Here is a 243793-nt window from a genome sequence, read left to right on the forward strand (position 1 = left end):
CTCCACATAAACTTCTTTCATACTGTGTGCGCCTTAACACCCTTTCAAACACTCATTAATGAAGACAAAACAAATTCGGCAACAAGCCGTTACTTAGCTTGGATAGTGAAACCAAAGTAGTTTTCTTCGGGTCAGTGCAGTGTCTCTCAAAATCCGTTCCCACACTCTCCTCACTCCCCCATTCCCGACAGGGAAGCCCTGTTTCGCCACTAAATGGCTGCGTCAGGGGAAAAGAAATAATTTAACAACACCTCCAAGTCTAATAGCACGCCTTCAATGTACTCTCTGACATCCTCACAGGAATGGCGGTCGGCTTCATTACTTCCGTTTCTGTATTTAAATCTTCTACGTCTGACGTCATTCTGTACTCAAAACGGCTCATCAAAGAAAAGCTTTCCATTCAATGGAAACATTTAAACCCCCTGGTATTACAGATTGTAAAGTAAAGATCCATCTTTGCTCTTTTTGTCTTAAAACTCTCCTGATGTCTCCTTTTTGTTCAGTGACATGGATCTGCTCAATCACGATGCATTTTAATTCAGAAATACAATGCTGTTTGTGCATACAATGAGATACCATAGGTTTGTGTGTTTTATTAGATTGGATACAATGTCTGTGCTCAATCAAACGCGTCTTCAACGCACGAGAGGTCTGTCCCACATAATTTAGTCCACAAGCACAACTGATGATGTAAATGACATTCCTAGATGTACAATCTGTAGTAGCACGCAGACCATATGTGTGCCCTGTGTTTCCACAAACACACTTGCTTTAGTCATAATGCTACAAACTGAGCAGCTCCCACATGCTCTATGGGAACCTTCTTGCCTCTGTCTTGCAATCTCTCTATAACAAATGCCAGCCCGGCACAACTATCATTCAAATTGCTATTTCTTTGAAAAGCAAATAGGATTCTGAGATCCTGCAAACAAGGATGTATTGTTAATAATGATAAATGTTTTTTAATAATCCTGGTCATGATATTAGACTGAGAATTAAACCGGGTCACAAACGTCACCACCTCCTCTTTGTCCTTAGGCTCTGATCTCGGATGTAACAGCCATTCCCTATGATTATAAGAAGCTCTCTTCCTAGCCTTGGACACCAATTGTTTAGGGTGACCCCGGTTACATAATTTAATCTCCAACTTTTTAGCATGATCTTGAAACTTCCCTTTAGTGGAGCAGATTCTTCTATGCCTCAAAAATTGAGCAAAGGGTATGTTTGTCCTACAATGGTCTGGAATCATACTATTATATTGTAAAGTGGTATTTCTGTCGGTGGACTTAGTAAACACTGCCATTTCCAGACATCCTTCTACAATGTCTACCCAGATATCCAAAAAAAACAATGCCTCTGCTACTGTGCTTGAATTCAAATTTGATAGTTCCATGACAATCATTTAATTCTTTCACAAATTGATCCAGCTGGGACTCTGTGCCTCCCCATATCATAAAGATATCGTCAATGTACCATAACCAGCATCTAGCATGTCTGTACAAATCCAGTGTATAGATGCATCGAATTTCCAAAGCTTCCATGAACAGATTAGCAATTGTAGGGGAACAAGCCGCTCCCATAGACACTCCTGTTTTTTGGAAATAATACTTGAAATCACATGTAAAATAATTCTCAGATAAAGTAATTCTTATCAATTCCTAAAGAAAATCTGTAGGAATCAAATGAGGCCTGGGTCTCTGATCCAAAATTTGCTCCAGGACGCATAAGGCTTCAGTCTGGGGAATGGAGGTGTAAAGGGCGCAGACGTCCAAAGTTACCAGTATACTGTTGGGAGGAAGCTGTTCCTGCAGAACTTCCAGCATACGCAAAAAATGCAAGCTATCTTGTACAAAGGACTTGATGGACAACATCTGAGGTTGCAGGATTTTAACAATGAATTGAGCAGAGCGTTCTAGTAAAGATCCTCTGGCTGACACAATAGGTCGGCCCGGAGGAGCACGTAAGCTCTTGTGGATTTTAGGCAAGGTGTAAAAAACAGGCACCTTGAAAAACCTAAAATTCAAAAAAGAATATTCCTTTTGAGTCAAAAAGTCCAATTGTCTGCCCTTGTTTGTCAATTCCAAGATGTGTTCCTGTACGATCTCCGAAGGATCTTCACTAAGCTCTAAATAAGTACTGCTATCCGACAATTGTCGTCTGATTTCATTCTTATAGTCCACTGTGTTCTGAACAACGACTGCACCTCCCTTATCCGCTTTTTGTATAGTTATACTCGAATCATGTTGCAAGCTCTTTAAAGCTCGTCGTTCTTCATAATTCAAATTCATCTTACGTCTAGGCAAACGAGACTCAGCCTCCTTAACATCCTTCAATATGCCTGCTCGAAATGTGGATAATACCGCATCCAAACTCCCCGGAGTCCATTTAGAAGGTTCACTGATAATAGAGCGATCTCTGCTCATCTCTTGCTCTTCTGAGGCAAAAAACAACTTTAAATTTATCTTACGAATAAATTTCTCAATATCCATTCTAAACAAAAATGGATCATGGAATCCAGTGGGGATGAACAATAAACTTTTACTGAGCACCTTCAGCTCATCTGTTGTTAAATGTCGATCCGAAATATTTACCACTGCTGGTTGCGTCGTTGTGACCTCGTTTGGGGTCGTTGATTGACATTTCGATTCACTTTTCCACGTGTTCTCCAGCCTCTGCTCTTTCCATAGGTGTCTTCAGGGCCGGTCTTAGGGCAAGGCGACCGAGGCGGCCGCATAGGGCCCCGCGCTCAAGGGGGCCCTGCGTGGCGCGCCTTAGGTCGCCCCGCCCGCCGCTCCCACCCCCCCCCGATGATCGATCGCTGCCTTTTCTGTAACAAAAATTGAGAAGCGCCGAGTAGCAGGCAGCGCCTCGCGTTTGCCCTGCTAGTAAAAATCTCCTGCACGTCGTTGGGCCGGCCTTCCCGCATTAAGTCCCGCCCTCCTCTGAGGTATTACCTCAGAGGAGGGCGGGACTTAATGCAGGAAGAGCCTATTACCTCAGAGGAGGGCGGGACTTAATGTGGGAAGGCCGGCCCAACGACTTGCAGGAGATTTTTACTAGCAGGGCAGATGCTGCCTGCTACTCGGCGCTTCTCAATTTTTTTCTTTAAGTTAGTGGGTGCAGCAGAAGAACAAAGTTGGTAGGGGGACTCAGATGGGAGAAGGGTGTGGGATGGGGGTTCTCAGTTGGGGGGAGGGGTAAGGGGGACTCAGATGGGAAAGGGTGTGGGATGGGGGTTCTCAGATGGGGGAGGGGTAAGGGGAACTCAGATGGGAGAAGGTTGCAGGGTGGGTGTTCTCAGATGGGGGGGTAAGGGGGACTCAGATGGGAGAAGGGTGTGGGATGGGGGTTCTCAGATGGGAGAAGGGGGCTGGAACTGGGGTTTGAGAAGGGGCCATATGGGAAATGGGAGCCATGCATGGGGCTGGTAGGAAAATGCGGCATGCGTGGGTCAGGTGGGAGAATGGTTCTGGAGTTGAAAAGGGGGGCTCTAATACAAGGCATGTGGATGAAGGGGGCTGGAACTGGGGGCTGAAAAGGAGGGTAGGTGGGATAAGGGGGCTAGTACTGGACTGGAGGCTGAAAAGGGGCAGGGGCTGAAACTGTGGGTACTGGGGGCTGAAAAGGAGATAGGGAGAAGTGGCTGGGGCTGAAGCTTGGGACTGGTGAGAGAAAAGGGCTGGGGACTGGGGTTGAAACTGGGGGCTGAAAAGAGGACAGGGAGGAGTGGCTGGGGGCTGAAGCTCGGGACTAATGGCAGAAAAGGGCTGGGGCTGAAACGGGGGACTGGTAGGATAGTGGGGCTGGAACTGGGGGCTGAAAATAAGGGGCAGAGAGAGGGGCAAATCCTGGATGGAAGGGGGAGCGAGAGGGAGGGCAGACCCGGATGGATGTGAGAGGGAGGGCAAATGGTGGATTGAAGGGGCAGAGAGAAAGGGCAGACAGTGGATGGAAGGGATAGAAAGGGCAGACAGTGAATGGAAGGGGCAGAGATAGAGGGCAGATGTGCACGGAAGGGGCAGGGAGAGAGGGCAGACATTGGATGGAGGGGACAGCAGAGAGGGCAGACACTGGATGGCAAAGAAAGAATGAAGACAGATGCTGGATGGAAGGAAGACAGTGAAAAGAAGATGAGGAAAGCAGAAACCAGAGACGACAAACTGTAAATAAAATATATATATTTATTATTATTAAGTAGTATTGTAGATGTGTTAATAAATGTTTATAATAGAACATGTAAATAAGGTAATCTTTTTATTGGACTAATTTTAATACATTTTGACAAACTTTCGGAGAACAAAGCCCCCTTCCTCAGGTCAGGATAGGATACTTTAACAGCTCTATACTGTATTGACCTGAGGACGGAGGTTTTGGCCTGTCAAAGCTAAATGTATTAGTCCAATAAAATGGTATTGTTTTATTTTCTATATTTGTTTTATTTCTATTTGTTAATTTGTAAAGTGGTGATTGGTATTTGTTAGTTTTTTTTCAAATTTACATCTGTTGTCTTTATATTTTGCACAGTACTAGGGGACATTTTCTGTTTCTGTGGTGTTGCATTGTATGCAGAGTCTGGCATCTTGGGGGTTCAGTTTAATTTTTGTCTAAATAGAAAGTTTAAACATTACTACTTATTCTATAGTGGATTAGGGTATATCTGTGTTTGTGAAAAAGACATGGTTTTCAGTTGGCATTGACTGTGCAGGATCGACAGGCCCTGGAGCTGGGGGCCTTGGAGCTCGGAGGGAGGGGTGGCCGGCCCTGGAGCTAGGGTGGGGGCGGAGCTAGGGTGGGGCGGAGTTAGGGTGGGGCGGGGCTAGGGTGGGGCCCCGTCAAATTGGTCTGCATAGGGCCCCGCACTTGCTAAGACCGGCCCTGGGTGTCTTTTCTTGAATCCCCCGACGGATCACTAGCTTCCTCATTACTAGTGGATGTATCAGAGGAAAACTGAAACCGAGTTTGTTTCTTGTTGACACTTCCCTCCACTGGGTCTTTTCTCATCCATAGGTAAATATATCCTTCCTTATAATCCCGCTCATCCCGTTGATATTTTCTAATTTTTTTTTAGTACGAAGATCCTTCTGAAACTTATCCAATTTAAACTGTTAATCTTTCAGCTCATCTGCAAAATTAGTTGTTTCCTCTTGAGCTTTTAAGATCTTCACACTGCTGTTTCTCTATTGTAATCTGTTCTTGAGTTCTTTTGACCAGCAACACCATCAAATCCAGGGAGCACCTGTTCAAAATCATGTTCCACTGTGTAACAAAATTCTCATCGTCCTGGAACATCCTAGGACCCCTCAACATCCGTAGCCCTCTTGGAATGACTTCCTGTTTACAATAATCTGCTAAAGAAGCACTATGCAATTCTAATCTGATCTTAGCCTTGTAGGTATTCAAAATCTCCATCCATTTATCAATACCTTGCGTTGCTGTACTGTTCATCAGCAACCCTGGGACGTTTAAAATCTCATCTTTTTGTTCTTGAAGAAAGCCTAAGCCTGTTTTCCAATGTTGTGCCATAATAATTCCAAAAGCTAGTGTCACTGCAATATCTGGAATTTGTAGAATATAATCACTACTACTTCAAAACTTCTACACTACACCAGTGTTCAAGGGTGAATATAGGCTTGCAAACATGAAAGTTGGTGGAGAAAAAAGACCTCAGTGAAACCGGACACTCCTCTTGATTAAAGGACACGCCTTTTAGATAGAGAGGGGACCTCCTTAATCATCAGTCTCAAAAAAACTCCACAAACTTCTTTCATACTGTGTGTGCCTTAACACCCTTTCAAACACTCATTAATGAAGACAAAACAAATTCAGCAACAAGCCGTTACTTAGCTTGGATAGTGAAACCAAAGTAGTTTTCTTCGGGTCAGTGCAGTGTCTCTCAAAGTCCGTTCCCGCACTCTCCTCACTCCCCAATTCCCGACAGGGAAGCCCTGCGTCAGGGGAAAAGAAATAATTTAACAACACCTCCAAGTCTCATAGCACGCCTTCAATTCTCTGACATCCTCACAGGAATGGCAGTCGGAATGGTTGGGGAGGAATGGTGAGCCCTGTCCAGCATGCATTTGCATGCTGGCAGGCCCCCATTCCCCCATACAGCAAACCTGCCAGTGAGGGCAGTTGAGGACATCCACAATTTGGACGTTTCTGTGACGGGGCAGTTGAGGACGTCCAAATTTTGGACGTTTCTGCAAAGGGCAGTTAAGGACATCCAAAATTGGATGTTTCTATGAGAAAGACATCTTTCTCATAGAACCATCCCATTTTGGACGTCCTTGACTGCCCATTGCAGAAACGCCCAGATTGGTTGGTGATCAGCAAAAGTATATGTAGGATAACTGGCCAAGTTTCAGACTGCAGTCTTGTGTACCCAGTATGCCAACAAGCCTGTGTTCAAGACCTTGATAGGCTGTGCAAAATACCGAACACACTCGAATATAATGCAGGAAAATGTTAAATCAAATATAAGCTGAGGGCTTATATTCAAATATTCCACCCCCATGGTGGCTGGCATTTCTTTCCCTCTTCCCTGTCCTCCCTCTTCCTGCGGTGACTGGCATCTCTTCCTCTACTACCTCCTTCTTTCCCTCCCTCATGTGATGACTGACACTTCCCTCCCCTACCCCATGGTTACTGGCACCTTTCTCTCCCCCCCCCCCCCCCAAAAGTGACCGACATTTCTCCTTACCTGTAAGCCTGAATACTGACAGACACAGAACTGCAGAGCAGATGCTCAAGGCCCTGACCGGCCCTGCTTGCAGCTACTTCTGTGTCAGCAACCATGCTTACCGGTAAGGCATAATGACTGTCACCATGGGGGGAGGAAGAGAGACATTGTCGGTTACCATGACTGTATCAGCATCAATGCTTACCGATAAGGAGTAATGCCTGTCAACATGAGGGGGTGGAAGAGAGACGTGTCGGACATCATGCAGGAGGGGTGAAAGACACTTACTGACTCAAGTATACGCCGAGATCCCAATTTTTGTGCTTTTTTGGGTCCCAAAAATCTCAGCTTATAGTTAAGTATATACGAAACTATGTTACTGAAGCTTGTACAGGGGTCTGCCACTTATCATTGTAGCTAAGGCCTATTTCAACAAAGATGATCCTCTTTTGCCCACAGAAGACTGCCAGTTACTTATTTAAAAAATGTATTACCTGCTCTGTCCCCAGATCTAGGAAGAAGGAGTAGCTGCTCATGCAGTCAACTACATGCCTTTTCCCATGCTGCATCTCCACTGCCTCTGCTGCTTCCCTTCTTGTACCGGAATCACCAGCCTATTTCACCAGTAAATCAGTGTGTTGAAATCAAGTGAGATACTCCCTTTGAACTGAACTGTGGGTCATACAGGGTGACTAGCATGTAAATATCCTCCTTGAGGAGGAGTTTCCGCCTTTTTTTTTTTGCATTTCAAACTCAAGGAGTCCACCAACACTTCTCATGTCAATCTCTCTGGTTGCTGAAAATACTATAGCTTCACCTTCAGGATGTTCATTATTAGGATGACAATGACCAGAGTGCCATTCTTGAACTCAAGCTTCTCAATGGCATCCTTGAAGAGCTTCAAGACTTTTATAACCCAAATCATGTTTATCCAGTCCTAACACCGAGTTTTCAGTATCAATCTCAATATCCAATATCTCAATATTCCAGATATATAGCTTATTGTTACACGGACAATATCCACATTCTCCTCCGATTCTCTGATCCTTCTTTGGCCACATCTGACCTAAACATCTGTCTGAGCCATGTCTCCACCTGTCTGAAGTCCCATGTCTTGTTCCTTAATGTCTCAAAATGTGAGGCGATTGCCTTTCCCAACCCCCAGATCCCCCTGCTTTCTTGTTCATCTATTGATGGTCATGTCCTGCTTTTTGTTGACTCCCTAAAACTCCTAGGGTTCATCTTTGATATTAAACCCTCTTTCCAATCACAGATCAACACCATTATCTGTTCCTCTTTTGCTGCTTTACACTGAATTTGTGCTGTTTGTTCACTCTTCTCATCAGATCTCATTTGCACCCTTCTTTTGGATCTTGTTATTTCTGGCCTCAAGTAATATAATTCACTTTATGCTGGCCTTCCTCTTCTCTCCTTGAAATGCATCCAAACCATCCAAGACCACTGCTGTCAAACTCCACTGAGCATGTCATTTCGATCATGTCACTCCGCTCATTTCTGAGCACTGACTTCCCCTTTCTTTCCAGATTAAATTCAAATTTCTTGTTCGTATATGTAAGGATCGCCTCCCCTCTATTCCTGCCTATATTAAGAATCTCTTAATTCCCTACACCACCAGCTATTCCCTCCAAAGCTTTGGAATTCCCTCCGTCCACAACTGAGAAGCGATCTCTCTCTCTCTCTCTCTCTCTCTCTCTCTCTGCAGCTTTAAATCTCTTCTCAAGACCCATCTCCTCCAAAAAGCTTTCAATCTTGCACTAATTTGAACATGAAACCTTTTCCTCTCTTTTCTTTCTTTTCTACTGATGTTGTAGTATGTTTTTTGTAAACCGCATACAAGACATTGTTGGAAGTGTTGCAGTATATCAAGAGTTTTTAATAAATAAAATTTAATTCTATGCTATATTACTATGCTGGAGTGCTGTGTGAGAAAATAAGATTAAATCAATTAACTAAGGCATGCAATAATAAATTAATTTATAAGAACATAAGAATAGCCATACTAGGCCAGAACAATGGTCCATCTAGCCCAGTATCCTGTTTCCAACAGTGGCTAATCCAGATCACAAGTACCTGGCAGAAACCCATATAGTAGCAACATTCCATGCTACCAATCCCAAGCTAAGCAGTGGCTTCCCCATATCTATATCAAAAATCCAACTATAATGGTGGATACAACCAACTATGATTTATTTATTTATCAAATTTATACCCCATATTTTCCCACATGTTTGCAGGCTCAAAGTGGCTTACAATGTACTGAAAAGGCTATCGCCAGTCCAGTGGTTATACAAATACAATAAAATTGTGGTAACTGGATAGGATAGAGGGAACAGGGTAAGAGAGATAAGGGTAAAGGTAAGAGAGTCCAAAATGGTCCATGAATTTGCTGTTTTGAAGGACTTTAGGTTTTATGTTGAATCCTTGGGGTAGGCCTTCCGGAATAGGTTGGTTTTAAGTAATTTCCTGAAGCTGAGATAGTTTTGAGTGGTTTTGACAGCTTTTGGCACGGCATTCCATAATTGGGTGCTAATGAAGGGAAAGGATGATGCATAAGTGGATTTATATTTAAGGCCATTACAAGTGGGGTAATGGAGATTTAGGAATGAACGGGACGTGCTTGAAGTATTCCTGGCTGGAAGATTAATTAGGGTGTTCATATATCCTGGAGCTTCTCCATGAAGAATTTTGTGGACAAGGGTGCAGATTTTGAAGTTAATTCGTTCTTTTATTGGTAGCCAGTGCAGTTTCTCTCGAAGGGGCTTGGAACCTTCAAATTTAGATTTACCGAAGATTAGTCTCACTGCTGTGTTTTGGGCAGTCTGAAGTTTCTTTATAAGTTGTTCTTTGCATCCTGCATATATACCATTACAGTAGTCGGGATGACTTAGAACCATTGATTGAACTAGGTCTCAAAATATTTTTCTGGGGAAGAAGGGTTTTATCCGCTTGAGTTTCCACAATGAAAAGAACATTTTCTTTGCAGTGGAATTAGTTTGGCTGACTAGCGATAAGTTGCGGTCAATAATTACTCCAAGTATTTTTAACTCCTCGGAGATAGGAAGAGTAAGGTTTGGAGTTATTAAAGATGAGAGTTTGACCCTACTATGTGGTGATGAAAGGATAAGGCAGCGCGTTTTCTCATTATTCAGTTTCATTTGGAAAGTATTAGCCCATTTGTTCATGATGTGCAAGCCAAGATCGATTTCCTTGGAGATTTCGAACAGGTCATTTCTAAAAGGAATGTAGATTGTGATGTCGTCGGCATAGATAAATGGGTTAAGGTCATGATTGGATAAGGACATGGCCAAAGAGATCAACATTATATTGAAGAGTGTGGGGATAGAGGGGAGCCTTGAGGAACTCCACAATTGGCTTTCCACAATGGTGATAGGGTTGAATGAGATTTTACTTGGTAGGTCCTAGAGGTTAGAAAACCCTTTATCCATCTAAATACACTTCCCCCTATTCCAAAATATTGAGAAGGTATAAGAGAATGTCATGGTTAACCATGTCAAAAGCACTTGACATGTCAAATTGAAGAAGGAGAATACTGTTGCCTATAGCTATTTCCTTTTTGAAGTTGGACAGGAGGGTAATTAGCATAGTTTCGGTGCTATGAAGGGGAAGGAATCCTGATTGTGATTCGTGCAATATGGAGAATTTGTCCAGGTAGTCATTGAGCTGCTTTGTCACCATACTCTCCATTAATTTGTCAAACAGAGGAATTGAAGCAATTGGATGATAATGAGATCGTTACTTTTTTCCTCACATCCTTGGGTATTGGTGTGAGTAGAATGTTGCTGTGTTCCTCCGGGAAGTAGCCGTTAGCAAGCATGAAGTTTAGATGATCAGTAAGGTCTTTGATGAAGCAGGCAGGGATGGATTTAAGTAAGTGGTTGGGACAGGTATCCAATTTACAATATGTACTTGAAAATCTATGGATCCAATCCCTTTGGTAATTGAGTCTTTGGTTAAGGGTGCGAACGTCGATAGGTTCCGATCTGCTGGATACTCTCCCACAATTGAATCCAGGTCACTTATGAAATGATCAAAATCAGAGTTGTGGTTTGGTAATGAATTGCGTAATTTTGTTATTATTTTCTTTTAAAAATGTGGCAAGACTGACAGCAGAGGGCGTATATGTATTGAGAGAAGTGGATTGGTATGTTAGTTTGTTAACGAAATAATAAAGTTTCTTCAGGTCTTTGTAATCTGTACCTATTTTTGTTTTGTAGTAAAGTCTCTTGGACTGTCTTATAGCATATTTGTATTTTCTTTGCATTTGTTTCCATGCATTGAAAGTAACCTCATTTTTTTTCTTTCTCCATGCTCTCTCATATTTCCATGATAGGGTTTTAAGTTTTCTTAAATCATCATTGAACCAAGGCATCGGGTTATGTCGTTTTGATGATGGATACAGCCAACTTGAAGCAAGAACAGCTCGTTGATAGGTTTGACTGAAGGTACAATGTAGTGGTTAGAGCAGCTAGCAAAGAAATAAGGATCTAGGTGTCATCGTTGACGATACGTTGAAACCCTCTGGTCAGTGTGCAGCGGTGGCAAAAAAAGCAAAGAACGTTAGGTATTATTAGGAAAGGAATGGAAAACAAAAATAAGGATGTTATAATGCCTTTGTATCATACCTATGGTGCGACCGCACCTCGGATACTGTGTGCAATTCTGGTCACCGCATCTAAAAATATATATAGTGAAATTAGAAAAGGTACAGAAAAGGGTGACAAAAACAATAAAGGGGATGAGACGACTTCCACATGAGGAAAGGCTGACGTGGCTAGGGCTCTTCAGCCTGGAGAAAAGACGACTAATGGGATATATAATAGAAGTATATAAAATAATTAATGGAATGGAACGGGCAGACATGAATCGCTTGTTTACTCTTTCCAAAAATACTAGGACTAGGGGGCACGCAATGAAGCTACAAAGTAGTAAATTTAAAACAAATCTGAAAAAATATTTCTTCACTCATTGTGTAATTAAACTCTGGAATTCGTTGCCAGAGAATGTGGTACAAACAGTTAGCTTAACGGGGTTTAAAAAAGGTTTGGATATCTTCCTAAAAAAAAAAGTCCATAAGCCTTTATTAAGATAGACTTGTAGAAAATCCACTGCTTATTTCTAGTATACGTATTGCAATAGGACCATAAACGGCTAGGGAGGTTATCTCATAACGTCAGAAATATCCGTGTGTGCCAACTGTTGTTCTGGCTCACCGGTCTGTATGTATTTGTAATCATTGAACACCTCCAGCCAACCAATGGTACCCTCTAGTACTCATATGTGAAAAAAATTGCCTATATATTGTTCATTAATTTCAGGAAAAAGGCACAACAATGTCCGTGGGTACCATTGTTCAAAAATTCAAAAATTAAACATTATTGCAATTAATAAGCAAGTAATGCACAAAATCAACTTAAGTAAATGAGCAAGTAATGCACAAAATCAACTTAGCTTGTAAGCTCCCAGCGCTGTCTAATAACTTCAACGGCTGGAGCTCATCGGGTTTCAGTTTAGGTTAGTGAAACCTCTTTAGGCAACTCCGGTAATCTGATAAGCCCGACAGGACCCTGAGCTCCAGCCGTTGAAGTTATTAGACAGCGCTGGGAGCTTACAAGCTAAGTTGATTTTGTGCATTACTTGCTCATTTACTTAAGTTGATTTTGTGCATTACTTGCTTATTAATTGCAATAATGTTTAATTTTTGAATTTTTGAACAATGGTACCCACGGACATTGTTGTGCCTTTTTCCTGAAATTAATGAACAATATATAGGCAATTTTTTTCACATATGAGTACTAGCGGGTACCATTGGTTGGCTGGAGGTGTTCAATGATTACAAATACATACAGACCGGTGAGCCAGAACAACAGTTGGCACACACGGATATTTCTGACGTTATGAGATAACCTCCCTAGCCGTTTATGGTCCTATTGCAATACGTGAACTTTGTCCAGTTTTTGTTGTGTGTTTTTTACAAATTTTTGTTGGACTAAGTTTAGCCATTATTTATTCTTTGTTGTTATATTTTCGTGATATACTATGGCTAGTAATACCTGGCGGACTGGATTCAGTTTCTCAGCTGATTTAGTAGCAGATTTGCTACATGCTTCACCTATGTTCACCAATCTTGGCAATGACACACTTGAAACAGAATGGGAGACTTTACTCTCTAACTTTAAATCTTCTATGAGGTTAGAGATGAACAGTTCAGCCCTGATCGAATATTGTAAATCAGAACAAATTCCACGTGGTTTACGCATGAACAAGGCACCACAAATCTTTAAAGATCATGAGGATTTTATAACTAAATGGAATATGATCCTAAATAAGTGTTCTCTGGATCTCATGCTATTGATTATAGAACAATCGAGAACTACCTTACAGCAGGAGAAAGAACTGTTGGACAAAGAATTAACTAGATTGAAAGAAGGCATATCAGAGCAAGTGTTCCAGCAGAAATATACCTCATTAAAGGAAACCCTCGAATTATTTAAAGAACAATTAAGGAAATCGAAAATCAAATAATTGAATAGAGATAAAAATGACTATGCTAAACAAACTGTGTACCCATGGACAAAAATTCGTATGAATCATGACAACACACGAGCAGATCCCTCCAGCGGTGAATCCATACCCAAACGCGTAACCTTTGAATTTTCAGACAGCATATCTAGTGGTAGTGAACAAGACACTTTTTTAGACAACAGACAAGGAACAAGATCACGGGGCAGAAGAGGGCGAAGAGGAACATACCGGGGCCCATCCAGGTCCAGACCACAAACACGGTCCCAATTTTGAATATGGATAATGTGGTGAATCTTTCAGATACCCCCTTAACCACTGCTCAAGTATCGGTATTATCGAAGGGCTTATCATTTGTGCCCCGTAATAGCTTTGACCTTTTCCAATTTCGTGTTGACTTGGAGAAATTCATCAGGAACCTACAATTAAAGATTTATTTTGCAGGTTCTACTCTTCATGAACCACAATCACGGGTAATGAATAAATCCCAATGGTCTCCACCTATACCCTTGGACCCAACTGTCAATGCTTTTAAGCAGTTGGTTTTACGTGATATACAAAAACTCTTTGACAAGAAACCATTTAATACACGGGATAACCTGTCAAAGAATGAACGCAGTGCTCTTAAAGAACTAAAAAACAACCCTGCGATTATCATAAAAAGGGCCGACAAAGGCGGAGCGGTTGTAGTATTAAACAAAGCACAATATCTCACTGAAGCAACTACGCAACTTGCAGATCAGACGTCCTATGTGGAGTTACAACATGACTGTACCACGCAGCTACAACATTTGATTCAAGACATTACCAAAGAAGGCCTGGAAACAGGCTTTCTGACCAACAAAGAATTTCAATTTTTGAACAATAAAACTCCTATTATACCCGTCATGTATTTATTACCAAAAATACATAAAGATCTTAAAAAGCCCCCTGGTAGACCAATTATTTCCTCTAGAGGTTCCCTCTTAGAGCCCCTGTCTATCTATCTAGATTCCTTTTTGAAAGATAGGGTTTCATCATGCCCTTCATATATTAAAGATACCAATCATTTCCTACAGATCTTGAGAGACACAAATGTCACACACGCACAATGCATCATGGCCACTTTTGATGTCAAATCTCTCTACACCATGATCCCACAAGATGAGTTACTTGAAGTGGTATTCATGGTATTAGAAGAGAGACAAAGACCCCACGAGGTCCCGACCAAATTTCTGATGTCACTATTGAAGGTGGCTCTCTGTAAGAACTTCTTTAAATTTGGGACTAGTTTATATCTTCAGACCTCAGGTGTGGCCATGGGTGCAACGTTTGCTCCAACTCTAGCTAATCTTTATATGACAGCGTTTGAAAATAAGTGGTTATATACCTCCCCTTATCACCACAATATCACACTATGGCGGAGATATATTGACGACATTTTCGTCCTCTGGACGGGCACTGCCAATGAACTAATAGATTTTCAATCATGGCTAAATAACTGTCATCCGCGGATTCAGTTCACTGTGACGTTTTCGGATAACAATATTCACTTCCTTGATGTTGAAATTATTCTGAGAGCCGGGGGTTTCCAAACTAAGGTACATACCAAATCCACAGATAGGAACGCTATCTTGGAATTTGGCAGCTGTCACCCTAAAACTCTTCGCCAGAGTTTGCCCTATTCTCAGTTCTTACGATTTAAACGAATCTGTTCTGAAGAATCAGATTTTCGCCAGCAAGCCCACACATTTAGCTCCAAACTATTACAACGTAATTATCCGAAAAATGTTTTGAATAAAGCTTTTACAAAGGCTAAATTTGTCAACCGAGATCTGCTCTTACGAAATATGACATCAAATCCACAAGAAGATCCTACGATGACCTTTATTATGAGATATATACAAGGTGGGGAAGCTGCCACGCATATTATTAAACAACATTGGGACATTATGCGTGCTCATCCCATTTTTGAAAATTGCCGCCTGAGAATGGCTTTTTCCCGAGCACGCAATTTAAGTGAAATCCTAAGTCCAGCTGATTTACCAGTCCTTGCAACTACTGGGCTTAATATGCATGGGAGCCACACAAAATGTAATAGAAGTGGATGCAAAACATGCCCCATGACCATCGAGACAGCCAGTTTTTACCACAATGGCCAGACAGTTCAACTTAAACACCACACGACCTGTCGTACTACCTATATCATCTACTATATCAAATGCCCATGTGATAAGATCTATATTGGTAAATCTAACAGATCTTTGAACGCGAGAATGGTTGAACACAGATCCAGAATTTCTGCCCGTATGATTGGAGCTCCGCTTGTCCAACATTGTGTTGCAAACCAACATACGATTGAATCCCTACGATGTATGGTGATTGATTGTATTGTGCCTAATGCCCGTGGAGGTAACATTAATAGACTCTTGTTACAAAAAGAAACCCAATGGATTTTTCGCCTGAATACAGTGGCGCCTCAGGGCTTGAACACCTTTCTCCATTGGAACTGTTTCTTTTAATTTAATTTGATCCATTTACTGACTGTTACGAACAGCTGACTATGACGTGACCTTAAGAGGCGGAGCTTAATAAGCTTATAATTACAACGCGGTCGCCATCTTGGATTGGCGATTTACCGACAACAACTCAGGCTGCTGTGAGTCCTAACGCTGGGTTTACTTAACAAGTAAGCGTTATTCATGTTATTTTTAATACTAACTATTTGTTCTCCGTTCTCTAGACCTATATGCCCTTGACAAAGCAAGAGACCGCGAAACAGGGTCCTGTCGGGCTTATCAGATTACCGGAGTTGCCTAAAGAGGTTTCACTAACCTAAACTGAAACCCGATGAGCTCCAGCCGTTGAAGTTATTAGACAGCGCTGGGAGCTTACAAGCTAAGTTGATTTTGTGCATTACTTGCTCATTTACTTAAGTTGATTTTGTGCATTACTTGCTTATTAATTGCAATAATGTTTAATTTTTGAATTTTTGAACAATGGTACCCACGGACATTGTTGTGCCTTTTTCCTGAAATTAATGAACAATATATAGGCAATTTTTTTCACATATGAGTACTAGCGGGTACCATTGGTTGGCTGGAGGTGTTCAATGATTACAAATACATACAGACCGGTGAGCCAGAACAACAGTTGGCACACACGGATATTTCTGACGTTATGAGATAACCTCCCTAGCCGTTTATGGTCCTATTGCAATACGTGAACTTTGTCCAGTTTTTGTTGTGTGTTTTTTACAAATTTTTGTTGGACTAAGTTTAGCCATTATTTATTCTTTGTTGTTATATTTCTAGTATAAGCAGCATAAAATGTATTGTACTGTTTTTGGACCTTGCCAGGTACTTGTGACCTGGATTAGCCACTGTTGGAAACAGGATACTAGGCTTGATGGACCTTTGATCTCTCTCAGTATGGCAACGTTAAAAAAATTAAAAAATTAAAAATAAATAAATAAATAATTTCAAAAAGGAAGCCAGGGCTCAGATCCCACTTCCCCCACTAATGTTCCTTGTGACCTTGTGCAAATCATTTCACCCTCCATTGCCTCAGGTACAACTCCACTTGGACGGGACAGTAACTTGTGTACCTGAATTTATCACACACTGATTAGGAAAAGGAGAATAATCTAAAAACCAAAGCCAGAAGAAATGCCTTTGCATAACTTATAAAACTTCTAATTATTATGTAGATTCTAGGTAGGATTTGCATTGCAGGGGGCTTGTTTGGGCCAACGACTGCGGGCATCTGTCTGTTCCTCAGTGCCGCTGGCTTCTTCTGCACTACTGGTCTCCAGCCGACATGCTCCGTTTGTGTCTGTTGCCTCTCAGTCTGCCGCTTGATCGCTCTTGTCTCCTGCCCTGCTCGCCAGCCGTTGTACAGTGCAGCAGCGCTGTTGGGACCTCTTGGAGGGTGCGTCTCATGGTGGGAAACCTCACTTCCGGCTATCTTGCCGATTCCAGCTGGCAAAGGCGGCCTGATTTGGCTGCCTACTGTTCATTGGCCTCCAGCTGTTTGTCATTGGGAATGCTGTGGAGTGGATGGATCGCTGCACCGCTCATCTCGGGGGTTGCAGTGGACGGATGGAAGAGCAGATTTCAACTCGATTTCCACAATTCTACATCAACATAGTCTGTCCGGTCGATTCACATCTCTTCCTGCCAAAAAGGCAGTGGCGTACCAAGGGGGGGAGCGGTGGGGGCGGTCCGCCCCAGGTGCACGCCGCTGGGGGGGTGCGCGGTGCGCGCCTGCTGCGAGAGTTCCCTAACTTCTCCCTGGACAGATTTCTCTTGCAGCCACACAAGTGAAGTTACTCCCCCATGACGTAACGGACCCGGACATATAGCAAAGCTTAAAGCTTTAATTGAAACGCAGTTTACTACGCCTGCGTGCAGCTTCCCGCCATATCTCCCCCCCATAACCCCTCAGAAGTCACCGCCCCTTTCCAGTTTTATTCTTCCCGCTCTGGCGGTCAGACCCGTTGATAAATCGTAGTGCAGCTCTCGCGTTTATTTTTTTCTTTTGTTATTTTTCTAATCTCTCTTTCTCTCAAAAATTATCAAACAATTTAATTTAGCAGCCCTCCTCTTCCCGACCATGTCGGCGAAGAAACATGGATTTAAAAGCTGCTCACGCTGTACCAATAAAATGTCCCTCACAGACCCGCATGACCTGTGCGTCCACTGCCTAGGCACGACGCACTTAGACTCCAGCTGTGAGAAATGTGCAGCCATGCTCTCTCGGACGAGGCAGATAAGACATTTGAAACTGAAAGCAGTACAGGACTTACCTCAGCAGTCGGGTAAGAAAGCCAAGAGTAAAAAACGGCACTGTGAGGAACCCCCGGAGAGTGCCTTGCCTAGCAAAAGGCAACAGTCTCTGCCACCACAACTCCAACTAGTTGTCGGTGCTCAGACTCAACCCCAGCAAGCACCATCTGCTGAGAAAAACCAGCATGGTCGTTCTGGGCACCGCAGCACTTCTTCCCCAATGCATCCTCGGCACCGGGAGCGTGCCTCTGATCAAATTCGGCACCGGGAGAGCCTTTCCCCTGGCCATAGGCACCGAGGAAGCCTTTCTCCTGCACGTCGGCACCGAAGCAGCTCCTCCTCTGCTCATCGGCACCGTCAGGACTCCTCCCACTCGCATCACAAAGCTGGCTCCTCCCACTCATCGCATCACACGGCTGGCTCCGCCCACCCTATGCATCACAGCCACAGCTCCTCCCCTGCTTCACTCCATCAGGGTTACTCCTCCCCTCCTGAGTTGCAAACTGCTACAAAGCACTTCTCTGACACCTCTCCTCCTGCTCTGGCTCAGGCAATGCCTCTCTCTCCACAGGACAAACAGGCGATACTCTCTCCTCACCACCATTCAGGAGTTCAGACAGCAGTCTCTCCTGCGGATTTCTCCTCTATGCCACTGTCCCAATCAAACCAGGATATTCTCCATCTGCTGCGTGCTTTTTTGGCTAATCACAATCTCTCAGCTCAACAGCACCCCACGACCAGCCGGCAGCCACCACGTCCGGCGGCGGCAGGGTTTTCGCCCCCGGATCGACCAGCCCCTCGGCAGCGCTCACGCTCCGAGTCCTTTTCAGACTCTCTGGCTGCAGACAATTTTTCAGACTCTGGCTCTTCCCCACCCCCATCTCAGAGATGCTCCAGATCATCCTCTCCTGACGCCCACTCCGATCTCCTCGCGGGCTCTCCGGGTCTACCTTCTGACCCCTCTCCCCCGCTACCATCTAAATCATCTCAACCAGAGGATACTTCCTATCCAAAATTTCTCATGAAATTGGCATCAGCCTTGGATATTTCCTCCTCTTCTCAACCGGATCCCCGATCCAAAAAATTACAGGCTCTGCGCTATAAGGGGGCACCGAAAGACATTATCGCGTTACCTTTGCACGAAGTGTTGGCGGACCAGCACAAGTTAGTGTGGTCTACCCCATTAACATCTCTCCCCACCAAGAAGAGTTTGGATACAAAATACAAAGTCCAAGATACTTGGGGCTTCGGTAAACCACAACTATCTCACCACTCCATAGTGGTCCAGTCCGCCATGCGTAAACACAAAAGCTCACGAGACCATTCAAATTTTCCACCAACGAAAGACATGAAGCTCATGGATCTCATGGGTAAGAAGATGTATCAAAGCTCCATGCTCAATGCCCGCATAGGGCTTCACATCTTCCATTACACCGACTACCAATTCACCATACTAGACAACTTCTCACGAGCACTGGATTCCCTCCCTGCGACACTACAACCTCAATTCCGGCCACTGCTTCAAAATCTGGAAGAATCCGCCACCAATCTAATTAGAGCCGCCCACGACTCATATGACACGTCGGTTCGAGGGGCCGCGGTAGGCCTTTCCACACGCCGGTTAGCGTGGCTAAAAGCATCCGGCCTAAGGGAGGACGTTCATAACAGAGTGGCTGATGCTCCCTGCACAGGGGATAACCTGTTTGGTGACGGAGTTAAGGATATCATCGACAACATCAAACAAGATTGCACCACTCTGGACACCTTGGAAGAGGACAACATCAATCAGCCCAGGTCCTCCTTTCATCGCTCGTCCTACGGCACGCCTAAGAGGAGGTATCAACCTCGGCGACAGTACCCCTTCAATAAATACAACACAAACTACAGGTTTAACAACAAGCAACATAGACCTCAGCAGTCTAAGAAAGCATATCGTGAGCGAAGGACATCCAAACCAGCGCCCTCAACGGCGCCCAAACCCTTATCCTCTTTTTGACAAGCAGATGGCTATGCAGCTACCGGTGGGAGGTCGTCTTCAGTTTTTTGCCCCCCATTGGCCCCCTATAACATCAGACAAGTGGGTCCTCTCCATTGTCAACCAGGGGTACCTACTTCACTTTACGACCCCCCCACCTCTCCCCCGCATAGTCACTTCACAGGTTCCTTCGTCTCACGTCCACCTACTTCACGACGAGATTTCCCGCCTCCTGCGCATCAGGGCAATCGAACCGGTACCAGACTGTTCCCAGAATACAGGATTTTATTCCAGGTTCTTTCTTATTCAGAAGAAGAACGGCGGTTTGCGTTCTATTCTGGACTTACGCTCCCTGAACAAATTTCTAAAAAAAGAAAAGTTCCGCATGACGACTCTCCAAATGATTCTGCCACTGCTAGATCAGAATGCATGGCTCGTGTCCCTGGACCTGCAGGATGCATATCTCCACATCCCAATCCACCCAGCGTCCAGAAGTTACCTGCGTTTTCAAGTCCACTCTCACCACTATCAATTCCGAGTCCTTCCCTTCGGCCTCTCCTCAGCACCACGAGTGTTCACAAAATGTGTCATCACCATCATCGCTCACCTTCGCCAGCAAAGGGTCACGATCTTCCCTTACCTCGACGACTGGCTCATCGCGTCGCCAACTGCTCAGGAGGCCCTCCACTCTCTAGACAAGGTCACCTCACTTCTCCAGACTCTGGGATTCCTCATCAACTTGGACAAATCTCACCTCATTCCCACGCAACATCTCGAGTTCATAGGAGCGGTCCTCCAGACCCCGCAGATGTTAGCGTTTTTGCCCCTCAACAGGGCCACACGGATTTCCATCCTCATCGCCCACCTAACCCAGGTCTCAGTCACCTCTGCCCGAACGTTACTCGTGCTTCTGGGCCACATGGCAGCTACCATTCCAGTACTTCCGCTAGCCAGGCTCCATATGAGACCCCTACAGTGGCACCTCCGGGACAAGTGGATCCAAGCTCTTCACCCGCTATCTGCAAAGATACCGCTCTCTCACAGTCTAAAGACCTCGCTGCAATGGTGGGCCCACGCCCCCCATCTCCTCCAGGGTATGCCCTTCCGGCCTCCCCTGCCGTCCGTTTATCTAACAACCGACGCCTCCAAGCAAGGGTGGGGAGCGCATCTGGGCTCCTACATGACTCAAGGACTTTGGACGCCCAAAGAAATGACATACAGTATCAACCTGCTAGAGTTGCGAGCCATCAGATTAGCGCTTCAAGCTTTTCAGCCACACCTCTCGCAACAGCGGATTCATGTGCAGACAGACAATCAGGTGGCCATGTACTATGTCAACAAGCAAGGCGGCACCGGCTCCCGACAGCTGTGCCAGGAAGCTCTACATCTCTGGCAGGTGGTCCTGAAGCTTCGGTCCACCATCTCAGCCTCCTACCTGCCCGGAGTGCAGAATACCTTGGCAGACTCACTCAGCAGGAAACTACAACCGCACGAGTGGTCACTCAAGACCACTGTTACGCAAGATCTGTTCGACAAGTGGGGTCACCCTCTCGTCGATCTCTTCGCATCCCCACTCAACGCCAAGTGTCGCAGATTCTGCTCCAAGTTTCCCAGTCAGCGCAGACTGGCAGAAGATGCCTTTCACATTCCGTGGACAGAAGGCCTCCTCTATGCATTTCCTCCAATCCCTCTCATCTCCAAGACAATCCAAAAGGCCAAGTCAGACGGAGCATCTCTGTTGTTAATAGCTCCGTACTGGCCGAGACAAGCCTGGTTCACGGCTCTCCTGAACCTCACGACATGCCCTCCACTTCCGCTGCCGCTGGAACCGGACCTTCTCACACAGCAGCAGGGCAGTCTTCTGCACCCAAACCTCGCATCCCTCCGCCTCATGGCCTGGCGGATCAGCCCCACTCCAGCCTGATGTTCTCACACGGAGTGCTGAGGGTCCTCCTCGCGTCCAGGAAGGACTCTACTCTCAAGTCTTACAATGCAAAATGGCAGCGTTTCTCTAGCTGGTGTTCCGGCCATCACCTCCACCCTGCCAACGCTTCTCTCTCCCGCGTCTTGGATTACCTGCTCCATCTTTCAGAGTCACAGCTGTCTTACTCCTCCATCCGGCTCCATCTCTCAGCTCTCTCGGTGTTCCATGACCCGATGGATGACTTATCCCTCATGCAACACCCTGTGGTGAAACGTTTTCTCAAAGGACTCATGCATCTCTATCCTCCCATTCGCCCTCCAACTCAGGCATGGGACCTTAACCTAGTACTCAATGCACTCACAGCCTCTCCATTTGAGCCCCTTCAGTCTACCGACCTCAAATATCTCACTTGGAAAACACTGATCTTGATCACGTTGACTTCGGCACGGCGCATCGGCGAAATCCAGGCTCTCGTCCACTATCCACCCTATACTCAACTATTACACGATAAGGCTGTGCTCCGTACTCATCCGAAGTTTCTACCGAAGGTGGTCTCACCTTCCCATCTCAATCAAGTCATCATGCTGCCTACCTTCTTTCCTCCTCCACATGTTTCTGAGGACCATAAGAGATTTCATACGCTGGATTGCCTGAGAGCCCTTACCATCTACTTGAATAGAACTAAAGGCACCAATAGGCCTTCTCAATTATTCCTTTCACTCCGCTCCCCTCACTGCTCAAGGCCGGTAACCAAGGGGACTCTATCCCAGTGGATTGCGAACTGTATCACCTTATGCTACCAGCTTGCCGCAGCCACTCCCTCACAGATTCCGCATGTTACAGCTCATAATCTGAGGGCCATGGCGGCCACGAAAGCTCATCTGCAACGAACTTCCCTGCAGGATATTTGCAGAGCAGCTACGTGGTCCACTGTGCACACTTTTGTGAAACATTACTGCCTGGATACCGCTTCAGCTACTGATGCGGCGTTCGGCCAGGCGGTCCTGTCTTCTGTGTCCTGAGGCGTCAACTACCACCTCCTCCTCTCACAGGTACCAGTTTTACCTTTTTTTTTTCTGTTCCTTTTACAGTACCATGTATGCCCGCAGGGGCGTCTTGTTCACCTGTTACCTGTGGAGCTGGGGAATCTTCACTTGTGTGGCTGCAAGAGAAATCTGTCCAGGGAGAAATAGAAGTTGCTTACCTGTAACGGTAGTTCTCCTTGGACAGATAATCTTGCAGCCACACAATCCCTCCCAACCCTCCCTTAAGTTGCCGCTAGCTTTTTTACCAAACTGGAAAGGGGCGGTGACTTCTGAGGGGTTATGGGGGGGAGATATGGCGGGAAGCTGCACGCAGGCGTAGTAAACTGCGTTTCAATTAAAGCTTTAAGCTTTGCTATATGTCCGGGTCCGTTACGTCATGGGGGAGTAACTTCACTTGTGTGGCTGCAAGATCATCTGTCCAAGGAGAACTACCGTTACAGGTAAGCAACTTCTATTTCTCTCGTTCGCTGCAGCTCCCTCTGCCCTGGAACAGGTTACTTCCTGTTCCGGGGCAGAGGGAGCTGCAGCGAACGAGCAAAGTTAGTAAACTCGCAGCAGGCGCGCGCCACGGCACCCCCCCAACGGCATGCACCCGGGGGGGGGGCTCTTTCACGGGGGGGTGTCTTTCACTGGGGGGGGAGTCCACGCTGTATCGGGGGGCGCCGCCCCGGGTGTCCGCCCCCCTAGGAACGCCACTGCAAAAAGGAAAAGAAAAACCTTGCCAAAAGCTGTTCAATCCACTCAGGACCATCTCAGCATAACTCGGAAAGCCTACTCCACGGATTCAACATTCAACCTAAAGTCTTTCATAATAATATTTCCATGGTCCATTTTAGACTCTTTTACCCTTTCCCTTTTTTCTTCTTACCCTGTTCCTTCTATTCTCTCTAATTTAATTGTAACTTTCTAACCACTGATCTGACGATAACCTTGTCAGTACATTGTAAGCCACTTTGAGCCTGCAAACCTGTGAGAAAATGTGGGGTATGAATGTGCTAAATAAATATAAAAGTTAAATGTTAGCTATTTAAAAAATCCACATAAAAAGTTGGGCTGTTGGACACAATCGCAATCAATCTCATGATTAAAATTTTTAATCTCGAGTTAACTGGTCTAGTATTGCTGTTCTTGCCTGGGTCGTGAGCAGTATCAACAATGCAAGACAGCTTCCTTTGCCATCCCCAAGAGCTTGCCTGCAGTTGTGAAAACTGAAATTGCATCAGAGGATATGGCTACAGGAAGGTTCTTGGGGCTGGCAGAATATGCTAGCTTGCATTGCTGTCACTGCCCATGACCTAGGCAAGTACAGCTATGCCAGACCAGTTATCCCAAAATAAATTTTAATCGCGAGAAAAATTAACACATTAATCGCAATAATTAACGCAATTAATTGGCAGCCCTAATATAAACAAATTAACATAATAGCCATACTAGGTCAGATCAATGGTCCATCTAGCCCAGTATCCTGCTTCCAACAGTGGCCAACTCAGGTCACAAGTACCTGACAGAATCCCAAATAGTAGCACCACCATCATTTTGGAGAACGTGTGCGGTGCCATAGGCAGGCAAAAAAGCAAGGCCCAAAATTGAAAGTACTATCCCAGCAGAGATATCTCCTGTAATAAACCACAATGGGAATGGGGAGATGCATCTCTGTGAGGTCCAAGGAAGTGAAACACTCCCCTGACCACACCGACACTATGACTGAGCACAGAGCCTCTATCCAAAAGTGCTGAACTCTGAGACAAGTGTTGACCCCTTTGAAATCCAGAATGAACCGAAGAAGCCACCCTTCTTTATGACCCTGAAATAGACGAAGTACCTGTCCAGGCTGTACTCTGAATTCTCCGAGGACAAGCAGGCTGCTTGTTCTCACTGATGGGTGACGTCCACGGCAGCCCCTCCAATCGGAATCTTCACTAGCAAAGTCCTTTGCTAGCCCTCGCGCGCCCGCGCGCACCGCGCATGCGCGGCCGTCTTCCCGCCCGAAACCGGCTCGAGCCGGCCAGTCTTCTTTTGTCCGCACTCGGTACGGTCGTATTTTTCGCCGTGTCGAGCCCCGGAGAGTCGACCTCGCGCGTCCATATTGTTGAACGTGTTTTTTTCTTCGGAACAGCTTTTCTTCTACTCGGGAAGTGCTCCGGAACCCCTCCACCGGGTTCCGTTTCAATCCTCCCCGTATTTCCAGCTTTTGGCCCCGATAAGTTTTCTTTCGTCGTCGGGGTAGGCCTCTTTTCGGCCTCGGTCGAGATTTTCTCCCTCTAAAGTTTTTGGTGCTCTTTTTCCGTCATTTCGGACTTTGATTTCGCCGGCGTGATTTTTCCGCCCATGACATCGAAGCCTTCCAGCGGCTTCAAGAAGTGCACCCAGTGCGCCCGGGTTATCTCGCTCACTGATCGACACTCGTCGTGTCTTCAGTGTCTGGGGGCCGAGCACCGCCCTCAGAACTGTAGTCTGTGTTCCCTGCTTCAAAGGCGGACTCAGGTAGCGAGACTAGCCCAGTGGAACGTTTTGTTCTCGGGCTCTTCGTCGGCATCGGCACCGGGATCTTCGAGTGCATCGACGTCGTCAGCGTCCAGACCATCTTCCTCGGCCGCCCTTGCATCGAGTGCATCGAGGCATCGGGCCTCTGCATCGGCGCCGAGACATCGGATAGCTGCATCGACGCCGGTGGTACCGAGACCTCGTCTGCTGATGTCGTCGGACGGTGGTGCATCGTCAGGAGTGCAGGTGAGGGCTGTCCATTCCCCTGCTGGTGGCGGTGAGCCTTCGGGTGGGTCTCCTCCACCCTGAGGGCTCCTGCGGTACAGCCCCCCCGAGACCGACCTTCTTCGGCCTCGGCCCCGAGGAAGCGACGGATGGATTCTACGTCCTCCTCGTCGGTGCCGGGGAGCTCCGGTGACATGCTTCGGAAGAAGTCGAAGAAGCATCGACACCGGTCTCCTCCCCGCGTCGGCACCGAGAGCTCTGGGTCGCCGAGGGATTCGGCACCCAGCAGGCATCGGCACCGAGAGGACCGCTCACCCTCTGTCCAAGAGGTGTCGATGCGCTCCACTCTGGACAGCCCGGAACAGCCTCCTCGCCCGGAACAGGTCCTGACGTCGACGCCTGCATCGACCTCACAGCCTTTCTCTGCAGCCGCTCTAAACGAGAGCCTCTGGGCCGTTCTCCCAGAGATTCTGGGAGAGCTGTTGCGCCCTACCCCTCCGGTACCGGCGGTGCTTGCGCCTCCGGTACCGTCGAGCGTGGCGCCGGCTGGCCCATCGCCCAGGTTGAGGTCCCCGACGTCGGTACCGCGTGCGGTGCCGGCAGCGGCCACCTCCCAGGAAGGCTCCCCGACTACGTCGGCGGAGGGAGCTTCGCCGATGCGGGCGAGAGAGTCTACCTCTCGACGCCCCCATCGTGGACGTGGCTCCACTGAGTCGAGCAGGGCGAGGTTGCAGACACAGGTTCGTGAACTTGTGTCTGACACCGAGGGTGAGGCCTCGTGGGAGGAAGAGGAAGATCCTAGATATTTCTCTGACGAGGAGTCTGAGGGTCTTCCTTCTGATCCCACTCCCTCTCCTGAAAGACAGCTTTCTCCTCCCGAGAGTCTGTCTTTTGCTTCCTTTGTCCGGGAGATGTCTACGGCCATCCCCTTCCCGGTGGTTGTGGAGGACGAGCCCAGGGCTGAAATGTTTGAGCTCCTGGACTATCCTTCTCCACCTAAGGAAGCGTCCACCGTTCCCTTGCACCATGTCCTAAAAAAGACATTGCTTGCGAACTGGACGAAACCCTTAACTAATCCCCACATTCCCAAGAAGATCGAGTCCCAGTACCGGATCCATGGGGACCCAGAGCTGATGCGCACTCAGTTGCCTCACGACTCTGGAGTTGTGGATTTGGCCCTAAAGAAGGCTAAGAGTTCTAGGGAACATGCTTCGGCGCCCCCGGGCAAGGACGCTAGAACCTTAGACTCCTTTGGGAGGAAGGCCTACCATTCCTCTATGCTCGTGTCCAAGATCCAGTCTTACCAGCTCTACACGAGCATACACATGTGGAACAATGTGCGGCAGTTGGCGGGCTTGGTTGATGCTCTTCCCCCTGAGCAAGCCAAGCCTTTTCAGGAGGTGGTCAGGCAGCTGAAGGCGTGCAGAAAATTCCTGGCCAGAGGAGTTTATGACACTTTTGATGTTGCGTCCAGGGCCGCTGCTCAAGGTGTGGTGATGCGCAGGCTCTCATGGCTGCGTGCCGCCGACCTGGAGAATAGAATCCAGCAGCGGATTGCGGACTCGCCTTGCCGTGCGGACAACATTTTTGGCGAAAAAGTCGAACAGGTGGTAGAGTCTCTCCACCAGCGGGACACCGCATTCGACAAATTCGCCCGCCGGCAGCCTTCAGCTTCTACCTCTACAGGTAGACGATTTTTCGGGGGAAGGAAGACTGTTCCCTACTCTTCTGGCAAGCGTAGGTACAATCCTCCTTCCCGACAGCCTGCGGCCCAGGCTAAGCCCCAGCGTGCTCGCTCTCGTCAGCAGCGTGCGACTCAGCAAGGCCCCGCGGCTCCCCAGCAAAAGCAAGGGGCGAGCTTTTGACTGGCTCCAGCAGAGCATAGCCGACATCCAAGTGTCCGTGCCGGGCGACCTGCCAGTCGGAGGGAGGTTGAAAGCTTTTCACCAAAGGTGGCCTCTCTTAACCTCCGATCAGTGGGTTCTGCAAATAGTCCGGCAGGGGTACACCCTCAATTTGACCTCAAAACCTCCAAATTGTCCACCGGGAGCTCAGTCTTACAGCTTCCAACACAAGAGGGTACTTGCAGAGGAACTCTCCGCCCTTCTCAGCGCCAATGCGGTCGAGCCCGTGCCATCCGGGCAAGAAGGGCTGGGATTCTATTCCAGGTACTTCCTTGTGGAAAAGAAAACAGGGGGGATGCGTCCCATCCTAGACCTAAGGGCCCTGAACAAATATCTCGTAAAAGAAAAGTTCAGGATGCTTTCCCTGGGCACCCTTCTCCCCATGATTCAGCAAAACGATTGGCTATGCTCTCTGGACTTGAAGGATGCCTACACACATATCCCGATACTGCCAGCTCACAGACAGTATCTGCGATTTCAGTTGGGCACACGCCACTTCCAGTACTGTGTGCTACCCTTTGGGCTCGCCTCTGCGCCCAGGGTGTTCACAAAGTGCCTAGCTGTGGTAGCAGCGGCACTTCGCAGGCTGGGAGTACACGTGTTCCCATATCTCGACGATTGGCTGGTAAAGAGCACGTCCGAGGCAGGAGCCCTGCAGTCCATGCAGATGACTATTCGCCTTCTGGAGCTACTGGGGTTTGTGATAAATTACCCAAAGTCCCATCTTCTTCCAGTGCAGAACCTCGAATTCATAGGAGCTCTGCTGGATTCTCGGACGGCTCGCGCCTATCTCCCAGAGACGAGAGCCAACAACTTGTTGTCCCTCGTCTCCCGGGTGCGAGCGTCCCAGCAGATCACAGCTCGGCAGATGTTGAGATTGCTGGGCCACATGGCCTCCACAGTTCATGTGACTCCCATGGCCCGCCTTCACATGAGATCTGCTCAATGGACCCTAGCCTCCCAGTGGTATCAGGCCGCTGGGGGTCTAGAGGACGTGATCCACCTGTCCACGAGTTTTCTCGAATCCCTGTATTGGTGGACGATTTGGACCAATTTGACTCTGGGACGTCCCTTCCAAATTCCTGAGCAGGGACTGTCTTTCTTCTATGTTTGTACAGCGCTGCGTATGCCTTGTAGCGCTATAGAAATGCTAAATAGTAGTAGTAGTAGTAGTAGCGTCTCTCCTGGGATGGGGAGCTCATGTCGATGGGCTCCACACTCAAGGAAGCTGGTCCCTCCAGGAACGCGATCTACAGATCAATCTTCTGGAGTTACGAGCGATCTGGAACGCTCTGAAGGCTTTCAGAGATCGGCTGTCCCACCAAATTATTCAAATTCAGACAGACAACCAGGTTGCCATGTATTATGTAAACAAGCAGGGGGGCACCGGATCTCGCCCCCTGTGTCAGGAAGCCGTCAGCATGTGGACCTGGGCTCGCCGGAACGGCATGGTGCTCCAAGCCACATATCTGGCAGGCGTAAACAACAGTCTGGCCGACAGGTTGAGCAGGATTATGCAACCTCACGAGTGGTCGCTCAACTCCCGAGTGGTGCGCCAGATCTTCCAAGCGTGGGGCACCCCCTTGGTGGATCTCTTCGCATCTCGAGCAAACCACAAAGTCCCTCAGTTCTGTTCCAGGCTTCAGGCCACCGGCAGACTGGCATCGGATGCCTTCCTCCTCGATTGGGGGGAGGGCCTGCTGTATGCTTATCCTCCCATTCCTCTGGTGGGGAAGACTTTGTTGAAACTCAAGCAAGACCGAGGCACCATGATCCTGATTGCTCCTTTTTGGCCGCGTCAGATCTGGTTCCCTCTTCTTCTGGAGTTATCCTCCGAAGAACCGTGGAGATTGGAGTGTTTTCCGACCCTCATCACGCAGGACGAAGGGGCTCTTCTGCATCCCAACCTCCGGTCCCTGGCTCTCACGGCCTGGATGTTGAGGGCGTAGACTTTGCCTCTTTGGGTCTGCCAGAGGGTGTCTCCCGCATCTTGCTTGCTTCCAGGAAAGACTCCACTAAGAGAAGTTACTTCTTTCATTGGAGGAGGTTTGCCGTCTGGTGTGACAGCAAGGCCCTAGATCCTCGCTCTTGTCCTACACAGACCCTGCTTGAATACCTTCTGCACTTGTCTGAGTCTGGTCTCAAGACCAACTCTGTAAGAGTTCACCTTAGTGCAATCAGTGCATACCATTACCATGTGGAAGGTAAGCCGATCTCAGGACAGCCTTTAGTTGTTCGCTTTATGAGAGGTTTGCTTTTGTCAAAGCCCCCTGTCAAGCCTCCTACAGTGTCATGGGATCTCAATGTCGTTCTCACCCAGCTGATGAAACCTCCTTTTGAGCCACTGAATTCCTGCCATCTGAAGTACTTGACCTGGAAGGTCATTTTCTTGGTGGCAGTTACTTCAGCTCGTAGAGTCAGTGAGCTTCAGGCCCTGGTAGCCCAGGCCCCTTACACCAAATTTCATCACAACAGAGTAGTCCTCCGTACTCACCCTAAGTTTCTGCCAAAGGTCGTGTCGGAGTTCCATCTGAACCAGTCAATTGTCTTGCCAACATTCTTTCCCCGTCCTCATTCCTGCCCTGCTGAACGTCAGCTGCACACTTTGGACTGCAAGAGAGCATTGGCCTTCTACTTGGAGCGGACACAGCCCCACAGACAGTCCGCCCAATTGTTTGTTTCTTTTGACCCCAATAGGAGGGGAGTGGCTGTAGGGAAACGCACCATATCCAATTGGCTAGCAGATTGCATTTCCTTCACTTACGCCCAGGCGGGGCTGGCTCTTGAGGGTCATGTCACGGCTCATAATGTTAGAGCCATGGCTGCGTCGGTAGCCCACTTGAAGTCAGCCTCCATTGAAGAAATTTGCAAAGCTGCGACGTGGGCTTCTGTCCACACATTCACATCCCATTACTGCCTGCAGCAGGATACCCGACGCGACAGTCGGTTCGGGCAGTCAGTTCTTCAGAACCTGTTTGGGCTTTAGGATCCAACTCCACCCCCCGAGGGCCCTGTTTGTTCTGTTCCAGGCTACACTCTCAGTTAGTTGGTAAATTTTTTTAGGTCAATTTCTGTTATGTCCTCGCCGTTGCGAGGCCCAATTGACCATGGTTGTTGTTTTGAGTGAGCCTGGGGGCTAGGGATACCCCATCAGTGAGAACAAGCAGCCTGCTTGTCCTCGGAGAAAGCGAATGCTACATACCTGTAGAAGGTATTCTCCGAGGACAGCAGGCTGATTGTTCTCACAAACCCGCCCGCCTCCCCTTTGGAGTTGTGTCTTCCCTTAAGAGTTTTGTCTTGCTACATACTGGACTGGCCGGCTCGAGCCGGTTTCGGGCGGGAAGACGGCCGCGCATGCGCGGTGCGCGCGGGCGCGCGAGGGCTAGCAAAGGACTTTTCTAGTGAAGATTCCGATTGGAGGGGCTGCCGTGGACGTCACCCATCAGTGAGAACAATCAGCCTGCTGTCCTCGGAGAATACCTTCTACAGGTATGTAGCATTCGCTTTATGTTTTAGACTATATTAAAATCTAACAAACACTCCTTGTCTCTGAATATGTGTTTCAGGATCAGCTCAGATTCAGGGGGCAACAAAAACAGAAAATAGTGCCTACCTTTTAGCACTAGAAGACAGATGAACTTTGAGCTTGTATCTGTAGCAGTTAAAGAAAACCTCAAGGATGACTGTTTTCAGAGAAAGCAGTTGTCTCCACTATTATCCTGAAAGCTTGTTTTCTAAAATTATTCCATTGATTTACAGGCAGGAAAACTCCAGTCTCATGAAACATATCATCAACCAGCATGGGTTTTTTTCTGCTTCACCGATGAGCCAAAATAGCTTCATATCATTCTGGCTGAGATTTCACATCCCTTATATATTACTTAACACTAATAAGAGCTATAGGGCAGGTATTGAACTTCTTCCACAATTGCATTTTGAAACCAGTTTCAAATAAAATCTAAGATAGCTGGACACGGGTCATCATTTTTCTCTTTTATTTTAAAACTCATAAATGAATACAGATTGTGTTGCGCTTTCCAGATACCTGTGAAACTGCAGTATAATTAAGAACAAGATTGACAAGCCTTATACACATTTAGTTCAGCTATTTCCTTTCTACCACAAACAAAAAACCTAATGTAAGGCAGCCATGATCAGTCCCCAGCAGTCTTTCCCTCTTCATAAAAACACTTCCCCAACCCCTCCCACTTAGATTTTTCCCCAGCCCCTCCCACTTCAATTTCTCCCCAACACCTGCATTAATACACTGAACAATTTTAAGGGGAAACAAGATCCACAGATCTTAGTGCACATTTCTGAAGCTCACACCATGCAATTGAGCCATATGGTTTCCTTTCATCAAATGATGGTCCATAACGGAACAAGCTAGCCCACTTATAAATGTTTTCTTCTTACCAGGCATGATACTGACTCTGCTGTCCCAGTCAGGAACCCATTGAGGGGCATAATCGAACGCGAACACCCATTTCCATGGGCGTCTATGTCCGAGAACGGGTATGTGAAGGGGCAGGACAGACTGTATTTTTGAAAAAAACGGCCGCCCATCTTTTTTTTTCGATAATACGGTTTGTGCCCTGCAAATGCATCGGAGTTGTGCGGATTTGAGCTGGGCGGTTTCATTTTTCAGCGATAATGGAAAACGAAGGTGCCCAACTCAAAAACGAACAAATCCAAGGCATTTGGTTGTGGGAGGGGCCAGGATTCGTAGTGTACTGGTCCCCCTCACATGCCAGGACACCAACCGGGCACCCTCAAATCCCCCCCAAAACCCACTGCCCACAACTCTACACCATTACCATAGCCCTTATGGCTGAAGGGGGGCACCTACATGTGGGTACAGTGGGTTTTGGGGGCGGTTTGGAGGGCTCCCATTTACCACCACAAGTGTAATAGGTAGGGGGGGGGATGGGCCTGGGTCCACCTGCCTGAAGTCCACTGCACCCACTAACAACTGCTCCAGGGACCTGCATACTGCTGTGATGGAGCTGGGTATGGCATTTGACGGTGGCATACAGGCTGGAAAAAAAAGTTGTTAAAGTTGTTTCTTTTGGTGGGAGGGGGTTATTGACCACTGGGGGAGTCGGGGGTGGTCATCCCCGATTCCCTCCGGTGGTCATCTGGTCATTTAGGGCACTTTTTTGGGACTTGTTTGTGAAAAAATAGGGTCCAAAAAAGTGACCTAAATTCACGCTAAAAATGCATTTGTTTTTTCGATTATCGGCCGAAGGCGCCCATCTCTCCTCGACAGATAAACACACCCTAGTCCCGCCTTCACCATGCCTCCGACATGCCCTCATCAACTTTGTTCATTCCCGCGACGGAGTGCAGTTGAAGACGCCCAAAATCGGCTTTCGATTATATCGATTTGGGCGCCTTTGTGAGATGGGCGCCTATCTCCCGATTTGGGTCGAAATCTGGGCGCCCACCACTTTCAAAAATAAGGCTGATTGTGTTTTCAGCTTCACTGCCCTCCTGCGAAGCAGCTTGTAGCCGCCTGGGATTCTCCAGTGTTACAGTATCCACTGGCCAGGCATTGGTGCCACCTCAGCTGCCCATTCAGGGGACAGGTCTCCCTTCTCAAAAGAAACTAGCTACAGGTTGTGCTATAGTTGTCCTGCAGCATCCATTTCCCACTAACCCCTTGCTTATATATGCTTGCCAGAGGTAGTAATATATGAACTTGCCCTCCATCCTCCACCATAGAATCAACTGTGGCTCTCTAAACACTATAGTACTAACCTTGCTTAGCATCAGATAAATGAGTCTTACACTGCTTCTCAACATACCAGTACAGTTGCCAATAGTCTGCTCATGATTAATCTGCTCACCACTGAGACGAATTACCCAAAGGCTTGCCTGCCTGATTCCCTACTTCTGTTGAAAGCAACAGAAGTTATGTCGTCAGTCATGGATGTGTGCGTCAACGAACCAGATGCTCACAATCCTTCCCCACTGGACCTCTAGATTAAGTCAGCATAGCCTCTCCAAGGCCTGCAGACTAACAATCAAGAGCATGATAAAAAGGGCAGAAACTGCAATGCTGACACACTGACACCTCTTCCCCCTACCACTCCCAAAGGGTGACCATTACTCCTCCTCGCCCTTCAGCCCAAATTCTTTTATACCTCACAGCTCTAGCCCCTTTTCAAACATCCCACCCATTGCCTTACTCAACTGCCAAGTCCCCCTTGTCTCTCAGTCATGCCCCAATGCTCAGAACAAACACAGGTGTTAAAGGTCATTAGTTCTGAGCTAGTGCCCACATTAGTAAGTGCAGAATGCACAGATGCTCTGGCATGGTAATCAACGAGCCAGTGGCATAACCAGACTTATCATTTTGGGTGGGTCCAGAGCTAATATGAAAACTCATCTCTTCCAAAAGGCATACGAGGAAAATACATAACCTACAAACCACTTCAACAGCTCACACAATGACCACACCACACCTCTAACTGACATAACTCTTCTCTGTCTATCCTCAATTACCCAATCTTTAAACATCAATAATTGTACTCGTCATCAAGAAACGTATATGCTTATCTTCTCTTAACAATATTCAATCTATAAGAAATGTACCTGTTATCACGAAATGATTATGTCATAACCACACTCTGTAAGCCACTTTGAGCCTGCAAATAGGTGGGAAAAGGTGGGATACAAATGTAATAAATAAATAAAATATGAATGGGTACTATGTCTATAGGTGTGAGTAGTGTTTCTTGGGATACTATTAAATAATACCTTAGAATGCAATTGGGGGCCCTTTTACTAAGCAGCAGTAGCTGCAACCCGTGGCAAAACAGCTATCCTGCACCAACATAAACCACATGCTTCCACAAATGTGGGTAGCAATAGCATAATAAAGTAGACCTCTTACTAAAGCTTTGCGCTTCCCATCCCCACAATCTAGATCAATGGTTCTCGACCTTCTTCTGTTGGGACACACCTAACAGACTATGTTCATATAGGCAACACACTGAACACTGCAGTCTGTGGCAGAACAAAAAAAAAAGCTCAAATATCATTTTTCCGGAGACGGGAAGGCGGTAGAACTAGAGGACGTGAATTGAGGTTGAAGGGGGGCAGGCTCAGTCGTAATGTCAGGAAGTATTTTTTCACGGAGAGGGTGGTGGATACGTGGAATGCCCTCCCGTGGGAGGTGGTGGAGAAGAAAACGGTAATGGAATTCAAACATGCGTGGGATAAACACAAAGGAATCCTGTTTAGAAGGAATGGATCTATGGAATCTTAGCAGAGATTGGGTGGCGACACAATTGGTAAGCAAAACCGGTGCTGGGCAGACTTCTACAGTCTACATCCTGATTGTGACTAAATAGATATGGATGGACTTGAATATAAATTTTAAGGGGCTTCGACATAGCTCCAGAACCTTTAGTGCAAGAACAGTGCTGGGTAGACTTCTACGGTCTGTGCCCTGAGAAAGGCAAGGACAAATCAAACTCGGGTATACATATCAAGTATCACATACCATGTAAAATGAGTTTACCTTGTTGGGCAGACTGGATGGACTGTACAGGTCTTTATCTGCTATCATTTACTATGTTACTATTTATTTTAGTTTAAAAAAAAAGGATGCAAGGGTAATATAAAATTTTTGTCTCAATAACAATTCATTTATACGTTAACACATCAAAAACCACATGAAGCAAAGCCCCAGAATTCTCACTAATACAAATAAGCAAAATCAAGATTTTCTTTTCCACCTACTGTGGAATCTAGAATACAGAACATAGCCAGAATGTTTCCTCTTATGGCTTTCCATAGAAAAAAAATGTATTCTAATTTTTGTGGCACTGCAATCATAGCAACACAAAATCCCTTCACTGTCAGATACTTTGTGAAGTAACAATAAATCCTGCACATAAGCTTCTCAGAGCCTATGTTACAAACCTTAACAACAATTCTGAACACGAATACCAATAACAGTACCTGCAATATGTGACCCATTGGAAAAGCCGGACAAGTCAGACTGTTGTAGATCCTCACACAAAATCAAGTCATGCCAGCAGAATCTCTCACCTCATTCATATACAGAACACAGACCAACCCACATCAATTTCAGAATAAAGGACCAAAATTTTCAATTGTCCTATCTCCCCATCCATCACTGTAAGCCTTGCATAGGCCCTACCCTTCTATCCTACACCCCCCCCCCCCACATCCATCCCTGTAGACCAAAATCTGCCCTCCCTCCCCCCACTCCTCCCTGTAGTCTAGCATCAGCCCTGCCCTACCACCTACCCATCCCCCATAGTCTGGCATCTCCCCCCCCCCCCCCCCCCCCACTCCCAACCTGATGCACAGCAGCATTAAATATAAAACTTTTTTTTTAACGTCCTGGGCACTGCAGAGCCCACCCCAACCCAGAAGCCCACCAACATTACATACATTATAACTTTTTTTTTAAATTGGGTTTAAACTTTCTACAGACTGAAGGATAGAGCTCTGCTGCCCCCAAAGACCTGATGGGTGTACAGTCTTGTATGCACATGGTGCAGACTGTGCTGCTGGAGAGGAGGCCCAAACTTTCAGTGCCTGTTGAAAACTAATGATCGGTGCTGGACCCGCTGGGAAAATTATTCTGGGTCCTCCTTTCCGACTCTGCTGCTGGGAGTTCAGGTCCCAGGAGCTCTCAAGTGCTGATTAGTCTGCTCTGCTCAGTGCTAGCAGGGCACAGGTACATGCTGTGTGTCTGGTGCACTGCAGAGGAGACCCGAGCAGACCGGTTTGCGCGGGCCACAGGGGCACTGGGAGTAGGCTAGAGCTACCAGCATGCAGCAACTGCACCTTAGATGATAGAGGCACATATTCACTTTAGCCTCGCTGCACCCCTGCAATCAGCACACCAGAGATTAGCGCAAATAGCATGCTAATGCAGTCAAATGCATGTTAATGAGGTCATTTTATATTCCCTCCCAATGCGCAGAGATCAGTGCACAGAACAAAGCCGCCTTACCGCTGTAAAAAATAACGCCAGCTCAGAGTAGGCATTAGGGTGTTTGAAGAGAGGATTTCTCACAATTCTTTCTTTAAAATCTGCTGGGTTTTTTTATAATTTGGATACAGAAGGAAGCCCATACAAGCCCCTAACAACAATGGTCAACCCAGGTCACAAATACCTGGCAAGATCCCAGAAAAGCTCAATACATTTTATGATGCTTATCCCAGAAATAAGCAGTGGATTTTCCCAAGTCAATTTAATTTAAACACCGCTAAGCTAACCACCTTTACCACATTCTCTGGCAGCAAATTCCAGAGTTTAATTACACGTTGAGTGAAGAAATATTTTCTCTGATTCATTTTAAATGTACTACTTTGTAGCTTCATTGCATGCCCTCTAGTCCCAGTATTTTTGGAAAGAGTAAACAAAAATGACTCCACATTCAAAGATTGGAAACATCTACAAAGAAAATACAATTATACCATCAGACAAATCAAAAGAAATTACTACAAAGTTAAAATTGGACCAGACTACAATGACACACATAAACTTTTCCAATTAGTGAGCAAACTATTAGACACCATTCCAATTACCTCTAGCACTATATACATTCCATCAGCAGATATTCTTGCTAATTACTTCAAAGAGAAAATTGTTAAGTTATGACTCATGTTACCTATTGATTCCACAGATTACATAAAATTTCTTGAATGTCTTGATCCACTCCCCGGTGAACATCCAGCAGACAGAACCTGGACTAACTTCGATACTCTCTTGAACGATTTCATCTCTCAAGCACTCAAAAAGTTTGCAAAGTCCCACTGCAAATTAGATATCTGTCCTAACAACCTTTTAAAATTAGCTCCTCAACAATTCATATCTGACCTAACGCTACATCTGAACTATATGCTACAAAATGGACTATTCCCACAGGATAAAGGAAATATTTTACTTACCCCTATACCTAAGGACTCAAAGAAAAACGCAAATGATTTAACAAATTATCGCCCAGTAGCGTCTATTCCCCTGATAACCAAATTAATGAAAGGTAATGTGACCATACAACTTACAGAATACTTGGATACATTCTCAATTCTTCACGATTCTCAATCAGGATTTAGGTCTAACCATAGCACTGAAACAGTATTAACTACTCTTCTCACTAAATTCAAGCGAGCAATTACAACTGGCAACAACATACTCCTCCTGCAATTTGACATGTCCAGTGCATTCGATATGGTAAACCACAAAATCTTATTAAATATCTTGGAATACTTTGGAGTTGGAGGTAACATTCTCAATTGGTTTAAAGGTTTTCTAACTACAAGATCATACCAAGTGAAATCTAACTCTAATACGTCAGCTCCATGGATACCAGAATGCGGAGTTCCCCAAGGATCTCCACTCTCCCCGACCCTCTTTAATCTAATGATGACACCCGTGGCCAAGACACTATTCAGTCAAGGCCTCAATCCGTACATATATGTAGATGATGTAACAATCTGCATCCCGTTCAAATATAATCTAATGGAAATTATGGACGACATCAACCACAGCTTCCAAATTATGCATTCTTGGGCGAATGCTTTTCAATTAAAACAACGCTGAAAAAACACAATGTCTTATACTTACATCACAATATAACACAACTAAATTCACCTCCTTAACCACACCAACCTTCTCCCTTCCTGTCTCAGACTCCCTGAAGATTCTTGGAGTGGCCATTGATCGAAATCTCACACTTGAAAACCATGTGAAGAATATAACCAAGAAGATGTTTCAATCAATGTGGAAACTCGGAAAACTGAAACCATTCTTCCCCAGAGGCACTTTTCGCAACTTGGTACAATCAATGGTGCTGAGTCACCTGGACTATTGTAATGCATTGTATGCTGGCTGCAAAGAACATATCATCAGGAAACTTCAGACAGCCCAGAATACTGCAGCTAGACTCATATTTGGAAAGACAAAATACGAGAGTGCAAAACCCCTAAGAGTTAAACTCCATTGGCTTCCAGTTAAAGAATGTTCGGTGTTCAAAGTTTGCACCCTGGTTCATAAAAATTATCCATGGAAATGCTCCAGCTTACATGTCAGACCTTAATGACTTGCCACCCAAGAACACTAAAAGATCAGCACGCACATTCTTGGGACTGACTTCACTTTCCTAGCTGTAAAGGTTTAAAATACAAACTATTGCATGTGTCCTGCTTTTCCTCTATTGGCACGCAGATGTGGAATGCACTATCACTTGATTTGAAAAATATTCACAACCTTATTAACTTTCGAAAATCACTAAAGACCTTCCTTTTTAACAAGACTTACCATAATAATCAATAGGAACTTCAACACATCACTACTTACTTGATAATCTGTTTTCTGATTTGTTGAATTGATAATATCCATTGTTACACTTGTTCTTTTTTGTGACCAATTGTCTTATCTACTTCTGAATGGTGCTTGCCATGTTGACATATTGTAAGCCACATTGAGTCTGCAAATAGGTGGAAACATATGGGATACAAATACAACAAATAAATAAATAAATACTCAGGAGATAAGAAAAGCTTTCCTGGCTTTAAGTCAGGATACTTTATCTGTAGGTGCATCTTTCTTACCGGCCTATCCTTGCAAATGCCTTGTAAAATACTTGGGGTGAAATATGTATATTATTACTACTACTACTACTACTTAACATTTCTAAAGCGCTACTAGGGTTACGCAGTGCTGTACAATTTAACATGGAAGGACAGTCCCTGCTCGAAGAGCTTACAATCTAAAAGACAAATGTACAGTTAATCTGAAAGGTCAGGCAGATTGGGGCAACCTATATGTTCGAAAGGTTAGGTTCCGAACATATAGGTTGCCCCAATCTGTCTGACCTTTCAGATTAACTGTACATTTGTCTTTTAGATTGTAAGCTCTTCGAGCAGGGACTGTCCTTCCATGTTATGAACCAGAACAGTTACGTGCCTTTAATGACTTGATCGTGAAGGAACCCCTCAATTGATTCAAGCATTAAAGAAGGGAAATTTGACATGTTACTGCCTGTTCTAACAATTTGATCTTTTTTCTTTATTGTATCTCCTTACATTTCCTTCCCCTTCTCTCAGTTGTGGTCTGAGGAAGATATATTGTTATATCCTTTTGTTCTTGATTGAGAAATGCCTTGTATTGAATGTGTTTCTGTTGCAAGTGTTTGACTTGTGTAATAATTGATAATTTCATTATCCCATTGCAACTTTGTTCAGAGCTTTCTCACAAAAATTTCAAAGTAGACCTAAAAACCTACCTCTTTTCAAAAGCTTTTGAGATGCCATGAAGATTTTGGGGCATAGATATTAGCAGTAATCACTAGAAAGTTCTCTCTTTCCCCTCTTTACTTTTGTATGAGTGTTTTTATCTTTCCTTTTAAATATGGAGTTCTTTTCCATATTGACTTGTCCAATATTAGTAATATATCAAGTTTTATGAAACAAAAAACAATAGTATCATCTTGTTACCAAGTTGGTAAAGGGTGACCTACCAAAAATATTAATGAGGAAAGAAGGTGCCAATTTATAGGTTGCAGGGGGCACCAGAAGCCCTTGCTCTGGCCCCGTACAAGTTTAACGTTTAGAGCTCATATCTGACCTTGAGAGTATGCCTCTATTAAGATGGCTGAAGCCATATTTGGAAGTTGGAAGCTGATGATTTTAGATCATTTACTCATTTTAGATCATTTATACCAATTCATTATTTTTCTAATTCCATTTTTTAGGGGGTCTTTTACTAAAGATGTGTCTTGGTATACTGTATTTTCCATACAAGTATCCCTACATATCCTGATTCAGCTCTCATCCTCCACCATACTCTATAGTCCTTAAGATCTCTCCAAATCAACCTTGACATTATTCCTCCTCCATGTACATTAAGACTGGTGTTTGTTTTTTGGCCCTGTTAGTCTGGAATTTATTACTTGAAGGCTTGCAAGCTGAGAGCTCCTATATGAAACTTAAGATTGGTGTCAGGACATGGGTAGTCCAACATTCCATCACCAGTCAATAACTGTTCCTTTAACAGCTGAATATGGGACCCTGCAAGCTTTCCTTTCGCCCTTCCTTTGGTTCTATCGGTTATTGCTATTGTGTTATGCATTCCCTTCAGCTTGGTAGCTAAGGATTCTCATATGTTAGAATATCTCTGGCTTGCATGTCCTCGGAGAAAGTGAAGTTACTCCCCTGTAACAGGTGTTCTTTGACAACAGCAGGCTAAATATTCTCACATACCCTCCCTACTTCCCCTAGTTGTCTCCTTAAGCTGTCATCTTTACAAGGGATCTGCATTCAGGCGTTGGGTGGGAAGGCACCCAAGGAAGTGTGGTGGAATGCTGCCAGAACTTAAAGTTATTCCTGCTAGGCAGCATCCATACCAGGCTCTATATGATGTTGCCTGCATGTGAGAATACTTGTCTGCTGTCCTCGAATAACATCTGCTACAGGTGAGTAACTTAGCTTTACAGGGGTTGTGCCACAAGGTTCAGTTTTTGGGCCAGTATTTAACATTTTTGTAAATGATATTGCCGAAGGGCTGTCTTGAAAGGTTGATACCAAAATCTGCAATAGGATAGACACCCCTGATGGTCTGGATAACATGTGGAGGGCCCTAGTGAAACTTTAAAATGGTCCAGAATTTGATAGCCAAGATTTAATGCTAAATATAGTCATGCATTTGGGTTGCAAAATCCCTAGGAAGTGGTACAATTTAGGGGGTGAAGAACTTTTGTGCATGAAAGAGCAGCAGGATTTGGGTGTGGTCATATGTGAGAAGGTAGCCAAACAGGTAGAAAAGGTGACAGCAAAAGCAAGAAGGATGCATGGGTGCATAGGGAGAGTAATGGCCAGTAGGAAAAAGAAGATGCTGATGCCTGTTTAAGACTCTGATGAGACCTCATTTATAGTACTGTGTACGATTTTGAAGACCACATCTTCAAAAAGATGTAAACAGAATTGAGTCTTTCCAGATGGCAGCTACTAAAATAGTCAGAGGTTTTTATCATAAAGCTTATGGGGACAAAGATCTCAAAATGTATACTTTGAAAGAAAGGCAAGAGAAGGGAGACATTCATTCATTCAAGTATTTATATACCACTTAGACCTAAGCAGTTTACAGTTTTCATTTTACAGACACCGGGTCTGTTCCTAGTGGGCTCACAGTCTAAGTTGTACATTGTACTATTGTTGTACCTGGGGCAATGGAGGGTTACATGGAGCTGTAGAGGAAATTGAACCTGCTTCCCCAGAATCTCAACCCACTGCTGACCATCAGGCAGCAGCGGAAATTGAACCTAGTTCCCCAGGTCCGCAACCTACTACACTAAATGCATAGATGAGTTTCAATTGAAAAGGAGAATTGAAATGAGGGGGCATAGGATAAAGGTGAAAGAGGACAGACTGAAGTATTTGGAAGAAATACTTCTTCATGAAAAGGGTGGTGAATTCATGGTATGGCCTCTCATTGGAGATGCTGAAGACTATGAGGCATATTTTCAAAGCACTTTGGGAGGCTAAGTTCCATAGGTTTCTATGGAACTTTGGGAGGCTAAGTGCTTTGAAAATAAGCCTCAAAGCAAGCTTGGGACTAGTACAAAGGATCTCTGAGGGAGAGGAATGGATAGTAGATGGCATGGATGGGCAGACTGAATAAACCATATGGTCTTTCATCTGACTTCATTTTTCTACGTTTCTTGCTCTTACTTTCTATCATTGTTTTGTTATATCCCTGATGTTTGCTTTTTACAGCTTTGTAAAGAACTATGATTTCTTTTTCCAAATGGCTGTGTATCAAACAGAATGAATAAATACATGCATACGTTCAGCAGCATAAGGAGATTAATAACTGGACATGACATAAGGGAGGGAGGTAAGCAGACAGGGGGCATCCAGTTGTCTTATGGAAAAGTAATGAGAAAATACTATCCAAACAGCACAGCAATACCAGCAGCAGCATACCCCATCCCAAACACACTACGAAACTGATATACTTAAGATGATAGAAAGACTATTTTATGGTAAGGGCACTTAAAAATATATTTACTTAGCGAATACTAAACTAATATTGCCCCTATATGAAAGCACTTCTCAGTGGGAAATTTAAAGCCATAGTACAAGTACAACGCATGGATATATTTTTCTTCTAAAGGGAAATTTCCCAATTCTTCCTTGTTTGTTTTTCATATCTTTTTGCAAGTGATTGTGTGCTTGATTGAAATGCAAAAATTTGCATTAAAAAAAAACATTACAGAAAGCTCCAAGAATATCGATGTTATAAGCACCACTACAAAGAAAATAAAAAAATAAACCTATTGTAACCAAGCAATCAAAATGTTTTTTTTTTCCACGTTGTTGTTTATATGTACGTTGTTGAATGAGTTTAAGGTTAAAAGTTATCACTTATTGCTATTGAAATGCATGAACTAAAAGGTGGCCTTTTATCAGAATTATACTTTATAACCCTTATTTTCACGTCAACATGTCTCCAGGGTAAGAAGGTTTCAAAACAAACTGTAACCAGTGTGCCATTCCCTTTGTATTAAAAGATATTTGAGTAAAGCCCATATCCTCCAAAGATTACTTTACTTAGAAAAGGCACATATCACTACTGCTACGAACAGTGGTTATAAAAGCTATGGACTCTAATCATCTGGGAGGAATCCTGATACTAGAGTGCCCTCTCTCTTCAACCAGACAACTATGCAAGAATAGTGTATGGACTTCTCTGCAAACTCCCAATGGTGTTAGAAATATTTAGGATTACAGTAAATGCACTGGTTCAACTATGCTAATGGGGGCAATTTTATAAATGTTTTTATTTTACACATACGAAGGGCTTTTATAAAATTACTGCATAGGTCAAATGCACAAAGAACACATGGAGACAAAACTGTGAACTTTTATATGACATGCATTTAAGCATATTCTAGGAGTTTGGGTAGAGCACACAATCAGACCATCCATGTTCTTTATAAAATACACATGTGCAGACTGTACACATGTACATGTATGCCAGCTGCCAAGCTAGTCTATATTTCTGTGGCTTTAGTTTAGCTGCGATTCCTGCTGGTTTACCTCTAGTATTGTATATAAAGAGATATAAGCACTTACAGTATGTCTTTTCAAAATAGGCTACAAATATGTGCCCTCTTACCTCTATAACCTATTGTAAAATTAATCTCAATGGTGCTCATTTTCAAAGCAGATGATGTCTCAAAATACCCAAAAACCCGTCATTCTGCCAAAAACAACTAGAATGCTATTTTGGAACACCCAAACAGATAATGTCTAAGTGTGCTAGGCGTCTCAAATAGGATGTTTTCTGAATGGGCATTCCAGGAGCGTGCCAAGGGCAGTGCTACAATTTGGACAGCTTCTTGTGATAATGGATTGCTGGGCAGGAAATGAAAACATACAGCCCTAGACCTGATATAGAAGCGACTAAGTCAAGCAGCGACTTGTCTTTATTGCCCATTTGTGCTGTTGCTGAGTTGGAAAGTGGAGAGGTGGATTTAGTTGCTCGGTGAGAATAGAGAGTTGAATAGCATTTGGTTTATTTATTTATTTATTAGGATTTACCACCTGTTTTTGCGTGCCCTAGTGTGAAAAGTCTGTACCCCACATCTCCTACCCTGCCTGTTCTGTTTGTCTCTCCATGAACTCATTGCCCACACCTGCCTGCCCCAAGCCATACCCATGGTGTGTCTTTCCCCCAATAACCCCTAACTGACCTCAACCCACACCTCCCATTGTAGCTCCTTACCTGCCTGTACTGTGTTTCCTATCGTCCCCTCTGTGCAGTGCCTCTGTTTTTGTGCAGACCCAGTGTGCTGGGTGACTGTCTCACTAGGTGGTGTTAGTTGCACCTGCACAATAAGCATGGATTTGCTGAATGATTGTGTTACAAACGCATTTGCTGGATGTGACCGAGAATCCGGAAGGAAAGGAGAGGAGGAAACATCCCTACCAAAGAATATTCCTTCCAAGGACCCAGTTCAAGGACCTTAGTGATCAGGAGTGCAATAACAGGTTCCATTTTGATAGGGCTGCCATACAGTATATATACGTCAGCAGCTAGAACCCCTCATTCAATCTAGGACACGCAGGAAACAATCCTATGCCAGTCCACCTTAAGATCACAGCCTCCTTTTCCTTGGTACTGGAAACTTTCAGTCTGTGCTGGCAATCACTGTAGGTATCACCCAGTCTACTATCTATCCCAATTTCTAGATGCCTTCCGTCATCCACAGCTCAGAATACATAGCCCTTCCCACTATAGCTCAAGAGATCCAGCTGTTTCTACAACATGGACTGCTTCCCCTCACTCATAAGGATAATAGACTGCACCCACATGGCTCTCAGACCCTCAAGAACACAGGAGGCCACCTATAGAACAGGAAAGCATTTCACTCAATGTGTGTAATGCACATCAGTGGTGTAGCTACAGAGGGCCATGGGGGCCTGTGCCCCCGCAAATTGGCTCTGGGGCCCCTCGTTTGGCTGGCAGGGGTCCCCAACCCCTCACCAGCTGAAGCATTTGTCCAGAGCTGGTCTCCGCCACATTTTCTGGCCTGCTCTTTCCCTTATTGTGTACGCAGGGCCGGGCCAAGGCAAGATGCTGCCTGAGATGTAGCTAACATGCCGCCCTGCTGGGCATTTTATCTCGTCACAGTGATGTTCCAAACCCGGCAGCAGCAGCGATTCCCATACGCTGACCTGCCGCCGCTGGCACCCGCCTCTTCCCTTTACTGCAGCTGCCTGATCCTCTGCCAAAACAGGAAATTACTTCAGAAAGGCAGCTGTGCCTGTTGCATGCTGTAAAATTTCTCCCAACAGGTGCAGCCCCTGCCAGAGCCCCAACAGCAGCAGCAGCCACCAAGAGGCCCAGAAGAGGAGGAGGAGGATGTCCCCTGTCCCCCCCCCCCCCCAGAGAGCAGACTTTGCACCACACCACCTTGGTGTCTGCACTCGACAAGATTTGATAAGAGACAGTTTTCAATGAAACAGTGAGTGCAACATTTATTGGTGTATGCAAAAAATGTGATAACCCCACCACCCCCTTCCCCACGCCACTCTAAACGTGGCTTACAGCACACCATGTTCCCTCCCACATTTATCCACCCCTTTCCCTCCCACATTCACATTTCCCACCCCTCCTTCTGGCCAAAGCTGATAGCCCACACCTCTCAGGAGACAAGGGAGCGTTCAAACTCTCCCCCCCCCCCCCCCCCCGTGGAGCTCTCACTGTCATCGGATTCCTCCAGATCCCCAGCTGTCTGTGCAGCAGCTTAAATGTTGGGAAAATCCATAAGGGCGGTGGGTCCTCAGCCTCCTCAGGAGCGATATCTCCAACATCAGCTGGGGGTGGGATAGTGTCAACTATCACCTCCTCTTCCTGTTCTTCCTCTGCAGGTATTCTGTACCCAGCATCATGCATTTGTTCTGCTAGAGGCATGTGCCCCCATCTGCCTCCTTTGTTGTCACCACCTGTTACTCCTCCTGGACATAACTGTCCCTCTTCCTTGGTGCCGAGATCCTGATCAGCATCTGATTCAGACTTACCACCTGAAGGTCTGTGGAAAAGCATTTCTCAATTGTTGTTGCTTAAATGTCTGTCTCTGGCTGCTGGAGAAGCTGAAAATTTGTAGGGATGAAATAGCTCTCTGGATTGGAAAGAATAGGTTTGGCTTTACATTTGACTAAGACCAAACTTATGTTTATTGGGAAAGATCAGGAGCTATTAAAGCTAGAGTCTGTAGTAGTGGGAGAAACAAAGATCCCAATTAGAGCACAAATGCATGTGTTAGGGGTAATCTTAAGACTCTTGATTGTCCATGCAGGATGAAATCCTTCATGTGGTAAACTCTTCCGTTTTTCACTTGTGTTTGTTATCCAAATTGAAGTCGATGTTATCTGGAGGTGACCTCACATCCATGATACAAAGTTTAGTAATATCGAGTCGGTCTAGAGGGCAGCTACAAAATTGGTCAGTGGTCAATTTCATAAAGTGTATGGTGCCAGACTTAAGGATCTCAGTATGTATACTTTGGAAGAAAGGCGTGAGAGAGGGGATAAGATAGAGACATTTAAATACCTCTGTGGCATTAATGATCCTCTTTCAAATGAAGAAAAACTCTGGAATGAGAGGACATAGGATGAAGGTAAGAGGTTATAGGCTCAGGAGTAATCTAAGGAAATACTTTTTCATTGGGAAGGGTGGTGGATGTGTGGAATTGCCTCCCAGTGGAGATGAAGACTGTGAATTTAACAAAGTGTGAGACATACACATGAGCTTTCTTAAGGCAAGAGTGAGATAGTGGTTGTTCTGGATGGGCCATTTGGCTCTTATCTGCCATCATGTTTCTATGAGAATTACAAGTAGTGAAAAACATTTAGGAATTAATAGTTTAGCTTGACTTTTTCTGTTGCAGAATGTGTTAAAGCCCACACGATTGACCCCTGATGAAGCCATGATAGATGGTGAAATAGGTCCCGCTGGGCAGTAAAAAAAAAAAGAGCTAAGTGCTGGCTTTTAAGTGGCGAATTCGCTGCCACACTAACACATTTTTGAAAAACGTTTGATAAGTTGATGTTTAAATTTGACATTCAAAAAAAAAAGCTGTGGGGTTTTTTTTAGGATCAATGATAGAAAAGTGAAATCCAATTTAACACACACAGTTGAATACAGTGTGTCTGAGGGGTCTTTTGAGATCCTTTTCCTTCAGCTGTCTTATTTCTAGTGGAAGAATTGCCTCAGGTCCCATTTAAGCCTACCATCTCAATTGGAATTCATAGCTCTGTTAGACATGACTCCAGAAAGGGTTGTTCCACAGGAAAGGATCACGACCTTGACACCTATAGTGGAAGAAATGAATCATCACACATCAGCATGGAGCATGTCAGCATTAACAGTACATGCAACTTTTTTTTTTTAATTTAGATTTTTACATATACAATTATTTCAAGGAGTTACACTTGATTCGGAAAGTGTTACTTTAAGGATTATTAAAGAAAGGAAAACACATACAAGGTATATCAAAACACTCAAGTCCACATTATCATTGGCGAGAAATCCATTAAACAAGAGGATTTAGAGGAAAATTACTTTTACGGATATTTAACATCTAGGAGAAATTCAGCAAGGTTTATTATTTCGTTCCTTCAACTTTCTTAGAAGCCACAAATGCTGTTAAATGGGATGGATTCATGAAAACATACCTATTGTCTTTATAAGATATTATGCATTTGCAAGGAAACCGAAGGTAAAATGATGCACCTAGTACATGCAACTCTTTGCCACATTTCAACATGAGAATACCTGTTGGGGTAAGCAGTTTTATTTTTGAGTTGACAAGATAACACAAAACCAAAAATCTTAGTTCCAACAAAATAACATTAGGTTAAAAGATGGTTCTAAATATGCAAGGATGCGACAGCTCAAAGGCATTAGGAGGAGGGAGAGGAAAAACAGGCCCATTGGCTGCTGAAGAATTCATGGAGCAGGTGGTTATAGGTAGAACTAGCTACAGCATAATGCCTTATGTGTACTGTGAGAGGAGGAGGGTGATAGTGTATAATGGCAGCTATATCTGTATGAATAAAATGCCTCCCCACACCTTATACAAATCCAAGTTCTGTTGCTCTGAGCAATGACAAGCAAGGAAACAAAAATAAAGGCTGTTCATTTACATGCAAATAGGGAAACAAAAGTGAAAACACGAGTAACTGCAAATAATATACAATTACTAGCAAATACGAGAACTCAGGAAAATGAAGGACAAGCATTCTTATCAGGTCAGAAAACAGACCTCCTATCATTACCCTTTTGTAATAACAAAGCTGGTATACAAGCTGAATGTAGATAAGGGCACCAAACAGCTGGATGCAGAAGATCCCCGGCAGGTCTCAGCAGTAAAGGCAAAGTGGATGACTGGTAGTAATCTCGGTTATGCTACTTCAGGTTAGATGGAAAAACCAGCACACACTCCTTGGTTTCCAGTGCTTCTTTATTCAGCTCTGGTGGATGCAGAAGTCCTTGAAACTGGCAGACTTCTCCCCCTGTTCTGGATCTTCTGACCCAGGGAAGTTTTGCAAAGTCAGGTACCAACAAATTGCAGCTACAGGGTAGAGAGTTGCACGGGGACAGAAAGCTAACCCGTCCCTGCTGCAAGTAATCTCTTCCATCCCAGCTCCCAGCCCTTGCTATGCCACAGTCAACTTGACCTCCCCCACCCCCCTCCAGAAAGCCAGATTCTATAAGCAGTAAAAATACTGGTAAAAGTAACCTAAATCATTTTTTCCATATTCTGCTAAGACAGCGGATGTCACAGGACCTAAAGCAATCCAAATTCCAAAACAAGTCAGAAACAACACAGTCTATACCCAATTGTTTAACCACCCTTAGGATTCACCTTTGGGTTTAAAAAGCAAATCCTTGTGCATGTAAGGACTGGATAAATGAATTAAAACAAAGTTTAAAGCAAATGCCTTTAATATGTAATACTTGATAGCAATAATTAAAAAGTTCTGGAATATTCAAATAACAAGCAGCCTGAGACAACAGATTTATTTTCTACTGAATATAATTAACTTTGTATGAACCTGGCTGCTAATAGTGTGCTGAATTGGTAAATGTTGGCACATTTAGACTGACACTGGACAAAATTCCTGCATGAAGGAAGCCCTTCCCTTATTATTCAATACCGCTCTGTGCAAAAGTAGTAATAAAAAAGGCAAGTGCATTTTTATAATATACCACTGCAATCCACAAAACAAAAGGAGCAAATTCCCACATGCCATCTTTTTCTTTTGATGCAGGCACAGGAAGAAAAAAGATTTTAAATGCTTCAACCTAATTCATGTTTAATGTGGGATATAAATGTCAAAGATAGAAACTCTGAATGTTGAGCACCTGATTATCAAAACATGTCTGTTTTAATGGCCCTTTACCTGGAGAAAAAAAAAATCTCTGCACAAATGTGATAGGGTGTCCTTATAACCAGCCCCTCCAAATGACACACTGATTAAGATTTATAACAAATTACCACTCTGCCTATGAAAAGTTATTCCATTGTTATACTTCCTCTGTGTACATCCGTATGCTGCACAAGCCAGCATGTTTGAAAATATGTGAGATTAAAAATGCCGCGAACAATCAAGAACGACAATGTGGAAGCAGCAGTTCATAGGTTTGCTTGCTTTGTTTTGAGTGTACAGCGATGACGGCTGCACGAGGAAGGGGAAACAGAGATCTGTTGGCTTCAACTTTTTGATATCATCCCGACTCCATCCATCCACCTCCCCTCCAGCTCTGGGTGCCCTCCGGAGTTGCCAGGTGGGCTGGTTTCCCACCCAATTGGGCTGGTTTTTAAGCCAGGATGCGGAAAATTATCGAAGGTTGCGGGCTGCGGGAAATTGGGCTTCTTTTTCACTGCAGCTGTGCAGGGTGTGGGCTCTTTTTTCGGGGCTTCTATTGGTCTAATTTGGTCCAATAGAAGCTTTTCCGGGGCTTCTATTGGTCCAATTTGGTCCAATAGAAGCTTTTCCGGGGCGGGGTTGACATCAGGGGCGGGGTTTATGATGCCAGAGGTGTCATTGGGGGCGGGGGAAATTACATCAGAGGTGATGTCAGGGGTCGGAGTCGGTGACGTTGGAGGCAGGGTCGATGATGTTGGAGGCGGGGTTTGACATTGGGCGGGTTTAAGGCTGATTTTGGGTGGGGAAAATTTTTCCCATCTGGCAACCACTGCCCTCCTGGCACATACCTCAAGGCACTCTGGTGGTATAGTGGTTTCTTCAGGGCAGGAAAGATCCCCACTCTTTCCTGCCCACTGCTGCTGATCCTCTTGCTGTCTCTGCTTTTTTAAAATGGCTACTGAACTCACTGGCATCTTTGGTGTCAGCGATTAAGCTGACTGCTTAATTGCTGTTGAACTGGTTTGAGACTAGAGTGTATGAAACATCTGGGTGGGAGATTCTGGGGGAGGAGTTTAATGCGTTTAGATTCTTGTTCTTGACTTTCTTCTGTGGTTCTTCGGCTGGGGTGTGGTGTGGGGAAGGGTTGAGATGCGGATCGAGGTATGATGATGGGATGGGGAGAAAATGTAAACCTTTTTTGACAATTCTTTGAGGATGATTGCATAGCTGTTAACTGAGTTATCGTCAATAAAATAAATTAATTTAAGAATTGATTTAGATACCATACCATATTATTGCTTGTATTCCATATTATTCCACAAAGGATTCAACATGGATCACAATAAGATGATGTCTCAACAATTGAGGGAATTATAGAATAGGCATATAGCAACAATTAAAAATAATTCCATACAATATTTAGTAAAGAAGAATGTTTTTAAATTTTTATGAAAAATAGAATACAAGCTATACTTCCTAAGGGGGAGAGGCAGGATTATCTAACAGATTGCTCATTTCCTTGAGGTAATCCCCTTCAAAGAGGGGAAGCCAATATCAAACTTGTTGTACTGCGGGAATCAATTATTAAGAAGGCTAGGACTATCAGCATTTAGTTCAGATTACAATTTAAAAGTCAAACAAGTGATTTTAAATTCTATCCTAAGATTCACTGGCAACCAATGAAGATCTTTCAGAAAAGGAGGAATTTTCATGCTTGCTTACCTTACAAATTAAGCTAGCTGCCATGTTCTGAAGCAACTGCAATTTTTTTTTTATAAATTTCTCCGCAAGACTGCCATATAGTATATTTCCATAATCCATATATGGAAACAGGATGGCATGTGCAATCTGAAAACTTAAAAAAAATGTAAGAGGGTCAAATTGCTCTCAATTGCTATAGCCTAAAAAAATTATTAAAAATTTTTTTTAAATGTGGGCCTCAAACTTCAATCCTGAGTAACTATCCAAACAATTTCTGTATTTAAATAAGCTCTAATAAACCTAACCTGACTTAACTGACCATATGTGATCATCTCTGGGGAAAACATGACTAAAATCTGGATATTTCAGTCATGCTTCCCCAGAGACAGCCCAATATACTTTTTTGATCAGAAAATTCAAATGGGAGACCATTGCTTACCTTGCTTTTTTGGTGGTTCCTTACACACCTTCTCGTACTTTGTGCTCACCGAAAGATAATAGGTTAGTCCTTCCACACCCCTCTAAAGTTAGATGGGAATCCACCAGATCTAGTGTATTTTATTTTGTGTCACCATTGCTATGGAACTCCCTACCACAGCAGCTCCGGTTGAAACTTCTAATGCATCCTTTCGAGCTTTATTGAACACACACCTTTTTCAGTAGGCTGAGGCTGATTCTGCAACGAAAGACTGGGGATGGCAGATATGAGTTGTATGTATGGTTATTTATATTTGGTTGGGTTCTAAGTTTTGAATTTTTGCCTTTTTCTTGTGTGATTGGTTCATGATTGATAAAGGCAGTTAGTTCTTTCCTATCCTTATTGGCGTTTTCTGTTTTTCCTGTTTTTATTGTATTTAATGTAAACTGCTTTAATTTGCTTGCTACGAAAGCAGTATAGAAAATTTAATAAAATGACAAATGGGACTTCAGAAATATGTTCAACAGTCTCCCAGCATAATGGTATCCAAATGCCTGCAATAACTGATGTTTTTGGTCTCTTACCCTCAAGTCACACATTTTTTTTGTTTTTTTTCTGGGTTTTCAAACCTTTTGAACACATCCAATTCAGGATGTGGGAAAACATTATCCATAACTTCATATGTTCAATTAAAAGATTTGTTCAATAAAAAAAATAGTACTATATGATCTGCATATGAATAGTACAAATTTCATACATGCAAAGAATTGAAGAGTTTAGTTACTTTAACTGTCAGAGGGTAGGCCAGACTCATAAGTAAGAAAAAAAAAAAGACAGGAGATTCAGTGCAGACCCCAGAGTGTTACGTACTTTTTAATAAGCAGCATAAATAAGAATATTAAAAGGGCAACATATGATCAGTATGGCAAGTTGCTGGTGAAGACAGGTATAGGGCGAGGCACTCCAAGCACTGCAAATGCTGGAAGTGTAAGCTCATTGATGTTGGGACTTTTAGCAATGAAGCATAGTTTGTCCATTTTTATACAGTATATCTTAACTTGCTTTATATTACTAAAGAAAGAAACAGAGGAAGTTCAATACAATTGGAAAAACAGGATGCTGCTAGCTAGTCACAAGAAGTCAGGAAATGGAGACAGCTGCAGCTACATTGTGTGTACGTGACAGAAAGAAGCCTATGTGAGAAGGACTGAGATCAATATATAGTAACATAGTAAATGACGGCAGGTATAGACCTGAACGGTACATCCAGTCTGCCTAACAAGATAAACTCATTTTACATGGTATGTGGTAAAAGAGAGCCCCTGTACCTAGGTTCGGGGAAGTCTAGGTGGAAGTTTAGGAAGCAGAGTTTCTCCTAGCTCCTATTTCTAATCTTTCTCCTTTTGTCTTGTTAGTTGCACTTTGCTTGTTTCTGCTTCAGATTGCTGACTGCTGAATTAAGTAAGAGAAAATAAAGAGCATTGCTGCTGAAGCTGATAACCAGTTGTGTGAGTGATTTTCTTCTGTGGTGAACCCTCCACTTGGGAGGAAGAGCTGGCCCCTTCTGAGACATTCCAATACATGTAAAGTACATTTTTCTCAGTACTGAGTTAATACCAGAAACAAACTGCCTTCATAGGTAGCCATAGGATAGAAGTAAGCTTATCAGTTAAAACTGAAGGACGCCCTTGCAGAGCTACTAAATTGTTACGTAGTTCTACAGCCTAAGTGCTTATTTTCAAAAAACAGATAAATGTAGAAACCAATGACTGTGCAGTATTGCATCACATGATCAGCAGCAATGGCTTACAACAAAGTAACAGGTTTTGTGTTTGTTTGGTTTGGATTTACACCTTGCCAGGGCCAGTTTGGGGGCTTGAAGCCCAGATTTGGGGAAAAACAAAATTAAAATAATGAAGGAAATTTCAAAAAGGAAACTGAGTTTGGCTGGAGGTTGAAATTTAAAGTAGTACTTGGGGTTTGGAGGAAATGTCAGTATGCATGCATGCATGAAAGAAAAGAATGTTAAAATGTATGCAGCTGATTGGTTGCACATATAGTGGATGGATAACAGTGTGCCGACAGTGTTTACAGTTGGAGTTTTTACAGCTGGGAGAAGCGCAGAAGAAACTGAACAGGCAGGATGTATATGAAAGGTGCTTTGGTGAGAGTGATTTTGAGCTTAAAACTGGTTAAGTTTGTAAGAGTTTATGCTTTAACTGTCATTTTATAAGAGAAAAAATGTTTTAGTGAAATTTAGTGACAGAAAAAGTGACTTTTTCCAGAAGTGCTGGTTCCATATTGCCGAATCCAGATTTTGCATAATTTGAACTGTTAGTATGTTCTGTCTGAAAGATGGAGGAATTGTGGTAGAAGAAATAGCAACATTACTTACCTGAAAGCAGGTGTTCTCCGAGGACAGCAGGTATATATTCTCATATGTGGATGATGTTATACATGAAGCCTAGTACGGACACTGCCATAATGGACTGTCACTTTAAAACATTGAGGCATTGCCCCTACTGTGCATGCGCAGGTGCCTTCCCACCCAGGGGCGGCTCAAGGAAATCTGCCACCCGAGGCAGAGATGAGATGCTGCCCCCATACCCGCAACCGCCCTCACCCGATCTGGCATCTCCCCCATTCTCTGCTCAACTCTCTTTCGCTGCGTTTACCTTATTTTTTTCTTTTCCAAAAGGTAGCAGTGGCAACATTTCCCATAGGCTGCCCTGTCGCACTGCCGCCAGCACCAGCCACTTTGTTCTACTACGTCCCACCTCTGAGGAAACAGGAAGTTATGTCAAGAGGCAGACCACAGTAGGGAGAAGAGGATGGTGCCAGCGGCAGGGCATCCCTATGGGAATCACTGCTGCTGCTGCCACTGCCACTTTTGGATGTGGTAACAGCGGTTAGTGTATCTGGGTTTAAAAAAAGTTTGGACAAATTCCTGGAGGAAAAGTCCATAGTCTGCTATTGAGACGGAAATGGGAAGCAACTGTTTGCCTTGGGATTTGTAGTATGGAGCGTTGCCACGATTTGGGTTTCTGCCATGTACTTGTGACCTGGCTTGGCCACTGTTTGGAAAACAGGATACTGGGCTAGATGGACCATTGGTCTGACCCAGTATGACTACTCATATTCTTACGTTCTAAAAGAAAAAAAGTAAAGCGAATGTGAGAAGAGGGTTGAGGAGGAAAGGGGAGAGTCCCAACTGAGCCCCCCTGCCTCAGCTGGCCTAATGGTAGGGCTGCCACTGTTCCCACCCAACGCTCGAGTACGGGACCAGTATTATAATACAAAAGCTAAGAAGAAAAGTCCAAGGGGAATTGGGAGAGATGTGAGAATATAGGCCTGCTGTCCTCAAAGAACACCTGCTACAGGTAAGTAAATTTGCTTTCTCCAAGCACAAGCAGGCATAATATCCTCACAACTGGGACTATAACTGCCAAGATCATGTCGTCAATAATTAATTTGGTAACTGAAGCAGAAAGTGAGTCTGGCGGGAAAAAAGGGCTGGGGGTAGAGTTGACATTCAAGTAGTAAAAAGATCTTGCAGGACTGCTTGTCCAAACTGGCTATCCTACCTGGAATGCTGCTCCAGACAGTAGGGAGCAGTAGAAATGTGGATAGAAGACCACATTGCTGCCTTGCAAATTTCTTCAATGGTGGCACAGCGGAAATGTTCTATTGAAGCTGCCATGGTTCTTACATTGTGAGTGATGATATGGCCATGAAGGGTCAAGCCCAGCCTGAACAAACGTGTATGAGATACAGTTAGCCAGCCAAATCAAAATACTACGTTTGGTAATGGGAATTCCCAATCTGTTAGGACAGTGGTTCCCAAACATTTTTTATTTACAGCACCCTTTCCTCTAGGAACTTGTCCAAACCTTTTTTTAAACCCAGATACGTTTACCGCTGTTATTACATCCTCAGGCAAAAAGTTACAGAGCTTAACTATTCATTGAGTGAAAAAAATATTTCCTCCTATTTGTTTTAAAAGTATTTCCATGTAACTTGAGCGTCCCCTAGTCTTTGTACACTTGGAAGTAGTAAAAAAAAATAAATTCACTTCTACTTGTTCTATACCAATCAGGATTTTGTAGACCTCAATCATGTCTCCCCTCCTCCATCTCTTTTCCAAGCTGAAGAGCCCTAACCTCTTTAACCTTTCCTCATATGAGAGGAGTTCCATCCCCTTTATCATTTTGGTTGCTCTTCTTTGAACCTTTTCTAATTCGCTATATCTTTTTGAGATATGGCAACCAGAACTGAAAATACTCATGGTGAGGTTGCACCATGGAGCGATAAAGAGGCATTATAATATTTTTTATCTTATTTACCATCTCTTTCCTAATAATTCCTAGCATCCTGTTTGCTTTTTTGGCCGCCACCACACACTGAGCAGAAGATTTCAGCATATTACCTATGACACCTAGATCTTCTTGGGTGCAGACCACAAGACGGACCCTAGCATCAGGTAACTGATTCAGATTATTCTTTCCAATGTGCATCACTTTGCATTTGTCCACATTAAATTTAATCTGCCATTTGAATGCCTGGTCTTCAAATTTCCTAAGGTCTTCCTGCAATTTTTCACAGTCTGCATGTGTTTTAACAACCTTGAATAGCTTTGTGTCATCTGCAAATTTAAATCACCCCACTCATCGTTCCAATTTCAAGATCATTTATAAATATTTTAAATAGCACCGGTGCCAGTACTGATCCCTGAGGCACTCCACTATTCACCCTCCTCCATTGAAAGAAATGACCATTTAACCCTACCCTCTGTTTTCTGTCCAATAACCAATTCCTAATCCACACCAGAATATTGCCTTCTATCCCATGACTCTTTAATTTTCATAGGAGTCTTATATTCTTATCAGAAAAGAAGTCAGAGTAAACACACTTCAAACCCTAAGACAGGCCTATAATCCAGCCTCCTATCTTAATTCTTTAGCCGACACAGAGCTGTATACAACCTGAATGTAGATGAGGGCACCAGATGAACAGCTGAATGAATTAACAGCAGTGTAGAGTGGATGGCTGGTAGAAACGTGAATGATGGTTAATTCAGGTTACATAGCTACATAGTAGATGACAGCAGAAAAAGACCTGCACGGTCCATCCAGTCTGCCCAACAAGATAACTCATATGTGCCACATTTTGTGTATACCTTACCTTACCTTGATTTGTACCCGTCTTTTTCAGGGCACAGATCATATAAGTCTGCCCAGCACTATCACCACCCCCCAACCACGCCTCCCACCACCAGCTCTGGCACAGACCGTATAAGTCTGCCCAGCATTATCCCCGCCTCCCAACCACCAGTCCCGCCTCCCACCACCGGCTCTGGCACAGACCATATAAGTCTGCCCAGCACTATCCCCGTCTCCCACTACCGGCTCTTGCCACCCAATCTCGGCTAAGCTCCTGAGGATCTATTCCTTCTGAACAGGATTCCTTTATGTTTATCCCACGCATGCTTGAATTCCGTTACCGTTTTCATCTCCACCACCTCCCGCGGGAAACCATTCCAAGCATCCACCACTCTCTCTGTGAAAACCTGTTACAATGTGTATCAGGTTTGTTAATTTATTTCAAGAGTTTTTACTCTGCCGGGTACATATGCTCAGCCTTTTAAGTGCTCCTCCCCAAAGAAATTACAGCCACTTCTTGCCTTCCACAGAAGAGAAGACAAAAGATGGATGTTCAGGAAGTACCTACCACCCAACCAAATTCCTTTACTTAGATAGATAGGTTAGATAGAAAAACCAGCTTGCTCTCCTAGGTTTCCAAGTGCCTCTTTATACAGTTCTGGTGTCCTTGGAACTGGCAAGCTCATCCCCATGCGCTGTATATTCTGACCTGGGGAATTATTGCAAAGTCTTGTAGTATCAGCAAATTGCAATTCCAGGGTCTCCGGCTCCAAATCTTCCATTCACAAGTCCTGTGACTTTCCTTTTATTGACATGCTGATACACAGGCTCTGATGTGGCTAGGTCACTGACTTGGGGGTGCACGTCACTGTGCAAAAATGTTTGTCAGGTGATTGCACTGGAAAAGCAGGACCTTGACAGAAACCAGAGCATAGGTCATGCTGTATTTAGGTATGGCTTATGGTTTCTGGTGCCGAGGCTCTTCCCAAGCTCTCACTATAGTTAAGTAGGCAGGAGTCTTGCCCCTACAGTCCGTGGAGCTTGAGTAAATTTAACACCAAAAATGGTCAATGCTGTTCAACCAAAAAGGCCTCAGAGGGTCCTAAGACTGAAAAATAGAGAAAAACAATTATTTAAGTGAAAAATAACAATGAGAAACAGAAAATATGACAGAAAAGGGAAGGCACCAAAAAAAAGGTTTGACACACTGAGGTTAGAAAACCAACCTCTCCACGGAAAGTGCAAGACTGCTGGTCCCGTACTTGAGTGTCTAGCAGGAAGGCAGCTGCACAGTGGGGGCACTGCCTCAAAGTTTTGAAGTGACAGTGCATTATAGTAGTGTTTTCACCGTGCTCAATGGATGACATCACCCACATTGCTTGTCCACGGAAAATTGGAGTTATTTTAATATTTTTCTCCACTGTATATAAAAAGACCCTGAATATCAGTAATAGACTATCCTCCCTGTTTACAAAGCCATGCAGCACTGCTGACACAACCCATTCAAAGAGAATGAGCTGTGTCGGCATTACCGCATCGGCAGCTGTTAGCGCGGCTTTGTAAACAGGGGCCTAAAGGTTTAAGGTGTTGTTTTATAAGTACTACTACTGCTGGAATATAAGTGCTGCTATAGATGTTTCTGCCAGCAGCATCAGGCTGAGCTGGAAGCTTTTAAGTATTTTGTGGACTTATTATGTAGGGTTACATTTGAGATGTGTTGCCATATTTCCTGCACTCTTATGTTCAAGTTATGGGTGTTTAAGTCACATATCTCCCAGTGGCCCGAGAAATTTGGCATATGTCAATTCATTTTTCTTTCATGTTTGTATATATTTGTAGGGTCCTTTTCATCACTTAGGTATTACTAGTGTTACATCAGAGAAACCCCCTGAGTCAAATGTCATGGCAAAATATTTCAGGCACTTTATGAATGCAATAATGGCAACAATGGACTGACAGTTTGCACTGTATAAAAGCCCCTCATTTTCTATTTTTATCCAATGTAATTAAAATTTCATACTTATCACTCTATACTTTTACCTGTTGCCTTTTTGCAAGTCAGTGTTAGTTTTGTAATTGAGTACCCCTCCTTTTTTATCATCCGTGGTCAGCAGCAATGGCAGATAACATGATGGATAATGCAGAACTGATCTCAACCACTAAAAAGCCTAGGGAATGCATAAGGAATAATAATAAGCAGAGCTGCATTTCAATCAATAATTTTTAATCACAACTAATTGCACAGTTAAAGGTATTTTATTTATTTCCTGCTGCAGCTATTTGTGACTCTGAGCAAGACACTTAATCCTCCATTGCCCCAGGTGCAAATAAAGCATGTGAATATTTATAAAACACTTTGATTGTAACCACACAAAGGTGGTATATCAAATTCCATCCCCCTTCTCTTCCCTACAGGGCTGAGAATCTCCCTCCCACCCCCAGATAAATCTCTCCCTTTCCTCCAAGTCCACTATCATAGAAACATGACAGCAGATAAGGGCCAAATGGCCCATCTAGTCTGCCCAACTTCTCCTTTTCCTAAGAGATCCCACGTGTCTGTCCCACACATTCCTACATTCTGGCACAGTCCTCATCTTCACGACCTCCCCTTTCCATAGGAGTATTATCTCAGATGCCTCTTAAGCCTATTTCTTTTTAACTTCATCCTATGCCCTCTCATTCCAGAGGTTTCCTTTTTTTTTTTTTTTATTGTACCCCGCACTTCCCCATTCATGGCAGGCTCAATGCGGCTTAGGTACTTATTTGAACCTGGGGCAATGGAGGGTTAAGTGACTTGCCCAGAGTCACAAGGAGCTGCCTGCAGTGGGAATCGAACCCAGTTCCCCAGGACCAAAGTCCACCACTCTAACCACTAGGCCACTCCTCCACTCCACTCCTTCATTTGAAAATGGCTCACTTCCTGTACATTACCACCACTGAGGTAGTTAAACGTCTCTATTATATCCCCTCTCCCCCACTTCTCTTCCAGTGTATATATGTTGAGATTCATGAGCCTGTTCCTATACGTTTTATGACAGAGACCGCTGACCAATTTTGTAGCCACCCTCAGGACCGACTCCATCCTGTTTATATCTTTCCATAGGTTCAGTCTCCAGAACTGCACACAGTACTCTAAATGGGGCCTCCTCAGAGACTTGTACAAGGGTACCAATACCTCTTTTTTCCTGCTGGCCATCCCTCTCCTTATGCACCCAAGCATTCTTCTGGCTTTGAGCATCACCTTTTCTACCTGTTTGGCCACCTTAAGTTTATCAGACACAATCACCCCCAAGTCCTGCTCATCTTTCGTACACAGAAGCACTTCACCCCCTATATTGTACCGTTCCCTTTGGGGTTTTGTGACCCAAGTGCATGACCCTGCATTTCTTAGCATTAAATCTTAGTTGCAATTATTGGACCATTCTTCAAGCTTCGCTAGATCCTTCTTCATGCTATCCACACCTTCCAGGGTGTCCACCCTATTACAGAGTTTGGTACAGAGTTTGCAAAGAGACAAACCTTTCCAGTCTTTCCGCAATATCACTCACAAAGATGTTAAAAACAGCCGGCCTGAGAACCAACACCTGCGGTACAACACTGATAACATCCTTTTCCTCAGAGAAAACTCCATTTACCAATACTCTCTGTCTCCTTCCACTTAACCAGTTCTTAACCCAGTCAGTCACTTTAGGTCCCATACAGTTGCCTGTGCGAAACCGTGTCAAAGGCTTTGCTAAAATCCAAGTACACCACATCTAGCACCCTTCCCAAATTCAACTGTTTAGTCACCCAGTCAAAGAAGTCAATCAGATTTGCCTGACAAGATATGCTTCTAGTGAAACCAAGCTGCCTCAGGTCCTGCAACCCATTCAATTCGAGAAACCTCACAATCCTCCGCTTTAAAAGCGTTTCCATTAGTTTACTCACCATTGAGGTCAGGCTGACTGGTCTGTAATTCACAACCTCCTTACTTCCATTCTTGTGCAGGGGGACCACATTCACCCTTCTCCAATCCTCCGGGACCACTCCAGACTAAGGGAAGCATTGAAGAGGTCAGACAGCGGAGCCGCAAGAACTTCTCCGAGTTCCTTGACTACCCTCAGATGTATACCATCAGGCCTCATCGCTTTTTCTACTTTTAGTTTGGCCAGCTTCTCATGAACACAGTCTTCTGAGAATCAGTCCTGGTCTACCATACAACCATCCTCATTAGCATCTGTTTTCTGCAGTCTTGCCCCCGGCCTTTCATCTGTGAATACAGAACAGAAATAATTGTTTAGCAGTTCAGCTTTACCCTTATCAGCTTCTACATATTATTCCCCCTCAGCCTTGAGCCTCACAATACTATTATGGCACTTCCTCCCGTCATTTACATTTCTAAAAAAATGTCTTGTCTCCCAATTTTACCTTATCGGCTATCTTTTCCTCCATTTGCCTCTTCGCTTTCTTGACAGCTTTTCCAGTTTCTCTCAGCTTTTACGAGTATTTTTGCCTGTCTTCCTCTTTCTGAGTCATCTTGTATGAAGGTTAACCTTTTTTCCCTTACCTTTTCAGCTACTATGTTCGAAAACCAGAGTGGCTTTCTTTTCCTCTTACTTTTATGTAGTTTTCTAACTTAAAGGTCTGTCGCCTTTAAAATAGCTCCTTTCAGCTTTGCCCACTGCTTTTCTACTTCCTTCAGCTGTTCGCATCCAGCTAACTCTTTCCTGAGAAATTCCCCCATCTGAGCAAAGTTAGTTCTTTTGAAATCTAGGACCTTCAATCTCAAATAAACCCTCTCCTCCTCTGACTTAATATTGACCCACACCATTCGATGATCACTAGATGCCAAATGATCTCCCACCATATTATCAGAAACATTCTTCCCGTTTGTAAGCACCAGGTCTACAATTGCTCTATCCCATCTTGGTTCTGTTACCCACTGCTGGAACAATTGTTCCTGTACAAAATAAATCTAAGATCCCTTTGCTTCCAGATGACCCCATAGCAGAGATGCCTCAATTGACGTCTGGCATATTAAAGACACCTAATAGTAGTAGTTCCCCTTTCTTAGCTATCTTGTAATCATCTTCAATTAAACTATCATGTCATGTCAGCAGATGGCTGCTTCTGTACCCCTCAGAAGAGAATCACCAACCACCACTAACATTCATTTCTTATTGGTCACTGATCAAGCTGCTTTGAGATTTTTGATCATTGTTTCCACCTGTTCTTCAGATGTTTTCAGCTCTTCTACATTCAGGGCTGTAAACCGATTCTTCATTTCAACAGACGATGGAGTTGGGTGGTTGATTTTGCAGAATCCGATAACCTGTGTCCAGTTGTCCTCTTTCTCCATTGGTTCTTCTCTCCCTTTCCTGTTGATCGCCAATGTTTCAGCATGCATCTCTGGAATGAATTTCTGGTTGACACAGATGCTTTAAGTCTTGCCACCTCCTCTCTTAGTTCATGTACTACTTTCATGAGGGTTTCAATGTGCATACATTTATCACATTATCGATTTTTCCTCAGGTCAATTATCTCTCTCTCTCTCTCTCTTTCTTCTCTCTGTTCTACCTCCATGATCAATGACAAACTTGGTGGTGAGCAACAAGCAGCTCTTCTCATAGCTGCTGGAGCTCACTGCCTCATAAGTACATAAGTATTGCCATATGGAACAGACCAAAGGTCCATCAAGCCCAGTATCCTGTTTCCAACAGTGGCCAATCCAGGTCACAAATACTTGGCAAGATCCCCCCCCCCCCCCCCCAAAAAAAAGGGCATTAGCCATAGCTTCCACCAGTGGCTCCTCTAGTTCTGTTTGTGGATATGCAGCTCATCCCCCCCTCACCAGGGTTTCAGTATCTGCCCCCTCTCAATCATTCCCCTGCCCCTCTACCTTAAAGGTGGTCTTGTTAGTCCTGGCAGCAGCATCATTGCACATATATTGCCTGCGACCTGCTCTGAAGCTTTTCCTCTGGCCTGTCCCATTGATGCAAAAACAGGAAGTGATGTCAGAAGAGGAAGGATGGACCAGAAGGGAAGTTGTGTGTGCAATGAGAGCCGGGGGGGGGGGGAGTAATGTTGAATCACAGGTTGGGGGAAAGATGTCAGATTGCACTGAGGACAGGTGTTACAGTGGAAGAGAGGAAAAAAAGAGATGCTTGGAGGACACAGAAGATGCTGCAATGTGATAAATATTTTAAAAATTAATAATTAATGCATTAATTGCAGAATTAACTGCGACTAACTTGCAGCCCTAGCAATTACTGGAAGAAACAGAAAAATATTGTCAATAAAGCCCGTGTTTGGGTTCACTGGTTCCCTTTGTTCACCAGCTTCGTGAACAAAGGGAATCAGTCATTATTATCAATTGTCATTTGGTCTCTGATTCTGAAGAGATGCGTTAACCTGTCAGCTTTACTCGGTTTGCTGTTGTCTATATCAAGCAGGCTCTCTAGCTGATATGTTCATAAGTATGATCATATTACTCTGCTGTTTATCATCACTGGCTTCCAGTGCACTACAGTATCATGTACAAGCTTTCTGTACTGACTTTCAAGGTATTATGGATTGGTCAGTCTCCCTATTTTGCCTTTGATTACTCCATGCTATACTTTGCATCTGCTCCACTCTCCTTAGGGTCATTGTCTTTTACTCTCTTCTGCTTCCTCTGCTCAACTTCAGTCCACCCAGTGTAGTATTTTTCTTTTCTTTTTTTTTAGGGCTGCTGTGACCGCTTAGAATGCTCTTCCCCTTGCATTCAGGTGGAATTATGTTTTCCAAAATTTAAATTTCTAGTCTAAACTCATCTATTCTCAAGGCACTTGGGGGTCTTGATTTGATGCATGTGTATGAGGAGGAGTAGGCAGAATGTTCCTCTTAGGCTCAGTGCATTTACAAAACTGAGTGACCTTTCTTTCTTTCCTATTGTTGATGGTATTCTTTTCTGTTATAATTTTATGATTGTATACCATAAGTGCATAAGTATTCCCACACTGGGACAGACCAAAGATCCATCAAGCTCAGTGTCCTGTTTCCAACAGTGGCCAATCCAGGTCACAAATACCTGGCTAGATCCCAAAGAAGTTCAATACATTTTATGCTGCTTATCCCAGAAATAAGCAGTGGATTTTCCCCAAGTCATTTTAATAATGGTCTATGGAATTTTCCTTTAGGAATCCGTCCAAACCTTTTTTAAACGCCGCTAAGCTAGCCGCCTTTACCACATTCTCTAGCAACGAATTCCAGAGTTTAATTACACGTTGAGTGAAGAAACATTTTCTCTGATTCGTTTTAAATTTACTACTACCTTGTAGCTTCATTGCATGCCCCCTAGTCCTAGTCTTTTTGAGTAAACAAATGATTCACATCTATTTGTTCCAATCCGCTCATTATTTAATAGACCTCTATCATATCGCACCGCAGATGTCTTTTCTCCAAGCTGAAGAGCCCTAGCCGCTTCAGCCTTTCCTCACAGGGAAGTCGTCCCATCCCCTTCATCATTTTAGTCGCCCTTCTCTGTACCTTTTTTTTAATTCTACTATATCTTTTTTGAGATGCGGCAACCAGAATTCAACACAATATTCGAGATGCGGTCACACCATGGAGCAATACAAAGCATTATAATGTCCTCATTTTTGTTTTCCATTCCTTTCCTAATAATACCAAACATTCTATTTGCTTTCTTAGCCGTCGCCACACACTGAGCAGAGGGTTTCAACGTATCATCAACACCGACGCCTAGATCCTTTTCTTGGTCAGTGACTCCTAAGGAGGAACCTTGAATTACGTAGCTATAATTTGAGTTCCTCTTTCCCACATGCATCACTTTGCACTTGCTTACATTAAACGTCATCTGCAATTTAGAAGCCCAGTCTTGTAAGGTCCTCTTGTAATTTTTCACAATCCTCTTGTGATTTAACAACTTTGAATAACTTTGTGTTGTCAGCAAATTTAATTACCTCACTAGTTCCTCCTATCTCTAGATCATTTATAAATATGTTAAAAAGCAGTAGTCCTAGCACAGACCCCTGGGGAACCCCACTATTTACCCTTCCCTATTGAGAATACTGACCATTTAACCCTACTCTCTGTTTTCTATCTTTTAACCTGTTTTTAATCCAGAATAGGACACTACAACCTATCCCATGACTCTCCAATTTTTTTCTGGAGTCTTTCATGAGGTACTTTGTCAAACGCCTTTTCAAAATCCAGATACACAATATCAACCAGCTCACCTTTAGCCACATGTTTTTTCACCCTTTCAAAGAAATGTAATAGATTGGTGAGGCAAGATTTCCCTTCACTAAATCCATGTTGGCTTTGTCTCATTAATCCATGCTTTTGAATGTGCTCTGTTATTTTGTTCTTTATAATAGTCTCTACCATTTTGCTCAGCACTGACGTCAGGCTCACCGGTCTATAATTTCCTGGATCTCCTCTGGAACCTTTTTAAAATATTGGCGTTATATTGGCCACCCTAAAATCTTCCAGTACCACACTCAATTTTAAAGATAAATTACATATTACTAACAGTAGTTCAGACAGTTCACTTTTCAATTCTATCAGTACTCTGGGATGAATACCATCCGGTCCAGGAGATTTGCTACTCTTCAATTTGTCAAATTGCCCCATTACATCCTCCAGGTTCATAGAGATTTCATTCAGTTTTTCTGACTCATCAGCTTTGAATACCAGTTTCTGGCACTGGTATCTCTCCCAAATCTTCCTTGGTGAAGACCAAAGCAAAGAATTAATTTAATCTCTTGCTACGGCTTTGTCTTCCCTGATTGCCCCTTTTACCCCTCGGTCATCTAGTGGTCCAACCGATTATTTTGCTGGCTTCTTGCTTTTAATATACCTAAAAATTTTTTTTTACTGTTTTTATGCCTCCAATGCAATCTTTTTTTTCAAAATCCTTCTTTGCCTTCCTTATCAGCCCTTTGAAATTGACTTGCCATTCCTTATGCTGTTTGTTTTTTTTAGTTGGATCCTTCTTCCATTTTGTGAAGGATTTACTTTTAGCTCTAATAGCTTGCTTCAACTCACTTTTTAACCATGCTGGCTGTCATTTGGCCTTCCTTCTTCCTTTCTTAATACATGAATATAACTGGCCTGGGCTTCCAGGGTGGCATTTTTGAACAGCATCCAACCCAATGTAAAATTTTGACATTCGCAGCTGCTCCTCTTAAGTTTTTTCACTGTTCTTCTCATTTTATCAAAGTTTACTAACGTATTGCATTTCCTATATGCACTTACTCCAGAGCCGATATCAAATCTGATCAATTTGCTCTGCATGAGGAGAAATGGTTTCCACTTTTATCTTACTTTAAAGTTGCCTAGTGTGATATGTTGTGCTAATATCACTAGCCGCTGCTCTTTGGGTATCTATGGCTTTTGCATGAAATGTACTTTGTTATGTATCCTCCACTTTTTTTTTCCTTCCCTTTGATTTCTTACCAATTTTGTACAATTGTTCATTGTTTCATAGTTATTTCTTGATTTACCTTTGTATTGAAAACCAATAAAAATATTAAGACATTAAAAAAGAAAAAGAAAAAAAATCTGATCATATGATCACTGTTATCAAGCAACTCCAGTACCATTACCTCCTGCACCAGATCATGCACCCCAATAAGGACTAGGTCTATAAGTTTTCCTCCTCGTTGACTCCTGTACCAGCTGCTCCATAAAGCAGCCATTGATTTCATCAAGGAATTTTACCTTCCTAGCATGCCCTGATGTTACATTTACCCAGTCAATATTGGGATAATTGAAATCACAAAATGAATGGGATCAGTAGAACTTCAAAATCCACACACCATACAATTAGTTCTACAACACTTGAAGCGGTATTCGAAGGCAGATCTTGTGAGCCTCAATGAAAAAACAGTGGAGAAAAAAAAATACTTCAGTACTAACGGACACGCCTCAAATTACTTATCTTGGATCACATGTATCTTTCACTCAGCTGGTCTCTTGTGGTACTTAACAAAATAGTGATTCGCTTCTTGAAAACGATCTTGGATGTTTATCTATTAAAGTATTTTTATCCCCTGAAGCAGCCTGATAAAGGCTGTTGGGATATCGGTGGATTTGCAAGGATTTGCACGGATTAATACTTCGTGGAAGAAGATATACGATGAGGAGCATGTTTTGTCATCCAAGATAAGTAATGAACTTTTTTCAAGTTATTTGCTATATAATTGAGTCTCTTCCCCTTTTGGGTATTTTGAAAGATGGTCTTGTTTATGTTTCATGAATTACAGATATATTAGTGGAGTTTTTTTTGTAGACTCATAATTATAAGGAGCCCTCTTAATTCATTAGAGATGTGTCCGTTAGTACTGAAGTCTTTTTTCTCCACTATTTTTTCATTGAGGCTCACAAGATCTGCCTTCGAATACTGCTTCAAGGGTTGAAGAACTAATTGTATGGTGTGTGGATAATTGAAATCACCTAATTTTATTGTGTTGCCCAGTTTGTTAGCGTCCCTAATTTCTGATAACATTTTTACATCCTGGCCAGGTAGATCGTAGTACACTCTTGTCACTATCCTTTTCCCCTTTACACATGGAATTTCAATCCTTAGGGATTCCAAGATATGTTTTGTTTCCTGCAGAATTTTCAATCTATTTGATTCAAGACCTCCTTAACATAGAATGCTATCCCTCCACCAATTCAATCCACCCTATCACTACGATATAATTTGTACCCTGGTATGACAGTGTCCCACTGGTTATCCTCCCTTCCACCAGGTCTCAGAGATACCTATTATATCCAATTTTCCATTTAGTGCAATATATTCTAACTTTCCCATCTTATTTCTTAGGCTTCTGGCATTCACATATAGACATTTCAAACAATGTTTGTTGTTCCTATTTACATCTTGCTGAGCTGTTGACAGTGATAATCTGCAATCTTTCGTCTGCTTTTTATTTAAAGACACCTGGTCTACTATGGTCACCTTGCTATCGGGATACCCTATCTTCCCTGTTTTGGTGATATCTTTGAAAGATACTTTGTTCCAAACTATGCACGTTTGATCAACTGTTGGCCTTCCCTCAGTTTCTAGTTTAAAAGCTGCTCTATTTCCTTTCTAAATGCAGATGCCAGCAGCCTGGTCCCATCCTGGTTAAGGTGGAGCCCATCATTCCAGAATAGGCTCCCCCTTTCATAGAATATTGCCCAGTTCCTTACAAATCTAAAACCCTCCTCTCCCTACACCATCACCTCATCCATGTACTGAGACTCTGGAGCTCTGTCTGTCTCTTGGGCCCTGCGCTTGGAACAAGGAGCACTTCTGAAAATGCTACCTAGATGTTCTGCATTTGAACTTTCTACCTAAGAGTCTACATTTGGCTTCTAGAACTTCCTTTCCATATTTTAATAGGAAAGGGAAATGGGACTTGATATACCGCCTTTCTGAGGTTTTTGCAACTACATTCAAAGCAGTTTACATATATTCAGGTACTTATTTTGTACCAGGGGCAATGGAGGTTTAAGGACTTGCCCAGAGTCGCAAGGAGCTACAGTGGGACTCGAACTCAGTTCCCCAGGATCAAAGTCCACTGCACTAACCACTAGGCTACTCCTCCACAATGTGTCATTGGCACCCACATGTACTAAAGACAGCTGGCTCCTTCCCAGCACTATCTAAAATCCTATTTAGGTGATGCATGAGGTCTGCTAACTTTGCACCCTGCAGGCAAGTGACCAGGCGATCCTCACATCCACCTGCCACCCAGCTATCTACATGCCTAATAAATGAATCACAAACAGCCATCCTAACCCTTGTGAGCTGGTCCTGGCTAAAGGATTGCTTCCAGCTTCACCAGGGTGATGCTCTCTTTTTAGAAGACCTCTCTTCTCTGTAGCAGAACAGGGGCTGCCAGACTGGAGGTAGGAATACTCTACAACGTATCTGTAGGCCTCTTCTATGTACCTCTCTCTCTTCCAAATCTGCTGCTCTAGCCTCAAGAAAACAGACTCATTCTCTGACAGCTAGGAGCTCTTTGCATCAAGAATACACATATAACCTCTCACCAACTGAGAGATAACCATACATGTGACACTCAATGCAAAAGATTGAATAGCACCTCTCTTGCTGCTGGACTACTGTCTGCATCTTAGTATTATAGAGTTGTTTAATTAAAACTTCTTAAGGTACTAGGGATATCAGATGAATATAAAGAGCCTTAAGATTATATGGTATAATACATAATTTATTTAGTGTTTGCTTCTCAGAAACTAATTAAATGTAATTAAAACTCTAATGAAAATGCTCTTCTTGTTGACCTAATTATAACAACTAACTATAAATGAAGAGTTGAGCTAGGGGTGGGTGGGAATGAAGACCGAACTAAGCCCTGTTGTCTTTCAGAATCTGTTAGTGCTGTGGCAGATAATTAAAGTTTTAAAAATCTTTAATCTTTGGAGCACAGAGTAAAATAATGTTACTTACCCGGAGTAATGTCCTCTTCTCAACAAATCAAATCTAGTCTTGTCACAAAATGCCTAGCTACCTGCTTAGGGTTACCCCACAGCCACTTAGAGGGTCTATCCGTAGCACATCTCTGGTCAGCCTGCACCTGCCACTTGTGCTCTACACTAGCACCCTCCTCCCACTAGCTTGGTTACAAGCTGCCTCTGGTCAAGTCTCCTGTTCTCAAATTATCCCCAGTGATTTCTAGGTCACTGGAGCCACACTCCCAGTGGTTCCACACTTCCCAGAAAGCACACACAGACCTAACACACAAACCACTGGGAACCTTTATCAGTCTAGACAGAGAGGCAATAAACTAAAATGGAACAGTGGAACAAAATAGTGCAATTAGCAAACAAACAATAACAGGTAACTGAAATATGGATCAATTATAACACTACCTAAATATTTACATATTTCCTAGAAAGTACCTGGGGAGATCAAGATATATAATTCACTGAGTCTCAGCAAAGACATCTGTCTCTCTTTCTCCCAGGCTAAGACTGAAGGCAAAACCAGTACACACTAAAGGAAATTAGCTCCTGGGCCAAACAGAGTCCAGTCTACAAGATTTAAAAATATACTGCTGCTTGCTTCCTGCTTGTGTTAAAGAAAAATCATTCCATTCCCTGTAACAGCTTTACAGCAAAGAAACACCACCTGCTGGCCAAATAGGAGAAATATACTTCAGGACATGATTAAAGCAGGAAAATATCTAATACATTCTATAGGCTTAAAACACACTGTTTCTTCACACTTATATACCACTAAAATCCCCTGGACGATTTACGGAAGTAAACAGATAGGTTTACAAAGAGGTACAGGTTTGTAGTTTATAGAAGAAATATATAGTATATGGCAATATGCAGTAAGCAAGAGATATCAGGTTTGAAATATTCAGTAAGCAAAAGATAGCAGGTTTATTTATTTTTTCTTTTTTTGGCAAATGACCAAATGATGAGCCAACTCAGGAGATATTGCTTGAAAATCTTTTTATTCAAAGCACCAGGACAAGGACCCAACACAGGCTGTGTTTTGGCAGGAGGAGCCAACTGCTTCAGGGGTCACACAAGTATTCTCTGTGAGCTAGAGCAACTGGTGCGAAGATGCTGGTAGGTAATGTAAATATAGAAAAATTACCTTGCCCCCCCTTCTCTTCTGGGTTGCGCGAGGGGGGAAGGTTTGCAGTAGTCAGGGAAGCTGGAGGAGGGCTCTCCAGAGCTGGCGGGCGGTGTAGCAGGGTGGGCCGTGGCACCCTCCAGTACCACAGCAAAGAGGCAGAGGCCGACCAGCAAATCCCCATGAACCAGAAGTGCCACAATTTGTGGCTGCACTCTGGGTCACAGGGAGAGTATCTGTGGCCTAGGAAAGGCCTCCAGAGCTGGCAGGTCGAGCGGGAGTGTGAGCTTTTGCACCCTCCAGTGCCACAGTAAAGAAATGTGAGCCGAGCAGCAAATCCCTGTGAACCCACAAGTGCCGTGGACCAAGACTCATGGCTACACTCTGGGCTGTGTGGGGGTGGCGGGAGGGAGGCAGAGACAGAAGAAGCCAGAGCAGCTGCGGAAGTGCTGGGGGGGGGGGGGGGAATTCTGAGTAGGCGCCAATTTTGCATCGACAAGGCACCTCGGAGCAGGCAGCGAACTTTGGGGGGGGGGGGGGGGGGGGACAGGAAGCAGCCACAGTCCTGGGTTGGTGCAAAAGTCAAGCCAATCTCAGGGCAAAGGGAGTGGAACAGTCCAGGAAGCATGTGGCGCCCAGAGGCAGGCTAGGACAGAAGAGAACAAGCCTGGACATAGAGAAATGCTGCAAGCTGAAGAAGAGAAAGTCCAGGCAGGAGCATGCTATAGGCTGGGACAGAGAGAAGAGAAAGTCCAGATAGGAAGAAGCACCTGCAGGAGGGAAAAGACTAAGCCTGAACAGGAGTGTGCTGCAGGCTGGAAGAGAAGGACCTGCAGATAAACCCAGAAGGGATAAAGAGGGAGAAAGCTGCAGGAGGAGGAAAGCTGGGTTGCAAAGAAGACAAGGACAGAGACCTGTAGACAAGCCCCAAGGGAAGAGAAAGGAAAAATGGGTCCAGAGCAAGCTTAGGGCAGAAGAGAAACTGAGCAGCAGGGGAACAGGCGAGCCAGAGCCAGGAAGAGGAGTAATAACCATAGTGACGGAGACCAACCCCTGATGGACAGCAAGGCAGAGAAGCGAGTAGAATTGTGCTGAGGAGCTGTGCCGTGCGGGGACTAGGGAGGATCTGTACTGGGAGCAGTACAGTGCTGTGCTGTGGGATCTGCCAGCAATGAGGAGCAGTGCAGTCCCGGGCAGTGCTGAGAAAAGCAAGTCCAGAGTGAGAAGCTAGAGAGGGAGAAGAATGGCTGGGCCCCAAACCCCTGAGAAGTTCATCCCAGTCCTGGGCAGTGCTGAGAATAGCAGGGCCAGATTGAGAAGCTAGAGGGGGAGCAGTATGGCTGGGCCCCGAACCCTTGATAAGTTCATCCTGCGCATTCACCAGGGTTTGCGTCTGTCCTGAGAAAGAAAAGCTAGCCATGAGACCATCTGTCCTGTGAAAGATAAATCTGTCCTGAAAGTGAAGAAGCCCCACCAAGAAGAGGATCTAGCCTGAACCGAATGTTCCCGCCCCAAAGAAAGCCGGCTTTGGAGTAGCTGCTAGCATGAGTGCCTGCCTGTGGCAGTGCCCAGTGTAAGAGCCTGCCATTTCAAATAAAAAAGAGCTTGCCCTGAGAAGAAACTGTTCAGCCTAAGCACCTACACTAGAGAGTGACTTCAGCTAGAGGCCTGTCTCTAGGGGTTTAGTTCAGCTGAGTAGTGGGGATAGAACGGATGGAAAAAAGGGAAAACAAAAAAGGGGGGGTTGTGTTGGGCAGGCTAGATAGGAATTTCCCTCACGTACCTTTTTATTTAAATCTAGTTAGTCCACAAGGCTCTATTGCCAAGGAAAATACTGACTAAGGTTAGGGTGCATATACCAAGGACAGGGAGTCAGATTTTTTCCTTTTTGAGTTCTTCTGAGTCAGGATAGTAGGTACCCTGGAGGTCCTGAGCCAGTGAGCTGACATCATCACCCAAGACAGCCGTGATGCTAATGAAGACTTGATATACTGGTAATATTGTATGCACACAAATGTATCCCAATTAAAGATCTCAGATCTGAGTACACTAACTGTACACTAACTAGCAGCATACACCCACTGCAACACACATCTGAAGGAAGGCTGAATACATACATTTGTTGAAACCTGTAAAAGACAATTAAGATTTGAGAACCAAGGGGTCTAGGTTCTTAGGGGACAGAATTTAGATTATATTAAGGGGAAAGAGTAGCTTTGTGAACTTATCCAATGCTGCAGTCCTTGAAAGTTGCTTGTTGTACTGTGACTGAGCTTTAGCAGTAAACGTATTGAAGAAGCAAAGTAATAATCAAGTTTGTTTAAATGTCTGGGATGTCTGGTGTTATTTCAGAAATCGAATTGAGATCTGGGTGACTAATTGTAAAATATAACATCTTATTGCCTTTGTAATTTATTGGAAAGTATTCAACATCTTGTACCATTTCTCTTTAATACCATCAAACTAACAATTGGTACCAACTTAAAGAAACACATCCAGGTGTTTCCATTTATTAATAAAATATCTAAACTTTTTCTTGTTAAATCCCTTGGTTGTGTGGAGTTCATTTGGGAACCCTACCGTAAATTCTAACACATCTACCCAATTATTTATTATATTGTAATTCTCCACTCCACCACTAGGGGACTTACAGTACAGTAGTATCAGCAGGATAAAATATGACTGTAAAACGCAGTGTCCCAAGTAACTAACGTGTGGTGCTTTGAATAAAAGAATTTTCAAGCAACATCGCTTGAGCTGGATCATCATTTGGTCGACCTCTACTTCACCCTGTTTTGGATTCCTGAAAATGTTACATAAAGATTTTTTTTTTTAAATGATGTACTAACATTTCTTCTTCTTCCACCACCCCCTAATAAGGCCTAACCTGCTCTAAAACCACATTAAATATATTAAAAAAAAAAAAACCTGCACACAAACACCCCACTAAAAGCAAAAAGTCACCATAAAAAAAAGATTAACCATCTATCTCCCAATACAGAACAGATATGCAGGGATTCGACCAACTTTTCTCAAAAGGTTGTGCCCAGATATAAATTAAATATAACCTGAAATGAGTGTCTGAGGATCAACACTAGGTGGCAGCATTGACCAAACTCTAAGCTACTTACCAACAGAATAGTCAGATACATAAAAAGAGGTACAACGAAGTGTCTGCTACCTTGAGTTCAGTACATTCACACATTTTTCTACAGAATTGTTAGAAAAGAAAATTATGTTGACGTTTTTACAGCACATATTTTCTGTGTGGTGCCAGAAACATTATCTCTTGGAATCTAATTTCAAAAATCCCTATATATTATCATGTATACTTTCAACAGATAATATATGAAAAGCCAACCCCCCCCCCCCCCCCCCCCCAGAACGAGCAGTTAAGGTAACCTTTGCAGTCAGCACTTTTGAGAATCAACTGACAAAATCACAGGTGCAAAGCCCAAAATGCTCACAGGTCTGCAAAGCACCACTACAAGGAGGCTAATAACTAGCCTATATAATAAAAATGCACACACAATCAATGAACCCAAATCAATAATTTTCTACACAATCACATAAGTTCTACAATTTATCTCCTTACAGTAAGTACACAGACTGGTTATTCAGAACGCTGTCCTCCACTGCTTATGATTCTTTTATTCCCACTAAAATCATATAAAACACAAGTTACACACACAAATTATATTACTGCTTTATCATATATATAACTACATATGGGAAAGCCACTAATTTAATTTATATTTTAAAAACATTATACCTCACACTACCAGTCTGAGCAGATAATCAATGGGCTCTGTGCCTACACAAGAAATACTTAAACTATCAAACTTCATCACTGTATATTATGTGTATGAACACCAGCACATGTATTTTTTTTTATTTTTTATAGTTTTTAATTATATGTTTTTAAGTTTTTATATTTGAGATGTGGAAGACTCTACGAGACAAACACAAGAGGATCTGATTGCATTAAAACAGCTTTACAGCAATATGAACATATAAGCTAGAGGACCTGAAAAATAGATCCCGTCACAACAATCTTTGTTTTGCTGGATTCCCAGAGTCAGTCAAGGAGTCTGAGCTGGTGGGATTTTTGGAAGCCTGGCTTAAGCAGGAACTGCTTTCTGAAAACACCCTGAGTGAACTGAGAGTGGAGCAAGCACACAAGCTAGAACAGAGCACTCAAGGTGATGGCAGGCCACATGCAGTCATAGCATGCATTCTTCACTCAGGTCATAAGGATTTAAGACTTCAAATATCAGGCTGCTGAATACTACTTTTTCAGGATTATTCTAGTGGTGACTAAACGCCACACTTATGCTTCAGTGTGTAAATCCCTGGGGGATAAAAATATAGGTGTTACTCTTCAATATCCTGCCTGACTGCGGGTTATGCATAATGGGGTGCCTCACTACTTTTCGACACTAGAAGAGACCCCTCAGCAATTGCCTGCACTTCTAGAGGAGCGTTCAGCTTCTCCATATGGAGGAATGGACTGATTTATTCTATTTTTGGGGACAAGGTATTTGATTATTTTGCTTTTCCAATTGCAGAGTGAGAGCGCTCTTTTGTTTGAATGTACAGCGTATGTAAGGGTTTTCTTAGGGGGGAGGGAACTTTTCTGTTTGAATATACAGCGTATGTAAGAGGGTTTTCTTGGGGGGGGGGGGGGGACTTCTGCATGAGTGATCCATGTTATTTCTATTGGGTTGGAATAGAGGGAGGAGGAAGAGGGAAGCAGTTTTGGGCCGGGATTGTTGTGTATTTTGTGTCTACATAAGTTCATTTGGGGAATTTGTATCAGGTAGTGCAAGATGTGTGCCCATTATTTTCATTAAACTTCTCTTGCAGGATTTGGGAAACTGCTCAGTGAGAGCTGGGCACTGGACCCCTTATTTTTTATGAGTAAAATTGTGTTACATGTGACCGATTGGATTTACTGCCTGATATTTGTATAGCCTCATGGAACGTCTCAGGCATCAACTATCCCCTGAAGTGTTATAAGATCTTGATGGCATTGAGGAAGGCCAATATTCACCTGGCTTGTTTTCAGGAAACTTGGCTTTCTGATGCTGAGCACGCTAAATTGGGGTAAGATTGGGTCAGGGAGGTGATAGCGGCATCTTCAGGGGAGCATTGAGCTGAAGTTTCTATTTTAATTGCACTATTGAGCAGCGGTTGGTGGACCCAGCAGGTCACTATACTTTACATACACTATATCCAATGGATAAAAATTATACACATTTTGCTAGAGCAATCAGGCTGCCTCCTGATTTGATTATATTTTTGTGCCTAAAGATGGTTTCCCAGAAAACTGAAGGCTGAGATAAAGAAGCCACAAATTTCAGATTACTCCTCAATATGGGTGGAAGTTAGAAGTGCTCTTAGTTATTTTTTCACTCCTCGGTGGCTCTTTCCAAAGCATTTATATACTGATGTGCAGTTTCAAAAATATCTATTGGAAAAATGGGATTCTTATTATCATAATTCTTGTCATAAGGATGATCCTCTGCTTGGAAATGTCATCGCTTATTTTGCTCGCAGGTGCAGGGAGCTTAATCAGGCTCTTCTTACCTTAACTGCAGATTTGGCAGTTGAGCACAGGACATATATTCCTGCCCCTACTCAGGTTAATTGGGAGAGTATGCAAGTCCTTCAGTCATTGCTTAAAGCTAAGTTGTATGAGAGGGCGAGGAAAGCAAACAATTCTAATTATAAATTGCATGTTAGTGAATGATACATACCTGTAGCAGGTGTTCTCCGAGGACAGCAGGCTGATTGTTCTCACGACTGGGTGACGTCCGCGGCAGCCCCCACCAACCGGAAAAAAGCTTCGCGGGACGGTCGGCACGCAGGGCACGCCCACCGCGCATGCGCGGCCGTCTTCCCGCCCGTGCGCGACCGCTCCCGCCAGTTGAATGACTAGCAAAAGATGAAACACACAACTCCAAAGGGGAGGAGGGAGGGTAGGTGAGAACAATCAGCCTGCTGTCCTCGGAGAACACCTGCTACAGGTATGTATCATTCACTTTCTCCGAGGACAAGCAGGCTGCTTGTTCTCACGACTGGGGTATCCCTAGCTTTCAGGCTCACTCAAAACAAGAACCCAGGTCAATTGAACCTCGCAACGGCGAGGGTACAACAGAAATTGACCTACGAAGAACAACTAACTGAGAGTGCAGCCTGACCAGAATAAATTCGGGTCCTGGAGGGTGGAGTTGGATTTACACCCCAAACAGATTCTGCAGCACCGACTGCCCGAACCGACTGTCGCGTCGGGTATCCTGCTGGAGGCAGTAATGTGATGTGAATGTGTGGACAGATGACCACGTCGCAGCCTTGCAAATCTCTTCAATAGTGGCTGACTTCAAGTGGGCCACTGACGCTGCCATGGCTCTGACACTATGAGCCGTGACATGACCCTCAAGAGCCAGCCCAGCCTGGGCGTAAGTGAAGGAAATGCAATCTGCTAGCCAATTGGAGATGGTGCGTTTCCCGACAGCGACCCCTAGCCTGTTAGGGTCGAAAGAAACAAACAATTGGGCGGACTGTCTGTGGGGCTGTGTCCGCTCCAAGTAGAAGGCCAATGCTCTCTTGCAGTCCAATGTGTGCAACTGACGTTCAGCAGGGCGGGTATGCGGCCTGGGGAAGAATGTTGGCAAGACAATTGACTGGTTAAGATGGAACTCCGACACCACCTTTGGCAGGAACTTTGGGTGGGTGCGGAGCACTACTCTGTTGTGATGAAATTTGGTATACGGAGCATGAGCTACCAGGGCTTGAAGCTCACTGACTCTACGAGCTGAAGTAACTGCCACCAAGAAAATGACCTTCCAGGTCAAGTACTTCAGATGGCAGGAATTCAGCGGCTCAAAAGGAGGTTTCATCAGCTGGGTGAGGACGACGTTGAGATCCCATGACACTGTAGGAGGCTTGATAGGGGGCTTTGACAAAAGCAAGCCTCGCATGAATCGAACGACTAAAGGCTCTCCAGAGATGGCTTTACCCTCCACACGATAATGGTAAGCACTAATCGCACTAAGGTGATTCCTTACTGAGTTGGTCTTGAGGCCAGACTCTGATAAGTGCAGAAGGTATTCAAGCAGGTTCTGTGCAGGGTAAGAACGAGGTTCTAGGGCCTTGCTCTCACACCAAACGACAAACCTCCTCCACTTGAAAAAGTAACTCTTTTTAGTGGAATCCTTCCTAGAGGCAAGCAGGACCCGGGAGACACCCTCCGACAGACCCAACGCAGCGAAGTCTACGCCCTCAACATCCAGGCCGTGAGAGCCAGGGATTGAAGGTTGGGGTGCAGCAACGCTCCGTCGTTCTGCGAAATGAGAGTCGGAAAACACTCCAATCTCCACGGTTCTTCTGAGGACAACTCCAGAAGAAGAGGGAACCAGATCTGACGGGGCCAAAAGGGCGCTATCAGAATCATGGTGCCGTGGTCTTGCTTGAGCTTCAGTAAGGTCTTCCCCACCAAAGGTATGGGAGGATAAGCATACAGGAGGCCGGTCCCCCAATGAAGGAGAAAGGCATCTGACGCTAGCCTGCCGTGTGTCTGAAGTCTGGAACAGAACAGAGGCAGCTTGTGGTTGGTCTGAGAGGCGAAAAGATCCACCGAGGGGGTGCCCCACTCTCGGAAGATCTTGCGTACCACTCTGGAATGGAGCGACCACTCGTGCGGTTGCATGACTCTGCTCAGTCTGTCGGCCAGACTGTTGTTTACGCCTGCCAGGTACGTGGCTTGGAGGAGCATGCCAAACCGGCACGCCCAACGCCACATCCCGACGGCTTCCTGACACAGGGGGCGAGATCCGGTGCCCCCCTGCTTGTTGACGTAATACATTGCAACCTGATTGTCTGTCCGAATTTGGATAATTTGGTAGGACAGCCGATCTCTGAAAGCCTTCAGTGCGTTCCAGATCGCTCGGAGCTCCAGGAGGTTGATCTGCAGATCCTTTTCCTGGAGGGACCACAGACCCTGGGTGTGAAGCCCATCGACATGAGCTCCCCACCCCAGGCGAGATGCATCCGTCGTCAGCACTTTCGTGGGCTGCGGAATTTGGAATGGACGTCCCAGGGTCAAATTGGTCCGGATGGTCCACCAGAGCAGTGAAGTGCGGCAACTGGTGGAGAGGCGGATGACATCTTCTAGATTCCCGGTGGCTTGAAACCACTGGGAAGCTAGGGTCCATTGAGCAGATCTCATGTGAAGACGAGCCATGGGAGTCACATGAACTGTGGAGGCCATATGACCCAGAAGTCTCAACATCTGCCGAGCTGTGGTCTGCTGAGACGCTCTGGTCTGCGAAGCCAGGGCCAAGAGATTGGTGGCCCTCGCTTCGGGAAGGTAGGCCTGAGCCGTCTGGGTATTCAGCAGCGCTCCTATGAATTCCAGAGACTGAGTTGGCTGGAGATGGGACTTTGGGTAATTTATCACAAACCCCAGCAGCTCCAGAAGTTGAATAGTGCACTGCATGGACCGGAGGGCTCCTGCCTCCGAGGTGCTCTTGACCAGCCAATCGTCGAGATATGGGAACACGTGCACTCCCAGCTTGCGTAGATACGCCGCCACCACCACGAGGCACTTTGTAAACACTCGTGGGGCAGAGGCGAGCCCAAAGGGCAGCACACAATACTGAAAGTGCCGTGCGCCCAGGCGGAATCTGAGATACTGTCTGTGAGCTGGCAGTATCGGGATGTGAGTGTATGCGTCCTTCAAATCCAGGGAACATAGCCAATCGTTTTTCTGAATCATTGGCAGAAGGGTGCCCAAGGAAAGCATCCTGAACTTTTCTTTGACCAGGAATTTGTTCAGGCCTCTCAGGTCTAGGATGGGACGCATCCCCCCTGTTTTCTTTTCCACAAGGAAGTACCTGGAATAGAATCCCTGCCCTTCCTGCCCGGGTGGTACGGGCTCGACCGCATTGGCGCTGAGAAGGGCGGAGAATTCCTCTGCAAGTACCTGCTTGTGATGGGAGCTGAAAGACAGCTCCCGGAGGACAATTTGGAGGCAGGGAGGCCAAATTCAGGGCGTATCCGCACCGCACTATTTGGAGAACCCACTGGTCGGAGGTTACGAGAGGCCACCTTTGGTGAAAAAATTTTAACCTCCCTCCGACCGGCAGATCGTCCGGTACGGACACTTGTAGGGCGGCTATGTTCCCGTGGATCCAGTCAAAAGCCCGTCCCCGGCTTTTGCTGTGGAGGCGCAGGGGGCTGCTTAGGCGCACGCTGTTGACGAGAACGAGCGCGCTGGGGCTGTCCCTGTGCCTGACGAGGCCTTCGGGCCGGCTGGTTGAACCTACGCTTCGCGAAAGAATAGGGTGCAGCCTGCCGGGCCCGGGAAAAACGTCCACCTGTGGAGGTGGATGCTGAAGGCGTCCGGTGGGAGAGCTTGTCGAGAGCGGTTTCCCGCTGATGCAGTTGGTCCACCATCTGCTCGACCTTCTCACCAAAAATGTTATCCCCCCGGCAAGGGACGTCGGCCAGTCTCTGCTGGGTGCGGTTGTCCAGGTCAGAGGCACGCAGCCATGAGAGCCTGCGCATCACTATCCCTTGGGCCGCAGCACGAGATGCCACGTCACAGGTGTCATATATACCCCTGGACAGGAACTTTCTGCACGCCTTCAGCTGCCTGACCACCTCCTGATAAGGCCTGGACTGCTCCGGCGGGAGCTTCTCGACCAGGTCTGCCAGTTGTTGCACATTGGTCCGCATGTGAATGCTCATATAGAGCAGGTATGACTGGATGCGGGTCACGAGCATGGAGGATTGGTAGGCCTTCCTCCCAAACGAGTCCAGAGTGCGAGACTCCCGCCCCGGGGGCGCCGAGGCGGTATCCCTCGAACTCCGTGCCCTCTTGAGAGCAGAATCCACGACCGCCGAGTCATGGGGCAATTGTGGCCGCATTAGCTCTGGGTCAGAGTGGATCCTGTACTGGGACTCTGCTTTCTTGGGAATGGTGGGGTTAGTTAATGGTCGCACCCAGTTCCGAAGCAGCGTCTCCTTAAGGACATTGTGCAGCGGCACCGTGGAGGACTCTCTAGGTGGTGATGGATAGTCGAGGACCTCGAGCATCTCGGCCCTCGGCTCTTCCACAGAGACCACGGGAAAGGGAATGGTAATAGACATATCCCGCACAAAGGAGGCAAAGGAGAGACTCTCGGGAGGTGAGAGTTTCCTCTCCGGTGAAGGCGTGGGGTCCGAGGGAAGGCCCGTAGACTCCTCTGAGGAGAAATATCTAGGGTCCTCCTCTTCCCCCCACGAGTCCTCATCCTCGGTGTCGGACATAAGCTCATGTAGCTGAGTCCTGAACCGGGCCCGGCTCGACGTCGAGGCACCAGGGTCTCGGTGTCGTCGAGCGGTGGACTCCCGCGCCGGCGGGGACGGAGCTCCCTCCATCGACGTCGACGGGGACTCCACCTGCGTGGCGGTCGAGACCGGCACCGCAAGCAGCGGCGGTGTCGACGGCCCCGGCGCCGGGCTAGAGCTCGCCGGCGCCACAGTCATCGGCGCCGAGGGCGCAAGCACCCCCGGCGCCGGCACAGCCTGGCGCATCAGCCCTTCCAGGATCCCCGGAAGGATGGCTCTGAGGCACTCGTCCAGGCCCGCTGCCGGGAAAGGCGGTGGGGCCGGTAGGGGTGTCGGTGCCCGAATCTGGTGGGAGCCAGGAGACTGCACCGAGGTGCCGGGACCCTGTTGCGTCGGCACCTCTATCACCGACGGGGATCTCTCCTCTCGATGGAGACGCTTCGGCGTCGACTCCTCTCCGATGTGCATCGAGGGCGACCGGTGACGGCGCTTCTTATCCTTCTTCCGATGCCCGTCACCGGCGCCGGGAGGCATGGAGGAGGAGGATGACGATCCCCCTCGGTCTCGAGGAACCGGGTCAGACAGGGTTCGGTCCCGTGGGCCATGGGCTGAGGGAGTGACCGGGGCCGACTGCCCACGCGGCCTCTCACCTCTACCCTCACCGGAGGACCGGCGGGCCGACGGGACCTGTTCTCCTGGGGTCGATGCCATCGGTGCCGATGTCTCGGGCATCGATACCGGTACCGAAGGACCGGGCGTCGATAACGATGCCGTCGAGGTCGACGTCGAGGGGCCGGCGCAAGTTCCAAAAATACGGTCCCGTTGAACTTGCCTCGCAACCTGAGTCCGTTTCCGGAGACCGAGACACAGGGGACACGACTTGAAATTGTGCTCCGGCCCGAGGCACTGGAGGCACCAAGCGTGGGTGTCGGTCTGCGAGATGGGCCGGCCGCACCGACCACACTTTTTAAATCCACTCGGGACCTTCGAGGACATCGACGGAAAAATCGCGTCGGCGAAATTAAAGTCGTCGATGGTGGCGGAAATCACACCTCGAAAATGAAAAACGACCGTGCGGCCACCAGGCCGCAATGCAACGTCCCCGCTGGAAGCGAGGGAAAATGGGAGCGCGTGCTCCTTTTTTTTTTTTTTTTTTAAAGAAAAGAAAATTGGAGCGCGCGGCAGTTAATTAAATATAAAAGAAATCAAAAGAGGTTCGCGTAAACGCGACGGTTTTTCCGGGGCTGAAACAGAGAGCGGCACAGGCACGACTCTCTCCAGGCGCGGAAAAAAAGGAACTGGCGGGAGCGGTCGCGCACGGGCGGGAAGATGCCGCGCATGCGCGGTGGGCGTGCCCTGCGTGCCGACCGTCCCGCAAAGCTTTTTTCCGGTTGGTGGGGGCTGCCGCGGACGTCACCCAGTCGTGAGAACAAGCAGCCTGCTTGTCCTCGGAGAACATGGTAAAGCGGGGAAGTTGCTATCTAAACTTATTAAGCCTTGGCTGGGCCTTAGGACTATACATTCTGTTTGTGACTATGCGGGGACTCTTCATACTGCACCCACTGGAGATTGTGAAATACTTCTATAATTATTTTTGGTGCTAATATTCAGCGCCTTTGGGACCTCCTTCTGGTGCCTTCTCCTTAGAGGCTTTGGGTTTACTTGTCTTACCGAGTCAGAGTTGGAGGTTCTGAATGTGCCTATTTTGGCTACTGAAATTCAACAGGTTATCAGTTATTTGCACTTCCTAAATCCACTGGTTCAGAAGGCTATTTCAGCAAATTTTATAAGCTCTTGAACGCCCAGGTGTCTCCCATTTTGGAAGTTTATTAAAAGGATTTTTTTTCCCCTCTGGAGGTGTATCAGGCTCTGGTAACATTGCTCCCAAAGCCTGGCAAGGATTTAAATCTGGTGGCCTCTTATTGACCAATCGTGCGCTCTTCAATGTTGATTGTAAGATTTTAGCCAAGGTTCTGGCTTTACAGCTGAGTACTATTTTGCCCCATCTGATTCGTTCAGATCAGGTGGCTTTGTGCATCAACAGCACTCAATTTTTCATGTCTGAAAGATTTTATCGGAATGGGAATACTGTCTTTTGCATGATACTGGCACCTTAGCATTAAGTTGTGATGCCAAAAAGGCCTTTGACCTAGTTTCATGGCCTTTTCTTTTTCAAGTTTTGGAGCGATTTGGCTTTCAGGGCTTTTTCTTGAGAGCCAGTCACATCTTGTGTGCTGTGCCAAAAGCAGCAATATTGGTCAATAGAGTGCTTTTCCCTACCTTTCTGGTACAGAAGGGTACCCGACAGGTGTGTCCCCTTCTTTTTGTATTAATTTTAGATCCCCTTTCACAAAGCATCTTTGTTACTCCTGGGATTCAGGGGGTCACGTTGGGGGAGGGGAGCTACTCTTAAAACGGTGGCCTTTGCAGATGATATTTTTATTATGTTAACCAATCCAAAATCATCAGTGCCAGTCTTGCTTTGCCTGGTTAATTCATTTGGTGGACAGCTGGCTTTAAGTTAAACTACCAGAAAAACAGTTGCTATCCCAATTAATCTTCCACTGGGCTACTCTGCTGGGATATATTTCCCTTTTCAATGGGGGGTGGGAGGAGGGTGAGTCTACATGATATTTGGGCAGTTACCACAATCTCAGGATTGATTGTACGAGGTTAATGTAAATCCCTTATTATTGTATACTAAGTCTTTGCTGAGTAACTGGGCCAGTTTTCCACTGTCCATGATGGCTAGACTGACTATTTCATATGGTGATTCTGCCAAAGTGGCTGTATGTATTTCAAACTATATCATTATCCCTGCATTGGAGAGATAAACTACAGCTGCAGTGCTAAGTCCATGCTTTTTTTGTGGCATGGATATCGTGCACATTTTGCCTATAACCAGTTGACTCGTATGTCCCAGAATGGTGGTCTGGGACTTCCTGATTTGGACCTTTATTGCAAAGCCTGTCATTTTTGCCAAATTGCAGATTGGCTTAAGCTAACGAACTGTAATACACCACTGCAGTTTGAGCAAGGTTTGTTTGAGCTTTTCACAGCTATATGTTACATGCTGCACCAAAGATGTTGCGTGTCAGGCAGAGTTGATTGGTAGCCTCTTTGCGCAAAGTTGGACTTGGCTCTGAAAGCTGAAGTCTCTTAATGTTTGTGTTTTCACCTGGCTATCTTATATTAAGTGGTATGCTACATCATTGGGCTACTTTGGGCATCTCCATGCTTAAACATTGTGTTGACAAGGATGGGTGTTCCCATTTTAGCAGCTACAACACCAACAAAAGATTTCTCCTACAGATATGCAGCTGCACCATCATGTTCAGGCATTGCCAGCAGGGTCCTTAGCAAAGGATATAACTGAGAAACTGGAAGAGAGTTTTTTTTTTTTGTTGTTGTTGACTAGTGATACCTACTCATTATTTCCTTTCATTATAAGGTATTAACGGGAGGCGGGAGCTTGGACAGCAGACTTGGGAGTCATGATTGGGGAGGAGGTACTACAGAGCCTCATTTGTAGACCTCTAATTAAGCATACTTCTATGGTGCATTGGGAGCAACAATATAAATTTTTGTTTCTGGTTTATATCTCACAAAAAAACAGCTTTCCAGATGGGAATTTCACCTCATGGTGATTGTCCTAAGTGTTCTACCTCTGATGCCACTCTTGGCCATATGTTCTGGTCTTGTGAACCTGTTATGCATTTGTGGACTCAAGTTCAATTGCAAGTGCAGTGTATTTTTTTTCAGTTTTGTCTACCTCTGCAACCTCATAACTACTTGTTCAATCATTATGCTGGTCTTCCTAAGAGGAAATGGATCCTGTTGCATTATTTATTTTGGCTAGCTCGTCATGTGATTCTTCTGCAGATGACAACTCAACCGCTGCTCAGAAACTGACGATGTTCTAGCCATCCTTTATGGTCCCTATGATAGTCATACCTACTTCGGGGGGAGGGGTGACATATCAATGCACAGTTGGACAGGTCAGGTTTGAATAAAACTGGGTCTGATGTCCCAAGGATATTGATAACACTTAGTCTTTTGGATGTGCTGTGCTACCACTTTCTCTCAAGTACAGATTACACCAATTTTTTTAAGGTACCCAGTAATACAGCTACACTATTTTTGTGTTTGGCTAGTATTTCTCAAACAGAGACTTATGACATTACTTGTAAACTATCAGACCACCATCCAGTAGGGGTAATGCAATATGTGGGAAACATGGCTCCTAGCATGGGCTCTGGGAATCTCAATTTGTTGCTCTTGGGGAAGAAGAGCTCCTCCAGCTTGTTAGGGGCATACTGCAACAATTCAATGATTGTAAAGATTAAAAGTATGACCCCTTACTTAAATGGGATACCCTTTAGTAATCTGCCCCATAATGACAGTCTTAGTTGCAATAGACACCAATGCCAAACTAATCTTAAGGAACAAAATAGATTTGTAAGCTTGAACAGATTATCTTGAAGAGAAACTTACTTGCTCAAATGATTTATGTTCAGGTGGAACAAGAGAGAGACAAATCTTTGCAGACTAACAGGATAGAGACTGCCTGATGATTAAGAGCATAGGAATAAGGCACAATTGCTTTAAGAGACTCAAAGCCTCTAGGAATTATGGAGGAGTAAGTTTTCCTAGTTTCCAAGGGTATCACCATGCGTATATAATGAGACAATCTTCACTCTGGATCACGGCAAAACAGGAATTGGACAAATCTTTAAGGTAGAAAATTGAATCCGCTTGGAGGGACGATATCCCATTAAAAAAAATCGTCCAATCACAAATACAATAAAGAAACTAATAACATTCTGCAATCTATTTTTTCAGAAATAGAGAAAGATATGCAAATCCCCTGGTTGAAAACTAGCCACATACCCATCTGGAATAACCAGATGTTTCTAACCAATGGGAAAACAATAGAAAATTTGGAGTTATTCAGGCATAACAATGGTTGGCCAATTAATAAATAAGTCTACATGGTATACATTTGATACAGTAGCTAAAAAGTTTAATTTACCTAATAATCACTATTTCAAATGGATACAATTTAAACATTGTTTAGCATCTAAATTAAATATCAAAACATTATATGAACTGAGCTCTTTTAGGTCAAACCATTTCTGCAGGCCGCAAATCTGCTTCTAACTGGTATAAAATGCTTCAGCTATGGAAGTATACTACATCTACTAAATATAAAGATGCCTGGAGTAAGGATTTGAATGTAAACATGGATATTGATAATTGGAAACTTTTATGGCCTTTGCTAATCAAATCACCACATTCAGCATCATTGATGCAATCCATATACATACAGTTCATTTAACACCTTCCAAAATTGCAAAATTTACTAAAGATGGTGTTGACAAATGCTGGTCTTGTCACATAGATATTGGTACATTAAGGCATACAATTTTTGATTGTATACACTTGAGACAATATTGGTCCTCCATATGGAAAAAAATATGTAAAAATGTTAGAAATAGATGAGCCTCTTAATTATAATATATAGTGCTAGGGGCTAAAGCTCTAACTCTCACGTTAGAAGAACACAAAGCAAATTATTATTGCTACATATTGCAATAAAATTGATTTTTCAACATTGGAAAGATTAATTTTATTGCAATATGTAGCAATAATAATTTGTTTCAACATTGGAAAGACTTCACAAAATTGGAATACATAAATTGGTGGCATTCTGTTTGTCTAACTTCCAAATCTGAACGAGTTGCAGAGGAAAAGAATAGAAGCAGTTATATAAAAAAAATATGGATACCTGTAACAGGATTTACTAACACAATATGTTTATAAGTTAAATTCAAAGCATATAGATATACTCTACAATTTTATGTGAAATTAATAGACACTTGTGTTAATACTAATTGTTCTTTTTATGTATTGCATAATTTATCTACTTAAATTGCAAATTTCATAAATGCATACATTCACATATGTTATACAATAATTCATGTCTTGTAATTGAAAAACTCAATAAAACATTTTGAACAAAAGATCATATGACCTATCCAAGCTGCCTATCTATACCACCTACTAATCTCTATCATCCATTCCAGCACAATAATCTTCTTGGTTCTTTATCCGTATGGATCATGGCAGAGGGGATTCAGCACTCAACTCGGTACCTGCATCTGTATCGACATCGGGTATACTGATGCAACAGTGATGGCTCCCATGCATCAAGGACGCCGATGCTGGGTAAGTGTTGGCAGAGTACCTGGAGGGAGAACAATGGCAATGCTTATTAGGCTTTTTATTCAACAGGTTCCTCAATGTAAGCAGCACCGTCGAAGAGAATGTAGAGTCCTTACACATTCGTGGTACTGAGTCTGACATCGGACCATCTCCATGTTGTATCAGTACATCCGATGATGCAGGTTCTGCATCGAGTGCCGAATCCTCTGCCATGATCCATGTGGATGCAGAACTGAAAAGATTTTCGTGCTGGATTCTGCGGGCTTTAAGGGTCTTCACATGCATGCACAGGCATCGAGTACACTTCTTAAAGCCACTCTGTGCCCACACAAGGAGGGGACAACGGCCAACGAAGGTCAAAAGGTTCTATGGCCCGGGGTGCTCAAGTAGTTGCATACTCAAAATTGGTTGATGTTTCCCCAGGAGAAAAAAGGACTCAGAGACCCCAAAAGAAAAAAATGAAAAACAAACCCCCCCCCCCCCCCCCCCCCAAAATGAACAGCTTAAGATAGAAAAAAATGAAGAAAAAATTTCCCAAAAAAGGGAAGACACCAAAAAGGCAAGGGGAGATCAAAGACAGAACCTCTGTGCAGACAATAGACTGCTAGTCCCGCGCTCAAGCATTGGGAAGGAAGACACCCGCATATGTGTGGTGGGGCCACTGCCTCAAACATTTATAGTGACAAGTGCACTTGGTAGTGTTTGCACCAGGTTCAGTGGATGACATCACCCACAAGTGAGATTATTATACCTGCTTGTCCTTGGAGAAGAGCAAGATTTGGGGGATGATCATATCTGACCATCTTAAGGAGGCTAAACAGGTAGAAATAGTGATGGCAAAATCCAGGATGATGCTTGAATGTATAGGATGAGGAATGGCCAGCATCCGTTTAAGTCTCTGGTGACACCTTATTTAGGGTTCTGTGTACAATTCTGGAGCCCACATCTTCAAGATGAAACGACGAGTTGGTCCAGAGGGCTGCTCCTAAATGGTTAATGGTCTGTATAAGTGTATGGCGGAGGACAAAGGATCTCAACATGTATATTTTGGAAGAAATGCAGGAGAGGATGGGAAAATTAGGTTCTTACCTTGATAATTTTCTTTCCTTTAGTCACAGCAGATGAATCCATTAACTGATGGGTTGTATCTGCCTACCAGCAGATGGAGATAGAGAACATTGAAAGCACATGGTGTTCCTGGACGCCCAGCCCCCTCTGCCTTCAGTATATGAAATTTCCAAAGCAGAGTGAATAAGAAAGGCAAGATAAACTTTCCTCACAGAGAACAAACGCCCCTGAACCGGAGCAATAACCAAACAAAGGAGTGACGTTATCAACCTCCTGCAATAAAAACAGCATGTAGTAACTCTGATAGCTTGTCTTCAAGTACTCCTGATGAGGCACAATGTCTGTATGCAACATCTGTACAAAAACTAAAGACAGACAGGGAGGGATCATGGATTCATCTGCTGTGACTAAAGGAAAGAAAATTATCAAGGTAAGAACCTAATTTTCACTTCCTTGTCATCAACAGCAGATGAACCCATTAACTGATGGGATGTACCAAAGCACTCCCTAAGTAGGGTGGGAACAGGCAAGTCCGCGAGCAAGCACTTGCGCTCAAAAATGCACATCCTGCCGCGCTGCCACATCCAGCCTGTAATGCAGCACAAAAGAGCTGAGAAGCCCAGGTAGCCGCACGACAGATCTCCTGAAGAGAAAAGACACCCGTTTCAGTCCACAAAGACGAAATTGCCCTCGTAGAGTGCGCTTTAAACGCTTCAGGCGGCGACCACCCTGAAAGCAGATAAGCAGAAAAAATGAGTTCCTTAAGCCAGCGGGCCATAGTGGCCTTAGACACCAGAACCCCCCGTCGGGGACCTGCCAACAGAACAAATAAATGATCAGAATTCCTAAACTCATTTGACATCTGCAGATACTGCCACAGAGCCCTGCGGACATCCAAAAGGCGCAATTGCCCAAAGGAGTCCGGAAACTCCTCCTTACAAAAAGGAAGGAAGAAAAATCGGTGAAAAGCTGAAACCACCTTAGGCAGAAAGGAAGGCACCGTACAGTTACCCAGGATTCCGAGAACAGTAGAAAAAGGATCCCGACAGGAAAGAGCCTGAAGCTCAGACGCTCTTCTTGCCAACGTCACTGCCACTAAAAAAAAACTGTCTTGAGAGTCACATCCTTCTCAGAAGCCCGTTTAAGAGACTCAAATGGAGATCGCTGGAACACCTTAAACACGAGCCCCAAGTTCCAAGCCGGACAGGGCGACCGCAAAGGAGGACAGAGACGAAGCGCCCCTCTGAGAAATTGGACAACATTCAGATGAGCAGCAAGGGACAAGCCAGAGACTTTCCCACCGAAGCAGGCCAATGCTGCCACCTGAACCCGAAGGGAATTGTAGGCCAGGCCCTTTTGTAGCCTGTCCTGCAAAAAAGTCCATCAAAAGTGAGACTGTCGCCAGAGTCGGCGAAATAGACTTTGGAGTACACCACGCCTCAAACGTGCGCCACATCGGAGCATAAGTCGCAGAGGTAGACCGCGTGCGAGCCTGCAAGAGCGTGGCAATAACCTTATTAGAATAGCCCTTGTCCCTCAATTGCGCCCTCTCAAGAGCCAGGCCATAAGACCAAAGCGGCAAGAATCTTCCATAGTCACCGGACCCTGAACTAACAAGTTCGGAACCCGAGGCAATGGAAGAGGCGCATCCACCAGCATCTGCCAGAGATCCGCGTACCACGCACGCCTTGGCCAATCCGGGGCGATGAGAATCACCAATCCTTGGTGCAGGCGAATCCGAAGTAGTACTCGCCCTATCAAGGGCCAAGAAGGGAATACACATAGGAGGCCCAAGGGACAAAGTTGAGCCAGGGCATCCAACCCTGCCGAGCGAGGATCTCTCCTTCTAATGAAAAAGCGAGGGACTTTGGCGTTTACACTTGACCCATGAGGCCCAAGCCTGGAGTCCCCCCATTTGGCACCAATCTGGAGAAAAACTTCTGCCAGTTCCCATTCCAGCGGGTCAATTTGATGTCTGCTGAGGAAATTGGCTTGTACGTTGCTCTGACCGGCTATGTGAGCAACGGACAACAGCTCTAGGTGGCGCTTGGCCCAGTCGCAGATCTGAGATGCCTCCGCAGCCAGGACCCTGCACTGAGTGCTGCCCTGATGACTGATGTAGGCCACTGCTGTCGTGTTGTCCGACAGAACTCGGATAGGAAGACCCTTCAGCGTCCTGTGGAAAGCCAGAAGAGCCTGGAACATCACTCTCAGTTGCAAGCGATTGATGGACCATCCCGCTTCCACGGTGCACCACAGACCCTGCGCATAGCGTCCCCGGCAATGAGCTCCCTGGCCCGAAAGGCTGGCATCCGTTATCACCAGAACACAAAAAAGGAAGCGCCAGTGGCATCCCCTGCCGCAGCATGCTGTCAGAAATCCACCAATCCATACTGCGCAGGGCCGCAGGAAGCCACCTTAGTCTGCGTTGGTATTCCTGGGAAATCGGAGACTATTGCTGAAGCACAGCAAACTGCAGCAGCCTCATGTGAGCTCTCGCCCAGGCAACCACCTCTATGGTGGCTGTCATCGATCCCAGGAGCTGAACAAAGTCCCAAGCTCGAGGGCGAGACATCCGCAGGAGCAGGCAGACCTGATTCTGAAGCTTGAGATGCCTGTTGTCGGGAAGAAAACACGAACCCCAAAGCCGTGTCGAACCGGACCCCCAAATACTCGAGAGACTGAGAGGGGGTCAGGTGACTTTTGGGCATATTACTACGCAGCCCAGAGTCTGAAGAACTGTAACAACTCTGGCTGTGGCATGCCATCTTTCATCTGCCGAACCTGCTCTGAAGAGCCAGTCGTCGAGATAAGGGTGAACTCTGATACCCTCTCACCTGAGAAAGGCAGCCACCACTACCATCAACTTGGAAAAAGTGCGAGGGCCAGTTGCCAGGCCGAAAGGCAAGGTGCGAAACTGGAAATGTTGGCTCAATACCGCAAACCGGAGAAATCGCTGATGCGGCGGCCAGATGGGAATATGCAAATACGCTTCCTTGAGGTCCAGAGATGCGAGAAACTCTCCTGGCTGTACCGCCGCAATGACAGCGCAGGGTTTCCATGCGGAAGTGTCGCACTCCTAAGGCCTCGTTGACTCTGCGTAAGTCGAGGCACCACAAAATAGATGGAGTAGCGACTGCAGCCGTGTTCGGCAGGAGGAACCAGAACCACTGCTCCAAGCTTCAACAACACCTGCAAGGTCTCGTTTACCGCCGCCCGCTTGACGGCAGTGCCGCATTGGGACTCGAAAAACGTGTCTCCCACCGGGGCAGCAAATTCTAGTCGGTAACCTTCTCTGATCATGTCCAATACCCACTGATCTGAAGTAATCTTGGTACACTCCTCAAGAAAGAGGGAGAGACGACCCCCTACTGCTGGAACAGACGAGTGGACTGGCGCCCCATCATTGTGGAGGACGCCCATGAATTTCTGGACGTTGCCCGGCCGCCACAGCGCGTTTGTCCAAACGAAAGGAGTTCCTCTGCTGGAAACGGGTACATTGACCAAACCCCGCAGAGCGCCCCGGGCGATACCTGCGAGCTTCGCGAAAACGTGGCCTGGAAGAGGAGGGAAAAGAAGGACTTTTGGAAGAAGGCCTCGGCCTATCCTCAGGCAACCGTTGGGACTTAGAGTCCCCTAGTCCTTAACAATCTTCTCCAAATCCTCCCCAAATAAAAGAAGGCCCCGAAAGGGTAACCTCACCAGCCTTTGTTTAGAGGCAATGTCAGCCACTCAATGCCGGAGCCATAGAAGGCGGCAGGCAACAACCGCCACCAACATCTGCTTAGCCAATGCGCTGACCAGATCATAAAGGGCATCAGCCAAAAAAGACAGGGCAGTCCATACGCGGGCCGACCTCAGCGAGGGAACCCGTTCCATCGGTGGGCTGCTCAACCGCGTGCTGCAACCAGGAAAGGCACGCCCGGGCTGCATAGGAACTGCAAATAGCCTCCTGTAAGGAAAGGCCTGAGATTTCAAAGGACCGCTTCAGCGCCGATTCCAGCCGCCGGTCCTGCATATCTTTCAAAGCGACCCCGCCCTCCACCAGGAGAGTAGTCTTTTTAGTCACAGCCGTGACTAACGCATCCACTTTGGGCATCCCAAAGAGGGCCGTCTGACTTTCACTCAGAGGGTAAAGGTGGCACACAACCCTGGCCACCTTCAAGGGACCATCAGGGTCAGACCATTGAGCTGAAATAAGCTCTTGGATGGAAGCATGCACGGGAAAAGCCCAAGAAGGCTTCTTAGTACTAGCCATCCTAGAATTAATAAAAGAGGCAGCGCCCTCGGTCAGGATCTTCAATACAAAGAGCCTGCAAGGCATCAGAAATGAGAGCTGGCAGCTCATTGCAGTGGAAAATCCGGACTGCTTTAGGGTCATCCAACTTCTGTGGCAAGCAGCCACCCTCGTCTGGATCATCAGTCCGTGAGGGCCTGCCAGACCCCTAAGAGTCCCCGAAACTAGACCACAGGGGAGAACAGGGTGAAGAGTCCCCCTCAGACAGGGTATTCTCTCGTCTAAGCTTAGAGTCAGCCAAAAGCTCGGAGGGAAGAAATAAAGTCTCCAGCAGACGCTGGGCTATCAAGAACTAGAGGCAACCCAGTCCGCAAGGAATTGTCAGGAGCCTCAGGCAGTGCTCTTTTTAACATAAAACCCTTATGCATCAGTAGCACAAATTCAGGGGAGAAAAACTCACCCTGTACATCCGCCCCCACATTGGGGAAAGCGGAGGCAATAGCTCCTCTAAAGACCTTGAAACGAGGCGCCCCCCTGCACTCAGACCCCTCCGCAACCACGAGGGTCGAGTCACGCGGCGCCTCCAAGATGGCGCCCGCTGCCAACTCCATCGGGCGGGAAGAATCACCGCCCGCCATGCTCGTGCCAGCATTAGCATCTAGGCAGCATGAGCTACAAAGCACAACTACTGGCAAAGCACAGGAGCCACCCCAGGCAGAAATCCAGAAGCTGAGAAAGCGACGTCCACACCTGCTGGGAGATAGAGATATACTGAAGGCAGAGGGGGCTGGGCGTCCAGGAACACCATGTGCTTTCAGTGTTCTCTATCTCCACCTGCTGATAAGCGGATACAACCCATCAGTTAATGGATTCATCTGCTGTTGATGACAAGGAAAGAGGTGATAGAGATTTCACATTTCTTCACTGCATAACTACCTAGGAGGCAGGCATCCTTCAAATGAAAAGAACCTTTAGAACAAGGGAGCACAGGATGAAGGTGAAAGGGGATAGATTCAGGAACAATCTTCACAAATTTTATTTTTACAGAAAAGATGGATACGTGGAATGACCTCCTGGTAGAGGTAGAAGACCAACTCTGTATCTGAATTTAAGAATGCATGGGACAAGCACAGACCATCTGTGAGGGAGAAGAAAATATAGTAGAGATTAGTATGGAATGGAAAGGCAGATTGGATAGGTCATATCATCTTTATTAGCTGTCATGTTCATGTTTCTATGATGATTGAATTGTCCACCTAGACTACCCAATGAAGTGGCTATGGCTTTAATTTATACTCCATGCAGGCTACCTCACTGTCTTAGAAACACAAAGTTGTCATTTAATTGCTATCGTTAGCTCGTATGTCCAATGATTGGTTTCCATCCTCTTGCCATAAAGGGATCCAGTGTATTTGTCCAATGCCTTGTTTTAATTCTTTCACTGTTTTCATCTCTACAACTTCTTCCAAGAGTATATTCCAAGTATTCACCACCCTTTCAGTAAGAAGACAGATTCAGCAGCAACATCAGAAAATGTGTCTCTGAGCATCATCTTATCAATTTCTTGTTCTATAGCTTCCTTTAATTTTGTACATTTACTCTGTCCCTCTCTCATTTATGGGATGCATATTGAGTCAAGAATCATTGCTTTTACCACAGATACCATACTATTCTGGTTGCTTTTTCTCTTAAAAATTCTACTCTTTATATCCTTACTGAGATATACGCCCCTCCCCCAAACTAGTAATAGTCTTCAAAGCAAAGCCTTACCTGTAAAGGGTTATTATTCACAAGATAGTAAATGACGACAAAGACCTGCACAATCCATCCAGTCTGCCCAACATAACCCCCCTCCCTCACCACCAAACCCTTGAATCTCCATTTTGCTACTTGACCCACTATGCAGTCCAGGAAGAGGACGGATCTAGCAATCAATACATTTTGTCTACAGTAGCAACATATTGAATTTCCCCTCATGCTAAGTAACTGCTAGTAATTTGCGATAAGGGGCACTTCTCCCTCCCCCCTTACTCTCCAACCAATCTCACATAGAAACAGAGAAAAATGAAGGCACATAAGGACCACAGGGCCTATCCAGTCTGCCTACTACCCCTTTCTCTCTTGTAGAGATCCTCTGTACCTATCCCAAGTTTTTTTGAATTCAGTTACAGTTTTTGTCTCCATCACCTCTACCAGGAGGCTGTTCAACGAATTCACCACCCTTTCCATGAAGCATTTTCTCAGGTTACTTCTGAGTCTGTCCCCTTTCACTTTCACCCTATGCTCCCTCATTCCAGAGATTCATTTCAATGGGGGGCGGGGGGGACTCGCTTCCTGTGCATTTATGCAACGTAGGTATTTAAACATTTATCATATCTCCCCTTGCTCGCCTTTCTTCTAAAGTATGCATATTGAGATTTTTTACGTCTGTCCCCATATGCTTTATGATGAAGACCACTGATCAATTTTAGTAGCCACCCTCTGAACAGACTCCATCCTGTTTCTATCTTTTTGAAGGTGTGGTCTCCAGAATCGTACACAATATTTTAAATGAGATCTCACCAGAGCCTTATACAGACTCACCACCTCTTTTTTTCAAATGATCATGCCTTTCGCTATGAATTCAACCATCCTTCTAGCTTTCACTGTTGCCTTGTCTACCTGTTTGACCACCTTAAGATCATCTCATTCCATCACATGACAATGCATCTTTTAGCATTCTCTCTTGCTGCCAAATTCTGGACCATTGTTCAAGCATTGCTAGATCCTTCCTTATGTTATCACAAAGGTACTCTTTCTCCTCATCCCCAATCAAAGCTAGCCATTCTTCCTCTGTCCCCCAACCTGAACCAGTCACCTGTCAGCACTTTTCCCAAACCTACAATCAATCACCTGTATCACTACTAGCTGCATGGCTCCACCTGTGACATTTGAGACCACAGAGAACCTCTAGCACAGCCACATAGCTGTGTGTTCCAATATTAACAAACCTTAGCCTCTGGTCAGACAGTGTCTGTACACCCTTTTTCTCTTAAGTGAGCATTGCAGGCATATAGAAACTGAGCCAAGTCACCAACACTATCCCTGATGCTTTTCCAAGCTTTCACACTGCATCTGACACTTGTTAGAATGTGCCCAATGCACAGGCTTCATGCTTTCTTCTGCCAGCTCTTCCAACACCAGCTACCAGCAGAAATTGCTGTTGTGCTTATGCCTCTTCGCCCTTCTGTTTATCCCATGCAGAACAGTACATGGAGCATGAGAAGTGCTTTTACTACTCAGGCTGGCCGACTCTGCTCCTTGGACTAGTTCCCAGTGATCTATTCACCAGCTGCTATGGCTCACCCAACTGTGCTGCCCCTCCTGAGACAGGCACTCAAGTATGTAGGATGTATGGAAAGACAATCCCCTTCTGCTAATATAAAAACAAACAGAACTATATTTTTAAGAAGTCGACACTGTCATTACCATCTGGGTGTTTTACATAGATCATCCACCACTGCTCAAATGATACAGAAACAGCAAGCAGAACATATCCATTAATATTTCATTTGTGGTTAAGATTACATTCATTGCCGGTTAAGTTTGAAAAATGAGTTGAGGTTGGAAATATTTAATTTTTCTTGATAACACTAGATAAATCAGTTGCTTAAATCAGGGCAAATTTGGTTGAGAAATCCAAAAAATGCCTGGATGAGTAGCTTGGAAAAAAAGTTTTTGACAAAGACTTTTAAAAATAGTTTTGACACTATTTTCTGCACAAATTCACCATCAATATTTTGAAACAGAAATGTTATAGCAAAACATAGTTGGTCTTTAAAGTTTATTAAAAATTGAAGAATAGAAAACCTTTACATAAAAATGTCTAGATTTTAGTTTCCACATAGCTGTCCCAGAAAAAAATAATGTACACATGATATCTTATTACCGTAGCACACGTCACAATGGTATATAAATTCATCTTGTTCACCGTAACAGAAAGGTCACATGATGTACTTCCTATCACTAACTATAAAAATGTGCACTACCTCAGGCCTCTAACAAAGGTCTCTGAAGCAGTTTCCTTAATGTATGCTTGCATTTCAAATTATTGCTCATGTGTCAATAGTATGAGACCTGCCTCTCTGCCTATATATGGTATACTGGATGACCAGGTCCACAATGATCTCGCCTATGAAGAAATACTGCAGACATATGTGCTACTCTGCTTTGGAATGTGAACTACCAATCTGTCCTCTTCATAGATAAGAAAGCTGTATTTGCAAATATGATTGGCTGTGGGCTATTCTGTTTAAAAGGCATATTGTTTTAAAGCTCTTATCGGTTGCCAATTTCTTCTGACATTCAGATATCTATGCTAAAATGTACACTTGTGTCTCACCACACTTATCACAGCATGTATTTTTTTTTTTACTTTTCCTACTAATGGACATCATCCAACTAACCATTAGTGTTTCAAAGGGCAACCCCCCCCCCCCCCCCCCCAATAAATCTAAAAACATTAAGTTGTGTCACATATGGTATCAAATTCCCAGGACAACTGTGGTGTTTTAAAACTTGAGGATGTATTTTGTTATTAAAAAAAAACAAACAAAAACACACTAATGAAGACAGTGGTTGTCATGAAAATACACTTGCATAATATACCTGTATGCATCAGTACATTAAGTACCAGTCGTGCTGTGTGCAACACAAGAATGTGTGCTTCTGTAATACATTAAAAGAGAAGTCTAATAATGCATACAGCCGCTGAAGTATTTACATATCAGCTCTTGAAATAACAAATGCATACTCTTATACCGACTCCTTAATAGAATCAACAATTTCTTCTCTCCACATTCTTTAAACTGGGTACCCTGTTTCTCAGAACAGATGTATAGCCCCCCCCCCCCCCCCCCCCCCCCCATTATTACTGGGTTACTAAACCACTTCATTGTTCATAATTTGTCAGCACAAATGTAACCTCTCCCACTACTATTCTGGCACTTGAAGTGCTGGGTTAGTTGTCAAATTAAAAAGGAAAATAAAGCTTAAAAGGCACTGTGGCCAGGAAAACAAATGGAAGCCAGCTTAATCAATGGGGATTGGGATAGTTAGCAATCCAATATTTTGCGAATTCTCAATACCCCACATTTTAAAGTCATTAGCCCAAAACTAGAATATTCATCATGAACCAAGAAGCCTTAAGTGTTTAACAAAAAGGAAAAAAAAGCCTGTGTGCAGAATTTTGATAACACTGTTCATCGGATGCTCTACCTGTTGAAAATTATGAACCCCACTTAGGTAACAACTGTGGAAAGGATCTGTAAACAAAAAAAGAAATATATTCTTCCTCCTCTTATAACATAACTTATGCAGTTATGAAATTAAATTAAAATTATTGCACAAAAAAGTTCCTAGGATATACAAAAAATCATTCTGAAGCAGAAGCAGCAAACTTTTGTTCTAACAGTTCACAACTCGACTTGCTGCAAAAATTAGGCCGGGAGACTGAAACGTCTCCTGCTGTTTAACCCTCCCCCAAAAAGAAAAATGTGTAAGAATAAAAGGAAAATATCCACAAACATGGAGCATAAACAGCACATAAGGCCTATATAGAAGTTTTGCAGTTCTATTGCTAGACCTGCTTCGGCACTGTATTATGGGAAGGCCAAAAAAATTTCACACATAAGGCTTCACAGATAAACACAACTACTTTAAAGGACCTGACACCCACACAAAACATGCAAAAGGATTATCTTCAGATATCCAGCAACATCTGAAGTGGTGTTCCCAGAGTTAGCCTCTGTACCCCAGTCTTCTGTAATATTTCCTTGGCTGCAGTCTGCAATGGGGAAGGTCACCTGGAACAAGCCACTACCTGCTGATGCTGATTGGTAAGCTGTCTCTTGGGTGTTTTTTCCTTCGCCAACTGTTGCGGTTATATTGGTAGTGTCCTCGGTTAACAACAGGCTGTTTCAAGCCTCCATTGCCTACAGAAGAGTTGCCATTGTCTTGATGATGGTTATATATGCCTTTCATAGAATATTTGATTCCACCATGCTGCTGTTGATTAAACACACAAAAAGGGAAATAAAGACATGACCTCTTCCCCTCCTACCCCACTGAAACAGGCTTTTGTCAACCACACACAATTTCTTGAAGCTCTACTAAGCAGACCATAACTTGAAGCTAGATTCCACATTTGTATATACATAGACAACTCCAATTACTATGCATTGGACAGAATTTCAAGTTTCTCAAGGGCCTTTTGGCCTTGGGAACGTGCAGCAGAAAAACCTAACTAGCAGAACAGTAAACACTGATATTCAGGAGATCTTTACATGTATTTATGCCTGCTGGGGACAATTTGTCCATGTATCTGTTTATCTATACTATTCATATGAATAAAGGCAGAAAGAAGAGGCTGAAGAGTCAGTGGGGTTAATGGGGAAATCAGGCCCCTAGTATACCAAGCTTTTTCCTTCTGCCTTTAATCATATGCTTAGGTTTGTTTACAGATAGCCAGATGGATGAACTCCCTCCAAGAGTCTGTCCCCATTCCCGCAGGCTCTGTTCCCGTCTCCACGGTTACTGCAGGTCCCTGTCCCCATGTCATTCTCTACTACCGATACAATAAATGCATTGGTTCTGCATTCTGTCTTATACCTAACAGTTAAAATAGCAAGCTGAGAACCAAGGAAACCTGGGGTCAAATCCCACTGACACTATAAGCTCTCTTGGACAATACCTAATGGCCAATTTAGCCCTGACATGGGCAGATGGTGCCTTGAAGAACCAGATTACCAACAGCAATAAACAGCACTTCATTTGAGCTGACCTGGGAGCAGTATATTTAGTATGTTGCTTCTGTCCAATTTAAGATCCTTCTCAAGTCTCACAAATGACTGTATATCTTCAAATGGGGAAAATGCAAACACGGCAACAGGGGATTATTAGGTTGGCTACCATTCTGAGGGCCAACCTAAAAACTTGGATTTTATTTATATTTTTGAAGCATGAGAATTTTTATTCATCAAGCCAATATATAATGAAAATGTTTTCACCTTTTTCCTTCACGCCCAAATTCTTTACATGGTTTCCTTTGCTCTTGGAGGCATGCACATCAGCAAGAATAGCGAAGTTACTTACCTGTAGCAGGTATTCTCCGAGGACAGCAGGCTGATTGTTCTCACATATGGGTGACGTCCACAGCAGCCCCAGGTCCGGAAAATCTTCCTAGCAACAAAAGTTGCTAAAGCCTTCGAGCGCGCAGGTGCGCGCACCGATCTTCCCGCCCGTCACGCGAGAGTCCCGCTTCAGTCAACTTATGAAGCAAAACCAAAGAAAGGAACAACTCCAAAGGAGAGGCGGGCGGGTTGGTGAGAACAATCGGCCTGCTGTCCTCAGAGAATACCTGCTACAGATAAGTAACTTTGCTTTCTCCAAGGAAAAGCAGGCTGCTTGTTCTCACATATGGGTATCCCTAGCCCCCAGGCTCACTCAAAACAACAAACAGGGTCAATTGGGCCTCACAACGGCGAGGACATAACAAAAACTGACCTACCAAGAACATCTAACAGAGTGCAGCCTGGAACAGAATAAAAATGGACCTGGGGGTGGGGGGGGGGGGGGGGGGGGGGGGGGTAGAGTTGGATTCTAAACCCAGAACAGATTCTGCAGCACCGACTGCCCAAACTTACTGTTGCATCGGCTATCCTGCTGAAGGCAGTAATGAGATGTGAATGTGTGGACTGATGACCACGTCGCAGCCTTGCAAATCTCTTCAATAATGGCTGACTTCAAGTGGGCCACTGATGGCTACCAAGGCTCTAACACTATGAGCCGTGACATGACCCTCCAGAGTCAGGCCAGCTTGGGCGTAAGTGAAGGAAATGCAATCTGCTAGCCAATTTGAAATGGTGCGTTTCCCGACAGCAACTCCCCTTCTGTTGGGGTGGAAAGAAACAAACATTTGGGCGGACTGTCTGAAGGGGCTTGTCCGCTCCACACAGAAGGCCAATGCTATCTTGCAGTCCAATGTATGCAACTGACGTTCAGCAGGGCAGGTACGAGGACAGGGAAAGAATGTTGGCAAGACAATTGACTGGTTAAGATGAAACTCCAACACCACCTTCGGCAAGAACTTAGGGTGCGTACGGAGGACTACTCTGTTATGATGAAATTTATTATAAGAAGCATGGGCTACCAAGGCTTGAAGCTCACTGACTCTACGAGCTGAAGTAACTGCCACCAAGAAAATGACCTTCCAGGTCAAGTACTTCAAATGGCAGGAATTCAGTGGCTCAAAAGGAGGTTTCATCAGCTGGGTGAGAACGACGTTGAGATCCCATGACACTGGTGGAGGTTTGACAGGGGGCTTTGACAAAAGCAAACCTCTCATGGATTGAACAACTAAAGGCTATCCAGAGATAAGCTTACCCGCCACACGATAATGATAAGCACTAATAGTGCTAAGATGAACTCTTACGGAGTTGGTCTTAAGACCAGACTCTGACAAGTGCAGAAGGTATTCAAGCAGGATCTGTGTAGGACAAGAGCGAGGATCTAGGGCCTTGCTGTCACACCAGACGGCAAACCTCCTCCATTTAAAAGAGTAACACTTCTTCATGGAATCTTTCCTGGAAGCAAGCAAGACCCGGGAGACACCCTCAGAAATGCCCAAGGAGGTGAAAGCTACGCTCTCAACATCCAGGCCGTGAGAGCCAGAGACTGGGGGTTGGGATGCAGAAGCGCCCCCTCGTTCTGAGTGATGAGGGTTGGAAAACACTCCAATCTCCACGGTTCTTCGGAGGATAACCAAGACCTGACGCGGCCAGAAGGGAGCGATCAGAATCATGGTTCCGCAGACTTGCCTGAGTTTCAGCAAAGTTCTCCCTAATAGAGGTATGGGAGGATACGCATACGGAAGGCCTGACCCCCAATGTAGGAGAAAGGCATCTGAGGCTAGCCTGTCCTAGGCCTGAAGTCTGGAACAGAACTGAGGGACCTTGTGATTGATCAGAGTGGCAAAAAGATCCACCGAGGGGGTGCCCCACGCTCGGAAGATCTTGCGGACAACTGCCCTTTTCATAGACCACTCGTGAGGTTGCATTATCCTGCTCAACCTGTTGGCCAGACTGTTGTTTACGCCTACCAGATACGTGGCCTGGAGAAACATGCAGTGACGGCGGGCCCAAAGCCACATCTGGATGGCTTCCCGACACAGGGGGCGAGATCCGGTGCCCCCCTGCTTGTTGACATAGTACATGGCAACCTGGTTGTCTGAATTTGGATAATTTGATTGGACAGCCGATCTCTGAAAACCTTTAGAGTGTTCCAGATCGCTCGCAACTCCAGCAGATTGATCTGAAGACCTGATTCCTGAAGGGACCAAGCTCCCTGAGTGTGGAGCCCATCTACATGAGCTCCCCACCCTGGGAGAGATGCATCCGTAGCCAGCACTTTTTGAGGCTGAGGAATTTGGAAGGGACGTCCCAATGTCAAACTGGAGCAAATTGTCCACCATAGCAGGGAATTGTGAAAAACGGTGGACAACTGGACTGCATCCTCTAGATCCCCAGCAGCTTCATACCACTGGGAAGCCAAGGTCAATTGAGCTGATCTCATGTGAAGACGGGCCATGGGAGTCACATGAACCGTGGAGGCCATATGGCCCAGAAGTCTCAACATCTGCCGAGCTGTGATCTGCTGAGACGCTCTAGCCAAGGAAACCAGGGACAGAAGGTTGTCCGCCCTGGCCTCGGAAAGATAGGCCCGAGCTGTCTGAGAGTCCAGCAGAGCTCCTATGAATTCTAGTTGTTAAACTGGAAGGAGATGGGACTTTGGGTAATTTATAACAAACCCGAGTAGCTCCAGGAGTATGAGAGCCATCTGCATAGTCTGTAGAGCTCCTGCCTCCAAGGTGTTCTTCACCAGCCAATCGTCGAGATAAGAGAACACATGCACTCCCAGCCTGCGTAGCGACGCTGCAACGACCGCCAGGCATTTGGTGAACACCCAGGGCGCAGAGGCGAGCCCAAAGGGCAGCACACAATACTGAAAGTGCTGTGTTCCCAGACGGAATCGAAGATACTGCCTTTGAGCTGGCAGTATCAGAATGTGCTTATAAGCATCCTTCAAGTCCAGGGAGCATAGCCAGTCGTTTTTCTGAATCATGGGAAGAAGGGTGCCCAGGGAAAGTATCCTGAACTTTTCTCGAATCAGATATTTGTTCAGGGCCCTTAGGTCTAGGATGGGACGCATCCCCTCTGTTTTCTTTTGCACAAGGAAGTACCTGGAATAGAATCCCAGCCCTTCTTGCCCCGGTGGCACGGGCTCGACCGCATTGGCGCTGAGAAGAGCGGAGAGTTCCTCTGCAAGTACCTACCTGCCTGTGCTGGAAGCTGAAGGACTGAGCTCCCGGTGGGCAATTTGGAGGTTTGGAGATCAAATTGAGGGAGCATCCCCGCCGGACTATTTGAAGAACCCACCGATCGGAGGTTACAAGAGGCCACCTTCGGTGAAAAAATTTTAACCTCCCCCCGAACGGTAGATCGTCCGGCACGGACACTTTTATTGTGACTATGCTCGCCTCGAGTCAGTCAAAAGCCCGTCCCTTACTTTTGCTGGGGAGCTGCAGGGTCCTGTCGAGGCGCACGCTATTGACGTGAACAAGCGAGCTGGGGTTGAGCCTGAGCAGGCTGGCAGGAAGGTAGATTGTACCTACGCTTATTGTAAGCATAGGGAGCATTCCTCCTTCCCCCGTAAAAACGTCTACCTGATGAGGTAGATGCTGAAGGCACCCGGTTGGAGAGGTTGTCGAATGAGGTTTCCCGCTGATGGAGCTGCTCTACAACCTGTTCGACTTTCTCGCCGAAAATATTATCCCCCCGGCAAGGAACATCCGCAAGCCACTGCTGGACTCGATTGTCGAAGGTCAGAGGCACACAGCCATGAGAGTCTGCGCATCACTATACCTTGAGCAGCGGCTCTTGATGCCACATCAAAAGAATCGTAAGTACCCTTGGACAGGAATTTTACGACACGCCTTCAGCTCTCTGACCACCTCCTGAAAAGGCCTGGCCTGCTCCGAAGGGAGCTGATCGACCAAGTCCGCCAGTTGCTTCACATTGTTCCGCAAGTGAATGCTCGTGTAGAGTTGGTAAGACTGAATTTTGGAGATGAGCATAGCTGACTGGTAGGCCTTCCTCCCAAAGGAGTCCAAAGTCCGAGCTTCCCGGCCCGTGGGCGCCGAAGTGAAATCTCTCGTACTTTTGGCTCTCTTGAGAGCAGAATCCACAACCTCTGAGTCATGAGGCAACTGGGCCCTCATCAACTCCGGGTCCCCATGAATCCGATACTGGGACTGGGACTTCTTAGGAATGGTGGGGTTAGATAATGGTTTCATCCAGTTCCTGAACAATGTCGGTTTGAGGACATTATGTAGAGGAACAGTGGATGAGGATGACTCCTTAGGTGGCGAAGGGGATGACTCCTTAGGTGGCGAAGGATAGTCCAGGACCCCGAACATCTCGGCCCTGGGCTCATCCTCAGTTACCACCGGGAAGTGAATGGCCGTTTCCCGGACAAAGGACGAGAAAGAAACTCTCCGGGGGAGAAAGCTTTCTCTCTGGCGAAGGAGTAGGGTCAGAGGGAAGGCCACAAGCTCCTCAGAAGAGAAATATCTTGGGTCTTCCTCTGCCTCCTACGAGGCCTCTCCTTCGGTATCGGACAGGAGTTCTCTGGCTGCAGTCCGAAGCTGAGCCCATCTCGATGCTGAGGAGCTATGTCCTCTATGGCGATGCCGAGAAGTTGACTCCCGTGCCAGCGGCAATGAAGCTCCCTCCATCGATGTCGATGGAGAGTCAACTTGGGTGGCAGCAGAGGCCATTGCCGCAAGTGGCACCGATGTCGAAGGCCTCACCACAGGCAGGGAGCCAGGCGCCGCATCTATCGACGGTACCGACGGCGCAAACACCCCCCGTACCGGAACAGAGGGTTGCAGCAGCCCTTCCAGGATCCCTGGAAGAATGGCTCGGAAGCGTTCGTCAAGAGTGTCTGTCGACAAAAGCTGTGGAATCGGTGCAGGAGTTGAGGTCAGAATCTGCCAAGGAGGCGGTGGTACCGGGTTTTCCGGAGACCGGCGCCATTGACTCTTCTTGTATGGAGGGTGAGTGGTCCTCCCGGCGTCGACGCTTCACGGGTGCCGGTTCCCTCAACACCCCGGAGCTCTCGGTACCGTGACGAGAAGGGGACCCATGACGGTGCTTCTTTGCCTTCGCTCAAGGCACGTCACCGGTACCCCTTGGTACCGACGAGAAGGATGTGGAATCCAGACGCCTCCTTGGGGTCGGGTCCAAAAGGAGTCAGTCCCGACGGGCCTGTACCACAGGAGCCCTCGCAGGTGGAGACCCACTCGATGGTTCACTGCTGCCAGCGTGTGATGGTCTCTGGACAGCCATTACCTGCGCTCCTGAGGTCGATGCACTCGCCAGTGCCGACATCGACACCGCCGACCTCGGTACCGCTGTTGACGTCAACGCTGAAGTACTGGGCAAATCTCCAAACAGACGTTCCCGTTGAGCTTGTCCTGATGCTTGTGTCCGCTTTTTAAGGCTAAGACACAACTTACATGCATCTGGGCGATGGTCGGGCCGAAGGCACTGGATACACCACGCGTGAGGGTCGGTGCCTGAGATTGCCCGGTTGCACCGAGTGCACTTCTTGAAGCCGCTGGAGAGCCTCGATGTCATCAACGGAAAAATAACAGCGGCGAAATCAAAATTTGCGATGGTGCCAGAGGAAGGGCACAAAAAAAGGGGAGAAAACCGGTACGGGCGGCCAAAATGGCCACACAAAAAGACGAAGAAAACTTACTTGAGGGCTAAACTAAAGAAAAAATAAGGAAATTTTTTTTTTTTAAGAAAAAAATGGAACAGCTCAAATGCGAGCACAAAAACGAAGAAGAAAATCAGCGCAAAGCCGGCTAAATTGAAGGCTTCTTTTCTGGGGCAACAGAACCACCATAAACAGCCGCTCTTGACCGCGAGAAAAAAAAAGACTGAAGCGGTACTCTCGCGCGACGGGCGGGAAGATGGCCACGCACCTGCGCGCTCGAAGGCTTTAGCAACTTTTGTTGCTAGGAAGATTTTCCGGACCTGGGGCTGCCGTGGACATCACCTATATGTGATAACAAGCAGCCTGCTTGTCCTCGGAGAATTCAGGTATTTCAAGAAACAGGCAACCATCAATAAAGCATATGCAAGTATACTGGAGTTGGTGGAACTTCTGAATATTATCTTCTATACATATAACAAGTAATTCTTTTTCCTGAAGAATAAAAACCAATGGCAGCAGTGATCCCAAGGATCACCTTACAAGAAAAGTTTGGTTCTCTCAGTGTGGTTTTAGACATTTTTCATCATAATGCTCAACTAGTAATTCTAAATTTAGATAAATAAAAACTAAGACCCTTTAAATTTGGGCTGAAGCTTCATATTCTGTTTTGACCAGGGGAAGTACACGAGGATGATGGCAATGATTACCTGGCAGGTTTTTTTTTTCCCCAGTGAATTGTCAACCCGTATACAACGAGTTGTAAATATATTTCATATTTGTTAGCCGTTTGTAATTTGTCATATTAGATTATCAATAGCACCATTTGCTCCATTTTAAATGCCTACTTTGTTTAATATTGTAAGACAATTGGCAGAATGAATATAAAAAGGAATATGCAAAAGGTTGAAGAAGGCAGAAAAGTGGAAAGATGAAAAACGAAGAAAAGATGCATATAAAGACTAGTAAGCAAAGTTTCTTATCCAACAGGTGTTCTGTGAAGACAATTCACTAATCAAAGCGAATACGATCGTGCTCAGCATCGAATACGCATCTGTTTCTGAAAAACCTAAGCCCATTACCATGTATGCATGGGTATTCCTGTCCTGCCAGGGCCCCACTATTACCCTAAGTTCCGATAAGAGTTTTGACTGTAAAACTAGGTTCAAACAGCAGAACATGACCATCTGGATGTCTGTACAAAAACTTACTTTGTCTAGTTCCAAATGTATCTTGCTATTCTATATGTGTACTGTACCAATATTTGAGCTCTTTTTTATTGCCATGCTCTTATTAAAATTGGCAAACTGCCTAGGTCCAATTATACGTGCTATGCAGTGCCTTAGTTTAAATTTAGGCTGTAAATAAACCAAATTAAATAATGCCCACTTTTCTTCTTTGGTACTTTGTCCTACCCTAAATCTAAGTGCCTCGGAGCAGTTACCCCTATTTTCAAAGGGAGCTGAAGTAAAATATTTTCTCAGCAGTGAAGCAGGCTCAACAGCTCTAGTTTGAGACTTGACCACTAAAAGATGGCCCTGAATGAGTTCCAATAAATTTAACTTGCAACTGTCCCTCATTATCCTGATGACCCAGTTATCTGATGTCACCATAGGACAACAGTTTATATAAAACCCAGCCTCCATCCTACAGTAAACTTCCCCAGAACAGATAAACTCTGGCTACCTGCTCATTCAAAAATCACTTCCTCCTGATGGGCATTATTTTGGCAGAAGAACTAGGTCTGATTCTCTTAATGCAGTAAGAAAAACAAAATAAAAAGAAACATTATAGAATTAGATAGACGTTTGAAAAAAAAAAATATGGCTGGAACTGTTAAGAGCTTGCAGCAAAAAGAAAAGAAATATCCCTAAAGCCAAACTAATCCTAAATAATAAAACAACACTTCCAACGTTCTGAAGCCGAGAAAGTGAAGCCTTCAAGCCTTGAAGCATTCCTGCAACGTTCCGGAACTACGTGTCGTCAACTGAGGAGATGGAGCCTTACAGAGCGCACGAATGCTTCAAGGCTTGAAGCCTTCACTTTCTCGGCTTCAGAACGTTGGAGGTGCATTTTATTATATAGGATGTGCTTGGTGCTTTTCTGTAGCACATGGGGGGAATTTAATATATGCTGATTAAAGTGGACAAGTGGCTGGAGGGGGGGCAGGGAACACAGGAGAATCGCTGGGTGGCTGGAGGGGGGGGGGCAAGGGAAAAAGGAGAATCGCTGGGTGGCTGGAGGGGGGCAGGGGACACAGGAGAATCGCTGGGTGGCTAGAGGGGGGGCAGGGAACAGAGGAGAATCGCTGGGTGGCTAGAGGGGGACAGAGGAGACTTGGTGGGTGGCTGGAGGGGGCCAGGGGAGAGAGGAGACTCGGTGGGTGGCTGGAGGGGGGGGGCAGGGGAGAGAAGAGCATCGGTGGGTGGCAGGAGGGGGGGCAGGGGAAAGAAGAGCATCGGTGGGTGGCTGGAGGGGGGACAGAGGAGACACACTTGCGCCCAGCAGTCTCACTCTCTCTCTGTCACACTTACTCACTTGCACATTCACTCTCTCTTTCTCACACACAGTCCATCTCACACATACTTTCTCAAACATACACACTCCGAGGAAAACCTTGCTAGCGCCCGTTTCATTTGTGTCAGAAACGGGCCTGTTTTACTAGTAGAACAGTAAAGCAGCAAAGAAAACAAATTGCAGAAAATCTCGTGAAAACAATTTTTTCCTACTTGTGCTAGTGTGGTAGCAGACAAAAAGTAGAAAACAAAAAGCAGACTACTAGAAGTGAAATATTCAATACCTCCAATGAACAAAACTGAACTACAGCAGCACCACTGTCGCATTATATTACTCCAACACAGGCATGAGAATTTCTTTCCCGAAAGCTCTTGAATGGATGAGCAATCAGAACTAAGGACAGACATGTGATCCACTTGTGTGGCAATTTTGTCTTCAGAGCAGCTAGAAATCACTCAAAGTAACAGACTATTGCCTAGGCCAATCGTTTATTTAATTAGCTGACGAGAATCCTCTCTCTCATCTACTCTTAAACAGCCCCTAAATCATCTTGCTAGATAACAATTCTGGATGCCTGACTACAAAGCTATAAAAGTTATTCTGCACTTATTTCATGATACAACATATTTAAGGTTGTCTTTTTGATACTGGTCCAGGGAATACTGCTTCCAATGGTTTCAGAGGATCAAACAAATTTATATAGGGATTGGTTTCACTGGTTTGGGATTAGATTCACTAAACGTTGTGCTGAAAAACTTGTTTTCACTTTATCAGTTAGAAGTAAATCAAAATACAGCATACCTTATGATAAAAGTAGGGACTTGTTGGAGGGTTTGGGGATGCAGAGGGAACAGCAGAAAAGTGCATGGGATGAACAGCTTTCAAAAACGGAGTCCCTTCAATACCAACCTGTCTGCAATGTAGTGGAGGGACGGCAATAGTTGCTGCAGGAATAGTAAATCTGGTCTGAAAAGCGAGAAGTGGGAAAGTGTACAGTATGTCAGTGAAACGTTCAACACCATCATAGGAGTTTATAAGCTAGAGGATATTAAAAGTTTAAACAAGTTTCTTCACACTGCTGCATATTGGATATTACTTTCTAAACTTCATACTATAAAGCATGTACAAGTCTACATCTCTCTCCATACGTGCTGACATTAACTTACATAGTGCTGCAGACATTCAAATACCAAGCTTTTCAGTAGTTGAGTCACCTAGTAATTATTATCATGCACTACCCATTAGTAAATGACACCTGTGATGATACAGAATAAAGATACAAACTCTAGAGCACTTCTCTATGTTAACATGAGGCATGCCAACCTCATGAGAAAAGGAAATACAGATCTAGAAAGCAAATTTTCGTACCTGTGACAGGTATTCTAAGGACAGCAACATTTCTGTCCTCATCTATGGATGACATTCAACAATAGCAGAGTAAGAAATGTTAAGTAGCCCTTGATTGTAGAGATTTCCTGTGTGGTGAACCATGTACATGGTTTCCCATACTGCCACTGTGTGAAGCCACCTCAGTTTTATGCCAGGAATTATGTACGAGAAAAATCAAATCCTAAAGGAGATAGTAAGATTTAGAGAGGACTATGGTAAGAAAGCAAAAGAAGGAAAGCTCCCCCCGCCTCTGGGGGGGGGGGGGACCCAGCTGAAATCCAGAATCTATAGGGTAGCATATTCAGAAATGCTGCCTATTCCACTTGCAGGACTCAAGAAGGCAGGTAGAGCCCCAGAGTCTCAATGTGTTTATGAGAACGGTGAAGGGAGGAGGGTTTTACATTTGTTAGGAACTGGACAACATTCTGGGGAAGGGGGAGCCTTTTCTGGAAAGATAGGCTCCACTTTAACCAGTGTGGAACCAGGCTGCTGGCATCAACATTTAAAATGAGGCAAAGCAGCTTTTAAACTAGAAACTGGGGGAAGGCTGGCTGTCATTCAAAGGCGCATGGTTCAGAACAAAGTATCTTTGAAAGGGAAGATAGGGCATCCCAATAGTCAAGTTGCAAAATAGGCTACAGTAGACCAGGTGTCAAAAAACGAGAAGACAAAATATAAGAACAAATCATCACTCAACTGCTGAGCAAGTTGAAAATAGGAATTTAAAAAATTGTCTGAAGTGTCTGTATGCCAATGCCAGAAGTCTAAAAAATAAGATGGGTGGAATTAGAATATACTGCACTCAATTAAAAGATATAGGCATCTCTAAGACCTAGCGGAAGGAAAATAACCAATGGGACACTAATACCAGGGTATAACTTATATCACAGTGACAGAGTGGACTGAATTGGTAGAGGGGTAGCATTATATGTTGGAGAGCCTTGACCCAAACAGGCTAAAAATTCTTAAAGACACAAAATACGCCTTATGGATAGAAATTCCATGTATAAATGGGAAAAGGATAGTGATAGGAGTATACTACCATCGACCTGGTCAGAAAGGAGAGAAGCAGAAATCAGGAAGCACAGAAAAGAAATATTCTAACTATTCAAAAAGGTGAAAGGAAGAACAACAGCCAGCCAGCATAGTAAAAGTGAAGTGAATAAAGCTATTAGAGCTAAAGACATCCTTCAGAAAATAGGATGAGACTGAAGTTTAATAGGACAAGGAATAAAGAATGCCAAGTCTAATGCAAGCTGCTCATAAGGACAGCAACAGGAAAGCAAAGGGACTATGAAAAGAAGATTGTGTTGGAGGTAAAAACACAAAAACTTTTTTTTAGGTATATTAGAAGCAAGAAGCTGGTAAAAATCAGTCAGACTGCTAGATGGGGTAAAAAGAAGCAAAAGAAGCAGATCCAAAGGTCAATTCTTTATTCAAACAAGTACCTGACGCGATTCATGTTGCGCAGATTGTTGAGGCAAGGTTTCCCTTGACTAAATCCAAGTTGGCTTTGTTTCATTAACCCATTGCCTATGTATATGTTCGCTAATTGCATTTTTTTACAATAGTGTCTACAATTTTGCCAAGCACCGAAGTTAGGTTCACCTAACTTCCCAGGTCACCACGGGAACCTTTTTTTTTTTTTTTTTTTAATTGGTGTTACACTGGCCACCCTCCAATCTTCCAGTACCACACTTGATTTTAAAGATAAATCACATATTACTAATAGTTCTGGCAACAAAGGAATTTTGGTTATGCTGCTGCTAGCTGGGTGCAACACAGCATTATCAGTTTTGACGGGATGTAGGTGCTTTGGAACTCCCATTTACATTTTATAACCTTGAGGCGGCCTTGAGTGGGCGAGTGGAATGGGCAGACATGAATTGCTTGTTTACTCTTTCCAACATACTAGTTGTAGGGGGCACGCAATGAAGCTACAAAGTAGTAAATTTAAAACAAACTTCAGAAAATATTTCTTCACTCAACGTGGAATGAAACTCAAATTCATTGCCAGAAAATGTGGTAAAAGCAGTTAGCTCAACTGGGTTTCAAAAAGGTTTGGATTATTTCCTAAAAGAAATAACTCTGTTTATTTCTAGGATAAGCAGCATAAAATCTGTTTTACTGTTCTAGGATCTTGCCAGGTACTTGTGACCCAGATTGGCAACTGTTGGAAACAGGATACTGGGCTTGATGGACCTTCGGTCTGTTCCAATATGGCAATGCTTATGTTCCTATGTACCAAGACAGCAGGCTCCTCTCTAGCACTGTCTAAAATCTTACCTAGGTGATGCATGAGGTCTGCCACCTTAGCACCAGGCAGACAAGCTATCCTCACATCCACCAGCCACCCACGTATCTACATGCCTAATAATCAAATCTCTAACTACAATGGCCCTCCTTTGCCTTCCTTCCTGGGCAAAAGCCCCTGGAGAGACATCCTCAGTGCGAGAGAATATTGCATCCCCTGGAGAGCAGGTCCTGGCTACAGTATCATTTCCTGCCTCTCCACAGTGGTGCTCTCCCTTCAGGAGACCTTTCTCCTTCATGACAGCACAGATGTTGCTAGTCTGGAGATGAGACTTCTCTACTATGTCCCTGTAGGTAGTCTCTATAAACCTATCTGCCTCAGCTCCTCCAAGCCTGCAGATAAACCTTTTGGTCTGTCCCAAAAGGCAAAGCTATGTTATTACGGAGATGTTCTATCATCAAACCCTAAGGTGACTGACTGCTGAGAGGGATGCTGGAGCTGGAGACCATTGGAGATTAACAGGAACCCTGAAGATTGAAAGAAATGGAGATGCTGGAGCACTGACAGTCTGATGCATAGAGAGTCTGGACTTTTAAGTAAAGCCAGGTGAACTTTTTATTTTTTCACACAGCCATGCAGATGGTGGATAGCTAAATTACTATGATTAAGAAGCTAACCTTTGTGTGGGGCATTAACAGACAGACAGTGAAACAGGAATAATGCTAGTTTAAAGCTGGTTAGCCTAAAACCCTAGGAGCAGAAATGTATTCTAAGACTAATATATCATGTAATGCATTCTGACTACTGAACAGAAAAGTGAGTTTTGAAAGACTGGGGGAAAATAAGTTGGGATATAAGTGGTTTGGTCAAAGAAATTAAAGAGAAACCACTGAGGGGACAGCTGGGAAAACATTTCCATAAAGAAATCTGCATACTGAAGCACAATCCATTTGCTCTGCAGGAGGAGGCTTTATTCTCTTGGACTAAAAGCAAGGATAAGCATTTAAAGAGACTTTGAATCGGGAACAATCTTCTGCTATGTTGATTTTGCAAGAGACTTAAGTGTGCTAGCTAGCACCAAAAAGGAGAACTCCGATTTCTCTGGAGTCTCCTGAACTGAACTCTTCTCTGGAACTCTTGAGGGCAGCTAGACAAAAGGACCATGCCACCGGACTTACACCCTGGTGTCTTTGGAGACAACCTGTTACAAACAACTTATTTCACCATTGACAAGCAGAACATCAAAATCCTCATTGACTGAAATCCTTAGCTACAGGTTGCCTTTAATAAAAGTGAAAATTCAGATACAATGCCAATGAGCTACTTGTTTTTGCTGGCAGAAGTCTTCCATATTTTTCCTCTTTATTATAGTAAAATAATAATTAAAAAAAAAAAAACAACGTGGAAAGAGATGGAGTTGGATTCCCTATCTCAAAAAGACATTCCCAAGACATACTGACCCAATCTGACATTTCAAGAATCCTTTTTTTTAAAGACAAGTTCATGTCACAGCTTTGGAGACCTCCTTCCAGGAGAAAAATCTCAGGTGGGCTATAGACACCACTACAGCCCTGACATGTCCTTCCATGGTCAAGCCTTCTTGGGCATAAGGAAATGCAATCTGACAAAAGCAGTGTGTGTTTTTCACCAGGACCTGTGCTAAGTTGATTGGGATCAAAACTGGGTGAATTTTCTAAGCCCTTTAGTCTACTCCAGAATGAAGGCTAAGGCTTGCCTTTTTTTTTTTTTTAATATATAAATACAATCCAGCATTTGCAAAGCACATTCAAGCTGAGAAATGTGACCTGGAGAAAAATGCTTGAAAGATCATGGATTATTAGTTGAAGTCAAGTCAGATATCACCTTGGGAGGGAACTAGTATGCCGAAAATTTCAAATAAGGATGATCATACACTAAAGTCTGGTGCTTGCTGACTGCATGCTGAGGTGAACACCAGCATAAATAGAAATAACTTGTAAGGTCTTATTTAATAGAGATCAGTGGCTCAAGGGGGTCCTAGCATCAACTGAGTCAGTACCATGTTGAGGTCCTAGAACATACTGGGAGATTTCAATAGGAGTAAGCTCTGAATAATTTGTTGTAAGGGCTGCATAGAGATTTCTCTTCTAAATGGTGATGTGTTTCAAGTGTGCCCTAACAGAGTTAGTTCCAAGACATGCTCTGGAAGATGTAAAAAAAAAAAAAAAAGGTATTCAAGTATGTGTGGGACAGGAGAAGTATTCTAAAGCCTCTTGGTCACATACCTCTCCAGTTAAACCAGATAACCTTTTGATGGAGTTTCTTCTAAAGTCCAAAATAAAGGATTTCAAAGACATTTTCAGGAGGATTCAGAGAAGTTGATGTAGCTGTCTCAAACTCCAGGCTGTGAGTGCTAGGGGATTTGATGGCAGGATTCAACAGAACTCCATATTTTTTAGTTCAACAGAAGACGGAGTTGGAGGGTTGATCTTGCAGGACCTGGTGACCTGTTGCCAACTGTGCCCTATCTGCCCAAGATCTTCTCTCCCTTTGCTGGAAGTCCCCAATGTTTTGACTTGCATCTCCGTGACAAATTTCTGATTGTCCCAGATGTTTCTTAGTCTTGCAAATTCTTCTCTTAGTTCTTGTACTTCTTTCATGAGGGATTCAATGTATATACATTTATCACCTTAAACCAGAATCTTGGCAGAGTTTAAAAAGGGGTTAGACGGTTTCCTAAAGGACAAGTCCATAAACTACTACTAAATGGACTTGGGAAAAATCCACAATTCCAGGAATAACATGTATAGAATGTTTGAATGTTTGGGAAGCTTGCCAGGTGCCTTTGGCCTGGATTGGCTGCTGTCGTGGACAGGATGCTGGGCTCGATGGACCCTTGGTCTATTCCCAGTGTGGCATTACTTATGTACTTGTCTTGGTCCAAGGATTTGGTCTGGACCGAGGCAGAAGCTGTAATGAAAGCAGTAGCTTTACGGGCTCTGTTTCTTTGCCATAGTTCCAAGTGTAGGGGCTGTTGTTCTTGTGAAAATAAAATAAATGGCCTGTTAAACTACCAATTCTTTTTTTATTTTCTCCTATACCTGTTCTGTGGGATATAGGAAGCAGGTAGTTTTAGTGTAAGATCTGAGAACCTGTTCAGATTTACTCTGTGGGTGGAATTCAACGAACTTCCTTACCTATTTGGTTATGTCCCCCCCAGAGTCAGGAGACAGAGCTAGACAAAAGTTCTGTATGTTTATGATCCTAAAAATAAAGTCCCTTTTTTGGGTGTGTATGGTGTGCAAAGACAGTTGTACATGTTTTATTTTACTGACGCACTCATGCCCATGTTGCTCAAAGTACACTATCAGACTTTGTGACTCCTGCTGTAGGCAATTCTGCTGAAATATGGCCACGTTGGTCTTTGATTTCTACTTCATGGATGTAAAATTGAAATGTGTCTATGTTGGACATTTAATAAAGTCATATTCCTTCATCGGAAATTTTTGGACTTTTGGTTCTTCATTGTAATTCCTTGTTTTTTTGTATGGTTATCCTCGCTGTTTTTGTGAGGAACCTGGTTCTTTCACCATTTTGCAACTTTGGTTCAAAACTCTGCTGCCCGTCTCGTCTTCTGCCAGGGTCGCTTTACTCATACTACTCCTCTCCTCAAGACCCTTCACTGGCTCCCTATCCGTTTTCGCATCCTGTTCAAACTTCTTCTACTAACCTATAAATGTACTCACTCTGCTGCTCCCCAGTATCTCTCCACACTCGTCCTTCCCTACACCCCTTCCCATGCACTCCGCTCCATGGATAAATCCTTCTTATCTGTTCCCTTCTCCACTACTGCCGACTCCAGACTTCGCGCCTTCTGTCTCGCTGCACCCTACGCCTGGAATAAACTTCCTGAGCCCCTACGTCTTGCCCCATCCTTGGCCACCTTTAAATCTAGACTGAAAGCCCACCTCTTTAACACTGCTTTTGACTCGTAACCACTCGCCTCCACCTACCCTCCTTCCTGTACACATTAATTGATTTGATTACTTTATTTTTTGTCTATTAGATTGTAAGCTCTTGAGCAGGGACTGTCTTTCTTCTATGTTTGTGCAGCGCTGCGTACGCCTTGTAGCGCTATAGAAATGCTAAATAGTAGTAGTAGTAATCAAGGACTGGGATTTTCTTAGTTCTGAACAAAGGAACTACAGCAGTGTAAAGACATCTTTTTAAACAGGGTTCTGTAAAGTAACAGTTTTGTACAAATATTCTACCAGGGATGACAAACTTCTTAACATTTATAGAATACTTAAGATTTGAACAAATTTCAAAAAGAAAATCAATCCATACATTACAGGAATTGTGAAACAAAACATTTTTTTCACCATCAGCATAATTTCCTTTCTTCTGAGATAGTGTGCTCATGATTGACATGCAAACACAATATGATTTATCAAGAACTGAAATTGAGCTTTCTGCATGCAGTTGTCACATAAAACATATTTCCTGTTTTCCTCCAGAGATGTAGAACATTAGCAGTTGAATGGGGAACAAATAACTATTATGTGGTGTTAAGCCTGGGTATTTAGATTTGTGTTTCCAATTTTTTGTTTGGCTAAACTTAAGCAGCACTACACTGGCAGTTATATTATAAGAAACTTATCACTACTACCACTCAGAATATTTTGGGTGTGCAGGTGCATCAATGAACTTATTTAATGAATAATGGAAGAGAACATTTATAAAGATAAAATTAATGCAGGCAACTTGTAATTTGGAATCAGCTTAACTTAAGACTCCTTCAGCGACCAATAACCTCATACCTGAGTATTTGTTGATATTATCAATGCTCCAGCAGGTGCAGACTGATGTTTATTGCTTGGCATAGGTAGTGCTGGTGGTATGGTAGTCATGAGTGGCGTCAGTGTTTGCAGACTGAACGGGTGAATGTTGGGAGTTGTGCAAGGCGGCGTATCAGAATCCTTTTGATGAGGGAGAAGGAAAAAAATTGCAACACATTTTTTAAAAAGTCATGTCAAAAGTTTTGTTAAAATCGCTCTCCCTCAATCCAACTTTCTGGTCACCAAGTCAGAGAAATCAATCAGATCTGTCCAGTCAAGACCTTCCTCTAGTGAAATCATGTTGCCGCAGGTCCCGTAATCCATCAGATTACAGGACCACAAGGTCAAATGTATTTGAGAGATCAAATTAAATAAGAACTAATCATCGACCTACAATGAGTTATCAGAGAACCTATTAGTCTCTGTGCTGAAGCCCTTTTGGAACCCAGATTGAGTAGAAGTAAAATATTTTTATGTAATCATCCAACTGTTTTATGACCCAACCCTCCATGATCATCAGCAGAGGAATAGAAACTACAGGTCTGTAGTTGGCTACATCTTCAACGCTAGCTTTGCTATGCCTTTAATATTTGGGACAGCGAGTTAGCCAATAATATGTTTACCAAGATGGAATATCCAAAATATTCCAATGAGGTAAACGTAATGGAGATAAGAAAAGGCTGTTCTGAATATCTGCTTGATGTATTACCTCAGTTGAAGTCATTTTTGACTTACTATGTCACTTCCAGAAAGTGAAGAAACAGAAGATGCTGATGATCCAGAAGACAGTAGCTGAGGGCTTGGTAATGACATACGCTGACTGTAGGGAGATTCTGCTTCTGTTTTCTGCTTCTCGTCATTACATTGAGACAGCTCTTTTATGCCAATCCTATCTGTTAAGTATTAACACACACATTGATAAGGCACATACATAAGTGACCCAACCTATCAGTTACAAGTTTATGGTGTATGACCCAACCTATCAGTTACAAGTTTATTGTGTAAATTCATTTCTATTAAAATTTCAAATGAAAAAGAGTACATTTTAAACAGTTAAGATCAAATAAGAAAATGCTTCTAGAACAAGTCAAACAAATAATTAAGGAAATGTAATTCTTATAATTTTTGTTAAGATGATAACCTTTTAAAAAGTATGATATTTTTGCATCACTGTTTAACAGCACCACCATTTCAAAACCAATGAGTGTGCCAAATACAATACAAATTACCTCTCCCTATTCATAATGATGGAGCTTGCTCAATACTGGGGGAACTAAGCACACAAAGAACTGGCTCCTGAGTGCAGTGCCATGTAAACTTAGTTATTTTGCTGAAAAGGAGTTATGAAGGCCTCAAACTGAAACCTTTCATAATGACAACTAAAGTGAGCAGCTAAAATATTTGCCATTAGTCATCAATACTAGTGAATTCATCAGCAGTTCAGTAGCCAGTGGTGATAGCCAACCACATTGCACAATTGCAGGCCCCAAGTGCAGAAATACTATAGTTTATTTTCAATCAACTGGTTCAAGAGTGGCTCCGATGACAACCTTCATCCTCTCATGAGTATATCATAGTATGCATCTACTACAGCAGGTCTTGTCAAACCTGCTTTGGATACAGAAGGCAGTCCAAAAAAGCAAAGAAGCCCAGTGGGTAAGAGCTCTTACAATCTTCCTGCTGCCTCATATCATAAATGTGAATTCACCCCTTTGAGGTTTGTTGCAGCAGCTCTAATAAGGACATATGGAGGAAAAAAAAAGCTTAGTAAATCATTATCCCCACGCCCAGCATACTGGAGTCCCTCAGAGGTACACTTGATTGGATTCTCTCTCTGCTTTACCTATCCTCGTGGCTGGGATCCCCAACAGTTCCCCTTCAGTCCCTATCAGACCCTTCTCTCAAACACTCAACCTCCTGCCAGTCATTCCATGCCCCATACTTATCTAATCATCTCAGTGATACACTTTTCCCTCAGCCTGTCACAGTCCTCACAAACAACCACTCCCTTCCTCATCTAGCCCAGCCATCCCCTTATTTTCTTTGTGGGCTGCAGCACTTCCATGCAATACCTTGCTTCTGGTCTGGAAATCACTGGTCTCAGCAAGTTTGAGCCACACAGACACAGGGTCTCATCTCATATACTGGTCTTGCATTGCACAGCTCAGCTCAAACTCACATAGCTTTGCAGGATCAGACCAGAAAACATTGCTCTTTGGTGGTAGCTGGAGCAAAGCAAAACAACCCTGGACATCAGATTGCTATTGCAGCCAGGATATGTCACGCCTTGTGATAAGTTACAGAACCTTCCCTGTTCTATAGTCTGTACTTTATATATCCACATCTGGTGGAATTGGGTACTAACATGCAGAAATGACAAAAAACATACTTGAAAATGATTCTCCACTCAAGAATAGGATGTTCTTGCAAATGAAAGAAATTGGACTCTTCTTTCCTCCTTAATCAATATTTTACTTTATTTTTGTGAACTTGTTGCATTGCTCAGAAATCACCTGATATTTGTTTCTTTTGATGTAGTTTGCTGCTATGTATTTCAAAAATTTTCAATAAAAATAATTTTAAAAAATGAATAGGGAAGGTGCAACTGCTTACCAGACAGATCAGGTGAAATCGTGACTTTGTTTCCCCATTTCTTCCTAATCCACTCTCTGTAGTCTATTACTTCCTGTGTAACTTTAATTATTCGTCCTAATGTGCTGAAAAAAAACAAAAGAAAAAAGCCCCACAATTATGATTTTACATTTTTTCATTGATATACTCGTTATATTATTTGTTAGTGTACATGTCTCCAGGGCCGCTTTAACCAGCAATGGGGCTCTGGGCAAACGTTTGTGGATGCCCTATCCCCCCCCCCCCCCCCCCCACAACTACCCCCACCAAGCCGCTACCCAGCAAAACAAAGGCAGTAGAAAAGCATGGAGCCGCTATCTAGTTTTTTTTTTCTTTTTTAATTGATGTTTATTGTCACCGATACAAGGTTGTACCGCTGATGGCTGTCAGTCCGCAGCAAACAACAAAGTGAGGTGGACTCAAGAAGGATGTCAAGAAGTCTAATTCTAAGAAACAAAAACAACCCGACACGGCCATGTTTCGGCACAAAAGGCCTGCCTCAGGGGTCAAGTGGATCTATTTAAAAATAAACATAATACAAACATAAATGAATACAGCATACAATAAAGAAATTATCTAATAACAAATTGAAAAAAAAAATCAAATAGAATTAAGTGACACAAATAAAACATAAAATGGATGACAATCTGTAAACAGATATAATAAAAACAATACAAGTAGAATTAACAAAATTGTACATTGGATGTAAGAAATGCAAACTAATAAAACACTCATTTCTAGACAACACGTTTTATAGAAATCCCTATGAGACTATATGAATGAAAAGAAAAGAAAGTATATGGATTAAAAGAAAGCATATGGAATTGAAAGAAAATGCTCATATGATTTCAGTATGAATGAAGTGTTATGTACTTCTTGTGTTGTTATGACAAAACTTAAAAGTGGTAAAAATCCTGGCTGTTGAACCTCTGTGTAATCCATATACTTTATTATTTTACTTTCATTCATATACTCAGAGACTTCTATAAAACATATTGTCTAAAAATATATGTGTTTTATTGGTTTGCATTTCTTACATCCAGTGTACAATGTACAATTTTGTTAGCTTTCAATTCTACTTATATTGTTTTATTATGCCCTCCCGTCCAACATCAACCCCTCTATCTCCCTGCCTCCCCCAGCCCAACATGGTCCCCCCTCTCTCTCTCAATTCCTCTTCCCCCCAAGTCCAGCATTCCTTTCAAAACTACCCCCCTCCCTTCCACTGCCGCGCCTCAGAGTCCAGATCCACAGAAGTAACAAAAACAGACCAGATCCAATATGAATAACTGAAGCACGGTTAGCGCACGCTAGTTTTTAACACGTGCTAAAAACGCTAGCGCACCTTAGTAAACAGGGTCTCTAATCTCTAAGTTTTACTCTTTATGATATTATACTCACTGTGTTAAAGAATTTTTATTTTAATGATTAGTCTCTCCAATCAATAAAGCGAAGATACTTAGGGGAGCCAGTGGATATTGTATATCTAGATTTTCAGAAGGCATTTGACACAGTGCCTCATGAAAGACTCCAAAGGAAACTGGAGAGTCATGGGATCGGAGGCAGTGTATTATTATGGATTAAGAGCTGGTTAAAAGATAGGAAGCAGAGAGTAGGGTTGAATGGTCATTATTCTCGATGGAGAAGGGTAGTTAGTGGGGTCCCTCAGGGGTATGTGCTGGGACCGCTGCTTTTTAACATATTTATAAATGACCTTGAGATGGGAGTAACTAGTGAGGTAATTAAATTCGCAGATGACACAAAGTTATCCAGGGTCGTCTCGTCGCGGGACAAGTGTGAAAGATTACAAGAGGACCTCGTGAGACTGGGGGACTGGGCGTCCAAATGGCAGATGAAGTTCAACGTTGACAAGTGCAAAGTGATGCATGTGGGAAGAAGGAACCCTAATTACAGCTATATCATGCAAGGTTCCGCTTTAGGAGTTACGGACCAAGAAAGGGATCTGGGAGTCATCGTGGATAGGACGTTGAAATCTTCAGCTCAATGTGCTGCGGCGGCTAAGAAGGCGAACAGAATGTTGAGTATTATTAGAAACTAGTATAAAAGGCCCATTTCGGTAGGCAATGAAACTGGCGCTAGCAAGGTAATCCCCCCCCCCCGCAGCGTCCTTCCTGTCTCCCTTGCCCCCCCCTGCAGCCACCTATCTGGTCTCAGGACCCCCTCCCCACCAACCCTCCTCTGCCCCTGCAGCCACAGATGTGCAGCGGCCCTCCTCACTCCCCTGCAGCCACCCATGTCCAGCAACCCTCCTCTCCCCCTGCAGCTACCCATGTTCAGCGAACCTCCTCTCCCCTGCCCCCCTGCAGCCACCCATGTCCAGCGACCCACCTCTCTCCCCTGCTCCCCCTGCAGCCACCCATGTACAGTGACCCTCCTCTCCCCCTGCCCCCCTGCAGCGTCCCTTCTGTCTCCCCTGCCCTCCCCTGCAGCCACCCATCTGGTCTCAGGACCCCCTCCCCACCTCCCTCTTCCCTGCCCCCCTGCAGCCACCCATGTCCAGCGACCGTCCCCTCCCCCTGCCCCCCTCCAGCCACCCATGTTCAGCGCCCCCCCCCCCCCCCCTCGGCGCATCACCCAAACCCCTACCCCCCCCCCCTCGGGCACATCAATCCCCTCGCCACCCACAGCCGCCAATACTAACGCTGTCCGGCCGCTGCTGCGTCTCCTGTTGAGCAGCAGCAGCTGGTACAAAAAGAAAAAAGCCAAAAAAGATTTTAAACCTGAAACACGGCTCCGTAGACAGCCATCTGGCATTGGCTGTCATCTCTGCAGCAGCTCCTCCTCTCCCCTCTGACGTCGCTGCGCTCCTCCGGGGTCGTGACGTGGAGGGGAGAGGAAGAGCAGCTGCAGTGACGACAGCCAATGCCAGATGGCTGTCTATGGAGCCGCGTTTCAGGTTAAAAATCTTTTTTTGGCTTTTTTCTTTTTGTACCGGCCGCTGCTGCTCCACAGGAGAAGCAACAGCGGCCGGACAGCGTTAAATTTGGCGGCTTCGGGTGGCCAGGGAGTAGGTGTGCCCGAGAAGGGGGGTAGGGGTTTGGGTGATGCATCGAGGGGGGGGAGGGTCTTGGGTGTTGCGCTGAGGGGGGGGGGGGCACTGAGAGCTGATTGGTAGGCAGGGGGAGGAGTACTCCTCCCCCTGCCTGGCTCGTGGTTTTGCAGGGCAGGGGCTTGGGTGTTGCACCGAAGGGGGGGGGGGGGGGGGGGTACTGACAGCTGTTTCCCAGGCAGGGGGAGGAGTAGGGAAACACGCTCCACGTGTTTCCCTACTCCTCCCCTTGCCTTGGAATCAGCTTTCAGTGACATCACTGACGTCAGTGCATTCTAAACTGCCTAGCAGACTACCTCTGAGGGAGCCACGGTACCAGGCACATTAGAACGTTGGAGGTGAGAATTATTATATAGGAAAGGATGGAAAACAAGCATGAGGATATTATAATGCCATTATATCGCTCCATGGTGCGACCGCACCTGGAGTATTGTGTTCAGTTCTGGTCACGTCATCTCAAAAAAGATATAAAGGAATTGGAGAAAGTGCAGAGAAGGGCGACGAAAATGATAAAAGGGATGGGACGACTACCTAATGAGGAGAGGTTAAGAAGGCTAGGACTCTTTAGCCTGGAGAAAAGGCGGCTGAGGGGTGATATGATAGAGGTCTACAAAATAATGAGTGGGGTAGAGCGGACAGATGTGAAGCGTTTGTTTAGGCTTTCTAACAATAATAGAACCAGGGGACACAAGATGAAATTAGAATGTGGTAGGTTTAAAACAAATCGGAGAAAGTTTTTCTACTCAGCACGTGGTTAGACTCTGGAACTCATTGCCGGAGAAGGTAGTGACGGTAGCAGGCTTTGCTGAGTTTAGAGGGGGTCTGGACAGATTCCTGAAGGAAAAGTCCATTGATCATTATTAAATTTGGGGTTTTTGCCAGGTTCTTGGGGCCTGGATTGGCCGCTGTCGGAGACGGAGTGCTGGGCTTGATGGACCTTTGGTCTTTTCCCAGCGTGACAGTGCTTATGTACTTATATATATACACACACACACTTACCTGTAGCAGGTATTCTCTGAGGACAGCAGGCTGATTGTTCTCACATGTGGATCGACGTCCGCGTTGGCCCAGGAAACAGCAAATTTTAACCAGCAAAATTTAAAAGTTTTGCCACAGTCGTCTGGTGCACGAGCATGAACGACTTCCCGCCCGTCGCACGAGCGTGCCTCCTCAGTTTAATCAAAAAGCATAAATACAAATAAACAACAACAACTCCAAAGGGGAGGTGGGCGGGTTTGTGAGAACAATCAGCCTGCTGTCCTCGGAGAATACCTGCTAAAGGTAAGCATCTTCGCTTTCTCTGAGGACAAGCAGGTTGCTTGTTCTCACATGTGGGGTATCCCTAGCAACCAGGTTCACTCAAAACAATGAACATTGGTCAACTGGGCCTCGCAACGGCGAGGACATAACCTAGATTGACCTGAAACCATAAAAAAACTAACAGAGTGCAGCCTGGAACAGAACAAAATGGGTCTAGGGGGGTGGAGTCAGATTCTAAACCCCGAACAGATTCTGCAGCACCGACTGCCCAAACTGACTGTCACGTCGGGTATCCTGCTGAAGGCAGTAGTGAGATGTGAATGTGTGGACTGATGACCACCACGTTGCAGCCTTGCAAATCTCATCAATGGAGGATGACTAAGTGAAACACTGACGCCGCCATGGCTCTAAAATTCCTCATCTTATTATTTCCAGATTGAAATAATAAGGTGAGGAAGGAGCCGTAGCCTCGATTTCCACCGCAGGGCCAAACTAAAGGATTACAGCCGTGACATAGCCCTCCAGAGTCAGCCCAGCTTAGATGTAAGTGAAAGAAATGCAATCTGCTAGCCACTGGAAATGGTGCGTTTCCTGATGGCGACTCCCCTCCTGTTGGGGTTGAAAGAAAAAAACAACTGGGCGAACTGCCTGAAGGGCTTTGTCTGCTCCACGTAAAAGGCCAATGCTCTCTTGTAGTCCAGGGTATGCAAACTGCTTTCGCCAGGGCAAAAAATGTTGGCAAGACAATCGACTGGTTCAGATGAAACTCCGACACCACCTTCGGCAGAAACTTAGGGTGAGTGTGGAGGACTACTCTGTTATGATGAAATTTAGTATACAGAGCATGGGCTACCAGGGCTTGAAGCTCACTGACTCTACGAGCTGAAGTAACTGCCACCAAGAAAATGACCTTCCAGGTCAAGTATTTCAGATGGTATGAACTCAGTGGCTCAAAAGGAGGTTTCATCAGCTGGGTGAGGACGACGTTGAGATCCCTTGACTCTGCAGGAAGCTTGACCGGGGGCTTTGACAAAAGCAAGCATCTCATGAATCGAACGACTAAAGGCTATCCAGAGATCGCTTTACCCTCTACACGATAATGGTAAGCACTAATTGCACTAAAGTGATTTCGTACTGAGTTGGTCTTGAGACCAGACTGTGATAAGTGTAGAAGGTATTCAAGCAGGTTCTGTGCAGGACAAGAACAAGGTTCTAGGGCCTTGCTCTCACACCAAACGACAAACCTCCTCCACTTGAAAAAGTAACTCTTTTTAGTGGAATCCTTTCTAGAGGCAAGCAAGACACGGGAGACTCCCCTCAGACAGACCCAATGAAGCAAAATCTACGCCCTCAACATCCAGGCCGTGAGAGCCAGAGACTGAAGGTTGGGGTGCAGAAGCACTCCGTCGTTCTGCGAAATGAGAGTCGGGGTGGAGACCAAATTCAGGGTGTATCTGCACCGCACTATTTGTAGAACCCACTGGTCGGCGGTTATGAGAGGCCACGCTTGGTGAAAAACTTTCAACCTCCCCCCGACCGGCAGGCCGTCCGGCACGGCTACTTTGATGGTGGCTATGTTCCCATGGATCCAGTCAAAAGCTCGTCCCCGGCTTGTGCTGTGGAGGCGCAGGGGGCTGCTTAGGCGCACACTGTTGATGGGAACGAGCGCGCTGGGACTGTCCCTGTGCCTGAGGAGGCCTTCGGGCCGGCTGGGTGTACCTACGCTTGCTGTAGGCGTAGGGTGCAGCCTGCCGGGCCCGGGAAAAACGTCCGCCTGCGGAGGTGGATGCTGAAGGCGCCCGGTGGGAGAGCTTGTCGAGAGCGGTTTCCTGCTGGTGTAGTTGGCCCACCAACTGCTCGACCATCTCGCAAAAAATGATATCCCTCCGGCAAGGGACATCCGCCAGCCGCTGCTGGGTGCAGTTGTCCAGGTCAGATGCACGCAGCCAGGAGAGTCTGCGCATCACTATACCTTGGGCGGCAGCTCTGGATGCCACATCACAGGTGTCAGATACCCCTGGACAGGAATTTTCTGCACGCCTTCAGCTGCCTGACCACCTCCTGAAAGGGCCTGGACTGCTCCAGGGGGAGCTTGTCAACCAGGTCCCCCAGTTGCCGCACATTGTTCCGCATGTGGATGCTTGTGTAGAGCTGGTATGATTGTATTCTGGTCACGAGCATGGAAGACTGGTAGGCCTTCCTCCCAAACGAGTCCAGAGTGCGAGACTCCCGCCCAGGGGGCACCGAGGCGGTATCCCTCGAACTCCGTGCTCTCTTGAGAGCAGAGTCCACGACCGCTGAGTCATGAGGCAGTTGAGCCGCATCAACTCCGGGTCTGAGTGGATTCTGTATTGGGACTCCGCTTTCTTGGGAATGGTGGGATTAGATAATGGCTTCAACATAATGGCTTCAACCAGTTCCGAAGCAGTGTCTCTTTGAGGACATTGTGCAACAGTACCGTGGAAGACTCTCTAGGTGGTGATGGATAGTCGAGGACTTCGAGCATCTCCGCCCTCGGCTCATCCACAGTAACCACTGGGAAGGGAATGCTGATAGACATGTCCCGAACAAAAGAGGCAAAGGAGAGGCTCTCAGGGAGCGAGAGTTTCCTCTCCGGTGAAGGTGTGGGTCGGAGGAAAGGCCCACAGACTCCTCGGAGGAGAAATGTCTGGGGTCCTCCTCCTCCCCCCACGAGGCCTCCTCCTCGGTGTCAGACATGAGCTCTCTCAGCTCAGACCGCAACCAGGCCCGTCTCGACTGCGAGGAACCACGTCCTCGATGAGGGTGTCGAGAGGTGGACTCCCGCACCGGCGGGGACGAAGCTCCCTCCATCGACGTCGATTCCACCTGAGTGGCAATCAACACCGGTGCCGCAAGCGGCGCCGACGTCGAAGACCTCATTACCAGACCAGGGCCCACCGGTGCCTCCATCAACGGCACCGAGGGCGCAAGCACCCCCGATGCCGGCAAGGCCTGGTGCATCAGCCCTTCCAGGATCCCCGAAAGGATGGCTCGGAGGCACTCATCTAGGCCCGCTGTCGTGAGAGGCAGGGGGGCCGGTGCGGGCGTCGGTGCTGGAAGCTGCCCGGGTCCAGGAGACGGTATCGAGGTACCCAACGACCCGCGCAGACACCTCTTCGACAGAGGAGGAGCGCTCCTCCCGGCACTGCCGCTTCCTGGGGGTCGAGTCTTCTCTCAACGTCCCAGAGCTGCCAGTCCCATGCGACGTGGGCAACCGATGACGGTGCTTCTTGGCAGCTTTCTTCCGATGCCCGTCATCGGCGCTCCGCGGCATAGACGAGGAGGAGGTGGAGTCTCCACGGCCTCTAGGTATTGGATCAGACAAGGTTCGGTTCCGATGGCCCTGAGCAGCGGGAGTAGCCGGGGCGGAGTGCCCACGCGGCCGCTCACTGCCGCCATCGCTGGCAGGTCGTCGGGCCAAGAGAACCTGTGCTCCTGGGGTCAATGCCATAGTCGGCGCCGAAGACGTCGACATCGGTACCGGTACTGAAGACCCGGCCGTCGACACCGATGCCGTCGAAGTCGAAGGGCCGGCGCAAGTTCCAAAAAGATGGTCCCGAAGAACTTGCCTAGCCACCTGCGTCCGCTTCCGTAAGCCGAGACACAAGGTGCACGCCTTGGAATTATGCTCCGGGCCGAGGCACTGGAGGCACCAAGCGTGAGGATCGGTCTGCGAGATCTGCTGGCCGCAACGACCACACTTTTTGAATCCGCTCGGTACCTTCGAGGACATCGATGGAAAAAAAATCGCATCGGCGAAATCAAAATCGTCGATGGTGGCGGTGAAAAGCACACCAGAAAAGAAAGAAACGGCCGCGCGGCCACGACGAAGCGACCCCGCGACTAAACTCGACGAGGGGAAGGAAAAAGCAAACTTTTTTTTACCGAAAGGGCGCGAACGCGCAACAAGAAAAATAAAAGCGCGGACTAGGCCGCAAACCGGTTTTCCGGAGCTGACATGGAGAGGGACGAAGATGCGTCTCTCTCCAGCACGGAAAGCAAAAAACTGAGCGGGAATGGTCGCGCACGAGCGGGAAGACGGCCGCGCATGCGCGGTTGGCGTGCCCTGCATGCGGGACCTCCCGCGAGATTTTTACTGTGGTTTGGGGGGCTGCCGTGGACATCAACCCAGTCGTGAGAACAAGCAGCCTGCTTGTCCTCGGAGAATGTTGTTTACGCCTGCCAGATAAGTGGCTTGTAGAAACATGCCATGACGGCGCACCCAAAGCCACATCTGAACGGCTTCATGACACAGAGGCGAAATCTGGTGCCCCCTGCTTGCTGGTGTAATACATAGCAACCTGATTGTCTGTCAATTAAAATGATTTGGTTTGACAGCCGATCTCGGAAAGCCTTTAGAGCGTTCCAAATTGCTCGCAGTTCCAGGATCTGAAGATCTTTTTCTTGAAAGGACCAAGCCCCTTGGGTGTGAAGCCCATCTACATGAGCTCCCCACCCCAGGAGGGATGCATCCATTGTCAGCACTTTTTGCGACTGAGGAATTTGGAATGGACGTCCCAAGGTCAAATTGGATCAAATCATCCACCACTGAAGGCAATTCTGAAAGTCGGTGGGCAGTTGGATTACATTCTCTAGATCCCCCACAGCTTAATACCACTGGGAAGCTAGGGTCCAATGAGCTGATCTCATATGTAGACGTGCCATGGGAGTTACATAAACTGTGGAGGCCAAGTGCCCCAGAAGTCTCAACATCTGCCGAGCCGTGATCTGTTGAGACGCTCGAACCATGGATACCAGGGACAGGAGGTTATCTGCCCTTGCATCAGAAAGACAAGCTCGAGCTGTCTGTGTTCAACAGAGCCCCAATGAATTCCAACTTCTGTACTGGGGGTTCCAAAGCAAAGTCTCCAGAACTCCTGGCTCTCTTGAGGGCGGAGTCCACCACCATGGAATTGTGGGGTAACTTAGACCACATCAATCCAGGTTCACCGTGGATCCAATACTGGGATTCAGCTTTCTTCGGGACCACAGGGCCAGACAGAGGGGCCGACCAGTTTTGCATAAGGACTTCCTTCAGTACCTTATGCAGAGGAACTGCCATGGCCTCTTTAGGTGGAGAAGAATAATCCAGGACCTTGAGCATCTTAGTCCTGGGCTCATCCTCAACCTCCACAGAGAAGGGAATAGCCGTAGCCATTTCCCGGACAAAAGAGGAAAAAGATAGACTCTCCGGTGGAGATAGTCTCCTCTCTGGCGGAGGGGAAGAATCAGAGGGAATCTCAAAGGGCTCAGCAGAAGAAAAGTACCTGGGATCTTCCTCTGACTCCCACGAACGATCCTGCTCAGTGTTGGAAAAACCCATGTTAATACTTTGACACTGAACCTGCCTCGATGCCTTCGCTCGACGCCCGTCATCGAGACTCTTTGGTACTGAGGAGGATGTGGAATCCTCACGTCTCCTCGGGTCCAGGTCCAATGAAGGTTCGTCCTCGAGGCAGGTGGAGACCCACTCGACGCCTCACCGCTGTTGAAGGACCGGACCGAGCCCCATTTCGTTTACCAGATTCACACTTTTTTTTTTTTAGTTATTTTACATCAGGCTTTGAAAGGATCCTGTACAGAACTCAAAAACTCTCTCTAGATCTTTGTTGAATCGTTTTAAAATGTGTACCCTTTTCATGTTCTATAAATATTTCCAAAGCCACTCAAAGTTTTTGTTCAACTTATAAAAAAGCTCGGGAAAATGATATTGGTGAACCTGTCTGAAAAACAATGGTCCCATTATTTTGGTTATATGGTCCTAGACCTTCCCTTTCTTATTCAATTACACAATCTCTATTTTTTCTTCAACATAGATCACATTGGGCACAGATCAATTCTTTCTAACGTGGCCTCTCTCAAAATAATCTTTGTTGGTCTTGCAATAGTACAAGAGGGACTCTCAAACACTTGATTTTTTTCAAAACGTTTATTCATTCTGGACAGACGTTTGGTCCACAATAGTAAATATTTTACAAATTAAAGAATTATCATACAAATTTATTATATGGAAATCACTGACACTTTCAAATGTCTTTTCAGATGAGGATGCTGTACTGTTTAATTTTTTAATTTCCATGGCATTAAAATTAATCATTCAACACAGGAAAAAACACTATATGGTGGAAATTTCTTCCCAAATATTCCAGCATTGCTAAGACATTGTAATAGCTTAATTCTATTGTTCATATGTCTATAGTTTAATTTAATTTTTGAATGTTATGATAGCTCACTTTGGGCACCTTTAAAAAGCCACACTACTGATGGTGTAGCAAATGACAGGAAGCCCATTCAATTCCTATGGGCTTCCTCTCATTTGCCTTGTGGGAATCGCTAATGCAACTTTGTAAAGGAAGCCCTTTCTAAATCGATATTGTATAATCCTTTATACAACCTTTGTCAATTTGTGATGTTACTTACTGTTGCTTGATTTGTACCTTTTAAACAATTTAATAAAAATTAAAAAGAAATTTAAAAAATTGGCTGACTGGTAGATTTCAGAGGATAGTGGTAAATGGAGTTCACTCTTAGAAGTTACGTGAATAGTGGTGTGGCTCAAGGATCGGTCCTGGGGCTGACTCTGTTCAATATACAGAAAGTCGGTATATCAAATCCACTACCCTTACCCCATATATCTAATATTGCCTAAGAGTTAGAAGAAAAAGTTTTTGTTTTTGAAAATGACTTGCAACAGAATGACACACCAGAAGGAGTTAACATGAGATGTTATCTATACAAAATAAAAAATAGTCTAATGCAGTGGTGTTCAATCTCAGTCCTTGAAGGCTGACAATGGGATGGGTTTTCAGGATATCCCTCATGGATATGCATAAGAATTTTCATACAATGGAAGTAGTAGGCATGCAAGTCACTCGCATACATTCAGTGGGGATATATTTCAAAAATTTGACCTGTTGACAGCCCTCGAGGACTAAGTCTAGGGCTTGGCAGTTAAGTACTGGTGTGAAGAAGTGCTGAATGATGCATTTAGGGTGCAGAAATTCAAAGGAGTTGTATGTGATAGGAGATGAAAAACTAATGTGCACAGACCAGGACAGAGACCTCAGATAACAAAAAGTGTCTGAGGATCTGAAGGTGGCAAACAATGTGACAAGGTTCTGGTCAAAGCTAGGCAGCAAAGAGGGGCATAATCAGAAGAAAGGAGGCAATAATGTCCCTGTATAGGTCACAGACAGTGGCTCCTGGCCTAAGCAGCTTTGTTTTGGACACCATATCTCTAAGGCAGAAGTTTTTAATCTAGTTCTCAGGACACATCTAGTCAGTTTTCAGGATACCCACAATGAATTGAGATCGATGTACAAATTTCTCATATATATTCACTGTGGAAATCTAGAAAACTCAGACTGATTTGGTATTCCCCAAGGACTGGGTTGAGATATAAAAAACTAAGAGCCATGCAGAAAACAGTCCAATATGGTGTCAGTGCCTAGAGAAATTTAAATGCTGCTGTCTGTGGCACAGCTGCAGGGATGTACCCAAACGGACATGCCCTGCCTCTTTGAAGCCATGACAGGGATGACATTTTGATCAAAGCAAAATAAGTTTGGAGTACATTTTTATTCTCTTTGTGCTATGAATTGAGATTATTCCTCCTATTTATGAGGGGGAAATGAAAAAAGCAGCTTCCTATGGTTAAGCATATCTCAATGTGACCTCCTAATTTCAGCTGCAGAATTTGGACTGTCCCTCCATTCTGAGAAGAGAGGCAACCCCACCTTCTCCACGAACCTCCTCAGCACTAACTACAGGGGAGCACCCTGAGTCAGACTGCTCTGTGACAAGCAGTAAATTGCAGGAAGGGTTACTAACTTTAACATCTCAAACCCTTTATATACTATAGACAGTCCCTGTACCTAATGTGGTCTGCACCTAACGTGGTAGCTTACATAATGGATGGGATTTATTCATTTGCTGCATTTGTACCCCACATTTCCCCACCTATTTGCAGGCTCAATGTGGCTTACGTTATGTTGCAAAGGCATCATCATAAACAGAGTAAGAGGTTTGGCATAATGTTACATATTAATGTGTAAGAAGTCAGATAAATAGGGTCAATAGAATGATATACATAACATAAAAGTGAGAGCAGGATAAGATATAATGATCAATAATGATAATATTATTAAAATAATCAGATTAGAAGGGATCAGTATTAGTTGGTTCAGGTATAGATTGGAATGAAGTCATTAAGGAGGATTCTTTTTGTAAGTCTCTTCGAACAGGTGCATCTTCAGTAACTTCCGGAAGGTTGTCAAGTCGTGTGCTATTTTTATAGTATTTGGTAGTTTATTCCATGATTGTGTACAGAGGTATGTGAAGGTAGATGCGTGTACTGATTTGTATTTAAGTCAGCGCTGCGTAAGTTTAGTAGCGCTATAGAAATGTTTAATAGTAGTAGTAGGGGTAGTGGAGGTTTAGGAAGGTACATGATGAACTTTTGATATTTTGTGCTGGTAGGTCAATTAGGTCTGACATGTATGATGGGGCCTCTCCATGGATGATTTTAAGGTGCAGATTTTGAATACAACTCAATCTTTTAGTGGTAGCCAATGTAATTTTTCTCCGAGGGGTTTGGCGCTCTCATATTTCGCCTTTCCGAATATGAGTCTGGCTGCAGTGTTTGGGCAGTCTGGAGTTTCTTAATGGTTTTTACTTTGCATCCTGCGTAAATGGAAATACAGTAATCCAGATGGCTCAGTACTAGTGATTGCACCAGCTTGCGGAATACTTCCCTTGGGAAAAAAGGTTTCACTCTTTTCAGCTTCCACATTGCAAGAAACATTTTCTTTGTAACGTTCTTCGCATGGCAATCTAGGGTAAGATTTCGGTCAATAGTAACACCCAGGAGTTTCAGGGTATCCGCAACAGGGAGAGTGTGGCTTGGTGTATTTATATTGGCGTAATTAGTCTTGTTAAACTGCGATGATAGGATAAGACATTGTGTCTTTTCTGCGTTAAGCTTGAGCAGGAATGCATCCGCCCATGAGTTCATAAATTGGAAGCTGGTATTAATTTTATCTCTAATAAGTTGTTCTTAAATGGAATGTATATCATAACATCGTCGGCATAAATGTACGGGTTTAGGCCTTGGTTGGATAGTTGGATGAGGTCTAAAGTACGGGTTCTCAACCAAGCCCTTTGGACACAACCAGTCACATTTTCAGAATCTCCACAATGAAGACCCACGAGATAGATCTGCATACAATGGAAGCAATACATGCAGATCTGTCTAATGCATATTCATTGTGAACATCAGAAAACCAGACTGGCCTGGCTAGGTGTGTCCTGAACAAAATTGTCTAATAGTGGACTATGAGGATGATACAATAGTCATTTACATCAAATAATCCTCCCCCATAAAGTATATTGATGATTTTATATTTTTTTTGAATTTTTTGATGATATATATGTATCAAATATCTTGCAAAATGGAAGGAAAAAGCCTCATCTGACTCCTTAATTTTCTGGAGTATATCATCATCATTGGCTTAAAAAAAAACCTTCCAACCTTCCCCTTGTGTTTTATTTATTCCTTTCTTTTTGCAAGAGATATTATATATATAATCAACAAAAAATATAAAATCATCAATATACTATGGGGGAGGATTATTTGATGTAAATGGGTGTGTCCTGAAGACAGTTGAGAACTCCAGTTCTAGAGAACAGCAGAAGAGCAAGAAATCATTTCAGCATATTCTCCACCCATCTCCAAATAAGGAGATAAGTGACCCAATTGTGTCAGTTTTCTCAACAAGTATCAGAAAAATTTCAGTAAGTGGATTCTAGACAGAATCTTCTTGGAAACAAATTGTGACTACTTGAACCTTTACAAGTTACACGTTTTTCAAGTATTAATGAGGAGAACTTTTGAAAATCTAAGAACTTCTGGGTTGTTAATTTTCCCTTGATTGCTTTCACCCGATATCTTGGTTCAGAAAGTTCTTGGAAGTTTTATCACTAATCCTGATTACATTCCCCTTTCAAATATTTACTATTTAACATTTAAAATTCCTAGGATATCATCATAATTCGTACCACAAGATATTTGTCTCCGAAATGTATAAAATTGTGTTAAAAGCTACTTTAGAAGAAAGGGAAAATTAGGTTCTTACCTTGGTAATTTTCTTTCCTTTAGTCATAGCAGATGAAGCCATTACATATGAGTTGTGTCCATCAACCAGCAGGGGGAGATAGAGAGCACTCAACTTTTCACAGTGCCTCATGGCCAGCTAGCTCCACTGCCTCTTCAGTATTTGAAGCTTCCAAAGCAGTATGGCAAACCGCAATGGGAATAACATGAACTTTCCTCACAGCGAACGATGGCCCCTTAACAAGGGAATGGACTCAACAGGAGGAAATGAACACATCCTCCTGGAGGAAATACACTCATCCTCCTTATTGTATAACTGGAGGGTATACACGCAACCTCCTGGAGGGAATAAACATCCTCCAAAACATAAACTGGAGGGAATGGACTCATCCTCCTATAAATGAACATGAATCCTGAAGACTGTTTTCCAGCTTTCTCCCAAGGAAGGAACTTCAGGAAACAAGAACAGAACCTGAAACAGATTCACAGCATACACACAATCATACAGGGAGGGCTCATGGCTTCATCTGCTATGACTAAAGGAAAGAAAATTACCAAGGTAAGAACCTAATTTTCCCTTCCTTGTCATCAAGCAGATGAAGCCATTACGTATGGGATGTAACAAAGCAATCCCTATATAGGGTGGGAACAGGTCACACCATGCGCTAGCACTTGTGCTCCAAAATGCGCATCCCTCCTAGCAGCCACATCCAGCCTGTAATGTCGGGCAAAAGAGAGCTTAGAAGCCCATGTTGCTGCACCGCATATCTCTTGACGAGAGAGTGCTCCAGTTTCAGCCCAAGAGGAAGAAATCGCTCTGGTAGAACGCGCCTTAAAGGCTACAGGCGGAGACCGGCTGGCAAGCAGATAAGCTGAAAGATAGTTTCTTTGAGCCAGCGGGCAATAGTGGCTTTAGACGCTGGAGACCCTCTGCAAGGACCTGATAGCAAAACAAACAGATGATCATAGATCCTGAAAGAGATAGTAACTCACAGATACTGCAGCAGAGTCCTGCGCACATCCAACAGGTGCAACTGCCCAAAAGATTCTGGAAACTCCTCCTTATCAAAGGAGGGCAAGAAAATAGGCTGGTTTAGGTGAAACGCTGAAACCACCTTAGGCATGAAGGAAGGCACGGTCCAAACCGTGACCCCGGACTCTGAGAACTGCAGAAATGGGTCTCTACAGGACAGTGCCTAGAGCTCTGACACCCGTCTCGCCGAAGTAATGGCCATAAGAAAAACGGCCTTTAGTTTCAAATCTTTCTCCGATGCTCGCCAAAGCGGCTCAAAAGGAGAAGCCTGCAGGGCCTTCAAAACTAGCCCCAGGTTCCAAGCTGGACAGGGTGCTCGCACGGAAGGCCGGAGCCGAAGCACCCCACTAAGAAACCATGCCACATCCGGATGAGCAGCTAAAGACATGCCTTCAACCTTACCATGAAGGGAGGCCAACGCTGCCACTTGCACACGCAGGGAATTATAGGCCAAGCCTATTTGTACACCATCCTGCAAAAAGTCCAGAATCGGCGAGACAGGAGGCCGCATAGGTGTGATCGCTTTTGAAGCACACCAAGACTCAAACTGGCGACAAATCCTGGCATAAGCCACGGAAGTGGAACGCTTGCGGGCCTGCAGGAGAGTGGAAATGACTGTTTGACTAGCCTTTGTCCCTCAATTGCGCCCTCTCAAACGCCATGCCATAAGACCAAAGCGGCAGGCGTCCTCCATGGCTACCGGGCCCTGTGACAACAGGTTCGGTACCAGAGGTAAAGGAAGGGGAGCCTCCACTAGCATCTGTCGGAGGTCCGCATACCAAGGCCTCCTGGGCCAATCCGGGGCGATGAGCACCACTTCTCCTGGGTGCAGACGAATCCGCAGGAGCACGCGCCCTATCAAGGGCCACGGAGGGAACACATATAGTAGGGCCCGGAGGTCAAGGCATCCAACCCTGCCGAGCGAGGATCTCCCCGTCTGCTGAAGAAGCACGGGACTTTGGCATTTGAACTTGTCGCCAAAAGATCCATCACAGGCTTGCCCCATTTGGCACATATCTGCAGGAATACTTCGTCTGCTAGTACCCATTCTGCTGGATCGATCTGATGCCTGCTTAGATAATCGGCTTGCAGAGAGAAAACCAAGATGGCGACAGTGTAGGACGCATGGAAGGAACGCTCTCCGCTTGAAATTGAAAAGCTTACCTTTTTCCTCTGAATTATGCCGAAGAGAAAAGGTAAACCAAAGGGACCTCCCCTCCCGAGATTACAACCTCTCTCTTCGGGTCAGCCTTCCATAACAGCGTATATGGTGTCCACTCCGACGGGCGAATCCGTAGCTGCGACTGGGAAGAGTCCCAGCTTGGAGGGCGAGATTTCGCTCAGCCCGCTTGGTCCAGCAACTCCCCCCCACCACAACTCGGCGGCGTCATAGTTCCGAGCGCGGAAAGCAACGGCTCGAAGGGGCGGCAGACCCCGTCGAAGGAAGTGGCGTCAGCGTCTATCGAGGAGGGGGAGAAGAGTTCACCAACCACGGTGGGAGGAGGCACGTTAGCGGAGGGGAGCCGGAATGCTGACTCCAGAGAGGAAACTTCGCTACAAACCATGGTAATACAGCCTTTGGTGAAACCCCAAGAGATAACCCTGGAGTCTATATGTCAGCACTTGAGGCCATACATAAGGTCTGTACAGTGTTTATTTCTGCCTCATTGAATAATACAACACAAGTTAAAGAAATAAAAGATAACTTTGAAAAAATCTCATTAAAACATAAAACCTTAGAGGGGGACTTGGCTAAAGTACAGGAGCAACAATCGCAGATGGCTGGAGATCGTTTGTTATATCATAGAAAAATTGAAAACTTAGAGAACTCTGTGAGAAATTAAAATCTACGTATATTAAATTTTCCTCAGACTAAATGTATTTCCGCAAGAGAAATGTTCAATAAATTCTTGAAGGAGATATTTAAATATACAGAACAATCTCTTCCACCATTGCAAAAAATATTTTATCTTGGAGATAAAAAGAAGTTACAACCAGCTTCATCACAAGGAGATCTAGATCAACAAGTTTCTTCAGAGACTTTGGATTTATCGGAGTTCTTAGAGCAATCTAAGGAAGAAATTAAGACTTTTGCTACTATGATTATTACATTTGTGTTTTTGCAGGACAAAGAAGCATTGCTTCGTTTGTACTTTAAAAATATCCAACCAGAGTTTATGGGAAGTAAAGTTTTAATCTTCCCAGATATCACTCGTTGGACACAACAAAGGAGGAAGAAATTTTTGGAATTAAAACAGAGAATCCTGGCGATTAAAGCTTCCTACCAGCTAAGATTCCCCTGTAAATGTTTAGTTTTCTTTGAAAATAATAGATATATATTCTATGAGCCAGAACAATTATGTGCCTTTCTAGATAGGCATGAGATCAAGAATGATTGACCGATAGAAATGTATGCTGGATAATTTAAATATAGGACTACCACCTACATATATTTCCTTTTTATAATATAATACTGAACTTCACTTCCATGGATAAAACCTTGGTTCTCTCTATTTGTGGACTATTTGAATCCCAATATTTTTCTTTTTCTGTTATAAGTTCTTATTATGCTGTATATTTACTTAATATTGGATTATCCATCAAAGATTTATATCTTTGCATAAATGAAAATTAATAAAGAAATTAAACGATAATCGGCTTGCACGTTGCTCTGACCTGCAATGTGAGCTGCCGACAGAAACTGAAGATGTAGCTCGGCCCAATGGCAAATCTGTTTGGCCTGCGCAGCCAGTGCTCTGCACCGAGTGCCGCCTTGTCGATTTATGTAGGCCACTGCTGTCGTGTTGTCCGACATCACTCTGACAGCCAATCCTTCCAGGGTCACTTGAAAGGCCAGAAGCGCCTGAAACACCGCTTTCAACTCCAGACAGTTGATGGACCACTCTGACTCCTCGGGTGTCCATAGACCCTGGGCATGCTTCCCCTTGCAATGTGCGCCCCAGCCCTTCAGGCTGCCATCTGTCACTACTAGACACCAATCGGGGAGCTCCAGCGGCATTCCTCGCCGCAGCATGCTGTCCGAGAGCCACCACCCCATGCTGAGTCGGGCCGCAGGGAGCCAATAAAGTCTGCATTGATAATCCTGAGAAACTGGAGACCATCTCTGAAGTAGGGAATACTGTAGAGGTCTCAGGTACGCTCTCGCCCAGGGCACCTCTTCCAATGTGGCTGTCATCGATCCCAGCAGCTGGACAATGTCCCAAGCTCGCGGGCGGGGCATCATCAGGAGCAGACGGACCTGATTCTGAAGCTTGCACCGCCTTAGCTCGGGTAGGTATACATAGCCCGAGTCTGTGTCGAACCTGGCCCCCAAATATTCTAGAGACTGCGAGGGGGTCAGGTGACTTTTGGCCATATTGACGACCCAGCCTAGAGACTGAAGTACTGAGACCACTCTGGCTGTAGCTTGATAGCTCTCTGTTACAGAGTCTGCTCTGATGAGCCAGTCGTCTAGGTACGGGTGAACCCTGATACCTTCTCGCCTGAGCAAAGCAGGTACTACCACCATTACCTTCGAAAAGGTTCGGGGAGCTGTGGCGAGGCCAAAAGGCAAGGCCCGGAACTGGAAATGTTTTCCCAACACCGCAAACCTCAGAAACGTCTGGTGCGGGGGCCAAATTGGTATGTGCAAGTAAGCTTCTTTCAGGTCTAGAGACATGAGAAACTCTCCTGGCTGTATCGCAGCAATGACGGAGCGCAGGGTTTCCATGTGGAAATGCCGCACTCTCAGGGACTTGTTTAATTCTTTAAAGTCCAGAATAGGGCGAAAAGACCCACCTTTTCGCGGCACCACAAAGTAGATGGAGTATCGGCCGTAGCCGTGTTCGGCGGGAGGTACCGGGGACACGGCCCCTAACTGAATCAGACCTTGCAAAGTCTCCTCTACCGCCGCCCGTTTGGCGGCAGAACCGCATCGGGACTCCACAAACACGTCTCTTACTGGGGCATTGAATTCTATTCTGTAGCCATCTCTGATCAGGTCCAGAACCCACTGATCTGAGGAAATGTTGGCCCACTCCTCGGCAAAGAGGGAAAGACATCCTCCGATGACAGGAAGTGAGGAGGGGGCCGTCACACCATCATTGAGAGGGTCACCCCTGAACTCCAGGCCTAGAGCCGGTGGCTGAGGAACGCTTGTCCGAGCGAAAGGAGTTCATCTGCTGAAAAATGGGCACGAGCGCCCCGGGCGGTACCTTCTAGCTTCACGGAAGCGAGTCTATAAGAGGAGTGGACCGCCTGGCCCTTGGAGGAAGGCCTCGGCCTATCTTCGGGCAAGTGCTGGGGTTTAGGATCTCCCAGGCCTTTAACAATTTTCTCCAACTCCTCACCAAATAGAAGGCCTTGAAAGGGCAACTTCACCAACCTTTGCTTAGAGGCCATGTCCGCTGCCCAATGTTGTAGCCAAATAAGACGGTGACTTTCTGATTTTTTTTCTCCCACCTGCCACCCCCGTCTAGTTTAAATGTCCGTCCACATATTGATTTAATTTTTCACTTTAGCATGCCTTTTCCTGTCACAGAAAGATGTAAGTTTATCACTGCAGTTGTACTATTACTCCAGCTGCCTATATAACTAAAACCTTGTTGCCTATACCAGGCTTGGAGCTAAGTGTTAAAGCTGGTCGTGGAATGCAAACTTTCTTCTCCCTTACTATGAGCAGGTAGTCAACTCTATAGCTGTTTGGAAATTTGTAAGTCTCTTTGTACTGCTGATGTGCTATTTCTAATCAGTATATTTCCTCCTAGATGGATAACACTGGATTTATAATTGTTTTTTTTCTCTGATTTTATTCGCAATTTAGTTTGTGTTTCCGCTTGCTCAGGATCCCAGGAGACATCTGACCTTTTCTTATCCCTTGAACTGTGACTTCAAGTTGATTTCTCTAATAATGGAGTCCCCTAGTAGCAATTTTGTGTTTTGGCCTCTTTTGACACTGGATGCTGCTCCTTTTTTTTTTTTTTTTTTAACAAATGAGATCACTTCAGATTCTGTTCTTGGAAGCATTGTGTTTCCCAAGGCAGCATTTTCAGGGGTATCTTTTGGGGAAGTGGATGTTGAACAGAATGCACCCTGCTAGAGTCCGATCATTACTGGGCTGTTTGCGAGAGTGAGGATGGCTTGTTTTCAGGTTGAAACTGGAAAAGGGGAACTTTTTTTTTTTTTTTGCAGGAAGAAATCTGAGACAGATGGGGCAAGCTATACAGACCTAAATGGACTGTCATAGGATTAAGGCACCACTGCTAATGCATTGAATAATAGTCTTTTTGATTACTGGGTCTGAACAAAAAAGTTATATCAGAAAAGGAATACCTAGCAAGAGTCACTTAATTGAAGGCAAATAGACATGTGTTAGAAAAACTATATATGAAAACTCAACCCGCTCTCCCAAGAGCTAATCAAGTGACTACGGCCTGTAGACCTTACCGGGTTAAAAGCAATCTTCTATCTATAAATACCAATAGGAAAATATAGAGGAACCAGTGATTTTCAACAGTTCAGTAGTCAAAAATTTAGTAGTTCACAATTAAACTGCAGTACAGGGAGGAAAAAGACAGAAAAGCTAAATTAATTACCTGTAGCAGATGTTCTCTGAGACAGTAGATGTACATTCTCACATGTGGGTGACATCATCCACGAAGCCCGAAGCAGACACAGTCAAGTATACTGTCACTTTAAATATTTAAGGCAGTGCCCCCACTGTGCATGAACAGGTGCCTTCCCGCCCAACGCTAGAGCATGGACCAGCAGTATAGTACTAAAGCTAAGACGACAACCCCAAAGGGAGGCAGGAGGGATATGAGAATATATTCCTCCTAGCTTTGAAGAACACCTGCTACAGGTAACTGCTTTCTCCGAGAACAAGCAGGCATAATATTCTCACATGTGGGACTCAAAGCTACCAGGCTCACAACAAATTAATTTTCGGCAACTAAGTAGTTAGTGGGCCTGGTGGCAAAAAAGGGCCTGCGGGCGAAGTACGTAGTAAAGTCAAAAAAAAAAAAAGCACAAGAAGCTTCAAGAATAGGGGGGAGTCAAATCAATACTTTAAGCAGACTAGACAGTTTGTGTTTTGGCAAAGTCACCTGCGTCAGGAGTCTAGGCAAAAAACATGCAAATTGTAAACGCTCACAAACATACACCGACATAAATGAGGACACAAATAAAATATATAAATCAGTTCTTGTATACCAAATATTCAAAAATAATGATCTTTCAGATAAAAAAATGCAAATATGATACTTAAAGAATAAATATCAATAGATTGAGCTAAGTTACATAATTCATATAAATAAATGAATATAAAATAGGTGAATTGAATTACTGCAAGTGAAGCTGCACGGGCACATACTTTATGTAATGACAATCTTCAATATGATTAGTCATACAGTGGAAAAATAGAGTCTTTTTTGAAAAACTGAATGTTCATGCGTGAAACCAAACAACACAAAAAAACAGGAAGACATGGGGGGTGAGCCAACCACTGAAGAGAAGTGCAATAGCATGCTTGAAACAGCAATATGGGGAGAGTCATATTGGGAACCAGGGGAGAAAAGAAATACAATAGAATGCTTAAAGCAGCATCAAGGGCACATACTGTAAACATTTTGAACAAAGCATAATTAATGAAACATTATGAACCAGATGCAAGTATTAAAAAGGAGGAAAGCGAAATTAGATGGTGCCCAGAGTGGAATGAAAACTGTGCCTTGAAAACTGAAGTGCTAAGGAGCAGTAAAATGGTGCCTTGTGCAGAGTCTAATAAAAATAAATGAGTAATTTAACATTGGCTTGAAAAACGAAGTGATTGGATATTATAAGGCGCCTAAGAGGGAGGACAAAAAAAGGGCAAACAAACCCACAAGGAGGGCACAAAGCTCAAAAAGAAAGATACATGCACTCAGATGCTGTGAGCAGCCATGACCAACGCGTTCTCTCCTTATCGTAAATGGAGAGACCGATGGTCCCACATTCTCACAGCAGGCGGAAAGGCATTAGTACTTGCACAAAGAGTGCTGCCGAGTGCTCTTAAAGAGACAGTACGCTGAAAAAGAGTTCCACACCATGTGTTGTGGATGACATCATCCACATGTGAGAATAAACTGGTCTGCTGGTCCTCAGAGAATATTGTAAAGCAAATCTAAATATTTGTATTGTAGTAGCGGCATTCACCTAAACAGTGATTTCTAGATCAGAACTGGATAAAACAGGGAAGTGAGGTTAGGTAAACTGTTGAACTGTTGTAATATAAGCTTTAGTTTACAGCCACCAGGATTTAGAAGGTACCCTTCCAGTCCAAAATTGAGGCGAGGTATCGCAGCAATAGACTAAATACAAATAATCCTCTACCTTTTCCTCAGAAACCATACATTTATATCTTAAAACACTAGGTATCACAGATGCAAGATAGCTACAGCTTTTTCCCCAGGAACACATACTGAGGCATGGATATTATGTACACATTTCAACTGCCATATCTGCAACTGAAAAATATATGTTTATTAAAAAAAATAAAAAAACGAACAAAAACAAAAAAAACTTATAGAAGATTAGCTTGTTTTTCCATTACCTCTCATAATCTCTGTTTGGATATGATCTTGCGAGTGGAGATACTGCATGGCTAAGAACAAGGTAGGCATAATCAAAGACCTGTTGTACTTGCATAGCACCATATGAACTTCTGCCAACATCATTTCCTGTAATGGCACAACAATTTGGTTAGAACATGCAAACATATCTAGTCAGATGGATCATTTAACATGCTAGATTAATTCTAGAACTACAGAAACAGAAATTAGTAAAGATGATTTAATTAGAAGTTTTTACAAGAAGTTTTATATATTATGCAAAAATGTACAAAACAAAAATTACTGCAACTATATACGGAGTTTAAGCCACTATGGCATAAAGAAAAAAGTCTCATTTTCAAAGTGGAAAAAAAAAAAACCCCAAACAAACCTGTGGACTTGATTCCTTCTTTCCATATCAAGAACTTGAGACATTGTAGATGTTATCTGTTCAAGGTCCTATGCATTTCTTAGGAAAGAATTACCACTACCCTTCCCCTCTTAACACACACCTCTGAACCACTTGCAACTTTAATCAAAAGTCTTACCTCCCAGCTGTTCATATCTACCACCATAAGTTAAAATCCATAATATTCAAAAGATGCACTTATTTTTATCACAAGGTGACACCATTTTATTTTACCGATAAAGTCATGTGTTAGTTGATTTCTGCTCCATTTTTGCCCTCACTGAGATATTCTGCCCATCTCAAGCTGGAATATGATAAAATCCAATATATACCTATTTGTATTAAATAAGGCCCTGTTTCAGATTCACTCTGTTGTCTGGATCATCACTGGTTACATAACAACCCAGGCAGCACTTCATATTCCAAAGCTCTGGAAGGAGTACAGACCAACAGGAAACTCCTACATAATGCCCACTGACTTAAGGTAAAAAGAAAAATAGTAGCAAGACTATTATGGTAGTACAAAATAAAAGCAACAGCTACATAACACATTTTTGGTGGCCTCAGAACATGCCTTCTACCCAACAGAACCATCCTCTTCCTCCCACTTCTGCCGCCTATACCCCACATAGGGCAAGCCAAGTGACTTCTGAATTTGCAAACCTCCATTTAGTTGAAGGAGATTCATACCAGAGCTATCAGGCAGGGAGGAAGGGGACAAGTGATAGGTCTGCCATAAATGCTTTGCAGCTGTGTGCAGAAGCCTTTCCATTCCAACCTGCAATAGGGGCAGTTTGTGTTAGTACACATGTTCACCCTGCCGTGTACAACAGACTAAACATACAATATAAAAATTACATACATAACCTCCCACTGGTTGTCACATCAGACAAGCCAGCACTGATATCAAATGAATGGAACTGAAACCCTGATTCCATCCCTATGTTGAAACAGGTTCTATTGCATTTTTCCAACACAAGTAGAACTTTCATTACAAGGGAAGAAGGTGTGGGTCTGAGACAGCCAATATCAGGTTGGAAATCTTTTGAGAGTGACTAATTGAGAGAGTTTCTGCTATTTCAAATACGAGCTGTACCTAACATACTACTACTACTTATTTCTATTGCGCTACTAGACGTACGCAGGGCTGTACACTTGAACATGAAGAGACAGTCCATGCTCGACAGAGCTTACAATCTAATTAGGACAAACAGGGCAAACAAGAGATAAGGGAATATTAAAGTGAGGATGATAAAATAAGGGTTCTGAACAAGTTAAGAGTTAAAAGCTGCATCAAAAAGGTGGGCTTTTAGCTTAGATTTGAAGACTGCCAGAGATGGAGCTTGACGTACTGGCTCAGAAAGTCTATTCCAGGCATATGGTGCAGCAAGATAAAAGGAACGGAGTCTGGAGTTAGCAGTGGAGGAGAAGGGTGCAGATAAGAGAGATTTACCCAGTGAACGGAGTTCCTGGGGAGGAATGTAGGGAGAGATGAGAGTGGAGAGGTACTGAGGAGCTGCAGAGTGAATGCACTTATAGGTCAATAAGAGGAGTTTGAACTGTATGCGGAAACGGATAGGAAGCCAGTGAAGTGACTTGAGTAGAGGGCTAATATGAGCATAACGACACTGGCGGAATATTAGTCGTGCAGCAGAATTTTGAACAGATTGAAGAGGAGAGAGATGGCTCAGTGGGAGGCCTGTGATAAGCAAGTCGCAATAGTCTAAGCGAGAGGTGATAAAGAGTGTGGATGAGGGTTCTGGTAGTGTGCTCAGAAAGGAAAGGGCGAATTTTGGTGATATTAAGAAACGACAGGTTTTAGCAGTCTGCTGAATATGTGCAGAGAAGGAGAGGAAGGAGTCGAAGATGACCCCAAGGTTACGACCTGATGAGACAGGAAGGATGAGTGTTATCCACAGAAATAGAGAATGGGGGAAGAAGAGAGGTGGGTTTAAGGGAAAGATAAGAAGCTCAGTCTTGGTCATGTTTACTTTCAGATGGCGCTGAGACATCCAGGCAGCAATGTCAGACAGGCAGGCTGATACTTTGGCCTGGGTTTCGGCTGAGATTTCTGGTGTGGAGAGGTAGATCTGGGAGTCATCAGCATAAAGATGATACTGAAAACCATGGGATGAGATCAGAGTACCAAGGGAAGAAGTATAGATGGAGAAAAGAAAAGGTCCTAGGACAGATCCCTGAGGTACACCAACTGACAGTGGGATAGAAGTAGAGGAGGATCCACTAGAGTATACACTAAAGGTACGTTGGAAAAATAAGCAGAAAACCAGGAAAGAACAGAGCCCTGAAATCCAAGTGAGGACAGTGTATCAAGGAGTAGGCTGTGATCAACAGTGTCAACAGCAGCAGATAGATCGAGAAGGATGAGGATAAAATAGAGACCTTTGGATCTGACCAGGACCAGATCACTGGAGACTTTCGTAAGCGCTGTTTCAGTTGAATGGAGGGGGCGAAAGCCAGATTGAAGTGGATCAAGAATAGATTGAGATGAAAGAAAGTCAAGGCAACGGCAGTGAACAGCACGTTCAAGTATCTTGGATAGGAAAGGGAGGAGGAAAATGGGGCGATAGTTGAAAGGACAGGTAGGGTCCAATGAAGGTTTTTTAAGGAGTGGTGTGACTATGGCATGTTTGAAGGCATCAGGAACAGTCGCAGTGGACAGTGAAAGATTGAAGATATGACAGATAAAATGGATGACAGTAGGAGAGATAGTGTTAAGTAGATGGGTGGGAATAGGATCAGAGGAACAGGTAATTAGTTTCGAGGAGGAAATAAGATGTGTAGTTTCCTCTTCAGTGATTTCAGAAAAGGAAGAAAAGGAGGCAGGGGTTGGAGGGTTGAGAGAATGGACTAAGGGAAGGAGAGGTGGAAGTGACCTGGTTGAGAATTCAAGTTTAATCTTGTGAAACTTATCATGAAAGAACTCAGCCAGAGTCTGGGGGGAAAGTGAAGGGGGGGGTTGGAGGTGAAGGTACTTTGAGGAGAGAGTTCAGTGTGGCAAAGAAACATCGAGGGTTTCAGCCAAGAGAATTTGTCAACTGGATGTAATAGTCCTGTTTGACAAGTAAAAGAGCAGACTGGAAGGGGGTCAGCAAGAATTTGAAATGTATGAAGTCAGCATGGGCATGGGATTTCAGTCAAAGGCGTTCGGCAGAGCGGGAAGGAACGTAGCTAGCCGATTCTAGAGGTCAGCCAAGGCTGGGGTTTGGTACGGTTTACAGAACGGGTAATGGGAGGAGTGAGAGTATCCAGAACAGAGGAGAGAAGGGAAAATTAGGTTCTTACCTTGATAATTTTCTTTCCTTTTGTCACAGCAGATAAATCCATTAACTGATGGGTTGTATCCGCCAACCAGCAGATGGAGATAGAGAACACTGAAAGCACATGGTGTTCCTGGACGCCCAGCCCCCTCTGCCTTCAGTATATGAAATTTCCAAAGCAGAGTGAATAAGAAGGCAAAATAACAAACTTTCCTCATAGAGAACAAACGGCCCTGAACCGGAGCAATAACCAAAAAAAGGAGGGACGTTATCAACCTCCTGCCATAAAAACAGCATGTAGTAACTCTGATAGCTTGCAAGTACTCCTGATGAGGCACGATGTCTGTATGCAACATCTGTACAAAAACTAAAGTCAGACAGGGAGGGATCATGGATTCATCTGCTGTGACTAAAGGAAAGAAAATTATCAAGGTAAGAACCTAATTTTCCCTTGCTTGTCATCAACAGCAGATGAATTGTTAATAATAATGAACATGCTGCATAAATATAATGAGAAACCGTTGAACAGTATAAAGTTCCTATGGTCAGTGAAGTGCAAGTATTAAGGCAAAAGACCTACGAGTCACAAACCTGTGAAAACAATGAGGGAGTCATAGAATCAACCTTGAGCAGCCTGGTGTGAAGCAGAGACAGGAGGCTGTGTAAGGGGGGGCAGAAGGAATGTTGCTTGCAGACATTTGTAGATAAGGAATGTGAGAACAAGCTTCAAAGAAAAGGGTTGCTGACGTGCACACATTGGGTGCAGTATGAATGTAAGTGTATTTAAACTGAGGAGAAGATAGGTATCTTAAGCAAAGCAAAGCAAAGCTGAGCAAGCATATATCTCTGTATTACTGCTGAGCAAATATATATCTCTGTATTATTGCTAAAAATATATTGTGTAAGCAGACTTTGCTTCCAGTGTGGTGTTCCCACGCTGCCTCTGTCCGACGGAGGACAGTTGAAAAAATAAAAAAATTTTTGATTATTCTTTTTATAACAGGTGTCAGTTTCTTTGTTTACACAAATATACGGTGTAAATAAACAATTGGCGACCGCGGCAGGACGCGGCTGCCGTCGCTCGGATTAAGTTTTTGGATTGGTAATCGTGTGACTTTCTTTCCTATGATCTCCAGAAATGGCCAGCCTGGATTGAGTAGGTTATAGACTGTCAATCAGCTGAACCGTGAGTATATCTTGAAGCAAAGTCTTTTGAAAAATTGCTTTTTTATTTTTATTCTTGTATCTTTCATTATTTATATTATTGCTTGCTGTGTATTTTGCTAGCTTAGGCATTGTTTGTTATTACATCATGAGACCTTTTCAGTCTAAGAAGGAACTATCCCCTCAACCCGCTGCAGAGGGTCAGGGAGAAACATCTATCACTCCTTATGTTTTGTATGTGGATAGCCGAAAGAATTGCTCACCCCTTGTGCATGTTAAGGATACTTTTCCCTTTGAGGCACCCGTTATTCAAAAGGTCTGTGAGAAATGGGCAGGATATGCAACTAAAGACCCATTCCTGGCATGGCCAGGCACGGGTTCTTTTGCTCGTCCCCAAATATTGTCAGTTCAAAAGTACATTCAACAGCACAAAAAGGGTAAATCCCTTCAGAAACATCTGCATGTCCTTAATCTCTTTATGGTAACAGCAGATTTGTTTCACTCTGATAAAATGAAAATAGATACACAAGCACGTGAAACCGCACGCATGCAGGCAAACGAGGACAGCCATAAGCTGCCCCCACCTTATCAAAGTTCGCTGACTACACAATTAACTTGTCCCAACCTGAATAGAAATCCTAAGGATCTGTCAGATCCTAAACCAGCGTTCGGTTATTGTTCTGTCTTTGATGATCCCCCTGCACCTGCGGGTGATGACTCTTTGCCTTCCCTCACCCTACAATCCACTCCTAAAATGTCTTTGTATCCATCGACTAAAGGATTGGAAAATTTCCAATATGAACCGCAATCTGAGGATGAACCCTCATATGCTGTTTCAGGGATTTTGAATATTAAAACACTGGACGGTCAAGGTGGCCCTTCTAAAAATCCTTTTTTGACCCCTACCAAAGGTGCAGAAGGTGCTACTAGCACCGCTGTCACTCCAGCGCCATTGCCCACTTCTTCGTCATCTAGTCATACTCTGTACTCCCCTCTGCTGCAGCATATTCAACGTATATATGTAGAGACCCACAGATCTCATTACGGATACAAATGGTGGGATGAGGTTGCCGCTGAAATTGCCACACACGGTCTCCAAGTACCTTTTTTGTCAAATGGTCCTAATAATCTCTCAGATTTGTTCCAGTTAGAAAATGTCATAAGGACCCATTTGCGGCTAGTCTCTGGTTACAAATTCTATATAGAGGGTCTTACAATGGCTAAGGATTGCTTACAAGATAATCCTTTAAAGATTACTGCTCCAATTTTGGTTAAACATGACAATAGGGGAGCACCATTGGACACATATAAACCATATACTCCTATCGACATCAGTACAATTGTTACAAAACTTCCTAGTATTCAGAAGGGCAGCCGTATATGGCTTGAGGCGGTGGATCAAAATACATTAGGTGCTCGATTAGCTATTGGTGATTTCAAAGCTTTATGCGCTGCCTCTGGCGTAAGTCTCTCGCAATTGGCACAAGCAGCCCGAATGCCAATGCTGCCTTTTCCTAATGCGCATGGAGACCCATTTGCTGGTCGCGCCCGCAATAGATTAAGTGCCGCTCTGGACATTTTATATCCCACCCCGGTTAATTTTTCATCTATAACATCATTAAAATGGGACCCCAAAGAACCATTCACAGCACATCTGACAAAATGCTTATCATTATACAAGGCTCAGACAAGACAGGATGGTGATATACAGCCCGGATGCGCTGTTTTCATGCATCTTTTCTACCACACATTACCCACAAATATGAGATCCAATTTAGATGGTGTAGTTGCTCTTATGACAAAGCCATGGCCTGAGATTCGTGCTACTTTACTACATTTCAGCACAATTCATTGTAAGGTTGTTGAGGGCCCACAAAAAGACCAACAGGAACTGGCAACAAAATTACTTACTCTGCAGATCAAAGATCTAGAACAGAAGCACCTCGCTGATCCCAGCCCAGATCAGAAGGTCGCCAAAACACAGGGAACTATGCAAGACAATCAAACTTTTTGGGTTTCTACTGCTCTCATAGTCCCCCGAGGCAGAGGTATGCGTCGAGGTCAGGTAACTAGGGGTCGCCCATATGGCCGCCCCTCACCCGATCGTAGACAGATACAATGTTGGAATTGTGGCCTGTTTGGACATTTTGCTTCCGAATGCCGTAAGCCCCCACAACAGCAGTATAATTATCCAAATGTATCTCCTGATCAACAGCCCCCTCGCAATACACGTCCACAAGCTTTTCCTACCTGGCAGCCTCCGGCTGGCCAAGATCAAGGGCCAGCGGACCAGGGTACATATTGACTATCACAGCAGCAGCAGGGTCCTATTATCTTTTTAGGTAAAGCTGAACCATATATCACATTGGCTGTAGGTCCTAAGCAAGTTCCTATTAAATTCTTATTGGACACCGGAGCCACTACATCTGTCCTTAGCTATCGGCCTGATGGAATTCAGGTTTCTAAATCTGAAAGTGCTACCATTGGTTTTGATGGCCAATCCCGTAAAAGTATAATGACCACTGAGACGTCCGTAATTCTAAATTTACAGAATCATGAATCTCGCCAAGCCTTTACTGAATTCATTCTCGCCCCGCATTGCCCTGTAAATTTGTGTGGTAGAGATTTACTACAACAGTTAAATTTGAATTTGTCTTTTACTCCACCTTCCCTTCTTACAATGGTCCAGCAAATCGCAGATCCCCTTGACACTTTGCCCCAATCAATATGGAGTACTGATCAAAACCCTTATGGTCTTGCAAAGAATGCTTCAGCACATCACATTATATTAAAGGACCCTGAACAGGGAGGTCCTACTGTAGCGCCATACCCTGTCCGCCGTTCTTTAATGGAGAAAGCACAACATCATATTCACAATTTACTTTTTCACCAAATTATTGAACCTTCTTTGTCCCCTTATAACACGCCACTTTTTCCAGTGCCCAAGAATGAGACTGATGTTCGTATAGTACATGACTTACGAGCACTTAACGATTTGATTAAACCTTCTTTTCCGGTTTGTGCAAACCCTGCCACTCTTCTACAAAGTCAGCCTATACATGCTTTTAATTCTGTCATAGATTTATCTAATGCATTCTTTTCTATCCCTTTACATGATGATTCTCGTGATCTTACCTCCTTTGTTTTTCAAAATCAAGCATACCGCTAGACGCGTATGCCTCAGGGTTTTACTGATAGCCCTACTGTCTTTTCAAAACAGCTCATGTCTGATCTCACTGACTTCATTTCACTTTTACCTTCAAATGTTTCCCTGTTTGTCTATGTTGATGACATTTTATTATCTGCGCCAACTCGAGAATTGGGTATCAAATATACACTTGATCTTTTTCTTTTACTGTATTCTCTCGGGTATAAGTGCAACAGATCTAAATGTCAGCTAGCCTCTCCAGTAGTTACTTTCCTCGGTCAACAAATTGGCAAAGATAGACACATGTTAGACAAAGAATTGTTAACTAATGTACAGGCTGTCACAATGCCCACTTGTCTCAAATCCCTAAGATCCATTCTTGGTTTACTAAACTATTGCAGACATTGGATACCAAATTATTCAGCACAAATTATGCCTCTTTACTCTTATCTCCAAGTACCTGCCGGTTCCTGTTCACATACCCCAATTGTTCTTACCCCTGAACACCAATCTCTGTTATCCTCCATCATTGCCAATATTTCTGCTTGTGATCCCTTATCCACTGTTGATCCGTCTCAGCCCGTGCATGTCTGGGTTACTGACCATACAGATACTTGGGCTGCTTTTATCAATCAAGAAAATGATCTGACTTTCCCAGTATGCTTTTTGTCAGGGACTTTCTCAGCAGTTGAAGAGAGGCTGAGAAGGCTAGGGCTTTTCAGCTTGGAAAAGAGACGGCTGAGGGGAGATATGATAGAAGTGTATAAAATAATGAGTGGAATGGATCGGGTGGATGTGAAGCGACTGTTCACGCTATCCAAAAATACTAGGACTAGAGGGCATGAGTTGAAGCTACAGTGTGGTAAATTTAAAACGAATCGGAGAAAATTTTTCTTCACCCAACGTGTAATTAGACTCTGGAATTCGTTGCCGGAGAACGTGGTACGGGCGGTTAGCTTGACGGAGTTTAAAAAGGGGTTAGATAGATTCCTAAAGGACAAGTCCATAGACCGCTATTAAATGGACTTGGAAAAATTCCGCATTTTTAGGTATAACTTGTCTGGAATGTTTTTACGTTTGGGGAGCGTGCCAGGTGCCCTTGACCTGGATTGGCCACTGTCGGTGACAGGATGCTGGGCTAGATGGACCTTTGGTCTTTCCCAGTATGGCACTACTTATGTACTTATGTACTTATGAAAGGGGTTTTCCTCCCTTTTCCAAACATCTAGTTGCGGTTTGTGCTGCAATTTCCAAATGGAGATCTATTATGCCACATTCATCCATCATTCTTCACACTCAACATTCAGTTCATCATATGATGTCTGCTAGTCAGGCCGCACTCACTAGTACCCGGTATGGAAAATATCAGGCTATTTTACTAGGTCAAGATATTACTACAAAACCAGTCACAGAGCAACAGTCCAAACAATTAGCATTGTTGTTTCCCCCCTCAGTACTGTCAACTCATCCCGACTGTAAGCCACCGTGGCTCACTTTACAGTTTACCCCGGTGGAGGGAGGATTTATATGGTTTACAGATGGTGCCAGCCATGAAGGTATTTCTGCACTTGCAGCATTACAAGTCAACACTGATTTAAAAATAATACAGAAACACCAACTATTGTGACCACATCAGCACACAGCACAGCATGCAGAATTACTAGCAGTTATAACCGCCATACAACACACGCCGCGGCAAACGTCAGCTACAATATATTCTGACAGTTCTTATGTTATTAGCTCATTGCAGTACCATCTCCTGAAATGGCAACGTAGAGGTTTTATTACATCTAATGGTAAAACTTTACAGCACCTCCGTTATTGGGAATTGCTTTTTGATTTACTTCAGGCTCGTGAGGCTTTAGGGGTTAAGACAGCTTTTATTTGGGTCCCCGCACATACAGGTGCTAACAGTTTTGAAGCCCGTGGTAATCAGCTTGCTGATACAGCGGCTACGGAAGTTGTTAGTTCTCAGGCTATTCCCTTATGCATGGTTGTTACACGCACTGGTAAAAGTACTGCCCAGACTATTTTACCCCCCACACCATTGGAGCAAGCAATCTGGAAAAATACAGGGTGTACCTCTACTTCTACCGGATGGATACATCCTTCCGGAAAAGCTTGTTTGTCCACAGCTGAAGCTATTACTAAACTTACTGCAATACATAGTGAGCACCATGACTCTATTTCAGCTTTGGTTGATTCTTTATCTTTACTGTATTGGAACCCCAATCTTAGAGAATTGGCGGAATCTATTGTTAAAACATGTCTTTCTTGTGCTGTGACCATTCCCCGTAGAGGTCCAGCCATACCCACGGGATGCTTGCCTACTCCAACAGGACCAGGTATTGAATGGCATATTGACTTTACTGATATGATTCACCCCATACAAGGTAAACGCTATATCCTTTTATGGGTCGATGCTTTCTCTAGATGGGTGGAAGCATTTCCCTGTACTAAGGAGACAGCTCATGTGGTTGTACAATCTTTAATTCGACATATCATGCCAGCACATGGTTGTCCACATAAAATTGTTTCAGATAATGGTTCACATTTTAACAATGTACTTATGCAGGAATTGCAGACTATCTTGAATATTACTCACCGCAAGGTGTCAGTATATAGCCCGACCTCTAATGGTCTGGTTGAACGATACAATGGTATACTGAAAACTAAATTGAGAACATTGTTGCATGACTTGGAGTCTGTGGCTCCACATAAGTACAATTGGTATGATCTACTTCCAGTGGCTCTAATGTCTATACGTAGCTCGCCACTGAGTAAATTAAAAATTTCACCTTTTCAATTACAAACAGGCAGACATATGAGAACGCCTGTTGTTACTCCATTGCATACGCCTCAAGTCTACTGGCAGCAATTGCAACCTGTTATGGAACTGGTTCAGTCTTTAGCTAACCCAACTCAGAAACAGTCTCGTTGGGACAGAGGTGATGATCTCTCTCTTTCCTTTTCCATAGGACAGCAGGTCTTAAGAAAAAACTTCACTCACAAAACCTGGAAGGATCCAGTTTATGTGGGACCATTCACTATCACTGATTTAACTCGCACAGCAGCAAAGTTGTCAGACCATACCACCTGGATACATCTATCTGATTTACGCAAGGCTCCTGATCCAGGACCACCTGAGCAAATAGAAACCACCATTGTACTCCCAGAAGGCATTGATTAACAACAACATCAGTGCAAAAGAATTATGAAGGTTTTTGTAATCTGTCTGCTGGTAGGACTTATTTATGGACTCAATACATATGTTGAAAGAATTCAACATGCCTTAAAGACTCTTAATCTGACTAACTGTATTGTTTGCACTCCACTTGTCACTTCTGTAACTACCATTCCGGCACGTGTCCACCCTTTTTCTATGATTAAGTTGCAAGGAATTCATAACTGTTTCAGTAATGGTACCTGCAACTTGGGTCAGGGTCATGAGCAAAGGCAATATTGGATCAATGTTACTGCTCAACGCCTGCCTTCCTTATTTGTACATACTACTCCTGCATTAAACTATTGGTGTCTGATAAATTCTAGTTCACTTCAGGGTGAGAAACCTAATGTTTTATGTAATTATACTTATGACATACAATCCCAGAATTGGACTGTGTTACAGGGATCCTATGTCATAAATCAGACTGCAACGTCTATGACCTGTGCTAACAAAACAACTTGTAACCGGACACTGACAACCTCTTATGTTACCTCTACTAACCTTACTCTCACAAATTTGACTTTCTTCTTTTCATTATGTCAATTTAATGCCTCTTCCATGCAAGCCATTACTGCTGTGCCTACTGCTTGTTCTTCAGTTAAGGAACCAAATAATCCTATTTTTCCTTTTTCTCAAACATATGCTTTATATCATAACCTAACTTCTCTACGGTCTTTACGGTTAGGGGACTATTTGTTATGCGATAATATCCTATACACTTATCTTCCATCATGTTATAAGTTCTGCACTCTTGTTCAATTAAATTTATTTGATTTGATCATTCCATTAAATGCCACATCACATGGTTCTAATAGTCAGAAACGACGTAAAAGAGATGTTTCCAGTACCTCCTTTAGTGCTTTAACAGGAGATGATCAAGCTTTACAATTAGCATTAGATTATATTAACAGTACATATCCTATGACCAAGAAACGTCTAGATGCCTTGTCAGCCACTGGATGGATTCCATTTGCAGGATTTGCCATTGCAGCTGAAATGGGTATGTCAATCAGACGCTTACAATCACTATTACATGTTGTAACACATGAATTAGACATAGCTATAACAGCAATTCAAGAGGAAATTGATGATACAGCGAGATATGCAATGCACACACGCATGGCAGTTGATTTCATGTTAGCCCCAATCTGGAGGAGTATGCGGAATAGTGAATGATATATCATGTTGTGCAGTTGTTAGAAATCAATCAATAATTGTGAAAAATGCAATGCAGCGCATTCTTTCTCTAGCAAGAATTCAAGTAAGTGATTATGAAGGGATATTAGACACGTCATGGTGGGATACCATAAAAAATTGGTTTGGAGGATTAGGTCCATGGTTAAGAGGGATTGAGACTGGATGTATTGTTTTCATATGTGTTGCAGGACTCTTATTATGTTGTTTGCCTTGTTTACTTGTTTACTTGGTTGCTGGAGACGAACACGTCATTGAAAATGACCATGGTAACTCAGATACAAAATATAATGCCTGACACCAGTGACTATGAACCAAACTGTCCTGGGTTACTGATGACTCCCGAAAGTTCTATGGTTTGATAGAAAATGTTTGTCATTGCCATGACGGCCTGAGGTGTTACCTATTTATAGGATGATGCCCAGTCTAACAGTGATGAAAACTATAACCATGAAATTTTGGTGAACCTTGTTTTACAAGGTTCAAGGGAGGATTTGTTAATAATAATGAACATGCTGCATAAATATAATGAGAAACCGTTGAACAGTATAAAGTTCCTATGGTCAGTGAAGTGCAAGTATTAAGGCAAAAGACCTATGAGTCACAAACCTGTGAAAACAATGAGGGAGTCATAGAATCAACCTTGAGCAGCCTGGTGTGAAGCAGAGACAGGAGGCTGTGTAAGGGGGGGCAGAAGGAATGTTGCTTGCAGACATTTGTAGATAAGGAATGTGAGAACAAGCTTCAAAGAAAAGGGTTGCTGACGTGCACACATTGGGTGCAGTATGAATGTAAGTGTATTTAAACTGAGGAGAAGATAGGTATCTTAAGCAAAGCAAAGCTGAGCAAGCATATATCTCTGTATTACTGCTGAGCAAATATATATCTCTGTATTATTGCTAAAAATATATTGTGTAAGCAGACTTTGCTTCCAGTGTGGTGTTCCCACGCTGCCTCTGTCCGACGGAGGACAGTTGAAAAAATAAAAAATTTTTTGATTATTCTTTTTATAACAGGTGTCAGTTTCTTTGTTTACACAAATATAAGGTGTAAATAAACAGAATCCATTAACTGATGGGATGTACCAAAGCACTCCCTAAGTAGGGTGGGAACAGGCAACTCCGCGAGCAAGCACTTGCGCTCCAAAATGCGCATCCTGCCACGCTGCCACATCCAGCCTGTAATGCTGCACAAAAGAGAGCTGTGAAGCCCAGGTAACCACACAACAGATCTCCTGAAGAGAAAAGACACCTGTTTCAGCCCACGAAGACGACATTGCCCTCGTAGAGTGCGCTTTAAACGCGTCAGGCAACGACCACCCTGAAAGCAGATAAGCAGAAAAAAGGAGTTCCTTAAGTCAGCGGGCCATAGTGGCCTTAGACACCGGAAACCCCTGTCGGGGACCTGCCAACTGAACAAATAAATGATCAGAATTCCTAAACTTATTTGACATCTGCAGATACTGCCACAGAGCCCTGCGGACATCCAAAAGGCGCAATTGCCCAAAGGAGTCCGGAAACTCCTCCTTACAAAAGGAAGAAAAAAAGAAATGGGCTGGTTCAGGTGAAAAGCTGAATCCACCTTAGGCAGAAAGGAAGGCACCGTACGAACAGTTACCCCAGATTCCGAGAGTTGTAGAAAAGGATCCCGACAGGAAAGAGCCTGAAGCTCAGACACTCTTCTTGCCAACGTCATTGCCACTAAAAAAAACTGTCTTGCTGCTACTTGATCTTGAAGGGAATTTTAGGCCAGGCCTTTTTGTAGCCCGTCCTGAAAAAAGTCCACCAAAAGCGAGACTGTTGCCAGAGTCGGCGAGATAGACTTTGCAGTACACCACGCCTCAAAAGTGCGCCAGATCCGAGCGTAAGTCACAGAAGCAGACCGTGTGTGAGCCTGCAAGAACGTGGCAATAACCTATTAGAATAGCCCTTGTCCCTCTATTATGCCCTCTCAAGAGCCAGGCTATAAGACCAAAACGGCAAGGATCTTCCATAGTCACCGGACCTTGAACTAACAAGTTCGGAATCCGAGACAACGGAAGAGGTGCGTCCACCAGCATCCGCCGGAGATCCGGACACCTTGGCCAATCTGGGGCGATGAGAATCACCAATCCTCGGTGCAGGCGAATCCGAAGTAGAAATCACCCTATCAAGGGCCAAGGAGGGAACACATACAGGAGGCCCGAGGGCCAAGGTTGAGCCAGGGCATCAAACCCCACCGAGCGAGGATCTCTCCTTCTGCTGAAAAAGTGAGGGACTTTGGCGTTTACGCTTGACGCCATGAGGTCCAAGCCTGGAGTCTCCCATTTGGCACAAATCTTTAGAAAAACTTCGTCTGCCAGTTCCCATTCCGCCGGGTCAATTTGATGTCTGCTGAGGAAATTGGCTTGTACGTTGCTCTGACTGGCTCTGTGAGCCCCGGACAGCAGCTCTAGGTGACGCTCGGCCCAGTCGCAGATCTGAGACGCCTCCGCAGCCAGGGCTCTGCACTGAGTGCCGCCCTGACGATTGATGTAGGCCACTGCTGTCGTGTTGTCCGACAGAACTCGGACAGGAAGACCCTTCAGCGTCCTGTGGAAGGCCAGAAGAGCCTGGAATATCGCTCTCAGTTGCAAGCGATTGATGGACCATCCCGCTTCCGCGGTTAACCACAGACCCTGAGCATAGTGTCCCCGGCAATGAGCTCCCCAGCCCGAAAGGCTGGCATCCGTTATCACCAAACACCAAGAGCCAGTGGCATCCGCAGGAGCAAGCGGACCTGATTCTGAAGCTTGAGACGCCTGCTGTTGGGAAGAAAAATGAACCCCGAAGCCGTGTCGAACCGGACCTCCAAATACTTGAGAGACAGAGGGGGGTCAGGAGACTTTTGGGCATATTGACTACCCAGCCCAGAGTCTGAAGAACTGAAACAACCCTGGCTGTGGCAAGTCGGCTTTCGTCTGCCAAATCCGCTCTGATGAGCCAGTCGTCAAGATATGGGTGAATTCTGATACCCTCTCGCCTAAGAAAGGCAACCACCACTACCATCACCTTGGGGCAGTTGCCAGGCCGAAAGGCAAGGTGCGAAACTGGAAATGTTGGCTCGATAAAGCAAACAGGAGAAACCGCTGATGCGACGGCCAGACAGGAATATGCAAATACGCTTGAGGTCCAGAGACGTGAGAAACTCTCTCCTGGCTGTACCGCCGCAATGACGAAGCGCAGGGTTTCGCACTCCTAAGGCCTCGTTGACTCTGCGTAAGTCGAGAATAGGTCTGAACGACCCGCCTTTTCGAGGCACCACAAAATAGATGGAGTAGCGACCACAGCCGCATTTGGCGGGAGGAACCGGAACCACTGCTCCGCGCTTCAGCAACACCTGCAAGGTCTCGTTTACCGCTGCCTGCTTGACGGCAGTGCCGCATCGGGACTCCAAAAAACGCGTCTCCCACCGGGCAGCGAATTCTAGTCGGTAACCTTCTCTGATCAGGTCCAGAACTCACTGATCTAAAGTAATCTTGGTCCACTCCTCGAGAAAGAGGGAGAGACGACCCCCTACTTCAGGGACCGATGAGTGGACAGGCGCCCCATTATTGTGGAGGATGCCCCAAACTCCTGGACGTTGCCCGGACGCTGCAGCGCGTTTGTCCGAACGAAAGGAGTTCCCTCTGCTGGAAACGGGTAAGTTGACCAAACCCCGCAGACGGGCGATACCTGCGAGTTTCGCGAAAACGTGACCTGGAAGAGGAGGGAAAAGGACTTTTGGAAGAAGGCCTCGGCCTATCCTCAGGCAACCGTTGGGACTTAGAGTCCCCTAGGTCCTTAACATAAGTAATGCCATACTGGGAAAAGACCAAGGGTCCATCGAGCCCAGCATCTTGTCCATGACAGCGGCCAATCCAGGCCAAGGGCACCTGGCAAGCTTCCCAAATGTACAAACATTCTATACATGTTATTCCTGGGATTTTGGATTTTTCCAAGTCCGTTTAGTAGCGGTTTATGGACTTGTCCTTTAGGAAACCGTCCAACCCCTTTTTAAACTCTGCTAAGCTAACCGCCTTCACCACATTTTCCGGCAATGAATTCCAGAGTTTAATTACACGTTGGGTGAAGAAATATTTTCTCCGATTTGTTTTAAAATTTACTACACTGTAGTTTAATCGCATGCCCCCTAGTCCTAGTATTTTTGGAAAGCGTGAACAGACGCTTCACATCCACCTGTTCCACTCCACTCATTATTTTATATACCTCTATCATGTCTCCCCTCAGCCGTCTCTTCTCCAAGCTGAATAGCCCTAGCCTCCTTAGTCTTTCTTCATAGGGAAGTCGTCCCATCCCCGCTATCATTTTAGTCGCCCTTCGCTGCACCTTTTCCAATTCTTGAGATGCGGCGACCAGAATTGAACACAATACTCAAGGTGCGGTCGCATCATGGAGCGATACAACGGCATTATAATATCCTCACACCTGTTTTCCATACCTTTCCTAATAATACCCAACATTCTATTCGCTTTGCTAGCCGCAGCAGCACACTGAGCAGAAGGTTTCAGTGTGTTATCGACGATGACACCCAGATCCCTTTCTTGGTCCGTAACTCCTAATGTGGAACCTTGCATGACGTAGCTATAATTCGGGTTCTTTTTTCCCACATGCATCACCTTGCACTTGCTCACATTAAACGTCATCTGCCATTTAGCCGCCCAGTCGCCCAGTCTCCCAGTCTCGTAAGGTCCTCTTGTAATTTTTCACAATCCTGTCGCGAGTTAACGACAAATCCTCCCAAAATAAAAGAAGGCTCCGAAAGGGTAACTTCACCAGCCTTTGTTTAGAGGCCATGTCAGCCGCCTAATGTCGGAGCTAAAGAAGGCAGCGGGCAGCAACCGCCACCGACATCTGCTTAGCCAAAGCTCTGACCAGATCATAAAGGGCATCAGCCAAAAAAGACAGGGCAGACTCCATACGCGGGCTGACCTCAGCGAGGGAACCCGCTCCATCGGTGGGCTGCTAAACCACCTGCTCCAACCAGGACAGGCAAGTCTGGGCTGCATAGGAACTGCAAATAGCCGCCCGTAAGGACATGCCCGAGATTTCAAAGGACCACTTCAGCGCATATTCCAGCTGCTGGTCCTGCATATCTTTCAAAGTGACCCGAGAAGGCTTTTTAGTACTAGCCATCCGAGGATTAATAGAAGAGGCAGCACCCTTGTCAGGATCTTCAATACAAAGGGCCTGTAAGGCATCAGAAATGAGAGCTGGCAGCTCGTCGCGGTGGAAAATCTGAACCGCTTTAGGGTCATCCAACTTCTGTGGCAAGCAGCCACCCTCGTCTGGATCATCAGTCCGTGAGAGCCTGCCAGACCCCTAAGTCTCCCCGAAACTAGACCACGGGGGTGACCAGGGTGAAGAGTCCCCCCTCAGACAGGGTATTCACTCGTCTACGCTTAGCATCAGCAAAAGCTCAGGGGAAGAAATAAAGTCTCCAGCAGACGCTGGGCTATCAAGAACTGGAGGCAACCCAGTCCGAAAGGAATTGTCAGGAACTTCAGGCAGTGCTCTTTTTAACATAAAAGCCTTATGCACCAGCAGCACAAATTCAGGGGAGAAAAACTCACCCTGTACATCCGCCCCCACATTGGGGGAAGCAGAGGCAATAGCTCTTCTAGAAACCTCGAAACGAGGCGTCCTCCTGTACTCAGACCCTTCTGCAACCGTGAGGGTCGAGTCACGCGGCGCCTCCAAGACGACGCCCGCTGCCAACTCCGTCGGGTGGAAGAATCACCGCCCGCCATGCTCATGCCAGCATTAGCATCAAGGCAGCATGTGCTGCAAAGCCCCGCTGCTGATCTGCGTTTCCCACAGTGGGAGCAGCACTTAACCCCTTCAGCAGCCATCAAATACAGAAAACAAAATGGCGCCTCCGCGCCAAAACTTACCCCGCATAGAGCACTGTCAGCAGGAACCTCCCCGGAGCAGCTGGGCACCACTCTCACCTCAGGAGACAGAGTCAAACGAGCTTCAGTCAAGCTGCACCAAACCAGGAGCTCTGGAGAAAGCCTCTTTTTTTTTTTTTTTACTGTGAGGAAAGTTAGAGGCAGGCAGCCACAGAGGAACTCCGGGAGGAGGGGGAATGGGGTAAGGCAGGGACAGGGAAAACCAAGTATGCCTTTAAAGTGGGCACCATCAGCCACAACACCCCCCCCCCCCCCCCCCCCCGCTCTACTGGCAAATCACAGGAGCCACCCCGGGCAGAAATCCAGGAGCTGAGAAAGCGACGTATACACCTGCTGGGAGACAGAGATATACTAAAGGCAGAGGGGGCTGGGCGTCCAGGAACACCATGTGATTTCAGTGTTCCTTATCACCACCTGCTGGTAGGCGGATACAACCCCATCAGTTAATGGATTCATCTGCTGTTGATGACAAGGAAAAAGCCTTTAAGTAACAAAATATATCAAAAAATAGAACCAAAAATATCAAGTTCAGCAAAAAGATGAGTAGTATAGGTTCACCCAGTTTCAAATCTTTGTTATATGTCAAAAGTTCTAGAAAAAATTGTGTTTACCCAACTCACTTCCTTTTCTGAGAAAATTTTTGTTATACATCCCTGTCAATCTGGTTTCAGGTCTCGCCACAGCACAGAAACCATCATGGCAGCACTTATCAGTGAACACATTTCCACTCGAAACAGCACAGAAAGGTACTGGCAATCTCGCTAGACCTTTCTGCTGTTTTTGATATGGTACATGCCCACACTAGTGAGCACTTCAGGGCAGGAATCAAAGTGCTTGGGAGAGAGGCCCTCACCCAATTCAGAAGGTGCCTCCACACACTCAGCAAGACCAGCGTGCCCCACAGCAGGAGCACCGCTTAACAGATTCAGCCGCCATGCATGCGCTCCCTGAAAACAAAATGGTGCCAAACACTCACCAGGCGCGATGCTGACCCTGCACACAGCAGGCGCTCTGAGGGAAGGCTGCCAGCCAGTCGACGTAGAAAGCCGGATGGAGTGCAGGAGAACTGCCGACCCGCTCTCAGAAAGGCACTGTCTCCAAAGTGCTTTGCTTTTTCTGTTCTCCCGCTCTGCTTTTTTTTTTTCTCTTTGCAAGGCTGAACTTTTTTTTTTTTTTTTTTTTTAAACTAGTGAGGAAGGCTACAGCTCAAGACCAAAGACAGGGAGAAATGGATTCACAGTGTGAGGCAGGAACCCAGCAAACTAAGTATGTCCCTAAAGCTGATCAGACCAGACACTCCTCCAGGCTCAACAGGCCCAACAGCTGGCCCAGGAGCTTCTGAGATGCCATCTAATACCTGCTGGAGATAGAGATATACTGGTTGAAGGAGGAGCTGTCTGTCTGGTATCACTGCCTTCAACTTTGTAACCTTTATCTCCATCTGCTGGTTGATGGACACAACCCATCAGTTCCTGAATGAAGATCTACTCAGACAGAATGGAGTTGGTTGAATGAAGGAAGAAAATGTTCACTCTCTTGAGCTGAGAAGGTAAAAGAAATAGCTAGTGAGGTGAAGGCAGCAGAAAATAGGCAGTATAGCCTTGAGGTATGTAGTGGTTTAAGCTGGGGAATAAGACTGGTAAGAGTTTGCTTCTGGAAGAGAAAAGTGTAATGAGTCATAGGAGAACAGAAGTGAGATACAAACCTGTGGAGACATATGATCATGCATGCGATGGCACACACCACCTGGTAGGAGCTGAGGCTCAAATGGTTCCGGGTGGACTTGAGTCGGCCCTGAAGACACTGGGATGAATATGCAGATATAACTCCAAAGATTGAGTTGAATTTCTCAGAATGGCCAGAGATGTCAAACAGTTAGAACACTGACCAGTGGCTACAGACTGCAATTTCCTCCAAAACCTAGCACATCTTCATCTTGAAACTAAGATTTTCCAATAAAATGGCTGGGCAACACACACACACCCATCCTTCTCTTCCCAGATATTTTAGTATAAATGCTAATAGCTCCACAGCCCAAGTATGGGCCAGTTCAGAACTTTGATTCATCCTGAAATTCAAAGGAGCAAGAGAAAACCAAGGATTTCTTTTCTTTTTAAAGAGCAGCTAACAGAAACATAATGCTGTCTTCTCACCACAGCAGTGCTGTTCACTCATAGCGCTGTCTCCACAATGATGTAACTTTCAAATGATCATGCCGAGCTGCCTTTGCCTATCATGCTTTTTTTTGAAATGCCCTTTCCATTATCCTTCAAGGCTGTGTTCTGCAGATTCAGATTCAAGTCCTGCCTAAAACATCTCACCTCTCCCCCCCCTCCACCAGGCTTTTCCAGAGCCATGATGGTTCTTCCATTGGGGCTGTATATCTCAGGGCATAAGCTGAGTCCTCTGAATCCCTCCTCTCTTCCTTTATGTCCCCTCTTTGTAATTTATTTTATTACTTGCGTTTTAAATGAAAGGCAGTATTATCAAATATCTGAATAAACTATAAACAAAAACCTCTTATTCCTCAAAGCTGAAATGTTAAGCAAAGAAAATCTGACACTGAATCACTAGAAAATGCAGTTTTCTGGCCTATTACGAATGGCTGGCAAACAATAAGTTACTACAATTACACTTTTGCTAATTAAAATAAACTGACCCTACCAGGCAAAAGAGGATCTTCGATGCATAACATGGATGGTCTGTATCCATTGGTCATGGCTTTCATGATTTCTTCTTTGGCAATATAAGCACCTCCATTTCTTATTCTAATACCAGTTTTCAAATAATTAAAATTTCTTCCATAAAGTTCAAAAAATTCTATTAGAAGCATTCCAAGATTTTCATCATCTCTTCTGGCATCAATTCTTGGATGCAACTGCACAAAAACAAAACAGGCTGGGTGAGTTTTTCCCCCCCCTTTTTTTTAAATCGACTAACATGCTCATGTAACAAACACTGTTAGAGTAGCAATTCAACTAGTGAGCACGCATATCAGATATGCATATGACACACAATTTTCATGCACAGCCTCCAGCTATGATTCAAAGAAGAACATGAATGATTCTCTAAAGCAGGGGTAGGCAACTCCGGTCCTCGAGAGCCGCAGGCAGGTCAGGTTTTCAGGATATCCACAATGAATATGCAGGAGATAGATTTGCATACCATGGAGGCAGTGCTTGCAAATCTATCTCCTGCATATTCAGTGTGGAAATCCTGAAAACCTGACCTGCCTGCGGCTCTCAAGGACCGGAGTTGCCTACCCCTGCTCTAAAGCATCACTGCTTTTAATTAATTTTTACCAGTGTTTTATAGATACCAGTTTTACCAGAGCAGAGCTACAGATTTTGGTACTTGTTGATCTAACTTTACACACCCACAAGCTTCAGGAGTTGAAGAGGTCTAGGCTTCATTTAAAGCCTCAATGGTTCCACAGTGCCTAGACTCAACAGCAGGACTTCTCAACCCAGTCCTTGGGGCACACCAAATTCCATTGGGTTTTCAGGATATCCACAATGACTATGCATTAGATATTTGCATACCAAGGAGGAAGTGCATGCAATCTCTCTCATGCATATTCATAATGGATATCCTGAAAACCCAATTTGACTTGGGTTGAAAAGCCCTGATCTACAATATATTCCACAAAATGCAACAGAATATTACAACGGTATTTTTATCATACTTGGATGAAACTTACATTTTGAACATTTGACAATAAGTATCATATTAAGGCCTATTATATGATACTCTGTCAATTCACAGTACTTACACATAGCATTAGAGCTGCTCATTAAGGCGGTAAAACCCAACAGGCAATTTGAAAGTTTTCAAAACATTCACCGTTTATAAATTGGAAGCAAAAATCTCACTTTTGCAGCTCTCAGTTAATGTATTTAAAGGAAGGCAATTACTCCCCAAAACCCAGTTGCTTAGGGGCTCAAGGTGGTCAGGAGATGTTTAATCTACTATGATTTAAACCCTGGCAATGCCTGAAGCTGCTTGCTTTGTCAGAGAAACAAATGCATGAAACTTAAAAGACAAAACAGCACAAAAAAGAAAAAAAAAAATACCAGCTGAGTTCATTGTACTATGCCTCACTGAGCAGAGAGTGTCAGGGCAAACTGCCTGGTTTAAAAAAGGAATCAATCTTCTTACACTTAACTTAGGTGATGTGGCCTAATTGTGAAGTAAAACTGAAGATACACATCCCATATTATTTAGGATTTAAAACTGACTGCAGGAGCCCTATGCGGCCACTGGGCATGAAATTCTGTATACAGCAGAAAGCAATTTTTATGGAATGTTCCATATCATCACCTCATGCCATCCACTTGTGTGCTTGATTCAAGCAGTTTTAGCTCTACACTGTGGTCAAGGCTGTCCAACCACTAGGCAAACTAGATATTTGCCTGGCTGTACCAGATGGTTAGAGAAGGGAAGCCTCGGAACACATTTTGTTTGTTTGTTTGTTTTTTGGGGGGGGAGGAGGAATAGGAGATGCTGAATATGTCTTTGGGGAGGGGGAGATGCTAGATATGGCAGGGAGGGCCTTGAGCAACTCCTTGGTTGAAAGGTGGGTGCACAGCTGAAGGTCCACCTATGGTGCCAGCCTTAACAGTAGCTGCACTCATGTCCCAGATGTCTGTAATAAATACAAGTAACATCACAGCAAGCCTAACCACTACTTTTAAGTTAAAAAAAAAAAAAACACACACACACACACAACTTACCTGTAAGAAGCTAATGGCCATTAAAATTAGACTATAAGAGCTAATTCCACCAGTAAAAACTTCATTTAAGTCCCTCTGAAGGAGAAACTGCTTTAATACTAAAATCAAAAATGGCAGCAACGAGTATTTCTGCAAAGAAAGAAGATTGTACCCTTTAATGTTTGCAAATTTACCTCTGCCAAGTAATCAAATCTGCATATTTTCCCTACTGAAAGAATTTTACACTTTACACAGCATTTTGTTTGTAGAATATCAATTTCTTAAAAGCATCCTACAGCCTAAGTTTGTAAAAATGTGCCAAGGAATAAACTTGATTATATGTGCATGTCCAATCAGCACTTTGCAGTGACACTTGGGAGAAACTAGTTCTTACCTGCTAATTTGCTTTCCTTTAGTCCCTCCAGACTGGCCCAGAATGTGACTGATGGGTTGGGCATGCCTTCCAGCAGGTGGAGACTGAGAACTCTGACATTAGAGAGAGCCAATAAGAGCCCTGGCTAGATAGAGATAGATTATCATAACAAAGAAGAAAAGGAAAAGCATATTCTGTGCAACTGGAAAACTTGAGCAGCCACCAACATTATACTATCAATGAGAATGTGCCTCTTGTGCAACATGCCCACTGCAAAAGTAAATGTACTTGCTGTACATTTTTTTTTTTATAACCAAGAAACCGCAAACACACACAACAGCTCCATCCAAACTCCACAAATCGAATACAAACCAAACTTCATCACTTCAAATAATTACAGGAGGGATCAGGGCTGGTCCAGAGGGACTGAAGGAAAGCAAATTAGCAGGTAAAAACTAATTTCTCCTTCCTTAGTGGCCCTCCAGACTGGCCTAGAATGTGACTGATGGGAAGTAACAAAGCAGTATCTTTAAGGGAGGGACCCTAGTAACCAGTAAACTGGTGAGAATGTTCGCCCCAAAAACTGCCTCCTGATGACACTGAACATCCAATCTGTAACGTTTAGAAAATGAATATGAGAACCATGTCGCTGCTTTACAAATTTCTAAAGACGGTACCAAGACGTTCCGCTCATGATGCAGCTTGTTCTGTTAGAATGGGCTTTCACGCCTTCTGGAATAGTCTTCCCAGAAAGAAAGTAAGAGGAAGCAATCATCTCTTTAAGCCACCTAGAAATAGTGGGTTTAGATATCCAACCCTTTATGGGAACCTCCAACCAGCAGGAACAGACGATCCGTCCATCTAAAGTCCTCTGTAGACTTCAAATAGTGTTTCAGAACTCTCCTGATGTCTAGCTTCCATGAACGCCACTGATTCTCCGATCCAGAGGGAGAACCTAACACAGGCAATGCTACCGATTGGGACACATGAAACCGCGACAAGACCTTAGGGAGAAAAGAAGGAACGGGGCGTAAAACCTACCCACTCTTCAGAAAATTCCAAAAATGGAAACAGGAAAACGTCTGCAACTCAGATACTCTCCTGGCCAAAGTAATGGCTACCAAAAACACTGTCTTGAATATTAAATCTTTCAGAGAACAGGGCAATAAATCATTCAGAGAACAGGATGTCAAGGGCTCAAAGGAAGACCTAGTAAGAACCAAGAGAACCAGGTTAAGGTCCCAAGCCAGAAAGACAGACCTTGGAGGAAAATGAGACCCACTCCAGGAAGGAATCAAGTTATATCTAGATGAGTAGCTAAGGCCTTTCCTTGAATGTGCCCCCGAAAACAAGACAGCGCCACAATTTGGACTTCAGAGAGGCTATCGCCAGGTCTTTATCAAAAGCTCGTTGTAAAAAAATCCAAAACCTCTGCCACCAAAGCACAAAATGGAGAGATAACACAATCTGAAAACCAAGCCTCAAAAATCTGCCAAGTCCTGACATAAACACAGAGAAGTTGAAGGACAACGCGATCAAAGCATCACAACAATCACATTAGCGAAGTATTCGTCAACCAAGCCTGCTCAACAGCCTAGCCGTAAGACAAAATCGAGCCGATTCGGATGAATCACCGGGCCCTGGAGACTATGAAATTCTGGCAATTTGAGCAGAGGGCCGACACGAAGGCACATGAGATCAGCATACCAAGGTCTGCAAGACCGATCTGGCGCCACTAAGAGTACCAGACCCCTGTGTGCCTTGATCCTTTGAATTAGGTAGCCCAGGAGCCAGAGGAAATCAATACCAAAGCCCTGAAGGCCAAGGCTGGAGAACAGCATCTACGCCCTTCGCTTTAAGATCTCTTGTTCAACTGAAGAACTGGGGTACTTTTGCATCGAGACTGAAGGCCAAAAGATCCATGACCGGAAGCCCCCAGTGAGACACTACCATTTGAAATGCTGTTGCACTGAGTGCCCACTCTCCCGGATCTAGTGTTGCAACTGAGAAAATCCACCTAAACATTCACCGTTCCCGCTACACGGGACGCTGAGAGGGCGGCCAGATGAAGCTCCACACAAGTCATGAGCTGCGCGGTTTCCTGTTCTAACTGGTGATGTCTTATTCCCCCCTGCTGATTGACGTAAGCCACCATCGTGGCGTAATCTGAGAGGATGTATACCGACTCGCCTACTAGTAGAGGGCAAAACACTTCCAGCACCAACCAAATTGCTCTGGTTTCCAAGAGGTTTATCACGCAGGATATCTCCTGCTGAGATCATAGACCCTGTGCATACTGTCCCTGACAGTGAGCTCCCCAGTCTGTGAGGCTGGAATTTGTTGTGACTACAACCCATTGTGGAGGATCCAGAGGCATACCCTTGGCCAGGCTGGCCGTCTGAAGCCACCAGCAAAGGCTGCTGCGCTCCTGAGCTCACAGTGGCAATCTCACCTGCAGGGAATCCCTCTGCGGCGACCATCTGGACCACATGGACAATATCAGAGATCTCATGTCTGCCCTGGCCCAAGGCACCGCTTCTATCATCACCACCATGGAACCCAAAATCTGTAAATAATCCCATGCACACAGTACTGACCTGTGCAGGAACATTTGAATTTGAGCCCTGCAACTTGAGAAATCTGGACTGTGGAAGAAACATGCGACCCTGCAGCATGTCAAAGGATGCCCCTAGATAGTCTAGTACTGAGATGGAACAAGGCAACTCTTGAGCAGGTTGACCACCCAATCAAGGGACTGGAGGAACTGAACCACCCGAGCTGTAACCTGTAGACTTTCCTGATACGACCTTGTTATCAGCCTATCGTCCAGGTAAGGATGAACTAAAACGCCTTCTTTCCTGACAGCTGCCGCAACAGTCACCATAAACTTTGTGAATATGCAAGGAATGTAACGAGACCAAACAGCAGAACCCAAAATGGATAATGATTGCCCAAAACTGCAAAACGAAGAAAACGCTGGTGCATGATGTGAAACTGGAATACGTAAAGAGGCCTCCATTAAGTCTAGCACGGTCAAATATTCCCTGGACCAAACGGGCACTATGTCCAAGTGAAGCATCTCCATACAAAAACTGGTGACCTTGAGAGCCCGATTGACAGCCTTGAGGTTCAGAACTGGCCTGAAAGATCCTTCTTTCTTCAGGCCGACAAAGTAAATAGAATAACACCCTAGACAAATAGCCTGCAGCTTGATAAGCCTTTCCAGAGTATCCTGACTGCATTCGCCTTAAGGGGAGACCAACTCCAAAACGGCATCTGAAAGATGCCGTGCAAACTCTAAGGCGTACCCATCTCAAATAACCTCTACCACCCCCCGATCACAGGTAATCTGGGCTCACCTCCAATACAGCTGTGTTAAGCACGCTCCCACATGAATCAGAGGCTGGACCCGGTAACTTTCATTGGGAAGGACAGGCTGTTGATGGGAAAGAAGCTCCTGCATCTCTGCCTCTCCGTCAAGCTCCTTGAAAGGACTGAACTGGGACTGTTGAGCCGGAGCCAATCTACCAGGTCTATAGTGGCAAAAATCTCATCCCCGACTGCAGCCTGCAAACAGGCTGCGACTTCACGCCTTAGGCCGGTCTTCCGGGAGCCAAGGAACCTTACTATTGCTCAGACTGTGGACTAACTTCTCTATTCTCCAACAAAATGGATCCCTGAAAAGGGAACCTGCTCAGCTTAGACTTAGAAGCTGCATCCACTGACCAACTTTGCAGCCAAAGAGAACATCAGTGGCAACATCTTGCAGCCACTCCTAAGGCCACAGATTTAGAAGAGAGGCTCTCAGCAAATCATACAAAGCATCCGCCAAAAAGGCTGAGCAGCCTTTTTGGCAGATGCTTTGTATGATTTGCTGAGAGCCTCTCTTCTAAATCTATGGCCTTAGGAGTGGCTGCAAGATGTTCTCTTTGGCTGCAGCTTCTAAGTCTAAGCTGAGCAGGTTCCCTTTTCAGGGATCCGTTTTGTTGGAGAATAGAGAAGTTAGTCCACAGTCTGAGCAATAGTAAGGTGGCAGCTCATCTCAATCTTAGCCACTTTGGCATCTATCAAAGCAAGATCATCTGACGTTCTATCCAAGACCCTCTCAGACCAGCAGAAACAAGACCTGGCTACCAAGGAACCACAGATAGCTGCCTGGGCCACCAGACACATCAAAACTACTCTTTAACAGTGCCTCTATATGGCGATCCTGAACATCTTTGAGTGCTATTCCCCCATCTACAGGGACAGTATTTCTCTTAGTAACAGCTGAGACCACCGCATCCACTACAGAAGGCTTAAGGGACTTGTCTGAAATCAGGGACTGCATAGAGATGAAGCACAGACCTAGAAAAGTCTAAAGGAAGAATCCAGAACATCCCACTGTGCCTGAATGATCTCTCTGATATCCTGGTGCATAGGGAATTTCCTACCTGGTCTTCTTATGCCCTTCACCAGAAGATTTACCTTGTGGCCCTCCATGGCCATGGGCTCCTCTTCTTCAAAATGCAATGCAGTGGCCACCCTTGGGTCCACTGGACTGGAATCTTCAGAAGCCTGTCCTCTTAAAAATCAGCCTACTTCAGCATGGGCATTTCCTGGTCTGGCTCAGAACCCAGATCCTTCTCCAGATCTCAGGATGCCCTAGGCCGCTTTGCCTAGTCCACCTGCCTCTCCCAAGCACCCTGCTAAAGGTGGACCTGATTTTGCAACATAAAGGTTTTGTACATCTGCAGGACAAGATGCAGCTGTCTCTTCCAGTCCTCAAAATCCTCTTCCCTTGAAGAGGAGAAGGGAAACTGTCAAACATGCAGCAGCACTGCCAGGAGACAACAGGAGGACTTGGGGGGAGGGACCTGGACACCCAAGTGTGTCACCTCTTCTGTGGGCCTCAGCCTTGAGAACAAGGCAAGAGACACCTGAGCACAGAAACAACTAATAGTACCCCCTTAGCCTGCCAAAGATACTAAAAAAAAAAAAAGTTTTCAGTGCATAAACTATAAAAAAAGAAAGAGCAGAAAGGAGACTAAAGGGCTCACCACCTTCCACCTGCTGGAGACTGACAATACTGAATCTCTATCTAGCCAGGGCTCTTATTAGCGCTCTCTAGAGTCAGAGCTCTCAGTCTCCACCTGCTGGAAGGCATACACAACACATCAGTCACATTCTGGGATTGCCGGTCCAGAGGGACACTAAGGAACTATGATTAGCCATATTACCAAGTATCAAGAATCAAAGGTTGTATGTTTCAGCAGCGGATAGTCTAAGAGCAATTAATACTATAAATGCAAATACTCCTTTTTAATTTAAGCTATTTAAAAATATATATTTTTAAACAAACCACTAGCCAAGTGAGCAAAAATTAGTTGCTTAACCATACTGCTCTCTGTTCAAACAATGGCTACACATAGTAACCAGATTTAAAATCCATGACTACAGGGCTCTGTGAATGACTGAACACATGTGCTAAAGTGAATGGGCTAAAACTGAGGAGATTATAAAGAGGATAAACTCCTGAGTGGATTAGAATAAATGAACTAGTAACAAAGCAGACATCCAAGAGGAAGCAGAATGCTTTCCTGCTGGGTGGGGAGAGGGAATGTTTTGCCCTCAACCACACACCACCCCCAAGATCTGCCACAACAACCCCCTCCTCCCACGGTCTCTAGCATCTTTCTCCTTCCTTCCATCTCTCCCTCCCAGTAATGTATTGATTTCTTTACCTCCGTCCCTGACACTAAAATTAGCATAACAGTCATCAAGGCCGGCTGATAAAGGGCCCCCGAGCACCTGCAAATGCTCAAGACCTGCTTTCCATCCCCTCTGAACTTCCTATTTCAGAGGGGCAGAAGTCAGGGATCCAGCACCAGCTGGTTGCAATGTTTCTGCAATTCTGCCAATTACAGCATCAACGCCCTGAAAGAGGTAAGGAAGGAAACCCCTCATTTTGGGGGGCAGGGAAAGATGGAAAATTATAGGGGTACCATGTCACCTGTGGCACACCCTATTTTGACACCTATGAGACATCCAATGAGTAGTACAAGATTGCTGAATCTGAAAATGAAAAGATACCTTCATGTGGTCTTTAATAAATCGTGCCGCCTTCACACCAGTTTCTACATTGAAACTGATGTCAACTTTCACTTCCGTCTCCTGATCAGTAAGTTTTATTATTGGTACCTAAAATAAGGAAAGAAACAGGATTAGAACCTTAAGTGCTATTTGAAGAAAATGATTTTTGAGCTAAAACATACTGTCTACAGAAGAGTAGTTTTATCTCTTTTAAAAGAAAAAGCAAAGTTTTTTTATGAAGTTCTCCAATTTACAGCGTATATCAAAATGCTACTTCTATTGTATTTACTAATAACATATGTTAATAGTAAATAGGCACAATATCATGGGGTGAGAGGTATGAACAACTAACTGAAATCACATACTCAGCAATTATAAGTACATAAGAATTGCTATATTCACGCCCTTGACTTCGGAGAATGTAGCGCAAGCACTTAACAGGTTTTCAAGAACGTTTTGTAAACTGGATATTTGCCCTAATTACCTATTGTCTACTCCTCCTTCATGTTTTATTACTGACCTCACGTCTCACCTAAATTTTATGCTTCAGGAAGGTCGTTTCCCAAAGGACCATGGTAGTATTCTACTTACCCCAATTCCTAAGGACCCAAAGAAAAAAAGCAAATCTCATTGCTAACTATCGTCCAGTTGCTTCTATCCCGCTACTAATTCAAATAATGGAAAGTATGGTCACTAATCAGCTTACATGTTACTTGAACAAATTCAACATTCTTCATGAATCATAATCTGGTTTCCGCACCCAACATAGCACAGAAACAGTTTTGATTATTTTATTTATTGCATTTGTATCCCACATTTTCCCACCTCTTTGCAGGCTCAATGTGGATTACTTTGTTGTCCAATTTTAAAAAAGCAATCGCTGTTGGCAAAAATATCCTTTTGCTGCAATTTGATTTGTCCAGTGCGTTCGACATGGTTGACCATAACATCAGTGTATTAGATAAATTCGGTATCGGTGGCAATGTGCTAAATTGGTTCAAGGGATTCCTATCTTCCAGGTCTTATCAAGTCAAAGTGAACTCCGCTATTTCACCACTTCGGAAACCCGTCTGTGGAGTACCGAAAGGTTCTCCTTTACCTCCAACGCTCTTCAACATTATGATGATTCCTCTCGCTAATGAATTATCCAAACATGGCCTCAATCCTTTTATTTATGCTAATGATGTAACCATTTCCATCTCTTTTAAGACCTCTTTGTCTAAAATTTCTGGCACAATCCAAGTCAGTTTTTCCATTATAGAATCCTGCGCTAATGCGTTTCAATTTAAACTCAACAAGGATAAAACTCAATGTATTGTTTTTTCTTCACAACATAACAAGTCAATTCCCAAAGCACTGGTTACTCCTGATTATACCCTCCCAATCTCGAACAGTTTGAAAATTCTTGAGGTCACGTTGGACAGCCATCTGTCGCTTGATAGTCATGTTAAGCAGATTACGAAAAAAATGTTCTTATCTTTCTGGAAGCTTAAACGCATCAAACAACTCCTGCCAAGAGATATATTTCGTAGCCTGATACATTCATTGGTTCTAAGCCACATCGATTACTGCAATGGATTGTACGCTAGTTGTACACACTATATTCTGAAGAAGCTCCAGACGGTTCAAAACACCGTGGCCAGACTAATCTTTGGAAAAACTCATTTTGATAGTGCACAGCCTCTCCGTGTGAGTCTTAACTGGCTACCCATTAAAGACTGTATTGAATTCAAAATCTGCGCCATAACACAAGATCATTTACGGAGAAGCTCCAGGTTACATGTGTGATTTGATAGATTTACCTCCTAGAACTTCATCGGTGTCATTTCGTACTTTTCTTCTGCACTATCCTTCCTGCAGGAATCTAAAGTACAAGTTAATCTACGCTTCTTCCTTTGCGTACATCAGCCCGCACTCCTGGAATGCTTTGCGGAGACTACTGGAAAGAGACAACAGATCACCAGACATTTAAAAAATTACTAAAAACGTATTTTTTTTAGTAAAGCCTATCTCCAAGACCTCCATACTCTTTAAACCCCTATTTCCGCTTTGTTCGATTTCCCACTTTTTCCCCTTATGTCTGCTTCCCTTTTGTTGGTCCTGTTTTCCCAACCGTATTCTCTTATTTAGCTGCTTTCGTTACAGTATTTGTTAATTTTTAAATAACTATTATATCCTGCTGTATTATGTAATTCTCTTGTAACATTGTTAGCCACAGTGAGCCCGCACAAGCTGGGAAAATGTGGGATACAAGTGTACCAAATAAATAATAAATAAATATTGGGACAGACCAAAGGTCCATCAAGCCTAGCATCTTGTTTCCACAGTGGCCAATCCAGGTCACAAAAGTACCTGGCAAGATCCCAAAAAAGTACAATACATTTTTGGCTGCTTATCCTAGAAATAAGAAATGGATTTTCTCCAAGTCCATTTTAATAATGGTCTATGGAATTTTCCTTTAGGAAGCCATCCAAACCTTTTTTAAATCCCACTAAGCTAACTGCTTTTACTACATTTTCTGGCAAAGAATTCCAGAGTTTAATTACACGTTGAGTGAAGAAAAATCTTCTGATGCGTTTTAAATTTACTACTTTGTAGCTTCATTGCATGCCCCCTAGTCCTAGTATTTTTGTAAAGAGAAAACAATTCACGCCTACTTGTTCCACTCCACTCATTATTTTATAGACCTCTATCATATCTCCCCTCACCAGTCTCTTCTCCAAGCTGAAGAGCCCTAGATGCTTAAGCCTTTCCTCATAGGGAAGTCGTCCCATCCCTTTTATCATTTTCATCGCCCTTCTCTGCACCTTTTCTAAATTTCACTATATCTTTTTTTTTTTTTTTAGATGCGGTGACAAGAATTGAACACAATATTCCAGGTGCGGTCACCCCTGGAATGATACAAAGGCATTATAACGTCCCCATTTTTGTTTTCCATTCCTTTCCTAATACCACCAAACATTCTATTTGCTTTCTAAGCCACCGCCGCACACTGAGCAGAGGTTTCAACGTATCGTCAACAATGATGCCTAGAACCTTTTCCTGGTCAGTGACTCCTAATGTGGAAAATGAAGATACATACCTGTAGCAGGTATTCTCTGAGGGCAGCAGGCTGATTCTTCTCACGACTGGGTGATATCCATGGCAGCCTCCTCTGAACGGAAATCTTCCTAGCAACAAAGCTTGCTAGAGCGTTCGAGCGCGCATGAGTGCACGCACCACGCATGTGCGGCCATCTTCCCGCCCGTCGCGCAAGAGTCCCGACAGTTCAATAACAAAGCAAACAAGGACAAAGACAACTCCAAAGGGGAGGCAGGCGGGTATGTGAGAACAATCAGCCTGCTGTCCTCGAAGAATACCTGCTACAGGTATGTATCTTCATTTCCTCAGAGGACAAGCAGGCTGCTTGTTCTCACGACTGGGGTATCCCTAGCCCATGGGCTCACTCAAAACAACAAAGAAAGGTCAATTGGGCATCGCAACGGTGAGGACATAACAAGGATTGACCTACGAAGAAACATCTAACTGAGAATGCAGCCTGGAACAGAACAAAAATGGGCCTTGGGGGTGGGGGGGGGGGGGGGGAGTTGGATTCTAAACCCCAAACAGATTCTGCAGCACTGACTGCCCAAACCGACTGTCGCGCCGGGTATCCTGCTGAAGGCAATAATGAGATGTGAATGTGTGGATTGAAGACCACGTCGCAGCCTTGCAAATCTCTTCAATAGTGGCTGACTTCAAGTGAGCCACTGACACTGCCATGGCTCTAACACTATGAGCCGTGACATAACCCTCAAGAGTCAGCCCAGCCTGGGCATAAGTGAAGGACATGCAATCTGCTAGCCAATTGGAAATGGTGCGTTTCCCAACAGCAACTCCCCTTCTGTTGGGATCGAAAGAAACAAACATTTGAGCGGACTGTCTGAAGGGGCTTGTCCGCTCCACATAGAAGGCCAATGCTCTCTTGCAATCCAATGTGTGCAACTGAAATTCAGCAGGGCGGGTATGAGGACGGGGAAAGAATGTTGGCAAGACAATTGACTGGTTCAGATAGAACTCCGACACCACCTTTGGCAAGAAAGCGAATGATACATACCTGTAGCAGGTATTCTCCGAGGACTGCAGGCTGATTGTTCTCACGACTGGGTGACGTCCACGGCAGCCCCCTCCAACCGGAAAAAAGTCTCGCGGGAGGACCCGCACGAGGGGCACGCCCACCGCGCATGCGCGGCCGTCTTCCCGCCCGTGCGCGACTGTTCCCGCTCAGTTAAGTAAAAAGCAAAGTAAAAATTGAACAACTCCAAAGGGGAGGAGGGAGGGTAGGTGAGAACAATCAGCCTGCTGTCCTCGAAGAATACCTGCTACAGGTACGTATCATTCGTTTTCTCCGAGGACAAGCAGGCTGCTTGTTCTCACGACTGGGGTATCCCTAGCTCCTAGGCTCACTCAAAACAACAAAGAGGGTCAACTGGACCTCGCAACACCGAGGACATAACAAAAATTGACCTACAAAGAACAACTAACGGAGAGTGCAGCCTGAACAGAATAAAACTGGGCCTAGGAGGGTGGAGGGCGGGTATGCGTACGGGGAAAGAATGTTGGCAAGACAATTGACTGGTTCAGATGGAACTCCGACACCACCTTTGGCAGAAACTTAGGGTGAGTGCGGAGGACTACTCTGTTATCATGAAATTTGGTATAGGGAGCATGGGCTACCAAGGCTTGAAGCTCACTGACCCTCCGAGCTGAAGTGACTGCCACCAAGAAAATGACCTTCCAAGTCAAGTACTTCAGATGGCAAGAAGCCAGTGGCTCAAAAGGAGGTTTCATCAGCTGGGTGAGGACGACGTTGAGATCCCATGACACTGTAGGAGGCTTGACAGGGGGCTTTGACAAAAACAAACCTCTCATGAGCCGAACAACTAAAGGGTGTCCAGAGTTAGGCTTACCCTCTACACGATAATGGTAAGCACTAATCGGACTAAGATGATTCCTTACTGAGTTGGTTTTGAGACCAGACTCCGCTAAGTGTAGAAGGTATTCAAGCAGGGTCTGTGCAGGACAAGAGCGGGGTTCTAGGGCCTTGCTGTCACACCAAATGACAAACCTCCTCCACTTGAAGAAGTAACTCTTCTTAGTGGAATCTTTCCTGGAAGCAAGCAAGACTCGGGTCTGCAGGCAGACCCAAGGCAGCGAAATCTACGCCCTCAACATCCAGGCCGTGAGAGCCAGAGACTGGAGGTTGGGATGCAGAAGCGCCCCCTCATTCTAAGTGATGGAAAACAATCTCCACTGTGCTTCGGAGGACAACTCCAGAAGAAGAGGGAACCAGATCTGACGGGGCCAAAAGGGCGCAATCAGAATCATGGTGCCACAGTCTTGCTTGAGTTTCAGCAAAGTCTTCCCCACCAAAGGTATGGGAGGATAAGTGTACAGGAGCCCGCTCCCCCAATGCAGGAGGCAGGCATCCAACGCTCGTCTGTCGCAGGCCTGAAGCCTGGAACATAACTGAGGCAGCTTGTGATTGGTCTGAGTGGCGAAAAGATCCACCGAGGGGGTGCCCCACTCCCAGAAGATCTTGCATACCACACTTGAATTGAGCGACCATTCGTGCGGTTGCATGAGTCTGCTCAATCTGTTGGCCAGACAGTTGTTTACGCCTGCCAGGTACGTGGCTTGGAGAAGCATGCCATGCTGACGAGCTCAGCACCACATCCCGACGGCTTCATGACACAGGGGGCGAGATCCGGTGCCCCCCTGCTTGTTGATGTAGTACATCGCAACCTGGTTGTCTGTCCGAATTTGGATCACTTGAAAGGACAGACGATCTCTGAAAGCCTTCAGCGCGTTCCAGACCGCTCTCAACTCCAGGAGGTTGATCTACAGACCAGATTCCTGGAGGGACCACCGTCCTTGAGTGTGAAGCCCATCGACATGGGCTCCCCACCCTAGAAGAGATGCATCCGTCGTCAGCACTTTTTGCAGCTGAGGAATTTGGAATGGGCGTCTCAAGATCAAATTGGAGCGAATCGTCCACCAGAGGAGTGAAGTGCGAAAACTGGCGGGCAGTCAGATTGCATCTTCTAGATTCCTGATACCACTGGGAAGCTAGGGTCCATTGAGCTGGTCTCATGTGAAGACATGCCATGGGAGTCACATGGACAGAGGCCATATGGCCCAGGAGTCAACATCTGCCGAGCTGTGATCTGCTGAGACGCTCTGGCCCGGGAAGCAAGGGACAGAAGAGTCTGCGCCCTCGCCTCGGGGAGATAGGCATGAGCCGTCTGTGAATTTGAGTGACTGGACTGGGCGTAGATGGGACTTTGGGTAGTTTATCACAAACCCCAGTAGCTCCAGAAGTTGAATAGTCCTCTGCATGGACTGTAGAGCTCCTGCCTCCGAGGTGCTCTTCACCAGCCAATCATCGAGATAAGGGAACACATGCACCCCCAGCTTGCGTAGCGACGCCGCCACCACCACTAGGCACTTCGTGAACACCCGTGGTGCGGAGGCAAGCCGAAAGGGCAGCACACAATACTGGAAATGCTGTGTCCCCAGACGGAATCGCAGATACTGTCTGAGAGCTGGCAGTATCGGGATGCGAGTATAAGCATCCTTTAAATCCAGGGAGCATAGCCAATCGTCTTTCTGAATCATGGGGAGAAGGGTGCCCATGGAAAGCATCCTGAACTTTTCTCGGATCAGATATTTGTTCTACGTCTAGGATGGGACGCATCCCCCCTGTTTTCTTTTCCACAAGGAAGTACCTGGAATAGAATCCCAGTCCTTCCTGCCCTGGTGGTACGGGCTCGACCGTGTTGGCGCTGAGAAGGGCGGAGAGTTCCTCTGCAAGTACCTGCCTGTGGCGGGAGCTGAAGGACTGAGCTCCCGGCGGGTAATTTGGTGGAGTGGAGGTCAAATTGAGGGCGTACCTGCACTGCACTATTTGGAGAAACCACTGGTCGGAGTTTATGAGAGGCCACCTTTGGTGAAAAAATTTTAACCTCCCCCCGACTGGTAGGTCATCCGGCACAGGCACTTGTATGGCGGCTATGCTCCCTTGGATCCAGTCAAAAGCCTGTCCCCTGCTTTTGCTGGGGAGGCGCAGGGGCCTGCTTGGTCACACGCTGTTGACGCGAACGAGCACGCTGGGGTTTAGCCTGGGAAGGCTGTCGGGAAGGAGGATTGTACCTACGTTTGGAGTAAGCGTAAGGAGCAGTCTTCTTTCCCCTGAGAAATCGTCTACTTGAAGAGGTAGGTGCTGAAGGCGCCCGGTGGGAAAGGTTGTCGAGGGCTGTTTCCCGCTGGTGAAGCTGTTCGATCAACTGCTCGACTTTCTCACCAAAAAGATTACCCCCCCCCCCCCCCCCGGCAAGGGACATCCGCCAGCCGCTGCTGGGTCCGATTGTCCAGGTCAGAGGCGCGCAGCCATGAGAGTCTGCGCATCACTATACCTTGGGCAGCATGTTTTTAGCCATGCCGGCTTCCTCGAACAGACTATCCCAGTGGTATCAAACTATAGTGGACTCTAGGAGAGCTAAATCACTTAGCTGGATGGGCCTTAGGGTGGAGCAACACATTGGGAGAAGTCCAACCCTTGCAAAATTACGGACCCACTCTCTGGCGGTCATAGAACAGTCCTTGCAGCGGTCGTTTGAGTGGTCCTATCTAACGTTACTATTGTGCAAAGCAGATCAGCTGAGGGAAGAAGGTTTATCAGATGCTCAGTCCAGTTTGTTTTATTAGCATCCCTTCTGGTTAAAAAATGTATCTTGCAATTCTGGGTAGATTCGTCTCCACTGTCGACAGCCAATTGGAACAGGCTGATGAAGGAGATGGCAGAATGGGTAGAACTTCAATATTCACTCACTGCCTCTAGCAGGCAAAAGGTGTACCGAGAAATCTGGAGGACCTACTCTTTGACGGGTGATGGGATGGGGTTGAGCCCACCCCCAGGATCCTTGGTTCATTAGTTGGGAGTTCGTATGGAGAAGGTGGAGAAGTGGAGACGGGGGGGGGGGGGGGGGGGGGGGGGGTAGGAGGGGTTGGGAGGGTGTTATATATATATATATATATATATATATATATAAAAAAGTCGGAAGGAAGATTGATTTCGTTTATTATGTACTGTTTACCGGTTATGTACGGCTGCCTTGCAGTTTGTTAAGCAGGGTGTTGTCTATGTTGAACATTGGCTTTGGCTTTTATATTTTGTACATTCTGTCTGGTAAGGTAATTTGTAGCTTCTTGTCTGGCATTAATAAAGATATTTTTAAAAACACAAAAACAGCAGCGGAAGTCACAGGGCCTTGGGTGGGTGTGGGGAGAGCCTGGTGCATCTCCTGCTCCCTCCAGATTTTTGAGAGTGTCATAGCAACAGTCTCTCTCTCTCCAGGCATAGCTAGCTGTACAATGTGTGTGTGTGTGGGGGGGGGGGGGGGGCAACGCACTCCTCACTCTCCCCCCACCCCCCCATGCAAGGCATACCTTTGCTGGCAGGGATGCCGACTATCTTTCTCTTTTGATCTAGTGAACAGTTATGCCAGCCCTTGCTCTCAGTAAAATACAGGCCAATGGCTCATAATAAGAGCTAGGCTTCTTAAAATCAGAATCATCTCTGATACAAAAGAGAGCTAGCCTGTAAAAATCAGAGATCACCTTTGACACAGTTACATTTCACTGTGGCAAGTACTGAGATGAGGTAATTGAGAGCTGGCAAGGGGTGGGGGCAATCTACTCTATAAACAATCCTGAGACTCGCACCTGCAAGACGTCATAAGCAAGAGTTGCTATGGTTATGTAGAGATAGTGCTGGGTCAGCTGAACCCCGGGTGAGAACATCCAAAGGGGGGGCTAGAGGAAGGTTTGGGAACATATGAAGTCATTCTGATCAACTGATAAGGGCTAGGAGCCCTGTTGAGAAAGCTGGGGTCCATTGAAATGAATAGGGCCAAAATTGTATATAAGCAGCAGTTTGAGGAGTATTAGAGGAGACGAGAGAAGAAGACCAGAGAAGGAAGACTCCAGAAGGCTAGAGAGAGAGAGGACGTGCCATGATATGCTGCTCCATTATGTGAATGCTTAACCTACCTGTATTACCATTGGTAAGATTGTAATAAACTATCTTATTATATCTACTACACTGGGTTCCTTTCAAATTACAAGGGTCCATACTGCCTGACGGTGTAAGCCAGTCATGAGCAGATTCAGGGTTGGGGTAATTAAGTATCTAGAGGGGATTTGCAGTTCTCTCTAGGATAGTACAGAGAGCCCATGGCTTCCGCTGCGCAAATGGGTGAGGCAGATCCTAACTATATACACTAGCCACAAGAAAAAAAAAAAAGATTTTAAATGCTCCCAGATTTCAACATAATTAATGTTTATTGTGAGAATATAAATCTCATAAATAACTTAAAATAAGTAAATAAATAAATAGACAGAAACTCAATGTTGAGCACCTGATTCTCATAATATGATATCTGTTTTAGTGGCTCTTTCCAGGAGAAAAAAAAATCTCTGCATGAATACAACACGTGCCAGTGTCCCTATAACCAGCCCCTCCTCCAAATGACACACTAATTACGATTTATAACAATTTACTACTCTACCTATGAAAAGCTGGAATGTCTGAACGTATAAGTGAGATTAAATAAACATGCTACCAACATTAAAGAACAACATGGATGCAGCAGCTCAAAGGACTGTTTGATTTGTTTGGGATGATGGCTGCACGGGTTGGGGAAAGAGACAAACCTCTGAGGAATCTTGACTTAAATATGTCTTCTTTGAGCTGCAGCCCTGCATTCACTGTTGCCGGCTTCCTTTCTTCTCCCGGGCCGGTACATCAGTGGCCTGAAGCAAGAACCTTGAGCTGCGATCCTCATGCTTGTGGCAGGCAAAACAAAAAAACAGTATGAAACCGTGCGCGGGGCCGTAGCCCTGCACACACTGCTACCAGCTTCCTTCCTCCTCCCTCCCCTCAGGATGTAACTTCCTGTTTTGGAGAGGGAGGAGGATGGGAGCTGGCAGCAGCACACGCAGGGCTATGACCCCGCGCACGGTTTCATGCTCTTTTTTGTTTTGCTGCGAGTGAGGGTCGTCGGACTCTGAGTGAGACGTCCAGCCACAGGGCAGCTGGAGCTGACGCTGCCAGGAAGGGACATGAGCCACCCCAGCCCAAATTTTGGGAGCCGGTTGTTAAAGTTTAACAACCGGCTCCCAAAATTCTTTAAAAAATAACAAACGGCTCTGGCGAGCCGGCTCCAGCACACCACTGCCCACAAGTCAGGCATTACTTGACTAAAAAAAAAAAAAAAAAAAAAAAAAACCAAACTGCAGTGTTAAGTAAATCTAAGCATGCACTTGTCATGACTTACCGTAGCTTTGTCAAGTACTTTAATGGAGCAAGGCTCAGCCACATTGCGTTTCCGTAGTGCTTGCTCTAACTGTTGTAAAGGAGGACGTTCCCACTTTCCAAAAACTACTAAATCGATATCGCTGAAATACAAAAGGAAAATTCAAATGTTTATGATACCTCCTCTTCAGAGAGGAAATAGGTCAAAAAGACTACATGAATCATGATCCAGAAACCTGGGTAACAGCTGAGATCCACGATCCAGTTATCGATTTCTAATTTAAGCACAAAATACTAATTTAAAACACACCACAATTGTCCCAACTTCCCTGGACAGGAACAGAGCCTAAAAACGGGGAAGAGAGGTTCACATAAATCAAGAAAGGCAAATCCACGGTCAAGCAATCAAGAATTCAGGGAAGAAACAAAACATCTACATTTAGGACTGAGGGGGTGGGGAGAGGGAGAATACACAGCAGAAGACATTCTAGAAACTTTAGATCACACTGGCTTAACATTACTGCCACAATCATTTCTTTAACACTTAAGTCAGTGGTACACAAAGAAATATTTAAAAGAAAAAACATCTTCAAGAAAACTGCAAATGAACTAGGTCAAAAGCAGTATAGGTTCCCTTGATATCGAGCAATATAGCTGCAGGGAAATCATAAAAAAGGATGCCCCAGCAGCAACTGTTTGAGGTTTTAGCTGTAAAGGAAAAAATAAAGCTTCCAAGAAGCCTAAGTGGCCTGAGCCACATATGGGCACATCTTCACAATAAAGAAAATGAATTAAAATAACTTTTAAAAACAGATTTGTAAGAACATAAGAATAACTATACTGGGTCAGACCAATGGTCCATCTAGCACAGTAACATGTTACCAACAGTGGCCAATTCAGGTAACAAGTACCTGGCAGAAAACCAAGTAGTAGCAACATTCCATGCTACCAATCCCGGGGCAAGCAGTGGCTCCCCCCACCCCATGTCCATCTCAATAGTAGACTATGGACCTTTCCTCCAGGAACTTGTCCAAACCATTTTTAAACTCAGATACACTAACCGCCGTTACTACATCCTCTGACAGCGAGTTCCAGAGCTTAACTATTCTATTTGTTTTAAAAGTATTTCTACGTAGGAAGTAGTACAGGTCTAGTAGATTGAAGGGGGGGGGGGGGGGGACAGAGCCAAATGGTAGGAGGGTAGTTGGGGGGGGGGGGGGAGGGAAGGGGGGATTAGTTTCATGGTAAGGATGGGTAGGGGGAGGGTGGGGGAGGGTGGAAGGAGGTGGTTATAGGGGGGAGGGAAACAGTCATATCAGTAGATGGATGCATTTTAAGATCCATGTTCAAGTTTTCAAAATTTGTTTGAGGCTGTATCAGGAGGGGGCCATGTTTCCACAGTAGATATAGATGTGGCATGGAGCCTTTGAAGCTTTGGTCTCCCCTAGTTGGAGGGTCTTTAGATTCCAGACCCTGCGGAAAGTGGCAGAGGTGTAGTTTACTTCTAATGATGGAGGGCTGTATTTGACACTGGGGGTACACCAACCCTGTATAGTTGAGTTGAACACACTGTTCCCGATTACACTTGGGATGGGAGTGAGGGACGGGAGGGGGGGGGGTACATATATATAAAAACGAGATGACTGTATGTAATGTTATATTTCTGTTCACATGTTACATTATACATTGTTAAATGAATACCTGTAGTTATGCAGAAGAGTTATGTGGCTTTGACCTTCTCATCAATAAAAACAGTTAAAAACGAAAAGTATTTCTATGTAATTTCATTGAGTGACCCAACGTCTTTGTACTTTTTGAAAGAGTGAGCAATTGAGTCACTTTTACCCATTCTACTCCACTCAGAATTTTGTAGACCTCAATCATATCCTCCCCTCAGCCACCTCTTTCCCAAGCTGATCTCTTTAGCCTTTCCTCAAACAGAAGGAGTTCCATCCCCTTTGTCATTTTGGTCACTCTGAGTCTTTTCTAATTTCTCTATTATCTTTTTGAGATATCATTGCAATATAATTTGTACTCTGATAACAGTGTCCCAATGACTGTCCTCCTTCCATCGGGTCTCTGAGATGCCTATTAAATCTGTTTAGTGCTATGTACTCCAACTCTCCAATTTTATTTTTTAGGCTTCTAGAATGTCTATATAGGACAATTCAAATAGTGTTTTTTCCTTCTACAAAACTGCTTTGAAGTTGACTGGGATAATTTGCTTCCTTTAATCTGTTCTCCCATTAAACACTCCTGGCTTTCTTTCACCATTATTGCAACCTCTACTAGGATTCCGTAAAGATCCTTTTCAATAGTATCCTCCAAGGATACTCAACATCAAACCATGCACTCCTGGGTGACTGTTGGCTCCCATCCACCCCCCTTCCATTTTAGTAGTTCTCTTTTTTTAAAAGCGCCATCAGCCTGGTTCCATCCCGGTTAAAGTGGAGTACATCATTTTGGAATAGCCCCCCCCCCCTTTCCCAGAATATTGCCCAGTTCCTAACAAATCTAAATCCCACATCCCTGCACCATCATCTCAACCACGCATCGAGACTTCGGAGCTCTGCCTGCCTTTTAGGTCTTGCACATAGAATGTGAAGCATTTCTGAAAATACCACCCTGGAGGATCTGAAGTTCAGCTTGCTACCTAAATGCCTACATTTGGCTTTCAGACCCTACCTTCACACATTTTCCTATGTCATTGGTACCCACATGTACCAATACAGCTGGCTCCTCCCCAGCACTATCTAAAAATCCTATCTAGGTGACGCTTCAGACCAGCAACAACTCAACTAGAGCCACCCTTGTGATAATCAGTATAAGATTCCAGAAAAGCAGAAAGATCCAAGCTACGTCTACGGCTCTCTGGCCCAGACATCACTCTTGCAAGTGCCTAACAAAGAAATGCAATGAGGACCAAGCGGCCACTTTACAAATATCTTACAGACCAACAACCAAGGATGCTGCTTGTAACCCTGAAGAATGTGCATGATAATGTCTGGTGCTACTTTGTAGATGCACGTTAATCCCAGTTTAAAGCCACAATTTAAAAAAGAATTCTAGAAAAGGTCATCTGATGCGGTGGGAAGGATTGGAAAAAAAAAGTGAGGCTCCTCCACACTTCTTTTTATCCTTCTAAATTCTCTGTCTTTACCTATTGAACGAGAATCCCTGTAGCGCTGTATCCCGTTGTGAATATTTTGGCCTTCTCTTGGTGGAGTTTATACAACTTAAACACCAACATAGGTTCCAAATCTTTGAAATACAGAAGTACATAAGTGCTGCCATACTGGGACAGGCCAAAGGGCCATCAAGTCCATCATCCTGTTTCCAACAGTGGCCAATCCAGGTAAAAAGTACCTGGCAAGATCCCAAAACAGAATACATTTTATGCTGCTTATTTTATTTGTTGCATTTGTATCCCACATTTTCCCACCTATTTCCAGGCTCAATGTGGCTTACATAGTATCATATTGGCGATCGCAAGTTACGGTATAACAATTACAAAGTGAGTAATGGTATAAAAAGGTTCATGTGTACAAGACAATAGTGAATCGTAGAGAGGGGGAGTTGTGTTTTGTCCATACGCTCTTTGGTTTCGCTTGTGCTGCAAGGTTTAAGTATTTAGGTTGGGTCGGTAGGGTATGCCTTTTCGAACAGATTAGTTTTTAGTAATTTCCGGAAGTTTAGGTGGTCATACGTTGTTTTCACAGCTTTAAGTAATGCGTTCCATAGTTGTGTGCTTATATAGGAAAAGCTGGATGCATAAGTTGATTTGTATTTGAGTCCTTTGCAGTTTGGATAGTGGAGATTCAGGTATGTTTGTGCTGATTTTGCTGTGTTTCTGGTTGGCAGGTCTACGAGGTCTGGCATATATCCCCGGGCTTCGCCGTAGATAATTTTATGAACCAGTGTGCAGATTTTGAAAGCAATACATTCTTTGATTAGGAGCCAGTGCAGTTTTTCTCAGAGGGGTTCGGCGCTTTCGAATCGTGTTTTTCCAAATATAAGCCTGGCTGCCGTGTTTTGGGTGGTCTGAAGTTTCTTTGAGATTTGTTCTTTCCATCCCACATAGATTCCGTTGCAGTAATCTACATGAGCAGTATAAAATGTTTTGTACATTTTTGGGATCTTGCCAGGTACTTGTGACCTGGATTGGCCACTGTTGGAAACAGGATGCTGGGCTTGATGGACCTTTGCTCTGTCCCAGTATGGCAAAACTTATGTAACTTTCTCATAGTATACTGCTCATCCCAGAAATAGTGGATTTTCCCCAAGTCCAACTTAATAATGGTCTATGGACTTTTCCTTTAGGAAGCCGTCCAACCTTTTTTAAACTCTGCTAAGCTAACCGCCTTTACCACACTCTCTGGCAATGAATTCCAGAGTTTAATTACACATTGAGTGAAGAAAATTTTTCTCTGATTCTTTTTAAATTTACTACTTTGTAGCTTCATCGCATGCCCCCCAAGTCCTAGTATTTTTGGAAAGCGTAAACGGACGCTTCACGTCTACCAATTCAACTCCACTCATTATTTTATAGACCGCTTTAGCCTTTCCTCATAGGAAAGTCATCCCATCCCCTTTATCATTTACATCGCCCTTCTCTGCACCTTTTCTAATTTCACTATATCTTTTTTGAGATGCGGCAACCAGAATTGAACACAATATTCGAGGTGCGGTCGCACCATGGAGCAATACAAAGGCATTATAACATCCTCATTTTTGTGTTCCATTCCTTTCCTAATAACACCTAACATTCTGTTTGCTTTCTTGCTGCCACTGCAGCAGCAGCACACTGAGCACAAGGTTTCAATGTATCATCAACGATGACACCTAGATCCCTTTCTTAGTCTGTGACTCCTAACGTGAAACCTTGCATGACGTAGATATAATTTGGGTTCCCCTTTCCCACATGCATCACTTTGCACTTACTCATATTAAACGTCATCAGCCATATAGACGCCCAGTCTCGTAAGGTCCTCTTGTAATTTTTCACAACCCTCCCCCGATTTAATGACTTTGAATAACTTTGTGTAATCAGCAAATTTAATTACCTCACTAGTTATTCCCATCTCTAGATCATTTATAAATATGTTAAAAAGCAGCGGTCCCAGCACAGGCCCCTGGGGAACCCCACTAATTACCCTTCTCCATTGAGAATTCTGACCATTTAACCCTACTCTCTGTTTTCTATCTTTTAACCAGTTTTTAATCCACAATAGAACACTACCTCCTATCCCATGACTCTCCAATTTCCTCTGGAGTCTTTCATGAGGTACTCTGTCAAACGCCTTCTGAAAATCCAAATATACAATATCAACTGGCTCACCTTTATCCACCCCTTTAAAGAAATGAAAGATTGGTGAGGCAAGATTTCCCTTCACTAAATCCATGTTGGCTTTGTCTCATTAATCCATACTTTTGAATATGCTTTGTAATTTTGTTCTTTATAATAGTCTTTACCATTTTGACCGGCACCAATGTCAGACTCACTGGTCTATAATTTCCGCGATCTCCTCTGGAACCTTTTTAAAAATCGGCGTTACATTGGTCACCCTCCAATCTTCCGGTACTGCATTTGATTTTAAGGATAAATTACATGTTACTAACAATAGCTCCACAAGTTCACTTTTCAGTTCTATCAGTACTCTGGGATGAATACCATCCGGTCCAGGAGATTTGCTACTCTTCAATTTGTAGAAATGCCCCATTACATTCTCCAGGTTTATAGAGAATTCAGTTTCTCCAACTCATCAGCTTCGAATACCATTTCTGGCACCGGTATCTCTCCCAAATCTTCCTCTGTGAACACAGAAGCAAAGAATTCATTTAATCTCTCCGCTATGGCTCTGTCTTCCCTGATCGCTCCTTTTACCCCTCAGTCATCTAGCGGTCCAACCGATTCTTTTGCCGGCTTCTTGCTTTTAATGTACCTAAAAAATTTTACACTATCAGGCTTATTTTTGAAAGAAAAGGGCGCCCATCTTTTGACACAAATCGGGAGATGGGGGTCCTTCTCTCAGGGTCGCCCAAATCGGCATAATCGAAAGCTGACTTTGGGCGTCCCCAACTGCTTCCCGTCACGGGGACGACCAAAGTTCCCAGGGGCGTGTCGGAGGCGTAGCGAAGGCGGGACTGAGGCGTGCCTAATAGATGGGTGTCCTCAAGCGATAATGGAAAAAAGAAAGTCGCCCCTGACGAGCACTTGGCCGACTTTACTTGCTCCATTTTTTTCTTAAGACCAAGCCTCATAAAGGTGCCCTAACTGACTACATGACCACCGGAGGAAATCGGGAATGACCTCCTCTGAGTCCCCCAGTGGTCAATAACCCCCTCCCACCCTGAAAAAAACAACTTTAAAAACTTTTCTTGCCAGCCTGAAATGTCATACTCAGGGTCCATTGCAGCAGTATGCAGGTCCCTGGGAGGTTGAGGTGTGTGTGTTAGCAGAGGCATAGTGAAGGTGTGGACGTCCTGAACTGCCCCCCCCCCCCCCCACATGGATGGCCAAATTTCAAGGGAGTGGAGGAGTGGCCTAGTGGTTTGAGCACTGGTCTTGCAATCCAGAGATGGCCGGTTCAAATCCCACTGCTGCTACTTGTGATCCAAAATCCAAATAAAGGGGGTGTCAGAGGCATAGCAAAAGCATAGACGTCCTTCTCACAGAAACATCCACATTTTGGATGCCCTCAACTGCCCATCGCAGGGACGGAGGCATAGCGAAGGACGTCCTTCACTCTTGCTGTAAAAAAAAAAAAAAAAAAAAAAAAGACGTCCCTGACGAGCACTTGGACATCTTTACTTGGACTTGTGTTTTTCTAAGGTTGTAGACGGCTACTATACACGCAGCTTGTCTGCATGTATGAAGCCGTATTTGGCTTGGCTGCTCTGCACTGGCTTCCCCTTCCTTAGGAAGGAAATTGTGTGCAAGACCTAACAGCGAGCAGCTCATTTGCATGCGATTTCCTTCATGCATGCCCGCTCCTTTCCGAATTGCTAAGGGATCGGTAAGGGAAGGGCTTTTTCCGTTCAGTTAGTGCATCTGAAGGTAAGCTGGCTGAAGGGAGCTATGTACCTGGGAGCAATTTGTGAAGTCCACTGCAGTGCCCCCTAGGGTGCCCGGCTGATGTCCTGACATGTCAGGGGGACCAGTGCACTTCAAATGCTGGCTCTTCCCATGACCAAATGGCTTGGATTTGGTCGTTTCTGAGATGGGTGTCCTCGCTTTCCATTATCGCCGAAAATCAGAAACGACCAAATCCTGGGGATGACAGTCTCTAAGGTTCGACCTAAATTTGATGATTTAGGTGACCCCAACCGTATTATCGAAATGAAAGATGGACGCCCATCTTGTTTCAATAGTACAGGTTTCCCCGCCCCTTGCTGGAGCCGTCCTGCGAGGATGTCCCCAGAAAAACTTGGGTGTCCGTTTCGATTATGCCCCTCTATGTGTTTTTGCCTCCAACGCAATCTTTTTTTCGAAGTCCCTCTTAGACTTCCTTATCAGCGCTTTGCATTTGACTTCACATTCCTTCTGCTGTTTCTTATTATTTTCAGTCGGTTCCTTCTTCCATTTTCTGAAGGATTTTCTTTTAGCTCTAATAGCTTCCTTCAACTCACTTTTTAACCATGTCGGCTGTTGTTTGGTCTTCCGTCCTCCTTTTTAATACATGGAATATATTTGGCCTGGACTTCCAGGATGGTGTTACAGGCTATTCAAAAATATCTGCCAGTAGAATTATTTTGTCTGGTTGTGCAGTCTCTGATTCTTACCAAACTGGATTACTGCAACATTGTCTACTTGGGGTTGCCAAAACATTTGCTGAAGAAAATTCAGACTATCCAAAATGTTGCCGTTCATTTAATCTTCTCGCTTAAGAAACCAGATAAAATTATAGATTATTTTATTAAGCTTCATTGGCTTAAAGTTGAGGCGACGATCATTTTTAAATTAGGAAGTCTTTTGTGGAAGATAACCCAGGGTATATAGTACCATAATATATGATTTCTTTGGTGTATTATTCTTTAACAGAATGATGTTATAATACTCGCAGGCAGCTCTTGTTTGATTTTCCAAGCCCCCGGGGTATCATTTCCAATAAACTTTTATCAGGTTTATTTGCATATCAAGAGGCTAAATTCTGGGAATTTTTACCATCCAGTTTGAGATTTTTATTCAGTTATGGCCTGCTTAAAAAGAACCTTAAAACTTTACTGTTTAATAGATATGTGATCAAATAATTATACATAGTTAATTTTAAGAATGAGTTATCTTTTTTCCTTGCCAAATTGTGACATCCTAAGCAAATTGTGTCTTATTGTCTTGCTGAAACCTGCTGTGAACTTGATATGGTATTAGCAGGCAATATGTGGTTTAAGTGTGAATGTAGCTATCTTTTTCACTGATATCTCCTTCTAAATGGGATCACCTAATAAGCTGTTATTATCTTGGAACGTGAAAGGCATGGATTCTCCCACAAAAAGACAAACAGCGTTTAATAGGTCTCCATAGCTTTCTTACAAGTAACTCACTAACATCCGTGGAGCATAAACAGTTGGTTCATTGGTGGGTTGGAGCCTGTTATGTATCATCACTGGGGAAAAAAGCAGGGGTGGTTATACTGTTGCAAAAGGGGCTGGATACTACTGTACACAATTTTACCACTGATAAGAAAGACAGGTATGTCATAGTAAATTTGACTATTGCTAGACAAGTTTTGTTCTTTGTAGCATCTACGCCCAATTATAAAAACTTTTATAACCACCTCCTTTACTCAATTCATGAGTTCTGAGAGGATCTCTCATTTTGGGAGGTGGTTGTAATGCAGTGTTTGATCAGAGAATGGATAAATCGGTTGCACCGCCTGATGCAAAGACTAATGTAACAGAAGGGGTTCCCATGCTTTGTGATTTGCTTGACTTAATAGATGTATGGTGAATACTTCACCCAGATGATCGTGACTATACTGATATTTCCAAGGTTCATGACACATAAGCCTGGATTGATTACCTTTTACTGTCTCAGGATCTTTGGTCCCAGAAATGATTAGTAGTAGGTATCAACAGCAGAAATAGGACCTTGTGAAGTGTCTGATCATGCAATGTTATGGATGGATTTGCAGCAGACTCAGCTCCCGGGTAAGTTTGTCCATTGGAAATTCCCTTTAGCATTATATACAGATCTCCAATTCCCCCTTTTTTTAAAAAAATAGAAATGGGTGGATTATAATTTTTTTTTTTATCAAGTTCTGATTGTATTGGGAAATGGCTAAGGTGGTTATGAGAGGGGAGATTATTGCCTATTATCATTATAAATGAAAAATGATGGACAGGGCTATCCTACAATTAGAACCGCTGGTTAGGGCCTACAATTTGGACTTTTCCTTATGCCGGCTAACAAAACCGAGCTTTTGAAGTCTCAGTTAAATCTTAATGAGCTTCTACATCAGAGGGCCAGGAAATCTTTACAATATTGTAAGTTCCAACCATACAAATTTGGCTATAAAACAGGGAGGCTGTTGGCCCTGCTGGCTAAACATAAAATTGGATTTTAAGGCGTGATTTCTCTTCAAAATATTACTACTAATCATTCCTATAGCGCTACTAGACATACGCAGTGCTGTACACATTATATGCAGGTACTTTCTCTGTCCCTAGAGGGATCACAATCTAAGTTTTTGTACCTGGGGCAAAGGAAGGTTAAGTGACTTGCTCAAGGTCACAAGGAGCTGCAGTAGGAATTGAACACAGGTTGCCTGGATCAAAGCCCACTACATTAACCATTAGGCCATTCCTCATACCATTAGGCCACTTGTGACAGGGTGTACATCCCATCACTGGGAAATAGATTCCCTAGATGAAGGAGTATGTCTCCAGCCAAATATAGGAAGACCACCTGGGTATAGTCCATTCCCATTCTACTCAGGGTAGATCCCTGGGACCCTGCTGGGGTGGTTGTAGTCCAGGGTAGAGACTACATGGGAGGTGGCAGGGACAGACAACCCAGTCCTGAAAAGTGAGAAGTGGAATACCTACTGTGGGAGAAAACTGTGGATATCGAATGTTGACCTGAACGCTGACCTACACACACATTTGCATATTTGGACTGAGAAAACGTTAGGACTATTTTAAAGCCCAGGAGAAGCGAAACTGGAATCCGCAGTTCTCAGGGCCAGGAGGGGAGAGAGCCGAGACCCTCTGGACTTAGGGGGTGATCCAGACGAGGGTTTTGGAATTGGACCCATTTGATCCTGAGAAGAAAAGGGGCTTGTTAAGAGGACCCAGGAGACCTAGGAAATTGAGTCTGACCTCTTCAGAGGTCTGGATTTCGGCTTATGCTTTGGTAAGTGGTGGCCAGTGAATTCAGCCGGTCTTTCGGGAAGCAGTGTGCAGATTTCAGATTATGCTTCAGTAAGTGGTGGATGGTGAATTCAGATTGCATTTGAGCAAGCAGTGCCTTGTGGCTTCAGTTTGCTCTTCGGCAAAACAGCATTTGGTGGAAAACCCTCTGCCTACACTGTCGGGTAGGCGGTATGGGTCACACCACTCCACTATCAACCAATGACGATGAGGACACTTTTTTTGAGACCCTCTATGCAATCCCACCAGAGTTAGGGTTAACAATCGACACCTATTTGAGTGCACTAGACTTGCCAATGGTGTCTCCTCAGGACAAAGCTATCTTGAATGCTTTTCTCTGAGGGAGAGGTGGAGCAGGCAATTAACCAGAGTGTGTTGTGCAAAGCGTTGGGTTTGGATGGCTTCCAGGTAGAATTTTATAAACTGCTGAAAGATTTTAACCTGCTGATGGCGGCATTTAATGAGATTGTGTAGCAACAGAAACAGCCAGATAGCCTTCAGACTACACAGATTTTGGCATTTCTTAAACCAAGGGGGGATTTTATTGTCCAATCTCTGATTAACTATAAGACAAAATTGGTACCTAAAATCATGGTTAACAGGCTTTCTCAAGTGTTCCCACATTTGATAGCAACACCTCAGGTCAGGAAGGGATGGTGAAGGGATGATATTCTGTTCAGAATGTCAGACGAATTTAGACCTCGTTGGAGGTACTGACTCACCAGAAGTTGCCATGCTTATTAATCAGTTTTGATGCTGAAAAAGTGTTCGATAAAGTAGGATGAGACTTTTTACACGCTATGTTAGATGCTTGATATTCAGGGCTTTTTTTCAGGATGTGGTATGCACTCTGTGCCCCAAGGCAGTGCTAAGCATTAATGGATTGTTATAGGACTCTTTTCAGATGTCATGGGACTTGGCAGAGTTGCCCTTTGTCACCTGTTTTAACCCTGGATCCCCTAGTTAAGGAAATTGGCTCTAATTCAGATATTAAAGGGGTCTCGCTGAGGTACTCTGAATTCATAATTGCGGCCTTCACTGTTAGTCCATATCACTAATCCACAAACATCATTGGTGGCCTTGCTGGAGAGCTCCCAAGAGTATGGCAATTTTTCTGGATTTCAGTTCAATTTCCTAAGATCGGAGGCTCTACCTACAGATCACTCAGTGAGGAGAGTGTGGTCTGCGACATTTCTATTAACGTGGGCCAAGAGGATCCTTAAATATTTAGGTATTTATCTAACTGGAGATTTTTCCCAATTATACAGTCTTAATATGAAGAAACGGTTATAGTTTTCTAAAACCCAGTTAGCACAGTGGCAAAAATCTGCCCTTATCCCTAGGGGGAAGGATCTGTCTTTATAAAACATGTGTTTCCAAAATGGCTATATATGTCTTGCAGTTGCTTCCTTTATATTTACTTAAAAAGGAGTTTAAGTTGCTGTCCCAGTTACTTTCCCTCTTTTTTTTTTTTTCCAGGAAAAGCCTAAATTAAGGCTTCAGCTCTTATAAGGTAGATGGTCTCAGGGAGGTTTGTGGCTTCCGGATTTAGGAGTCTATAATAAAACATGTTTGTTGCATCATTTAAAAGATTGGGTCTGGGAGGGTCACATGACACCGTGCCAGCTAGTGGGTGTCAAAGAGCTGAGTTCCCAAGCACCATGAATAACATCTTGAACCCGGGCTGTTCCAGTGGAATTTTTATAGAAAATTCTCCTTTCTGAAGATCTCTGGGTCCTGAGAGGTGGCTTTTGTTCTTATCAGCTACCACGTATGTCCTCAAATACTGTGGAAAGACGGAGCCCAAGGCCACATGGGGTACAGCAAAATGACAGGTCCCATGGCCAGCCTTCAGTGAGCTCAATTTGGGCTGCTGAGATCACTGGACTCCTCCATGGATAAAAAAAATTACAAAACGTAGCAGATATGCTGAAGTCCATGGATGGTAAGCTAGAAACTCTAAGAACTGATCTTTTGGCTTTTCAGCAATGCCTCTCGGATGCAGAGGACAAGTTGAAACAGCATGACAGCCAACAACAAGACATGCAGCTTAAACTGGCTCAATCAGGGGACAAGATTGATGATTTGGGGAACTGGTCTCAGAGTAATCTCCGACTGGTCGGTCTCCCAGAGTCAATTAAAGGACTTGGAGTTGTGCAGTTTTTTGGAAAGCTGGCTGACTAAAGTCTTAAATCTTCAGTCTGTTGCTGGCCCCCTGGGAAGGTTAAGGCCAGCGGATCCTTGCCCTCAGCCAGTTATTTTCAAACTTTTAAACTTCATCTATAAGCAAGAGATTTTGAGGGCACTGCAACTTACCACCCCCCCCCCCCCCCCCCCCCCGACTATGAGAATCACAGATTATTATGTTTTCAAGATTTTTCTGTGGCGGTGTCAGCCAAGCCAAGGCATTCACTACAGCTTACAACTTGCTTTAGACAAAAAAAAAAAAAAAAGATGCCATCAACTTTGTTCTACCCGGCGCGTTTGAGTCTCTTCTATGCAGGCAAGACCCACTTTACTTTGGCCTCACAAAGGTCTTACAATTTGCTGATCAACTGGAGTCGCCATCTGCTCCATTGTGAGGAAACTCAAGGAGTTAGAAGACACTTGCCTTCTCTCCACATGGGCACGTGCTTTACTGGGGTCTTTTTTGGCCGGTGCAGATGGGCTGCTTCTCTTTCTTCCATATGGATGTTTGACAAGTACACTGTTAGCTTTAATGGTTTTGCTCTTTTTGTTCAGATCAGGGATCTTCTGAATTGGATTTTTTTTTGTTTGTTTGGCTGTTTGTTTGTTTTTTTAAATATATTGCCTCCTAGCTTGATGACATTTTCGTGGACCTGTGTCTTTGGCTCTTTATTTCCACTACCTTAGGAGCCTCTTGGATTTTGTTACTGACACCAGATTTTTTATTCCTCTTTAGTGTGTTTCTGACAGGTGTTTTCCATAGCCTTTTGAGGTTGACAGTCTGCCTCTCTTGTTTGTTTGCTTGTTTAAGTTGTTTTATCTTCCATCTTGGTTCAGTTTCTGCGATCTCTGTTCATCTTTCAAGCCACATTCCTTTTGTTATACTGTGTATTTGACTTTATTTCCTACAAAGAGCCCGGGGAGTGGGAAAGAAAGTTTAAGTGATCCTAGTCCGAGAAGAGGACATCAGTTATTGCTAGAAGGGGGACAGGATATGGATGGGGAGGGAGGTGGCGGGTATTGGTTGGGGATATGCAGTGGGAGGGTTATTTTTTACTGCTTTGTGTTTACGTTTTGTATTAATTTAGGTATAGGTCTTTTTTTTCTACCATCCTAGATACTACGCAGCAGACCCTACATTTTTTGAGGGAGGGGGAGCCCATGAGCTGTGGGGGTCTCCCTCCTATGTTTTTTCTTTTTCTGCACTCTTAAAGATTGTCTCCTGCAATTTGGAAGGAATCTCCTCCCTCAAAGAGAACGAAAGGATTACAGGCTTTGAGGCGTCAAAATGCTAATAGCGTTTTTATAGGAGACATTTATCCTCTGCAAATATGAAAAATTTAAGAGAGGATAGTAGAGGCCTGGATCGACCACTGTTGGAAGCAGGATACTGAGCTAGATGGACCACTGGGCTGACCTAGTATGGCTATCGTTATGTTAAAGGAGGAAGAGGTACCCCACAGCTCCAAACCCTAAAAGAGACTAATAGCAAAAGTGGACAGCATAAAGAGGTAAACCCCAAGGATGGGTATGGGCATGAAAAGGTACCTGGGACGTATACTTGGGTATATTGAAATAATGCTCCAAAGCAGTGCAGGCAGACAATAAAATGCTTGGTAAGAGGGAAGGTGCTGCTTAGCAAGCCTGAAAGGCTTGCCTAGGACTGAAGAGAGTACATTGGATTGCACTTTAAAGGTGTGTTGTTAAGACTACAAAGTAAATGGGCTCTTTGGGTTGTTTGTGAGAGAAACAGTCCAGGGTGATGAAGGGTAGGTCTAAGGAGATAGTTACTGGAGGCAGTAGTTTGGGTAGACTACCTGAAAAGCTGGAACAGTTGAGAAACGCAAAGTCTAGTAATGGATGAATGCTCTTGCTGATATTTGCTGTGAAGAATTCATTCTTGGTAATTAGCTTTCTTATTCTAAGACTGAACCATAAATTGATCTTCCAATAATTCCTCTTTCCTAAACACAGTTTAATAATTGCAATAAAAGGAATTTCTATAAACTGCAGCTGGAGAAGACTTCTCCTGAGGGTTTTGTTTGGAAGTCATGGCTATAGTGAGCTCAGAAGTTCATTTGAATACAAGTTCAGATTTACCTTATCTTGCTCCTTTTCTATGTTTTAAACCTGGGAGAAGAGACAGGGCCTTATATCTTGGAAGTTGTGATTAGTACTGAACTTTTTTAGTGTTTATTTTGTATGCTTATTTTTTCAGAATTGTGGACAACTTTAATCTGGTATTCCTCCTTGAGTTACTCAGGGACATAAAAATAAATACCCAGTATAAACCTACAGTATAGATTCCTGTTTACTGAAATCATAAGTCCTTTTTCTACCTCCTGAGGCTTCCATGGGGTCAGGAGGCCCTACAAATATCCAGCTTGAGAAGCACCTGCTCAGCCATCCTTCACATTCCCTGGAAACATACATAGGGATCCCAATTAAACAAGGAGACCATCTGATAAAAAGCAAGTCACTGTGCAAATGGGAACAAAGTTTGCTGAAAAGCACAGAAAGGTGTTCCTGCAAAGTAAGACCTGCAAGATGCACTTGGCCAAACTTAAAACCACCACCAACATACTTGCCCTTCAACGAAAGATCCTTAATGGACGCTCACCACAACAGCTCAAAGATTGGATCAGAGCACCTTTACCCCTAAACTGAGATTTCATTACAGAACCACTGGGTGCGAGAGAGGCTAAATATGGTGGATTCCTCACAGGAAGCAGACATCCCTAGGCCGCCAACACGTCCTTCACCTTACCTTACCCTCAGAAGCGTAAGGAGTCAGAACCTGCCCATCACCTTAGTGTGCCAAAGCACTATATAAGATCCTCCCACTCCACCAGCACTATCTGGGAGTGTACCTTATGTAGCAAAAAGGACTTGGAGGGTTATTGAGACCTGCCAGAATCAGAATGTCATTCAAGACTTACTTCTCTATTATGTCCACCATGCAGAGCATCTCTATCACCTGGTCAATAAGGAAAGACAAGTACAGAATAGTTTTTATCATCCTCTAGGGAAAGCCTACCTAGCCACGAGGAGAGTGTGTACAGGAAGAAAGCGTCGTCATCCACAAGGCCCCTTCATCCCACAACCTCTAAGGAGAACAAGGCCAGAATATGAGCCTGCCCTTCTAGTAACCCTCCACTGCGGACTCTAGGATGCTTACTCTCATGACCTAGCCGCCCAGTGCTCATAACCAACTCCAACACCCACAATGCTTCCACCTAGAACCCAGACAGGAGCTGCATGAATACCCACAGTAAGGGTATGAATAAACTGTAGCCCCAAATCCATCTGCAGCCAGCCAGGGGCCCACATACACAAGTGGGAGAGGGGGGAAAAGACCTTTCCCGCTTGAGGGGAGAACAGAGCTAAACTGAAGGGTCAGCACAGGACCCACCATTCCTACCAAATTCATCTCAGCTCCTGCCAGCCAAGAGCAGATGTGATACCTAAAGCTGTGCAGCCAGCAAAGAGCAGCTCCTCAGACTGCCCCCCCCCCACCCCTCAAATCATAAATGGGGCACTACGATCCAGTAGCACTGCTGACAATGGGTAACATCCATTGCCATCCAGCATCAGGTGGTAAAAACTGCATTCATACAAACATGACAGCAGATAAGGGTCAAATGGTCCATCCAGTCTGCCCATCCTCAGCATCCACTTTCTCCTCCTTTCCCTAAGAGATCCCAAATGCCTGTCCCATGCTTTCTTAAATCCAGACAGTCCATGTCTCCACCTCCTGTACTGGAAGGCTATTCCATGCATCCACCACACTTTACTTCATTAGAGTACTCCTGAGCCTAACACCTCTTAACTTCATCCTAAGTCCTCTCTTTCCAGAGTTTTCCTCCATTTATAAAAAGGGTCATGTCCTGTATATTAATGCCAAGGAGATATTCAAATCTCCATCATATCTCCTCTCTCCCGCCTTTCTTCCAGAGTAAACATGTTGAGGTACAAATCTGTCCCCATACACTTTATGACAGAGAACAGACTAATTTTGTAGTCACCCTCTGAACAGACTCCATCCTGTTTATATCTTTTTGAAGATGGTCTCAAGAATTGCATAGTATTCTAAATGGGGCCTCATCAGAGACATACAAGGGAATTACAGCCTTTTTTCTTCTTCTTAGGGCCATTCCTCTTACTATGCACCCGAACATCCTTCTGGCTTTGACCATCGACTTTTCCACTGTTTGACCACCTTAAGATCATCAGATATAATTACCACCAAGTCCCGCTCTTTCCTACACAGAAGTACTTCAACCCCTATACTACATTGTTCCCTTGTATTTTTGGAACCCAAGTGCATTAAATCTTTTGTACAGAAATTGGCAACTTCATTCACGCTTCGCTAGATCCCTCCTCATGCTATCCACAACTTCCAGGGTGTCTACCTATTATAGAATTTGGTATTATCCACAAGGAGACAAGCCTTGCTTTACCAGACAGTCCTTCTGCAATATCACCCAAAGATGATTAAAAAGAGCCAGACCAAGGACAGATCCCAGTGGTACACCACAGACAACATCCTTTTCCTCAAAGCAAACTCCATTTACACTACCCCCTGTCTCCTTCCACTTAACCATTTTTTAACCCAGTCATTTTAAGGAACATACTGAGTCTAGACTGCCCCTATTTGATTGACTGTACATTTGTCCTTTAGATTGTAAGCTCCTTGAGCAGGGACTGTCCTTCTATGTTAAATTGTACAGCGCTGCATAACCCTAGTAGCGCTTTAGAAATGTTAAGTAGTAGTAGTAGTTTATCAGTCGCATATGCGGATGGACCACTTGCATTCTTCCTCAGTCCTCCAGGATCACTCCAGACTAAGGAAGCACTGAAAAGATCAAAGAAGCTGAAAGAACTTCTCCGAATTCAAGTGCCAAGTTCAGATATATACCATCAGGCCCCATTGCTTTGTCTAATTTTGGATTAGCTAGCTCCACATAAGAGCAAGAGAACAGACATCCTGAGTCAGACCAAGGTTCCATCTAGCCCAGTATTCTGCTTCCAACAGTGGCCAATCTAGGTCACAAGGACCTGGCAGAAATTCAATTAGTAGCAACATTTCATGCTACCAATCCCAGGGCAACCAGTGGCTCCCTCACCCCCCCTCCCCTCCCACTGTCCAAGCTTTTCCTCCAGGAACTTGTCCAAACATTTTTTTAAACCCAGATACACTAACCGCTGTTACCATATTCTTCGGCAGCAAGGTCCAGATCTTAACTATTCCTTGAGTGAAAAAATATTTCCTCCTATTTGTCTTCAAAGTATTTCGATGAAGTTTCATTGAATGTCCCCTGGTCAATGTACTTTTTGAAAGAGCAAAAAATCGATTCACTTCTATATGTTCTACACCACTCAGGATTTTATAGACCTCATTCATATTCCCCCTCAGCTATCTCTTTTCCAAGCTGAAAAGGTCTAACCTCTTTAGCCTTTCCTCATATCTTTGAACCTTTTCTAATTCCGCAATAAAATTTGTTAAAATATGGTGACAAGAATTGAACGCAATACTCAAGGTGAGGTCGCACCATGGAGCAACACATAGGCATTATAATATTCTTGGTCTTATTTTGAATCCTTTTCCTAATAATTCCTAGCATCCTGTTTGCTTTTTTTGGCTGACACCGCACACTGGGCAGAAGATTTTATTATATTGTCTACAACACCAACTAGATCTTTTTCTTCAGTGCTGACATCTAAGGTAGACCCTAGAATCAGATAACTATTCTTCCCATTGTGCTTCACTTTGCATTTGTCCATATTAAATGTAATCTGCCATTTGTATGCCCAGTTTTCCAGTTTCCTAAGGTCTTCCTGTAATTTTTCACAATCTGCATGTGTTTTATTTGTTACATTTGTATCCCATATTTTCCCACCAATTTGCAGGCTCAATGTGGCTTACATAGTGCCAGAAAGACGTTTGCCGTTTCCAGTGTGAACAAATACAATGTGATGTTGTGATAAGGTGAAGTTTATATGGCAAAGCCACAGTAAGAGTCGTAAAGTAGGAGAATAGTGTGCTCATACATGCTTCGGTTTTCATGTGTAGCCAAGATCAGTCCTTTAAGTTTGATCGGGAGGGTATGCCTTTTTGAAAAGGGTGGTTTTTAATATTTTCCGGAAGTTTAGGTAGTTGTAGGTTGCTTTTAAGGCTTTTGGTAGTGCGTTCCACAGTTGTGTGCTTATGTAGGAAAAGCTGGATGCATAGGTAGATTTGTATTTAAGACCCTTACAGCTTGGGTAGTGTAGGTTTAGATATCCGTGTTAAATCTGAGGCGTTTCTGGTTGGTAAGTCAATTAAGTCTGTCATGTACCCAGGCGCTTCGCCATACAGAATTTTGTGAACCATGGTGCAGATTTTAAAGGCAATGCGTTCTTTGATTGGGAGCCAGTGTAGTTTTTCCGCGGAGGGGTTTTGTACTTTCAAATCATTTTGCATCATCTGCAAGTTTAATCACCTTGCTCGTCATTCTGTTTTCCAGATTATTTATAATTCTATTAAATAACACCGTCCCAGTACTGATTTCTGCAGCACTCCACTATTCACCCTCCTCCTCTGAGAAAAATGGCCATTTAACCCTACCCTCTGTTTCTGTCCAATAGCCAATTCCTAATCCACAGAAGGACATTGCCTCTTATCCCATAACTAATTTTCTCAGGAGTCTCTCATGAGGAACTTTGTCAAAAGCTTTCTGAAAATCCAGATACATTACATCAACTGGCTCACCTTTATCCACATATTTATCTACGCCTTCACAGAAGTGAAGCAATTTGGTGAGGCAAGACTTCCCTTAGCTGTATCTATACTGATTGTCCCATTAAACCATGTTTTCTCTGTGTGTTCTATAATTTTATGCTTTATAACAGTTTCTGTTATTTTCCCCATAACCGTCTCAGGCTTATCCTCTCTCACGGCGCATAAGAAAAGTCTGCTGGTCCTGTACTTCATGGTGGGCGGGAAGGCACACGGACATGCACGGTGGGGATGCTGCATATTCTCTTAAAGACATATTAGCTTTTTAATGCTCCATACCAGGCAAGAATATGGCCAGCTTGTCCTCAGAGAATACTCTCCCTTCATACATGTAATTTCTACCCATAAGAATTTCGCGCAACAGTTCGTTTCATGTAGAATGTTTATTTTGACTTGACTATTCCCTAACATATAGCGCAACCCCCTCCTCCCCAAATTTGATCTACTATCATTGTGATACAATTTTGAAACTCGTTAACAGTGTACCATTAATGGTTATCCTTCCAACAGTTCTCTGAGATACCTATTATACCCACCTCCTCATCTAGTGCCATATATCCTAACTCTCCCATCTTATTTTTTAGGCTTCTAGCATCAAACCTATAAATGGCAAGTGACCGACTCACCTGCAAATGCGCAGTAGAGACTTCCCTCTCTGTCCCGCCCCCGCGTCAAGACGTGATGACGGGGGGAGGGGGGCGGAACAGAGAGGGAAACTGCGTGGAAGGGGAGGGAGGGAACCGCTGACGTCGCTACCGCTCCCCCCCCAAGGTAGCCGCTACCGCCCCCCCCCCCCCCCGGAGTCACCACCACCCCCCCCCCTTCACCCGGCCCGGGCCCTCTCTTCGTTATTCAACTTACAGCAGCGCCGAAACAGCAGCAAGCAGCTCAGCTTCAGCTCCCGTCGGCCTTCCTTCCCTGCCTGTGCCCCGCCCTCGCCGACATGACGTCACACGAGGGCGAGGCACAGGCAGTGAAGGAAGGCCAACGGGAGCTGCTGCTTGCTGCTGTTTTGGCGCTGCTGTAAGTTGAATAACGAAGAGAGGGCCCGGGCTGGGTGAAGGGGGGGGGGGGGGGGCGGGGACATGGGAGGTCTCAGAAGGTGGGGGGGCCTTGGAACTGGGAGGGAGGCCCTTACAGTTCTGAGGGAATGGGGCCCCTTACAGTTGTGAGGGAGAGCAGGGGGCCTTGGAACTGGGAGGGAGGGAAGGGGGCCTTGGGAGCTGGGAGGGAGGGCGGGCAGGGGGCCTTGCTGCTGGGAAGGGGGGAGGACTGGAGCCTTGGAGCTGGGAGGGAGGGACAGAGGGGGCCTTGGAGCTGGCAGGGAAGGAGGATGGCAGGGGGCCTTGCAGCTGCAACGGGAGGGGGGCCTTGGGAAAAAAAACCATTCCAATACGCGCCCGTTTTAACGGGCTTAACGGCTAGTTTGTATATATTTCAAATTGTGTTTTATTTTCCTTGCAACTACAAGCTGCTTAGAATGTTGCTACTATTTGGGTTTCTGCCAGGTACTTGTGACCTGCATTGGCCACTGCTGGAAGCAGGATACAGGGCTAGATGGACCATTAATCTGACCCAGAATGGCTAGTCTCATGTTTTTTAGTTGACTAGGATAAATTTGCATCCTTTACTCTGTTCTCCCCTTAAATAAGCTCAAACTGAACACTGACAAAACCCACTGCCTACTATTAACTTCTCAGCCCAACAAGTATAGGCCTCCAACATTAATTACCTCCACCTTATGCCTCCCCATTTTAGATAGCCTTAAAATTTTAGGAGTCACTCTGGACCGCTCACTGTCACTCGAACAACACGTTCACGCCACCACAAAGAAGATGTTTTTCTCGCTGTGGAAACTAAAAAGAATAAAACCGTTTTTCCCTCGAGAAGTCTTTAGAAGCATCATACAATCCATCGTACTATGCCACCTGGACTACTGTAACGGAGTGTATGCCGGACGCAAACGGCAACTGCTTAAGACGCTGCAGACTGCCCAAAACACAGCGGCAAGATTGGTTTGTGGTACTTCTAAGTTTGAACCTGCCATGCCCCTTCGAAAAAAGTTACATTGGCTCCCTGTCACAGAACGTATCACCTTCAAACTTTGCTCTCTAGTACACCAAATACTTTACGGTGAAGTACCTGGCTACATGATAGATCTCATCTCCTTACCGCTCCGGAATGCGTCCCGTCTTGCCCGCTCCTATCTTACCCTCCTCTATCCGAACTGCATTGAAGTACAAAACTGCGTACGCTACCTCCTTCTCTTTCCTTGGGACTCAGTTTTGGAACTCTTTACCAAGGTCCATTAGACCCATTGCAGATCATCCAACATTCCGGAAATCACTGAAGACCATGTTATTCAGAAATGCCTACCCTGCTGGCTCTCCCAGTGACTCCACTGCTGGACGTACACCAAACTAAAGACATTTGGACATATTCCCTTCCCTACCAGCTTGCCCTCTATCCCCATCCATTCCCATTCTTCCCCATTATCACTTGTAGATTTGCTGTATTAGTTTCATTTTGCTACATTGGCACTTGCCTCTGTGGTGCATTGTAAGCCACATTGAGCCTGACATTGTTGGGAAACTGTGGGGTACAAATGAGATTTAAAAAAAAAAAAATACTCCTTGCTTTCTTTCACCATTCTAGAAACCTGTCTATTGGGATTCCCTAAATATCCTGTTTCAATAGTATCCTTCAAGGATACTCCACAGTAAACCATGTGCATCTAGGCAACTGCCCCCCCCCCCCCCCCCCCTCAGTTTTAATTTAAAAGCTGCTGTATCTCCTTTTTAAAATGTTAGTGCCAACAGCCTGGTTCCATCCTTGGTTAAGGTGGAGTCCATCCTCTCAGAACAGGCTCCCCCTTTCCCAGAATACTGCCCAGCTTCTAACAAGTCTAAATCCATCATCGCCTCAATCACACATTGAGACTTCAGAGCTCTACATGCCTCTTGGGTCCTGTGTGTGAAACCAGAAGCATTTTTTAAAATGCTATCCTGGTTAGATCTGGATTTCAGTTTTCTACCCAAGAGCCTAAATTTGGCTTCCAGAAACTCCCTCCCACATTTTCCTATGTCACATGTAATGAGATAGCTGGCTACTCCACAGCACTATCTAAAATCCTATCCAAGTGATGTGCGAGGTCCATCACCATCACATCAGGCAAGCAAGTGACCAGGCAATCCTGACGTCCACCAACCACCCAGCTATCTACACGCCTAATGACAATCACCAACTACAACTGCTGTCCTAACCCTTCCCTCATGGGCAGAAGCTCCTGGAGAGACATCAGTGCAAGACAGTATTGCATCCCCTGGTGGACTGGTCCTGGCTACAAGATTATGTCCTACTTTACCAGGGTGATATTCTCCTTTTAGGAGAGCTCCCTCCTCCAAGGTAACACAGGGGCTGCCAGACTAGAGGTGAGACTTCTCTAAAACATCCCTGCAGGTCTCCTCTATGTACCTCTATCTCCCATAGCTTCTCCAAATCTACTACTGTGTCTTCTAGAGAAAGGACTCCTGCTCTGAGAGCTCTCTGTATTGAGCACTCACATATAACCTCTCACCAACTGGGAGATCATTCATGTGACACCCAGTGCAAAGACTGAAAGGAAAAATTATGTCTTACCTTATAATCTTCTTTCACAGCAGATGAATCCAGAAACTGGTATGTTGTATCCGCCTACCAGCAGGTGATGATTGAGAACACAAATGAAAGCAGTGAAACTGGACATCCAGCTCCTCAGCCCTTCAGTATATGTTGCGTCACAAGGCAAAACGAGAGGAAAAAAAAAATGCAAACTTTCCTCACAAATGAAACCTGAATATCCAACCAAACCACTCTGTTCTCCTAGAGAATCTATGTCTTGTATTTTTTTTTAAACCATTGCATCTGAATAAACCTCATCTGAAACAAAAGTACCTGCAGTGCACCAGAGATGGAAGGGATCCTGGATTCATCACAGAAACGGGAGGAATCCGGGATTCATCTGCAGTGACTAAAGGAAAGAAAATTATCAGGTAAGGCATAATTTTTCTCTCTTTAGCCTCTGCAGCAGATGAATCCAGAAACCAATGGGATGTACCAAAGCAATGCCTTAAAATGAGTAGGAAACTGCCACTCAAGAGAACCGCTGCGCCATACTGCGCACCTTCCCGCTCAGCCACATCAATGTGATGATGCTTCAAAAAACAATGCTGTGAAGCCAAGAAGATGCCCGACAAATCTCCTCCAAAGAAAGGACAGGAAGCTGACAGCACCTGTGTTGAAGGACTGACCCCCCCCCCCCCCCCGCCAAAAAGATACGCCGAAAAAAATCGCCTCCTTCAGCCACTGAGTTATAGTCACCTTGGACGCAGCATAGCCCCGTTTGGGTCCTGACAGAAGCACAAAAGATGATCCAAACTAAATTCATTAGACATCTGCAAGTACTGGAGGAAAGCCGTACAAAAATCCAACAGGCATAGCTGAGTAAAATTCTCTGGAAAGTCCTCGCACCGAAACGAAGAAAGAAACAGGCCGATTTAGATAAAAAGGAGGACACAACTTTTGGCAAAAAGGACAGTACTGTCTGCAAAGTCACACCAGACTCCGAAAACTGAAAGATCTCAATGCTTGGATCTCAGACTTGACGCGCCAAAGCAATGGCCACTAGAAAAATGGCTTTCAGGGTGAGATCTTTATCCAACGCTAGTCGCAGCAGCTCGAATGGCAAAGCAGACAAGGATGGCAAAGCGGCAGGGGGAGATAAAGCACACTTCACAAAAAGCACACCACATCCGGATGTGCTTCCAGGAAGAACCCAATACCTGCCCCTGGAAACAAGCCAAAGCCACGACTTGAACCAGAGTTGGAGGCCAAACCCTTCTGTAGACCCTCCGGCAAAATGGCCAACATCTGCAACACTGACACCCACAATGGCGACCAAACACGAGTTGCACACCAAGGTTCAAACGTCTGTCACATGCGGGAATACACAGTTGCTTCCAAGCCTGAAGGGTGGCCTTCACCGTGTCAGAATAGCCCTTTTCTCTCAATCGCGACCTCTCAAAAACCAACCCATATGACCAAAGCAGGAAGGATCCTCCATTAGTACTGGATCCTGATGCAGTAAACGTGACAAGACTGGAATCTGAAAGGGCACCTCAATCAGGAGATGTTGTAGGGTGTTTCTAGAGGTACTTATATCAGATAGTAAAACTATGACTCAGGTCTAGGGGAGGTACCTCTGAAGTCCACTGAAAAGCTAGTTTAGCTGTGAAAATAAACCAAAACACCATGCCACAGATTAAATATATTTAGGGTTTATTATGTAAAAGAAATATATATATACTGAAGCAAAATGCCAAGCTAAATACAAAATTACTTGCTATAAAATTAGATTATCACCAGAATAGATAACACAATATATCATACTACAGACTAACTAAAGGGAGTGATTAAACAAATCACAACTAATGATTATTGTGAAAACTTAATCACTTGTCTTATGCAGAATACAAGTTAGCAGCTGAATAAACAGACCAAAGTCCTGACGCAAACCTCTCTTATTTCAAACACAACTAAAGACTAACTATCCCAGAACATAGGAATATACCCTTGATCTCACCCTGTCTGTCGGACTCCCAGTGGTGGAGAAGCAGAATTCCTCAGAGTCTCCAGCTGAAAGATTCAGCGAGCTTCTCAGTCCGGGAAAAAGGTCCAAGATTTATGTATCTGAATGTAGATAGCACAGTCAGTAGATGAGGCCTTGTTGTAGCTGAGCTAACCTTGTCAATTGCTTACAAGGTATGCAGTTCAAAACAGTCTCTGGCTCTTCAGAGCTTTCTATCCACCTGCCAGTTGTCTGGTGTTCTTCCTTCTCGTCTTCTTCTCTCAACTCCCCTCCCTGACTGAACCTTCTTCAATCCAAATCTTTGGTATCCAAAAGGTCAGATGATACCCATGGACCAATCACTTATGATGACATCATGTCCAGCCACCTGCATGTTCCAGAAGCAAACCTTTGTTATAAATGTCATGCCAATTCCTTGTTAGCTCAGATCCTCCAGGATGATTGCATATTCCTGTAGCCAAGAGCTTCTCTCCCCCAACGTTCCCAGGAGATAACAGGGCTAACTGGCAATACAGAGAATATGTCCTTGGAAGAAGTAATCAGGCAATGCTATGCAGTAATTTTCCTTTGCAAGAAAGCTGGATTCTGCTAGGTACAGATGTATTCAGGTCACAGGTTGCAGAATCCATATTGTTCTAAGAATTGTTCAGGCTTGTATAGGCCAAGACCAGCAAAGGTGAGATCTCTGGTAAATACCCCTACAATGTACCAAGTCCACATACCAAGGGCGGCACAGCCAATCCTGCATCACAAAAATCACCGGTCCCCGGTGTCATCCTATCCTATGGAGAACCTGCCTGATTAGGGGCCACAGCTGGACACATAAAGGAGTGTCAACTCCAGCCAGGGCTGCAGTAGGGTATTCCAATCCTGCAAACCTGGGCTCTTCTTCTGCTGAAGAACTTGGCTACCTTGGCATTCGCCCTGGTCACCATCAGGTCAATCTCCACATCTGGCAAGTTTTAAGAAATGCTTGTGACACCAGCTCCCATTCTGCCGAATCAAGGAGATAACTGACAAAAACTGCCTACAAATTGCGCTGACCAGCAATGTGCGCCACCGCTGACAAACACAGAACGTGGTTCTCCACCCACTCCAGAAGATTGCACGCTTCTGCAGTCAACGACCTGCTCTGCAGACCACCCCGACAGTTGAGGTAGGTCAATGCTGTTGTGTTGTCCAAAAGCACACAGACCGCTTGACCTTCCAGTAACTCCGTAATAGCCAGCAAGGCTTTCAACACTGCTCACAGTTCCAGCCAACTGATGGACCTTGCTGCTTCTTTCCCTCACAGCTGGCACCTTCAGCCACAAACCCCATGGCTCAACTGGCCAAACACAGCCCAGGAGCACCCACAAACCAGAATCCTGGAGCTGGAGAGAATCTATCCACCACCTGCTGGAGATCTACTGAAGAGCTGAGAAGCTGGATGTCCAGAGTCATTGCCTTCATTTCAGTGTTCTCTATCTCCACCAGCTAATAGGCAGATAGAACCCTGCAGTTTCTGGATTCATCTGCTGCAGAGGCTAAGGAAAGCATCCCTCTCACTGCCTGGACTGCTGTCTGCATCTTAGTGAGTTGTAATTAAAACTGTTAAGATACTAGGAATATTAGACTAATATAAGGAGTCTTAAGATTATTATGGTATATTGTGATTAGTGTCTGCTTCTCAGAAAGTAATGAAATCTAATAAAATACTAATGAAAACTCTCTTGCTATCCTAGTTAGAATAATTCACTATTCCAAAAAAAAAAAAGTGCTAGGGGTGGGTATGAAGACTGAAATAGGCTCTAATGTAGGCTGTGATGGTTAAGTTTCCGTTCAAAACTATAGGAAAAATGGGTTTTACACTATGGAAACTAATAAAGTTATATATATAAAATAAGCAAACATTATTAGTTTCCATAGTGTAAAACCCATTTTTCCTATAGTTTTGAACGGAAACTTCCATCACAGCCTACATTAGAGCCTATTGCAGTCTTCATACTCACCCCTAGCACATCTTTTTTTTTTTTTTGAATAGTGAATTATTCTAATATATATATATATATTTTTTTTTTTTTTCAAGCTATCAAACCTAAAATTTCTCTTATCCCCAAGCTTTAAAATCAACGAAGCACAGAGCAAAATGTTCACTTACCCAGAGAAATGTCTTCTCTCATATTTTCTCAGGAAGAGTCCTTGGAGTCCATGGGGAACTGGAAGCCCAAGAGGACCTCAGAGTCTTCCTCCAATCCCTCTGAAGAACCCAGACCCGCTGGAATAGCAAGATCCATTCTACGGTGCTAAGCTCCCAAAACAGGGTCTCTGACAATCCCCCTCAACCAAGAGGATGAGGGTTAGTGTTAAGGCTATAATTAGGTTCCAAAAGAGCACTTGTGCAGGGCCTGATTATCAGGGTCAAGCTTTGGAGCCAAAAAACCACCGGGGCACCTACGGATCCCCCTATGCAGGCCAACCTTGGGGATGGGACAGGAATGAAAAAAGCTCAGCACATGACCAAGGATTTATTCACCCTGTCTGAGTGAACTGAGAGAGACGTGAGGATTCTGCCAATTTGCATTGGCAGGAACACAGAGGAATATATCCAGAGCTCAAGGGGGGAGGAGAACAGCACGTGTAAAATGCTCAGACAGAGAAGACAGATTGAATGAGCCACATTTACACACTATAAATCCATTATCCCTGCTCAGCTGCTGACTCTATGGTAGACGCATGCACACCTGCCTGCCTGGGCCTACCCTCAGCATATCTGCCGTTCCTGGTTCTCTGGGTACGCCTACAGAAAAATTCCCTACTTATCTCTTTACAACAGCATTTGCCCCTGACAAAGGGCATAAAGCTAGCCAGGCCAATTGAATTTATTTATTTTTATATACGCACTACCAAAGCTAGCACTTGAAAAACTTGGGAGCTGCAGGGGAAGCCCGTGGGGAGTACACCCAATCAGGGTGAACCCCCAAGAGGGGTGAGGATGGGGACCCATAACCCTTGAGCAAGGCCCCACAGCCTCACACAGTAGCATAATAAGTGTGACTGGGAGCTGCACAGCCAAGCTCTGACCTCAACCAGGTACCGTCCTGAGACTGAGGCCTGGGAGCATCCACTAGGCTCAACCATGTTGTGAGGCTGCAGCCAGGAGCATCATCAGCAAGACCTACCACCTGCTGAAAAAGAGAAAAATACTAGATTGTTCAAGGGAACACCGTAGCTTAGCTTATGCTGTTGATGGGTACTGGCAGAATTCAGTTTTCTCAACCTCCACTGCTAGTAGGAAGAGATAACACCCAATTGTGTAGAACGGAGAAGCTGACCCTAAGAAAGCAAAATTTTCAAAGCAGTTTTAAACTTAGGTGAAGTAATGAAATGCAAATGAAGAGGAAGATTAAGATGACACATTCACGCTGGATTGATCATGGGCATCAGTTCTTGCTGATTTCCCTGAATGTTGCGGCTGTGTTTGAGTTGTTGTTGCGTCATTTGAAATCATTTGGGATTACCGGGAAAGTGTTGGCCTGATTTCGGTCTTTTTGAAAGCCCAGACATTTCAAGTAGTACAAGGCTCTTCAAACTCAGCATGGATGACAATGACTTTAGGAGTACCGCAAGGTTCTTCTTTGTCTTCACTATTGTTTAATTTGTTTTTGTTGCTGATTTGCAAAGTTTTGGCAGGATTGGGTATTTGCTATTGCTTGTATGCCGATGACATACAATTTTATTTTTCTGTTCCAGATATAGAAGTTTCAGTTAGTGGAGTCACATTTTTGTAAGATTCAGTCCTGGTTAAGGATGAATGGAATGTGACAAAGACCCAAATTTTGCGGTTCTCGTGGGTGGGTGAGGTTTGTCCTTTTTCATGTCTTTTATTTGGATTCTGTTTTTGTGCCAGTGTTGGATTCTATTCGGAGTTTAGGAGTGACCTTAGACACGACCTTGTCAATGAAGGTACATGTTAGGTCAGTGATTCATACAGTGTTTTTAAACTGCGTTTGGTGATTCGGTTTTCTTTCGGAGCAGAATTTTCATGCTGTTTTGCAAAGTTATTTGTTACCACACTTTAATGTAACGCCTTGATTGTGTGAATTACCGCATGGAGTGTTGCGAGCTCTGCAGGTGGTGCAGAATGGTGCAGCTCAATTTCTTACTAGAGCAATTAAGTTTGAACATATTACTCCACATTTGCATTGGTTGTCCATTGCCTGGCAGATTCAATTTAAACTGCTGGTATTGGTTTTTAAGGAACTGCATGATGAGGCTCAAAAGTTGCAGGAGTATTATCCTACAAGATCCTTGCGATTGCTGGATCAAGAATCGTTGACTGTTCCCATTGTCTGCACTATTCGACTGCAGGCTGCTCTTGTGTGGATTTTTTCCTGTTGTCAGACCTCAAACATGGAATGCTTTGCCTTTTTCTGTACGGCAATTGACTTCTTTGGCGGTATTTACGAAACAGATAAAGGCTTTACTATATCAGAGAGCATTCTCTAAAGCACAGCTGGTGGGGTGTTTGGGCTCCCAGATCCACATTAAGGCTCTGTTTATGTGTATTGAGTGTATTGATAGTGTTTTATGCAATTTGATTATGTTTGTTTTATTGTACTTCGCCCAGATTTTTGGATGGACGGATTATACATTTTAATAAATTCTCCAACTTCCTCCTTTTGAGTATATACAATATAGCAATATGTCCTAAGTGACAAACTTATTGGGGGTCAACAGTTAAGTCTGTGCACATGGTCATTACAAATGCTTTGATGGGATCCTTAGCAAAACTCCTACCGAGTCCCCAACTCTGCTCCAGCAGGATTTTTAAAAATTCTGTTTCTAACAGCTGTAAAGTCTCCAGACAAGAAGGCTGGCCTGAAGAACTGTCACTGCTTCTTATAGCAAAGAACTCCTAATGCTAATAAAAAGTCTAGCTAAAGTTGGTGTCACCACACTCATCTGGCAGATGGGTGTTTCAAAGACTGCAGAAATAACATTACAGACATTGTATTAAATTCCAGGGATATGATTTGGTACAAGAACTTGAAAAATAAAAGTAGATTTACAATACCTCCGTAACAAAAAAAAACAAACAAACCAAACTTACCTAGTTGGTAGATATAGCCCTGTACTGAAACTGCCAAATATCTGAACCTGAAAAAGAAAAAAAAAAGAAAAAAGAAAAAAAAAAGACTGCCTCAAAGACATTGCAACCAAAGTTATTTTATCGCACAAACTGATCAACTACTCCTGTGGCCTGAAGTAAAATATTTGAAACACCTATGAAAACTGCAATATTGATTACATGAAACTTGAACACTGAAACACAAAGGCCACAGAAAAGTTCACTGCCAGTCCACAACAAAAAAAAAATATATTAATGCACGCTTCATTATATGCATGGGCATAGTTTGGCCCTTCCATTTGGGGATGGGGGGGGGGGGAGGATATGGATTAGCACATTAGCATATTCATTTGCATATATACATCTGATACATATTCGTTATGGTTATTCAACACACACCCCAGACTAAAACACTGAATATGAAGCCAGTATATCAAAACAGTGAAGAAGATTTTTGGTTTTTACTGAAATGAGCCAGCACCAAGAGAAATTTCTCTCATTATGCCTCTTTCACATTCGAAGAGTGCACTTTCCCTAGGCCTGACACCAGCACCCTCTCTGTTCACTTTCTCCCGATCCCAACTTTCTCCTTCCTTAGCAGCAACTCTCCATACCATGCAACATGGATGGAAAAAAATACCCCCGCACCCCTGCCACAAAAAAAAAAAAAGAGAACATTTTTCCTGAGGCCATCCACAAGCGGCACTCCCCCCCCCCCCCCCCCCCCCCCCACCCCTTACAACCAGCACCTTTTTTTTTTTCCTAGCCCTCCTGCCCCCTCCCCTTTTGGCATTACTTTTTTCCTCTTGGCCTCCTCAAGTTGCCAGCACTTATTCCTGGGGTAGCTCACGGCAGTCTGCTTTCTGAGGGAAGGGATAAGGTGGTACCCCTTCAAGGCACCCAAAAGAGAGGATCCTTTGAAAAACTCTGATTAGGAAGAAGGATGAGTGGATCCCCTTACTTTGAGCAGTAATCAGGCAGTTGCCTCAGGAAAAATAGAATGCAATTTATATTACCAAGCTATACAAAACAAAAAACCTGACATCAGCTATACTCAACAAAAATTATTTGAATTATGTTGCCTGGAACTCCAATATATATAAAAAAAAAAACATTAAAAAAAAAAAAGTCATCCCTGACTCTTCACTGTCACAGTGTTAAATGCAAATGTATATTCTGCATCCACAGGAGCCTTCCTCATGGTAGGTGCAAAACTGAACTACAGAATTTCCCCATAGAATTCACCAGACAAAATAAAATCTGATACTGGTTTCATCTCAGTACATAAGTATTGCCATACTGGGAAAGACCAAAGGTCCATGAGCCCAGCATCCTGTTTCCAACAGTGGCCAATCCAGGTCACAAATACCCGGCAAGATCCCAAAAATGTACAAAACATTTTATACTGCTTATCCCAGAAATAGTGGATTTTCCCCAAGTTCATTTAATAACGGTCTATGGACGTTTCCTTAACTTTTTCCAGTAACATAATCCCTCTCCAGCAGACATACTGGGCCCAATATTCACCTGATAGCAGTTAGCTGACCACTGCTGGCATTATTCCCTGATATTCAGTGCCTAGCTAACTCCATGCACCTGCATTGAATATCCAAGCAAACACAGCTTGATAAAAACAGTTTGTGTGATATTCAGCACTTAACCAGCTAGGATGAACCGGTTATCCTAGCCGCTTAACTACTTTATCCCCCTTACAACTCACCATAAAAAATATTCAAATTGTGATCACCACAAGCTTAAATCACATGGAGTTTTGTTTGCCCCAGTGTCTTTCAAATAGGGCCAGACAATTTATGAAGTAACACAAAACCCAGCAAAAAGACACTCAAAACATATACAGAAAATGTATCATAACAACAGCCCTAACCTACCTATGAAAGGATCGTGCTAAGCGCCCTAGAGCACCAATATACCTGCTACTGGGAAACTGGAACAATCTGGACTGTTATAATTTCCTACAGACATTACATGCTAGCAGAATACTTCACCTAAGTTGCACATGCAGAGCATGGACAGACCCTCGCATGATACAAAATAGGGAAGAGAGAGAGGATAGTGGAAGAATCTTCTAACATAGGACACTATTACACAGGTAGTTGCCAATAAAACCTCTTGAACAATTACCTGCGTGTTAATGTACTATGTTGGAAGATCCTTCCACTTCCCGCCCTCTTTTCCTTGTTCTACTATTCAAAGTGGTCATCTGTTCCTCCACCTCGGTGGTTTTTATCAATATACAAAATAGGGAACCACAGAAAAACTGAAATAGATATCTCCTCAAGAAAGCTAGACTCTCTAAGCAGTGCAAACACTGGTAAGAGAGAGAAACAGAAATGTATTTTCTCCTGCACTCTGAAGAACACAAAAATAGAAAGATGTACATGTCACAAAAGCAGGCACATCTCAGTCCTTTAAATAAAAATATTTTTTCTTTTCTACCTTTGTCTGAGCATTTTATTTTTCTACTTGGGCTGGTCCCAGTCTCTTTTCCGCTTTCCATGTGACAGTCTTCTCTAAATTCTCTGCCAGGTTGGCTTTTGAGCAATGGGGCCAGATGGGATACACCCAGTGGCGTTCCTAGGGGGGGCGGTGGGTGCGGTCCGCCCAGGGTGCACGCCACTGGGGGGGTGCTGCGCCCGCCTGTCCTCCGTTGTTCCATGCTTCTTCTCTGCCCCAGAACAGGTTACTTCCTGTTCCGGGGCAGAGAGAAGAAGCATGGAACAACCCCCCCCAGCGGCGTGCACCCGGCGGGGGGAGGGGGGGTTCCTTCGCAGGGGGTCCTTTCGCCGGGGGTGGGGCACATCGGCGATCCGTCCCGGGTGCCAGCCCCCCCAGGAACGCCACTGCATACACCCGAGGGTGCTTAAGATACTTGGAGAGGTTCTGGTGGCTCCGTTGACTGGTGCTTCAATACTTAAAAAGTTAAAAAGTGAGGTGAAGGAAGCTATTAGAGCTAAAGGAAAATCCTTCAGAAAATGGAAGAAGGAACCGACTGAAAATAATAAACGGCATAAAGAATGTCAAGTGAAATGCAAAGCGCTGATAAGGAAGGCTAAGAGGGACTTCGAAAAAAAGATTGGTTTGGAGGCAAAAAAACACATAGTAAAAATTTTTTTTAGGTATATTAAAATCAGGAAGTCGGCAAAAGAATCGGTTGGACCACTAGATGACCGAGCAGTAAAAGGGGCACTCAAGGAAGACAAAGCCGTAGTGGAGAGATTAAATGAATTCTTTGCTTCGGTCTTCACCAAGGAAGATTTGGGAGCGATACCGGTGCCGGAAATGGTATTTGAAGCTGGCAAGTCGGAGAAACTTAATGAATTCTCTGTAAACCTGGAGGATGTAATGGGGCAGTTCTACAAACTGAAGAGTAGCAAATCTCCTGGACTGGATGGTATTCATCCCAGAGTACTGATAGAACTGTAAAATGAGCTTGCAGAGCTATTGTTAGAAATATGTAATTTATCCTTAAAATCGAGTGTGGTACTGGAAGATTGGAGGGTGGCCAATGTAACGCTGATTTTTAAAAAAAGTTCCAGAAGAGATCTGGGAAATTATAGACCGGTGAGTCTGACGTCGGTGCCGGGCAAAATGGTAGAGACTATTAAGAACAAAATTACAGAGCATATTCAAAAGCATGGATTAATGAGACAAAGTCAACATGGATTTAGTGAAGGGGAATCTTGCCTCGCCAATCTACTACATTTCTTTGAAGGGGTGAACAAACGTGGATAAAGGTGAGCCGGTTGATATTGTGTATCTGGATTTTCAGAAGGCGTTTGACAAAGTACCTCATGAAAGACTCCAGAGGAAATTGGAGAGTCATGGGATAGGAGATAGTGTTCTATTGTGGATTAAAAACTGGTTAAAAGATAGAAAACAGAGAGTAGGGTTAAATGGTCAATATTCTCAATGGAGAAGGGTAGTTAATGGGGTTCCCCAGGTGTCTGTGCTGGGACCGCTGCTTTTTAACATATTTATAAATGACCTAGAGATGGGAGTAAATAGTGAGGTAATTAAATTTGCTGATGACACAAAGTTATTCAAAGTCGTTAAATCGCAGGAGGATTGTGAAAAATTACAAGAGGACCTTACAAGACTGGGCGTCTAAATGGCTGATGACGTTTAATGTGAGCAAGTGCAAAGTGATGCATGTGGGAAAGAGGAACCCGAATTATAGCTACATCATGCAAGGTTCCACTTTAGGAGTCACGGACCAAGAAAGGGATCTAGGTGTCGTCGTTGATGATACGTTGAAACCTTCTGCTCAGTGTGCTGCTGCAGCTAAGAAAGCAAATAGAATGTTAGGTATTATTAGGAAAGGAATGAAAAACAAAAATGAGGATGTTATAATGCCTTTGTATTGCTCCATGGTGCGACCACACCTCAAATATTGTGTTCAATTCTGGTCACTATAAATCAAAAAAATATAGTGGAATTAGAAAAGGTGAAGAAGGGCGATGAAAATGATAAAGGGGATGGAACAACTTCCCTATGAGGAAAGGCTAAAGCGGCTAGGGCTCTTCAGCTTGGAGAAAAGGCGGCTGAGAGGAGATATGATAGAGGTCTATAAAATAATGAGTGGAGTTGAACGGGTAGATGTGAAGCGTCTGTTCACGCTTTCCAAAAATACTAAGACTAGGGGGCATGCGATGAAGCTACAATGTAGTAAATTTAAAATGAATCGGAGAAAATGTTTCGTCACTCAATGTGTAATTAAACTCTGGAATTCATTGCCAGAGAATGTGGTAAAGGCGGTTAACTTAGCGGAGTTTTAAAAAGGTTTAGAAGACTTCCTAAAGGAAAATTCCATAGACTGTTATTAAATGGACTTGGGGAAAATCCACTATTTCTGGGATAAGCAGTATAAAATGTTTTGTACTTTTTTGGGATCTTGCCAGGTATTTGTGATCTGGATTGGCCACTGTTGGAAACAGGATGCTGGGATTGATGGACCTTTGGTCTTTCCTAGTATGGCAATACTTATGTACTTCCTTAGAAACTGGAGTGGTCCTGGAGAACTGACCTCAGTGGTAAGGTAATGGAAAAAATTTATTTATTTTTATTTGTAGCATTTGTATCCCACATTTTCCCACCAATTTGCAGGCTCAATGTGGCTTACATTTGCCGTAATGGCGGTTGCTATTTCTGGTTAACAGAATTACAAATGGTATTGCGTTAAGGTGCCTACATACATGGAACATTACATATATGGAATATATCATGGTATATATATACACTCATGGTCAAGAAGAATACATTATGGTATTGTATGAAGGTTCCTGAATAATATCTTGGATTATGATCTATATTAGGTCATCATTTTACATACGGTTTAGGGTGGTAGTGTTTGTCATGTGATAAGATTTCGGATTTGTATAGATCGTGTGTAGTGTTATTATTTAAGACTAGTAAAAAAGGCCCATTTCTGAAGGCAAGGAAACGGGCCCTAGGCAGGCAATTTCTCTCCCCCCCCCCCCCCCCCCCGCGCGCGCGCGCTACGGCCGCCGTTGTGGACTACCTGTGCTGACGGGGGACCCAAACCCCCGACCGCCGAAGTATTGTTGTGCCCTTCGCGTTGCTTCCTCAATCATCTTCTCTGGAAGTTCCTGTGCATGCGTCTGACGTCTGCCATGCGCGTTTGAGTCTCCTGGCTTGCGTTTTTAGTTTTTTCAGTTCTTCGTTAAACCAAGGTATTGAGTTGTGTCTTCGTGTGGTTCTTGTTTGTAGTGGTGCAATTTCATCTAGTATGTTCCTGCATCTGTCGTCCCAATTTTGGAGGTAGTGTTTGGAATCTGTCTGTGCTATCCATTCGTTTTTGTAGATTTGTTGCCAGAATGTAGCAGGATCAATCTGTCCTCTAGTGGTGTAGGTTGTGCATTCTTGCTTGGGGTGCATGTCTTTTTTCCGCCATTGCAGGGCTACGTTTAATTTATGGTGGTCTGGCCATGTATCTATTAGTATAAAATTTGAGTCTAAGGATAGTTTGTATGTGATGAGGTCAATTGTATGTCCTTTGACATGTGTAGCTTGCATATTAGGCAAGTTAAGGTCCTATAGTTGTAGGAAGTCCTTGCAATCATGTTCATTTGTTGCATTAGAGTCTTCCAGGTGAAGGTTTATGTCCCCTATTATTTTTTTTGTTATTTTTGTTACATTTGTACCCCACGCTTTCCCACTCATGGCAGGCTCAATGCGGCTTACATGGGGCAATGGAGGGTTAAGTGACTTGCCCAGAGTCACAAGGAACTGCCTGTGCCTGAAGTGGGAATCGAACTCAGTTCCTCAGGACCAAAGTCCACCACCCTAACCACTAGGCCACTCCTAGTGTAGATTGGAGTTGTGTACACATGATACTAAAGCACAGGATTGTGAGATTTCTCAAACTGAATAGAATGCATGACCTGAGGAAGCGCGGCTTCACTAGTGGCAGGTCATGTCAGACGAATCTGACTTCTTCGACTGGGTGACCAAACAGCTGGATGTGGGAGGGGCGCATAATGTGGTATACTTGGATTTCAGTAAAGCCTTTGACATGGTTCCACACAGGCGACTATAAACTGAGTGCCCTCGGTATGGGACCTAGAGTAACTGATTGGGTTAAAAATTGGTTGAATGGAAGCAGACAGAGGGTAGTGCTAAATGGAGCTTGCTCTGAAGAAAGGGCTGTTGTCAGTGAAGTACCGCAGGGATCGGTCCTTGAGCCAGCTCTTTTTAATGTCTTTGTCTGATAAGGTTTGCGGACGATACCAAGCTCTGCAACAGGATGGACACCCTGGAGGGTGTGAATGACATGAGGAAGGACCTAGTGAAGCTGAAGGAATGGACCGATATTTGGCAACTAAAATTTAATGCTAAAAAATGCAGGGTCATGCACTTGTTTCACAAGAATCCGAGGGAATGGTACAGTATAGGGGGTGAAGTGCATCAGTGTACGAAGGAAGAGCGGGACTTCGGGGGGATTGTGTCCGATGACTTTAAAGCTTCCAAACAGGTAGAAAAAAGTGATGGTCAAAGCCAGAAGGATGCTTGGGTGCATAAAAAGAGGGATGACCAGCAGGAAAAAGAAGTTGATAGTGCCATTGTATAAAGTCTCTGGTGAGACCCCATTTAGAGTACTGTGGGCAGTTCTGGAAACCACACCTATGAAAAGATATAAACAGGATGGAGTTGGTCCAGAGGGCTGCTACAAAATTAGTAAGCGGTCTTGAAAACAAAAAATATAGGGACAGGTTTATGAACTTCAACATGTATACGCTGGAAGACAGGAAGGAGAAGGGAGATACGATAGAGACGTTTAAATATCTCGAGCATTAATGTACAGGAAGTGAGCCTTTTTCAACTGAAGGAAAGCTCTGGAACGAGGGGGTATATGATAAAGTTAAGAGGGAATAGGCTTAGGAGTAATCTAAGAAAGTATTTCACAGAAAGGGTGGTGGAAGCGTGGAATGGCCTCCTGGTGGAGGTTGTGGAGTCAAGGACTGTGTCAGAATTTAAAAAGGCATGGGATAAGCACTTGGAATCGCTCAGGAAGAGTTAGGGGTTACAGAGGATGGGCAGACTGGATGGGCCATTTGGCCTTTATTTCCCGTAATGTTTCTATGTTTCTCTCTCCTCTTCTTCTTTTCCTTTTCTACATCTAGCACTGATCTTTCAATTTCATGTTTTTCCCCTTTTTCTCTTCTGTATTTATCCCCTTTTCTCTCACCTTTTAATCTTTGGTCTCAGTTTCACTTCTCATCTGCCTACTAGCTTTTACCATTGCCCTCTCATTCCCTCTCCAGCATGCCCATTGCTCCCTCTCTCACTTATCCAGTCTCCTAAACCTCTTTCCCCATCTTTCATCCACTTCCTTAGCCTCCGCTCCCATCCTCTTAACCCTCATCTACCCTCCACTGGATCTCATAACCTTATCAGTTCCCAGCTCCATCCGTCTCTTCTTCATTCCCTTGTCTCCAAAGTCATTCTTATCCCTTACCTTATACCCTATGTCCAATAGCATCTCATCTTTTTAACATTCCCACCATCACTCAACCCCTTCAGATAGTCATATCTCTCCAATACCCCCCATCCCTTTTCAGTGCCTCTCATCCTCTCTCCAGTCTTCCATGTCATTCACATTATGTCTCAACCTTTCCCCATGGCATCCCCTTTCCTTGCCTCTCTTCTAATATCCCTCATTTGAAACCCTCACTCATTCTCCCATCAATACATCCCCACTCATATCTAAAATTGCCAAGTATTCATTATCCCCTCAAATTCCCACTCCATCTCTCCTACCATAATTTCCTACTCTGTTCCCCTTCTCCCTCCTTCCCATTCACCCACATCCCCTAGCCCGATCCATCTTCTGCTTTGTTCCCTTCCCCTTAGTCCCATCTCCTACTCCAGTCCCAACACATCTTAGCCTCATCTTCTCTGTTCCACTCCCCTATATCCATATCCCCAAGCCCCCTCCAGCCCCTCCTGCTCCTTTCCCCTCCTCATCCATATTTTGCTCCTTCCCTCAGCCCCCCCACACCCCCTTCACACCCATCTTCTGCTCCATCTTCCCTCCCCCACCACATCCCAACCATTTTTCACTTCTTTCTTCCTCTCCCATCCCATCCATCTTCTGCTCCTTCTCGCCTCCCCCAGTCCAATCTATCTTCTACTTTCTAATACCTCCTATTTGACTTTTTTCTTTCTTCGTGTCCACCGTCATTCCCTCTCTGTCCTGAACAGCACCTCCTCTCTGTGTCCCTCCCCTCCTATAAGTTATGGTGTCGATCTCCCACTCTCCCTTCCCACAAGGTTCGATGTCGCCCGCACTCCATACAAAGTCCAGTGTCGCCCCGCCCTCCCTCCCTACAAGTTCCGGTGTCACTTTCCCCTCCCTCCCCCGCCGCCACAGGGTCCAGTGTTACTCTCTCTCCCTCCCCCCTTGCAAGCTCTGGTGTTGCTCTCTTTCCCCTTCCCTGCCCTCCAGCTGCAGTCTTTCCATCTTCCAGGCCACAAGCAGATCTACCAATGGACTGATGAGACAAAGTCAGCACGGATTTAGTGAAGGGAAGTCTTGCCTCACCAATCTAATGCATTTTTTTGAGGGGGTAAGCAAACATGTGGACAATGGGGAGCCGGTTGATATTGTATATCTGGATTTTCAGAAGGCGTTTGACAAAGTGCCGCACGAAAGACTCCTGAAGAAATTGCAGAGTCATGGAATCGGAGGTAGGGTATTATTATGGATTAAGAACTGGTTGAAAGATAGGAAGCAGAGAGTAGGATTGCGTGGCCAGTATTCTCAGTGGAGGAGGGTAGTTAGTGGGGTCCCGCAGGGGTCTGTGCTGGGTCCGTTGCTTTTTAATGTATTTATAAATGACCTAGAGATGGGAATAACTAGTGAGGTAATTAAATTCGCCGATGACACAAAATTATTCAGGGTCGTCAAGTCGCAGGAGGAATGTGAACGATTACAGGAGGACCTTGCGAGACTGGGAGAATGGGCGTGCAAGTGGCAGATGAAGTTCAATGTTGACAAGTGCAAAGTGATGCATGTGGGTAAGAGGAACCCGAATTATAGCTACGTCTTGCAAGGTTCCGCGTTAGGAGTTACGGATCAAGAAAGGGATCTGGGTGTCGTCGTCGATGATACGCTGAAACCTTCTGCTCAGTGTGCTGCTGCGGCTAGGAAAGCGAATAGAATGTTGGGTGTTATTAGGAAGGGTATGGAGTCCAGGTGTGCGGATGTTATAATGCCGTTGTATCGCTCCATGGTGCGACCGCACCTGGAGTATTGTGTTCAGTACTGGTCTCCGTATCTCAAAAAAGATATAGTAGAATTGGAAAAGGTACAGCGAAGGGCGACGAAAATGATAGTGGGGATGGGACGACTTTCCTATGAAGAGAGGCTGAGAAGGCTAGGGCTTTTCAGCTTGGAGAAGAGACGGCTGAGGGGAGATATGATAGAAGTGTATAAAATAATGAGTGGAATGGATCGGGTGGATGTGAAGCGACTGTTCACGCTATCCAAAAATACTAGGACTAGAGGGCATGAGTTGAAGCTACAGTGTGGTAAATTTAAAACGAATCGGAGAAAATTTTTCTTCACCCAACGTGTAATTAGACTCTGGAATTCGTTGCCGGAGAACGTGGTACGGGCGGTTAGCTTGACGGAGTTTAAAAAGGGGTTAGATAGATTCCTAAAGGACAAGTCCATAGACCGCTATTAAATGGACTTGGAAAAATTCCGCATTTTTAGGTATAACTTGTCTGGAATGTTTTTACGTTTGGGGAGCGTGCCAGGTGCCCTTGACCTGGATTGGCCACTGTCGGTGACAGGATGCTGGGCTAGATGGACCTTTGGTCTTTCCCAGTATGGCACTACTTATGTACTTATGTACTAATGTAAGCATGCTGCCTTTGCCTGGCCCGGAAGCCTTCTCTCTGCAAGCAACCCACCTATGCGGAAACAGGAAGTACCAACAGAGAGAAGCCTTCCGGGCAGGGAAAAGGCAGCGTGTTTACATTGCTAACACTGCCAGTGGCCCAAAAAATGGAAAGGCTCCAGCAGAAGCAGAGTGAAGAGAGAAGGAGCGACACCGGACCTTGCAGGGAGGGGGTTAGAAGACGAGAGGGAGATGTCAAATAAAGAAAAAGGGGAGAAGCTGGATAAAGAAAATGAAAGATTGCACTTTTTTTTTTTTTTAAACAAAGGCAGGAGACACACAGCTGGAGCCAGACAACAGAGGCACATAGCTCAGAAAAAAGAGAGAGGATGCCGGGGGGGGGGGATCTGCCACCTCCAGGTGTACCCACAAAATCCCAAGAGAAAACCTCAATAGGGCCCAGGGGACTGGCTAGGAGCCAGATCAATCCAGAGCTTCATGGCTATGACCCTCCACCTGCTACATAGAAAGAATACCGAGGTTAGCTCGGCTGCACATGACCACATATAGTAAACCTCTGAAGTTCTATCTCCACCTGCAGGTAGAGAGACATGTCTGGACTGATCTGTGGGACTCTATGGAAATTGTTCCTTTTAAGATAACATTTAAGGATGATAAATGGATAGAGAGTATTTAGAAACAGTTTTTGGACAGGGTAAGAGTATGCATTGGCCTTAATAAACTGACTCTTCCAAAGGACAAAGAGGGTCTGAGCACTACATTCAGCTGTACAATGTAGCAGCGCTTATGCACTGGGTTCATGAATTGTAGTGGGATGCCAAAGTCTCTTTCTCCCAATATTCATGGTGTCCTGACTAGTGGTTTTGACTCCTTAACCTCATTTCATAGAACTAGTGGTGGCAAACTACAGCATCTCTTTTTTTTTTTTTTCTCCTCTCCACAGGGCGTGGTTTTGTGGAGACCGCTTTGGAAACTGTCACCAAAACTTCCCCTTCTTTGGTTTTGACTGAGAATTTTGAACCGGGTCTTGGTCTGGGGGGCTTTCAGGTTTGGAAGTTGCATGGCTGTGCAGGTTAGGAGATATTCTACAGTTGGGATCGGAGACCATTCCCGCTTTTGACCAAACTAAGCGCAAGTGGAATCTTCTTTGTAAACATTTTTTTCTTATATTTGCAAGTGCGTAATTATTTTTGTGTGTTACAGAACAAACAGGAGGGGGAAGGAGACAAGAGCAGAGAAACTGGATGAAGATTTCTTATATTTACTGAAAAAATTCAAGGAAAAAATGGTCTCACCTGATCATTTTCTTTCCTTTAGTCACAGCAGATGAATTCAAAGACTTGTGGGTTGTGACCATCTGCCAAGAAGTGGAGATACAGCACAAAAGAAACTGAGCTCTGTCTTAAAGGACAGAATGCTCCTTAGTCAGTATGTCACAAAGCAGAATATAATTAGAATAGCAACAATTCTCCTTCCTCACAGCGCACAAAACAAAAGTGAATATCAACTCAATATATCAACAAATCCAGCACCCTAAACAGGGAAACAGTTTCTCCAGCCAGCTAAAGAAAGAATGAAAAAGGCAAAGTGTGAGATCCTGGATTCATCCATTGTGATTAAAGGAATTAAAATGATCAATAAAGACAACTTTTTCTTCCTTACCAGCAGCAGATGAATCTAGAGACTTCTAAGATGTAGCAAAGCAGTCCTCAGGTAGAGCAGGAAGCAGAAACCCATGCAAGAACATACACAAAAGACGTATCGGGGGTCAAAACGCCCAAACGATAGTGCCTGGCAAAGGTATGCAAAGAGAACCACGTAGTTGATCTGCAGATCTCACCCAGAGCGTATGCCCAAGATCCCACCCAGGACACTGACACAGCTCAAGTAGAATGGGCTTGGAGAGAGGGTCCTTTCCTGAAAGATGCAAAAAACAGAATAAACAAGTCTTCGCAAAACCGTAAACAGGAAACAAAAGAACAGCGAAGATGACCAAAAATATAATAGACGACGCTTGTTCAAGCCTCCTGAAATCTATTACTGTAAAATCTCAGTATCTTGATGTATAACCTCAGCACATCAATACGCCCTGAAGTCTCTTTATATTTCTGAAATGTCCTTTAATGAATAATAGTTTACTCACAAGTCAGAAGAGGTGCCTCTTAGCACAGAGCCTTCGTATTCTGAAAGCTGCCTCACTGGATGGAATCAGAGACCTGAGGAAAAGGGCAGTTCTATTGCTGAGGTAGAAAAGCAGTTACACAGGCAGAGCAGCTCACAGATGGGAGATTGAAAATGCAATATCTCATTGGCAAGATATGTATGGAGGTAAAAAACCAAGTTCTCTCCAGGGAGTCTATGAGGACAAGTGCTGACAGAAATAAGATGGAGACAGCTACCCAGTCAGCCAGAGAGTGAAACCTGGACAGGAGAGGGGGGGGGGGGGCTCCCTCAAGCCCACAGAACAAGATGCCAAGAAGACCAATGAGAACAGAGCCTGTAGTTGTTTTATAGCGTCGCTAAAAGCAGATTCTTGGAACTCTACCTTAGAGGCAGAAAAAGAAGCAAAGTTTCGTCTTCCTTTTTTTTTTTTTTAAACAACCTTCTTCACTAGTGACAGGATTAAATAAAGGTTTACCTCAGAGGCAGAAATTCAGATATACCTATCACCACAGAAGAGAAGAACCCCCACAGAGGAGACAAATTACTCCATGCCACAATCAACCATCACCGTGCTATAAAGACAGCCAGGGAACGAAAGGGAACCAGGGTCATTGGATATCACCCTAGCTGGCCGATGAGGAGCTTGGGAACACTGAGTATCATCTAATACTAGCCCCAATACGGATACCAGCACACCCCTGGCTCTACTGTCAGCAGAAGAATCTGGGACAGGAGCTACCAGCCAGCAATCCAGAGCAGCTGCACAATCCATCCACCATCCGCTTGGAGACAGAGAAAATACTAAACATTCCAGGCTGCACGATACCCTTAAGGGGCGGTTTACTTGGAACTATTTTCTCTGTCTCCTTCCGCTGGTAGATGGACACAACCCATTAGTCTGGACTGGTCTGGTATAGATGACAAGGAATGGTCAGTATTCTCAATGGAGAAAGGTAAATAGTGGAGTTCCCCAGGAGTGTGTGCTGGAACCACTGCTTTTTAACATATTTATAAATGATCTAAAGATGGGAGTAACTAGTGAGGTAATTAAATTTTCTGACGACACAAAGTTATTCAAAGTTGTTAAATTGTGAGATGATTGCGAAAAATTACAAAAGGACCTTACGAGACTGGGAAACTGGGCATCTAATTGGCAGATGATGTTTAATGTGAGCAAGTGCAAAGTGATGCATGTGGGAAAGAGAAACCCAAATTATAGCTACGTAATGCAAGGTTCCACATTAGGAGTCAATAATACCTTGAAACCCTCTGCTCAGTGTGCAGCGGCGGCTAAGAAAGGAAATAGAAAGTTAGGTATTATTAGAAAAGGAAAACAAAAATGAGGATGTTATGCCTTTGTATCCCTCCATGGTGCAACCACACCTCGAATATTGTATTCAATTCTGGTCACCATATCTCAAAAGAAATATAGTGGAATTACAAAAGGTACTTGGGCGATGAAAATGATACAGGGGATGGGACGACTTCCCTATGAGGAAAGGCTAAAGCAGCTAGGGCTCTTCAGCTTGGAGAAAAGATGGCTGAGGGGAAATATAATGAGTGGAGTGGAACGGGTAGACGTGAATCTCCGGTTTACTCTTCCCAAAAATACTAGGACTAGGGGTTTGCGATGAAGCTACAAAGTAGTAAATTTAAAATGAATGGGAGAAAATATTTCTTCACTGAATGCGTAATTAAACTCTGGAATTTGTTGCCAGAGAATGTGGTAAGCAATTAGCTTAGAAGGTTTTAAAAAAGGTTGGATGGCTTCCTAAAAGTCCACAGACCATTATTAAAATGGACTTGAGGGAAGATCACTGCTTTAGGATAAGCAGCATAACATGTATTTAACTGTTTTGTGATCTTGCCAGGTACTTGTCATCTGGATTGGCTACTACTGGAAATAGGATGTTGGTCTTGATGGACCTTTGGTCTGTCCCTGTATGGCAATACTTATGTAATTATGAGCTTTATTTGGTTAAATTTCCCATATGGAAACAGCAAAATAAATAAATAAATAAATAAATAAATAAATAAATATGTGTGTGTGTGTGTGTGTGTGTGTGTGTGTGTGTGTTTGTGTATATATATATATAATTTTTTTTACACCAGAAACTTAAGAAGTTTTTCTTAATTCTAATATATCCAACACCTCCTAGGACAACTTGCCAAATTTCAACATCTACGTGTTAAATCAATATTGGAGTTCGACTTCCTTGTTTTTCTTCCTTAGTTAACATTTCATGGAATTGTGAATTGCCACCCTATATTTTCTTTCTTCTAGTGGACTTGCAACACAAAAGTTAAGGTTATTTTTTCCCTTTTTATACTGAATAATGTATTCTTGTGCTAATAATGGATTTCTGTTGCAAGAGTGTAATATCTTGGAACGTATATTTAAAAATTCTTATAAATAAAAATGAAAAGGAATGTCAATCTGTATGATAGGAAAGAAAAAGTAAGTGAAATACAGTAATTTGAGAAAAAACAACAACAAAAGTACGCCTATAGATTGCCACAGTGAACAGAATAGGCAGGCTTAATCATCTATTCTCTAGATATTGATTTGAACATGCATGATTTGACTGAGAAAGAATGGAGAGTATGAGTGAGAGTGAACAAGAGACAAAGACCAGTGGGGTCCCAAGCCACGATACAGGAAACAGACGATTGCTTCATATACTGTATCAAGGGGTGCTGTCACACAACTGACAGCGTGCTTTGGGAAGGAAGAATGCTGGCTTCTTCCAGAGATCTGCAGGTATATTTAAAGGGACTGTTTACTTTAGTTTCTCTGACTACAGACACAGCCTTAGTAAATCAGTTTGTAAAAGAGCTGCTGCTGCTGATCTTGGAGGGGATGGCCTACCTCTCCACATTGGAACCTGACTGAAGACAATGTTTGAAGAATGAGAGAAACGAGCGAGATGTCAACTGTTGGCTACCAGGTTTTGTCGAGGCCTACTCTAAGTAAACCTGAGAATTTACAAAACACAAGTAGCATTGGACAATCCAAATTAAAAGCTTTATTTATGAAACAAAAGCAAACTTACGTCAGCTGAGGGCCAGAGATCTTTTATCACCATTTCTATTCTCTGAACCACATCTCTTCGCATTGCTGCTTCTTCAGGGCGTGGAGATATGAATTTGTAAAAATCATGTATTTCTTCATGTAGCCTAAAAAAATAAGCATAACTTTATCTTGGAATAATATTACATCTTTTGGGCCCGGCACATAATAGTTCAAAGGTTAAGACAAAACTAAAGGGGTACCTGAAAAAAAAGTTGCCCGTCACCCCTTCCCCCAGATGTTATTTAAAGCTTTTGATATAATTATAGCTAGAATAACCTAAAATATTTAGCCACTAAAGAAATGAAAGCACCTATATTTAAAGGGTTAGGAGAGAGAAACACGTAGTATTTACAAATCAAGATTACTCCCTACCCCCTCTTTTTTTTTTTTTTTTTTATCTCCCTACTCCTCTCTTGCTTTTTTAAATCTCCCTGTAGTGTTTTGATAGACACTGATGAACATATCAGTCAAGATTATACTGTGCCAGATACAGATAAATTAGTAAAGGGTCCTAAAAATGTATTAATTTTTTTTTTCTTTTAATCAACACTGTTTTGGCTTCTAGAGCGTAAACAGTTAAAAAAAAAAATCAAACAGCAAGTTGTAAAGGCCAATATTAACCATGGGAAAAAAAACAAAACTATATAAGTTATAAAGTATAACAAAGATCACTGAAGAATGAAGGGTTGAATTCTGAGGAAGTTACAAGCCAATAACTAATTAGCCATTAGTGGTCAAACTTGGTGGTTAATGTCCAAGTATTTGATTTTTTTCAAGGACTGTATTATGGAAAGATACTGTCCTGAGAGCAGTGGCAGATCAGGTACTGCTTTAATAGATGGTTTCCTTATATGCAGATTAGCAGTTTTGGACTGCATTCCATCCTAACAGTTTAGAGTAGCAGTACACACAAATTTGTGCCTCCTTGTGACTCTGGTTAAATCACTTAACCCTCCATTGCCCCAGGTAAACAATAAGCACATATTATATATACGCAGATTACTTCAATGGATTATATGCGGGATGTAAAATACAGCTTATGAAGAAACTCCAGACAGCCCAAAACACAGCTGCCAGGCTGATATTCGATAAAACTCAATTCGATAGCACTAAACCTCTCCGATTAAAATTGCACTGGCTCCCAATCAAGGAATGCATTACCTTCAAAATCTGCTCTTTGATCCACAAGATTGTCTACGGTGATGCTCCAGGTTATATGATTGACTTGATAGATCTTCTGACCAGAAATAGAACCAGAGCGTCACATACTTATTTAAACCTCCATAATCCAAGCTGCATTGGACTCAGATACAAATCAATCTATGCATCCAATTTTTCTTGCTTAGTAGCATAGTAAATGACGGCAGATAAAGACCTGAATGGTCCATCTAGTCTGCTCAACAGTCGCACTCATTCATGATTAAATCTACAATCAATGTGATAGTATATACTTTGGCATTTCTGGGACATAGACCGTAGAAGTCTGCCCGGCTCTGTCCTTGTTTCACCTACTGGAGATGCCGTCAAAACTCACTCCAGCCTATCCAAATCCATCTTGTCATTTGCGGGACCCAGACCAAAAATGTATGCCCAGCATCGTCCTTGTTTCCAGCTACTGAAGTTGCTATTGAAGCCCTTTCCAACTTATCCTAAACTGGATTGCCATATACACAGACAGACCTACAAAGTCTGCCTGGCACTGGCCTTAGTTCTTCACAGACTAAGTAGCCATTCAAGTGTGACTCACACATCCACCCCCTACAGCCATTTAAGCGTTGTTTGTTTGTTTTTTTTATTTATTTTTGTTTTCTACCATCTATTTTCTAAATTGGGTTCCTCTGTGTCCATCCCACACCTTTTTGAATTCCATCACTGTTTTTGTCTCTACCACGTCCCTTGGGAGGGCATTCCAGGCATACCACCCTCTCTGTGATAAAGAATTTCCTTATTCATAAGTCTACCACCCCACAACCTCAGCTCATGTCCTCTAGTTTTACCATTTCCCCTTCTCTGGAAAAGATTTGCTTCAATATTAATACCTTTAAAGTATTTAAATGTGTATCATATCTCCCCTGTCCCTTCTTTCCTCTAGGCTATACATATTCAGGTCTTCCAGTCTCTTCTCATATGTCTTATAGTGCTGGCCCCATATTACTTTCATGGCCTTCCACTGGACCATTTTGTCTTTTTATATCCTTAGCAAGATTTGGTCTCCTAAACAAAACGACTAGGGGACACACAATGAATTTACATGGTAATACTTTTAAAACAAACAGGAGGAAATATTTTTACATTCAACAAATAGTTAAGCTTTGGAACTCATTACCAGAGGATGTGGTAACAGTTAACATATCTGGTTTTAAAGGTTTGAACAAATTACTGGAGGAATAGTCCATAACCTGCAAACAAGATAGAAATGGGAAAGCCACTGCTGTCCCTGTGATAAGTAGCACAAAATCTTGCTACTACAGTATTTGGGATTATTCCAGGTACTTGTGACCTGAATTAGCCACTGCTGGAAGGATACTGGGTTAGAAGTTCTGACCCAGTATGGTTATTCTTATGACCATTTTAGTAGCCAACATTTGAACTGACTCCATTTTGTTTATATCTTTTGAAGGTGCAGTCTCCAGAATTCTCTCACCGGAGTCTTATACAGGGACATCTCCTCCTCTTTTTTTCCTATTGACTATTCCTCTCCCAATGCACCAAAGCCTCCTCCAAGCTTTCATCATCATCATCATCTTTTCAACCCATTTGGCCACCTTAAGATCACTTACTGGTTGGTTTAGCAGCTACAATTTGCGGATGGTGTGCAATACAGCAGTATGGATGACTGCGGAGAGGAGAGAAACAGGGGCTTCCTTAAGGAGACAGTTACCCCATTAAGGAGTCCAACATTAAATTTCATGCAGAATCATACTGAAAGCCAAAGTTCTGATGTTGGTATTTTAGGGTCTGCAGATGCATATTTACAAGTTTTTGAGAATTTAAATGGGGCTGTTTGCCTGCACAAATGGCTCATCTGTATTTGACTATTACCTTCTGACCATGCTGACAAAAGAGTGGGCAAGATGTGCAGCTCTCTCTCTGAGCCATTACGTATGGGTTGTGTCCATCAACCAGCAGGGGGAGATAGAGAGCACTCAACTTTTCACAGTGCCTCATTGCCAGCCAGCTCCACTGCCTCTTCAGTATTTGAAGCTTCCAAAACAGTATGGCAAACCGCAATGGGAATAACATGAACTTTCCTCACAGCGAACGATGGCCCCTTAACATGGGCATGAACTCAAAAGGAGGGAATGAACACATCCTCCTGGAGGGAATAAACTCATCCTCCAAAACATAAACTGAAGGGAATGGACTCATCCTCCTATAAGTGAACGTGAATCCTGAAGACTGTTTTCCAACTTTCTCCCAAGGAAGGAACTTCAGGAAACAAGAACAGAACCTGAAACAGATTCACAGCATACACACAATCATACAGGGAGGGCTCATGGCTTCATCTGCTATGAATAAAGGAAAGAAAATTACCAAGGTAAGAACCTAATTTTCCCTTCCTTGTCATCAAGCAGATGAAGCCATTACGTATGGAATGTAACAAAGCAATCCCTATATAGGGTGGGAACAGGTCACACCATGCGCTAGCACTTGTGCTCCAAAACGCGCATCCCTCCTAGCAGCCACATCCAGCCTGTAATGTCGGGCAAAAGAGAGCTTAGAAGCCCATGTTGCTGCACTGTGTATCTCTTGACGAGAGAGTGCTCCAGTTTCAGCCCAAGAGGAAGAAAATCGCTCTGGTAGAACGCGCCTTAAAGGCTACAGGCGGAGACCGGCTGGCAAGCAGATAAGCTGAAAGATAGTTTCTTTGAGCCAGCGGGCAATAGTGGCTTTAGACGCTGGAGACCCTCTGCAAGGACCTGATAGCAAAACAAACAGATGATCACAGATCCTGAAAGAGATGGTAACTCGCAGATACTGCAGCAGAGTCCTGCGCACATCCAACAGGTGCAACTGCCCAAAAGATTCTGGAAACTCCTCCTTATCAAAGGAGGGCAAGAAAATAGGCTGGTTTAGGTGAAACGCTGAAACCACCTTAGGCATGAAGGAAGGCACGGTCCGAACTGTGACCCCAGACTCTGAGAATTGCAAAAATGGGTCTCTACAGTACAGCGCCTGGAGCTCTGACACCCGTCTCGCCGAAGTAATGGCCACAAGAAAAACGGCCTTTAGTGTCAAATCTTTCTCAGATGCTCACTGAAGCGGCTCAAAAGGAGAAGCCTGCATGGCCTTCAAAACTAGCCCCAGGTTCCAAGCTGGACAGGGTGCTCGCACGGAAGGCCGGAGCACCCCACTAAGAAACCACATCTGGATGAGCAGCTAAAGACACACCTTCAATCTTACCAAGAAGGGAGGCCAACGCTGCCACTTGCACCCGCAGGGAATTATAGGCCAAGCCTATTTGTACAGCATCCTGCAAAAAGTCCAGAATCGGCGAGACAGGAGCCCGCATGGGTGTGATCGCTTTTGAAGCACACCAAGACTCAAACTGGCGCCAAATCCTGGCATAAGCCACGGACGTGGAACGCTTGCGGGCCTGCAGGAGAGTGGAAATGACTGTGTTTGAATAGCCTTTGTCCCTCAATTGCGCCCTCTCAATTGCCATGCCATAAGACCAAAGCGGCAGGCGTCCTCCATGGCTACCGGGCCCTGTGACAACAGGTTCGGTACCAGAGGTAAAGGAAGGGGAGCCTCCACTAGCATCTGTCGGAGGTCCGCATACCAAGGCCTCCTGGCCCAAACTGGAGCGATGAGCACCACTTCTCCTGGGTGCAGCCGAATCCGCAGGAGCACGCACCCTATCAAGGGCCACGGAGGGAACACATATAGTAGGCCCGGAGGCCAGGGCTGAGTCAAGGCATCCAACCCTGCTGAGCGAGAATCTCGCCATCTGCTCAAGAAGTACGGGACTTTGGCATTTGAACTTGTCGCCATAAGATCCATCACGGGCTTGCCCCATTTGGCACATATCTGCAGGAATACTTCGTCTGCTAGTTCCCATTCTGCTGGATCGATCTGATGCCTGCTTAGATAATCGGCTTGCACGTTGCTCTGACCTGCAATGTGAGCTGCCGACAGAAACTGAAGATGCAGCTCGGCCCAGTGGCAAATCTGTTCGGCCTGCGCGGCCAGTGCTCTGCACTGAGTGCCGCCTTGTCGATTTATGTAGGCCACTGCTGTCGTGTTGTCTGACATCACTCTGACAGCCAATCCTTCCAGGGTCACGTGAAAGGCCAGAAGCGCCTGAAACACTGCTTTCAACTCCAGGCAGTTGATGGACCACTCCGACTCCTCGGGTGTCCATAGACCCTGGGGGCATGCTTCCCCTTGCAATGTGCGCCCCAGCCCTTCAGGCTGGCATCTGTCATTACTAGACACCAATCGGGGAGCGCCAGCGGCATTCCTCGCCGCAGCATGCTGTCTGAGAGCGACCACTCCATGCTGAGTCGGGCCGCAGGGAGCCAAGAAAGTCTGCATTGATAATCCTGAGAAACTGGAGACCATCTTTGAAGTAGGGAATACTGTAGAGGTCTCAGGTACGCTCTCGCCCAGGGCATCTCTTCCAATATGGCTGTCATCGATCCCAGCAGCTGAACAATGTCCCAAGCTCGCGGGCGGGGCATCCTCAGGAGCAGACGAACCCGATTCTGAAGCTTGCACCACCTTAGCTCGGGTAGGTATACATAGCCCGAGTCTGTGTCGAACCTGGCCCCAAATATTCTAGAGATTGTGAGGGGGTCAGGTGACTTTGGCCATATTGACGACCCAGCCTAGAGATTGAAGTACTGAGACCACTCTGGCTGTAGCTTGATAGCTCTCTGTTACAGAGTCTGCTCTGATGAGCCAGTCGTCTAGGTACGAGTGAACCCTGATACCTTCTCGCCTGAGCAAAGCAGCTACTACCACCATTACCTTTGAAAAGATTTGGGGAGCTGTGGGGAGGCCAAAAGGCAAGGCCCAGAACTGGAAATGTTTTCCCAACACAGCAAACCTCAGAAACGTCTGGTGCGGGGGCCAAATTGGCATGTGCAAGTAAGCTTCTTTCAGGTCTAGAGACGTGAGAAACTCTCCTGGCTGTACCGCAGCAATGACGGAGCGCAGGGTTTCCATGCGGAAATGCCGCACTCTCAGGGACTTGTTTAATTCTTTTAAGTCCATTGATGCAGAGAACTTGGACTGGTTGAACTCTCAACAACATCTCGAAAGCTAGGAGCGCCAACCAAAATGCCCAAAGTTCCATGAGATTGAACTGCAACCTGGACTCCGAGGGGGACCAACTGCCCTGAGCTGAGTGGCTGAGAACCACACGCCACTCCGACGCGGCGAGAGGCATGCCTTGAGTCAGTATCTGACCTGAGCCAACACCGCAGAGCAAAAGAAGCTCGCAGTGTCCAGGGAAAACGAATCAAAGAACCTTGGAAAGGAAAGACCAACGGCTGAGTAGATACCATTGCAAAGGCTGCATGTGGCTCCAGGCCCAAGGAACGACCCTTGAACATAGTCCAACGCTGTTGGAGCCTTCAGCCGAATGAGGGAAGAAACCTGGCACAGCTTCGCCCGTTGCTGTTCCGGAAGAAAAACTCCGCCCTGACGAGTATCAGTCGTACTACCAGGTACACCATAGACAGATGGTGTAGCAGCTTATGTCTGTAGTACCACTGCATGCTACAAAAAGCAAACTACAGTGGGTCGTGAAGCCGCACCCCTAGAGCTCAGTGCTTACTCTCAGCTGATTGCAACCACTATTAAGCTATCTCTACACTGAAGTAGCTCCTGGCCTACTCCTCATGAAATTTAGGTACCCCATAAGAAACAATTAGAGGTACCGGGAACGCTGCAGTACCAGGCAGCTGAGGCTAATATGTAAAAGTGTGGCCAGTATCAGTGTGCTAAGAGAGAGAGAGAAGAGCAAAATTTAAAACTGAAGAGTTCTGAAAACTGTTCCAGTCATGTAAGAACTACTTGGCCAAGCAAGCCATAAGAGATAATGAAATAAAATATGCCCCACTGGAAATCTAGCTGAGCCCACAGTATCTAATAGGATGGAAAAACCAGCCTTGAACCTATAACCTTCAGGCTGAAAGGCCAGCAGCTCTCCTCAATAAAACTAGATTGATGTAACCAATACCCACAGAGCAAATGCCACCAGGGGAGCCCAGAGGGTGCAGGGTTACCAAGGAAACAAGGTAAACCCGAGAGGCCTGCACTAGCCTCAAAAAGGAACATTTCACACAAACATCTAGTCAACAGCCTTAAGCCTGACTACTAAAAACTGTACTGCCATGTCTGAGAAAGAAGAAGAGTGGAAGAGTGAAAACCTAGGGTAGGATCCCTAATCCTGATCCCTTCCTCCCTTCCATTAAAGATGTACACACCTCCTGAACCTCCTCAAGGAGGGTCCAGAAATAGTCTTACTGTAACTCACCTCGAGAAGCACAGGCATCTCTACCAGGAGACTTTCAGATAGGCAGTACTTTCCAAACAGCAGCATAAGGCTCTCATTGTCACAGCACTGCTGCAGGGGGCTAAAGGGTCACCTACCTCGCCCCTGGAAAGCTAAGGAAGACTCAAAGCTGTGGAAAACCAATATGCAGAAACTGGAGTGCTCCACACTAGGTTCCCCATCACATTCCTGAAAGATCTACATATAAAACTGCCTGAATTGCAAGCACATCAGAACCCAGGGGAGCACTGGGGCCTCAGCAGTGCCATGTGGAGTGGCAATAAAGATGGAGCTATACTAGATTGTAAGCTCTTGAGCAGGGACTGTCTCTTTATGACACATTGAGCCTGCAAATAGGTGGGAAAATGTGGGATACAAATGCAATAAAGAAATAAATGTCAGGTGTTCAGCGCTGCAAGTGTTTGGTAGCGCATACAAATGCTAATAAGCAAGCGCGCACACACACACACCCAAGAACAGAATAGCCTCATGAACCTAACAGGCTTCCGCCGGCTCCAAGTGCCCAACCAAATGGAAGAGCTAACCGCAGAGGATATAAAATTAGAACTTACAATGCCTGTCTGTATAAAGAACGGAATCTGTTCTTTCCTTTAAAGAGCCTGGTCGTGGTGAGGTCAACTCCCTCACCCGCGGGCAACTCCCTCTGTTCAAGGTGCCCTGAAAAGGATTCCCCTGGGTTATTATGGAGGGCTAAGTGACTTGCTCACGGACAGAAGGAGCAGCAGAGGGAATCGAACCCAGACAGCCAGGTTCAAAGCCTGCTGCATTAACCATTATGCTACTCCTCCACTCTACCGGCCCCTTAAACCCAACCAGGCCGTCTTAGGCGGCTTCTGTACGAACTCAGAGCCCGAGGCAGCAGAGCCTCGAAAATGGCCGCCTCCTGCCCCTCTCCCTCAGAGCGCAATAAAAACGCTTTGATCAAAAGAGTAAAAACTCTGAGGGAAATGCTCCCATAATAGCCTTTTCCGGGAAAGAAATCGAGGCTTCTCTGTCGGAGGGAGCCCCAGCAGATCCCGCCGCCGCATCCTGAGACCGCAGCGCTAGCGAGAAAATGCGCCGGCGGATCAAACGTTCTAGTCACAGACTTTCTGTCCGTGAGCAAGTCACTTAGCCCTCCATAATAACCCTGGGACGACATATGGATTCGGAGGGTGTCCCAGGGTCAGGGGAATCCTTTTCAGGGCACCTTGAACAGATGGAGTTGCCCGCGGGTGAGGGAGTTGACCTAAAAACATTAAGTCATAAACTTGATAAATCTTCAAGTTAAAAAAAGCGTACATTTTTTTTTTTTTTTTTTGTTACATTTGTACCCCGTGCTTTCCCACTCATGGCAGGCTCAATGTGGCAGGCAATGGAGGGTTAAGTGACTTGCCTAGAGTCACAAGGAGCTGCCTGTGCCGGGAATCAAACTCAGTTCCTCAGTTCCCCAGGACCAAAGTCCACCACCCTAACCACTAGGCCGCCACTCCACTCCAGCCCATATAAAAAAACATATATAAAAAAAATTTACTGATTTTCATGATTTATTTTTGTACTCGTTTATGTTTAACCCTGATGCAGCCTCTGTCAAAACGTGGCCATGTCGGGATTTGCTTAAAGACTTATTTTGAACTTTACAGTGTCTGCTTTGTTGCTGCAGACACCTAGTGCCTCTGTTTGCTTCCGCGCTTCCACCACTGTTACATGCTGTGTACAAGATACCACAGGTCATCCAAAGCTCCCGCAGCACTCACGGTCAGATAGGCAGGGGGGAGCAAGACTGGATAAAGCCCAACTACAAGCTTAATTAACTTCCCAATGCTGTTCATCTGCTCCCACATCAGGAGAAGTGCTTTACGGACTCTGCTAGGGCTACCATAGAAACAGAAAATGAAAGCAGATGAAGACCATGTGGCCTATCCAGTCTGTCCATCCATGCCATAAAGAAGAAAAACCAGGAGTACTTACAAATTGGCTCCCTAGAGGCTCCTGTTGGCAGAAGCAATTCACATTCTGAAACAGTGCTAAATAACCCACTGCTGAGCTATTGCTTATCCCTTTTTGATACTAACACTTGCTCCTATAGATTTTAATCCCTTTTATCCTCCACTGAAGAGGAATATTTTTGTGTTGTTTTTGGAGCAAGTCACACGAAACAGCAGCAAACTCAGATGAAGGGAAGGGGGACCAGGTGTACTCCACAGCAAAAGGCTGATCGCAACCAATACTCCAGCTCACCTGAAGCCCACCAAATAAAAGGACAGGAGCAAGCACCACCAGAAACTGCACGGGTTATGACCATCCACAAGAGAAAGAATACTGAAGAGAGGCTGCTGCACAGTATCCTTTATGGCAGCACTCTACTATTCTCTATCTCCACCTGCTGATAAGTATAACCAACAAGTCTCTGGGTTGAACTGTGGGACAAAATGGAACCATTTAATATATACTAATCAGCACATTGCTTCATTCCACTTCTATTCCAGGTAATAACTATAAAATCAACCCTTACCCCACCTCTTTCTCCCATGGCATACTTATAGAAGTACGATTAACATCTTGAATCTTATAAACTCCCACTATACACTCTTCCCCTGCCTCCCTTGGCTACTTTTAAAAAGGAAATGGATGGGGTTAGAGGGTTGTGAAGAAACAGTGTGTTTTAAGCCTATAAGATGTACCGGATATTTTCCCGTCTTAATTGATTCTGAAGTGTATTTCTCTTGTTTGTCCAACAGGTTGTGCATGTTTATGCTTAAAGATGTTACAGAGGACTGACCCTTCCTTCTTAGTTAGCACACAGATAATAGAAAGTGCCTTGCACACAGATAATAGAAAGTGCCTTGCAATGATATAACCAGTTTTTATTTGAAACTTGACTGTTCTGGGCTCTGATTGGCCTGGAGTTTTGAAATTACCCAGCAGTGGCTGGCTGTTGCTTCAGTTTCAGCCTGGGAGAAAAGAGAGAGAGCGCTCTTTGCCGAAGCTCTGTGAACAGATATCTGCCCTGATCTCCCCAGGTACTTTCTAGGAAGTAAGCAAATGTTTAGTTAGTTTTATAATTGATCCATATTTCAGTTACCTGTTATTGTTTTTCTGATTGCACATTTTTTATTCATTGTTCAACTTTTAAGACAATAAATAATTGTTTATTGCCTCTGCCTGTCTGGACTGATGAAGAAACCTGGTGGTTTGTATGTTGGGGTCTGTGTGTGCTTTCTGGGATCTGTGGGACCATTGGGAGTGTGACTCCAGTAACCTAGAAATCACTGGGGATAACTGGAAAGCAGGAGATGTGTGAGGCTAGGCAGTGTGGGCGGAGGAGAGAGGAACAGGAATAGGTCAGGAAATTACAGATAGGGGAGATAGAGTGGACATTTGAGGGGATAGTAAATACTTGGCAGTTTTAGATATGAGGGGGGTATACTGATGGGTTGGGAGAATGAGCGAATGAGCGAGGGTGTAAAATGAGGAATATGAGATGAGGGGATGATGTAGGGAAAGATTGAGACATGGAAGACTGGAGAAAGGATCAGAGGCACTGAAAAGGGATGGGGGTACTGGGGTATGGAAGGAAGGGGATAGGTCTCTGAAGGGGTTGAGTGAGATTGAAAATGGGGTTAAAAAGATGGTGAAAGAGAGGCTATTGGGTATAGCGTAACAGACAGAAGAATGGCCTTGGAGGCAAGAGAAAGAAGGAGAGACGGGATGGAGATGGGACTGATAGGTTGATGAGATGCAGTGGAGGGTTGATGAGGGCTAAGAGGATGAGTATAGAGGATGGGAATGGGGGACTAAAGAAGTGGGTTAAAGTTGGGGGAGGGGTTTAAGAGACTGGATGAGGAAGAGACAGAGGCTGCAACGAGAGTGCTGGAAATGGAATGAGAGGGAGATGATAAAAGCCAGAAGATAGATGAAGATGACAGAAAAGTGCGGGGGGGGGGGGGGGGGGGACATAAAATGAAAGATCAGTGCCAGGTGTAGAGAAGAAAAGGAAGACTACAAGGACAGAAAAAAAAATGGTAGTCACCTTGGAAAAAAAATTTAGAAGACGACACAGATGGAGAGTGGAAAAGAGACTAGGCAGATGCTGGACAGGACAGATGGGTCACAGAGAGAAGATGGATGGCAGACATGGAGAGAGAAGAAATGTGAAATGGACAGGAGATCCAGGAAAAGCAGAAGAGACATGGACCGAATCAAACAAAAATAAAATGCTCAGACTACAAAGGTACAAAAATGTATTCATTTTTGAATTTATCCATTAGAATATGTCAAACTTTGGAAAATATGCCTCTTTGATATTTCATATTTCCATTTCTGTTTCTCTAGTATTGCTGTATATGCAGAGTGACTCCTTGTTTTCCAGTTCAGATTTTTGCCTTTGTATCTCTATTACTGGTCTGAGATTCCTTGTTTCATATTTGTTGATAGACTGTTTCACATGTGTGAGCAAGGTGTGTTATTTGGTTAGGCTAGCATGTAGTTTTTGTGTAGAGATATGTAGCAGTCCTGTTGCTTTTTTTCTCACTAGATAGTGCATTGGGGTTTTAGGGTATTGTGTAATATTTACAGTGCATTTTTACAGATAAGGTTGTTTATCTTTGCGTCCTGGGAGTTAGTGCTGTTATGGTACTGTAAGGTTCTAAGTGTATTTCTGCACGAGTTTGTGCTTAGTGTTTTGCAGTGGAGAGATTGTGTGTTGGCCTTACTGAGGTGACTTACATGGGTCAATTTTTACAGACAGGGCGGGGCTAGGTGGGGCACAGTACTGGTCTGCACAGGGTCCCATAGTTGCTAAGACCAGTCCTGGACCCAGTATGGCAATTACCTAAAATTGTTCTAACTCCCTTGCCTAAATCCTCTAATGGGGATTTAACTCAAGTTGAAAATTATCGACCTGTGGCAAGTATCCCTCTGATTAAAAAAAAAAAAAAAAAAAGTTAGGCAATCCCAGCTTAAACTGATTCTTCATGACCCACATGATTTTATTTCAGCCTCAAGTTCCAAGGTGAAGTATTACTACCTGACTGAGAAGCAAATGAATCACATCAGGATGAAAGAATTCTAGTTGTTTAAGTCCAATTGTCTGCATTATTTTTTTTTTTTTTACATTTGTACCCCGCGCTTTCCCACTCATGGCAGGCTCAATGCGGCAGGCAATGGAGGGTTAAGTGACTTGCCCAGAGTCACAAGGAGCTGCCTGTGCCGGGAATCGAACTCAGTTCCTCAGTTCCCAAGGCCCAAAGTCCACCACCCTAACCACTAGGCCACTCCTCCATCATTAGCTTTTGAAACTGTGATTTAAGCCATGCTACCATAAACAAGGCGCATTTGTATATATAATAAGAATCTTTATGATGAAAGCGGCTTTCACTACAAAGAACATACTTGCATATAAAACACTTTGATAGTACCAAAGATAAGCAGTACATCAAATCCCACAACCTCTTTACCTTTAAAGTACTTTGTAGTTTACTTTTAAGACATTTCTCTACTTTAGAGTGGAGGAGTGGCCTAGTGGTTAGGGTGGTGGACTTTGGTCCTAGGGAACTGAGCAACTTAGTTCAATTCCCACTTCAGGCACAGGCAGCTCCTTGTGACTCTGGGCAAGTCACTTAACCCTCCATTGCCCCATGTAAGCCGCATTGAGCCTGCCATGAGTGGGAAAGCACAAGGTACAATGTAACAAAAAAATTTAAAAAAAAATTTACCACAGGAAAAAAAAACATTGTGTCCCCTTTGTGCTAATCAAATTTATTTCAGAGACGCTGAATTTGAGACTTTCCCACTGTCAAAAGAAACCAAGGTCAGCTAACTGTGGCCAACCTTTTATATTTCACTAAGAGCGGTGATTAATGGAACATACTTCCTGAATTGCATAACGGTCATCGTAAATTGGCCTCAACAGTAATCAGGCTACTTTCGATAAATGAACTTTTGAAAAACAGACCCCAAAAAACTTGACCTATTCCTCTAGCAACTATGTATTGCGTGTATTATATTTAACCCCCCCCCCCCTAAACTAAACTCAAACTTATTTTAAGGTAAGCTGCCTCTCCCTACAATTCGCCTGATAGAAGATACTCAAAATAAAGAGAATGGTTGAAAGCAAATCTGTAAGGCCAGAACGTCCCAAATGGGTCTTAAGTAACCTGGGTCTTCTCCACAAAAATAAGTGACAACTACTGCTCTAGACACGAGTTCCTCGGTAAGTCCAACATAACAGTAAAGCCAAAAGCTCTTCGTTACCTTTGATGCTACTATCAGCGACTGCGACGCTCAATACCGTATTTTCCATCTTGGAACTTGAGGCTGAAATATAACCATGTGCTGCAGAGGAACCGACTCTGGGGAGTGTTGAGCACCCAGTATTGAGAAAATTCCTTGTGTCAAGAGAGGGGATATTTCTATTGGGCTTAGCATCCCCCAATCATTTTGAAAAGTTGCATCCTATGCCTGAGAGCAACCCGCAAAACAGCTAAACGCCGTTGCATTTCACACATAGGATCACTCGCCCTGATTGCTTTCTCCCAGGACACAGAGACCGAAATTATCCCGAGAGCCAGCACACTAAGGGAGCCGGCTCTACAGAAATATTTGCGACACTACGGTAGGGGGAGGAGATTACAAGAGGTAGCAGAAATGACAAGTTAATTTATGAGTACCCACCCTCAGCAGTCACTACAGACAGGGGGTCCCGAAAACAGTCGTCGCACCCATACAACTCGAAATAACATCACACACACTACCCAGGATCGTCCAGATAACAATCAACCACTCCAATGTTGCTTAGCCAATTACTTACCCTTGGATACCAGCGCTGTATTTGCTGTTCCTCCCTTTCCACGGGGTGCCTGCGGGTCCCCTTTGCTGCTGCTGCCGCCACCCTCCTCCCCCGGCTAACAAATAGTTGATACCGTACGTGCTGGCCTTGTTGTCGTGTTTCCTGCGTCCCAAGTGGTTCTGGTGGTGCAGTCTAGCCAGAACAGGGGGTGGCGGCGGCGACGGGGGTGGCGAGAGATAGGTGCAAGCTGACGCAAAGGTGCGATGTTCCAGGCCCTCAGCAGAGTTACTAGCACAGAAGCAGGGGGTAGCGACGGAGGAAGGCGAAGGAACGCTACCGGGACTGTCGGCGCCGGATTCTGTGGAAGAGGAGGAGCCGGAGAGGGGCTTGCGGTTCTCTGGGCCGGTGGTGGGGGGTGACACACTGTGGTTCGGCCGAGCCAAGGAGTTTAGGCACAGGTAATGCTGTGGGTGGCGCCGCGCTGTCCCCGCACCGCGCCGGGCTCGTAGCCCCAGTGAGGTTTCCCAGATCTGCATCCACAGCGCATTGGCGGGGCCCGTCTGCTCCGGCTGGATCCAAGCCACGCGGGGATCCATGCGTCCAAGGAAGGGGAGGAGGTGGTGGGGAGGGCCAGACCCCCGCGCTCCCTCCGTCAAAGCTCACGCCCTAAGCGGCAGACAAACAGCACTCCTCCTTCGCTTGGCTCGCCCTAACTTAAGCGGACTCGCCGCCGGGAACGCGCCATGCACCGGGTTCAACAGAAACGGGGGGGAAGGGGAGGGAGTGTGGGAACGGAAGAAACACGCGCGCGCGTGTGAAGCGCACGAAACGTAGCTGAGCGTGACAGTCACTCACTGCCATAAACTTTAAAAGTCCGCCGCTATCCCCAATGTGGCGTCCACTCTCCGGCTTAGGGGCCGCAAAGCGCATGCGCCGCAGATTTTAAAAACCTTAGACACACCGCCCTGGTAACAGCACGCCTGCTCCATGAGAACCGGGAGGGGCGACGGAAGTAGAAAGGGTTGGTAAAGCTGCTGCAACGAGGAGGAGGAGGAGGGTTTTTTTTTTTTTGACAGTAGCCCGCACAAGGAGGTTAGATTGAGAACAGGAGACGGTACGAGATTATGTAGCCCAAGGATGCTAAAGTAAAACAAGAGTTGAGGTGTCGTCAAAAAGTTGAAGCCAATTTTGGTTAGTCTATATCCCCCCCCCCCCCCCCCCGCAGCCGTCAGCTAGTACACTCAAAGCAAACATGAGCTGCTGCATTCTCGTCGTTCTTTATTGTTGGTAGCACTTTTATTTAATCTTACTTATATTTTCAAACATGCCGGTTTGTGCAGCATACAGATCTACACAGAGGAAGTATAATAACGGAATAACTTTTCATAGATACTACTTACTACTACTTAACATTTATAAAGCACTACCAGGGTTACGCAGCGCTGTACATTTTAACACAGAGGACAGTCCCTGCTCGAAGGAGCTTACAATCTAAAGGAGAAAAAAGTGCAGTCAATCAAATTGGGGCAGTCTAGATTTCCTGAATAGATGAATAATGGTTAGGTGCCGAAAGCAACATTGAAGAGGTGGGCTTTGAGCAAGGATTTGAAAATGGGCAGGGAGGGGGTTTGGCGTATGGACTCAGGGAGTTTATTCCAAGCATAGGGTGAAGGAAGGCAGAAAGGGCGGAGCCTGGAGTTGGTGGAGAAGGGTACTGAGAGGAGGGATTTGTCCTGTGAGCGGAGGTTACGGGTAGGAGTGTAAGGGGAGATGAGGGTAGAGAGGTAATGAGGGGCTGCAGATTGAGCGCATTTGTAGGTAAATAAGAGAAGCTTGAATTGTGTGCGGTACCTGATCGGAAGCCAGTGAAGTGACTTGAAGAGAGGGGTGATATGAGCATATTGGTCTAGGCGGAAGATAAGACGTGCAGCAGAGTTCTGAACGGATTGAAGGGGGATAGATGGTTAAGTGGGAGGCCAGTGAGGAGTAGGTTGCAGTAGTCAAGGCGGGAGGTAATGAGAGAGTGGATGACAGTACAGGTGGTGTGCTCAGAGAGGAAAGGGCAAATTTTGCTGATGTTATAAAGAAAGAAGCGACAGGTCTTGGCTGTCTGCTGGATATGCGCAGAGAAGGAGAGGGAGGAGTCGAAGATGACTCAGAGGTTGCAGGCAGATGAGACGGGGAGGATGAGAGTGTTATCGA

At 44.7% G+C, this 243793-nt stretch overlaps 1 protein-coding gene across 2 annotated transcripts; it reads right to left on the reverse strand.

Annotated features, from left to right (window-relative positions):
• Nucleotides 1-97133: 97133 nt before the first annotated feature.
• Nucleotides 97134-242490, reverse strand: TENT4A (terminal nucleotidyltransferase 4A). 2 transcript variants are annotated; one of them, XM_030205430.1, is made up of 13 exons: nt 241613-242490; nt 227278-227401; nt 211638-211684; nt 181609-181729; nt 171233-171340; nt 164809-164937; nt 162740-162953; nt 141730-141856; nt 118629-118732; nt 116751-116908; nt 115998-116156; nt 108465-108521; nt 97134-98267 (listed from the first exon to the last, which is right to left on the reverse strand). In XM_030205430.1, the coding sequence occupies exons 1-13, from the start codon at nt 242185-242187 to the stop codon at nt 98079-98081; spliced, it is 2112 nt and encodes a 703-aa protein (XP_030061290.1). In that variant the 5' UTR covers nt 242188-242490; the 3' UTR covers nt 97134-98078. The 2 variants fall into 2 exon arrangements, with proteins under 2 accessions (XP_030061290.1, XP_030061280.1); XM_030205420.1 differs by having other exon boundaries at nt 108357-108521.
• Between the last annotated feature and the right edge of the window lie 1303 nt (nt 242491-243793).

The sequence above is a fragment of the Microcaecilia unicolor genome, chromosome 1, assembly GCF_901765095.1.
Source record: "Microcaecilia unicolor chromosome 1, aMicUni1.1, whole genome shotgun sequence".
Taxonomy (NCBI): Eukaryota; Metazoa; Chordata; class Amphibia; order Gymnophiona; family Siphonopidae; genus Microcaecilia; species Microcaecilia unicolor.

Excerpts from the sequence above, each read along its gene's own strand:
- TENT4A (XM_030205420.1), bottom strand. The coding sequence starts at position 242,187 with ATGGATCCCCGCGTGGCTTGGATCCAGCCGGAGCAGACGGGCCCCGCC. Across the intron at positions 171,341-181,608 it reads AAGTACTTGACAAAGCTACG|GTACCAATAATAAAACTTAC; the intron begins GTAAGTCATGAC and ends TCCTTATTTTAG. Across the intron at positions 116,157-116,750 it reads CACTTTCTGGAAGTGACATA|GATTCTGATACGCCGCCTTG; the intron begins GTAAGTCAAAAA and ends CCTCATCAAAAG.